This window comes from Ochotona princeps, chromosome 2 (genome assembly GCF_030435755.1).
Source record: "Ochotona princeps isolate mOchPri1 chromosome 2, mOchPri1.hap1, whole genome shotgun sequence".
Taxonomy (NCBI): Eukaryota; Metazoa; Chordata; class Mammalia; order Lagomorpha; family Ochotonidae; genus Ochotona; species Ochotona princeps.
Genome location: NC_080833.1, coordinates 165911598 through 166199955, shown reverse-complemented (window position 1 = coordinate 166199955; position 288358 = coordinate 165911598). Strand labels below are relative to the sequence as shown.

The window sequence follows — 288358 nt, the reverse complement described above, 5'->3', positions numbered from 1 at the left end:
GTCACTGCAGCCATGGCTGGGCCAGGCCAAACAAGGAACCTGAAGCTCCATCCAGGTCTCCCACAGGGAGTCATCTTGCCCTGCCTTCCCAGGTGCACAAGCCAACGGGGAGAGGATAATGGGGGTTGTAGGGTGCCATGTCAGCTCTGCAGTGCAGGATCCCTGTGCATCCCTGACGGGGGACACACATAAGGAGTGAGGAGGTCAGTGAATCTTCCTGCACTAGGGGATTTCAAAGAGCTCACAGAAAATTCGCATGACCTTTCATTCGATTTTCCACACAGTTTTGAAGCCCCCGTGTATGGCAAGCCAAAAGCAAGCGTCCAGTTTGCTGAGGCATCAGCAGGATGAGCAAACGTGGGGCCCCACACACACTGGGAGAAGCTGGCAGACTACCAGAGAAGTGAGGACAGATCTGGGACCCTTTTCCTGCCAATCATACCAGCATACACAGGAAGGTAGGCACTGATTAGACACTTGATAAGGACTTCCTTGAAGAGTTTCACACAGCACTCAACAGGACCCCACCCTGTCCCAGGAAGGGGAGAGTGGCAGCTTCCAGAAGAGAGGCTCCCTGGGAATCCTCTTTCCCAGGTCATATGGGTTTGTTGGGAGGGAACATGGAGGAGTTTTGAATGGACTTCAGACTGAGGATGTGGTTTAGGTTACCCTGAACTTTTTAATTAATAAGGCTGAGACACAGTGCCCCAAAGAGCTTGCAAAGTCTACAAGACCAAACTCCTAAAGCCATCACATATGCAGCAAAGGGAGACCTTGCAGAACGTATTAGAATAAGAGGGAAGAGAGGAAAACATTCATGCACCCAGGCCCGCACCATACAGCCAGTTTAACAAGCCACACACAGAGTCACTGAACACAAGTGATGCTTGATTTCTTATTTATCACTTATTTTTGAAAACTACTAGCCACATTTGGTGATTGAACACATGAAATAAACACAGTAACTAGTTAGCTGCTGTAAATACAAAGTAAATACGTAATTCAAAGATATGAAAAACACAGACTATTAGTAATTGTGTATGCTGCACATAGAAAGAACATGTTGAATCTATTCTGTAAGATGCCTTATTAAAATCTCTTTTCCCTTTTCATTTTGCTTTTCCAATGTGTCCACCAGAAAACTTTAAGCTCTGGGTGAAGCTCATGCTCAGAGCCTGCTCTATGTAATTATAACACCTAATTATATGCTACATTTAAATATAAAACTCTGCTCTGGTACACCTTTTTGGAGACCACGGATTTGGAGCAGCCTCGCTGAATTAGGAAATATGGAAAATACGGTACAAAACTGCAGTAGTAAAACAGGAAGCACAACCATGAAGCATACCCACAAAGGGCTCATAATCAAATACAGCAAAACAAAGCGTGCAAGAGGAGTGGGATCGTGGTAAATATGCAGGTGCCAAGTTAAAGGAGATGGTCCCGGACGCTGCCCCTCATCTCCTACTAACCCAGCAGGGAGGACGCAGCTCTGTACAGCCAGGGCATCAAAAGAGGACCAATCCTGTCAAATAAATAAGTAGACCTGCACAACAGGAACCGAGCGAGCGCCATGTAGAAATAGGGCTGCTTCTCACTGGCCTGTGTTACCACTGTGTTCTCTCCCACGTCAGACTCTCAATGTCTCTGAGTACGGCACGAGCCCTGAGAAGCCCCACAAAACTGAGTTTGTCATTTTCCAAATGCTCGAACCCTAGCAACTTTTCCCTCATATTGCATCATAACATTCTATACAAGCTTGAGGGGAAGAGGGAGCTGGACCAGTTGGCCTTGCGATTTCCCAGACCCTTCATTCCACAACTCTCTGCTTCAAACCCAAAAGCTAAGGGGGAGGAGGGGAGAGAGAAGAAAAGCATATCAATGTCAACAAAATGCAGAGGGCGCTGATACGCTGCGGTGAGCTGATGCCTCGTCTGATGTTGGACAATAGGGTCCTAAGATCTGAATCAAAGACAAATCTATACATTTCTCCCTAGTACCTTTGCTTTTTCCCCTAAAAGTATAAAGGAAAATACTTTCCAGTTGGTCAAACATCTTCCAGTCTATAGAGACCAAAGCGGACTCAACCAGCCTCTGAGGAGGGCCACAGAGCCTGAGAGCGCAGAACCTTCTGGAAAGAGGTTGCACGAGGCAAGCTCTAGGTAGCTCTTGCAGGACCCTTCCCAGAGTTAACCCCGGTATAATCCACTCCCTCCAGGTCAGAGTAGGACTGCAGCTTGCTTCTAACCAACAGAAAGCAGCAAAGATAATGGAAGTGGCAGACACTTCTGTGACTACATTACATAGGAATGTAACTTCCCTCTTGTTAGCCAGTGGTCTCTCTTCTGGCAGCCATGATAAGCAGTGCTCATGTTAAGGAGGACCTTGAGCAAAGGAGTTAAGAGTGACTGTGACCAAGCAGCGCCCAGCTAGGAGCTGAGCGCAGGCTGTGCAATAATCTCCCAGGATTCTCCAGACCCCAAGGAACTGACTCTTCAGGCAGCCTCATGAAGTGGAGAGCCCCACACACGAAGCTTCCACATCCTGCAAAGACCCTCCGTGACTGCCTCATAGAGAAATCCTAAAGCCAGGTTGCTGACAAGCAGGGCAGGTATTCTTGTAAGGCAATAGAAAGCCATTGTTTGAAGCTGGTGAGCTGGTGGGCTTGCTATACCTGCAGTAGGGAAAGAACACCAAGAGTGTGAGCAATGTCTAGGATGGGGAAAGCATTCTGGTTGGATCCAGGGAGCCTGAAAGGATTTACCAAAAAATGAATCTGAGTGTTGCTTTTGAAAGCAGGGAAACACAATGATTAAGCGTCCAGCCCGCCCCATGTTGCAACACAAAGAAGGTATTCAGTCACCTTTCCAGTGTCCCGCTGAACCGCCAGCTCCATCCTGACAGGTTTTCAGGAGACAAAGCCATAGGGACTGGCTCAGAAAAGCATAGTTTGTATTCAAGCAAATAGGACTTGTTCAATTGTAGCCACTCCCTGCATCTCAAAACAAGCTGCTGTGCCCAAATTGACCTGTTTTCCCCATTCCCTCTCACTTTTTCTTTTCTTTAAAAGGAGATGAATAATAAGACTTCAAAATGCTTTTGCGTTCCCTGTCCTTATTACAGTGCAAAGCTACCACATGGACACGTCATTTCTTGCTGAGCTTGAAGGCTGGCTGGACAAGATGGAGAAGCCATTTTTTTCTTCCTTAATAAATTTTCAAGAGGGTCGTCACGTTTGTGCTTTTGAGTTAGGGCCCCTTCCATGAAGGTATAGCTGGAGATAAATAAATATAAAATGACTTAAAACACCAACCAGACCTTACTTAAATAATTGCAACCCCGGATAGACTGGCGTAGCAGGAGTAAAGACCGTGGGAATTATGACAGCAGAAGCAAGTGGAGTAGGGAACTAATTGTTAAGGACTAAGGAGTCTTTCTCAAAATACACAAACGTGGACCTGGTTCTTTCCCATCCCAAGTTCAGGAATATAACTAACTCTTGCACTTCGTGGAGAAAATGACCACCTTACAAAACACAAATTCATTCCCTTCTCCTGTATGGATCACATGGCAGTAAAGAAGCATAATTAGAAGTAATTAGAAAAAAGACTAGTTTTATGTGTGTGGAGAATCTGTAGAAATGCTAAAATAGTCTTTACTCTAAAAAAGGAATTATTCATGAAAAATGCATTGAGAGAGGGTATACCTAAGAAGCCGTTGAACTTGACTGGACAATAAGATGCTGGACTCTAGGTTTGTTATATGCTTGCAATGAGGGAATCTCAACTGAACTTGAACTGTGGTTATGCAACAAGGTGGAGGAATCCACCATGGTGGGAGGGTTTGGGGAGGGGTGGGAGAACCCAAGTACCTATGAAACTGTGTCACATAATACAATGTAATTAATGAATTAAAAATAATAAATAAATGCATTGAGATGCAGAGAGCCAGGGTTCTCTAGGTGAGGGCTGGCAAAGGAGAAACGCAATGCCAGCATCACACAGCCTCCCACTGAATCCAGAACAGAGCCCTGTGTGTGATGAGGAGGCGCACGCTGACACCAAAACCAAACAAGGGAAAATTACAAGCTGATCTCATTCACGATTATACACACAAAATCCCATTTTTAACAAACCATCAGCCGACCCAATCTAAAAATGAACCGAATTATTCTTAGTTGCTGAATCCAACATTATATGACCAAGTCATGAGTACCCCTGTAGGACACCGTGAATTTATCATTAGAGAATCAATTCATGTAATTCACCACATTATCAAATTACAGCAGAGAAGTCCCACGAACATCTCACAGAGGCAGAAAGCCATTTAATAGCATTAAGCATTCATTCACGATTAACTGTGAGAGAATTTGCAGTGAATGGCACGTCATTACGCAGCGTGCTGCTGAGTATCAGGCCACAGGCTCCAGTTCAGGGTCCTTCACACTGCGTTAGGAACAGGTTTGGCTGGCAAACATGAAAGCCAGGAAGGAACAAGAGAAACATAGATCCTAGTGCCTTTCATCTTCCCTCAAATACGCTCAATCCCTCAATATGTGCATTTAGAATAACTATGGTGGCATTGCCAGGCAGCCTGGGAAACCCACGGGACGCCTTGGGGAATGGAGCATCATGAGGTTCTGCGGGAAGCATGAGCTTAGATGCGGGTGCTGCACCAACACCAGCAGGGAATTTTGGCTCATGGAAGGACTCCCCCTCACCCACCACTGCCCATACACTCACGGATAATTTTTCCCATGATGCGTGAAGCAGCAGTACAAACCACAACAAGCCTCATGTTTAATGGTGAATACATAGGTAGACCTTGGGAAATAAAGCAGTCTTGAAATGAAAATTCTAGTCCTCACAGTGAAAACAAAGGAAAAAATAAAGAATAAAAAGGTCTTTCAGTTCAGCGAGATGGCACAGTAAACTATTTCTCTATCCTGTGGCACCGATTTGTGTCCTGGCTGCTCCACTTCCCGTTCAGCTTCCTGCTTGTGACCTGGGAAAGCAACCGAGCATGGTCTAAGTTCGCTGGACTCTGCATCTGCAGGGGAAACCCAGAAGAAACCCCTTGCTTCCTGGCATCGGAACGGCTTAGCTGCACCTGTTATAGCCACTTGGGGTCTGAAGCAGCAGATGACAGAGCTCACTCTCTCTGTCTCTCCTCTGTTTGTAAAATCTGCCTTTCTGGTAAAAATAAATCTTCTCAAAAAAAAAAAAAACTTTCTGAATTTGTAAGTTATATGTGATTGCTCACACGGAAAACCCAAAATAAACTCATGTAAATTAATAGAATTGATTTACATGCTTTGTAAGATTACTGGATATAGGGGCCCACATTGTGGCTCAGAAAGTAAAGCCAATGTCTAAGGCAGTGCAGCCCTTATGAGCCTTGGTTCAAATCTTTAAAAAATAAATGAATACATAAACAAATACATACATACATACATATAATTGTGGCTGGAGCCATTTACTCATTCATATGAAAAATGAAATTGAACTAAACTCATACCATTTACAAAATAAATCCCAGGCAGACTAAAGAACAATGTGAAAAATAATACTCTAAAAAGAAAACACGGAGTCCAGGTAAATCTGAGGAGAGGCACAAATGTCTAGATACCCTAACTCCGTGGCTGTGACGGGGATACCTATGTCAGCCCAGGCTTCCTGCTGGGGATCTTGGCTCCCCAACCGCTGCTGCTAGGCAGGATAGGGTCCTGGGCTTAAGAGTGGCTCTACATGCTGGCCCCCTGGCGGCGAGCTCTGGGGTCTTGGGGATATGGAATTACTGTTTAGGGACATCCATGGAAATGGCCACAATATGTGTAGGTAAGGAATGAATCCTGAGACACACCCAATGACAGGGCCACTGTACTTGCAGGTCAGTGAGGGTGCTGAGACCTTGTGGTTTGGAGGGGAGAGACCTGAAGATATTTATTGGTCAGACTGATGGATCAGCCCATATGGGAGTCCTGAGTGGGGCTTGTGAGCCTGGTACATAGCTGACCACTACACGCCAGTGCACATGCAAGCTATGTTTGGGGGGCCTGTCTGGCAGGGCTAGATCCCAGTACCTGATTGTGAGTGTCAGATCAGGAGTGGGTCACATTAGAATGGGTTATGACACCAACCAACAAGCAAGAGAACCAGGTCCAGGGTTGGATTCTGTGGAGGATATGTGGGCCCAACCCTATGGAATGACAAGTCTTGCTGATTAGTTTGAGAGTTGGGATGGTGGTGAGCAAGCTAGGCATGACCACGTAATTCATCGATGTTCACCAGTACTGGGGCTGGGAACAAGCGAGGCAGGTCCAGCTTGCAGCACCCACATGAGCACCCTAAAACAGGGTGTGGGGTGGGTTGGGCTACAGCAGCTTATACAAAGGCCAGGACGGATGGGGCAGGCCATGTCAGGTAAGGGCAAAGCATCTGCTAGCTGGTGTGAGACCTGGGTCTGGGAGTGGTCCAAGTGGGGAAGCCTGGGGAACTCCTCTCATGGGTCATAGCTCCTGCTGATGAATACATGGTCCAGGCTTGGGTGTTGAGCAGGCTGGGCAGGACAGCTCCATCTGTCAACATGTGTGTGAGTTGGTTTTGGAAGGGAGCAGACTGGGCGGGGCCAAATAAAACATAGCCCAACAGCAAGTGCAGAAACCAGGATGGAGTGCAGGTCATGCCATGCTAGGCTGCCACACCTACTGGTTTGCATGAGCCAGGGATGACAGCAGACTGAGCAGGGCTAGGTTGCAGCATCTAAGGCAAAGGCATAAACAGGGTAGGGCCTATGCCAAGCAGGGACAGAGCAGCCAATGGCATGCATGAGATCGGTGTCTTGGATCAGGCCTGGTTGGGAAGCTAAAGGGACGTCCTGGATGGGTTGTGGATCCCACTGGTGAGTGCGGGGGCCAGATTGGGGACTGCGTGCTGTTCTGGACATGGATGCAGTTTCCCTTGGCATGGGTATGTACTGGGTCTAGGGCGTGCAAGACAGGGCTAAACTCCAGCACCCAATAGAGCTCATGAGAACCAGGATGGGTGTAGAATGGGATGGGCTGGGTCCAGCGGCGTGGCCTAGTGGCTAAAATCCTCGCCTTGAATGCACAGGATCCCATATGGGCGCCAGTTCTAATCCCGGCAGCTCCACTTCTTATCCACCTCCCTGCTTGTGGCCTGGGAAAAGCAGTCGAGGACTGCCCAACGTTTTGGGACCCTGCACCCACATGGGGGACCTGGAAGAGGTTCCAGGTTCTTGGCTTCAGATTGGTGCAGCATCGGCCATTGCGGCTCAGTTGGGGAGTGAATCAATGGACGGAAGATGTTCCTCTCTGTCTCTCCTCCTCTCTTATCTGACTTTGTAATAAAATAAATAAATAAATAAATAAATAAATAAGAATGGGCTGGGCTACATCTCTGTCTCTGCTGAGCCATGTGTGAACTGTGTCTGGGTATGGACCAGGCTTGGCCAGGCAGTAGCCAACAGTAAGAACCAGAAAAGGTGAGGGCCTGTCAAGAAAAACCACTGTTCTGGCTAGGAGTAAGTAGGGCTGGCCCATGGACCCTTTGGTATGCACAAGATCTGGTATTGGGAGAGGTTCTAATGGAGGAGATTGACAACTCCTCTGTGGGACATAGTCCCTGCAAGTGAATGCAAGAACCAAGAAGGGTAGCAGCCCAGACCAGGACAGGTTACGTTACCCATGGGCTTACCTTTGGCTCAGCCTGGGGCAAGAATGGCTGGGCCAGTTCATATCATCCACTGGTAAATCCAAGAGCCAGAATGGTGTGTGGGTCATGCCAGGTTGGGCTGGAATATCAGACAGTTCACACTAGGGCTGGGACTGAGGGCTCACTGGACTGGCTAGGCTGTAGTCCCTGCTGGCATGAACTGGAACCATACCAGCGTGAACTGGAAATGGGGGTGGGCCAGGCCGGGCCATGCCAGACTGGGCTGCAGCAACCAACCAGTACATGTCAGACCCAGGGGAGAGTGGGCAAAGGGAGCTTCAGGGAGCTCCACTGCTGGGCCACTATTTCCGCTGGTGAGCATGAGAGCTGGGATTGGGGGCAGACCAAGCTGGGCAGGGCTACAACACCTGTTGGCCTGCATGTAAGCTGGATCTGGGACAAGCCAGGCTAGGCAGACTGTACCTACTGGTAGATGCATAAGCCATAAGGGGTGAGAATTGATTGGGCTTTGCTGCAGCATCAGCTAGCAGATGCTGACATGGGGGGAAACTCTGTCGAGCTAGACTGTAGAACCACCTGGAGAGTACATGACCCAGGAGTGGGAGAGGGCCCAGTAGGGAAACAGTGGGCATCTCCTTCTTGGGTTGCCACTCGCACTGGTGAGAATGAGAACCAGGAATGGAACAGGCATAGCTAGACAGACAGCGGCACCATCAGCACATAGGTGGGCTGAATAGTGGGGCTGGTTGGGTTGAACTAGGCTTTAATGCCCATTGACACATATGAGAGCTGAATGGTCTGTGTGACAGACAGGGCCAGTCTACTGTACACACTGGCAAATATGGGAACCATGGTAGTGAGAAGTCCTGGTTGTAGCTCTGACTAGGCTTCAGTAATATTCATTGTGCCTTTGTCTCTTCTTTTGCTCTTAGTCATTGTACTTCTGGTTATCAGAGAACGGAGCGACATATTCCAGATTCTAAAGCCAAAAAATTGTCGGTCAGGATAACATACCCAGCAAAGTTTTCCTTTGTCTTTGAAAATGAAATAAAATTCTTCCACAGTAAAGAAAAGTTAAAAGAATATGCCTCTTCCAAACCTGCCTACAAATGACACTTACTGATGTCCTCTTGACAGAGAAGAGGAATAGCGCCCACCAAAACCAAAGACAAATGGGAAGAACATCTGAGTAAAATAACAACAGAAAACTAAATCAGTGAACAACCCATGCCTAAAATAACAGGACCAAATTACCACCTATCATATCCAGATGTGAAGATACAATGCAGTATGCATCTCTACTATACAAAGATGGACTCCCAATGAAACCATTTACTGTATCTTGACAATAGGATGCTGCACTCTGCCACAGTCCATGCTGGCAATGACGGACATATGACTGTGTATGAAGAACTACACTATAGTAATGATATAGGGGAGCTCAGTGAGTGGGGAGAGAATTGGGGAGGGGATAAGCTAAATCCCAGGGCCTATTGAACCATATCATAAAATGATAGTGATAAAAAATAAGTAAACTTTTTAAGAAAATGAATGGAAATAGAAGTTCCTGGGCCTGTGCTGTGGCTTGATAAGGTAAACTTCTGTCTATGGTGCCAGCATCTTGTATGCCCACTGATTCGTGTCCCAGCTGCTCCACTCCCAATCTACCTTCCTGCGTATAGCCTGGGAAAGCAGTAGAGGAAGGCTCTAGCCCTTCAGTCCCTGCACCCATGTGGGAGACCCAGAAAAAGCTCCTGGCTTCAGATTGGCTCAGCCCCAGCCATTGTGGCCATTTGAAGAGCGAATCAGCCCATGCCAGATTTCTCCTTCTCTGTCTCTCTCTCACACACACACCCCTTGTCTCTCAGTAATTCTTCCTTTCAAATAATAAATAATCATTGTTTAAAGGGAGACAGAAATAGAAGTTATTCCTGCTACTTTGCAAGACAGTATGGCATTATATAGTAGAATTGGTAGGTTTTCTTCCTATGACCCGATACTTCCAGTCCTAGGTTTATTGCCAGGGAAAACTGCATATTTATGCCTTTAGATACGGTGTAAGAAGATTTGAAGCAGTTTAGTTTACAATAACAAAAACCCAGAAATAACTCAACTGTCCATGGACTGAAGACTGGACAAATAAATCAGAAGCAGTTAGACCATATAACAGTATCTCAGGGGATAGGAAATACGTGTAGCTATTCACATGAGCAAGAATGAGTTTCCAAAGCAAAACACTGGGGAAAAGCGGGTCACAGGGCATTAGTATAGCATGAAAAACACACTGAGATAGAATTTTACAACATGATTTACTTCACAACTCAGCATTTGGGGATGCGAACAGGTATACCACAACAATTTCATGGAAAAGCAAGCTAAAATAAGTTTATTTTGGTACCAGAAATCTTGAAATAAACCCATTTGAGAGATCTTTTAAAAGTTCATGAAAAAAAAAAAAAGAATGTTTTGGGGGGGGGAAGCTGCAAGAGTTTCAGAAACGGTTTTGTATCAAACTGATTTTATTCCATTTTCTATAAACTTGGTGAGATCGCCTCATATTATAAAAATACAATGAAAAGCAATGGGATTCTCACTGAGAATGCTTCTAAAAAGAAGCAAAGCCTACAGACCAGGAGCGTTTATGCAGATGAAGCTTTGTTGGAACACAGCCATACTCATTCAGTTAGGTATTGTCTGTTGCTGCCAGCTCAGTGGGATGGCAACTTCGATGGAGACCCATGGGACTGCCAACGTGCTAACTTGGGCTATGTGACCGCTTTTTCAAAAAATGTGCGGAGTGTGCCTGACTTAATGGGACTGACCGCTTCTTCTGCTGATTGGTCCTCACACGTGCTTTGTAAGCATATGGTATAGGTCACATATGTTTTTCAGAATGTTTACAGGATTTCATAATAAAATGGAGAAAACTCTGTGAGTCTTGGCCTGTCTCTGGGTGGACTATGTATTTCCTAGGTAAAATAGTCACCAAAAACTGTAGCACACTGTATTTAGCCCAAACATCTGCCATGCCAATTTTCCTGTAGCTAAAAAACATTTCATTTGTATGACTCCTGTTCCAATAACAAATTATTTTTTCTGGAAAAAAAAGTATTAATTATTCACCAATTTCAGTGCATATAAACTGTTGTTGGGATGCCTAAGGAAGTAACATAAAGGTCTGAAGTAGGTTTCAAAAAAGCTAAAAGGGGAATTGAATGTGTTTATTATTGGAAAAAAATGAACATCACAGATAAATGTGTTTGTCCTGATTCGGACATTTCAGAATATACACGCGTGTAACAAAGTCATCACATAATACCTCGTAAATACGTATCATTTTTATGAATCAACATAAAAGGCAACAATGAAAACAAGGGGAGGAGAGATGCAGACACAGTGTGTTTCCAGCAACAGCTGTGCTAGGCTCAGCATTACCCTGGAGCCTGAGAAGAGACGCAGCAAATGTGGAAAAGTTGCAAAGGCAAGGTGGGTTGGTAGCAAACCCCCTCGAGGCCACCTTCCCGAAAAAGGCTCCAGGTCAACCCATTCCCACATGGAGACTTCCCTCTTGGTTTGCAGGAAGATGACCAGGAGCACCGTCAATATGACAGAACAGCACACTGAACCATGTGTTCCCTGTCCTCACTGAGACAGCTCCTCTCCGCACTGCTTTGGTCAGTGGCTGTGGTCAGAAGGCCAGGATACAAGTCACGGGTCTGTGCTGGACTCCTCCCTCCCATCCTTCCCATCTCCTCAGCTGTGCTTCTACACCCTTCCTTTTGTAGGCGCAAAGGCAATTACCGGAATCAGCCCTTGTCAAGGGATATTGATCTTCGCGTAGCTAGGCTTCTCGGACAGGACTGGGCTTCCCAGTGGATGCCCTTGAAGAGCAGCATAAGAGAATGAGCTGCAGGTTCTTGGCCCTCCTTTCTGCCGCTAAAGCAAAGTCAGAGGCCTTGGCTCTCTTCCTGTTGGCTTCCGCCGGCAGGTGCTTTGCTGCCTCTCACCCTGTCCCTCAGCCCAGGAGCCAGCACACTGCAGCTTCGCCTGCTGCCAGCTCTCCAGTTGGTCTCCTCTGTTCTTTAGGCTGTGGTCAATGGTAATCTAGCTCTAAGCAAGGACGGTAAGACCAACTCGGGCTAAATCACAATTATTTCAAAAGGAATAAACCTCCACTTACTCGAACATTTAGGCCCCTACCAGCCACCTGGGAGACCCAGAGAGGTTCCAGGTCCTGGCTTTTGCATATCTAAACTCCAGCCATTGCAGCCTGGGGAAATGAACCAGCGAATGGAAGCTCTCTGTCTCTCCCTCTTTGTCCTCTGTCACTCGGCCTTTTAAATAGAGAAATAATTGTTTTTTGGAAAACCTAGCTAGTGTTGACTAATCACTGTGGATTTTTTGCCAAGATATTTAGGAGTTAAGACTTTAGTGATATTGCTAAAACAAATTTCTTTCCACTTGTATCTACTTATCTATGTGAATAAATTCTCTTAGCACTTACATTTATTAAAGTTAAAACTAAGAATGGAATTAGTATTAAACCCTGTCTCATTCCAGCAGCAGCTCATGTTCATTAAAAATACATGAATTTTCGGGCCCGGCAGCGTGGCCTAAAGGCTAAAGTCCTCGCCTTGAACGCACCAGGATCCCATATGGGCGCCAGTTCTGATCCCGGCAGCTCCACTTCCCATCCAGCTCCCTGCTTGTGGCCTGGGAAAAGCAGTCGAGGACGGCCCAAGTTTTGGGACTCTGCACCCGCGTGGGAGACCTGAAAGAGGTGCCTGGTTCCCGGCTTCAGACTGGCGTAGCACCGGTTGTTGCACTCACTTGGGGAATGAAACATCGGATGGAAGATCTTCCTCCCTGTCTCTCCTCTCTGTATATCTGACTTTGTAATAAAATTTAAAAAATCTTTAAAAAAAAATACATGAATTTTGGAGGGTGTTCCTGTTTGTCTCATTTTTTTCTGTTTAACAATTGTGAAAATTTACAAATTCTTTATCCGTGTAATATTAATAATTATAATGATAACTTGGAAGAAAATCTTTTTTAATTTTTAAAAATATTTTATATTTACAAAGCAAACTTATGGAGATCTACAAAGTTAGATTTACAAAGAGAAGGGGAGAAAGAGAAAGGTCTTCCATTTTCTCATTCACTCCCCAAATGACCACCATGCTGATCTGAAGCCAGGAGCCACGAGCTTCCTGTAGGTCGAAAATAAGTGTAGGGACACAAGGACCTGGGCTATCCTCTACTGCTTTCCCAAGCCTTAAGAACAGAGCTGAATGGGAAGCAGAGCAGCCAGGACATGAGCCAGTGTTCATATGGGATGCTGGTGCTTGCAGGCAGAAAATCAGCCCCTGAGCCGCTGCACTGGCCCTCAAAAGAAACCTTTTAGTACTTAGAATCTGATAGTACCAGGAATGTTAGGAAAACATAAATTCCAATTTGTTTACAATGATCATTAAGGACTCCACAGCCCCAAAACAGAATATAACAATAAAACTAAAAATACAAACAAGAATTCCAAAAAGTTAGATTCTTTTCAAACTTCACATCTATTAAAATAAATTTGTTTATTAACTTTTAAATGATGATGGTAGGCATCAAATTGCCAGTGTGTTTTAATTTCATTGCTGGCATTCAGAGGAATGGCATGTTTCATTTTTCAATGTCAATATTTACAGTATGCTGGAAATTGCGTCCTTTGTAGACACTTCAGATGAAAAATTTTAGCTGTCCATTTAGAAGTGTACAAGACAGTACATATACTATAAATTTTTTCCTAATATAAACAGACAAAAGTGCTTGAAGCTTGGTAGTCTCCCATGTGACCTAAAGTGTGTTTTAGAATAAATGTCTGGGGATGACATCAGCAAAAATGGAGGAATATAAACCTGTAAACATCTAACCCTGGCACAAATGACTAAAATAAGCCTTTTCCAGAGCTCCAAAAATTAACCCAAAGCTTTTAGCAATTCCTAAAGTTTTTCTTAAGTGAAGAAAAGTGGCTGGGCCCCAGCAAGAGCAGCCAGCTTTGTGATGTTACTACCTGCCCTTGCCCCATCTCCATGCTGCCCTTAGAAATGAAGAGCTTGTATTCACACTGAAAAACATGCAAGAACTGTGATGGAGAGCTAGAGCTGGTGCTCACAGCCTCAGTTCCAGAGAATTCCATCATTCTGTCTTTCAGGTGGATTCTGAGTAGATACCTCTTACAAAACTGTCAGTATTTAACATCTTTAGGGGTTCGCCCAAAGTGAGACTCTTTTACCTATAGACAGTTATCAAGAATAATTGCAGATTGATCGATTGATTGATTGATTCATTTGCAGCTGGCTGAGACAATGGATAACAGCTATGGTCCAAAATAGACCAGGGAAAAAATAAAACCCTCACAGGGAAAGTTAAAAGTTACAAAATGAGTTGCTTAAATAAACTCTATAAAACTCTGATGTATTCCTGGAAATCTGAAGGCCATGTACCCAGCTAGAGTTGTGTACAGGCTTAGATAAGACATGAGAAAGTTTGAAATACTCATTTCTGGCTGACCCTGGGGCTCTGAGTAAACAGGAAGCGAAAGCTAAGACAGAGTTATGAACTGTCTGCAAACATTTTTAAGGTGGGCCTCAACATTTATACAGAAACTTTCAGCAAATAATGAAAGATTTATTGGTCTCAAGAACTTAAGGAAATCTCTACTCATTCACTATATGTTCACTAAGCAAACCAAGACTATATTGCATTGGTCATATGTAACAAACAATATAGACTTATAGACTTAACAGAATTAGTTCATCACTAAGCAAGCAACATAAATCACGAGGGGGAAAAAGTGGCAGCAACAATACCATGTCCTAGACAATCTGTATAATTGCATTCCCTTTTTTTTCCAATATTATATTATTTTAAATGCTATTCTTTAAAAACTAGCTTACTATTTTTATTACAAAGGCAGATTTATAGAGAGAAGGCGAGACAGAGAGAAAGGTCTTCCATCCACTGTTTCACTCCCCAAATGGTTGCAATGGCCAGAGTTGAGCTGATCCAAAGCCAGGAGCTTCTTCTAGGTCTCCTATATGGGTGCAGGTTCCCAAGGCTTCGGACCATCATCTATTACTTTCCTAGGTCATAAGGCAGAGGGCTGCATCTGGAGTAGAGCAGCCAGGACATGAACCAGTGCCCATATGGGATGCTGGCACTTGCAAGGTGAGGATTTAGCCATCGAGCCATTGTGCTGGCCCCTTAAAGTACTATTTTAAAAAGAGCATTAGAAAACATATAGAGACCAACCCAGCAACTGCAACCACCAGCTGAACAGGGAGACGGACTGTGCCAGGTCTTGCACTTGCTAGTACATATACGATTCTGGTCTGGGAACACCTCAGAGTTTCTTTGGGGATCCCCTCAACTGAAATGTGGACTTAGAACCTCAACCAAAAAAAGACGGAAGATAGAACAGGTCAGTCAATCACCACAGCTATATGTTGGCAGCGAAACACTGGACAAAGGGAGACTCTATGATGGACTATGTCAATCAGTAGATTATTCAACAGCCTCATCGTGTCTGGAGTGGCAAGATTGTCAGCAATGCATAACTGGTGAACTATCGGGACCACTTGAGCAAGGATCTCAGAGCATGCCCTACATCCGGGACCTGAGGTGGGTGGGAGACTGGGTGGGGCTTCTCCTCAATATTCCCTTTAGCCCTTGTAACTTTTTACCCTAATCAACAACATAAAGATTGCCAAAATATAATTTAAAAAAAAAAAAACAGAAAAAAAGAAAACATTTGGAGAAACAAAATAGGATGTCCCATACACCAGGAGAGAAAACTAGTCAATAGATACTTCCCTCAGGAAGTTAGTTCACAGCGTTACTTACTAACCACAGACTTTAAGCCAGCTGTTTTGAATATGTTCAAAGAAATAAGGAAAATAATTCCTAAACAACTAAAGGAATGTAGAAAAATATTAATATTACCAAATACAGAATATTAATGAAGGTTGAAATTATCTTAATAACTAGGAATCCTGAAGTTGAAGAGTACAGTAACTGGAATGAAAAGTAAAAGCCTGACTGAAATACTTGACCTGCCTGCTTTGGCTTGTTTCATCAATTAGAAGTGCATTTATTATCATAGAACCACATTTCTAATGTCAATAATCTGAAGGTATCCCTCAATTCTGTGACCTGTTGGTGAATAAATTCCATATGACAAATAGAAACTAGCCTCTGCTGGAACTCAGGGCTTTACTAACAGCCAACCTCTGGAATTTACTTGGCATTGATATGTGAACTGAGGATACTCGATTTTAACATTTCAGTAAGAAATGGCACTGGCTTCAAATCTCACACTGGAAAAGATGCAGATATTTAAATGGAAATCTAAAGACAATAATAAATCAAGTTATTAAGTTGGAAATAGAGAACAAAGCAGCACCCCAAAGCAACCTAAGTGCACATGGAGAAGGAGGACTAAGTTTGAGAAAGACTTCAGTAATCAGATCCTGGAAGTTTAAATTTAATTCTGTTAGCATAGAGTCAACACAAGTAGAACAAACATTCATATTAAGTCATCTTCCTCAAACATAAAATAAAACAAATATTTGACGTTCCCAATTGGGTTTGCTCCACATAGCCTGGGAAAAGGACATTTAGGCCTGAGATCAAGGCATTAGGGGAACCGAAATCACATCTGAGGTAACTGGATGTAGGCTCACCTTCTTCCCACTCCCCATCCCTTAGTTTCACAGACCAAGACAGAATTACATTAGAGACTAACATAAATTCAGTAAAATATTCCAGAAACTAGCAAAGGTCAGCCTGGAAACAGTCTGTTTAAGCACAATAGGCAAATATTTGTGGTCTATTTTGACTTTATGGTTGAAAAGCTAGAAGACATTAGGTTATACAGTTATAACTTTGGCCAGTTCTACCACTTTCAACTGTGTGACCTAGGCAGGTTACTGAATGTTTCTGGGCATTTAAAAGGGTAGTTCAAGAAGTCTGTGGAATGTGAATAGTTTTCAAAATGTTCTACATGAAAAATAAAGCTAACCTTTAATTCCATTTTCTCAAGAACTTGTTGCAGTCCCATTCTATTTACTTATAAAAGAAAAAAAAAAAAAAAGCAAAGCCCAGCGTGATATCCTAGTGGCTAAAATCCTTGCCTTGCATGCTCCAGGATCCCAAATGGGCACCAATTTGTAATCCAGCTGCTCCACATCCCTTCCAACTCCCTGCTTGTGACTTGGGAAAGCAGTCAAAGACGGCTCAAAGCCTTGAGACTCTGCACTAGTGTGGGAGACCCAGAAGAAGCTCCTGGCTCCTGACTTCAGATTGGCTCAGCTCCAGCCTTTGTTGCCACTTGCAGCATGAACCAGGGGATGGAAGATCTTTCTCCCTGTGTCTCCTTCTTTCTGTAAATCAACCTTTCTAATAAAAATAAATAAACCTTTAAAAATCAAAAAGTAATAATAATACCTGCTTCATAGGTTTCTGGCGACATTTAAATGACATATCGTTTTAAAAGCATTTTATCCAAAACTTGGCACAAAATAGGGACTTAAAGATTGGCTATTGTTGCTACTGTTAGAAGATTATACCTCTGTCAGTTCTTTCTGACTGCTTAAAAAAATGCAACTCTGGAGCATTCTGGTTTTTTGTTTCTGTTTTTGAAAAACAAAAACAAACAAAAAAAGGTTTATTTGATTAAAAGACTAAGTTACAAAGAGAAATGGAGTCAGAGACAGTAAGGGAGATATTCCACCCATTAGATGGCCTCAACAGCTGGGACTGGGCCAGGCCCAAGCCAGGAGCCTGAAACACCATCCGGGCCTCCCACATGAGTAGCAGGGTCCCAGGTATTTAGGCCATCTTCCGCTGCCCTCCCAGGCACATGAGCAGGGAGCTGGATTGGGAGTGGAGCAGCTGGGACTGGAATAAGTATCCATGTGGGATGCCAGTGCAGTTTAACCCCATGTACCACAACACTAACCCATGGAGAACTGTTTTTTTTTTTTTTAACTGAGATATTTGTCCCATGAATTCTTGTTTCACAACATACGTTTAAGGGTGGCACAGTATCTCCATGATTTTAATAAGTGATTCTTCATAAGTATGAAGATATTCACAAAATAGCACCAGAAATTTGATCTCTAAGTACAACTTAACTAAAAGAATTACATGTGAGAATGGTGGTGATGGTGGTGTGGGGGGTGTGTGTGTGTTTAACTGGGAGTTTCAGAACCTGCAATGGAAATTGCAACATATATGAAATTAGTGGACAGCCCAAAACTGGGGGGAACACTAGGATATGGGAATGAGACAGTTGTTTAAAATAAAAAGATCCAAAACAGAAATCAGGGACACCTACTGCAGATCAGAGACCCAATAGCCCCAGAAACACATGATCATTTTGAACAATCTTGGATAAATAGAAACCTGAATCTAGTTATTATAAAATTGAAGATTCACAAAACCCTGAGATCACAGGGTACAAAAAAAATCACATAAAACAAGCAGCCATGGCCCCAGAAGAAGGAACCCCAACAACAAGCTCTTTCCAGAAAATCATTGAGAGTTGGCAGAAAAAAAAACAGCCAAATGGCACCTTGTGATAATCTGTGGTCCGACTCAGTTGTACCATCTGGACTTGGCCTGGGATACCTGACGGTTCCGCCAGTTCCTAAAGTCCCTAGGAAGACTGAAATGTCCCTCACTGGCCATTGCACTCCACAGTAGCCAATTGATTTTGAACCAACAAGACAAAGACCTATTTGAACAAATCACTTTGTCTCAGCAGTCCTCGTGGCTTTCCCTGTATGCATCTAAGCATTTGGCTGGAGAAATCCTCCTCACGAGACTCACTTTCAGCATCCACCAACACGCGAATCTTCAGGACTCTAGACTGTCATTGAGTTAACTGGCAGGAGGGGGGTGGGGAGTCGCTCAGAAAGCCTTACTGCTCAGAATCCATCTCATCTGCACAGGTCAGGACTCCAACCTCCACTAACAGTGAACTTGGGGCAGTGGAGGAGCAGAGATTAACATGTTTCCAAAAATCTCTGTCCTGAAAAATCAATTTCCTCGCATGCCGTCCATTTGAAGAGCTGACTGATGGAGTTCAGAGGCGTCATGTAACACTACTTAAACATAAATCAGGACACAAGTAGCTCTGAGAAGAAGGGCCCTTTCTTGAGTCACTCAGTGTAGAGCATGAACACATATTTGGCAGATGGTCATCCAGGAGTCACAGGATGAACTGGAAAGCAGGACGGCAGGTGCACAGCAGAAGGCTGGGGAGGCAGGAGCGGTAGGAGCAGGGAGCTGTCCCTGGTGGTCACAGTCCCTAGCTTCTGTTTCTTTCCACTTGATAGGCCTTTGGGACAACACTGACACCCACAGATCAGGTCTATGACATGTGTCCCACCCAGGAAATCCGGCAGGCTGCTGTCTGCTTCCTACAGCCACCTCAGCCTGTGACACATAAAACAGTCTCCGGACAGTTGTCTTTCAAACAAGTAGAGACAGATGAGTTAACTGGGCAATTTCCAACCTTCTTCCACCCTGCCTGCCATGTAAAATTAAGAGGGGGACGTGAAAACCAAAACAAGTGGCCCTGTCATGCTCCAATGTTGAGTGTCAGCCAAACATTTGCATATATTCAGTGCATTTCTATTGTTTATAAGGACATGATCTGCATACTAAATAGACATACTTATCAGTCCATGGAACTAAAAATGTAGTAATTGGGATAGGATTGTCTGTGTGTTAATAGATTCTCACTGGGCTTTAATATTTACAGTCATTAAACTAGATCATTGTCATGTTGCCTGTGAATGGTAATCTGTGACAGTCTGTCATCTTAATGAAGCTCAGGAAAATGTGAGAGAAATATAAAACAGCCAGAAAACCACTAAGATGAATTTATAACAACGGCTGAGGTGCAATCACAACTTATGACATACACGTGGCTGAAACAGTTTATAAAACAGCCAGAAAACCACTAAGATGAATTTATAACAACGGCTGAGATGCAATTACAACTTATGACATACACGTGGCTAAAACAGTTTTGGCTGCCCATCATCATTGCCCAGTAATTTGTTCAGATTTTTTTTTTTATCATTCAAAACTAATGAATATCTAGCACTCTGCAGCCAGGAAATTAATGATGAAATCTCAAGGACCCAGAACCAGGCCAGTTCTGTCACTCCCAGCCAAGCAGACCTGCCAAGTTCTCATCAGTACAACAAATGAACTGGATGGCCTGTTCGTTGTATCTTCACAACAAAAATAAATCTGGTTAAAATAACTTCCAAATAATTACATTCGAAAATAAATGATGAAAATAAGGCCACGTGAAAGGGTTGGGTTTTTTGTTTTGTTTTGTTGTTTTTTAACCTCTGCGCTGAGAAGCTGTCAGGGTGAAATGCAAAGACTCCAGAGTTCTCTGCCCTTTTCTGATTTCTCAGGTCTTTGAAAAGGAAGAAAGAGGCAGGGAGAGAGAATGATCTTCCATGCCTGGTGCACTCCACAGATGCTCATGAGAACCAGAATTTGTCCAGGCTGAAACCAAGAGTCTAGACTGTACCTCCATCAGGGTGTCCCACTGCTGCAGCCCTCAGCTGCTGCAGCCCTCAGCTGCTGCAGCCCAGGGTGTTCTCTGGCAGGAAGGCGGAATCAGAGTGAGCTGGGACCCCGCCAGGTTGTGGGTTCCTTGAGCAGAATTCTAACGATTGTGCTAAATGCCTGTCCCTTTTCTTATCTCTTACGTATTGGACTTTCCATCGTAATGTGTCTAAAAACAGAAGGTCAACCCTAAAAAGTGAAAGTGTGCTGGCTCGTGTGTGTGTGTGTGTGTGTGTGTGTGTGTGTGTGTGCTGAGGCTTCTGCTTGAATGCTGGGTTTCCTTGCCAGAGTAAAAGCAGCCTGCCTCAAAGAGCACAAGTGCCTCTGGAAGATGAGAGAAACGAAAATGTAGGAAATAGCAGAAAATGCTCATTTGTTCCTAAAACTGTAGGGAAAATTCCAGAATGCTAAAGGTACACCCTTTTGTATATATGCCATTGTGGAAGCCATGCTTTTCTCCTGTCAGTGATGTGAAGACAGGCTCTGAGCGGCCTCTGCATCTGGCCCTAAATGAAGAAACGACCTCTTTCCCTCCGTTTAGTTTTGTCCAGTGAAAATGCAACAGCTCAAAGAGGTTCTGAGTGACCCAGAACAAGCCAGTGTGTATCCACTCTCTGGTCTGTGGTGTGGCAGATTTCTTCCAGCTGTGCTGTTGAGGGCTGGAGATGACCATATGACCAATTTGGCTGTTGTTTCATGTGAAGTTTGAGCGTTGTTGAAGTGAACAATGAACTCTGTCCAGTATCTGGTGCTCTAAGCCTTCAGAAGACAGACAAGTTAATGAATCAGTGTTTGTGATCTTCACTTGCTGTTAAAATGCCTCAAACTGGGTTTGATCAGGATTCTGATCAAGTGCCAGCAATGACCTCAATGCATGGGAAACCACTAATTGAATGAATCCTCGGGAAAGAAACAAAAGTAGGTGGTCTAAGATCAGAGACTGACTGTTAAATACAACTATTCATGCTGTTTGTAGACATACCCCTCCTTGTCTGCCGAGTGCTGCCGAGAGCCCCAAGCCAACCATTGCCTCCTCTGCCAGGATGCAGGTGAGGAGTGCAGCCCACAGCCCATGTCTTGTCACACTTTGGCATAGCAGCACAAGATCAGCCATGGTCCCAGAAAGCTATTGTGACTCTCAACTTCTTTAAGAGGCAGAGGAATAGCCTATGGCCTTTAAAAGCAGTGATCACAGCCCCAGATGAATGAAGTGTACTCCTGGCAGCCCCTGTCCATCCTGACACATATGAGGCATTCAGCAAGTGCCCAGTCTTTTGGAAAGCAAGGAGGGAATTAGATCTTACTGAAAACTGCTGTAGGTAGCTTTCTGCAGTGACTAAAGTGGCAAGAGTAAGGAGACATGGGTTCTGGACTTGGTCATCACTGTTTTTCAGAATTTTGTCTCTATTGGAAAGGAAGAAGGCAAATTGTCCCTGTTTACGGATGACATATTGTTACATATGAGAGCCAAAATGACACAAGGGACAACTGGAATTCATAAGAGAAGAGATGGTAAAGTCGAAGGATATGAAATCAACACACAAAAATCAATAGCCTTTGTACACACAAACAACACAGTGGCTAAGAAAGAAGGGGCAAGATCAGTCTCATTCACAAAAATGTGAATATTTGCAATAAATTTAACCAAAGACATAAAAGATCTCCATAAAGGAAACTAAAAACATTAAATAAATAAAGAAGAGACAAAACTGGAAGAATCTCCTATGTTCATGGATTGGAAGATTGAATATTATCAAAATGCCCATACTATCCAAAGCAGTTTACAGATTCAATGTTATTCCAATCAAAATGGCAGTGACATTCTTCTCAGATAAACAAAAAGCTAAAATTCATGTGGAAACACGAGAGACCCACCAAGAACAGCTAAAGACATCTTAGAAAACAAAAAACAAAGAGGCATCGTGATGCCAAACTTCAAGATACATGACAGGGCAGTTGCAATCAAATACCCTGATCCTGGTTCAAAAATAGACCTGAAGGTGAGCGGAATGGAGAAATGTCTGTCAAATCTTTGTCAAATGAGCTAAAATCAACCCTAGAGAAAAAACGATCTCTTCAACAAATGGTGCTGGGAAAAATCGGGTCTGTGAATGTAGAAGTATAAAAACAAGACTCCTATATTACTTACACTTTACACAAAAATTTATCACAAAGAATCAGGGATCTAAATTTATGACCTTAGACCATCAAATAACTACAGGAATATATTGGCGAAACTGCAAGACATTGGCTTACGCAAAAACTTCCTATGAAAGACCCATGAACCACAAGGAATAAAAGTGAAAATAGGCAAACGGGATTTTATCAAGCTAAGAAGCTCCTGCCCTGCAGAGGGAGCACTGATCAAAACAAAAGGGCCACTGGCAGAATGGAGGAAAACATTTGCAAACTGTACGGCTGATGAAGGATTCATATTCAATATCTATCAAGAAGTTGATTAACAAGAGAATAGTCCAGCTAAGAAACAGGAAAAGGACATGATCAGGCATTTTTCAAAGGATGGAACACAAAGGGACACCAGAACCATGGAAAAAAAGGCTCCAAATCACTAGTTTTCAGAGAAATGCAAATAAAAATCACTATTACCCCTGTCAGAATGGCTATAATCTAAAAATCAACAGCAGTAAATGTAGAAGAGCTTGTTGGGGAAAAGGTACCCTAATCTACTGTTGGTGGGAATGTAAACTAATGCAGCCATAAGATGGTATGGAGATGCCTCAGATCTGAAATGGATCTACTACCCAGCTCAACCATCTAACCCACTCCTGGGAATTCACCCGAATGAAGTAAAATCATGCTTATTACACTTCATCACAACAACTAAGGTATGGAATCCACCCAGATTTCCACCAACCAATGAGCAGATTAAGAAAATTTTATACACACACACTATGGAATACTATTCAGTCGTTAAAAGGAATGAACTTATGTCTTTAGAAACCAAACAGGTCACCTGGCCTGGATCCTGTGTGGTGGTGCTGTGTCCATGAGCCCAGCGGTGGGGGGTTCGGTGAGGCTTGGGTCTACTGGTCTGGTGCCTGGCCCACCTGCACGGTGGGTGCCAGGTCCGTGAGCCCCGTGAGTTGGGGGTCCAGCAGGGTTTGGGTCGCCTGACCTGGGTTCTTGGCTTGCCTGTACAGTGGGTGCCAGATCCATGAGCCCTGAGGGTGTGGGTCAGATGGAGCCCCGCTCAACTGGCTTGGGTCTTTGGCCCACCCGCAAAACCTGGTCCTCCTCAGAGGAAAAGATAGAGTAGTGGACTGCTGGCCCAAATCCATATGGAGGATATGGCAGCCATTGAGCCCTGCAGGGGACATATGTGCCATCCCAGAGGAAGGAGGACAGAATAAATTAGACAACTACTTCAGCCAAACAATGCCAGCAAATATCTGGGTGAGTGAAGACTCTGAGGTGACTATGTCAGCCAATGGACACTGAAAGGATTCCCTCACACTTGGATTGGTGAGATTGACAACATTTCAGAACTATCAAAACCACCAGAACCCTCAGAGCGTGTGCCAGATCAGGACCCTGGGTTGATACTGGGTGGCAGGTCCCCACCCCTGGGTACTGGGGTGCTTGGGAGGCTGGGTATGGCTTCTCCCCCCCCTATATTCCTTCCCCACAAAGCAGAAAGGAGAAAAAGAAAATTTGGAAACAAAGAACACACCCATTTTCCCCTAACTCTTGACCGACCCCACTCTGATCAGCAAATGTTATCAGCAAAATTTTAAAAACAAAAGGGTATAACTGGAAGCCATTATGTTTATTGAAATAATTCAGCTCCCAAAAGACAAATGTCATGTGTTTTCTCTGATACATGGTAGTTAATACAGAATTTAAAAAAAATAATGTTTAGGAATGAAATGGGTATTTTGACATCTGATTGCTGTTTCAAGCACTTGGTTATACTCCTACGAAACTGTGGTCTTTCTGTTTTTCTGCTTGCTGAATGGTATGGTTACTGGTAAATTCAGCCCATGAGACAGAGTGGACTGAAAAATATGTTTTTGAAAAAATTAAAGAATAGGAAATAAGAAAGAAATTAAGGAAGGGAAGGAGGGAGGGAATGAGGGACGGAGTTGAGAGAGGGAAAAACAGTAGGATGAAAATATAGTTAACTTCTTAGAATTGTACCTATGATATCTGCTCTCTTTATATTCATGAAAATGCTTAGTGACAAATTAATTGTGTGACTATAGAGTAGATTCAAATTACATATGTGCAAATACTGTTGAAGGGAGGAAAGAGAAAGAGGGGTATTGATGGGAGCAAGGCAGTGAGAAAAGTTTGGCGATCTTTTTGCTTGTCTTTACCTATGGAAGGTACATCTGTTTTCTTTATATATATAAATAATAACAATAATAATATTACCAAAAAATAATGTTGCTCTTCAACATGTGTCATGACATGTTTGTGAGTCAGGCATCTCATCTATAAAATAAAGAGCCTGAGCTGTTCCTTTGCTGAGAGGTTTCCAGATGATTGCAGATGCAGTGAAATTAAAGGCGCATTGCTTTAGCAAAACATGTATGTCCCTGCATGCACACAGGCTTGAGTCCCAGCCAGCTGGACAACAGGTCAACAGCCTAGAAGGAGCCTCAGAAGTCATCCTTGCAAAATTGCTAGCTGTCCTCCCCAAGACCTCTGAGCCCCCTCCCATGTGATGGTTCTGGAATTCTCATTTACTAATGCAAAGGGGAAGCTTATGTCTATATCTGAGATACTCGGTTTCCTCATCCCTTGTAGGAGAGTAGCTATGAGGTTAAACAAAAGCCCTTTGCTTATTTGTAATGTCACCCTCAAATGATCTCTCTCTTTGCCACCTGACTTCCATCACGATATGATGGTCACTCACTCTCTGGATGTTGTACTGAATAGCAAGATACCATTTCTCTATCTGACATAAATGCTCACTGCACCAGCATCCAAGGACAAGGGGTCCAAACATGTTTCCCTTGTGCTTATTTAAACGAGAATCTAACCTGACAAATATTAAACATTTGTGGCATCACAGGCCTCTTGGGACATCCTTACCTCAACTCCTAGTGTCTTTGGATGGAGTTACACCTCTGCCTCCGTTTCTGATCCGGCTCCCTGCTAACACTCCTGAAAAGGCCACAGAGGATGCCCAGCGTCTGTGGACGCCTGCACTCACATGGGACACCTGTGGGGAGTTCCAGGCTCCCGGCTTCAACCTGCTGCAGCCCTGGCTGTTGGGGACGTCTGAGGAATGAAACAGCAGACGGAAGATCTCCCGGGCCTCTCCTTCACTCTCATTTGCTCTGCTTTTCAAATAAATAAATAACTTTTAAAAATTTGCTCATCACACAAAAAATATACAAAAATAGAGTCTTTCCATCTGTGGAAATGATATCCATTCCAGATTACTGATGAAATGAACATCATTGTCAGAAAGAATGAGAACGTGTTTGGATATGAAGGAATTTAAACAGAAGAGAAATTTATAGGACGACCCATACTGAAGTACATTTTGAAATAAAGCTTTAAATTTATAAAATTAGATGATTCATTTAACTGATAAAAGCCCATAATCCCAACAGGGAATGTATTTCCAAAAGCTTATGGTAAATGGACATAAAAGATGCTTACTTTCATGCAAAATACCTTGACATCCACCCAGAGTTTTAAAATAATACACATTCACAACAAGCGTTTTGAAGAAATCGCAGTAAACTTATGCATCAAACTTTTGAAAGTGCCCTGTATGTAAAAACTCTATCACTCCTAAAGACAGATGGCTGCTCATGGACACTGGGAGCCTTGGAACTAGTGTCCAAACCGCAAGGCATTGACCCGGGCAGGGTCACTTCCCAAGTCTAGATGGGCACGTGGGTGTCCTCCCTCATTGCTGAGCTTATCCCACCTAACTTATCACCATACCAGACACCTGTAAGAGTGAAGATGGAAGTGAACAATAATTATCCTGGGACCACAGATTTTAAGTCAGGATTATCCTAATCCAAACAGAGGTCATGATCACCCATTCTTACCCCATACACATTCTGGAAGCTATGGGCATTCCTGAGGCTTGCCTTGGCGAGAAAAGCCAGCTCACTTCCCAGCTGGCACCTCAGGTCCACTGCCCTCCCTTGAGGAAGAAAGAAAGAGAAACCCAAACAGCTAGACGTTATAGTTAATGATTCCCTAAATCAACAAATACAACGAGAATAAGAAACTAGCATGTTGTTCGTGAAAATGGAGAATGTTTCTACATTCATGGTAGAAATACTGTTTTTAAAAGGCAATTTGATACTATCTAAGACAAAATTATTTATGTAATTTGAACCATATAACATACAAAAAAAACAGAAAGAAAACAACAAACATCAAATGTAATGTGCTATAGAAAAAATTGAGGGTGTGGTGGCAAAGTGAATTAAGTCACCATTTGCAATACCAGCATCCCATATTGAAGTGTCCATTTTAAGTCCTAGCTGGTCAGCTTCCTATTTGGCTTCCTTCTAATGCACCTGGTAAGGCAATGGAAAGCAGCCCACGCACTTAGGGCCTTGCACCCACGAGAAACACAAGGAATATTGGACCAGTGTTGCAGGCTCATGGCTCTAGACTGTGACTGTTGCAGTCATTCGGAACATCGAACCAGTAGTCAGTCTCTCTCTCTCTCTCTCTCTCTTTTCTTCTTTTTCTTCTTCTTCTTCTCCTCTCTCTCCCTCTCTCTCTCTCTCCCTCCCTCCCCTCCCTTTCAAACAAAAAAAATCAAAAAGAAAGAAAAACTAATATGGAAAATAAAGAAGGGAAGGAGGGAGGGAAGATGAATGCAAAGCTAAGGAAAAGGGAAGAGAGAAAGTAGACACTGGCCCAGCACTGTGGTCCTGTCCCAGCTGATCTGCCCGTCCACTTCCCTGCCAATGACTTGGGAAAGCGGTGGAAGATGGCCCAAGGTTCAGGTGCCTACATTCACATGGGAAACCTGGAAGAAATTCCCAGTTCCTGGCTTCAGGCTGGTGAACTTCAACCATCACTGCCATTTGGGAAGTGAACCAGCAGAGGGAAGATTTCAATCCCTCTCTCTCTCTTTCTCTGTAACTTTGATTTTCAAATAAAAAATATTTTTAAACAAAACCACAATGTCCAAAAATAAGAAATGTTGGGCCCGGCACAGTAGCCTAGTGGCTAAAATCCTAGTTTTTCGTGCAACAGGATTCCATATAGGTGCCAGTTCATGTCCCAGCTGCTCCACTTCCCATCCAGCTCCCTGCTTGTGGCCTGGGAAAGCAGTCGAGGACGGCCCAATGCATTGGGACCCTGCACCTGCATGAAGCTCCTACCTGGCTTCAGATCAGCTCAGCTCTGACCATTGCAACCACTTGCAACAGAGATATCTTTGTCTCTCCTTCTCTCTGTAATTCTGACTTTCCAATAAAAATTTTAAATTAAAAAAATTTAAATTAATAAAAATTTAAAAATAAATGCTAAGGAAGATATTACTATACTCTCACAGTCATTGACATACTAGCTAATCATGATAACAGCTATGTAAGCTCTGTAAGAGTTGATATGAAGCACAACAAATTTACATAATATCATAAGCCATTAATTATACAGGCATATGCATACATGTTCCCCAATGACCAAAAGGCAAAATGTGGTGCATGAATTTAATGTTCAATAGGATTTTTCCCTTCAAAAGTTTTAAAATCCAAAGTTTGTGTTTCTATTTTGAAAGTCAGAGTTACAGAGGGACTGGGGAAGAAATCTCGCATCTCCTGGGTCATTCCCAAGATAGCCAGAAAAAAATGCACTGGTACAGCCCTAAGCCAGGAGACCCCCTTAGGTCTCCCACACGGGTGTCAAGGGCCCAAACACTCGGGCCATCTTCCACTGTTTTTCTCAAGCAAGAAGCTGGAACAGAAATGGAACAGCAAGGACCGGAGCCAGTGTCCGTGTAGGATGCCCGGGTTGTGGGTGGCAGCTTCACCTTCAGAGAACTGAGTAGAAATGATCCACTCCCAGCAAAGAGGGTGGGCACCATCCCATTGGTTGAGGGCCCAGGTGGAATAAAAGGACAGAGGGAGGACAAGCATGCTGCCTCTCTCCCCTGGAGCTGGGCACCCGTCTCCTGCCCTTGATGTCCCCAGCGTCCTAGCCCTTTCGCTCCTGAGAGTCACGCCATCCGGTCTGTGGACCCCAAGGCCTGCAGCTGGAAGAAGCCACGCCACTGGCTTGTCTGAGACTCCAGCTCACGTGTGGCCCATTGTGGGGTTTCTTCATGCCCACAGTTTCACAGGTCAAGTCTCCTCTGCTCCAACTGTCTTTCTCACACTGGCTCCTTTCATGGAGAAGGCTGATGAACGCTCCATGAACCGCACAGAGCCTTATCCATATCACAAAACTTTTTTCCCTTTTCCTCTCCATGGAAGGTAACAACTTTTCCTTCCTCCAGGTCCTTTAGAATTTGTCAGCACATGTCTTAGATGGCATGCATTTGTAATGTATTTTCATATGTGTATAACTTTATACAGATAACACCACTTGGCTCCCCTAGATGGTAACAGACTGACACATTTTATAAACTCCCACCCACCCAGTGCTTGGCATGGTACCTGCCACCTGGTATGCGCATAACAAACATTTATTGATTTTTAAATCAAAGGGTGGGTGAAGAAAAGAAAGAGAAAAAGAAAAAAAAGGAAAGAGTTCTCATTATCAAAATCTTTGCTAACTCCAACCAAAGTCCCTGTTTTGTTCTCTGTCATCTTTTCCAGATATACTAACTTTTGAATCCCTGAGAGCCTGGTTTGGTTTCGTTTCGTTTCGTTTTGTTTTGTTTTTGGAGGGGCAGGGGCAGGGGGAGACTGATGCAGGAACTGATTTGAAAAAAATCATCCTATACCACATACAATTATCAACATAACAACCACACTCTGTTTGCTTCCCAGCCACCTGATGAAAACATATTGCCCTAATCTTATTAAGCATAAATAGTTGCAGTTTAGAGTTTCTGGCTGCTTCGCTAAGCATAAACCCCTCCCTCAGTTTCTGAAAAATCCAGTCAAAAAGTTGTGGAGGACTCCTTGTTCTGTTGCCAGAACATTGTACAAGCTGCTTGCAGGTCAGCGTGCCCCAAAGGAGGGTGGGCTCTCTGGGGTCCACTTAGCATTGATTGATTGCTTCAGTTTGTGTATCATCCTTGCATGTTCTGTCAATTTGACCTGATGCATCCTGCAGTAATCGAGTATTTTCAAACTTGAAAAAAAACATGTAATCCCAAAGGAAGGAAAACTACAGAGAGAAGAGGATGGCTCATGTCTGAGCCCCGTGGAAACAGCCCCCTTGCTCTGCGCTTGGGCAGGGATGTTGGGACACTCGGGAGTTTTGGCTAGAGGACTGGGTCTGGGCGTGGGCTGCACAGGAGTGCCTGGCACTGACCTCCACACAACGAACTTGTGAACAAGCGTCGGTCCCGAGTCACACATCTTCCCTATCCTCTTCCAGCGGAAACTTGAGTTTGCTTCTCCTTATTTCCATGGCAATCACCCTAAGTTCTGCTACCCACAGGGGTTCCCTATTATTCGGAATCGAGATCTCAGGTCGCCTCCAAAAGGCAAATGGCACACAGTGACACTCCTGGAAGGTCCAGCGACATTCAGATAGATAGCTCTCAATAGTGCTGACACAGGCATTATTGCATGTGTGTCTGCGTGCCTCGCTGCTTCCTGAGCTGAACACAAGTTTGGCTTGCGTTTAGGGACCAGGGTGCAAATCTTGAATTATTGGTTAGACTATCCAACCACACAAGGCACCTTGGCCTGATGCACCTGAGACAATCCTCACAGGGCAGGCTGCCCCCTCCCCCAACCTTCCTGTCATTTGGGTGTTGTTTGTACAGTAATGGATCGCCTATATAATCTGACTCATTCCACAGCAGGCAGAGCACGAGCCCAGAGGGCGGGTGTTACCTCTGTTCACGCCTGCCCTGTGGGACCTCTGGGGGCTGACAGGAAGGAAGCGTGTGGAGGAGACGGGAAGATAATACTTGGGGAGCTTCCAAGGCATGGCAGGAGGGCATGGGTGAGATCCCAACACAGCAAAGGCACTCACAGAGAAAGCAGGAGACTTACCAAAGAGGCAGAATAAAAAGCAAGAGAGAGTCGCAGGGCCCCAACGGGCAATGCCTGAAGGATGGAGCAGCCATGGCACCACGCGCTGGAGAGAAGTCAGCAGCGATTGAATCCAAGGGATGCACTGGTGTGGCTTCCTGAGACGCCCCTGTGTCTCGGAACCTCAGCCCACTGTCCCCTCACTGCTGGAAACACCATCCGATGGGGAAGGGGAAGAAAGAAGAGCGAATTTAAGTCTGACACCCTTTGCTTTCCTGTGGGTAGTGACCATGGTTTTAATGAACTACCTGCAGCATCTTGGGTGCTCTGGGCAGTAAACAGGCTACCCACTCACCAGATATTGCCAGCCTGTGGCATGCCTGCCCTTCATTACTTAGCTGTTAAAGAGCTAGTCATAAGAAGAGCCTGTTAATAGTCACGACCATTTGCATGCAGAACAGCCACTTTGCACAAGCTTTCCCAGAGGGAGTCAGAGCGACAGAGGTCAGCGGCGAGCCACCTGGCTGCCTCCCCATCCCTTCTTTCTACTGCTTGTCTCAACCTGGGACGCCCCAAGGTGAGCCTCGTCACCTCTGCACCTGCTGGCCAGCTCTGCTCCATTCCCGATTCTGGGCCTGCTTATCTCAAGGTGGTGCTACCAGTGCCAGGTGTCCCTTAAGCTCTTTCTGCCCTGCCCTTGCCTCGCCTTCCTCTCAGTGGGCTTGCCCTGTATGCAACAGACACTCCACGAGATGGACCAACGTCACTCCTCTCAACTTCTCCTCCAACACCAAAGGGCTGTGTGGTGTAAAGCCGGCAGCCAGCCCCCAGGCTCTCTCTGCTTCTCTGGCAGGTTCAGAGGGCCAACCACCTCCACACAGGAGCAGTTCTGCTCTTAGAACACCCTCTCTGCATCTGTTGGAACGCCCCATGCACAGCCATGTTAGAAGTGGCTGACGTAGACACTATGAAAACCAGTGATGACCTCGAGTCTGACCCCATGACTTTGAACAGGCCACTCGGTGCCCACCCCCCCTCACCACATGTCCTATGGCATCTGCACAGTGTGACACAGGCAGCCCTGAGAACTCATTTCTGTACATATTGTATCAAAAGTCCTGTGTCTCTCAAGTTTATTTCAGAGGGTGACTGCGCACTTCAGAATGACTTCTCACAGTCCTTAAGTATATTTGAAGAGTTATTTATTTATTTTCAAGGTAGAGAGAGAGAGAGAGCGCGCGCTTCCCTCTAGTGGTTCACTCCCCAAATGGCCACAATAGCCAAGTCTAAACCAGGCAGAAGCCAGGAGCTCAAGACTTCATCCTGACCTCCTATGTGGGTGGCAGGGGCCCGAGTAATTGGGCCATCCTCTACCGCCTTCCCAGGCGCATTAGCAGGAAACTGGATAGAAAGTGAAATAGTTGGGACTTGACCAGCCCTCCCATATGGGGTGCTAGTGTTAACAAGCTATGGCTGAACCCACTGCACCATAGCACTGGCCTTACCTTAAAGTTTTTAAAAACAATTAACTTTCCATTTCCCGTGCCCATTTCTTGAGTGGGTTGCTTGTTTTGACATTTTGGTTGTTTTGTAGCTCTTTGTATATTCTGGATATTAGCCCTCTATCACCTATGTCGTGTGCGAAGATCTTCTCCCATTCTGTGGGTTGCCTTTTTACTTTGTTGATTGTTTCTCTAGCTGTACAGAAGCCTCTTAGTTTGATGAGGTTCCAATTGTTTATTTTGGTCTTGATTTCTACTGCATCTGGAGTCTTTTTTAGGAAGTGAGGGCCTACCCTTAAGTGTTCCAGTGTGTTTCCAACATTTTCTTCCAAAAGTTTGAAGGTTTCTGGATGTAGGTTTAGATCTGTTATCCATTTAGATCTGATCTTAGTGTATGGTGAGAGATGTGGATCTATTTTTTTGTTTCTGCAGGCTATCAACCAGTTGTCCCAACAGCATTTATTGAACAGACCTTCCCATTTGCCTGGGTTGTCGTTTGTCTTTTTGTCAAAGATTATTTGGCTGTATCTGTGTGGGTTTCCTTCTGGCGTTTCTATTCTGCTCCATTGATCTTCCTCTCTATCTTTGTGCCAGTACCACGCTGTTTTGATAACCACTGCCCTATAGTATGTCCAGAGGTCCGGAACTGTGATTCCCCCTGCTAACTTCCTGTTCTTCAGGATAGTTCTAGCTATCCGTGGTTTTTTGTGCTTCCAGATGAACCTTCACAAAGGAACAAACCCAAATGGCAAATAAACATATGAAAAAATGCTCAAGTTCCCTGGCAATAAGGGAAATCCAAATTAAAACATCAATGAGGTACCACCTAACGCCAGTAAGACTGGCCCACATGAATAAAAGCACCAATGACACTTGTTGGCGAGGTTGCGGGAAAAGGGAACCCTACTCCACTGCTGGTGGGGCTGCAGGCTGGTACAGCCTCTATGGAAATCAGTATGGAGAATATTCAAACAACTCAAATTCAACATACCGTATGATCCAGCAATAGCACTCCTAGGAATATATCCAGAACACTTGTTCTATGAGAAACCAACATGTACTCCTATGTTCATAGCAGCACAATCAGTAATTGCAAAAACATGGAAACAACCAAAATGCCCATCAACAGAGGATTGGATAAGAAAGCTATGGTTCATCTACTCCATGGAATACTACTCAGCTATTAAAAAAAACAAAATGCAGTTCTTTGTGGCCAAATGGGCCAAACTGGAAACCATCATGCTAAGGGAAATGAGCCAATCCCAAAAGGTTAAATACCACATGTTTGCCTTAATTTAAGATGATATGATGTTATGTATAACATGTTATGTTTTGAATGTTATATGTTGTGTATAAACTAAAATTGAAGTATAGGTGAGGTGGTCACAGAAGGTGGCTGGGAACCCGCATTTACTTTTAACATATTGGTTACTCATTACTATGTCAATTAATTCCATAATGATGTAAATTTTTGCTGATGGTATGTTGGAGCTTTCAATTGACTGGGATGATACTCTGCTGGCTCTGTCATCAGACCAGAGAGGGTATACCTAAGAAGCCGTTGAACTTGACGGGACAATAAGATGCTGGACTCTATGTTTGGTATACGCTTGCAATGGGGAAATCTCAACTGAACTTGAGCTGTGGTTATGCAACAAGGTGGAGGAATCCACCATGGTGGGAGGGTTTGGGGAGGGGTGGGGAGAACCCAAGTATCTATGTAACTGTGTCACATAATACAATGTAATTACTGAAGTTAAATAATAAATAATTAAAAAAAAATTAACTTTCAGCACAGAGTTAAACCCCATTTCCATGTCTTATCAATTCGAACATTTATAACAGAATGTCATGGTGAGGGTGGGGGCTTAAATGGCAGGCCCTTATTTTCTCAGAGTTCTGAAGGCTGGAAGTCCAAGACCAAGGTACCTGCAGGCAGGGTGCTGGACAGCGTTGGGCATGGTGGCCTCCCTGTGCCGCCCTCACCTGGTGGAGAGACAGAACTCTGTTCCCACAGTCTCCTTGTAAAGGAAGACACCAAGCCCATGCCAGGAGTCCCTCATGGCTGACATGAGTGTAAACCTAAAGACTTCCCAAAGACCTCGCCTCCGCACACCCTCATGGTAGCGACCAGGACACTGAAACCTGCCCGCGGTCTTTAATGACTTGGTGTCAGTTTCCTTCTGGCTTCTTGGGCTGAGAACTAGAGCAGGCACCCCTGCTCTCGAAGGACTCGGAGTCGTGGAAGGGCCCGGTCAGAGGAGGCCAGGACAGAAGCACCCAGACCACATGCCCATACCATCCGTGGCCAAAGGACAAATGTCTGGGGCCTTCTGCCCCACTGTAAAGTGTGTGTGTGTGGTCTCTCAGTCAAGTAGTAGGTCAATAAGGGTCACTTGGTATGATCAAGGCACAACCAAGAACCACGGGAAGAAAAATAACCCTGGAGAACCACTTCACCCAAGTATTATTTCTGTCCGGAAGCACATCAATCCTCTGCCTACAAGCCCAGCATCCCCTATGCACGGCGATTCATGTCCCGGCTGTTCCACTACGGACCCAGCCCCCTGCTTATCACCTGGGAAAGCAGTCAGGGATGGCCCACAGCATTAGGACCCTGCACCCACATGGGAGATCTTGACAAAGCTCCTGGTTCCTGGCTTCGGATCGGTTCAGCTTCAGCCACAGCAGCCATATGGGGATTGAACTAGTGAGTGGGAGATCTCTCTCTCTCCTTCTCTCTATAAAAATCTGCTTTTTAAATAAAAGTAAATGAATCTTTTAAAAGCACACACGTGCCAGAGACTCCAAAATCTCCATGGACCCCTATGATTACTGTCCTGGCCTCGGCCAACCTGAAAAATCACAAGTTTTAACAGTGTCCACAATTATCCATCCTTCTATTCATAAAAATAGACATTTAAAAAGTGTGAAAATGGAAGAAAACAGCCTTATTTGGGATGAGGAATACCAACAGGTCTGTAAGAACTTGCTAGTAATAGCCATTACTGTCATTCTCAGTGTTTTAAAAGCCACGTTTTCCATGTTTATTATTTTTATTTTCATCTGCTTGAAAGGCTAAAAGAGAGAGAGAGGGGGCATCTTCTATCAGATGGAGAGGGGGGACGGGGAAGTTCCTGAGCCTATGGAACTGTATCATGGAAAATAAAAAGTAAAGAAAACAAACCCTTTCCATTAGCTGAATCACACTCCTTGAACGCCCACAGCAACAGGGCTGCGCCAGGTTGAAGGGCCAGAAACTCAATCTCCCTCCCACACAGCTGGCTTAACCCACTGCCGCACAATGCCCACTCCTCAAATCCTTGCTTAATTCAAAGTTCTTTCACAGCCCTGGGTAAACATAAGGCAGGAACATGTGTAATTTGGAATGAAGGTTTGCATGGTGACAAAAATTCCCAGGCCCTGTTGTTGCTACAGGTGAAGAAGCTGTTCCAACAGGTTGAGGACGGGGTGGGTCGTTTCTCTCCTCCCCAAAGTGGGCTCCCAGGAGTACCCTTAAGCAGGCCATGATGGGGTTCCCAGTCGATGAAGCTAAACAGAGCTTCCCACGGAAGATGGGGCCACCCCGAGAACCCGGGTCAGCGAGGTTAAGAAGTCACCACAGGCCACCCAGGGACGGTAAGCAGAGACACACGGAACAGCGCTCCCCCTGCTGGTCACAGCTGCACCTTTCACACACAAGCAAAACCCACGCAGTGCCAGCGGCCAGCTCTGTAGGACACTGTGAGACCTGACACTTGCTCCCTTGTGCCTTGCTTGGTTTCCACTGATGCTGAGTAGCCAGGCCTGAGCGGGCGGTGCGCCTCTGTGTGCAGCTGCTGTTGGTCAGAGAGCAGCCCTGGGACACAGGACCATTCTGTGTCTCTGTTCCTGTCTTGTGCTCGCAGACAGCCAGCAGCAAACCCCTTAAACGAACTTCAGGAACTTTCACAGTTCAGAGTTGGCCCTGAAGAACTCTGCTTGGAGGCTGACCAGCCCAGCTCTCAGAAGAGCTGTGCCCAGCTTCCCCGGGATGCCGTCACCTGCAGCCTGAGTGGGGCTAAAAAAGGCAGGGGGCCTTTCTTCATTGCTGGGATTTGGCACCTCCTGGGTATCCAAGATGTGGTGGGGAAGACAAGGTTTGGCCAGGAGACTTGAGTCCTTCATGTTGTCCTCCCTTGCTTGTTGATTGGCGGTGGTGATCGGCTCCCAGGGGACCCTCGGAGGAGGAGAGCAGGTGTTCTGGTGGCCTTTGCGCTCCTTAGGCTTCCACCTTTTGCCCATCTGGGTTTCTTCAGCTCCCAAGCTGAGCATCAAGTTTTGTTTCAAAGTCAATTGTCTCACAAAGTGTGGGGCAGCTCTGCATTTGGGCTTAGGTGTATGTTTATTTTCTTATGGTTCCTTCCGGGAACGGGCTTCCCAGGAGCCGGAGACTGGCCCCTCAGAGAATTCGGAGTGCCTGCAGACACACATAACGAACACAGAGGCAGCAAAGGCGCAGCTGGGGAGCCCGGCGGCCCCTTCCTGGGGTGGCAGCAAGAAGATACAAGGGTTGAGTGCTTTTCCCAACAATGCTACATCTCCACGGGGTCTCTTTTGCTATCTTTCCCCAAAATTTCCCTTTTTCACCTTGCCGTTTCCACCTGCATCTTCCTATAAGGTCTTTTTAACTCCTCCTGACATTAGATATGATTGAAGTAGGGCACTGTTTCAACACATGTTTGGATATGGCTAAAGAGAAAAATTACCTGGAGGACTTCCAGATCTCACTGAGTTTTCTAAAGCTTGAGAGTAATCATACAGTTAACGGTCAGACTTTGGGTACTACTTGCAGCACCCGCATTCCATGTAAGAGTGCCAATTGGAGTCCTGGCCGTTCCATTTCCAATCCAGGTCCCTGCTAACGTGCCTGGGAGGCTAACACAATGGCTCAAGGACTTGGGCCCCTGCAACCCAAGTGGGAGACCCGGATGGAGCCCCTGGCTTCAACCCGGCCACAGCTCAGCTGTTGCAGCCATCTGGAGAGTGAGCCAGTAGATGGAAGATCTCTCTTTCCGCTCCCCACCTCTTTGGCTCACATATAGAGTAAGAGTCATGGAAATGCCTGTTTCAATGCCAGGCTCTGTGGAATTTGGCTCACCATGTGGCAAGTCACACTAAAAGGCCGCTGTGCGAGTCCCATAACATGAACTGTCACAGGTTGTCCTGCCTGTCCTCTGGGGGCAGGGGCAACGTGTCCTCTGGGAGAAGCAGTCTGGAGTCATGGCTCACACACATCTGTGCGCGGGGACTGGCTGATTCCACAGACCTGCCCCAGGATGGGTCTCCACACTGTTGCGGACTTTAAGGAGAAGCACACCGCGCAGGGCGCTTGCTTCCCAGGCAGTCCTGGCATCTGACACTGTTCACCTCACCACAGTCCATGGGGTGGATGGCATTGCCCCTGCTGTGCAGCAGAGTGGCTCTCAGAGAGCTTTCAGAACAGCTAAGCTGACACCGTGTTTGTATCCCGCAGTCAGTCGCATGTACAGTTACTTGTATCAGGATCTAGAAGAGTAAATCCTCCCTGCTCCTCTCCTTCCGATGAAAGCTGCTGAAAAGCTGCCCACTCAAAGCAGAATTGCCTCAGATGCTGATTCTCAACTGGGCATGGAGGTTGCTTGATACTCCAGTGTGGCTCGTCGGTAGGCAGCTAAGCCACGTTCTCAGTGTTTCTCATAAGCCGGTTCACAGTAACCATCAAGACTTATTGATTGCGCCCGGCGGCGTGGCCTAGTGGCTAAAGTCCTCACCTTGAACCCGCCAGGATCCCATATGGGCGCCGGTTCTAATCCCGGCTGCTCCACTTCCCATCCAGCTCCCTGCTTGTGGCCTGGGAAAGCAGTCGAGGACGGCCCAAAGCCTTGGGACCCTGCACCCACGTGGGAGACCTGGAGGAAGTTCCTGGCTCCTGACTTCAGATCAGCGCAGCACCGGCCATTGCGGTCCCTTGGGGAGTGAATCATCAGACAGAAGATCTTCCTCTCTGTCTCTCCTCTCTGACTTTGCCATAAAATAAAACAAATCTTTAAAAAAAAGACTTCTTGATTATTTGCTAGCCCGCTTCCAATAACAAGGAGATACCCTGAGAACCATTTGACCCAATATCTCTTGTCAATAAACTCCTAATCATTTCCTTTTGTAAAGGTATCTTTAAAAGACATGAGAGGTCTACAACACAGTGTATAATAGCACTTTGAGTAAATGAATGTATGAGCATCACAAATTGAATATTTCCTGCTCACAATTCAGGTTTCTCTAAAATTTTCCAGTGATTTATTGAGATTCTTGTTACCAATATCTTGACGGTACTGTATTTTGAAGATGTCTGGCTCATAAATTAGAGGAAAAATTCAGGAAGCTGCACTTTCAGCATATCAAAGTGATCTCACACACACAACAAGAACCAAGAAAATCCATCAAAAGTGGCGATGCTTTTGCCCTACTTAAAATTGATTCATTCCGTCTGTCACGAGCCAGCCCCCTAAATAAACCTGTTTTTCTAACTTTTGTTAATTCTCTTTACTGCTCTTTTATGAAAGACTGTCATGATCTGGTCAGTCAAGGCGAAACTGTCCTGTTGTCATTGACGTCGCTGAACCTGCACCAGGTCCCCGCGCACAGACGACTCCGAAGTTCTCATGTCCTTGGACGGAGCTCTCTGCTCACGGCGCGTGGCTGTTTCTCACAGCTTCTCTCCTGAACAACCTAGGAAACACAGCAACAATCCTGAAGTGACTAACACAGAATCACTTGTTTGACCTCAAAATCAAAAGCCCTCTAGGGGCTAGTGCTGTGGCATGGTGGATGAGGCTGCCACCTGCAGCGCGGGCATCTCACAGAGGTGCCAGTTGCTTTCCTTGCCTCCCTGTGGTCGTTCATCTGGCGCAGCCTTGCTGGCTTACACAGCACTTCCTCCCTCATGAGGATGGTCTGGGTCAATTGCATTCATGCCATCAGATTACCCAACAGACACCGAAGCTTGCCTCTTTCATCATCAACTTGACCTTTCATTTTCCTCTTTCTGACAGCCCCAGATTTAGTTCTTTTTGGAAACTGTTTACCAAAGAGATCAAGTCTGCAAGGCAGCTCCTAACTAATAGTGCTCTCCAGCTCTCTCTTCCTGTCTGGTTCTGAACAAGGGAGGCAGAACTGGCTTAGCAACCCACACTTCCCACACCTTGGACCTGAGCCCCAGCTGTCCAAACAGGCTCCCCACCTCTCTTCGTACTAGTAACAAACAGCGTTCCCAACCCCACCTATCCCTCCCACCCTCACCTTCTCCTCACCCCTCAGTTGGCCTGTTCATGGAATTTCTCTACTCTGGTGATGCCTACGCTTGCTTCTCTTTCCCAACAGTAATTGCTCCAACCTCAATCCCTTCCAGAGAACTTGAATCCTAGTACCTAAAGTCAAACCTGTCAGACCAATGAGAGCCATCCTGTTTACATGGCTGTGTTTCATGCCCCTACATCTATCCATCCCTTTCATCAATCAGTCAAACAACATCTTCTATACATTGGGCCACCAACATTGAAGCAGCTTTATCCTTGGAAATGCAGAGGAAATGCACATGAAATCAAATAACTAAGTGCTAAAGAGAGAACTGAAGTGAGGTCTGTTAACTCAGACATGGAAGAGATCGCCCAACAGGCTTCAACAATCAGGGGACAGATTAGAAAGAAAGGCAACCAGACTGGAAAAAAAAAACCAAACAAGACAAAACAAAAACAAAAAGCTCAAGGAAGAAGGCACCATTAAAGGACCAAGGCCCAGCACAATGACCCATTGGCTAAATCCTTGCCTTATGTGTGCCAGGATCCCATGTGGGTGCCAACTCATTTCCCCACTGCTCCACTTTCTATCTAGCTCTCTGCTTGTGGCCTAGAAAAGCTACAGAGAATGGCCCAAAGCTTTGGGACCCTGTATCCACGTACAAGATCCGGAGGAAGCTCTTGGCTCTTGGCTTTGGATTGGCACATCTCTGGCTGTTGCAGCCCTTTTGGGAAGGAACCAGTGGATGAAGGATCTTTCTCTCTGTTTCTCCTTCTCTCAATAAATCTGTTTTTCTGGTAGGAATGGGTTAATCTTTCAAACAAAAAAAGTGAAGAACCAGGGTCAGTGTTGAGCCACTGTTTGTAACGCCAGCATCCCCTATGAGCACTTGTTCAAGTGCCAGCTGCTCCATTTCCAATCCATCTCCCTCCTAATGCACCCAAAAAGGCAGTAGAAGATGGCCCGAGTACTTGGGCTCTGCATCCCTCCTCCCCATGTGGGAGAACCGGCTGGAGTTTCAGGATCCTGGCTTGAGCCTGGTTAAGCCGGGGCTAATTTGGCCATTTGGGGAGTGAACTCTATCTTTTATAAATAAGTAAACCTTTTGAAAGCAGTCATACTGAATTAAAAGTCAAGATGGAGCTGCGCTCGCTCCCCGATGCAGTGAGGAGACTCCTGGAGACCGAGGCTCCGTCACAGGTTGCACTCTGCCCCAGATCCCCGTCGGGTCTTTCCTCGGCCATGACATCCCAAAGGCCCTGTGTGTCTGCTCAAAAGAGTCTCTTATTGCTAAAGACCACTTATTTGTCCTGCAGTAAATAAAAATAGAAATAAAAACATTTCAGCGTTAAAGGTAGAAGATTGTTAACAAGATTCAAAGATCCCCAAAATGGCAACTTAAGTCAAAACATTTGGAAACCCTGTCTCAACTATGAGGGTAGTTTTAACAAGGCACCTCTCCGACTCTCCCATGGAGAGCCATCCACATGCCTTGCCATCTCCAGTCACTGGGTCTTGGTTCCAATGCCACCTTCTCAGAGGGCTTCCTGGTGGATTTCCGGAGTTTTGTGTCCTTCCCTTGCCACATACCCGTAAGTGACTTTCTTCTGGTCACTCACCCCCCCCCAATGGCTCGGCTGTTCCCAGGAACCCCACACTAGGACACAGGCTCCCCTCCAGGACTGGGGCACATTCACATCTTGCACAAAGCAGAGCCCTGATACACATCTGCTAGCTGAGCAACAGTGACTCTCTAATATTTACGACTTCCTTTGCAATTAAGAAAATTAATGTTTTTAACAATAAATTTAACTTTTCCAAAAATACTTTGGAATAAAATTAAGCAACAGCAGTGGCTGGAACTGGGTTTCATGACAATGAGCTGTACCAACGGTGCCGATGTCTCTCTCATGCTGAGATGGTGAAGCTGTTCCTAGCCCTTACTTAATTAAGACATCACAACAAAGCATCATGGATGAGGCAGACCTCATAGTTTCCCTGACTGCGAGTTGAATGCCAGACTAGAACTTACTTAACAAAGTACACAGTGTGTCAGCAAGGCGAGTCGTGGACATTCCAAGAGAGAGGCTGCAGAAGTGTAGGCAGTGTCTTAGTCAGCTCAGCTGCCGTAACAACAGAAAGTTCTAGAGTTCTAGAGGACAGAATGCACAAGACCAGCTCTGGTGATCTGCTGATCTGGTGATCTGGTGTCTGGGGAGGGCTCTAGGTTGCAGACGGCTCACTGCAGCCTCACACCGCAGGGAAAGAACTGGGGTGCTCTCCCAGCTCCCCTTTATGGGGGTACTAATCCAATGCATGAGGTTTTGCTTTGCTGCTTGCCGCACTGACAGAAATTCAGAGCCACCTGACACACCCTTGATCTAACTTTGCTCCCCAGTGATCTATTTTCTGCTTTCCTCTGCACTTGACTGTTTTATAGGGTTTTATAATACATTAGGTAACACAGATTGTTCCAGAAACTATGTGGAACAGAAATCTTCCTTATCCTAGAATTCATTAGATATGAATATATTGAACAAGTCCAACTTTTTCTCAAGCTACTGGATTTTGACCTTTTGGTCTATAAACTCTAAGACTACCCTGAGAATGATCAAACACATTAGTATTTTAATAGCTTCAAAGAATTGGTTTGATTTCTTTAAAAAAAAATCAGCCAAGTCACACAAGTAATAGGCGTGTAGTCTGTAACATAACATATAAACACTGAATGCGCAAGCTGACATGGTATAAATGTGTTATAAACCTGGCACTTTTCACTCAAAAACGAGGAAATAGCTTTTGTGGTAGGCTTGTTAATGTTTACTCAGCACTGACCCCATGTGGTACATTTCCAGATAGCACCTAGAGGAATTTGCTAGAACATTTTCAGGTTATCAAATAAACAGGAGAACAAAATAGAATAAATTCTGATCCCTGAATCCCCTTGCTCCTCAAACCCAACAGACAGTTTATGGAACAACTAAATTCTAACACACAGTATGTGTGAATTATAAATATTACTACAATGGATATATGTTTTAATTAATGTTTTTAAATTTGTGACTCCAACTTGAAAGGCCAAATGAAGTCTTGAAAGAAAGTCTTCCATGGTGGCCCCATTGGGAGGAGGGCCCAGTGGAAGTGCTTGGGTCACAGAGGCTGAGTCCTGGTTAGTAGGCTCTCGTCTTTACCTGTGGGACTGGGTTAGTGATTGCAGGAGTTGGGCCCCATTTCTCTTCCGTCACTCCCTTTCCAATAAGAAGCCCTCACCAGAAGCTAGCCACATACTCTTGGACATCTTGCCCTAAAAGCTAGGATAAACCCCCTTCCTGGATACATAACCCAGGTTCAGGTGTCCTGTTGTAACAAGAGATGGGTGGACACAAATCCCAGTCATGAGGAGTCCTGAAGCAGGGATAGAAGCAGCCTGGACCCGAGCTTCCCCTCAGCTGCTGTGTGACCTCCAACAGATGGCCCAGCTGCTCGGGGTCTCTGCTCCTCTGTGGCTCAAGCACTGAATCAGAACATACCTAAGGTTTCAGTAATGTTACGTTAAGACAGCACATGGCATGTGACAGGGGCTGGCAGGGCCAGCGAGCCTGGCACGGAGGAAGAGACATACAAAAACAAAGCCACCTGGAATCACACTTTAAGGTCCAGAACAAGTGAGTTTCACAACCTCCATGTCTCACGTGAAGAACACGCAGAATTTGTCTTTTTACATCTACCTGATTTCACTTAACATCTTGACTTTTCAGTTCCACTTGTTTTTGCAAAATTTCCTTTTTTAACAGAATACTAGTCCATGGTAGATATGGACCACTTCTTTTTAATCTATCCATGCACAACGAGTGCTAGAGGCTGGAAAGGGTGCAAAGAGAAAGAAAAGATGGAAGGAAGGAAATACGGAGGGAGGGAATGAAGGAAGCAGGGGAGAGAAGGCAGGAGGAAAAGAGGGAGGGATGGAGGAGGGAGGGATGGGGGAGGGAGGGATGGAGGAGGGAGGGATGGGGGAGGGAGGGATGGGGGAGAGAGGGAGGAGGGAGGGAGGGGGGAGGGAGGGAGGGGGGAGGGAGGGAGGGGGGAGGGAGGGAGGAGGGAGGGATGGGGGAGGGAGGGAGGGGGGAGAGAGGGAGGGGAGGGAGGAGGGAGGGAGGAGGGAGGGATGGGGGAGGGAGGGAGGAGGGAGGGAGGGAGGAGGGAGGGAGGAGGGAGGGAGGGATGGAGGAGGGAGGGATGGAGGAGGGAGGGATGGAGGAGGGAGGGAGGAGGGAGAGAGGAGGGAGGGAGGAGGGAGGGATGGAGGAGGGAGGGATGGAGGAGGGAGGGATGGAGGAGGGAGGGATGGAGGAGGGAGGAGGGAGGGATGGAGGAGGGAGGGATGGGGGAGGGAGGGATGGGGAGGGAGGGAGGAGGGAGGGAGGGAGGAGGGAGGGAGGGAGGAGGGAGGGAGGGATGGGGGAGGGAGGGATGGAGGAGGGAGGGATGGGGGAGGGAGGGATGGAGGAGGGAGGGATGGGGGAGGGAGGGATGGGGGGGAGGGAGGGATGGGGGAGGGAGGGATGGGGGAGGGCGGGATGGAGGAGGGAGGGATGGGGGAGGGAGGGATGGGGGAGGGAGGGATGGGGGAGGGAGGGATGGGGGGGAGGGAGGGATGGGGGAGGGAGGGATGGGGGAGGGCGGGATGGGGGAGGGCGGGATGGGGGAGGGAGGGATGGGGGAGGGAGGGATGGGGAGGGAGGGATGGAGGAGGGAGGAAAAAGGAAGGAGAAGAGGAAAGGAAGGAAGAGAGAGAGAAGAAAGAGAGGGAGGAAGGAGACAGAGGACTTGTGGATACTAGGTACCAAAGCACAGTGAGCAGAGTCACAGGTTTGGGTTGCAGTGATGTGGCTTCTGTTGTATCAACAACTGGGAAAGAGGGACTAGAAGGCTCCAAACAGAAAAATAAGGGAAACAAAAGGCTGCTTGCCTGGCTTTGATGCTCCATGCACAGGTGTTGAAGCAGTCCACTGTACAGCACAGAAATTTACAAGCTTCCATGTCAGTCAGGAATATGGGAAATGCAAACATTTTCTACAAATGGTAAAATGGTTTTTTAAAAAGATATATGTGTCTTAATTATGACCCCACATCACACCCCCATTTTTTGTCTCGTTCCAAAGTTTACATTTTAGTAAATAGTTCACTTTGATCTACAGAAGAAAAATCAGCATATAAGATGTTTAGAGCATGCAAACTTTTAATTAACTGTGATTGGAGTCTGCCTTTGGGGAAAGAAATGCTCCCTTTTCTGATTTCTCATGCGGTCCCACCCTGACTACCACACAGGGAAAATGCTTTCTCAGAAGGCCGCACTCCCTGTCGCCTCCCTGCATAACCCTGTGCTTATCTTATCCCAACCTAACATAAACCGTGGGCCACTAAATTCTGTTCATTTGTAAAACCCGTAAGCTTGTCAAGCAGTTTTACTTTTCTACTACAAAGCGTCCATCTTCAGGAGCTTTTTAATCCACCAAGGTATTCCCAAGAGGTAAACAATCCAGAACTTACCATTCTATTTTTAGGGGTTGTAGATTCAGAATTAGAAAGTACCTGTCATGAAATGTTATGTCTCAAAGCTGTCCATTTGCAGCCTGACTGTTTCCCATAAAAAAGCCAACCCCTACACCCAGCTATCCAGAGCAAAGCTTTGAGCACCATAACACAGGAGTGAACCTGGCACCTTCCATGCCAGTTCTCACTGGTGCTGTTGCCTTATCCCTCCTGGGAGTGCAGGGAGTGCTCACTGAGAACCCAACCCCTTCACATTGCTAGCCTCCAGCTCCCAGCTCCCAGCAAGGTCCTTCAGTTTTGGAAGCCGGATTGGCTGCAGTTCCATTGGCTGGTTGTGATCCTCACAGCACCCCAGCGTGACTAGAGCAGAAATGACTCGGGCTTCCAAATCAAGTTATTTATGTTGTCTTAACATCACAGCCAAGGCTGACATGGCACCTGTGGGTGACAAACCAATGCCGCCATTTACCTGAGATCATGGCAGCCAACACAGGCACCTGCTGAACCCTGCCACAGCTCCCCCCGCCATTTTTACATCTCTCTCGAGGGACCAATCAGCTGTTCTAAGAGCCATCACTCAAACTATGAAAAGGAATAGGTCTAGCTAAGCAAGTACAGGCTTTGGAGTTTCTGCAACTTTTACCCTGAGCTCAGAGGACCCTCTAAACGGATTTGAGCAAGTGCATGGGGGCACATCACACTGAAATGTTGCGACACTGAAGACAAGGAGGGGTTCAAGAAGGCTTCCAGGCCAGGACAAGATGCTTACCTCAAGGAATCAAGACTCTGGGCTCTGCGTTGTGATACGGTGGTTGAGCAGTCTCCTGTGACACCAGCTTTGCACATGAGCACTGGCCCACATCCCAGCTGCTCCACTTCTGCTAATGTTCTTTGCAAAGCAGCAGGGGATGGCCCGAGATTGGATGAAGCCCCTGGCTCCTGGCTTCAGCCTAGACCAATTCTGGCCATTGAGACCATTTGGGGTATGAAGCAACAGACAGAAAATGCTAGCCCAGAATTTGAAGGCCTGCAGGTGCCGGAGATGGCCAGCCAGCAGGTGGACTGGCAAGGAGTCATGGCAAAACCAACCAACATGGCCCAGATTTTGTAGAAAACTTACTCTTCAAGGTCCACGCAAGTGAATGCTTTTACCTCCCAGGTGTCCAGGAAAACTGCAGGCTTCGTAGGGTTCTGAAAATAAAGAATGCCTTTACCTTTTTGCTCATCCCAGGGGCAAAGCCAGAGTTTTTAATTTAGTCTTATAAAATGCAATCTGCAAAGTCATTGCTTTGTATCGATGAGTGTGCTGATCGGTGTAGTCTGCGCTGTTATGGTGGCATCTGTGTGTCTGCAGACAATTGTCGCCCATTTACTAAGTGTCACCAAACTAGGCAAGAGTCCTTCTACAGCAACTGCTCCGGAGCTGGAGCTGACAGTAGGGACTCATTTGCAGTGAAATGAAAACTCTGCTGTTTGCCCAAAGCTTGCTGCCCAACAGCACTCCAGAGTGGGGTAAGGCCCCAGGAACTGGAGCTGACTTTGATGTGACATCAGGGAATCCCCCACAGGCCCACTCTCTCCAAAGAAGCTGGAGAGAAAGCATGTGTAAAACGGTCATCTGAAGTCCCCTCGCAAATTACACTGGGGGCAAACAGCAGTTGAAGAAACACCTGTTCAAGAATTTCTCCCAAGCCATGAAAAGAGAGGTGTGGGAGGCTGGGACGTTTGAGCCAAGCCCTTCAGTGCCCCCGTTGCACTCTGTCTCACTGGAGATACACGGAAGGAGGACGCCAGGGAGGCGCTTCTTCCCCACAGGTGCCCGGGACCCAGCAAAGGCTGTACAGTGCACATGGAGCCTGCAGGATATGGGGGCCCTCATTGTCCTGGCTGCATGGCCCCACGGTGGGAGTGGCAGGCAGGGAAGACTTCAGCCACTTCGGTGGCTGCCCTTGGCACTAAGCGCTCGGAGAAGTCCCACAGAGGGAAGTCCTAGATGGTCTGCATGGAGACGCAGAGTACTGTCAAGAAGAGGCGGCTGGCTGGAAGGCACAGCGCCCCGCTGTGGGAGTGGTCACATGCTGAACTGCAGCTGCCTCTCTCAGCAGCGTCCGACTGAACGCAGCAAGGAGCGGGCATTAAACCCCATTAAAGCCGGCTGGCTGGTCAGGAAGCACACTACAAATCCCCAAGGAGTGGTACAACCCAGAGTTGCTGTAATTTATCATCCAAAAAACTTAGTTAAAAGAAAAATTATGAAGCACGCAAAGGAGCAGGGAAATGGGGAAAAATACAGTGCATGCGAAGTGACCACTTGTAGCATTTAATACTAGCACTAGAGGACTTGGAGGTATCCATGATCAATGCTAAGAGAACTGAAGGAAAGTTCGAGTCAAGAAGTGAAAGGAGACTTCGAGGAAACTCTGAAGCTACACGTGACTACATTAAGGGGGGAAGAAAAAACCGCTCAAAACAATCATGTTAACGTCTACTCTTAGACACCGGAAGACCAAAGCAAACAGGAAGAAGTACGTGGCAGAGACTGCAGCAGAATCAATGATGCAGAAAACTTTTTAACAAAGGAAATTACAGGGGAAAAAATCTGGTTCATTGCAAGATGAGCAAAGCTGACAAAACTTTAGTTAAACTGAGCAACAGGAAAGAGAGGAGACTCAAATTGTTAGCGTCCGAAATGAAAGCCTATGATACCAAATCTACTGAAATATTAAGGAAGTCTATAAATAAATGCACACCAAGAAGTCAGACAACACAGGTGAAACGAACAAATTCTTAGGAAGACACATACCACCAAAAACTCACTGAGGAAGTGGGCAATACTAACAGCCTGTAACAAGTGAAGAAACTGGCTCAGGAATCAAAAAAACCTACCCACAGGGCAGGCATTTGGCAAAGCAATTAGAACCCCACCTGGGACACCCACTCTCCTATCAGAGTGCCTGAATTCAAAACCCAGCTCCACTTAAGGTGCCAGGCTCCTGCTATATACATTCTATTTGGCAAGCCTTCATAGATAGATAGATAGATAGATAGATAAAACATAATGTTTAATTTTGACTTATCCCAAGACTTCAAGGTTAGTTCGATATTTAAAAATCAATCCACTATTGACATGAGTTCTCGCTGTGACTGGAAAGTACCTTTCAAGGATTTATTCCTGGATTAGCAAAGAATGAATCACGCCATATATTAGGAGGGGTTACTGGGGAGGGGGTGAGAAACCATGTCATTGCTTACTGTTTAAACTCAAGACCAGGTGCTTCCCTAATGCGGCGAAGGTCAAAGTCCCTGAAGCTGCCTGACCCTGTGTCCCAGGAGGGAGCGCGGCGTGGGGACAGCACCAGCATCTGTGGTCGCTGGGTGACCCGGAGGAAGAGCCCGTGGACCCTCACCATGCAGCCACCGCCACAGGGAGGAGAGGGCGCTTTGTCTCTTACAGCTCCTTGGCAGAGTTCATCAAGATTTTGCTTATTATCAAAACAAAAAAAAATGTGCTCAGGCGTCTCTCTGGTTCCTACTGAGCTGTTCTGCTGTCAGAGAAAGGAGGCGCTCTGTGCACAGAGGCAACCCTAGGAACACATGGGCGGCAGTGCAGTGCAAGTGAAGCCGAGAAGCGAGGGACGGACACGGATGGAGCTGGAGGCGGCAGCCGACCCCCGAGCGCCAGGAGCCCTGAGTTCAGGGAGATGGAGCTCCCAAAGAACTTGGGTCAGATGGGGAAACTGCATTGGAGCTACTAGAAAGAACAGTGTGGGAAAAAAACCAAGATTTATTTCTGTTTTTCTCTGCAATTTTCGGAGAGTCTTAAACAGTAAGCCCCCTGAGAATTGGGAGGCGGTCCTGCCAGCAGCCCAGGTGACACGTGTTCCTCTAAGATGCCTGATGAGCACTAGTGATGAGTTTCCTGTGAAGTTATTTGCTTTAAAAAGGTTTCCTTGACATTCTCAAAGAACGAGCAACACTTAAGCTAAATTAAATTCCCAGCCACAAAATCAAACAGTTTTTGTTTTACATTGTGGAAACTGTGTTACATAAAATCATGACCTTTTAAGCTTGGGCAGGACGTTAGAAACCATGTGATGGGGGATGCTTTATCCTGCAGCCTGCCAACACCCCAATTAGTGGCAGCACAACTTGGACCTGGCCCCGTCACTCCCACACAGTGCTGTTCTGAGTATTTTTAATATGGAAAATGAATGACCCCCAAAACTTGAGTTAATCTGTCTCTGGAGTTATTTATGAAATATGTTCCAATATAAAACATGTTCTGCTATATATAAACATCTTATATATTTGGAAGCGACGCATTTCTTCCACAAGTTGATTCTGTTGCCTAAAGCAGCTGTTCAAGAATATCTGATCAATTCCAGGAAGACTGGACCTGGCACGCACAGTGCGACGGATATTTCAGTGTTTAGGGAACGGCAAGGAAAGGAATAGATCTGACTACCCTTGGATAAACAGCTAATAGTAAACAGGAACACAGTGGCGCTGTGGCTTCTGGCTTGTCTCTGCTCAGCACCGCCTTACCTCCCTCGGAGACCCCTGTCAGCCAGGCGCTGCTACTTCTTGTCTGCTCCTCTGGGGCTCAGACCAAACACTCTGTGGATGTTGGTGCCAGAACTGGACTCTATGTCTCCTGGCTTAACCAGCGTACACTCACCTCGGTACCAGAGCGGCTGCTTACCACTCCGGACTTTGGCCCTTGTGACTTGTATGATCTTATTCAGTTGTTTAGCTGCATGGACCTCTGCTTGTAAACCAAGGGGATGAGAGTGGATCTCTATTTAGCAAACATTCATTTGATGCAATTGCCAGCACTCTGGGCAGTGCCAGGAGTGCATGGCCCAGCAAGCAGAAGTCCTTTCCCTTCAACAAGCTTTCAGGCCGGTTCAGCATTTCCAAAGACTGATCAATAGAGGAGTCTGACATTTCTATTCAGGGCTGTGATGTCTTACATATAAACATAAATGCTCAATTGACACACACAGAGAAGTATTAAATTTCTGTTTAGTCAAGAGGTGGTGACACTCATTAAATTTTAGGAGTATTTTCTCTCTTATCAGCTGCTGTATTCAGGACCACAACTTGAAGGAATTCTAACCCAACATGCTCACATTCAAGCACAGACAGGATCAGGGGGAATAATGGCTCCAGCTTTGACACACCCTGACTTCTACGGGAAGTGAAGGCTTGCTTCTTTTGTATGGAATGGCTTGGAGAACCTATTCAACTTGGCTCTTGGAACAGTTTTCAACTCTGATCAACAAAATGGAAAAAGCGAAAGTGGTGCATGATTTGGAAAGTTCCCAGAAGAAAGTGAGATACTGAACTCAGGGCACTGTCAGAGAAACGTCCAGGCAGTGGAGGCAGCACAGGACCTCACCTCCCAGCCCCGCAAGCGCCTCGTTTATCTCAGACCAAATGTGAAATTGCAAATGAATGAAGCCAACCCAGTGAGCAGGATTTCTCCTCAACTACTGAAGAAGATAACACTTGATTCTTCATTGTGTTTTCCTACAACTGTTCTTGCCTCTTCGCTGTAATGAATTCTTCCTAATGCTGATCTGACATCAGACACATCCAGTGAGCGCTAGCTCTCGCCTTGCGCTTCCTGCTGTGAGACTGGCTTAGGAATAAAATTCATAGTTGGTCATTCATTTGAGTCTTTACTTTTCGGATATTCTGAAGAGCCAGGGGGTTTACAGCCTTGATTGTTAAAAACTATAATTAAAAAATAAAAAGTTAGATAATTTCATTAACTACTCATAGACAAATGTTGGACATTTGAAGACAAGAAAAATTACTTCAGTGTGTTGTGGCTTCCAACTTTTCCACGCCCCAACCTTTAACGTTAGTAATTAATTTCCATGCCATTTTCTTCTGACCTTGATGACCTTGATACTCAATCTAACTACATGTTCCTACTCTCAGCAAATCATAAATCTCCTACGGACAAATCTGCATGGCATGCACCCGCCCGGGGGCAGGCTCCTGGGGCTCCTAAGAGACACCGAGCACAATTCGACTTTCCTTTCCCTCCCCATGGGGTTGGAGAGCAAGCAGGAGAACTCTGAGCCCACCGGCTGTGAGATGCCCTCCCCTGCACTTCTTGGCCCAAGAAATAGGAATGTATAGGCAAAGGAGAAAATAGCAATGGCAAATGGTAAACAATTGATCGAGATGAGGACCAGATCACTACCCATGTACTGAGCCTCTCTTGCCCTTCCAAACTGTTCCTTCTCTCTCTGGATGTCAGCCCCTCTCCTCCAGGACTTGTACTTTTCCATCAATTCATAATCAACCTCACTCAACATTGTCCAACCTTTAGTTAGCATCCAGCTTTTCTCCTCAAGCACCTTGCCTTGTTTCCAAATCCAGTTCATCTGCTCCTGCAAACAGAAGGCAGTAACTCAGGATGAGGAGCTGGGGATCAAAGCAAGCAAGAAAGGACATGCAGTGGGAGGGCCAGCAGGCCATGAAGATGAAGGCCTGAGGAAGCAGGTTGTTTTAAGCACATGTGTTAAGGAAGGCAGATGTGTTCAAGAGGTGATCAGTGCCATTGGGTCCAAGTAGAGTAGTGAAACTCTGTCTCAGTTGGCCTTGGAGACAAGGGTCTGGTCAAGCTTCCAATAAATCCCTAAAAGACTATTGGTTTTCTGGGCAAACCCCCTCTTCCCCCTGTGGGAGGCAAACTCTGGGCAAGCACCTGCTTGCAGAAGCCTCCAGCCACAAACAGATTTCCTCTAAGAGGAGTCAGTATCATGGTGCGATGCCAGCTACCCTACTTCCAATACAGCTCCCTGCTAATACACCTAGGAAAGCAGCAGAATGCTTGGACCCCTGTACTCATGTGGAAGACTTGGTTGGAGTCCCAAGATCTGAGCCTTGGCCTGGCCCAGCCCTGGCCACTGTGGTCATTTGGGTAGTGAACTAGGAAATGAAAATTTCTCTGTGTCTTTCCTTATCTCTCTGTAACTCTGTCATTCAAATAAATAAATAAGTCTCTTTAAAAAAAATCCTCCAAGGCTCACATGTCTATATGCAAGGTTGAGCAAAGTCCAAGTGGCCAAGGTTGAGGAAGCAAAGGAGACAGATGCAACATGGAAGGCAGAAACGCTGGTTCGCTGGCCCTGTTTCAACCTCCCCAACTGTCTCTCAGCCTCTAGGGGGAGGAAGCTAGAGACTCAGACTCCTGCCCTGAGCCCCAGTCCTGCACCTCCCAAAGGACCTCTCTGGCTGCAGAACATCCAGGCCCTTCACACTCAGCAAGTCTGGAAATACAACTCTTGCTCTCAGTCAGGGTCACCTGCAGGGTGTCGTATCCTGTATCTCCATCAGGCAAGGAGCTCTGGGACACTCTCAGTCTCAGGGATGGGAAACATCCAGTCACAGAGGCGGCCATTTGGGAAGTCCTTCGGACTGGCCCTGCCAAGGCAACTGCAAGCCGGACTTCAATCAATCCACAGAAAGCTAATTGTTAAGTTGATAATTTTGTATAGCCTAAAATTAGCTCTTAGCAGAAACCAAAAAAAAAAAAAAAAAAAAAAGAAAGAAAGAAAGAAAGAAAAAAGATTGCCTACCACTGGATATATTTCCAATATTTTCTACTAATCCTTCAGATTTTCCTATCTTACTAATTTAGAAAAAGTCATTGCATTTATTAATTTAAAGGCAACGTCCTGCAGCCAACATTGCATAATGGATAAAGCCACTGCCTGCAAGCCCATAGGGGCCAGTTCTTGAACCAGCTGCTCCACTTTCAATCCAGCTCCCTGCTAGTGTGCCTGCTGGGAAAGCAGCAGAGCATGGCCCGAGTCCTTGGGTTCCTGCATCCACATCAGAGACATGGACGAAGCTCCTGGTTCATGTTTTCAGCTTGGCCCAGCCCCAGCTGGTGCTGTCATTTGGGTAGTAAACCAGGAGACAGAAGACTGATTCTCTCTCTGTCTCTCCCTTTCTCTTCCTCCCTCCCTTTCTCTGCCTCTAGCTCTGACTTTCAAATAAATAAGTAGATTTTACACTTAAAAAGACAATATCCTAATGGACTGGCAAGTCCAAAACTAATGACTTTATAGTTGAAAATCCAAGTACACAAAATATGCTTACCCGTGACTTAAGACATCTTGGTTAATCTGCAGCTGTGGTGGTCACCTCATCTCCTGGCGGTAAGGAGGCCCCTGATGGCAGTGCCAAGCAAGGAGGGCACTAGTGATGGGCAAGTGCCTGTTGGCAGTGGGGCTCAGGTGTGCAGCCCGCAGATTGTCAGCCATACTGCAACAGCAGTCAGCTTCCAGCTCTCCTGCCTACCTGCTGCTCCCTGGCTGTGCACCTGACAAGCCTATCTCTGCTCACTGTCTCTGACTGCCCAGGAATTCCTCCCCCACCTGTGAGGCTGCCCCCCACCCCCGGTCCCTCACTTCTGTGACAGTAGCATTTGTTAATGATGACAATACCATGTAAGCATACCAATTCATTTGGCATGTGCTGAATTTAACAGGAAGGAGGAACAATGACATGAGGTCAATTCTGTATTCCAGTAAAATGTTTTTCTCTGTCTTCACAGCACCAGTTCCACAAGTCTGAAAGTCAAAACTTTCTGTGTAGAAGAAAACAAGGACATTCTGAAAACATTAGTAATTGTCCTGGATCTGAGGTCCCAAGCAAGTGAAGCCAGCCTCCCAATTTGCTGGCTATTGCCAGCGTTCAACTAGAAGACTCAAAGTAAAAGAAAGTCCTCATACAACTCTGGTTACAAATATTATTCCACGTAACAAAAGCTTGACCCTTAGGAAAGGATAAATATTTAGTGATTCTGCAATTGGATTTACCAAGTGCAATTATTCTTGCTCCAGGTTGAGATGTTGTGTCCCATTTGCTAAAGCAACCAATGCTGTCTGCACATACTGGTTGTAAACTTCTCATCCTCCTTTTTTTTTTTTTTTTTTTTGACTGTGAGTTTGTAATTCTGTGATGCTTTTTAAAAACGCAACTAAAATAAATGAAGAAGTTTATGCATTTAAAGCAAGCACTGGAACCCAGCTGACCACACTTGATTTGGAGCCATTAAAGAGAATAATATGCACAAAGCTGAATTGGACGGGAGAGCAAGTGTCTCCAAAACACACAGTATGGCTTGGGCCTGAGCCACCCCTTGTCTGAAGCCCCTTCATTTCTGCCCTGGGGATGTTATATAACCAGTGCTGCTATAAATTTATAAGCTTGGTTTATAGTTCTGCTGGGAAACTCTGAATGTTTTGATTACAAATGCAGACTGTTAAATCCCCAAGAGAAGCCAATAAATCCTAGACAAACAAGATCAATTTGTAGTTGCCTTTTGCATGCAATTCCCAGGCTGGGACAGTAATTTAGGACATGGGCTTCTTGGGCTTGGCAGGAAGGAAAGCTATGATCCTAAACCACAGCCACTTGTGTGGCGGAAGGTTTCAAACCCCTCGATTTACGCTTTCACTCCTTTAACTTGTCATGCAGTGCTCATCAATTCAAAGGAGTCCCAAAGCTCTCCAGACCACAGGCATTCTTCCATATTATTTGTCGGTAGGCCACCAGCAATAAAATCAATGAATCTTTATTACTGGGATCGTTTTTATCGTGTCTTTATATTCCAGATCAATTTTGAAAGATTTCACAGCTAATCACTAGCGGGAGGGAGTAGGTGTCGTAGCAGTTAACCGAAAAAAAATACAACAGAGTTAAAAAGTGTACTCATCTAAAAGAATTGTATAATGGGGCAAGGACGAAGTGAAGATACATTGCAATACATGTCTCTACTCCTGAATAAAAGATGGACTCCCAATGAAACTGTTAGATCGCAATGACAGGATGCTGGACTTTCTACCACTGTCAATACTCACAATGTTATGATACGCTTAAATAGCAGAATGCTGGAAAATTGTGACTGTTGTTGAAGGACTATACTATTGTAGCAGTACAGGGGCAATCAGTGGGGGGAAGAGGGGCAAGGAGGGAGGGGAGGTGAAACTCCTGGGCCTAAGGAACTACATCACAAAAAATTAAAAATTAAAAATAATGTTTTTAAGTGGGGCATTGTGGTGCTGTGACATAGTGAGTAAATCCAACATCTTGCAATGCTTGTATCTCATATGGGCACTGGTTCAAGTCCAGGCTGCTCTGCTTCAAATCCAGCTCTCTACTAACGGCCTGTGTAAAGCAGCTGAAGGCAACCCAAATGTTTGGGTCCCTGCTACACACATGAATGAAACCTCTGGTTTTGCCCAAATGTTTGGGTCCCTGCTACCCACATGAATGAAACCTCTGGTTTTGCCCTGTGCTGGGTTGGTTGGCTGTTGAAGCCATCTGGAGATTGACCCAGCAGATGGAAGATCTCTCTCTTTCTCTCTCTCTCCCTCTCCCCCACACACCCTTTAATTCTGATTTTAAACAAAATAAACAAACCTTTTAAAAAGAGTGGTGGATGGGGCCCGGTGCAGTGGCCCAACAGCTAAATCATCATTGAGCAAGCATTGGGATCACATATGAGAGCTAGTTTGTGTCCCAACTGCTCTGCTTCCCATCCAGCTCCCTGCTTGTGCCCGGGAGTCCAGGAAAGCAGTCCAGGACGGCCCAAAGTCTTGGGACTTTCTATCCATGTGGAAGACCCAGAAGAAGCTCTCGGCTCCTGGCTTTGGATCACCCCAGCTCCAGTCGCTTGGGAAGTAAATCAGTGGATAAAAGATCTTTCTCTCTGTCTCTTGTTTTCACTGTAGATCTGCCTTTCAAACAAAAATAAATAAATCTTTTTTAAAGAAAGTGGTGGATGTTTTGGGCCCAGTGCAACAGCGTAGTGGTGCAGGTCACGTATAGTCAGGATGGCCTTGAAGGATTTTCAGAAGGCACAGAGTACCGCATCTCTTTGGGAGATGAATTACTAAGATTGGAAGTCATGACGACAAACGACCAAGTGAGATACCTTAAGACCATCGCATAAATATGATCATTTTTAAGATCATTTACTGGGAACTGGCAAGCTGTCTATGACATTGACATCTCATATCATGCTTGAGTCCCAGCTGCTCCAGTTTGGACGCAGCCCCATACCAATACACCTGGGAAAGCAGCAGAAGTTGGTCTCAGTGTTTCTACCACTGCCACCCAAGTAGGGGGTGAGGATGTGTTTCCTAAATCCTGGTTTTGTCTGGCCCAGCCCTAACAGATGGAAAGGTTTCCCTCTCTCTCTCCTTCTCTCTCTCTTTCACTGTCTCTCCCCCTCTCTCTGTCACTGACATTCAAGTAAATAAAATAAATCTTTTAAAAATAAGTTGCCTCATATTATAGATATCTGCCCACTGGACAGAAATAACTCGAACTTATCCGAATGGAATATTATCAGAAAAAAAATAACTTAAGAAAGAATTATTTTAAAATGCCTGTTGTACAGAGAAATATGGATTCCGGAGATCCAAAGAGCTCATACAAGCTGTCTCTGTCCTCAGACAAGATTAAATTCAATTTGAAAGCCAGTAAGACAAAAATTTATAATCACATCAAAATCATATTAACAAATGGTTTGTGTTAGTCTTTGGATGGTAGCCTCGTGGGGTCAAGGGCACTCAGGGAGAGTTCTAGGGTCAAGGGCACTCAGGGCGAGTTCTGGGGTCAAGGGCACTCAGGGAGAGTTCTGGGGTCAAGGGCACTCAGGGCGAGTTCTGGGGTCAAGGGCACTCAGGGAGAGTTCTGCGCCATCTCCTTAGGTAGGTGGCCTTCTCTCGTTACTTTGTGTGACTTCTCAAAAAATCTGCCTGTTACAAAGTTGATATTCAATGTAAGTTTTGGGAAAATATCAACACAAAGGCACTTGCTCTATGTTTAAAAGGAAATGCAATCAAAAAAGAATTATAGTAACAATAGCAAAGTTAAAGCGTCTACACTTAAAAGGAAATAGGAAAGATCAAAGGCAAACTTTAAATACACTCTCCTACAAAATCGTATTTGCTTTTCTTTGAAAGACAGAAGAGATGGAAGGAGGGAGTGTTGGGTCTCCCAAGTGCTGGTTTGCTCTCCACACACCCACAATGGCAGCAGTCCGGACAAGCTGAAGCCGGAGCTGGCGTCACAGTTGGTGACTCTCGTGTTGGCAGCCAAGTCCTGGAACCTGTCGGGATGCGTATTCACAGGCAGCAGGAACCAAGAATGCAGCCGGGACCCTCCGACATGCATGCGATGCGGTCATCCCAACCAGCATTGTAACTGCCAGGCTGAATGCCTGCTCCTAAACTCTTAGCAGACTTCTCTAACGTTTCAGGCTTTAGCGATAACAAAGAGGGATAAACGTTTGGCTTAGTGGTTAAGACACCAGCTAGGATGTCTGCTCCCTGTATTAGAGTGCCTAGGTAGAGTGCCCGATCAGGCTCCCAGCTCCAGCTTCCTGGGACTTGTCTCCTGGGCTGCACCAGGTGAGGACGGTTCAGCAGGTTGAGCCCCTGCTGTCCACCTGACACACCAGCTTGAGCTCCTGGCTGTTGCAGGCATTTAGGGAAGGAACAAATGGGTAGGAGCTTGCTCTATTCTTTCTGTCTCTTTCTCTCTGTTTCACCTTCTTCTTCCCTTTCTCTTCTTAAATAAATAAATACAAATTATAAATAAGAATAATGTGTCTCAAGTCCAGGACAATATAACAGTACCAATCAATGAAATACATGAATAATTCTAGTAAAACAAACAATGTTTTTAAATACTGAGATTTTGAGCACACAGTTTGGCACAGCCAAGTGCCTTCTTGAGACACTCATGCCGAGTATCAGGGCTGCATGGTTTCTGTCCCTGCGACTCCACTGCCAGTCCAGCCTTCTGCTGCTGCACACCCTAGAGGGCAGCAGATGATGGGCCAAGGACCTGGATAGCTGCTGTTCAGAGGCAGACACAGATGGAGTTCCAGTCTCTGGCCTTTCACCTAACCCAGTCCTGGCTGTCTCAGGCACTTGGGGAGGAAACTAGTAGCTGGAAGATCTGTCTCTGCATTTCTCTGCTTTTCTAGTAGGCACACGTATGGGATCTCGGTGCATGCAAGGCGAGGATTTAGTGACTGAGCCATTGGGCCAGGCCCGAGATAACATGTTCTAAATTCACATTGCCTTCAGGCCTGGCATGATAGCCTAGTAGTTAGATCCTCGCATTGCATGCACCAGGATACCATATGGGAACCAGTTTGTTTCCCAGCTGCTCCGCTTCCCATCCAGCTCCCTGCTTGTGGCCTGGGAAAGGAGTCGAGGACGGCTCAAAGCTTTGGGACCCTGCACCCGCGTGGGAGACCTGGAGGAAGTGCCTGGCTCCTGGCTTCGGATTGGTCCAGCTCCAGCCATTGCGGCCGCTTGGGGAGTGAATCAATGGACGGAAGATCTTCCTCTCCATCTCTCCTCCTTTCTGTTTATCTGACTTTCCAATAAAAATTAAATAAATTTTAAAAAAAGACTCAAAGTGGCATGGTCAGCTCTCTGGCTAATATCCTACCACTAGATTCTATTTCGAGATGTTTTGCAGAAATGTTGAGTCCTAAGCTAACAAAGTCCCAACCAATCTACCCTTCGATCCCAAGCAGGCTGGAGCCCTGTTGGCCAGGACAGCATCTTCGGTAGATGCCAGCCTCCTGTGCTTGCCCACTGCAAGGAAGGCTTTGAGCACTGCGGACCAACCACAGGCCTGCACACAGGCGACTGGGCATTACTCAACCCCCACTGCCAGCTGAAACATTCGCTGCTCTCAGTCCTTCATGGAGTCCAGGAATTGAGAGCTAGCAGCCTGACTCCTTGCTCTGTGCGTTGCAAATGAACTCCTATGCTCTTTGGCTGTCCTGGTATCAGTGATTGGCTTGTTGTGTGTTGGGTGAGTGGACCCAGTTTGGAGGGTTCTGTAGAAATTCTTCCACACAGCTTTGGGCATGTGCTGTACCACAAGTGATATTTGGCAGTTGTAATTTCTCCACCGCCTTGCCAATTCTTTCTTTCAACTTGTATTTCCATAATGACTAATGATGTTAAGAGTGACTTTATGCATTTATTGGCCACATGTATATTTAAATCCTTTGTCAGGTTCCTATCTGGTTTGTGTTTTTGTTATTGACTTGTAACAGTTGCTTTCAATTTTTTTAAAGATTTATTCATTTTATTACAGCCAGATATACACAGAGGAGAGACAGAGAGGAAGATCTTCCGTCCGATGATTCACTCCCCAAGTGAGCCGCAACGGGCCGATGTGCGCCAATCCGAAGCCGGGAACCAGGAACCTCTTCCGGGTCTCCCACGTGGCTGCAGGGTCCCGATGCATTGGGCCGTCCTCGACTGCTTTCCTAGGCCACAAGCAGGGAGCTGGATGGGAAGTGGAGCTGCCGGGATTAGAACCGGCGCCCATATGGGATCCCGGGGCGTTCAAGGAGAGGACTTTAGCTGCTAGGCCATGCCGCCGGGCCCTTTCAATTTTTTTTAATAACCGAACCCGATCAGCTATAGAATATGAAAACTGGTTTCTTTCATTTTGTGACTTGCAGAGACATGACATGAAACACATATTTGGATCCAGCTGCAGTTCGCTGGAGCCTAGCATTAAGCCTTCAATGACATGTGTGCTATTGAGACGCCTGACAGCTCCTGCAGAGCCAAGGAGCCCGCCATGTGGATGGAAACTTGGAAACAGCCTCCACTTGTCCCCACTGACAGCAAGTGAAGATTGAGTTGGTCACCCGTGGCCAATATTTTAACCAATCATAGCTGCTCAATGAAACCACCAGAAAACACCCAAGAACAGGGTCTGAGGAGCTTCCATGTTTCTGATCCCCTGGAGGTGGTGGGAGGGATGCTGCCTCCTTAGAACACAGCAGTCCCAAGCCCTTTGCCACTTGCCTCACAGTTCTGATAAGTATTTTGCTATGTTAGAGCTCATGGGAATATAATTAGCATTTTCATGATGGTTATTTGACTCTATTTGATGGTGCTACCTGAGTCAGCTGGCTTGCTGATGCCAAGGGGCCCATCCAGCGTGGCTGAGTAGGAACCACACTGAGGACGGTGCACAGACAAGCACATCAGGCAGTAATGCCTGGTGCCTTTGAACTGCCACATGAGACAGATCTCAGATGGAAGTGGTACACTGACCCTCTATGTCTCTCCTTCTGGCTGTTCATGTGTCCTTCAGGACAACCTGGTAACAAAGCAGCAGAAGGGGGTACATGGTTTTCCTGGGTTCTGTGAGTTACTTTCCCAAATGGCTTCACCTGGGAAGGGGATCAGGGGAACCTCTGACTTGCAGCCGACTCAGAAGTTGGGGGTAACCTGGGATTCTTTGGCTTATGATTAGCAGCAGCAGAGTAGCTGGGACCAGAGCCAGCACTCACACGTGGGATGTGTGGTGTTTTCATCACTGCCAAACGCCTACCGATGCCTCGCACCATTTGTCAAAGGCATCATGCTTTCTCCTTCCATTTGGTCTTCTTTGACCCAAGTCTAAAATCAACTGATTACAGACATACCATGTAGGTATGCATACAGGGCACCAAGCCACACCCAGCCCAGGAAGACCATGAGGACCTTAAGAAACCAGAAAGCAAAACAAGGCTTCCCAAACTAGGACAACAGTTGGTGGCAAAGAGCAGAATGGAAAAGAGGTTTTAGGATGGAACATCAGAGACCACCGATAAACTTGAGCAAACTGTTTCCCCACCAAGAGGCTGCATCTGGGTATTTCTGCACACTTGTCAATGGTAGGGGCCTGCTGGGGACTTGGAAGCTCCAATTAGGAACAGTTTCCTTTCTGACCACACTTGCCAGTGTGCAAATGGTACCACGAGAGAGCCATTTGGGGCTGCAAGGGAATGAATTTATTGTTGACTGAACATCAAAACACAGTAAGTAAGACTGGCCACACAGGGCCTGGTGTGCTGAGCCATGGACAGCTGCAGGTCAGCCCCTTCTGCCCTGAACTTCTTGCTTTTCTGAGCATCTTGTCTGCCTCTGCTTTAAAGCCAGACCCCCCTTAGGCCTGGTGTGCCCCCCAAGTTTCCCAGTGGTGTCTTCATGGGAATTTCCAGCTGGAGGCTTTGTCTGCCTTTGGTGTGTGCTGCAGAGAAGCCCAGTGTTTTCCTTGCAGCACTGGTGGAGCTGTCTGCGGTTCTACAAACTTAGAAACGGACTCTTCTCATTCTGACTCAACCTGTCCAAGACTGCTGAACTAGACCTTCAGCCTCCTTTGTCAAAAATTGAGTTCGTTGTGCCACGAAGGTTTCTACTGGGGCCAGCCTTGTAGCCCAGAGTTAAGTCATTACCTGAGACCCCGGGATTTCCAAATGAACAAGTCCATTTCCATTTCAATTCCCTGCTAACGCATCTAGGAAAGCAGCAGAAATTGGCCCAAATGCTTGCAGCACCCACACGGGAGACCTGGATGGATCTCCAGGCTCTTGGCTTCAGCCTGGCCCTACCCTGGCCGTTTTAGGAGTAAACCACCACATGGAAGAGTCTCTCCTTGCCTCTCTCTCTGCAACTCTACCTTTCGAATAATAATTGAAAAGAAAAATAAAGATTCCAGTTGATTTTGGTCCCCGTGACCTCACTAGTGCCTCAACTACCACATGTACCCCCCATATGCTTCTAGGGGTCCTCTGCTGGCCACATATCTTCCCAGCCCATGATGTCTGCCTGTGTACTATTCATGCAGAGAAGCATACAGAGTAGCACGGCGCCCAGAATGCAAGACTGTCAATCCTGAGCAAGGCTCCAACTTCCAGCCTCAACGTCATGTGTGCCATAAGCCTTGGTGTTCTTTCCCCACAGGGCTTCCTGCCTACCTCAGGACCATCACACCTGCTCTTCCTGCTGCCCAGGATGCACTGGCCCTGGAGCACCACAGGACTGCCAGACAGGACTCCCAGCCTTCCTGGATAGAGCTGGCTTCTACGTGAAAGGCCCCTGAGGGTTCTTGAGAGTCAATGGAGATTTCTGCACCTGTGGCCGGCAGGTGTCACATCTGTGTTCCAATGCACCCAGCAGCCTCCTGCTTGCTTGCTTTCTTTCTTTTTAATTTAAGAATTATTTTTATCAGAAAGGCAGATTTCCAGAGAAAAGGCGAGACAGAAATATCTTCAGTTCACTGGTTCACTCCCCAAATTGCTGCAATGGCAGGAGTTGAGCCAGTCTGAAGCCAGGAGTTTCTTCTGGGTCTCCCAAGCAGAAGCAGAGTCCCAAGGCTTTGGACCATCTTCTGCTGCTTTCCTAGGCCACAGGCAGGGAACTGGAAGTGGTGTGGAACAGCTGGGACACAAACCAGCTCCTATGTGGGATCCCAGAGGTTGCAGGGAGAGGATTAGCCAGTTAAGCCATCGTGTCCGACTCAGCATCCTGCTCTCTCTGTTCAATGCTTTCCTTCCTTCTCTAGGCTACTTAGCCCGTGTCATCCGCCGCTGGCAGACAGCCTGTGTCTCCTGGATGCTCAGCTCTGCTCATAGACTCACAGTGGCATCTCAGGCTCATTCGTAAGTTGCTGATGTCCCTCTGCTGAAAGAGCCAGCACACCAACCCAGGGCCTCTACAAGAGGACTTCCAGGTGGTAGACACCTGCGGAACGGCAACTCCTAAGCCGCTGTTACATCCAAGAGAAAAAGCCGAAGCCAACAGAAGACACACCGTGTAATTCTGCTGCCTGGCATTGGGTTGTTGCTCCATGGGCAAGCATTTCCTTCCTGGGGGCAAGCGAAGTAGCCAGGGTTGCTGAATGGGCACCAAGTCACTGTTACACAGGAGTAACGGGTTCTGGAGATCTACTGCACTGTGGCTAATGATAACATTCTGTGGATTCTGTTTTTAAAGCTAAAACAAAGAAGCTTGCATTCACCAGAATGAACTGACCACTGGAGCGATAGATAGGTTTACCCTAATGTCAGGTGAGACTGTCCAGCTTCCTGCTAATGTCCATGGGAGGCAGTGGATGACAGCTTAAACACTTGGAACCCTGCCAGCCGTGTGGGAGGTCCGGATTGACTGCTGAGTCCTTAACTTCAGCCTCATCCAACCCTGGCTGGTGTGGAAGTTTGGGGAAGTAAGCTAGCAAATGGAGCTCTCTTTCTGCAAGTCTCTCTCTCCATATATATATAGGTCTGCCTCAAATAAAGCAGTAAATTTTGGAGGGGGGAAAAAGACCATGTGCATTTTCTAAAGGTCTGGTGTGTGGTGTCATTTCTTAAGAGGGGGTGGAAGTGCACAGCGTGTACCAGAGAGCTGATGACTGCAAACAGAGCGGCAGCTTTTCCAACAGCGTCCACGGTGCTTTGTGGGTACCAGAAGCGTGACGTGTTTCTGAGGAACAGTGCCCTGAACAGCAGGGTCGTATGAAGCATGCAGGCTTGCTAGAGGACAAAGCTGCAAAAGGGTTTTGGGGGGCAATGATTTGACAACCTGTGTCTAAAGTGTTCAATGAACCAAAACCAAAGACCTTCAAGAAACCCACATCTAGGCATCTTAGCAAAGACAATCATCGTGGATTTGCACTGGGATTTCCCCACAGAGGATGTTCGTGATGCGTCTTCGGAGTGGGGATTTGGCTGAGAAGCCTGCGTGATCACACCTAACGGCACAGAACTTCAGCAACCGTGGGGAGCAGAGCACAGCACCCTGGACATGGAGATGTGTGTCGTGACACACAAAGGACACGTAGAGTGACTGAGGGTGAGGGTGCCAGCCAGTCCTGACTCAGCCACATCTCACCTGTTCTCACCCACTGATCCCTCCTCTAGCCCCACAACTACCGAGCGGATCTACCATCTGCCTTCTCCCACACATCGAGAGCTGTCTGCAACCTTGCCTCTTCAGCCATGGGAACCTTAAACACCAACAACCTGTAATCACGGTGAAGACCAGCACCTGGCAACATGGAGCAGGCGGAGCAAGCCTGAGTGCCTTGAAAGCCCTGGCTCAGGGATCAGCAACGTGGCCCAACAGGTTATCCTCCCCCTTCAAGCACCAGCATCCCTTATGGGCACTGGCTTATGTCCCAGCTGCTCTGCTTCCAATCCAGCTCCTTCCTTAGGGCCTGGGAAAGCAGTAGAGGATGGCCCAAAGCCTTGAGACCCTGCACCTTTGTAGGGCTCCCAGAAGAGCTCCCGGCTCTCAGCTTTTGTGGCCATTTGAGTGAGCCAGTGCATGTTTTTTTCCTTATCTGTCTTTCCTCTCTGTAAATCTCCATTTGAAATAAAAATAAACAAATATTTTTTTAAAAAAAATGAGTGTAGCTTCATCTGAAAGGTCCCGGTTGCTAAAGCATGCTAGTGACTGCTGGAACTTGAATCTTTGCTTCAGATGTGTCATGTCTCAGCGTTGATGGCTGTTGACTGGGCAGCGCGATGGTTGCCAAAATTTGGGGTAGTCTCATGGATTTATTAAAATGAAACAAAGATGAAGCTGGTCACATCAGCTGACTCCTCTTCCTCAGTTGCATGTGCTGTCAACTGATGGCATTTTACAGTGAACTTTCTCAGAATTAGAAGCCTTCTGCTGCTTGTCATGCTGTAAACTTTCGCGACATTTCACAATGCCCACGGCTTCTGCAGCAGGAGTGAGTACCACCCCAAGCAGCCACCTCTTGGCGCGTCCTCCCTCTTCCATCAAAGCTGCCTCCCTAGGTTGCAGCAGGTCAGCCCAGCTCGGGCTGCGCTCCACTCCCAGGGTTCTTGCTGTTTCCACCATCTGCAAGCTACTTCCTCCCCTGAAGTCTTGCACTCCTCAAGGCCATCCACAAAGGGGTTGAAGTCAACCTCTTCCAAACTCCTGCTGTTGATATCCTGACTTCTTCCCAGGAATTATGAATGTTCTTAACACAACGTTCACCCAGACCAAGGATTCTTTCATTGAGCTTTTCAATTTGCTTTGCCCAGATACCTCAAAGGCATCACTATTTCTGGTGGCTCTGGCCTTACTAAATGCATTTCTCAAATAATAGGATGCCCACGTGCATACTGAATGTTGTGTTAGCGCGCCATGAAAACAATCTTCGTTTCACTTGTACATTCCCCCTGGGAGGCTCTGGGGTGACCAGAGGCATTGTTAATGAGCTGTGATATTTTAGATGGAGTCTTGAAATGTTGTAAAATTTCTAATGGTTCTTGGGTTTTTTAAATGGTCACTAAGAATTGGCTTCAACTTAAAATCATCAGCTGCATTAGCCTCTTCCGAGAAAGCCTGATCTCTGGAGCCAGGAACTGGCTTTGCTCCACCTTAGAGTCTTAGACTCTTGGAGCAGTGTAAAGCACTTCCCTCCGGAGATGCGTTCCTTGGTACAGTCACCGTCAATACTTGTCTTAGCCAAGAGCTGCAGGGTAACCTGCTGCAGCACTCGCTGGCTCGTCTTGTCCTTTCCCTTTGGGGGACAGCTTCTTCCCTTCAGCCTCAAAGAGAGGGCTCTGCGAGCATCATGCTTTGCTTCCTCACCTCTGTGTCATCCTCGTCTGCCTGCAGATCCTGGGCCTTGCTCTGTATGACGCTTTCTCGTGCAGGAATGTGACTGATTCGATCTCTCCAGGCCACCAAGGCATTGCCACCATGTCAACATTCTAAACTGTGTTGATCTTCTAGAAACATTTAAAGGAATCTATCCAGTTCCCTGTCTTATTTAGGCATGGATTCATACTAGCCCTGATTACAAAAGAAACAAAACACAGACTACCACAAAAGATATCATAATGACAAAGTTAAAATATTTTGACTTTCCAATACGTGATATGGAGACATGAATATGCTCTGTTGGGAAAACGGCGACAATAGACTTGCTATAGACAAAATCATCACAAATTTTCAATTTATAAACAAGGGTACCTCTACGGAGGGGTGGGCAGCTGTTGTATCATACTGGACAAAGACCCCGCCTGCGTTGCCAGCATCCCATATGAACATTAGTTCATATAGCCCGGATGCTCGTTCCGGCCACCTCCCTGCTGATGACCTTGGAAAAGCAGCAGCAAATGGCCCAAGTGCTTGGCCCCTGTCATCCACGTGAGAGACCTGGATGAAGCTCTGCCTCGTGGTTTCAGTCCAACCCAGACTTTGCCATTATAACCAGCTAGCGAGTGAAACAGCAGATGGAAGATTCTGTCTCTCGTCTTCCCTCCCTCTTTCCCTCTATAACTCTAAAGCTGAGAGAAAGAGAGACAGACAGAGAGAGAGAGAGAGAGGAAAGAAAGAAAGAAAGAAAGAAAGAAAGAAAGAAAGAAAGAAAGAAAGAAAGAAAGAAAGAAAGAAAGAAAGAAAGAAAGAAAGAAAGAAAGAAAGAAAGAAAGAAAGAAAGAAAGAAAAAGAAAGAAAGAGAAAGAGACGAAGGAAGGAAGACCTGCCTTCCAAAATCAGTCCAGAAAAGCTGTCCAGTAAGTAAACAGGATCTACAATCAGACAAAGCAGCAAAAACAAAAGCCCTGGGCAGGTCCAGAATGATTCCAAGACTGACATATTATTTAAAGGAAAGAGGGTAGAGTCTGGGGAGGAGTCTTTTCACAGGAGGGAATGGGCGGGGTGGTTCAAGTACAGCTTGAATAATAGCAGGACTCGGTACTGTCAGGTTGTGTCTGGTTGTCTGGTACCTGTTTCTGGGGGGTGATCAGGACAGAGGAGTGATGGCCTGGAGTGTGAGAATCAGATAAAGAAAGTAGTTGGGCATGGGTGTGGTGACATAGCAGGTTAAGCTGCCACCTACATTTCCTATAGGAACTCTGGTTCAAGTCTAGGATCCTCCACTACATTATCACATTTAAGCAGAAGCGTTGAGTATCTAGCGATTCATACACACATCCGCAGCCATGAGTGATGCTGGCCGGAAGCGTCGCGAGCACCATGCTCAGGCTATCTAGAGACAGGGAAGCCCAGAGCCCGCGCTGCTGAAGATGGAAGGCCTCACCGACGCCTCTGGCGACACACCGCCCTTTGCGTCTCATGCACACTGGCCTCGGCGCCAGTTACTCTCACAGTCTCCCCCTCTACAGAGAGAATACTTAACCCATTCCTCCAGGAAGTTCACAGAAAGCACAGTGTTGTTTCACGGGTGACAAGTGCCAGGCCTCCTACATGGAATTGATGTACCATTTTCTTTGTTTGAGATTCTTTTCTATTTTAAAAAATCAGGACTTTCTGCATGAATCCCATTGCTTTGATGTCATAGCTCATCTTACCTAAAGAACAAGGTCAGTTAGAGCTCTCAACGTAGTAAAACACTTTTAAAAAGTTTACTGTAGCCTAATGTTCCAAGTCTATACACCAGTTAGCACTACGGGGAGCCATGTTCAGAAAGCCAAGAGACGCGGAGAGCGGCAGTCGCACGCACCACTCGCTGGCAACAAAGCAGCCGGACGACCGTTGGAAAACAGAGAGCTTGTAATCATGAAAAAAGGACAGTTTGTAACCAATCACTTATTTTTCTTAAAAACACATAACCACATGAACTTTTTGCTTTGTACAACCATCTAGAAACTAGAAAACAGTACCACAGTGTGCATTTAACCTACTTATCAAGAAGGGAAGTCCACATGTCATACGAATTCTACCCATATAAGGGGAAGAGGAGACAGCTAATAGAATAGTCACAGGTACAACATGAATCCAAGCAAGTTATCAATTCTTCAACGTCACCTTTTCCATTTAGCAGAGTGGAGAGGAAAAAATGGGGAAGAAGCACCCACAGAGGACTAATCACAACCCATCGTTACCATGACAACCACAGCTCTGGGCTTCATCAAACCATCTCATTTGACCCACAGTGGGGCAGCACAGTGAAGGAAACACAGCGTAAGCAGGACGTTTGCAAAGAAAAACACATTTCAGCCCATTCCCGCCCCCCAGATAGTCCTCATTGACACAAGGGTCTGTGCTAATCCTGATCACAGCAAAAAACAAACAAAAAATAATAATCTTAGAACGTGATGAATTTTAAGGGTTCTGTTTTTTTACAACTGAAATGTTCAACGGCTCACAATTTTATGTCACAATTGGAAAAGTAACAATATTGTGAATGATTAGTTTGGGATTTCTCACAGTCCTTCTCCCTATTCCCCCGTGCTGGTGTTGCCCTAGGAAGTGAAGGCGGGGACTTCCAAGAGATTGGTTAGGGGAGACGGACATGGAATCCTTGCCCTGTCCTGCAGCCCAGATGTTGCTCGGTGCACTGCCTCCTTCCCACAGGCGAGCGTGGCACAGCAGGGCGGGTGTGGGGAGGATGAAGTTTGCAAGTTGTCCAGTGCGTAGCTCGGAGCTATGTAAGAGGAACGCTATCGTGGCAGACACACTGAACCCCAGGCCAAAAACAGGTTAGTTTTGATTGTTCTCCGTGGGCTGATGGTACTAGGCAGAAACTGAAGGTGGCTTTGATTCAACAATAAGATACAGTTGATTGTTCATTACAAGGAAACATGTTTCACTGGAAAATTAGTATAGTGATTCTTCTCAGCTCAGGGGAAACTCTGGGTCTTCCTTTGCCCACTATGACTAAATACATTCTGGAAGGTTGCTTAAAGTCACCTTGTTAGTATCAGAATTTGGACACCTCACACAAGAAATATTATGAGTCATACAAATCAAGAGGCTCTCTTCATTCTGGAACTTCTTGTATCTCTTGAGCTGTCCCATAGCAATGCGATGCTTTCACTTCTCAACACAGGTTAACGCTGGCTGCACTGTTGGGCTGTAACACTGCACAGCACACACCCCTTTTGCTTTAAGCAAGCCAGCTCCCTCCCATGTTACTATAGGCTCTAAAGGAACTTAGACTTACAAAATAACACAACATTCTGGGAGGTCTTAGGACTTCATCAAGACTGATGTTTGAAATGCAGAAATGTATGAACAAGCGATTCGGAAAGTCTTTAATTTTCCCTGGTTTAACTAGTGATCAAAGGCAAGAAAAATTTTCACCAACCAGAACAAAATTAAATAGTTAAATCAATCGATTTGACTTCTTTTTTAATCTAACTGCTTCAAACATTCTACCAGGACGGTGGTCTTCACCTGGTCACTGCGGGCCTTCTCTGCTGACACCGACTCCATATAGTCGGGAATAAAGTAGGACTTCTGTAGTTGAGAGAGCCATACAGTCAACATGATTTTTTTTATCTGAAATATTCCCCTCATTAAAAAAAAATTTAAGTTTTACTACATAGAACAAAAATACTTAGTTTTGGGGAGAGCTAGGCCAGTTTCATGCCGACTGAAAGGAGTTATCTGAGATATGTTTGGTAAGCAAAGTGAAATTATTTCAAAGAATCCCAATTGTTTGAAATAATACTATGGATATTGTTTTCTGATAATAAATTGAATTATTTTATAAATTCTTTATCGCAGAAATGTTTCACAGCCATTGCTTAGAAAACTGCTTTTGGGAATTGTTTTGTGCATAATGCAAAGTGCCGGGGGTAAGAGCAGCGAGGCAGGGTCCCCGCCTAGCTCCGCCGCAGGCCTGCAGGTGCACAGGCTTTCCTGGCTGCTGCTCCCAGCCGCCGACCTCCCCGTCCATCTCTGCTAACACCACTCCCAGTATCCGCTCATCTGCTGCCCCTATGCCTCGCCACCAGATTGGTTTTCTTTTCTTGCTATTTTCACCTGTTCAGAAGCAAATCAACTGTTTTCTCCAGTTATTTGGGGTGGACTTTTACCCAACCTTGGTGGAAAGGCACTGTCTATCAGCAAGCTGGTTCCAGGAAACTCAGCTTCCATGGCAGCACTCCTGAGGCCCTGTTGGGAAGCCACGCCTGTGGGGCCAGGTCTCATTTTCTTTGCTGAGGGATGTCTCCGGGCTACTGCTAAAGCCACCCATGCTCTCCTCCATAGCACGGCTTCTGAGCTGCAAGTTCAGCTTAGAGTCTATGGTAGAATGCAGAAAAACAAAGCTGCACTTAGCTTTTCAACTTCTTTCCAATCTTACAAATGACCTTCCTGGACCACAGCCTTCATCCCCATCACGTGATTCTCTCTGTGTGAGATCACCAACTGACCCACTGCATGGCACAGGCAGTCTGAACTCTATGAGCTCATACAGACATAAAAAAGAACCTACTTTTGTCTTCTGAGTTGTCCACACATAACAGTATCCCCCAAATAACTACAAAACGAAAAGTCAATTTTATTCTTTTGGGAATAATTTAACTTCTGCTAAGAACTGACTGATTCTTATATAAAAACAAACCCTGGAATATTGTAACCTAAAATCAGATGAAGTTTTACCTTTCTTTAGACTGCTATTTCTTTAAAACGACTCTGTGAAATTTAATTCTAAGAGTTGTCCTGAGACTTCCAGTGAATGCAAGACTCCAATCAAGCATCGGGCAGGACCCCTCATGAACAAGCGCCAGGTCTGACATAATGGGAGGAGGCGACTATGCACGCTGCTTCTTCCGAAGGCAACAGTTGATGGGAAAAATCTCTCTTTTCTCTTTGTAACTTAAAGGACAACATACAGTTGTGTGTTTAACTAAAGGGTCAACTGAAAGTTATAGCAGCCTTGTTTCCAAGACTACAGCAGTAAGAAACCATTAGAAAAGAAACACATTCCATTGCCGTTTCTATGGAAAGTTAATACTGACAAGGGCCTAGCATCACAACAGTTGAACAGATCCAATGGCCACAGGACACAACCATGTAAAAACGCTGAGGAGTCCAAATTCCAGATGTCAACTGTAAGACTTAGGGTGTTTCACTCATTGATCTACCAGTGGAGAGGGAAGCTGGCAGTTCAGATGGCTCTGGACGCACAGCACTGTCACCGGTTTTACTTGCACAAGAAATGACTGGCCTGCTAGACTTCTCCGTATAATTCAGTAATTTAAAAAGTCACTGTTATTTCTTCACAGACCAGTGATATTTCTCCCCATAGTTTTAAAGTATAAAAGCCAGAAAAAAGAAGAAAAAAAAAAGAAACAACAACAGCAATAACCCAAGTAGAAATAATGCAACTTGTAATCCACCATGGGTCACTAAGTTGTTACCGCTGATTAGTATAAATGATTCCATTTATTTAAACTTGAAAAAAAAAACCCAAGCAGGAGACGTTTCCCCTTCAGCTCTGGGCCAAGGAATATATGCTTGGCAAAATAGGAAAAAAAAAAAAAGAAGCTATCATGTTGTTACGATTTTTCAAAACAACAGTAACTACACAAACTAAAAGCTTCCTCCTCTTCCCACCAAAAATGAAAACAAAAAGAAAACGATCCTGTCAGAAAGGGCCAGTTTGCAGGTTCTCAGAACAAAGGCAAAAGAAACTCCTTTCAGAGGAAGCCAGCGGTCGGTGACTGGACAGAGCTTGGCAGTATTAATGACTTCAATGTAATCTGCAATCATGTGAAGACTTAAAATACACGGAGGCAGAGCTAACGCCAAAGGGTACATCACAAGGCAGTAGCCATGTTTTAAGATTAACAAGCGATAATTGCTGTCTCTCTACTTACTCGCTCCTTTGTTTAAAATCAAGCTAAAAATGACAGAAGTAAGTTTACTTTCATGAATCTACTGATGGTGATTCTGGAATCTTCATCTGGGTTCTGGGAGTGGAAACACTAAGATATATTTGATCTTCTACTGGTATTCATGTCAATTTGGTGAAGATAGTGAAATACTAAATTTAATGTCAGTCACATTTCAGGAAAGTAAAATCCTATAGCTTTGAGCTTATTTGGGGAACTTACAGCAAATAAAAGAACCAAGAAATAAAAACGGGCACTGCATATAGTCTAAAATTTCTGGGCAATACACTTTGCACGTGTGAACAAGTTTAGATCCCCAATATTTTAAAGGTAGATTTGGTTTTAGCACAGGATAGCAGAGACTCTACAACTGCTGGGAGAAATGGCAGCCGGGATCTTTTAAATGAATATGAAGAAGGAGTAGTGGTACTTTGTTCACGTGCTCAAAAATATAGCTTCCCCCACATAGACTGAATCCGATCACACTCTGGATGAAGAGAGCACAGGAGACAGGCTACTGCGAGGTGTGGGGAGCCCCTGAAACAGCCACTTCGCGTTAGGAAAGATCACACTCCAATTCCCTACAGACTGAAGGCAAACTTCTACTGTTAGAGTTGAAATATGGGCAAATACATTCCACATCTGTTCCTGACAATAGAATAAATTACAGTATCAGAACCTCTCCTATAATTCAGTCAGTGGGATGGGCGTATATGGGCCTAGTGACAATGGACGCTGGGGACTCTAAAGCAGCAACAACCAGAAAGTGAAGAATCAAACTTTGGCTTTGAAAAAAAAAAAAGAAAAGAAAAGAAAAAAAAGAAAGAAAAAGCAGAAAAAGTTCAACTGGTGCAAAGTCTCCTGAAAGAGGCATGTGGGACTGAGCCTCCGAGCTGTCACCCAACATTCGTCTCCCCCATCCTTGTCGTCTTCATTGCACAGGAGTTGTATCATCCTCTTATGGTTCAGTTTCATAAATAGTGAGAAAACTATATGTAACAAATACATCACATTTCCCACCCACCCAGCAACCCTCCCCAAAATAAGAAAAGTTACATCAAATTAAAAAGTAGCTTCATGAATGAAGGTACTGCTCCAAGGTGCACTTTGCCTGCAAGTGCAGCCAGTGCCTCTGCGCCGGGGAGGAGGGAGCTAAAACAATTCTCCACATGAACTGACAAAGATTTTAAAAACCAATGTCTGTCTCAACCAGTCAGAAGCGGACCACGCGGAAGTCGCGCCCTCTCGGCACCGTCAGAGGCTCCGGGCGGTGCCTGCTCTTCCATCTCCATAGGTATCGGTGTCCTTGTGATTGTAAACAATCCGTAAGAGACTGCGTTTTTGTTCCTTAAAATGTCCTTTGATTGGCAAAATGAAGTGTTTGTTTTAAAAATAGAAAAGTAAGATTCAACCAGAAGAAAAGAAAAGGAACACAGTGAGCTTGCTTGGAGTCCATAGGATCCGACGTGGAAGAGCTGGACGGCGTTGCAGGCATCTGCTCCTGTTCTCAGCTGGAAAGGTCCTGGAGGGCGTGTTGTCGAGGAAAGGACTGCGGGCAGGAAACCCGAGGATGCTCAGCTCAGCTGCAGAGGATTCAAGTGTTAGCTTCATCATCTGTGTCTTCTATCAAAACCTTAGCGTCACGAGCCTTGGACCTAGTGGTAACACGGGGAAGGCTCATTAGTAAAACACCAGCACACTGACAGGACGAGGTACACTGCTGATCCTATCCAAATTAGATATACATCCTCAGACGGACTACTCCTGGGACTTCATATTCAACTTTGGGTACAACGGGAAAACACTAACAATGTAGACTGCAACCAGAGGAAGGCGGGCAAAGAACAAGCCACACCCAACAGGCCTGCGCAAAGCACAGTCATCCCGGTGTGCCCAGTAACTCCACAGCACCCACTGCCACCTCTGCAAAGCACAGTCATCCCGGTGTGCCCAGTAACTCCACAGCACCCACTGCCACCTCTGCAAAGCACAGTCATCCCGGTGTGCCCAGTAACTCCACAGCACCCACTGCCACCTCTGCAAAGCACAGTCATCCCGGTGTGCTCAGTAACTCCACAGCACCCACTGCCACCTCTGCAAAGCCAGGCCCCCCAAGTCCACTTCAGTGACACCACTCTCACCTCATGGACACAGGCTGCACACCAAGGGAGATGATGGACTTTCCAAGCACATCAATAACACATTAATGTAAGAAGTCATAATCAAGACAGCAGACGTTTGAGGCATACATGACAAACTCAGAGCTAGGACCCAACTCTCCGCTGCTTGTTTCCAAACAGTTGATACCGGGAAATGCACAAGAGTGAGGAGACCCATCACAGGTTACGTGAAGAGATGCCAACTGGAATCAGTGGGCTGACGTCACAGGGAGGCTCATTTCAGCCTAGCATTACTTACGCTCCCCTACAGCCATGCAGAGATAAAACCAGGTATCTCCCATAGTTAAGAACTTTGTTATCACTGCTGATTGTCAATCAGAACAACAGTCACCTTTTCAGGACTCTCCACAGGAGACTCCCGCTGAGGCACAGAACATTAAGCTGCCTTGTGGGACACCCACAGCCTGGTCCCAGTCCCGCTACTCTGCCTCTGAGCCAGTCTCCTGCAGACGAGGGCTCCAGGGCTGGGCCCGTGCCCCAGCATGGGAAACTCAGACGAAGTGTGGGCTATCGCCTTTCACCTCCTCTACAACGTCCCCTACCACCACCTGTGATCTGCCTTTTCGGGAAGCACTCTGGTCTTGACCTTCACTGCCACAGCCGCCCAGCTGGGCTTCAGGCCTTCAGCTTTCCCTCTCCTAATGTGTCTTGCACAGCACCATTAACTTTTCCTAACCTACTATTTTGATAATTCCATTCTTTGAAGAACAAAACTAACCTGCGCTTTCCCCCTACCTGCCTGTAAGGTCAAGTTTGCACTGTCAGCCTTTCATCATTGTACCTACCTACTCAGCTAAATTTTTCATTATATTTTCAGTCAAATTACTTTTCTTTATATCCCATTTCCACTTTTATGTCTCTACTGTGTCTAGATCTTATCTAAACATTCCTTTATCATTAATGAAACTTGCTTGATTCATCTTTCCTTCATTGCAACATGCAATTAATTTTTTTAAAGATGTATTTTTGTTGGAAAGTCAGATTTAGAGAAAGAAGAAGAAACAGAGAAAAAGATCTTCCACCCACTGATTCACTTCCCAAATGTTAGGCAACGGCTGGAGCTGTGTCAATCTGAAGCCAGCAGCCAGGAACTTCTTCCAGGCCTCCAACATGGGCACAGGGGCCCAAGGTTTTGGGACATCCTCCACTGCTTTCCCAGGCCATTAGCAGGGAGCTAAATGAGAAGCGGAACAGCTGGAATGAACCAGCATTCAAATGGGATGCCAGCCCTTGAAGGTGCAGGATTAGCTAGCTGAGCCATGTGGTCAGCCCCCAATGCACAATTTCAACACACAACTTTCAAAACAGACACCTACATATTCCACATATACTAGTAATTTTAGAAGCGTGAACATCCATTAACAAAAAGTACTGGAAAACATTGTAGGCATTTAGTAAAGACATAATTGGGTCTGCACTGTGGCACAGGGGGGTAAGTCACCGCCTACAGTGCTAGCCCCCATATGGGTGCAGTTCCAGTCCTGGCTGCCTCACATCTGATCCAGCTCTCTGCTGATATGCTTGGGAAAGCAGCGGAAGATGAACCGAGTGCTTGGGCCCTTACGCCTCACAGGAGACCCAGAAGAAGCTCCTGGCTCCATCCTGGTCACTGTAGCCATCTGGAGAGTGAACCAGAGAATGGAAGATCTGTTTCTCACTCTCTCCCTATAATTCTGCCTTTCCAATAAATCAAATACATTTTAAATAAAAATATAAATAACAACTACACTTATTGAGCCATTTCTGTGAAGAAACTAGAATAAATCTCATGTAATCAGTATTGAATTCACCTAACTATCCTATCAGCAAAAACCATATTAATTCCAATTTACAGATAAGGGATAAAAATGAAGAAATTACATAGCCTGGTCAAGGTTACGTGGATGGCTACAAGGTTACATTCTGACTATAAAGCTATATAAAGCTATAAGGTTCAAGGTCATATGGATTGCTCTGCGGAATTCTAAAGCTTATGAACTGAAATTTGTATACAAAACACACTCAACAGTCATGGCAACAACTCTCCAATAAGATTTTTTCCCACTGTACCTAGAATGCCAAATTAATAAGCATGTATTAAGGACATTTACTCTGTGTGTTCATGAAGATATTTTCTAGACTGGATACACATGAAATTGCAGTTTGTTACTCTTTTCTGTAGATGCAAACCGGATGTATACCAGCAGCTTCACCTGCTCTAACTTGACAAGCATCCTCACTTAAATGCTAAGCAACACTGAAAAGAAAGGGAAGAAGAAGTCGAGGCCATACGTACTGAGAGGCGAGGCGTGGCCGGCGCAGAGACAGGCTCTGGTTGTACTTCCATGACCGGTTCTTCTGGCGGTTGCGGACCCCGTCTTCCTGGTCCATCATCTGCTCTAGCAGCGTCTGGTCGTCTGCGTTCAGAGGGGCCACGGAGATGTCCCGCACGGCTCGGAACTCACCACAGTTATTCAGGTGTTCGTTCTCCAGGCGGAAGAAGTTCCATACAAAACGCCTTAGTGAAAAGCAGGCAGATGACCCAATTACTTCCAGAATCTCAGCACATCACTACAGCCTAGAAGGCCACTAACATCCAAATGACCACTCAGGGAAACAGAAACGACGAGTTGCAGGCTGGCTGTTAAAGGAAAGCAGGGAATGCTGTGGGGTCGGTGGGAAAGCAAACAAGCAGACCACCTAAAGGGGGTCCTGGACTCAGTCTGAGTACTGTGCTTTCGCTTCATTCAACAAGCACTTCCTGAATGGCTCCTGCCAGGTGGGAAAGCAGCCCGCCTTGAGGGAGTGCAATGACCAGTGGCAGAGTCAGCTAACAGCGAGGAGGTGATCTGCAGGACGTAACACAGAATCAGGGGCCAGGCCTGGCACACCTGTATGGTGAATTCCCCAGGCAGTTTAGCTCGGGGTTCCTGCTCTCCCTTAGGCTTGTCAGGTGGCTGATGCATCCTGGAAGGATTCTGAGAGCGTTCTGGCTACCACTTCTGCCGCTCTCGGCGAGGAGTGAGAGCTGAACAATTGAGACTAACAAACTGATTTTTAGGAGCCTTCTATTCTCAGCCAAGCCTCCTGACCTCTCACTGTTCACTTACTGTCTTACCAATCACAAAAGCAGCATATAAACCCACACCAATGGTTATTCACTTCTTTATCTGAAGGGCGGAGTCACAGAGAGACAGCCTGCTCTCTCCCATCTGCTGGTTTATTCCTTGAATGGTGGCAATGAGCTGGACTGAGGGCGCCTGGAAGGCCAGCTGGGTTTCCCCTGGGTGGCAGGGGCGCAGGGCCTTGGATCCTCTTCCATGTCTTCCCGGGACAGCAGCAGGGAGCTGTTTCAGGATCAGAGCAGCCAGGACTCTGACCCTGGCGGCTTTACCTGTCGCACCACAACGCGGGTCACTATTTAAACTTACACAATTAACCTCAGCCCTTCAAACAGAGTGGTCCAGCTCCGAGACTGACAGAAGTCTAGGCTTTGGAAATATAAAGGCATTTCAAAAGACTTGCAGAAAACAGAATAAAATAGTATTCTGCTGCAAAATAATTTGGAAATCATGCATATGAAAGGTCTTCAAAATGCTCAACCTTTATTATGAAAAAACTAAGTGTTTTCAAAACTTTTAGGTCACAATATAGACTTATTTTTAAATTCTATTTTCCCACCAACATGTTGCACTAACTGTGGAATGACCTCTACTGTGTAAGTAGCCGGCATCATTCAGGTAGGGATTTCGGCAACCTTGCCAGCAGAGCTTACCGGAAGACCTCCAGGGGGGCCAGGACAGTGGCGATGATGTCTCCAGAGTGAGGCAGTGCCACCGTGGAGGTCACAGAGATCTGGATGGTCCAAGCGAAGCGCAGTAGCACGTCCTCTATGATGGCACAGTAGTAGTAGGCCTGAGAAATAACACACAGACTGAGTAGGCTTCCCACTGTTTCTCAAAGGCGGACACCTCCACCAGCAAGAAGATGCAGACTGCTCACCAGCACGTGCAGGTCCAAGAAGCACATACTATCTCTTAGGAATATTCTCATCAATTTCATTTGTTTCTTAAATGATACATTTTTTGAAGGGTTACTGAATTTGGATGATCACTTCACAAATATACTTCATTCCTCACTCCGATACGAGACACTGCTCCAGGCCCCGAAGTCCAAGCCAGATGGGGTCACTGACTGAAATACATTCTAACAGGAATCTGACAACTAATGGCTTGAGAGCTCACACTGAAGGATAAGCGTCCTCATTAACAGTACTATTTGCCTTTTTCATTTATTTCATTTGAAAGAATAAGACAGAAGGCAAGCAGAAAGTAGGGTCCTCCCTCTGCCGACCTATTTCCCGAGTGCCCATAACAGCCGGGCTGGACCCTGCTAAGCCGGGGACCAGAAAGTTCACCAGCTCTCCCACTCAGCAGGCAAGACCCCAGGAGCATGCACAGCCATCTGCCGCCTCCCAAGAGCATGTCCACCGAGCTGGACAGCAGAGAAGGGGCTCCAGCTCAGCCACACCGGCACGGGATGCTCGTGGCCCGGCAGCAGCCCACATGCGGGGCCGCAACACCTACCACTTGCCTAGCATTTTTACAAAATGGCAAAAAGATTTATTTTTGTTTTCTTTTTTTTTAATTGCATTTCATTTTATGACGTCGATTTATTTCTCTTGAAAGAGTTACAGAGAGAGAGGCAGACAGAGATCAATCTACGAGCACCCTTGACAATGCACATAAGAGCCAGGGTTGGGCCGGTCTGAAGGTGGACGCCGCGAGCTTCTTCCTGGTGTCCCACTTGGGGCAGGGGCCCAAGGACTTCAGCCATCGTCCACTACGTTCCCAGGCCATCAGCAGAGAGCTGGATGGGGAGTGGAGCAGTGAGGACTCAGATCTGTGTCCACATGGCCGCGGGTGCACAAAGGACGAGCCCCGTGTGCCACCACAGAGGCCCCGTGTTTTGCTTTTTGGTATTAGTCAATGATATTAAGCTTGGCTATCAGGTGCAAGACTGAATTTAGGAAATGCGCTATTTTTACATGGGAAAACAGCGCTCAACTAATAATTCCAGGTATAAGCATTCAAAATTTAGTTATTGCCATCCAAAAGTCTTCAGGCGCATTAACTGCCAGCAAACCAGAACTGTAAAGGCTGGATGTGTTTGTCTGATCTCTAGGAAATGATCTCTTTCAATGTATGTATTTAAAGTCAGGAACCAGATTATTATTTTTTGGGGTACTGAACAATAACAATGGTTTTATTCAAACTAATTTGACAAAACAGTACTAGTTATTGTTAGTGGGCTACTAATAAGAATAATCATTGTCTCTTTGCCACTTTCTCCTCCTGTTCCCAAGAGACATTTTCGAACTTGATTTGTCCACTTTTTACTCCTCCTTATGCTTAAATAGCATTTGTGTCTTACTCTTCTCTTGCACTCTGTCTTACACATGATCTACTGATGTCTGATTATGACAGAAGCCACCTCGGTTACCAACAGGATTTAACACATTCATGATCTCCATCCTTCTAATAAAGTGACAATGTAATTTTGACAAATTTATGTTCAATATACTTATTACTAGGCCTAACCAAAGAACTGCAATTTCATGTGCTTCTAAGTCAGTCTAGGGGTCAGTGCTGTGGCACTGTGGGTTAAGCTGCCTCCTGTAGCACAGGCATCCCATATGGATGCCAGTTTCTATTCCAGCAGTTCCCTGCTAATGTGTACGGGAAAGCAGTAGTCTAAGGCCTTGGGCCCCTGTACCCTGTGCCTCCCAGTGGGAGACCTGGAAGGATCTCCTGGTTCCTGGTTTTGTCCTGGCCAACCTCCAGGCTGCTGCAAGTCATCTGAACCATTAGTTGAAAAACCTCTCTCTGTCTGTCTTTCCTACTCTCTCTGTACCTTTCAAATAAATAAATCTTTTTTTAAAAGTCAGTCTAAAGTTATATACAATTGACCAATAAGGGACTTAACGTTACCAAAGACATGAATGAGTTTGGGAGAATACCACTTAACCGATTCAGGAAAGTCTGAAACTGTAGCTAACCAGCACGGCTCCAGTGCCTGGGGCGTCATGCTCAAAATCATGCATTATTAATCACTAGCACCAAATTCTGTTCTGTAAAGACTTCATCAAAGGTGGGGGCCGGGCTGAAGTCAGGCATCTGGAATTCCATCTAGGTCTCCCACATCAGCGGTAGGGGCCAACCCATTCGGGCCATCTTCCATTGCTTGCCCGCGCGCATTAGCAGGAAGCGGGGTCAGAAGTGGAGCAGCTGGGATGCGTACCAGCACCAGAATAGAGAGCTCCGGTGCACAGGCACTATGTCACAACACTGGCCCCTAGCAACTGATTCTAAGATTCCGATAGCTGTGCTTTCAGTTTTTGTCTTAATTTTTGAGAATAAGACTCAAAAAGCCCCCATTACTTCAGTTCTCATATATCTGTACCCACCGGAACTGGGCCAGGCTGAAGGGAGGGGTCTGGAACTCCACATAGGCCTCCCTCATGGGTGGCAGAGACCCAACTACTCGGGCCATCACCTGCTGCCTCTTAGGGTACATTAGCAGCAAGCTTGACAGGGGGACGCAGCAAGGACTTGAACCCAAGTATTCAATATGGGATGTGGGGGTCCTACACAGCATCTCAGCATTGCCTACCCAACGTCTTCTTAATCTTTAATGAAGGCCCAAGAGAGTTCAGAAATGGTTTCTTCACTTTGCAAGCCAAATCGTATCCCACTATTCTTGTTTTTTTTTTTTAAATGAATAGAGGGGGCTGGCATTGTGGTGCAGTGCGTTAGGCTTCTGTCCATGGTGCCTGGCATCGCATGTTAGCACCAGTTCTGGTCCAGCTCCCTGCTACTGGCCGAGGAAAGCAGCAGAGGAGGGCAGAGTCCTGGAGTCCCAACACCCACACAGGAGACTAGGAAGAAGCTCCTGGCGTTGGACCATCCTAACTCCAGCTGTTACAGTCACCTGGGGAATGAGGCAGAGGAGGGACCCTGAAAAAAATATTCTACCTTAGAAAAAAATTCCTGAAGAAGTACCTGTACTTCTGGTTCAAATGGAATTTGATTACAACAAACACTGGTTGAAACCGATCCAAGCGGAAGGCTTCCTGATGCGCCCAGCCTGAGGCCAGCACTGCCTCTCCTCCGTGTACTCACAGGGCTGCTCACTCAGTCAAAGCCTTGCTCCTTCCGTAAGCACTAAGCGGCCCACACGTCAGGGACCGTGAGCAGAGCCGCAGCTACAGAGACGTCAACAGAGAGCAGAAGACACACCGCCGGGACTGCTGAAGGGAAGGGACGGGCGGCTCAGTACGGGAAACACAAAGGCTTCCCGGGCACAGCGACACACACCGGCCGGGAGACAGGAGGAGCGGGACTTTACAGAGATGACAAAAACAGAGCGTCACGCAGAGAGAACTCCGTGTTCAGAATAAACCCCAAATCCCAAAGCTACCTACTTTCCATACAGTATTTGTAACAGTGTTGCAGTCTATTTACCCATTCAGAACACAGTTTAAGTCTCCCTGGGGACCAGAATTTTACTTTACTTTTACTCCCTATAATGCTTACTATATAGTAAATATTTAATCCATTTTTGCTGGCTGAATGTATAATTCATATTCTCGGTAGTTATTTGCCTATTAGGACTGAGCTAAATATAATGAGAGACTGAATGTGTACTGCAGTAAAATTTCGTCGCTGATTAAAAATCCTTCTTAAACGAACAAACATTCTTTGCACATACTTTTTGGGGGTATACAATCTCTTCCCGGAGAAAAGTATTCTCTCCCGCATTCTTGTCGAAGAGACCCCAGTCCATCTTCAGGTCCCAGATGAGGGTGTAGCAGGAGCTGATGACACAGAAGACGATCCACAGGTAAAAGAAGACCTTGGTGTCGGCGTGCCCTCGCTCTGCAGGGGGAAGCGGCCGTGGTTAGACGTCAGCAAAGCACGCTCTCTGCAGAGCCCCACGGGGAAGGGGCTGGCTCAGGAAATCTTAGGAGGGTTTCTCTGACGTCCAAACTAAACATCACACATCTACTGAGTACATAGTACTTACATTAATATGCTTTTGGGCACTTACAGTTTCCGGCTGAGTACATAAAAATTCAAACAATTACAATGGAGGGTTTCACAAATATCTGCTTAGTTGGAAGGGGCGGAAAAGACACAGGAGGAAGAGAAGCAAAGAGACTCTTCCACCTGCTGGTCCACTCCCCAGGGGGCAGCAATGGCCAGCACCTGGCCAGGCTGAAGCAAGGCGTTCCTTCTGGGCGTCCCCCAACGGGGGCAGGACCCACACAGTTAGGCTGTGTTCTGTTCTTCCCAGGCCTTTAGCTAAGAGCTGGCCTGGAAATGGAGCAGTCAGGAAACAAGCTGGTGCCCATCCAAGCAGGCAGAAACCACGGGGTGGTGACCACAGCCGCTCTCCAGCACTGGCTGCTGGAGGTTTGAATATATTTAAAACTGGCAATCTAACTTTTGGCCAACAGATGGCAGTGTAGAGTAAAAGATGAAAAATGAGTCTGAAAAACCACTACCAAGAACCGTGCTGTTTTAAGAGATGATGGACAGCATTTCCTTCCCAAGCCTGGATCCTACTCACACCTGCCATGGGGGCGGTCGCGGCATGTTACGTCTACATAAGATGACAGCAAGGCACAGACTCATGAGGAGTTCCCCTTAAAGAGCATGTGAAAGCAAAAGTCTCAGCTCACAAAGTGTAACCGTTTTTGATTCTTTTGAAGATCTTTCTTGATGATACAAAAGCCTACTTTGGTTCTGTAGTGGAAGCACAATGACTTGTCTTTACATAATTTTCCATTATTCTTAAGTGAAAAAAACTCTCTAATAAAAAATGTTTTGGTAAGTTCCAGAGTCATAAGCAATGTGTGAGTGCTCCAGGTACAGGAGACGGGTGTCTGCCCGAGTGCCCCCGGGTACTGAAATGGGTGTGACTGAGTGCTCCAGGTACTGAAATGGGTGTGTGTCTGAGCGCTCCAGGTACTGAAATGGGTGTGACTGAGTGCTCCAGGTACTGAAATGGGTGTGACTGAGTGCTCCAGGTACTGAAATGGGTGTGTGACTGAGCGCCCCCGGGTACTGAAATGGGTGTGTGACTGAGTGCTCCAGGTACTGAAATGGGTGTGTGACTGAGTGCTCTAGGTACTGAAATGGGTGTGACAGTGCTCCAGGTACTGAAATGGGTGTGTCTGAGTGCTCTAGGTACTGAAATGGGTGTGTGACTGAGTGCTCCAGGTACTGAAATGGGTGTGTGACTGAGCGCTCCAGGTACTGAAATGGGTGTGTCTGAGCGCTCCAGGTACTGAAGTGGGTGTGACTGAGTGCTCCAGGTACTGGAATGGGTGTGACTGAGTGCTCCAGGTACTGAAATGGGTGTGTCTGAGTGCTCCAGGTACTGAAATGGGTGTGTCTGAGTGCTCCAGGTACTGAAATGGGTGTGTGTCTGAGTGCTCCAGGTACTGAAATGGGTGTGTCTGAGTGTTCCAGGTACTGAAGTGGGTGTGACTGAGTGCTCCAGGTATTGAAATGGGTGTGTGTCTGAGGGCTCCAGGTACTGATATGTGTGTGTGATTGCTAATACAACTCTGAGTTATCAAGGCAAAATGCATACAGGATGTAATTTTAAAAGTTTGTATTCCAAAAAAGTTTTTAAGTTCCTCAAAGTTACAGAAAGCAACAAGTATGTGATGCTGTCTATAACCCTTCCTGCTAACGCAAACCTTTAGCCATCTGTAATCTAGTGAACAAAACAGAATTTTGCTGTTGACAACACAACTTAGGTCAGAATGAGGCATAAACAAAAGTGCTATGAGAACACCAAGAGGAATGGGCTGTTTCTCACAGTGGGAACTAAAAGGAAGCAGTATTTGAGTTATTTCTGGAAAACCAAATACGCACTACGGAGGCCGACGAGCAAGGTCACTGAAGGCTAAGGGATACAGAACGAGGCAAGGGGACCGGGGCAGCGCAGGGTGCTGGGAGGCTCCAAGCCATGGGCAGTGCGTGCAGGTGACAGAGAATGCGGGACTGGCTCTGGTTGGAAACGACATTAGGAGAGGGGGCAGGTCCCACTGCAGAGCCCTCTCGTGCTTAGGATTAGATCTATACACAAACAATAACTGGCTTTGGCGCCATTTGTTTCTGCATTACTTACTCGGTTAGAAAAAACAGACACTTCATAATTCCAGTGTTGTTAGAATCAGCTTCAGAGAGCTGATCTGTTAAATGCTCACAAATTCTGAAAACCGGTTGTTTAAGTCATTAAAAATTTAGTTACATAACATTTATTTTCAGCTATATTAAAAACAAGCATCACAAATCCACTACCTCCCAACTGTTTTGCTATTATTATTATTTGCTATTTTATTATTTTGCTACATTAACGATGCAGGATGGATATCACATATGATGCTGTGCTACTGTGTATCTTTTCCCAACTCCACATCAATATCATCACCTTTGGAGCTTAGCCCTGCCTGTGGTGGAAACCATTACAGCACTGAAGTCTGCAAACACAACAAATCCGCCCTCTATCCCCATCCCCACTGAAGACCTGGTTCATCAAAACACTGGAGACCACAAACAGCCAAAGCTATCCTGAAGACTAAAAATCAAGCTGCAGGAATCACAATTCTGCCCTCCAGACTTACTACAGAGCAGTGGGCATCAAAACAGTCCGGTACAGGTACAGCAACAAAGATCAGCGCAACAGAATAGAAACCCCAGAAGGGAGCCCACACATGGGAGCCAACTAATCTTTGACAAGAAAACTGAAAAAAATACAGGGAAAAATCCCGCTCTATTCAACAAATGCTGTTGGGACAACTGGATAGCAGCCTGCAGAATTAAGAGGCAAGACCCACACCTGTCACACTATACAAACGTCAGCTTTAAATGGATCAAGGACCTGAATCTACACCCAGAGATCATCAAACTATTAAAGGAAAACATAGGAACTACTCCACAAGAAACAGGAATGGGGAAAGTCTTCTTAGAAAAGATTCCAAAAGCAAAGGCAGTCAAAGACAAAATAAACAAAAGGGACTACATCAAACTAAAAAGCTTCTGCACAGCAAAGGAAACAATCAACAAAGTGAAGAAGCAATCAATAGACGGGAGAAAATTTTTGCACACTACACAAGTGATAGGGGACTAATATTCAGGATTTACAAAGAAACCCAGGGACAGTAAAAAAAAACAACCAACCAACCTGTGAAGAAATGGGCAAAGGAAATTAACAGATGTTTTTCAAAAGAACAGAGTCAAATGGCTAACAGACATGAAAAGATGCCCAAGCTCCCCAGTCATCAGGAAGATACAAATGAAAGCCACACACTGAGGTACCACCTAACTCCAGTGTGATTGGTCTACATTCAGAACTCTACCAACAACACCTACTGGCGTGGATGTGGGGAGAAAGGCACCCTCCTTCACTGCTGGTGGGAGTGTAGGCTGATACAACCACGGTGGAAATCAGTATGGAGAATGCTTAGAGAATTTCAAATAAACTTGCCATATGACTCAGTGATCCCGGTCTTAGGAATACACCCAAAGGAAATGAAAACTGCATATGAGAAGGGGATCTGTAATCCTATATTTAAGGAAGCACAATCTACAATAGCAAAGACATGGAAACAATCCAGATGACCAAGAGGAGTGGATAAAGAAACTGCGGTGCATCTACTCTGTGGAATATTACGCAGCCATTAAAAAGAATGAAATTATACCATTTGCAACTAGATGGTCCGAACTAGAGACCATTATACTCCATGAAATAAGTCAATCCCCAAAGGATAAACACTATATATTCTAATGTAAGGAGATCATCATGCAAATTGGAATGTATAGTGGTGAAGCAATTAAGACTATCATATACAGATGTGAAGACAATGCAATATGCATTTCCTACTTCCAAATCCAAGATGGATTCCCAATGAACCTGTTGGACATGTCTAGACAGTGGGATGCTGGACTGTCTGACATTGTCTGTGCCAGCAATGTTGAGGCACACTTAAATAACAGACCGATGGAATTACAACACCTCACGAAGGATTGTAACAATGTGGGAAAATCAGTTGGGGGTGGGCATTGGGAGAAATTCCAGACTCTACAGAACCATAAAACTAGAAACTGGTATGTAATTCTTAAAATTTTCATTTATTTATAAGGAAAGATAGAGGAGAGAGAGAGAGAGAGAGAGAGAGAGAGAGAGAGAGAGAGAGAGAGACAGATGTCTTCCAAATGGTTGCAATTGCCAGAGCTGGGCTGATCTGCAGCCAAGAGCTTCTTCTGGGTCTCCCATATGAGCCCAGGCAAACAAGGAATTGAACCATCAAAAGTAAATTGGGTTGAATATTTAGAATAATACATTGTGTCATAGAAAATATCAATTTAAAAGGCCTCTGATTTTCTTTGTACTGTTGGATATGTTCCTGATCACTTCGCACAGTCAAATATGTTCCTGACAGCTTTCACTTTGTACTCCGCTACAGTACAGCTAAGGAGGATCATTCAGGACTTAGCATCATGGTTTCATTTAAAAAGTTGCTTTAAATTTGCCTAAGGTTTAATAAAGCAAATTCAGCAACATAGTAAAATTCATTAACTCTCTAATGGTTCCAAAACAGGATCAACTTAAAGATATAAAGACAAGCAACTGAACTAGAAATTGTAACAGCAGCTCTTTTCAAAATGGAAACTTTTGAATGTGATAAGCACTTTTAAGTATTATTTCATTAGTTTTTCTCAACAGTTAAGATTTCACCCTATAAGCTAATAAAAGTGAGACTAGAGTAATATTTAGTAGGAGATAACAAAACAAATATTTCTCCAGTGAATATTGTAATATCGTCTTATTACTGAAAGTTAATTGTCTTTTCTTCCCTACTAACTACTAAAGAAATGATCCAGCGTAAATTTTATAAAAGGATATGGAGAAAGAAAAAAAATTAAAATCATGAAATAAAAAGTGATGTGTTAATTTCAGGTAACAGAGGCACAGTATAATTGCGGTGCTTATAATGTAAATTTTAAAATGACATAGTGGATCAAATGCCTCCCTCTTTCCTAAATTGATTTATTCCTGTGAAATTTCTATGAGACATACCTGAGGATTCAGCACATTTAAATAAACAAATATTCCTCCAGGGTGTTTCTGAGCGAGAGTATGGTGTTTCATGTTTTGGACCTCTTAGACCATTCTTGGAATCCATCTAGTCTAGGAATGCTGGATTTGGGTCTCATTTTAATTACTACCCTTCTTTGATCTTTCCCATCTCCCAAACGAAGAACACTTCTCCTTGATATCATCTCCTTCATTGGTATTCAGGAGACACTGTGGAAACATATTATCACTTTAGGCAAGCAATTAAATCTTATTCTCTGTTGGCTACTCCTGCTAGTCCTTTCAGTGATGTTCAGAATCATAAAAAATCAACTCATTGCTATTCTAGCCTAAGCTTTCATTTTTTACGTGCCTGCCATATTAGAAGCAAAATTCACAATGGAAATATTTACAGTAATGGTATCTCATTAAATTAGGAAAATAAACAGGTCAGACATAGCTCCCAAAGTCCCAATCTATAGAGGTGATACAACTACAAGCTATAACTAAGTTAGCATCCAGCAAATTCTAGCTTTATTCCTAACTTTCCTTAAAAAATTCAAACCACTGAATTATGAGGTTAGTCTTTTGTTGGTTCAGATAATGACTTTTTAACTCCCCAGAAGTGAAGCGACAAAGCCACCCACATTCAGCAGGAAACCGTAACTTCAAATGATCAATCTTGAGCCCTGGATCAGCAACCTGCAGTACAACACTATCCTACAAAGCGTATCACTACAATGCTGACTCCGAGCATGGTAGGGAGCTGCACCTCCTGGTCAGCCACCCAACTGCAAGGGGAAACCAACCTCCCCTGCCAGGGCACTGTGCTGCGAGGCCATGATGTTGGGCAAGTCAAATGTACGAATGCACTTTCACTAGGTTCACCTCTCGTCAGCTGAACATGTGTTAGCTATTCCCCAGGTCTTCAGCGTGTTCTAGGCAGACAAGATCTTCTCACCCCCATTTTGCAGTTGGAGGACAGTTAATATGCAGAAAGATATCTGGGTTTGAAGTTAAACAGATGTGGGTTTGAATCCAAACTCTGTAACTATGGAACATTTCATACCCTTATGTTGTCAGACAAAAATGGAACTCACTACACCTGAGGACAAGTGGGGGAGCCAGGAACAGAAATCCTTATCTGAGGATCTTTTTTTTTTTCTTTTTGAAGACTTAAATTTTCTTTTATTGAAAAGACAGATTTACGGAGAGAAGGAGATAAAGTGGCCCCAACGGCCGGAGCTGAGCCAACGGGCCGTCCTTGACTGCTTTCCCAGGCCACAAGCAGGGAGCTGCATGGGAAGTGGAGCAGCCAGAACACGAACCAGCACCTGCATGGGATCCTGGCATGTGCAACACATGGATTTATCCACTGAGCCATCGTGCCAGGACCACCAGGAACTTTTTGTACTAGAAAGCATTGTTTTCTATGTCCATCCAACCAGAAAATGGAGAAACAGTTCCACAAAATATTAAATAACAATAAAAGTATCTCTAAGATAGTGTGGACAAATGAAATAAAAGTTACATTTACAAAGACAGGAAGTGGTTATCTCACTTGAGAGAAGTTAATGTTAAAGGGATTCATTGTAAACTTGCTATATTATCTGAAGTTCACCTCTGTAGTGATATGTATATACATATTAATGTCTCACTTACATAATTTGAAACAAGAGACAGGAAGAAAGTAGGCTAAGGAAAAGGTATCAGAATGGTGATATAGCAAATTATTTACATAATATTTACATGTGTATTTATAATAAAAAGATAAACTGCATTTCAGTTATTTTTTCAACAAACATTTCTTGAAGACATCCTTTAAGCTGCACTACTTGTCATCAGACACAGTACTTTCGATGGGCTCCCAAGAGAAATCTGCTTGTCCATATGTCCAACAAACATACACCAACTGTCTACTAGCTAACTTAAGTATGCATATTCTAGGGAATGGACTGTAAGAACAATTAAGTCTAAAAAAAGAGAAATAATGTAAGCACAGCAATGTGGGCGTACAACTGTAGACCCCTGGAGAGAAGGGGTCAGGAGTCAGGCTTCCTGGAGATAAGGCTTGGGCCCGGTCTTGAAAAGACTACAGTTAAGCAGGCTTAGGGGGCAAAGAGAACCACTTGGACCAGAGCATAAAGTAATTATTCATTCAAGAAATGAATACCTGCTACTAAGCTCTTACTATTCCAGGTACCAGGTGCACAGCAGTGGTTCTTAGTAACAGACGTGTGGACTTCCTGCTTCACTGAACTTCCTAATTAGCAGGGGAGACAATTATCAGATACAACAACTAAGTGATCTCAGACACCAAAAGGCTGAAGAGTTACTAAGGTGAGCGTTCGGGTTCTGTGGGTTAGAACCCCACTCGGGTCATGCACACACCTTCTCAGGATGCCTGCTTGAGTGCAGGCTCCCTGGGTTTCAAACCTTCCTGTCGAAACACGTGGGAAGGCAGTGACTACGGCCCACGTGCTCCTGCCATCCACTGCAGGAAGCCCAGATGGAATTCCTGGCTTTGGCCTGACCCAGTCCCTGCTGATGCGCCCATTTGAGAATCAGCAGATAGAAGACAGACCTTCCTGTCCCTGGCTTGCTTGCTCACTCACATTGCTCTCTCTCTCCCTGTCCCTCTACTCTAGAAGCACCATTGATTAGACCTGTAGGAAGAGAGCTGATTAAGAGCGGACATTGGGAAGCCCTGCCAGTGTGGAGTCATGGCCTGCTGCCATCCTGCCAGGAAGGCTCCAGGAGTGGCTGATATGGAAATGCACAGGCCAGGAACTCTCCAACCCTCAGGTTTGGACAACAGATCAAGGCAGAGGTGCAGGAACTCCCATAGCTGCTGATGTGTAAATTCCTCACACCCTCCTCCTTATGCTCCTTGGCTCTCAGACTTTAAAAGTCTGATTCTGGGGCCCGGCGGCGTGGCCTAGCAGCTAAAGTCTTCACCTTGAACCCGCCGGGATCCCATATGGGTGCCGGTTCTAATCCCGGCAGCTCCACTTCCCATCCAGCTCCCTGCTTGTGGCCTGGGAAAGCAGTTGAGGACGGCCCAAAGCTTTGGGACCCTGCACCCGCATGGGGGACCTGGAAGAGGTTCCTGGTTCCCAGCTTCAGATCGTCACAGCACCGGCCCATTGCGGCTCGGTTGGGGAGTGAATCAATGGACGGAAGATCTTCCTCTCTGTCTCTCCTCCTCTCTGTATATCTGACTTTGTAATAAAAATAAATAAATCTTATTAAAAAAAGTCTGATGCTGTTAAATCAACTTTGGCTACTGACCAGCAGCCAGTAGTCCACGCGTATGATTATCAGCTCTGTGCACCAAATACACAGCTGTCAGACAGAAAACACTCTACCATTCAACAACAAACCAAAAAAGAAGAAGAAAGGAAAGGATAGAGTCAGTTTCATTTTGGATATGATGACCTTGAGGTACCAATGAGACATTAAGGCAGAACATGCCCAGAAAAAAATGGTAGTAAGACTATGATTGGAATTTTAATAAAAATAAGACTGAGGAATCTTAGAGACATTGCTTGAAATCACTTTGGAACCACAAAAGGAAAAACTCCTATGAGAAGGACAAGGGTACAGAAACGGAAGGTCCCCATCTATGGAAGGAATCACAGAGGACAACCAAGGCTGTGCTCATCCTTCCGTGCCTCTCACACCAAATCCAGACACACAGAGACGAAGCCCTCATGGGACAGATCTTCTTATTCCTTTGAAAGCACCAATTCAGGGGCAAGTGTTGTGGTGTGTTTTTACACTATCACTCGGGATGCCTGCAGCTCCCGTGAGAGTGCTGTGGCCAGGGCTGCCTGTTTCAGGTCCAACGTCCTCCGAATGCACCCGGGAGGCGGTAGAAGACATCTAGGTTTGGGTTTCTGCCACCCTTGTGGAGACCCAGTTGGAATCCTAGGCTCCTGGCTTCAACCAGGCATCTGGCGGGCGGGGAGGGGGGAACCAGTGGCTGGATGGAAGCCAGTTCCCTCACTCTGCCTTTGCAAAGAGAGAAAAAATTTTAATCCTGTACTGGTATACAATTTCAAGACTTACAACTTTTTTTTTGCTAAACTAAATATTTGCTAAAAAGTTTTTTCTTATTTTCATTTTATCTGAAACACAGAGACAAAGATCCTCCACCTACTAGTTTACTCACCACATGTCGTCAGTATCCACTCGGTCAAGATAAAGCCCTTGCTTGCTGTCGCTCAGTGTGCATGCAATTGGCAGAAAGCGTATTCAGAGGCAGGAAACCCAGGACATCAATAAGGCACTCTGATATGGCATGTGGGTACCCCAATTAATCACTGCACCAAATGTATGCCCCTGTGAAAATGTTTTAGTTGTTTTACAAAATGAGGGATGGAGAGAGTGAGGAGAAATTACTGTTCTGAGATACAGAAGTGGGAAAGAGGAAACAGACTAGACTAGATGTCTAACAGAGGCAAGGAAGTCTTAGGGTGTGAGAGTCTTTGTGTTCTTGCCTATCCAGAGGCCTCTCTCTTTAGCAGACAGAGGCGCTCATGTACACGTGCAGTTCCCACCTGCTTGTTCACTCTCCGAGATGCTCACGAGCCAGGAGCCCAGAACCTCAATCCAGGCAAATTGTATGGGTGGAAGAACCAAACGCTGAGTCCTACCAGGCAACTGCTGAATGTGCCGAGGTTCCAGCACCTTACAGGCACTGGTTTGAGTTCTGGCGGCTCCACTTCCGATCTAGCTGCTCAAGGCCTGTACAAACAGTGGAGGGAGACCCCAGGAGACCCAGGAGCTCAGCCTCCGCTGCCTGGAAGACCCAGACGAGAAGGGCTCCTGCCTTGGTGGGGTTCCGGCCTCTATGCTGCAGCCGTTTGGGCAGTGAGCCAGCGGACAGAGGACCTCTATCCATCCTGGGCCCTCTGTAACTCTGCTTCTGAAATAAATAAATAAGCCTTTTGAAACATGCATTTGTCAAACTGAATTGAGGGAAATTTTTGTATTTTCTATACCCCATTCAACTTTTAAAAAATGGAAAAGGTGACATAGTTTCTGGGCAGACTATACACGTAAAAATTCCTGAAAACATATCTAAGCTTTAGCGTGAAAGTCAATTAACAGATTTATAAGATACTGCTTTGTGAAAGCTAAGAATAAATAAAAGCAAACCCTTTATGATGCCCTCCGTGCAGTTTAGGCACAATTTTCTATCGCATATTTCTGGCATTCTTAGTTTTTACCATTTAGAACAAAACACAGCAGAAGACTTTAACTCCAATGGGTGCCATACTGATTCTTGACAAGCTGCTACTTTCTGTGTAACTAATGTTTCCATCTCTAATTCTGTAAAAGCAGGGAGGGGTCTGCATCGGACACGGTGTTTGTGTGTGTGTGTGTGTATGTGCACGCGTGTGTGTGTGTGTGTGTTTAGGCAGACGCAGGAAGGGGTCTGTATCCAACACGGTGTGTGTGTGTGTGTGTGTGTGTGTGTGTGTGTGTGTGTGTGTGTCTACACCCTGATAACACTCAAACTGTCCAGTTTTCAACAGAAATCCAGCTGCCCAAAGCACCAGCAAGATCTCAGGCTGAACAGAATACGCATCAGAACTGAGATAATGAGGGATGTGCACATCACCCTGCAATGATTTTAAAGCAGCCAAGACAGAAGCGATTCTGGAAACAAAGTTTCAGCAAAGAAACAGGGACATTAAGGAGAAACAAATGGAAACATTGAACTGAAAAACACAACTACAGAAATGAAAGTTTGGTGAATAGTGCTAACAGAAAAATAGAGGGGACAGAGGGATGAAAGCGCAAACTGGAAGACAGAATAGTACAAAAATTACACAATTTGAGCAATACAGAGGCAACAGATTGAATAAGAAGATGCACTACGACTCAGGGATTCGTGAGACCACGAAGGGGGGAGGACCTGAGAAAGTACTGGAAGCACCATGGCTAGAAACTGTCTCAGCTTGAAAAGACACAAATTCACAATGCAAAAATAACAGCAATAACAAAAAATAGAAACAAAAAACTTCAATTAACTGAAAGACACCCATGCCAACACACACTGCAATTAAATCTTTTTTTAAAAAAGATTTATTTATTTTATTGGAAAGGCAGTTGTACAGAGAGGAGGAGAGACAGAGAGGAAGATCTTCCACTTAGGGCTCACTCCCTAAGTGACTGCAAAGGCCCGTGCTGCGCCAATCCGAAGTCAGGAGCCAGGAACTTTTTTCCAGGTCTCCCACGTGGGTGCAGGGTCTCAAGACTTTGGGCCGTCCTTGACTGCTTTCCCAGGCCACAAGCAGGGAGCTGGATGGGAAGCAGGGCTGCTGGGATTAGAACCAGCACCCACACAGGATCAGTGTGTGCAAGCATGTGCTAGCAGATTTAGATCCTAGTACCTGACTGTCGGAACAGGGGACAGGTCACATTACGTAGGGCCATGACACTAACCAGCACATGAGAGAAACGGGTCCAGGGGTAGATTCTGTGAGGGATAAGTGGGCTCAACCCTGTGGAAATACAAGTCCCACTGCTTGGCTCAAGAGTTGGGTGGTAATGGGCTGAGCAGGTGTGAACATGGAACCCACCAACACTCATAGGTACTGGGGCTGAGAATAGACTGAACAGGTCCAAGTTGCAGCACCTGCAAGTGCATCCTAAAACAGGGTGTAGGTCGGGCCGGCCTGCAGCATCTACCAGCTCATACACAGGACAAGATGGAGGGGCAGACTATGCTGGGCAAGGGCCTAACACCTGCTGGCACCTGTGAGATCTGGGAGTGGGCCAAGTGGGGGAACCTGGGAAACTCCTCTACAGGATCATAGCTCCCACTAGTGAGCATGTGGTCCAGACCTGGGCGTTGGGTGCATTGGGCAAGCTGGGCAAGGTAGCCCCATCCATTGGCAAGTGTGTGGGTTGGTTTTGGAAGGGGGCCTTAGTCCATTGCCAAGTGCAGAAACCAGGCTGGAGAGCAGGTCATGCTGGGCTAGGGTACTGCACCTACTGGTTTACAATGAGGCAGGGATGGGAGCAGACTGAGCAGTGCCAGGTTGCAACACCTGCCAGCAGAGTTGAGACTGGGGACGGACTAGGTCAGGCCAGGCTGCAGAATTTGAAGGCAAAGGCTAAGACAGATATGGGGCTATACCAGGCCAGGTCAGAGGAACCACTGGCATACTTAAGATCTGTGGCTGGGAACAGGCTTGGTTGGGGAACTAAGGACGCCCTGACTGGGGTGTGATTCCCATTGGTGAGTGCAAGGGTCAGGGTAGGGACTACAGTCTGGTCTGGATATGGCTGCAGGATCCCTCGGCATCTGTGTGGGCTGAGTCTGGGATGCACCAGACTGGACTAGACTCCAGGCCCCATCGGTGCTCGTGAGAACCAGCGTGGGTGTAGGACAGGTTAGGCAAGGTCTCTGCCCCTGCTGAGCTATGCATGAGCTGTGTTGATCGGTGTGGACCAGGCTTGGCTGGGCTGTAGCGCCCAACAACAAGAACCAGAATGGGTGAAGGCCAGTGAGGAAAGCACACTGTTCCTGTGGGATAGGAGGTGTACTAAGTAGGGCTGGCCGATGGACCCATTGGTGTGTGCGAGATCTGGCATGGGAGAAATCCTGATGGAAGATCTTGGGTGACTCCTCTGTCAGGACACACTCCCTGCAGGTGAGTGCTAGAACCAAGATGGGGAGCAGACCAGGCCAAAATATGGTACCCAACAGCATACATTTGGAGCAGGTTGGGGGAGGGTCAGGCTGGGTCAGTTCATATCATCTGTTGACAAATCTGAGTCCCAGAATGTAGTGTGGGCCGGGCCGGGTTGGGGCGCAATAGCAGCCAGTCCACGTTAGGGCCAGGATTTGGGGCTGGTAGGGCTGGGCTAGGTAATAGTCCCCACCAGCGTGAGCTGGAATTGGGGGTGGGCCAGGTCTTGTAAGCCTACAGCACCCATTGGCAAATGCTGGGATGGGGCAGGCTGTGCCAGACTGGACCACAGCACCCAAACAGCACATGTGAAACCAGGGGATGGTGATGGACCCAGTGGTGGTGGCTGCAGGGGCCCCCCCACTGGGCCACTACTCCCACTGGTGAGCATGAGAGCTAGGATTGGGGCAGATCACACTGGGCAGGGCTACAACATCTAACTGCCTATATGTGAGCTGGATCAGGGAGAAGCCAGGCTGGGCTGACTATACCTTCTGGTACATGCTTAAGCCAGAGTGCATTGTGGGTGGGTTGGGCTTTACCGCAGCATCATCTGGCAGATGCTGGCATGGGGGGCAAATTCTGTCAGGCGCAGACAAGGCTAGACAGATGGTGGCACCCGCTGGACTGGACAGTGCGGCTGGTTGAGTGCGGCTGGTTGAACTAGGCTTCAACGCTCATTGACATGCACGAGAGCCAAATGGGATATGGGACAGACAGGACAAATCAGCTATACATGCTGGAATGCATGGGAACCAGGGTAGGGGGCAGGCCTGGTGGGGGCTATTGTGGGTCACTCTGACTAGATTGCAGCCTCCACTGGTTCATGTGAAGGCCGAGCATGCGGTGGGCAGGACTGGGCTGGACTCCAAACCACTGGTCTGCGTAAAACACGGAGCTAGAGACAGAAGTGAACCAGCAATTGCAACTGCCAGTGTGTACATTAGTTGATTTTTGGGAGCTGGACTGTGCCAGACCCTGTGTTGGCAAACACACTGGATTCAGGTCTGGGATGGTCTCACATGAGGTTTCTTTGGCAACTCCCTACCAACTGAACCACTGGACTCAGAACCCCAACCATGGAGAGAATTGTAGGTTCTACAGTCTGACCGTGGAGTGCATGTGTCAGAGGTGGGCCTCCTCGTTACTCAGACAGAGCAGAGGACAGCATATCAAATGCACATGGAAGATACACGTGTACACTGGAGCCTCGAGAGGATGCCTGGTACCATGGCAGAGGACAGAGGACAGAACAAATAACTACGTCAACCAAGCACTGGCAGCGAATATCTGAACAGATGGAGACTCTAAGGTAGACCATAGCAGCCAGTGGATTCTGGAGAGATTTCACTGTGATGGAGTGGCAGGATCTACAGCAATATCATACCTCTTGAGAACTATCAAAACCTCTTGCGAACCTCATAGTATTGTAAATTTCTATTTTTCTTCTTGTAGATTTTGTATTGTGGCTTTTCATTTAAGGGGATGTATGGTAACTGTAATGGATACTATGCTATCCAGATGTGAGGATACAATACAATATGCATCTACTTCCAGGTCAAAGATGGACTCCCAATGAAGCTGTTCACTATATTTTGACAGTAGAATGCTGGATTCTGTCACTGTCCATGCCCGCAATGATGGACATGTGACTGTTTATGAAGAACTATACTATAGTAATATAGGGGAACTCAGTGGGGGGCAGAGGACTGGGGGGGGTTGGGGAAATCCCAGGGCCTATGGAACTGTATCAGAAAATGATAATAATAATAATAAAAAAGAACATCTGAGAGAAAAAACCACTACAGACAAATTAAACACTATTGAACAGTGAAAGCCATCAATGTTAAACAGCGCGAACAAAAAACAATACAGGAGAATGGTACATGTAAGTCCTATTGTTTTTATGTTAAATGTCGATGATGTGAAGAGTTCAATTAGAAGACAAAGATAGGCAGAGTGAATCAAAATCTATGATTCAACTATTTTGTGTGCAAGAACTAGACAGACTGAAAGACAAAAGCTAAAAAAATTATCACGTATACATTAACCAAAGGAAGGTGAATGTATCTATATTACTTTTAGATAATATAGGTTGTAAAGAAAATTAAGAGAATTAGAATTAAAGGGGAAATTATATAGTGATAAAATAGTCAATCAAGTCCTGATTGTGAGCGTACTAAAAAAAGAGTGACAAAATGTGTGAAGTAAGTGCTGATAAAATCAAAAGGAGATATGAACAGAATCATAATTTGGGGTGGAAATTTCAACATTCCTCAACAACAACAGAATAGAAAATAAGGGGTCCAGCATGATTAGCCTAGTGACTAAATCCTTGTCTTGCATGCACCAAGATCCCATATGGGCGCTGGTTCAGGTCCCAACTGCTCCACTTCCCTTCCAGCTCCCTGCTTGTGGCCTGGGAAAGCAGTCGAGGACGGCCCAAAGCCTTGGGACCCTGCACCCACATGGGAGACCTGGAAGATGCTCCTGGTTCTGTTTCTCTCCTGTCTGTAAATCTCTCTTTCCAATAAAAATAAATAAAAAAATATTTTAAAAATATTTACTTTAAGAATAGAAAATAAGAATACAGAACTCAACAATACCTTCCACCAACAGGATCTAACTAAAACTTAGAGAATACTTTCCTCAACAATAGTAGGTAGCATGGAAGGAATCAAAGTACAATTATGATGGACAAATCTCCAAACACTCATAAACTAAATAACATGGTACTATATAATCCACCAATCAATGAGAAACTCTCAAGGGCAATTTAAAAATGTACCCAATTAAGTGAAAATAAAACACAACATACCACATTTGTGGGACAAAGCCCAGGCCGTGCTGAGGGACAGAATGCATCACACAAAGGCACATATTACACACAACATTAATCACACACTTTAGAAAAGATGCAAATTCTAAATCAACAAACTAAGGTCTCACCTTGGAAACCTAGGGGAAAAGCAAGCAAAATAAACCCAAAGCTAGCAGAAGGATGGATCAGCAGGGTTAACGTCAGAAACCAATTCAACTGAAGAGAGAAAAATCAGCACATCTAAGAGCTGTTTTCTTGAAAATGTTAATAAAATTGACAAATCTCTGGTACAACTGACAAAGAAAAGTTACCAATATTAGGAATGAAACAAAGGATATCGTCACAGACCCTGAGGGCATCAAAAGCTCACGAGACATTACAGAGCAGGAGCCGGGGCTGCTGGATCCTGAACCGGCAGGTAAGTACACCTCTTCCTCCTACAGAACTAACCCTCAGCTATTTTCACACTTGATCTTAGCCAAAAGGTCTAGCCCGAGGCATTGTTAAGGAACAACAACAAACATCTGATCAGTACATGAAACTGGCAGTGAGGTGCCACAGGCAGCTCTGGCGAAGGCTTGGATGGCTACGTCAAAAAGAACGATCTCACAGACACCAGGAAAGGCCATCCCTGCTCCGTCACTGTACGGAGCTGGGCTGCTGTGCACCCGTGGCCCAGGCTCTAGGCAAGGACGTACGAAATAACGACAAAAAACTGGAGGGAACAATTTCCAAGAGCGCAACAGTCAAGCTGCTGCTTTGTCTGGCTACTTTTAGCCTCTTATATTCAGATTCACAAGCAAGAGGAAACACAGTAGAAAGATCTGGATAACTGAGAGTAAAAAAAGTAAAAGAACAAACAGCAAAGAACCAAACTGAGGCGGCCCAGGTGTCGCATGCGTGAGTGAGAGCCAAGGAGCCCTGGGGAACTCTTCACACGCCTGCTGCCCGGGGCACCTCGGGATTCTGCCCTTGGCTCTCTAGTCAGAACTTTCTGGTCAGACCTTTGCAAGAGCAGAGCTTGACAGTCATGAGGGAGGAGGGATCAGTCTACCCCTCATAGCTAGTCCAATCAAGGCCAGAGGGCAGATATCTAACAAGAGTGGGACAGAAGAGAGAACCTGGAGACTCACACTGACAGGCCCGATCGTGTTCTGACAAACTGCAAAAGTAATTCAATTGAGGAAGCATACCTCTTTCAACAAATGGTGTTAGTGCAAATGAATAACCACCTGCAAAAAAGTGCCGTTCAATCTGTCTGACATCATATAAATATAATAAATATAACATACAGCATTCAAAGGGCAGGCATTTGGCACAGCGTTGCAACACTGCTTTGTGGCGCCCGAATGTCATGTCACAATGTCCTGGCTCCATTTCTGCGTCTTGTTTCTTGATAATTCAGACCCGGGGGGGGGGGGCAGCAGATAATGCTGCCAAGTACTTAGTTCCCTGACACCCACACAGGAGACCCAAACTGACTCCTCAGCTCTTGACTTTAGCATGGCCTCAGCCCAGCTTCTGTGAGCATCTGGAAAGTGAACCAGAGGGGGAAAAGTTTTCTCATTGACAAAAGGAAAATCTGGCAGGCTGAATTTAATCAAAATGAAAAAACCTTTTGTTCTGGGGCAGGCACTGTAGGGCACTGTAGGAGGTCACTGCTTGGGACACCGCATCCCACGCTGGAGTGCCAGCTGAAGCCCTGGTTGCTTTGCTGCTAACCCAACTCCTTGTTCACGAGCCTGGGAAGCAGCCAAAGACAGCTCAGGTTCTGAGTCCCATCCACTCACGTAGGGCAGTTCCTGGCTTCTGGCCTTAGCCTGGCTCAGCAACATTCCAGAGGTTGTGGCCATTCAGGAAGCGAATCAGCGTACAAAATGGCGCCTGAGATGCCACTGCTGGAATTCTTGATCTGCTGGCCATCAGGTTTGAGGGCTATCTGGACATATTTTGGGAGGAACCTGTGGGATGTCACGTTGTTGCAATCCACTGAGCCTGAAATGAGTTCCCTCCCAGCTTGGTGCATGCACAGTCCTCTCCCATAGCCTTTGCCTCTCTACACAAGATGGTGCTCAATTCAGCTCTACTGGGGGTTTGGGCCGTGAAATCCACCCTGTTCCTGTACTGCCTGTTTGGGATCTGCTGCTCTGTCTCTGCTCCTGGTCAAATCAAACAGACCAGCAGGATGGGCAGTTCTTTGTCTGGGTACACCTCCTGAGTTCACGCTGAACTCCCCTTCCCAGCTGGCTGCTGGTGCAGTTCAGATTGCCGCTGCCTGAATGCTGCTGCGATGTCTGGTCACTGCAACACCACCTTGTTGTGTCTGCTGCTTTCCTGTGTCCATCAGACTCCAGGTGTCCCTCTGCTGTCGGTCTGTCCTCTCCTATTTCCTGGAATGTGCCCTCACTGCTTCAACCTGGCTAAGGTTTCTCCATCTGTTTAAACGTGACCTCACCCTATTCTGCCACTTTGATTCTGTATCTTTTTGTTTTTGAAGGTGAATGTGATACAGCCACACATTGGGATATTACTCAGCAATAATAAAAAAACATAATTATTAAGCAAAGAGATATAGAAGAATCTTAAATATCCATGCATTTAGGTATTTCAATGATAAGGATATCTAAATCACAAATAAACACATGAAAACATGTTCAACAAAATCAGAACTCACTACCAGTACAGCTGTGCTGCAATAAAAGTGCAGCAGAACTATATAATGGCAGTGTATCATACTCTTGAAATGACAAAACTAAAAAGTGGAAACTCTATTAGTGGTGTCGGGCTAGAGAAGAAGGTGACAAAGAGAGAATACACAAGAAGGCATTGTGAGGAATCCTTGTGGTGACAGAAATGTTCTTCTCTATCTTGACTTTATCAACTTCAATATCCTGCCTATGGACGGGGCAATATACTTGTGTAAGATGTCATTACCTGGGGATACCACGGCAAGGTACAAGAGAGTTCTCTGTGTTATTTCCTGTAACTACATACGGAGCCACAATTATCTCAAAATAAAGAAGCTTAATCTTAAAAACCTACCGAACCTAGCTGTTTACTCAAAATCTTCACTGATTTAACCATTTTCTGTTCCAAACCACCTCAGCACCCTACACAACACAAATGGTACCATCTTAGTACACTTCCAGGAGCAAACTAATTTGTCAGACTTACCTCCTAGACTGCAAACTCTAAGAGGAGATTTTAAAAGCAAGCCATGTCATTTTAATCTTCGCATTCCTAACATGTAGTAGGGCCTGATACATTGAAGGTGTTTTACAAATGCTCATCAAATAAAATACATATGAGACGTAATCAAGACAGTAATTCAGGGAGTTCATTGCTCTTCTATTATTGAAGTTACTACTCACATATTCCTATGTACTCAACAACATGGCACGCAATGACGTCTTTCTACATACTCCTTCACTACTACAATAAAATAATTCTACAATATATAAACTGTTTCTGAATTGTTACTTATTTAAAAGGCGGAATGCCAGAGATGGGGACTGGGGAATGAAGGAGGAAATGGGAAGGAGGGAGAGGACCGGGAGAATGTTCCATCCACTTGGTTCACTCGTCGAATGCATGCGTCTAGGGATGAGTCAGCCTCAAGTCAGAGGCCAGGACTCATTCACATCCCTCACCCGAACGGTGGGACCCGGTACGTAGGCCTCCACACACCACCTCCCCAGGCACACTGGCAAGAAGTTAGACTGGAAGTGGAGCAGCTGGGACTCAAACTGGCACTCCAACAAGTAGCATCTTAATCTACACCACAACACCAACCTCAGTATTTGCTATATTTAAGGAACCTCCTTTCATTCTCCTAAAAAATTAACAAGTTATTTTCTTGGCATCTACTAAGATACTACATGGCTTTTTTCTTTCAGCAGTATAGTTTTATGTTAAAACCGAATTTAAAAAAAATATTTATTTATTTGAAAGTCAGAGTCACAGAGAAGAGTGGTTCACATCCCAGATGGCCACAATGGCTACCACTGAGCCAGGACAAAGCCAAGACTTCATCAGATCTCCCACAGGAACCCAAGCGCAAGGGCACTTTCTGCCACTTGCCCAGATTATTAGCAGACAGTTGCAGTGAAAGTGAAGCTTTAAATGCTTTAACCTCATATCTGTTGTTGACTTTGTTTCATGGCTTCCCACTTAAGGGAATGTATAGTGAGTGCATAACACAGACTATCACCTCCAGATGTGAAGGTGCAATGCAGTATGCATCTGTACTTCCAAATCAAAGAGGGACTCTCAATGAAACTGTTGGACATGAGTAGACAACTGGATGCTGGACTATCTGACACTGCCTGTACCAGCAATGTCGGGGCACACTGAAACACAGGCTGATGGAATCATGACTCCTCAAGAAGGAGTATACTCTTGTAATAATATGTGGAAAACCAATCGGGGTGGAAAAATCCTAGACCCTATGGAATTGTGTCATAAAAATTTTAAAAAATTGTCAATCAGGGAAAAAAATGAGATCATTTGGGTGGGCACTAATCCCCATGACTGATTCTGACTTTCACTCAGCTCACAGTAAGGCCGACACCCACACGCAGGGGCCTCTGTGCCTGGAGCTATTTTCAGGAAGCGCCACATGACTCTAGTGTCTGCACTGTGGGAATGTGGAAAAGGACACTGTAAGTGAAGCCATGGATGAGGGAAAACATGATTAGTGAGGGAAAAGAAAACGGTAAATTACAAGCTGTCTGTAGGGGACACCAGCCACCGCTCCTGACTGTACAACTCCTACTGAACACACATGGGGCAAGTCCTGCCTAGGGAGCCCTGGCTCCCTAACACGCAGCGGAACACATTTTCGCAGGCTTTCTTGCACCTGAAGCCCAGAAGTGTGGTATCTGGCCTTCACCAATCTGACATGCCTGCTGAGGCTTTGAATGGGGACTCGCATCAGTCTACATTTCAAGGGGATAATGGTACCCAGTGAGATGGCTCAGTGGCTAAATCCTCACCTTGCAAGCACCGGGATCCCATTCGGTGCTGGTTCATACCTGGATGCTCCAATACCCATCGAGCTCTCTGCTTGTGTCTGGGAAAGCAGCAGAGGACGGCCCAAAGCCTAAGAACCCGGCACCCACATGGGAGACCTGGCAGAAGTTCCTGGTTCCTAGTTTTGTACTGGCTCAGCTCTGGCCATTTTGGCCACTTGAGGAGTGAACCAGTGGATGCAAGCTTCTTTTCTCTAGAAATCTGCCCATCCAATAAAAATAAATAAATCTTTAAAGAAAAAAAAAAAGAGAGAAAGTAGGGCAGCCTGAACCTGAATCCCCCCTATGGGGCACCAGTGTCGTCGGCAGTAGCTTGACCTGCGTCACCGCAATGTTAACCCCAAATCCAATCTTTTCTAAAAGGTTTATTTTTATTGGAAAGGCAGATATACAGAGAGGAGGAGAGACAGAGAGGAAGATCTTCCATCTGATGGCTCACTCCCCAAGCGGCCACAATGGCTGGAGCTGAGCCTATCTGAAGCCAGGAACCAGGAACCTCTTCCGGGTCTCCCACGTGGGTGTAGGGTCCCAACGCTTTGGGCCGTCCTCGACTGCTTTCCCAGGCCACAGGCAGGGAGCTGGATGGGGAACGGGGCTGCCGGGATTAGAACCTATGCCCTTATGGGATCCCAGGGCATTCCAGGTGAGGACTTTAGCCGCTAGGCTACTGCACTGTGCCCCCAAAATCCAAATTTTAAGGTTTTCCTAATATACAACCACATTCATATTCATAGTCGCAGACATATGATGTCACTCTTTTATACACTACAAGGTCCTGTTGAACAGGAAGACTTCTGTGTACACAAGGAGTCTTCAAAAGGCTCATGGAGCATTCGGAGAGAATACGATTTATTAACTGATAATTCAGCTTTCCATTTTTTGCACTATCTTTGTGTTAATAATTAATACTGGACTGTGGTTTTACTGAGCATGATCAGCTTTAAAATAATGACAATTTGGTAAAAAGAAACAAGACGTGTTTGTTTTTAACCTTTCATGACAGTTTAAGCAACAGAATGTGTGACTGTCTTGGAGGGTACAGAAAGCTCCAGGAAGAACACTTTTACACCCGACATGCCGAGGACAACCTTGCCTGTCCCTTCACCAGCTGGCAGCCAGTAGTCCACAGTTCTGTATGTCTCCCTGCATCATCTCACTAATTTATAACTTCATAAAAATCGCCTACCATATCCAGATACTTCGTCCCACTCCAGTGCAAATACTCCACACCTCCACCATCACAAGCTCTCTCCTGACATTTCGGTGTGAGCTTTCACTACTTACACTGTCGTCAAAGAACACAGGGCAGGCAGCAGTAACAGATCCTCACCCACGCGCATGTGCTCACGTGACTTCACACTCACAGTGAACCATGAAGCAGGAGTTGCTGGCCTTTCGTTCAAAGAAGTCTAGTCGCTTTCTTAGGGTAACGTAACTTGCAAGTGGCTGAATGAACCGGTGTGGATCTGCCTAACTCCGCACTCCATGTTTGTGCTGCCACCACAAAAAGTACCCTTCATCAGGATGGTGTCTTCAGAAGTCTCACTGGCAGAGAATCTGACTAGGGAGAGGGGAGGTACCTGGCTTTCTAGTGAAGAAATCTTACTTTCTGGAAAAGTAACTGTCATGAGAGGTCTTAAAAACTGATTTCAAATATCAAACTTTCCAGTTTTTGTGGAAGAATCAGCCGATTCTTAAGTGAGAAGGAAGGAGGGGGCGAGGAAGGGAGGGACGAGAGAGAGACAGAAAGAGAGAGAGAGAGACCCCACCTACTGCTTCACTCCTCACATGGTAGCAATGGCCAGAGCTGGGCTGGTTGAATCCAGGGCACAGAAGCCCCGTCCAGGTCTCTCCCGTGTGCAAACAGGGACCCAACCACTCGGGCCATCTTCTGTTGCTCTCCCAGGTACATACCAAGGAGCTGTATCAGAGGTGGAGTAGCTGGGACTTGAACCAGCCCCTATATGTGACACTGGTGCCACAGACGGAGGCTTAGCTTGTTGTGCCACACGCTGGCCCCCACAGTTATTTTAAGTAACTATTTTCCTTTTGCTCAGATGTTTATTACTTTCATGTTTCTTTCTTTAAATTATATTATATGGTAATACATACATGTTTGCACACTACTCTACTCAGCAAAAAGTTAGGAGATTTTAGAACTCCTAAATTACCAAGTTGTTCGTCAATTTATACTGTATCAACAGAATGAAAGATCATTTCTAATTACCTATGCCAGATACAAGTATTATCATTTCCTTGGCTAATTTTTTTGTTTATTTTCTTCTATTTAGAAGGTAGAGAGAAGCAGAGTGTGGGAGGGAAGGAGAGAAACAGAAGGCATCTTCCATCTGCATTCACGCCCCAAATGCCCAAACCAGCCAGGACTGGGTCCAGCTGAAGCCAGGAGACAGGAACTCCATCCAGTCTCCTCTAGGATGGCAGGAGCTCAAACACTTGAGTAATCATCTGCTGGCCCATATTTATTAACCATGTTTATTTACTCTGGAAAATGATGTGTTTGGAAAATTTGTCTATTAGAAAAAAATCAGTTTCCTGATCAGGGCATGTGCAGGCTAAGCTTCCACCTTGCACACCAGCATCCCACACTGGTGCTAGCTGGGAGTTCCAGCCACTCTACTTCCAGTTCCCTGCTTATGGCCCAGGAAATCAGTGGAGGATGGCTTGAGTCCTTGGGCCATTGCACCTGAGAGAGACCTGGAGGAGCCTTCTGGCTCCCAGCTCTGGATCAGCTCAGCTCTGCTGTTGCAGCCATGTAGGGAGTGAACCAGCAGATGGCAGATCTCTCTCTCCTGTGAGTCTCCATTTCAAATCAAAAGAGAATAAATCTAAAACAAATATTCCTGACTAGATTACATTTAAAAAACAAAAACCATTTCCTTTCTGCCCATCCTTGCTTCCATGATAGAGTACACAAGGACTATTCAAGAAGTTTATCGAAACAGAATTAAAAGGTATATTAGGTTTGGGCAAAATACTCTGAAATACACACCCGGAGGAATCTTACAGAAAATATATAATATTAAATCTATGTTATGAATTTAGAATTGTTTGCAATATTTTTCCTGAACTTTCTGTAGAAATGGCCTTGTATATTTTCTTGTCCCAGTGACACTGGGTTTGGGGACTTGCTGTGACTTCAGCATGGGAAGACTCTGGGTCTGGTCACGTGACCGCTATTGCTGAGCAACCAGCAGATATGAAGCGAGCAAAGGCTTACCATGATTTGTGCAACAGGATCTGTTTTTGTCAGGGCCACGTGTAGAGCTCCCCTTGCTAAGTGCTACCTGCTGAAGAGATGGAGGGCCAGCCTTGCAGGGAGAGCCAATCCCAGCTGAAGTATGGGCTGCAGCACAAACGAGCACAGTCTAATTCCACCAATTCTCAACTGGCCTGCAGATGCGTGAGAATAAATTAGACTTGTTTCAAGCTACTGAATTTTGAGTTGGTTTGTTATACTCCAACAGTTGATGAGTCCACTTATGTGTAACATACCATAAAATCCTAAAGGAACAAGATTCACATAATGATGTGATTACTACTCACATCCGGTAATCCATTATTCTTCCCGGAGTAGCACGGATGGTACTTAGCTGGAATCCAAGGTTTAACAGCACATTTGTTCACTTGTTTCTCTTTTCAAGTACATATAGACAAAATAATGTTCTGGATATTTGTACTTTTCACCAATATTTCCCATGTAAAATCATATGCAACATAAGTATGCAAATAAAAATGAAAATTAAAAATTGTTTTTAAGCTTCTTTCCCCTTAGACAAATTTCTAAACATCGAAACCATGTCTACTATTTTAACTTTGCTTCTTTTAAACATTACAGATCCTCTCCCAATTGTTCAGCAGTAAAAGAATACAGACTGATGTTAAATTTCCGTGCATGAATGTTTCAAAAGCAAAATAACATATCTGAGTGCTGATAACATCCGTTTGGTTTCAAAGCAATTATGAAAACACGGATGACCAGGGCCTGTAGTGTGGTGCAGGCGGTTAAGCTCCTGCCTGTGATGGCATCATCCCGGAAGGGTGCCAGTTTGAGTCCCAGTTACTCCGGCCCCCTGCTCATGTGCTTGGAAGCAGAGCACACACTGGAGCACCTGCAGCCGCGTCTACGACCTGCAGAGGAGTCCAGGCTCCTGGCTTCGGTCTGGCTCAGCCTTACACACTGTCATCGTTTGAGTCAACCAGCAAGTGGAAGCTCAGCTGCTTCCCGCCCCTGCCCTTAACTCTCAATTCTGCCTTTCAAAGAAACCAATCTTAAGACACACAATAAAAAAACCTCATCAAAAGAAAAACCAAAAAAGAAAACACAGGAAACTAAAGAAAGAAAATCAAAACAGTTTAGAGTGTAAGCATATGTGATTTTTTTTACACCGAGTTCTCTGAATTCAGTCTCCCTCCTTTTCTCGGTGTCCTCCCCAGTTAACTCGGAGGCTGGCAGAGGTTTTTGCTTCCTTGAAGGAGAGTCTTCTGTCTCTTCTACTCTTGGTCACTGAAATTCTGGTTAGCAGATTCTTCTCTTTAGGGCTAGTTTCTGAGCTGTGTCACCCACAGATCTACAGGTCAATTTTATGATTGAGTTTGATGTCTGGTTCTTTGTTTGCAGTCACTTTTGCCACACCCTCTAGAGTTTCAGGCCTGCGCTCTTGTGCTGGGCTTCCACCTCAGACCCGCTCCATAGCACCAGCCTCTGGCTCCCCTCTGGGGATCCTGTGCTGTGGCCACACCATTGTCTATACGGCCTTTCTCCCACTTCCAATACAAGCAGTTCCTAGGATTAGAGAGACAGCAGCTGTCCTAAATAACCAGGTTGTCGGTGGCTCTGATTTTGCCAAAACCTGCTGGCTGTTAGGTCTGAGGGAACCCATAGCTTTCTTGGGTGGAACCTGTGGAATATTACATCAGTACTGTCTTCCTTAGGGGACCAGTGTAATGCACCAAGCCTGAAATGATTTTGCTCCCAGCTTAGCACATGTACAGCAATCTGCTGACCTTCTAGTCCCACAGCCTCTGTCACACTACACACACCACACGATGTGGCCGTCAGTTCAGGGGCCACCCAGACTCGTTTTGGGTGGAACCTGTAGAATGTCATGTTAGAACTGTCTTCTTTGGGGGACCAGTGCCATGCACTGAGCTGGAAGGGATTCTGCTGCTAGTCCAGTGCTTGCGCAGCTTGCTATTGTCCCTCCAGGCCTATAGCCTTTGCTTCGGTGCACAAAATGGCGCCTGGTCGCTCCTGGTTTAGCGCACACGCAGCTCACTGTTATTCCCCCAGTCCCACAGCCTGTGTCCTGCCACACTAAATGGCGCTTGACACGGCACTGGTGAAGTTCTGGCTCTGCTGTCATTAGGTCTAGGGGGTCACATGGATCTACTGAGAATGGAACCTGCAGCATGAAACCCAGCACTGCTTTCCCTGTGAAATAAGTGCAATGCATTGAGCCAGAAATGAGCCTACTCCTGGCCGTCCCTCCAATCCTACAGCCTTGGACACACCACACAAAACGGCACCTGACGTGGCACTGGTGGAGTGCTGGGTCTGCCGGCCATTAGGCTGGGGGGAAACAGAGACCTACCTTGTATGGAACGTGCAGCATGCGAAGTTGGCACTGCTCTCTCTGTGGCATCAGTGCCATCCTCTGAGCCAGAAATGAGCCAGTTCCCAGCCATCCCTCCAGTCCCACAGCTTTTGCCCCACTACACAAAATGGTGCCTGGTGCAGTACTGTTTTGATCTGGGCTGTGAGATCCACCCTGTGCTTGCACCACCCCTTGGAGTCTGCTGCTCTGTTTCTGCTTGTGGTCAGGTCAAACTAGTCAGCAGGATGGGTAATTCTTTGTCTCTGTTCACCTCCTGAGCGCTCTGTGAACTCCCTTTCCTGCCTGGCTGCCAGGGGAGGCTGCTGCTGGGTTATCTGCTCACTGCTGTTTCCTGGTATCCAGGGGTCTCCAGGAACCCCTCAGCTGGAGGCCTGTCCTCTGTCTTTTCTTGGAATCTGCCCCCTGCGCTTCACCCTGGCCAATGATTCTCCATCAGATTAAACTTGTCTGCATTCTATACCGCCATCTTGCCTTCACCATGTGCTTTTTTTTTTTTTAATCATTTCTCTAAGTGACAAAGATACAAGGAAGCTTAATTTGATCAAAGTTGTAACTAACATTCTGACAGCAACTTAAGACAAAATTACAAAACCAGTTAGAATTAGCACAATGTGAAGTAAATAAAAACCTATCAAAAAATTTGCTGAAATAGTCAAATAAATAATCAAAATAAAACTATCTTACATGGGTATGTGGCTTCGTAAGCCAATATGTCAAGATAAAGTATAAGAAAATTTCTTCTTGCTTTATTAGGCTGGGGAATTCACAGTAATCATACCAAGCCAAAAGGGTTAAGATCCAAACTACTTTCATTAAGCCAAGAATGAGAACATTTATCCAAATGAGCTTTTTACAATTTTGTGCATTTTTTTTAATGACAAAAACTTTCCTGGAGAACTTCAAAAATAATTACTGTTTATACTGTAACAGAATGAGACTTACTACTTGGAAATTCTAGAAAAATACTGTACTCTTCAGAATAGAAAGAGGTAACCCAGCAGATGCAGCCCGGAGAGGAGGCCCTGAGGGCTCCGGGGACTCACCACAGCAAAGCAGTGCTCCTGCGGAAGGCTCCTCAGAGAGTTAAACAGCAAGAGATGCAGAGGGGGGGTCTGCACACTGAAAAGCAACTAAGCACGGATATAAATTATCTCAACCTTCTGTTAAGATCAATAACACATGCAAAAGAAAAAAAAAGAGGTAAAACAAAGCATTTGAAAAGTTTTTTTCCTCCTTACAGAGAATCGCAAAGAATTAACTCCATAAACAGTTTATGACTATTCTGAAAAATAAAATCTAATGAAGTGTTTTCCCTCAACAAGCAGTTAGAAAGAGTGACATAATGGCCTTTTCTAGGACTGAACCCACAGGCTCTTGTGTGGCAACGCCGAGAAACCTCAGGGACATACAAGCTCCATTTAGAACACTTTTCTGGCCCCACCAATCCCCATTACAACACGACATTTGCAAGGAATCGGCTTCAAACGAAGCTATAGAATAGAACATGAATTTTTAAAACACAGAGATTGGACACCAGCTGAATTTGTTTGTTCCTAAAATGAATGGTAGAAAATAAAACATAACGACATGTTTCAAACACATTTCCTTCTTCAGGCCACCAAGTGAGTACTGGCTGCCATGCTGCCATCCTCCCTAAATACAATTCCGTTGTGACAACGGGCTACCTGAAGCTCCTCCTGCACTTTCTAAATGAGTCTACGTGCACAATTAACTCCTATGCCCTCAGCTTTACAAATCATGCAGAAAAACCACAAGACATAACCTTTGAAAGAATCTTGAAATTTCCTCTAATATAATGCTGTTACCATGGTAACCTTTGCAGGTTGATTCTTTAAAAAGACTCAGATCTCGGAATCCGAAAAATATTACATCACCTTGCTACCTTTTACTCTTTCTCCCTTAGAAATGTTTATAACACCACACACATATCTACCCATTTTACTATACTGAATATATTCTTATGACACAGTGATTATCTCTACCGTTCTCTTCCTGATGCCTCCTCTCAGAGTATCAGCCAAGAATATAACAGAAATCTAATTATAAAAAATACTTTAAAAACTGTAACAACCACTTTCCTTACAGATACTGGCCCTGAGCAAACCCCTACCCAGGATGAGCAAAAGGGTTTTTCTTAAAAAGACTCTATAAACATGCGCATGTGTCACAGGAACTCTGATTTCATCACGGATTCCACGTATGTGATACGTTAAGATCTCCAACATGATTTCATGGGCACTCTCTTATTTACTTCTTGTAATACATTTGCGAAGTGAACAGAAAGAGGTGTTTCTCTGGGGTCAGGGGAAGACTCCCGGCTGCAAAAGAGAACGAAGAAGCAGCTAACCAAGCACATGACCCTGAGCAAGCAGCGGAATCCTCTTAACGCGAACCACAGCACAGCCCGGCTGGCACCCGGGGAAGTCTTCTCCCAGCCCGTTGGCAGCCCGAGGAGACGTGTTCTCACTGTATCCCACCTCTCTTCTTTTACTAGAGTTAATGTTTTTAAAAAAACTATATCAGAAACAAAATAAATGTACCATTTCTAAGTATATAGTTTAGTAGAGCTAAACATTTTCACATTATTGTCAACCAATTAATAACACTATCTTTTTAACTGTCTGTATTTCCAACTGGACTATGCCTGTGAAGGACAAGAATCATTTGTTATTGTATTTATAGTGCCCAGCAAGTCTATTATAAAGAATATTCTCTTTTTAAGATTTATTATTTATTTGTTGTAGAAAGGCAAATTTAGAGAGAAGGAGAGACGGAAAGAATCAGTACCCAAATGGCCGTAATGACCAGAGCTGAGCCAATCAGAAGGCAAGAGCCAGGAGCTCTTTCGGGTCTCCCACAGGTGCAGGATCCCAAGGCACTGGACCATCCTCCACTGCATTCCCAGGTCACAGGCAGGAGCTGGATGGGAAGTGGAGTACCTGGGACATGAATGGGCATGCATATGGAAGGCCACCGCTTGCACGCAGAGGATTAGTCAACAAGCACAGTGCCAGCCCCCAATAAAATATTCTTAATGAGCACTTCCAAAATGCATGAGCTGTGCTTGTATCTATCTACACAGTCACTCATTCACTTAATTCAGAATCAGCACTAAGCAGGGCGGTGTTAACACAGGAAACTATATACACACGTCATTGGTTTCCTGATTAGGAACCAAAAGGACCAGGTGTCCTGCAAGGCAGGCTACAGTGGCATCAGTATCTTTCTGTGCTGAAGGCAACTGAGACACTGCAAAGGCAAGAAAATCTCCATCCTTCACAGCTAAAAGCAGAGCATCAATTCTCCTTGTGGATAATACAAATTTACACTTCTAAAGTTATCTCTCTCTTTCCCGTAACAGGAGGAGTAAAATTCTTTATTATTGGAGATGTCTCTTACCAATGCAGGCAGTATCCAAGTGAAGGTACATTATAAACCTTATTAACTGATCTTCTTTCTTTACTTTCCCTGTGTGTTTTCCTATATATTCTTTACAGAGGCCTAACTCCCCCACCTGCTGTTTAATATTTACCTGTTTTTAATAGTTAGTATTACTTGCTTTTTAATAATTTATCCCCCTCCTTAAAAGCAGTATTTAGGTTGCTGGCCTGAACACTTCTTTGGGCACACACTTCTTTTCCATGAAGGGCTCTTAGATACAACAAGGCTTTTTTCCTGTTAATCTCTGGTTCATGTAATTTGGTTTATCTAATTTTCCTCCTCTATTAGGTTACATCTGCTAGACTGCGGTAGGTCTGTCTAATCTTCCTCCTTAGGTATACTGCAGTATTCCCTATTTATGCACCTAATGTATACTCCAAGATTTTTTTCCAACAAATACATTCACAGAACATGATTAAAGTATTCAATAAAAGGTTCTACACTAAGTGATATTTAATATTTTTAATCTTCTAATTACAATTCGAGTATTTTATGCTAAACACCAAATTAAATTATTAATTATACGCTTGGTCTACTTTCCATAAACTGAGGTAATTACTCTAAGAACTGGGTGACAAATTCTTTTCCACTCAATTTATGTATAATTATCTACTTTTAGTTTATTTTGAACTGTTTTCAACAAGGAAAACTTGATCACTTAAAATAATTACAAGATACCATGTAATTTTTTGCCACATGATTCACATTTTGGCCAAGATATTTAGGGAATGGTAAAAATTTAGTCATAGGATAACAAATTCCATACAGTCTCAGCTATGAGATGAGCTATATTAACAGGTTTCCTCAGTGTACTCATATAAAAAGCAAAAAAATAAATAAATAAAAAAAATAAAGCATATTTCGGTAATAAATGTTTAGGTGACATAAAACTTGTAACTGTAGAAAATATGAAGGCAATAACAACCATAACCCAGTAAAGACACAAGGACAGGAGATAAAAAGCAACTTAACTGGAGCCGGCTCTGCGGCACAGCCGGTTCAAGCCCCAGCTGCTCCTCTTGTGATCCAGCTCCCTGCTAATGCGCCTGGGAAAGCAGTGGAGGATGGGCCCCTGCACCCACGTGGGAGACACAGAAGCCCCTGGCTCCTGGTTTCAGACTGGCCCAGCCCTGGCCAATGCAGCCATTCGTATGTCGCAGGAACAACTTTGACTAAAACGTATGGTATACATACTATTAAATATTCTTGTGAGAAATAAACATAAACATTGTGTAACTGCTTTATTTTTTAGAAAAATTAATTAAACTAAATCGCTTATCTTTAAGATAACCTAACCTTGACTAAGCTAAGGTTGAAAATTACAGGTGGAAAAGAATGACACTTCCATGGTAACAACCCCTGAGGAGGAACCTGGAGCCCTCACATTGCTAAGGCTGCCTCGATGTGACATAAGAGATTAGTGAGGGACGAAGAGGGGCAGAGGTTTCCACAAGTCTGTGTCTCAGGCCTGCACCAACCAAAATTCCATCCTCTTCTGTGTCAATTCAGAACTCCACTTTTCAACGATGCACCTTATCCTCTTCCATCGTACAAGACAGCACAATGAACACCTGTACACACGCTCTCCATGGGCACAGCACAATGAACACCTGTACAGGGGCTCTCCATGGGCACAGCACAATGAACACCTGTACACGGGCTCTCCATGGGCACAGCACAATGAACACCTGTATACACGCTCTCCATGGGCACAGCACAATGAACACCTGTATACACGCTCTCCATGGGCACAGCACAATGAACACCTGTACACGGGCTCTCCATGGGCACAGCACAATGAACACCTGTATACACGCTCTCCATGGGCACAGCACAATGAACACCTGTATACAAACGCTCTCCATGGGCACAGCACAATGAACACCTGTACAGGGGCTCTCCATGGGCACAGCACAATGAGCACCTGTACATGGGCTCTCCATGGGCACAGCACAATGAACACCTGTATACACGCTCTCCATGGGCACAGCACAATGAACACCTGTATACACACTCTCCATGGGCACAGTACAATGAACAGCTGTATACACGCTCTCCATGGGCACAGCACAATGAACACCTGTATACACACGCTCTCCATGGGCACAGCACAATGAACACCTGTACAGGGGCTCTCCATGGGCACAGCACAATGAACACCTGTACACACGCTCTCCATGGGCACAGCACAATGAACACCTGTACAGGGGCTCTCCATGGGCACAGCACAATGAACACCTGTACACACGCTCTCCATGGGCACAGCACAATGAACACCTGTACAGGGGCTCTCCATGGGCACAGCACAATGAACACCTGTACACACGCTCTCCATGGGCACAGCACAATGAACACCTGTACAGGGGCTCTCCATGGGCACAGCACAATGAACACCTGTACACACGCTCTCCATGGGCACAGCACAATGAACACCTGTACAGGGGCTCTCCATGGGCACAGCACAATGAACACCTGTACACACGCTCTCCATGGGCACAGCACAATGAACACCTGTACAGGGGCTCTCCATGGGCACAGCACAATGAACACCTGTATACACACGCTCTCCATGGGCACAGCACAATGAACACCTATACAGGGGCTCTCCATGGGCACAGCACAATGAACACCTGTACACGGGCTCTCCATGGGCACAGCACAATGAACACCTGTATACATGCTCTCCATGGGCACAGCACAATGAACACCTATACAGGGGCTCTCCACGGGCACAGTACAATGAACACCTGTATACACGGGCTCTCCATGTGCACAGCACAATGAACACCTGTATACCAGCTCTAGATGGAGACACAGTCCTTCTAGGGATCATCATGGCACCCTGAACCCCAACCAAACCCCATTCATCTGGCACTTCAATGGAGGCATGTCTTACTCAATGAAGAGGAGGACTTTACAACAGAGGCATTCATGGCAGGGTGTACCATCTCTTTGGATCTCTTTAAACACATCCTGTCCCCCTCAGCTATGGGCAACTGCCTGGGTTGAGTGCACCTAGGCAACTGTTACAGTTACTAGAAAGGCAGCTTTTGCTGGCTGGCATTGTGGGTCTGGTTAATACTAAATTTGTGTTAACTATACCAGTGTGCCAGTGTGCCAACATAGTTGCCTTTTTTTTTTAAAGATTTTATTATTATTGGAAAGCAGGATATACAGAGAGGAGAGACAGAGAGGAAGATCTTCCATCCGATGTTTCACTCCCCAAGTGAGCCGCAACGGGCAGGTGCGCACCGATCCGATGCCGGAAACCAGGAACCTCTTCCAGGTCTCCCACGCGGGTGCAGTGTCCCAAAGCTTTGGGCCGTCCTCGACTGCTTTCCCAGGCCACAAGCAGGAAGCTGGATGGGAAGTGGAGCTGCCGGGATTAGAACCGGCACCCATATGGGATCCCGGGGCGTTCAAGGCGAGGACTTTAGCCGCTAGGCCACGCCGCCGGGCCCATAGTTGCCTTTTTTAAAAAGACTTATTTATTTTTAATTGCAAAGTCAGATATACAGAGAGGAGAGACAGAAAGGAACATTTTCCATCTGTTATGCACTCCCCAAGCGGCCACAACGGCTGGAGCTGAGCCTAACCGAAGCCAGGAGCCAAGAATTCCTTCTGGGTCTCACAGGCAGATACAGGGTCCCAAGTCCTTGGGATGTCCTCGACTGCTTTCCTAGGCCACAAGCAGAGAGCTGGATGGAAAACAGGGCCACCAGGGTTAGGACCAGTGCCCATATGGAATCCTGGTGCATTCAAGGCAAGGACTTATTAGCCGCTAGGCCACCGTGCTGAGTCTCATTGTTGCCTTTTTTAAAAGATATGTTGTGGCAGACATGAGCACACTGGCAGACAAGGTCTGGACCACTGGACTCAGAACTCTATCTACAAGGGAAATTAAAGGATGTGTGATCTGACCTGGGAGTGCCTCTGTCAGAACTGGGTCTCCTTGGTTGTTTAGGCCTGTGCAGTGGACAGCATGCCCAGATGCACACGGGGGACATGATAACCAGTTCACTGAGGCTTGCAGAGGACATCTAGTATTATGGAGGGCAGAACAGATTGGTCAGCTCTCCTGGCCAAACTTTGACAGCAAGCATCTAGGTGAATTGAGACTCTAAGGTTGACTGTTTCAGCCGATGGACCTTAGAAGGATTTCCTCATCCTTGGAACAACAAAATCAACAGCATCTTAGAACTATGAGAACCACTTTAACAGTGCCCTCAGAGTATGCTCCACATCAGGGACGTTGGCATGGCATCGGGTGGCTGTCCCCCACCCCAGGGAGCTGAGGTGGTTGGGCTGCTAGAGGCAGCCTGCTCCCCACCTTTCCCCATTTTCCCAGAATACATTAGAAAAAGGAGACCGGAAACTATTGTCTCACCCAATTTCCTCCATTCCTTTACCCTCCGACCCTAATCAGTGGTCCACATGGGCATACATCCTTAACTATGTAAACATCATGAACATAAATTTATAACAAAGAAAAGGCATCCTGTTCCCATTCCAACACTTTATACCTCACAAGAAGCTTATGGCTGGGGACCCACAATAGGTGCTTTAAAGATTTATCTTTCTGATGCATAAAGTCCAAAACACTCTAACAATAACACTATCAAAACCCATCAAAACTCCTTCTTGCTGATAGCTCAAATCATTTTCTTCTTACTTTCAAGGGCATACACGGAGAGCCTTCAGGTGTTCTCAATACAAAGCTGCTTTCTATTCAGATTTCCTGCATATATCTGGAGAAAAAGTTAGCCATTGCTTTAAAACATAAATTTTAAATTATACTTCTGGAAATGAAGTTATTTATAATTATTAAAATGCAAGATGAAATATTTCAGCTACAAATTTAAAACATCAAGAGGTGTATGGTTTATAAAACTGTTTTAAGTGGAAGACAAACAAAACACCTTTTTAAAATATTTATTTATTTATTTATTTAATCACTTCTCGGCCTTTTGGCTAAGATCAAGTGTAAAAATATTTATTTATTTGTTTATTTATTTATTTACTTCAAAGGCAGAGTTACAGAGCGAAATAGGGACGGGGAGAGAGAATCTACCACTGGTTGTGTTACTACCCAAAAGGCTACAACTGCCAAGCAGGCCTAGGCTCAAGGCAGAAGCCAGGAGCTTCTTCTGGGCCTCCTGATGGATACCCAGGTTCAAGTCCTCTGCTGCTTGCCCAGGCACGTTAGCAGGGAGCTGGATTAGAAGTGGAACATCTGGGTAACAACTGGCCCCATATGGGATGCTGGCGTACAGGTTACTTGCTAAACTACTGCGCTAGCCCCACATACAATGTCTTCAGATTACAGGAACAATTAAACCTTTACTTCTCTAAGTCTTGTTTTTAAAATTTGGATGGTTTATCAATTTGAATAATTCAGATGTTCAGACTCTCATAGAGGCAGACTAGTATTAAAAGAATTTTGTTCTAAAATATTTGACCAAATATGGTACTCACTTCATAAATAAAAAATTAGTTTGTGATAAAAGGAATCATAAGATACAAACATCAAATCAATTTATAATTCTCTAGTAACAATCATAATCATGGCACATGTCTGAATCAGTAAAGATTTAACTGATTCACATAATGAATACAATTTCTTTTTATTACATTATTTCCTGGGACAAACCATAAAAGTGTAATTGTAAGAAAAAAAATACAGTTTCCTTTTCTTCTCACGTGCTAATCATCAAAAGCTAATTACTAATCTCGTGGCTGATCAAAACATCTGCTGAAGCAGATGCAGATCTAATATTTCAGGAGCTGACAGCAGGGAGCCGGCTACCACGGAGGGCGTCAGATAAGGGCAGAATTCACAATCAGAAACCATCCCCCCACCAGTCAAATTACTTATCACAAAAGTCTTCAGCATAAGTTGTGTCAACACAGACCCTAGAAACCTGCTTGACAACCTCCCCCAACTCCCTTTCCCCACTTCCTGCCAACCTGCAAATCGGGAAGAGCGCATCTGGCACTAAAGAAGTTCACTCTTCTCTCAAGTTTCCTCTTGAATAATCCTGCTCACTGACTCCTGGAAACTGAGCCCCCAGGAGAGCGTTAAGTGCCAATGTCAGATACCGCCGGGTCCCAGTGCATCCTCAACCCCTGAAGTGTCCATACCTAGCCTATCCCAGCACTGAAACTAACTCATGAATCAAGAGAAGGTTCCAAACACCAGATCCCTGAGGTCAGACCTTGAGGACTGGTACTACCTTTTGGGGTTTTGTTTAGGAGACTTTCAGGTCCAGGCAAGGAATTCCAGAAGCAGGGCAGAAAGTACTGGTGTCCATTTGGCCATCATAAAGTTTCCCTGGAACGTAGAGCACCACTTGCTGGCCAAACAGGAACCTGGTCACCAACTGACTGTGTAACCAGACGGAATGGCCACCGTGACTCCACCCAGGCCCTTGTCACATGGCACTCCACTCATTCCTGACTCCCTCCCTTCCTCGTAGCCTCCTTAAAAACCCCAGGGCACCCTCAATCAGCAGCACAGGAGCTCTTGAGACAAAAGCTCTGCTACCTCCTCACCTGTCGGTAGGTTAAATTTTCTCTTTCCTTTACCCTCAAATCCAATCCTCATTGTTTGGATTTGACACTGGGAACAGGGCCAAACTTTGAGTAACATCATCTCTGGTGTACTGGTAGCCCAGTGTCAGGCAGCCTCGACCCAAGTTGAAAAAGTAAGAGCCAGTGTTACAGAAACTGTGAGAATGTGTTTCCTTTACCGAGGCACGTAGTCACGTGAAAATGCTTAGGTGGTAGTAAAATCACAGGCTTCATTTATCAACAGTACTCTAACTGCAGAACCTGCTTAAAAACAGTTCCTGCTGAACTAAATATCAAGGTGTTGGGAGCACTGCACGAGTGCCCTGCTCTAAAATAATGACTGGTTCAAGGCCAGGAGGCAGCAGGAAGACAGGAGGTCACAGGTGAGGCGGATCTGCCTCCTTTCCAGGGCCTGGCCAGTCAGGTAGCACCCAGTGGACCCACGGGAATGCAAGTGATGGGAGTGAGAGCTGAAATTGCTATGGCAATAAGTATAGTTACTGTTATTTTATAGGCTAGCCTGTTTTTGCAATTTTTTGGAGCATAGAAAATGTAGCTGTTTTAGCTGCTTCTATAATTTTTAGCTAGAGGAATTAAGGATGCTTTTATTAAAGAAAAATGTTTTTGATTATTGTTTTATTTATGGGGTTGCAGGGTCTATAGTTGTAGAGGGATTTAATATTTGTAATTTTTGCTTTTAGATTTATATTTTTTCCCTTGTAAACTATTTTCCCATTGAATAATGGGCAAGTTGTAGAAATAGAAATGTGGTAGGAATGTATTACTGATTAGCAGGTAATCGCATGTGCCTTGGCCTTGGAGTCCTGACTGCTGCTCCATGGCTACTGTTAAAGAATGAATAATGGCTTGCTTTGAAGAATATGAATATAGTGTTTTAAAGAATTATCTCTGGGGATACCTGCTTAGCCCTGAAGTGCAGACGGAATGACCGAATGTCTGTACATGCCCCCTTAGTCTTGAAGTAAAAAAACAGAACAATTAGTTGCTTGTGCAGAAGCTTGTGAGGTTTTGAGTAAATAAAAAGGACAGCTTTTTCTTGGGCTGTTGTGAGAATGCACCAAGTGTCAGTGTCTGTGTCTTTCTTTATCGCCGACTCCACGCACCCTTCCCGAGCTCCGAACTCTCGGCTGGAGCTAAACTCCGGCATCAAGGTTTAGCTCAAGGTTTACTAGAACAAGGCTGAAATTTTTCATGGCCATCACACATATTTCGGCAAGCTGGCTAGTAAGGTTGTTAAAATACAGCCTCTGGACACACACACACACACACACACACAGAGGTGGGGCGAGGCAGGTAGGTCTGGCACCGTGCCACAGCAGGCTAAGCCCCTCTGCCTATGGTGCTGCTGGCATCTCACAGGGACACTGCTTTCAGTCCCAGCTGCTTCCTTTCCCACCCAGCTCCCTGTTAATGAGCCTGGGAAGCAGCAGAGAATGGCCCCAGTGCTTGGGGCCTGCAGTCCCAGTCCCAGTCCCAGCTCTGCCCGCTGTGGCCATCTGGGGAGTGAACCAGCTGATGGAAGATCTCTCTGTCTCTCCTCTGCCTGTAATTCTGCCTTTCGAATAAGATAGTAAATAAATCTTATATAAAAAAAAATAGAGAATACTTTCCTAAAGTATTTTAAAAATTACTGAAACCATTTCAATTAGAAAATTTTTTTACTACTTACAGGTAAGAAAGAGTATCATCTAGGAGGTGGGTTTGTATTGATTTGAACAAAGATGGAGTGGACTTCAGTCAAAGAAAGGAAGAGGGATGATTGACAATTCTTGGGAAACGGTTAAAAATTCAAAAGGAGTGACTGCATGTGGCTCAGAACTTAAAAGCTTTTTTTCTTTTCTCAACAGAAGAGTAGTTTCAAGTAATAACAGGTTGCCATGGAGATGAGAAACTAGAGAGATCAGAGAACTCAATTTGCAGTTAAATGGGCTGGAAACAATCCTTACTACTTGGTAAGGAAAAAGATTAAAAATATACTTGATTGCCACAGGGAATCTTTTTCACCTTGCTATTCCCAACCTCATTAATGAATAAAGAAGTATTAAGAAAAAAAAAAGAAAGAAAGCCCAAGGTACAGCCACAGATTGAGCCAATTAAAAATAATTCAAGATTTGAAACATTATCACACATTCTTCCTACTCTATGTAATGTGTTTCTTTTCAATGGTACCTGCCAGTAAATATTAGCATTAGACTAAAATTGGGAGCAGAAACCAATTAGCATAACTGAAAAAGGAAAATCAGCGGACAAAAAAGTACAACAAGTAGAAAAATGACCACAGCAAGAAACAGACTCAGGTTTGAAAACTCACAGTTCATCACAAAATACCTCTGTGAGTGCTGTAGAGGGCTGCGAAGGTCACGGTGAAGAAAGTGGTGGAGTATTTGCCAGCGTTGACTAAATGCGGAAAGGCCCTTTTCGTGTCCCGGTATCTGCGCAGGCACTGGATGAAGCGAAGCCACGCAGGAACACACTGGACAATGGCTCGCACCCCGTAGGTGTATTTGTGGCAAACTTCTGTTTCTGTGAGGACATCAAAGCAAAAGAATTAGTTACAAAACATGAACTTGCTCATATAATTTAGCCATAGTAGAACTATCAGCAAGTCCATAAAAGCAAAAGGCCTCTTTGGAAATCATTTTGTTTCCAAGCTTCTGACAGTAGATGAGCCAAAGACAGAAGGCAAAATCTTGGGGCAGCCGACCAGCGATCACGTTCTTTGGAGTATGCTAAAACCACGAGAACTAGGACAAAGAGGGACACAAGTGTTGTCTGTGATTAGAAACATCTGTAAAACCTGTGCTTATCACAGGTAACTCAAGACAATCTCAGAAATTCCAAGACATTAACATTGTACTTGTGTTCTTTTACTTGAAACTAAGAATAGACTTTGTATTTCATAATAAGAACAGAGCTGGCAAACCAATTTTTTTCTTTGAATTCTGGTAATGTTCTATAATGTGACTAACCTACAACAGGCAATCAGTAACACTATGCTGGCAATGGGCTTATCATTGACTTTGGTAACTCAAGTTTTGCATGATTCAGCTAAATCAGGTCTTTGTCATGATGGCAACCTGACACTGGGACACTCAGAGAAAAACAAGAATGAAAAAAAAATAATCTATACTAACTTTCTCAAAGCAATTCATTTAATTCTAATTAGTATGCTTATAATGTTTTGGTAACTAAATAACATTATAGAGCAATACTATGATGACAAAATGTTGGCATGAAAAGCGTTTGTGATATAATTACCAACTCAAAAACAGTTTTAGCATTCTTTAAGCCGAAGTTATAAACCTGTTGGCAAATGAATGGCTAAAGTCATAACATGATTTAAAAGCCAAATTATTTCGGATACAAAGATTTGTAACACATTGCCAATAATATTTAATTAAACATATAAATGTTACTGAATGAGTTTTCATCACGACCTTAACTTTCTCAGTTATCACTTGCAATATTTCTTGGTTTATAATGACAATTCAGGCCTGTGGATGCAAATTTGTATCTTACCTTTTGTAATATTTGGCAACAGTCCTGTGCTCTTGTCCCACTTGAGTTCAAAACTATAGAAGCAGATCATATACTCCAGGTCCATTAGTATTACTGACAGGCTGTTCAGCTGATCAGCCAGCCAGAAGTCAGCAAAGCCTACTTTATGGAAGGGGGCAGTGAATACACGAAACTGAGGGGGAAGAAAGGAAAAATGAGTCAACTTCGAAAAGTCAAATTCAGTTTTGCTAATTTGAGTCTCAGAATTCAGCATGGTTCCTTCAGTTGATAAAACAGAAACTAATGAATCAATCATGGACCCTGACAGGGACCTGCCAACAACAGTTGGTTGCCAACTGGGACTACAATGTTTGGAACAGGTAACGAAGAAAAGTGACAATGTAAAAGAAAGGGAACAACAGTGAAGGGAAAGAGAAGGCAGAAATAGCCATAATTTTAAAACAGAAAGCAAACAAGTAGGCAGAGTTTAAGACAAAGAGTGCTGGAAGGCACAAATAATCAGAGAAAGCCCAACATTTAAATTCTTAAAAAATGTTCTCTAGAATCATTTCTAGAATGTTATCCCATTTTAGCTAAGGAAATACAAAACATCCTTGCCTACAAAAAAGGGGGAAATGGCATTCTATCTGAGGTATTTACCTGATTCTTTAACCAAGCTACTTTGACTTTACCAATGCCATGGTGATGACTATACTCATCATGAAACAGAACCATAAAAATCAGCCCTCTTCCTACTGTTCTGAAAACGGTAAATGCTTCATGGCTGAGTGCATTGTGCATTAACATGGAGCTTATTTCCCTCACTTCTTATGTCCACATTAATCCCTGTCACAACTGTATGAACTAGATATTATACAAATATATTGCCATTTTATAGAAAACCTAAACAAATTCACCCCAGTGTAAACCTGTGGAACCCTGTTCAAGACTGCAGTGGAAAACCCTGGCACTGCACAAAGGGAAGACATAGATATTAACAACTATCAGAAACAGGTTCAAATGTATGCAAACTCTTTGGACAAGGCTTTGCGTGAAACAAGGACGGATGAAGGCAGCTTTAACCCTCCTCCTTCTCTCACCTTCTTGTCTCACACAGGACAAAATGGATCCCTGAAACAAGAAACTGACTAACCAGCAGGTCTGAGGAAATGAATTGCAATGTCTGGTCTCTCAGCCACCTGAAAACACTCAGCAGACACATTCAACTTGAAGCTATGATCATCTCCCACCTGTGGCTAGCTCCTTGCCTTCTTTCTCTAAATATTTCCAGTATTTCAGGCATATAAATAGCTGTATTACGCACCAACTATTTATGACTGATATTATTTTCAAACACCGGAAGGTAGACTAGTGTCTGCAAGGTAGAATCAAAGTGTTGAGCAATTTTCTAAATCTGATATATTTTGGCTCCATGGCTCAGGCTCCTGGTCAGTGCCAGAACTGAAGTCCAACAAATCCGACAAGCTGTATCTTCTGGAACTACAAGCTTTAGATAGAGCGGAAATCTTCTGGTAGGGCTGCTAGTTACTCATGCACAAGGAGGTTCTGAGAAACCTCTAATCTTCTAACAAGCTCTAGGATGCAAAACAGACTTCAAGCATTCACAGAGACAGAGATGAGAGGGCGATTTAGACTTTAATTCCAAAGGAACGGACAGGAACTCTGAGTCTCTGGCACAGATTGTGAAGTGGTTAGTCTAGGGCCAATTTCTTCCTTCAAACTGATGTGAGACGAGCTACCTTTATTTCTCTACTCTGTCAACCTGACACTCAAAGACAGGCTGCTACTCCCTAAGAGCTATAGACAACAGATGAACAGGAGCCAGGGCACTGATGGCGAAGGGAGTGGCAAGAGACCAAACGGGGTGAGGGAGAAAAGGGAAGAACAAAGACAACAACATCCTGTCATGCGTGACACAAAGGTTCTTCTAAAAATTCCTGGAAAACGGAATAAAAAGGCAGAGCCGTCTTTTGAGTGCAACAAATGCTGAAATCTAGGCATTTTTTCTCTAATTCCTGTTTTCCATAAGTTTTTTGAAAACTAACAAAACAAAGAGCATAATTATACTCAGTCACACATTTAACAAAGATTTCTTGTTCAGTATGTATCTGTGAAGGAACAGAAATAAAACATCAGTACCCTAAAAGACATTCATTAGCCTGGCAAACAGCTGAAGATGTAATTTTAATCACATATGGGGTCATAGGGGTGCATGCATCTTGGAAATACAGAGAAGGAACAAAGTGGCTTAATCAGAGGTAGAACAAGAAGCAGAAAATAAACACCAGACTCAACTTCCTGACATTTGCACGTGATCAGACTGACTTTGGATTTATCTAAAACCTGTTAAATAAAAATCCTGTTACACACTCTGCTCCTAGTTTTATTCAGGCTAATACCTTTTTAAAAAAAGATTTATTTATTTTTATTACAAAGTCAGATACACAGAGAGGATGAGAGACAGAGAGGAAGATCTTCCATCCGATGATTCACTCTCCAAGTGAATGCAACAGCCGGTGCGCACCGATCCGGTGCCGGGAACCAGGAACCTCTTCTGGGTCTCCCACCTGGGTCTCTTCCGGGTCCCAAAGCTTTGGGCTGTCCTCGACTGCTTTCTCAGGCCACAAGCAGAGAGCTGGATGGGAAATGGAGCTGCCGGGATTAGAACTGGCGCCCATATGGGATCCCGGCGCGTTCAAGGCGAGGACTTTAGCCGCTAGGCCACGCCGCCGGGCCCCAGACTAATACCTTTTAAACTGTACATTTCTACCTTGTACGTTTGATTAAAATGATAGTAACTCCTAAAGTAATAGTACTGTAACAGTTAGAAACAATTTCAGGATACCTGATATTTTACTACACACTCAGAACAAGCCCCTATTGTATTATTGCTGGGTTTTCTTTTCTGAATACTTCATTTACTTGAATGGCAGACACACAGAGGAAAAATCCATCATTCACTGGCTCACTCCCCAAATACCCACCATGGCTGAAACCAGGAGCCCGGAACTCAATCCAGGTCTCCAATATGAGTGGCAGGAAACCAAGCATTTGAGCCATCATCTGCCGCCTCTGGGAGTGCGCATCAACAGGAAGTTGGACAAGCAGGTGAAGCTGGGACTCATCCCAGGCACTCTGATGCAGGACGTGGGCATGCCAGTTGGCACCTTCACTGCTGTGCCACACGCCTGTCCCTGTATTCCATACAGACTCGTGCACCTAAATCCTAAATGCAAAGCTCCTTTATGATTCATACATCCCTCATCTACAGAGTCTGGAGGTACTTTGACATAACAGTTCCAGTGCACCTCTGTTTTGATCGGGACCCATCACTTTAGGTGAGATAAGGAATTTCCAACTGTGGTGTCAAATTAGCACTCGAAAATCTGAGGATTTGGAGCCTGGCGTGGGAGCCTTGTAGTTGAAGTCCTCACCTTGCATGCACCAGGATCCCATGTGGGTGCCAGTTCTACTCTAGGCAGCTCTGCTTCCCATCCAGCTCCCTGCCTGTGGCCTGGGAAAGCAGTCGAGGACGGCCCAAAGCCGTGGGACCCCACACCCGTGTGGGAGACCCAGAAGAGGCTACTGGGTCCTGGTTTTGGATTGGCTCAGCTCCAGCCGTTGTGGTCGCTTAGGGAGTGAGTCATTGGATGGAAAATCTTTTTCTCTGTCTCTCCTCCTCTTTGTATATCTGACTTTCCAGTTAAAATAAAATAAATTAAAAAAAAAAAAAAACCCAACTGGGGGATTTTGAGCATTTCAGATTTTCGATTAGAGATGCCAGATCCGCACAAAGAACATGCTAACATTATTTTCCAAATTAATATGAACAGCTAAAAAGACGGAGTTTTAAATTCCGCTTAGCAGTTTACAAATACACACCTTCTTTCCAAATTTGATTTTTGTGTACCACGATATTGGTACACAGCATCGAAGTTAGAGGTTTACTTAGAGGAAGTGGTTAACAGGTCTAAGTTCTAACTGGAAGTATTAAAGAGTCCAGATTGTGGAGCCAGGCAGCCTGTGTTCACACCACATCTCTGCAGCTTACTGGAGGCATGATCTTACAAGTGAACTTCTCCGAAGGCAGATTTCCTCATTCATAACATGAAGATTAAAAGAAGGTCCAACATTATGAGTCTTTAAAAAACTAACTACAAAGTATATTGCTAAAATCAGAAAATATCTCTATACATTTTTTGTTTCTGCCTAAAGATTTATTTGAAAGACAATAAAGGAAAGACACAGAACCCTTGCATATACTTGTTTACTCCTCAGACAGCTACAAGAGCTAGGTCTGGGCCTGGGCCAGGCCACAGCTGGAACCAGAAATTCCATCCTGGTCTCCCACATGCAGGCCATCTTGCAATGCATTCCCAGGCACATCATTCAGACCCTGGGCTGGAAGCAGAGCAGCCTGGACTCAACCTGGTACTTCATATCAGGTGTGACAGTGGCAAGCAGTGGCTTACACAGGTGTGCCAAAATGCTGGCCTCGCCCCCTCTGTGTTCTTACAACACAAAGTACATATAAACGTTTTACTACAGAACTAAAGAAAACACTGAGTAAACACTGGTTTCTAAATTACTTAGTGAAGGATTCTAAATTTTAAAATTAATCTATTTTTTTTTTTAGAATACGCTAAAAATTTTTACCAGAAAATCTGAGGCACTTTTTATTCTTCCTGTATGGATTTTCAACTGAGGCAGACACAGATTTGGTAAAACCAACAATGACTTAATGAATGTAAATAAGCTGCATTAACCTGACATAAATATGCATATCAAAACAAATCAGCTTTCACAAAAAATGACTGTGTTCTTGCTTAAGGAGAGAAAGCTTGCATCAATTCAATAGATTTCAGTGCAAATATGAACATCAATAGTACTCAGTGCCTATCCCTATGACCAAGGACTTCCATGCTTTTCCTACTAAAAGCTGGGGGGAGGGGAGAGGTGCGGGGGGAGGGGAGGGCAGCGGCTGGGGTGAAAAGGAGGAAATACTGTTTTATGTGAGGACGAGGCTTTAAAAAGCTGTACCGGAGGTGATGGTGTTTTAACTTAGCAATGAAAATGCTCACGCTCTATACTAGAATACCAAGGTGTGAATCCTGGATCCAGTTTCCTGCAAAGCAGATTGGGAGGCAGCAGGGATGACTCAAGTAACTGAGTTCCTGCCTCCATGAGGGACTAGGGCTGCATTTCTGGTTCCTTCCAGATTCCAACCAGTTGGAGAGTGTCTATCTCTCCCTGCCTCTCTCTCTCTCTCTCACACACACACAAACCCTCACATATACAAACACTACTGGAGTATCTTACCAAGTAAAAACACTCTCAATTCACTAGAAATAAATGCAAGGGTAAGCTTTATAAGCGAGGCTGGAATTTAAACAAACCAACAACAGATTAACAAATACTAAATAATCTATAAGTGATAACATTCTCTTGTTTCTAGCTATTATTACAAAAATAACAATGTAGTGCTTCTTTACTCCTTCTAATAGAGTACTTAATTATTCTGTTATTCTTGCCTGTACAAATTCTGCCAGCCTATTCCATTAGCAAGTCCTCATCTATTACGAGCACATAGTGGATGAAGAGACACATTTCTTCTCAACAGGGAATCATTCTGCTAATAAGAGCAACTGATCGTGCATGAATCAAACCTGCTATTCAAACAGAGACGGACGCACCAGCACACGATGTACACAACCGCACAGCTGCAGTGTGACGACCATAGTAGTACCCAGGTTTCCTTCTCAGTCTTCTAAAATCTGCTTTAAAAATAACTTCTATATGTGTTTCACAATAATCATAGCAGGAAACAAGTGTTTATTAAACATTATTTCCTTCAGCTCTGATGATTACTATATTTTTATGCAACTAACATAGTTATAAAGTAAATACAGTAATAAAACCTCAGCAATCTTACACCATACGAGCTGGCAATGCTTTATTTTTAGTATAAAAATCAAGAGAGAAGAAACAACGGCTTGAATTTTTTCCTTCTGTCTCAAAAATAACCTTCTACTAAAAAATATGCTTGATAGATGACAAAAGGTATTAATGTCGACAATAACCTTAGGATGGATGAAAACACTTTGTTCATTTAAGGTCACAAGTCAAACTCAAAGTCGGGCCTTGCGGTGCCAACACTTAAAGGGAACGATACAGTCATTTCTTTTGTCCTGTTTTGTTTTCTCTCGCAAATGAAATTAGAGGGAAACAGGAAGAGTCTTAATTTTCAGTAAAAATTCTGGTGAAATTCTCGCAAGAAGTCCAAGCCAGGGGCTGGCTTTATGGCGCAGTGAGTAAAGCACTGCCCGCAACACAGGCATCTCATGTGGGCACAGGCTCGAGTCCCGGCTCCTCCACGCCCCATGCTGCTCCCCGCTGAACTGTCTGGGAAAGCATCAGAACACCGAGGCCACTGCCCGCAACACAGGCATCTCATGTGGGCACAGGCTCGAGTCCCGGCTCCTCCACGCCCCATGCTGCTCCCCGCTGAACTGTCTGGGAAAGCATCAGAACACCGAGGCCACTGCCCGCAACACAGGCATCTCATGTGGGCACAGGCTCGAGTCCCGGCTCCTCCACGCCCCATGCTGCTCCCCGCTGAACTGTCTGGGAAAGCATCAGAACACCGAGGCCACTGCACCACATGGGAGACCCAGACGTCACTCGTGCTCAGTCCGGCCCAGTGCTATCTGTTGCAGCAATCTGGGGAGTGAACAAGTAAATGCAAAGTGTGTGTGTGTGTGTGTGTGTGTGTGTCTCCCACTGGCTTATAACTCTGACTTCCAAAATAAATAAATCTTCAAAAAGGAAAAAAAATAATATATACCAAATTTAAGAAAGAACTGTCATGGAAATCTGGGTCTTTCTTTTTTTAAGCTTTATTCACTTATTTTCATTTCTTAGAAAGCAAGACACACAGAGAGGATGATCAATCTCCCAGGTGCCAGTTTATTCCCCATAAGTCACCAACAGACAGAGGCAGGGCAGACGAAAGCCAGGAGCCCGGCACTCCATCTGGGTCTCCCATAAACAATGCCCGGGGGGGGAGGGTACTGGACCCACCACATGATGCCTTGCAGGATGCACATCGGCAGGAAGCCAGATGGGAACCTGCAGGAGCAGGACCAGCACTGGCCGGTGAAGCAAGCAGTGGCTGAACCTGCAATGCCACAACGCCTACCTCTATTTTCTTTTCCTGATTGTTACAAATGCTAACCTGTGCTGGGACATAAACTGTCTGCTATTTGTTGGGTGTTTTCTTCTTTACTAGGGAAGGGCATTTGCAATCTTCAACTGAAAATTTAATCATGTATTACTAAAAACAAAACAAAATTCGCTAACCTTCAGGGATATACAAAAGGACAAAGAAATAAACCTACATTTCCAAGGAGGTATACTTACAGGGTGGAGGGTTAAAAAAGAGAAAATACTGTGTGGCAACTCCAAAAAGTTGGTATGGACACTGAACAACGTAATTACAGAATCTCCACCATTAACTAACTCACAGTCTTAGCATTCTATAAACACAATCTCAGTTTCCAAAACAGAACTGGCTTCCCTGGGGACCAAGCAGGAAAGCCTCCCTGAGCAATCAGCAGGTGCACTGAGGCTGCCGCCCGGGAGGCTGGATCCCCAGCAGTCCTGGCCGCTCCACTTCTGACTCAACTCCCTAACGACACAGCTGGAAAGCAGTGGAGGTGGCTGGGCCCTGCAACTCCCCTGGCAGATCTGCATAAAGACCTGCCCCAACCCAAGCTGCCTTAGCCATCTGCAAAGTGACCTGGCACATGGAAAAGCTCCTCCTTCCCTTCTTCCTCCTTCTTCCTCTCTTTCCTTCTTGCTCTTTCTTCTGCCACCTTCCCCTCCACTGCCCTCTCCCTTTCTCTCTCTCTTTGTTACTGTGTCCTTCAAACCAAAATCTTATTTAAAAATTCAAAAAAGGGTCCAGTGCAATAGCCTAATGGCTAAATCTTCACACTGAAATCACTAGGATTACCATATGCCCGCCAGTTTGTATCCTGGCTAGTACACTTCCCACTCAACTCCCTCCTTCTGGCCTGGAAAAGCAGCAAAGGACGGCCCGAAGCCTTGAGACCCTGCACCTGCATGGGAGAACTGGAAGAAGCTCCTGGCTCCTGGCTTCAGATCTGCTCAGCTCTAGCTGCTTTGGCCACCTGGGGAGTAAACCAGCAGATGAAAAAACTTCTGTCTCTTCTTCTCTCTGTGACTCTGGCTTTCCAATAAAAATAAATCTTTTTTAAAAATTGCTAAAAATGACTATCATTTTCCCAGGAAATGCTGTATCCTATTGCTTAGTCTGAATAATTTTAAGATCATGAACAAGTGAAAGAAGAAAGTGAATTTACTAAGAGCAAGAATCAAAGCTTCTTAAATTAAATGCGGCAATTTGGCAAAATATTCCTACCTTTTTCAGAGAACTGACCATCTCAGCATGAATTTAACAGGAAAGTAGAAATAGCTTCATCACTTTTTTTAAAAAAGGAGACTCCACACTTTTTCTGCATTATCATAGCCAGTTAAATAATTGGCATAGTGGTAAAACAATTTGTAAGTTTTTTTCAATTTTTAGCCACGTCATACTCCATTTGGAGAGTTTCGCAGGCCGGGTGCCTTGCACAGTCTCGGGCGGACCCTCCGCGTGCCTGGAGCCCCGCGGGAACAGGCCCCCCCCCAACAGCCCCCCCCCCCAACAGGCCCCGGCAGAGGTGTAGGGCAGCAACCTCGGCTTCACTCAGAGGGGGACAAATGACAACAAAGTCCAAAAATGCCACACAAGCGCCTCAACTTACCAGCAATTTCAGCAGCCAAAAGCGAGATTTATAATAAAAAGTTTTGGTGGGGTTGATTAGAAAGAAAAACATAAACCCATAAAGGACGAGTGGATACACGTAAGTGGGGATGACACTTATTGGAGCAAAGAAACACGCCAGCAGGCTCAGGCACCACAGTATGCCCAGGAACCCAGCAATCTGGAGAGGGGAGGAGACAAAAGCGAGAAAAGTGTTACCTTTATCATGAGTCGGAAACATCGTCAATAAAACAAACTGATTATTAAGCCAACATTCATCTTCAGGTAAAAGCTGCATCCCAGTGCTCAGTGACTCCGCTGCGCAGTTAATACACACGATATTCACTATTCACAAGGTAGTCTCGCTTTGATTACCTCGAAGAGATGCTGATGAGACAGATTGCTCCTGGGGTTAAGTTCAAAGATGAGCACATGATTGACTCCAGCCTGTCTCCAACCGTATGTGTTGATGCCCAGTAGGAAAAGGAATTCAATCAGAAGAAAGCCACCCCGATATATTCTTATCAAGGGCCATATCATTCTATCTGTTTCAAGTTTAAATATAGCTGAAAGAAAATTAATTGGTTAGTTACAAAATCTACGAAGTCTCCTTAGTTATATTTTTCTCAATGATATAATCTTAGCAAAGAAGTTTTGGTGTTTTTTTAAAGATTATTTTTTTATTGCAAAGTCATGTTTACAGAAAGGAGGAGATATACAGAGAAAGATCTTCCAGTCATTGGTTCCTCCCCAAATGGCCACGATGGCTGGAGCTGAGCGCACCCAAACTCAAGAGCCAGAAACTTCTTCTGGGTCTCCCACGCAGATGCAGGGTCCCAAGGCTTAGGACCGTCCTCGACTGCTTTCTCAGGCCACAAGCAGGGAGCTGGATGGAAGTGGGGCAGCCAGGATTAGAACTGGTGCCCAAACGGGATCCCAGCACAAGCCAGGCGAGGATTTTAGCCACTAGGCTACTACGCCAGGCCCAGGAAGTTTTTTCATAAGCAAAACCTACAGAGATTATTCCAACGGCCTGATAAACTTAACCTCAGGTTCTTTCCTTTATTCATTCCACTAGAATAATTCTCCTAAAACGTAACTTTAACATAACTTTCAGTATGTCATTCCATTCATTACTTAAATTATATACGAATGCCATGGCGAAATGATTTAGAACTCAAAAATCAGCCAGCAGGGGAATTCCATCATGACACTTCGGCTTTGCTTTCTTCACGGACTAAATAAAGTAACACCGAGGGCCAGGCATGGTAGCCTAGTGGTAAAGTCCCTGCCTTGCATCCAGGATCCCATATGGGCACCGGTTCTAATCCCAGTAGCACCTTTCCCACCCAGCTCCCTGCCTGTGGCCTGGGAAAGCAGTCGAGGACGGCCCAGAGCAGTGGGACCCTGCACCACATGGGAGACCCAGAAAAAGCTCCTGGCTTCGAACTGGCTCATTTCCAGCTGTTGTGACCACTTGGGGCGTGAACCTGCAGACGGAAGATCTTTCTCTCTGTATCTCCTCCTCTTTGTGTAACAGCCTTTCCAATTAAAAAAATCAATTTAAAAATACAGTAATATCTACCCACCTCACATTGGTGCTATGAGAATGAAAAGAAACAGTATACATGAAAGCCATAGAAAAGTTATATGTTTCATAAATAATAATAGTTGTAGAATACCGTCACTAAGCATTGTTCTGTTACTTTTTATATATAATTCTTCAATCACTGAAAAAGGACTATTAAAGCTATGCCCACTTGATTCACAAGGAAATCAGAACAGACTGATTGAGTAACTCGCTAAGGGTTACTAAGTTACTGATCACAACCAGTGTTGCTCTAAAATCCACACCTTTGAGCACACTGGCATTCCACACCCACGCAAACGTTCACAATCATTATTATTAAACAGCTGTCTAAAAATAATATTCAGATACCTAAGCCTTGATTATCAAGTTCACAATTCAGTCTCTAAGTAATTTTTCTCAAATCTACTCACAGTGCCTCTAAACATGAATTCTCAATTCCTGGTGGGTCCTACTGTTTTTCACATTTTCTTAATGCTGCTCTTACTCACTGAAATGCCCTGTTCTTTCACTCTACCAACTCCAACTTATTTATTTTATAACAGCCAGATCCTTACCTGCTTACAAGACCACTAAATCAAGTTGCTTGATTTTGAATCTATCATGTGACTGAGAATTGCAAAATAAACACACACCTATGGTTGCTTAATTTTTAAACAGTGCTGAGAAGATGCAGTGCAAAGACTACCGTCTTTAACAACAGTGCTGGGCTGCTGGACAGCCACACGCAACAGCACCAGCTGGGTGCCCTAGCATGCACCATTCACAAAGAGCAGCTAACACACACCGAAGGCCTCCATCTATGAACCAAAAGCCTTAGGAAAGAACAGAGTAAATCTTCATGACTTTATATTTAACAATGGATCCTTAGATATGACACCAAAATTACAAACAACAAAAAAATAATAACTAAATTGGGCTTCATCAACATTAAAAGCTTTTGTATATCAAGGAAGTGAGAAGTTTATATATGACAGTACTTGAAAAGGTTGGTGCAAAAATGTGACTAAAAAAGATTTGATGATGATGCAACAAAAGGGCTGAAATCTATGCTGATTTTATTTGCCATTTGCTTTTTCAATGAACTTTTTCAAGTGTCCCTCAGACACCTGACAAGGGCTTACTATCCACAACAGGTAAAGAAGCCATAGAACTTAACCAACAGACTAACGGGGGGCTGAACATTCTAGGGAGCAATAGATTGAGCTGCCACCTGCAATGCTGGCATCCCATACAGACCCCGGTTCAAGTCCTAGCTGTTTCTCTTCTAGTCCAGCTCCCTGCTAGTGCTCCGGGGAAAGCAGCGGAAGTTGGCCCAAGCACTTGGCAAGCAGGGATGGAGTTTCTGGCTCCTGCCTTCAGGTGGCTCACTCTGGGCCACTGCACCCACTGGGGAGTGACCCAGAACACACATCTCCCTCTCCTTGTCACTCTGCTTTTAAAATAAATAAAATAATTTAAAAGAAAAAGACAACCAATCCTGTTACAAATGGGCAGAGGACTCGGGTAGACATTTTGCCACATAAAATAATAAATGTAAAGACACTTAATATGAACATAGAGAATGTGTCAAAAACAAAATGCATCTCATATTCACTTCAATGAGTTAAAAAAAAAAACAGGGAAACAAAAAAGCTTGGAAAATAACAAGTTTTGGACAGAATTTGTAGAAAACCAAACCCTCATTAACTGCTGATGGAAATAGAAAATTGTGCAGCCTCTAGACAGCAATTTCCCAGCAAATTAAATAGGTACTCAAAGCCATGTAAGCTGTACCACTTATAAAAGCCAGGAGGAAAACAACCCGAATGTTTATCAACTAATTCAGGCATGCACAAATTCTGGTATGGACCTAAAATAGAGTATTGCTCGGTCATAAACAAGCAGAGTTAGGAGCTATAATACAATCTTCACAAATGCAAAGTAAGCCGGACACAGCACACTGCAGAGTATGAGTCCATGTCCATAAGACATTCACAGCAGGTAACTCATAAACACGGGAGGCCGACGGGAACTAGCCGGCAGCTGGGAGAGGGAGCGGAGTCTGGGCTTTCCTTCTGGAGTGTCAAAGACTCTTGGAAAGTAGAAACTAGTTGCACAATAATAAGAATGTAATAAATGCCAATGAATCAGCCACTCCAAATGGTTAATTTCACATTATGTGAATTTCATCTAAAAGAAATAAACAAACAACTGCAGTGGGAAAATATAATAAATAGGCCTGAAGATGCTGTTACCAATTCCTTTGTTAGGTACATGCTTCAAGTTGTTTCACTACAAATACTGACAGACATGCTCCGGTCTACCAAAATTTTCTAACTTTGATTACTTCACACCTGTGGTCCTGCACAAAAACAAGATAAACAGCCTGTTCAGCATATTCTGTACCTACGAAGAAAACTGACATGAAAGGGAAAATGTAATATATTTCTAAATGCTTTATTTGAAAGGCAGACTACACAAAGAGGATCAACAGAGACTCTTCCATCCACTGTTTCACTGTCCAAACGGCTGTAACAGTTGAAGCTGAGCCAACATGCAGCCAGGAGCTTCTGTGGGTCTCTTATGTGAACGCAGAAGCCCAAAGACCTGAGCCATTCTCCACTGCTTTCCCAGGCCATAAACAAAGAGCTAGGTTTGAAATGGAAAAGCCAGGACCCATAAGGCATATTGGCACTGCAGGCATAGCACAGTATAGCAAAGCGCCAGCCTCGAACGTACTGTTTATGAAATCCAAGTAAGAACTAGAAAATCCCCAAGGTTTTTAAAATCTATAATCCTGAATAAAATAATATCCTTGAGCTCTACAGTCAGCCAAAAAAGTTGACAGGGCAGGTGTTATGCCACAGAACGTTAAACCACTGCTTGGGGTGTCTGTGTTCCATAACAGAGTGCTGGCTGAGCCCTGGCTAACCTACTTCCAGTCCAGCTTCCTGCTAATGCATCCTGGGAAACAGCCGGACAATGGCTCGACATGGGGGAATATGATGGAGGTCTGGGCTCCTAGATTCCGGCTAAACCAGCCCTGTAGCGGGTATTTAGGGAGTGAGCCAGTGAACACAAGATCCATCACTGAAACAAATATTGTAGGTTGACTAGAGATTAACACGTAACAACCCTTGCTGGGCAGAGTCATCGTGAAAAATTTCATTTTCTACTTAGCTTTCTTCTTTTTTAATTTTTCATTTCTATCAGCACTCACACAACTCATTCATTTTCTAATACAAACGTCCTTTTTTAGCCCAAAATCATGTCTGGGCCAGACTGAAGGCAAGAGCCAGGAAAACCCACCTGGTTTTCTACGTAGGTATTAGGGAACCAAGCATGTAGGCACCTGCTGTTTCCAGGCACATTAGTAGCTATCCAGAGAAGCAGTCACTAGTACTTGAGCCAGAGGCTCCGACATGAGCTGCAGGCATAAGCAGCAGCTTAGCCCACTGGGCCACAATGCCAACCCCTACCATAAACTTCAGGTGTTACATACAGAAAGCAGATAAAAGCAGGAGCAGTACGATGAGCAGTGATAAAGCAAATCAGCGCATGGAGCAAGGCCAGCGTCCAAGAAGCTTCCAGGCACTGATTCCCTTAAGCACTGTTTACCACACTTTCACCTGCTATCATACTGTGTATTTTTTATAATAGCAAATTCCTAAAAACCAGATACCGACCAATTGTGAATGTTTAGAAAAATTATATTATCTAAATACTAATAATTAAATTACACAGTGGGATAGCATAAACATATTAAAATGAGTGATGAGGCACTGCTTGGTAGCCTCGCGACTTAAGTCCTATAATAGCGTGCGACAGGATCCCATACCAGTGTTGGTTCTAATCCTGGCTGCCCCCTCCTTCCCATCCGGCTCCCTGCTTGTGGCCTGGGAAGGCAGCTGAGGACGGCCCAAAGCCTTGGGACTCTGCACCCGCGTGGGAGACCCAGAAGAGGCTCCTGGCACCTGGCTTCAGATTAGCTCAGTTCCAGCCATTGTGGCCACTTGGGGAGTGAATCAACAGATGAAAGATCTTCCTCTCTTTATATTTTATAATAGCAAAATCCTAAAAACCATTCAGATACCTACCATATGCATACTTGCTGTCCATCCCCTAAGGAGAAGTACTACCCAAAAAGCCTTTCCTTCTCTCCGTATATCTGACTTTCCAATAAAAATAAAATAGGGCTCGACAGCGTGGCCTAGTGGCTAAGGTCCTCGCCTTGATCCCATATGGCCGCTGGTTCTAATCCCGGCAGCTCTACTTCCTCTCTATCTCTCCTCCTCTCAGTATATCTGACTTTGTAATAAAAATAAAAATAAATCTTTAAAAAAAAGTAATAAAATAAATCTTTTTTTTAAAAAGTGAATGATGTAGCGGAATGATATGAATGAAACTGAGCACAGCGCTTTGGAGAAATTTGGTCTATTCACAAAAAATATGCACTAAGCTAAGGCCCAGCTCTCACAACAGTGCCTGAATAAACTATTCGCCAATGAGAATGTTAAAATTGCAATGCTATTTGTGATCACGTTCTAACTGGAAATAACCCAGATCTTCGTTGGAATCAGAACTACTCAATGTAAGTAATTTTTAGTATATATGTACCCAGGAAAAATAGGTTATAAGCATAACAATGAAAACTATATATAAGAATATAAAATAGTGGGCTCCTCCCTCTTGGGTTACCACTCCCACGGGAGGGCATAAAACCTAGGACAGGGTCTGGGGTGGCTAGACAGATACCCAACAGCATCTGTGTGGGCTGCATAGTAGAGCTGGTTAGATGGAACAAAGCTTTAATACCCATTGGCATGTATGAGAGCTGAATGGGGTGTGGGACAGACTGGACTACTGCTACACATACTGGCAAACCAGGGTAGGGGGCGGGCCTGATGGGGGTTATTGTGGGTCGCTCCAACTAGGCTGCAGCTCCCACTGGTTTATGCGAGGGCCGAGTATGTGCTGGGCAGAACCAGGCTGGACTGCAACACCCATTGGTTCCAGGGAAGTTGGGGCTGAAACCAGAAAGAACCAACCCAGCATTGCAACCACCAGCTGATCAGGGCGATGGACTGTGCCAGGCCCTGTACTTGCTAGTACATACAAGAATCTGGTCTGGTGGGTCACCCCGACTAGGCTGCAGCTCTCACTGGTTGATGTGAGGGCCAAGTATGTGCTGGGCAGAATCAGACTGGACTGCAACACCCATTGGTTCCAGTGCAAGTCGGGACTGAAAACAGAACCAACCCAGCAATTGAAACCACCAGATGATCGTGGTGATGGACTGTGCCGGGCCCTGTGCTTGCTTGAACATACAAGAATCTGGTCTGGGAATACCTCAAAGTTTCTTTGGAGATCTCCCCAATTGAACTGCTGGACTCAGAACCCTAGCCAAGGAAAGACAGAGGATAGAACAGGTCAATCAACCACCTCAGCTATATGTTGGCAGCGAAATACTGGGCAAATGAAGACCCTATGATGGACTGTGTCAATCAGTGGACGACCTCATCGAGCGAAACTGGCAGCGATTCATAACTGGAGAACTATTAAAACCACCTGAACAAGGATCTCAGAGCATGCCCCACATCCGGGACTTGGGGTGGGTGGGAAACTGAGTGGGGCTTCTCCCTCAATTTCCCCCTTCACCTCAGATACATGATGGAAACAATATGGACATAATACTATTACCCACTTCCCTATACCCCCTGAACCTTTTTTTACCGTAATTAACTATGTAAAGATTGTCAACAAGAATACAATAAAAAAAAAAAAGAGAGAGAGAAAAAAAAAGAATCTGGTCTGAGAACACCTCAGACAAAGTTTCTTTGGAGATCTCCCCAATAGAAATGCCAGACTCAGAACCCTAACAAAGAAAAGACAGAAGACAGAACAGGTCAATGAACCACCTCAGCTATATGTTGGCAGCGAAATACTGGGCAAACGGAGACTCTATGATGGACTATGTCAACCAGTGGATCCTCCAATGGCCTCATCGTGCTCAGAGTGGCAAGACTGGCAACGATTCATAATTGCTGAACCATCAAAACCACCTGAGCAAGAACCTCAGAGCATGCCCCACATCGGGGACATGGAGAGGGTGGGAAATTGGGTGGGTCTTCTCGCTTAATACCCCCCTTTAAACATGAAGGAAACAATATGGAAATAATAGTCTTACCCACTTCCCTATAGCCCTTGAACCTTTTTTACCCTAATTAACTATGTAAAGATTGTCAAAGTATAATAATAATAATAATAATAAAGAATATAAATGGGGCCCCACACAGTAGCCTCGTGGCTAAAGCCCTCTCCTTGCATGTGCCTGGATCCCATATGGGCGCCGGTTCTAATCCCAGCTGCTCCACTTCCCATCCAGCTCCCTGCTTCAGATCAGTGGACAGATCTTTCTTCGTCTCTCCTCCTCTCTATCAGCCTTTCCAATAAAAATAAATAAATCCTTGAAAATAATATAAATGAATTTCACAAATATCAAGCAGAAGGTGGCAGACACAAAACATGTTCATTATATGATTTCATTTACATAGAGTTCAAACAACTGCTAAAATGTATGACATTCGGGGACGGACAGCAAGTAGGTATATGGGAGGTATCTGAGGGTTTTTGTGGGTTTTTTTTTTTTGCTATTATAAAAAAAAATGACAACGAGTACTCCCCTGGCTCGCTTCATTGCTCCAGTGTCCACGTTATCTTGATTATCTTGATCAACTACAGCTACCCACACAATATGGCTTCATCCAAGTGACTATGATTATAAATACAATTACTCTCCAGACTTTAATAATTTACATTCTTGTTACTAAATACTAAATAAGGCCACTGCCTGTTTTCATATCCTTATATTGACTTACACAGATAAATCAATACATAAGTATAGCATAATGTAACTGCACTAAGTTAAACATCGCTAATGTCTGTCACAAAACAAATCTCACATAAAAATCAAAACAGGCGACTTTACATTACTATGACATTCAGTATCTGGAATGTGTGATTTTTCAGGTCATGTCCCTTTGAGAAGTCACAGCAACTGTGCATATTATTTTTATGTGAAGCTTTGCGAGAGGATCCTGCCTGCGCATGCATGCAGACCCTCAGCACTGGCGTCTCAGCGCCCACTGGCAGGTGACTAAGGAGGACAGCTGGAGCTACTACTCAAGCACTCCCCTGCGGAACACACAGCGGGGTTCTGAAGTCAGAGAACACAATGCTTGACACCAAACGCATAAACCACACGGGTTCAAAAGGCATCGCTCTGCTTCACAAATGCCATATACAGGCACTAAGAACAGTAAACTTCAATTTGTCCTGCACCTTTAAAAAACTGATTGCACTTAAGTCTTTTGCATATACTATCAAATTATTTTCTGCAACAATCATAATATTAGCATACCAATCTACTTAAATTAACTGTGTCTCTTCTCACATACATACAAACAGCTTTGCTTAAGTCTTTTTTAATGATAATGCTAACACTAAACTCATATTTGGAGACAGAAGATAAAAAGTAACCAACCCCATCCTCCTACACCCTTAATCTCACCCCAGATCAACAAAATCTCCCTGCTCCTCAGACTCCTTCCTTTGGAGAGCCTTTCATCCCACCACTGCCTACCATAATGCCACTGCTTCCAAACAGTCTTCTTTGACGCTGCCAACTGGAAAAAATCATTTGTTCCTCCAACCCACTCGGAACATTCAGACCTGCTTTTACTGCGTACTATCACTACCACTTTAATCCACGCCTCAACGTCCATGGTATGATCACCTTAACAAGCTAGGAGGTTTGCTTTTCTGTCTTCAGACTCATGATGACCAAGCAGTCAGGAGACTCAGAAAACCTACTTACTGAATGAACTAAAACAACTCTATAAATTTAAGGTATTTAAGCTCATTAAGCACATGAGGAAACTGACCAAAGTGAGGTCTTAAAATCCAGATTTGCTAAAGCTAGGAAAAAAACACAGGGTTTTTTTTCCCCACAACAACTAGCTTGATAACCTACACAATTATTTTTAATTGGAAAATTTCCATGTCAATAGACTGTGTTCAGCCTAAATAAACATTTCAAATATGGTCATAAATCTTCATTGTATTAACCATGAGCTTAGTGTAGATAATAGTAAAGTTGACCTTGAGTAACTGGTGGGAAGCAAAACACAAAAATACAGTCAGCTATGTGAAAACTCACATATTCACCAGAAGCCATTACCACTTGAGTTATAATTTCATCACACACAATTTAAAGCCTTAAGAAAAATATTTATGAGAAATAATGAGTTCAGTAACTTATTTCTCAGACATCTGCTCTATGCTTGGCACTACAGGGATCTGAAATGCAAAAATAAAAAATTCATGCTCTCTGGAATACAAAATAAGCATGCCAGTGGAAAAAAAATACCTGTTTTGGCATTATTAAGATCATTACAAGTCCAAAACAAAGTATAAGGGATCTCAGCATTATCTATTTTTAAATCAAGTTTCGTTGCAGGCTGGGGCTACCACTGGAGCACGAGGAAGCCACTGTTTCGGATTTCAGCAGCCTGTATCAGAATGCCAGCTGGATTCCTGGTTGCTGCATCAGTGAGAGCAGCGCGCGATGGCCTGAGTCCCTGAGTCCCTGACACTGATGGGGAGACCGCAGTGAATCCTGGGTTCCTCCGCTTGCAGCCACCGCAGTCATCACAGCCATTTGGCGAGTGAACCAACAAATGAAAGCTTGCTTTCTTCCTCTCTCAATCTGCTTTTCAAGTAAAATAAGTAAATAAACATGTAAAAGTAACATCTGTTTTGGGCCTGAGTAGTAGGTTAAGTCAAAGCCTATGTTACCAGCACCCTATGTGGTACAGGTTTGAAGCCTGGCTCCATTCCCATCTAGCTCCTTGCTTACGGCCTGGAGAAACAATGGAGGACGGCTCAAGCCCTTGGGCCCTACTGCCACAATGGTGACACATAAAGAAGCTCCTGGCTCTTGGCTTTGGATCAGCTCAGCTCCAGCTACTGTGGCCATTTGGGGAGTAATTTAGTGAAGATTTCTTTCTCTGTCTCTCCTTCTCGCTATAACTACGACTTTCAAACAAAAACAAATCTTTCCCCAAAAAGTAGCATCTGTCTGTAAGTCAATTTCATCTCAAACTTCATCATGCAGAAATTAATTTTTGCTTACTGATTCAGTTACCATCATAAGCATAATTACACAGACTCTTTGCCCTTAAATTAAAAGCTTTTGTCTGCAAGAAGCTTTGAGATCTTATGTCTGTTTTTTGTCACTTGTGTTTCCTCTGCATCACTTGCTTCCGTCTCCATTCCTACTTTCCCAGTACTTTATGGGTCCCTCTTACAGTCTAAGAAGTATTCCAGATGTTAGAGATACAATGGAGGTCAGAAGGCACAACAGCGTGAGAAATAAAGAATTTTCCAGTGGAAAGATAGTTAACAAGAAGCATAATATACAATGTTATGTAATTATAAGAACTCAGGAAACTAGTGTAGACTTAAAAGACACAAAGGAGCAGAACAGAGTATCTTACTATCCTAGTACAAGCGATCAGGAAAGCTCTTACTGAAGGCAGAATTTGGGTAGAGGCCTGAATGAAGAAAATGAGAGTACACCCCTGCATATATCTTGGGGAAGCGCCTTGGGCAACTTTTACAAGAGAATGGAATTGGTGCAGTTAAGGAGCATTAATCAAATATGATTGGAAACAAAATGAAATTGAGTGTGGGGCAAGATCAATGGATATAAAGTCAACAGCCCCCAGAGGTGGAAGCTGAGATCCCGTAGGGTCCTGTAAGTTACAGCAAGGAGTTCAAGTTTCATTGCACGACAAGCCATGGCTAGATCTTAAATAGGGAAACGCTGTGACCTAACACATATTTAAAAAGGACACTGGTGATTATAAGCAACGTGCAGAGGGAGGCAGTTCATAAGCAAAGGAGCTGAGGGATTGCCAGCAGTCCTGTATCACTCAAACCTTCCACGTCAATCCAACATGACTCTGGTTCTGAACACCCATTCTTGGCGCTCCTGATTCTTACCTCCCATGATGTACAGAGACCGGTTGCCTAGAGAGGACCACGTGTACATGAAAGCTCCACATGCAGACACAGTAACACCTTCGAAATCCCCCAAGTTAATAATCAAGTTCTGCCCCAAACTCCCACTCACTGGAATATTTAATTAGGGTTCCACCTCCTTGCCCTATAACAGGAAAACTCCACCTTTGGTGAGGGCGGCAATTCTTGTCTCATCAAGAGAGCCTCATCACTCTCAAGTATGAGCGTGTACTGTCCTTTTAAACAAACTGTGCTTTCCCATGCATCCATAGGCTTGTTCCTTGAATCCCTTCACACAGAGAAAAAAGGCCTGGAGCAAGCCCGGTCAACAGTCCCAGGGCCCGCAAAAGGAGGAGACAGGAGTAGTTGCAGAGAGACAAGTTCAGAAGTGCTACTGAGGTGTGCTAAAAAAGAAATGGTTGTGGGCCCAGAGCAGTTGCCTAGTAGCTAAATCCTTGCCTTACATATGCCAGGACCTGATATGGGTTACAGTTCATGTCCCAGCTGCTCCACTTCCCATCCAGATCCTTGCTTGTGGCCTGGGAAAGCAGTAGTGGACAGCCCGGAGCCTTGGGACCCTGCTCCCACAAGGGAGACCCACAAGAAGCTCCTGGCTCCTGGCTTCAGATCAGTTCAGCTCTTGCTGTTGCAGCTACTAGAGGAGTGAACTAACGGACAGAAGATCTTTCTCTTTGTATCTCCTCTCTGTCAATCTGCCTTTCCAAAAAAAATACATAAATCCTCAAAACAAAAGAAACATCTGCATAGATGACGACGGTGCTGGTGCAGGAGGTGAGAAGTGATTACATTTAGACAGTTTCTGCAAGACCGAGCAACAGGATTTGTTAAAGGCACTGGAGATGGAGTAGAGGGAAGAGACGCCGGAAGTTTTTAATCAGAAATGGGATGAAAGATGGTATCACACAGCAGAGAAAGCATACCTAGGAGTAACAGTCAAAGGGGGTTCTGTGTGTACGTAAGTTTGAGATACCTATTAGACTTCAAATATCATTCAGAAGAGAGAGGATGTATACTTTGGACCATGAGCACGTAGGTGGTATTTATAGCTAAAGGGCTGAATAAGATTGCCTAGGGAGGCAATGAATGTAAACAGTAAATTTCATGATTTGAGCCCAGCTGCTTTCTTTACCATTTCGCTGTCACAATCAAAGGAATGGCTGGCAAAGGATGCTGGGAAAGCACTGATAACGAAGTTGCACGGGACAAAGCAGCAGAGTACGGACTTTCCACAAAGAAAACACAAACAACAGCCCCAGAAAACGTGCTCTGGGATCCCATGATGCAGTGGGCTATGTCACCACCGATGACACCAGTCTCCCACGGGCACCCCTTCCAGGTCCAGCTGCCCCACCGAGCCAGCTCTCAGGCGGAAGGTGGCCCTGCACCCACGTGGGAAGTGGCTGAGCACCCGGCTCTGGACTGGGCCATGCTCGGGGATGAACCAAGAGATTAAAGACTGCCCTCTATATTGCTTCCTTTCAAATACATAAAAAATGTGTAAGTATTTCAGGAAGTAGTCATCAATAATGCGACATACGACTGAGACGCTTGTCAGTTTGGAGGAGAGTTAAATAAGATTATGCCTCCTTTGCTGTTGGAAGATAAAGTTCTTGATTACTGAGTTCTAAAAAACGTTAGATAAAAACGTTAGATAAAAACACTAGCAATGCTTGAAAGTATAACCTTACCCAAAGAGAGAAAAAATAAATAACAACAACGAAAAAATCCATATCGTTTACAAAAACCAAAACCTAATCTCAACCTATTCCTCTTGGCTAACTGGCAGATGCATGCTTGCTTCATTACAGATGGACAGAAGATGACACAGTCACACCATTACACATGAATAATTCAAAACGGAAACTACTTACCGGCAAGCACAAGCGTTATATTCAGTACAATGAATATTCCACAAAAGAGACCGACTCTAAAAGTAGTCCATGCTGGTGCAGGCTGTAACAGAGAAACAGCACTCTGGGTACCCGGCAGCACACTGTGGCTTACTAGATCATGGAGCCCCAAATTTCTGCTATGAATATATTTTATAAGCAGCATATCTGTAAGTCTAAACCAGAGGACCATCCATCTCTCCCCATCCTACAACACATGAAGTTGCCACTTAATTGAATTATTTATACAAATCTGAGTCTCAAAATAAGATGACAATTGTAGGTATAACATTACATGTGCACTGAGTTTTTCTGCAGGAGACTTAACAGGCAATTTAATTTCTAAAATGTATACATCTCTACGTTTGGTGAGTCACGGCTGCTCAGTTAAAGTCTGCATGCTTTGTCCAATGGGTACTAGAGGCAATAGTCCAAATAAGAACAACATTTTGTACCAGAACTTATACTATCCTGTGGTAATTTTTCTTAATTATGTTTGTATATTTGAAAGGTAGAGAGAGTGAGAGAGACAGAGAGCGAGAGAGAGCGCCCAGACAGCTAGACAGACCTACGGAAAGTTTTGTCCCATTGGTACTGTCCCGATGCTTCTAACAGACAAGGCTGGGCTGAGTCCAATCCAGGAGTTCAGCACTGACTTCCAGGTTCCTCCCACAGAACCTGGTGGATTCAACAAGCAGAGAGCTCTCCTGCTGCCTCCCGGAGCGTCCTTCAACAGAGAGGAGCCAGGCCTAAAACCAGGCACCCTTTTAGGGGATCTGGGTATCACAAGGGTGTCACCACTGCGGACCAAAGGCTTGTCTTCTGGGGGGACTTAAAACCAACATTTTAAAATAAACTAGATATTCTGAAGGGACTAGCACAACCGTCACAAAGTCAGAATTTCCAGACTGTGTTAAGTTTAAAAAAAAGTTTTTCTCTGATATGATTCAACTTTGTATAGAGAAAGTGATTTTAAAAACCACTGTTTCCTTAACTAATGCAAATTCCGTGGATTTTCACTGTAGAGGTGTGTGCTGTGGCGCAGCAGCTGGGTCTCTGCCTGCACCTGACACTGAAGTGATCGGGGTAAAGTCTCCACACCATGTTGGGCAGTCTCCTGTTCACAGGCAACCTGGGATGCCTCGGGTGATACACTGCTCGAGCAGCCGCTCCCTGCCATTAATGTGGAACATCTGGAACGGGTCGCGGCTCCTCACTTCTGCCTGGAAAATTCCCTCTGTCCTTTGTATCTAGGGACACATGGACGACATCGTTTTTTCTCTCACTTTGTCTTTCAAATAAATAAACTAATTTTTTAAAAATTAAAGGAATAGACACATTAAGAAACAATCTACAGACTTAGGTATTTCCAATGAATGTTGTAAAAATCGCTAGTGCTTTTAGAGGTAGCATTATATTTCAGGTATTTTAGATGTTTTCTAAACATCTTCAAAAATACTGAGACTCAATCTGACTTCTGTGTTATCTACCCATAACTGGGATCAGACTGAAAACATCCAGACAAGATAATGATTTGCTTTCTTTCTAATTAGCTTTAGTTTGAAAAACTGCATTTTTTACTGTCTATGCAAAATAATGTATGCCAATGTGTTTAGACTGTCCCAAATGTACCACAGCACAGTACCACGTAGTACTCAGTACTCCGCTTACAAAGCGAACATTTGCATTGCCTTGGATCCAGAACCTTCCCCTCACCACACTTCCGTGAGTTTTTAGTTTAACACCTCCACATAAATCCCTAAGTAACTACTTTTTAAAATCACTGTAATAACTTTATTCAGATATAACTGATACACAATTATATACTTAGAGTATATAATTTGTTTTTCATTTTAAGTTCTGGATGCTATATAAATTCTATTTTCAAACACTTTAACTATTATATGCCTATTATTAAAAACTTTTATCAGTTAAACTGTCATACATAAACTGTATTTACTGTTTACAGCCAGCCTATGACACCACCACCAACATCATGGCAGTGTAAACGTAGATGTATATGTGTATTTGTGTATCTGTGACTTCCAGGAATTCCCTCATGCCTCTCTCCACCCTTTCCTTTAAACCATGCTACAGCGCCTGCCTGCTCACGTCCTTACGGTCCTCACCACGTCGCACTCCGCAGACTCGGGCAAGTGCAAGCACACAGAACAGCTATTCTCTCTGCGTTCTTCCAGCCTGAGGCATCTCACAGGCACCCATGTTGTCTCCTTACCAGTAAGTTACTCCTTTTTATTCATTGTACGGATACACTACAAATTATTTATCCATTCACCTAGTAATGGACATTTGGGTTCCTAACTAACTTTAGGCTATTATAAACAAAGCTGCTGCTAGGGGCATTTGTGTATAAGGCTTTTTTTTCAGACATAAGTTTGCACATACATAGAGTTGGGAGTATAATAGATAGCACGCGAAATGCATTTTTAACGTTTTAAAAACCTGTCAAACTGCCTTCTAGTACGCTTATTTAATTTTATACTGCATCAACATAAGAAATATGAAAATTCTAGTCCCTCAAATATTTAGCATTAATTTTGGAATTTTAGTTATTGTAATAGGTAATATCTCATTACAGTCTGAGCCTACTCTTCCCTAAGGCCTGGTCATATTGAGCATCCTGTCACGCCAACATTTACTATATGCATTAAAGTGTCTGTTGAAATCTTGTATTAATTTTTAGGTAGAGTTGCTTTTTTTGTTGAATAATGAAATCCTTTCTATGTTTTGATACAAGTCCTTTATCAGGTATGTTTTACACATATTTTCTAATAATGCAATGCATTTCTTTCATTCTTGGAACAGTGTCTTTTGAAAAATGGGAAGTTTTTAACATCATGGGTACTACTGGTGTCATCTCTAAGAATTTTTCTTTATTTATTTGAAAGGCAGAGAGACAAAGAGAAGACAGGAAACACCCACACAAACACACAACCTGTGAGCACAACAAAGCAAGAGATGTGCTAGCCATTGGCCCATTATCTAGACGGCTGCCAAGAGTCGGGTCTGGACCAGGCTGAAGCCAGGAGCCAGGAGCTGGGATCTCCATTACGTGGCTGCTTTTCAAACATATTACTAAGAAGCTAGGTGAGAAGCAGTTGTTGGCATTGCAAGTGGTGGTTTAACCTGATGTGCTACAAAACTAGCCCCTCAAAGAAATTTGAGCAACCAAGAGTCACCAGAATTCTGCAGGTTTAGGCTAAACTTAAGTCTACTACAAACTGAGAATTATACGAAATGGAATAGGAATAAAAGATTATTTTCAGGGTAAGGCACACTGAATTCCCATATGTGAACTGGAAATTACCTGTCCATAAATATAGCAGTCTACTTTTGAACTGTATCCTGTTCCACTGGTTACCATTCTTATACTGGCACTAGTACAACACTGTTCCTAATAATAAGCTTGACTACTGTGTACTTCTAATACCTCAGCTTAGTTGTTCCAAAGCTGTTACAGCTATTCCAGGTCTGGTATATCTTTACATATGGTTTCTTTTTTTTTTTTTAAGATTTATTCATTTTATTACAGCCAGATATACAGAGAGGAGGAGAGACAGAGAGGAAGATCTTCCGTCCGACGATTCATTCCCCAAGTGAGCCGCAACGGGCCGATGCGCGCCGATCCAAAGCCGGGAACCAGGAACCTCCTCCGGGCCTCCCACACGGGTGCAGGGTCCCAATGCACTGGGCCGTCCTCAACTGCTTTCCCAGGCCACAAGCAGGGAGCTGGATGGGAAGTGGAGCTGCCGGGATTAGAACCGGCGCCCATATGGGATCCCGGGGCTTTCAAGGTGAGGACTTTGGCCGCTAGGCCACGCCGCCGGGCCCTACATATGGTTTCTAAGTTAGATTATGTTATATATAAAATCATTCCAGGAAGAAATGGCTTCTTAGGGTTATTGGGTTGAGGCCATTATTGTGGCATGGCAGGTAATGCCATTGCCAGTGACTCCAGCAACCCATACGGGCACTATTCGAGGCCCGACTGCTCTATTTCCAAACCACACCCTGCCAATACGTGTGCCAAAGCAGCAGAAGATGGCCCAAATGCTTGGGCCCTGGCACCCACATGACACACCCAGAAGAATTTCGCGGCTTCTGCTTTAGAGCTGGCCAAGTCTGTTATTGTGGCCATGCGGGGAGCGAACCAGAGGCTGAAAGAGCCCTCTAGATATGTAACTCTGACTTCCAGATAAATAGACAGACCTTTAAAAGCACTTACTGGATCAACCAATATACCCATGAACACAGAATACCAAGTGATAGGCAATCCAGCAACACTTTGTGGGTTTTAGTATAAATGTCTTCTGCATCTTTGGTCAGAATTATCCCTCCTACATATTTGTTTCATACTCTGATGAGATGACAAGTAGTACTGTTTGAAGTTGCTTCTATGTCTAACTCTTCTTGCCATTATATAAACACACACTTGACTTAACACATGTTGATCTTGTATTCTACAAAGCTGCTGCACACTCTTACTAGCTTTTATTAAAGCATAGATTCTTGGATTTTCTACAGAGATACTATAATCAATCGCAGGAAATTATCAACAGCTTCCCTTGGTCGTGTCTGGCCTGCAGGCTCCTGGGTTCTCTTTCCTATCTCACAATGACGGCCATTATCATACACACAACACTAAATAGATGTAATACAAGACAAAATGTTTTCTGCCATTCTTAAGGAGAAAGCATTCAGGTTTTACCACAAAATATGCTATTATTATAGGTTTTCATAGATGCTTTATTAGGTTATGGAAATTCTTTTTGTTATTGATTTTAATTCCATTGTGGTCAAAGAATATATTTTGTATAGTTTAAATCCTTATTATGTTAAAGTCCTCGCCTCACACATGCCAGGATCCCATATGGGCACCAGTTCTAATCCCGGCAGCCCCGCTTCCCATCCAGCTCCCTGCGTGTGGCCTGGGAAAGCAGTTGAGGACGGCCCAATGCATTGGGACCCTGCACCCATGTGGGAGACCCAGAAGAAGCCCCTGGCTCCTGGCTTTGAATCGGCTCAGTTCCAGCCATTGCAGCCACTTGGGGAGTGAAACATCGGATGGGAGATCTTCCTCTCTGTCTTTCCTCCTCTCTGTATATCTGACTTTCTAATAAAAAAAAATTTAAAAACCTTTCAAAACATAAACAAGGAAGAAAACATACAGGTTGAGAAGAGAAAGTTTGGGTGACAATATCATTAATTATGAAGAAAATATGTGTCAACTGAAGTTTCTAAAACTAAAACAACAATAGCAACAATTACTTACAAAACGTGAAAGAAATATTTGTTTTACAGCTCTGATCTCGGCTAAGGAAATTGTATGATTACTAAACAGGCAAAAGAGCAGACATAGAAACCACTGGAAATAAACACGAACCTGAGCAGCTCCCAAAGGGGGGACGCGTAAACGCTTCATAGCTTTTTGTCTGTCTCCATCTTCAAGTTCATTGGTCACTACAGCCTAAAAAGACGTCATTAAATTATGAAATGATATGCTAAATTTGAGTGATACACTAATTATGTGCCATCTATATATTTTTGAATGTGCGTGTGCTTTTCTAGTAATTTCCTGGTGAGCATATACTCGCAAAACAAAAGGAAAGAAATCATAAGACAATATATATTGAAAGCTATCAACTGCTTCGACGGATGGAAATCAGAAAGTATTTTTTAAAAGTCAGACACGGATGTGATTGCGAGCAGAAGTCTGGTAAGTGGATTACTATACCTCCGTTTCAGAGATGAGCTGGTTAATTTTCTTGCATGTATAAAACGGGGCCACTTCTACATGAGCCACCCGCCAATCTGCTCCTCGAGACGTTTCCAGGATCTTGTCATGCTTTTTAAGGATTTTCCGAAATCCTGTGAAATTCAGATTCTACAGAAAGAAATTAAAAACACAAGTATAATTTCTACTACTATTGAAGATGGAAAGCTGAGGACACAACGCTTCCGTGTAAGGAATACTCCCAGGAAGTGTCACGCATGCATCGCACACCCAACAGGCTTTGTTCTCTGCCCTTTGAGAGAGCAGTACAAATGTGCACTTGCTCCCCACCCCCCATGCCAGCACGCAGGTGCCAGGGAGGCACAGGGGAAGATCACCTGCTCCTCACACACGCTACCCTCACTCATCCTCACTCTGCAGAGTGCGACACTGATCAGCAGAAAGCAGCAGCGAGGTGCGGGCTCAGCCTCTGATGGGGGGAGCCCCTATTTTTACTCAGTCTCTAGCTCAACAAAATATGATGTTTCTCTACAGTCTCAAACTGAATTGTGCTTTACAAAAAAGCAGGGAGCCATGGAGTTCCAAAGTTAAATCTAGAAGTCAGAGGTTTCTCAGATTGGCTAGTCAGATGTCCCAGGCTCGGCCTGCTGTTCATGGTCTGTCCCTCATTCTTCACTGGAACAAGGGAAGCACGTGTCAGAACCTGGGGAGAGTTTTTAATCAACCTTGCTGTCCTCTCTCACGCTCATAAGAAATGTACTCTTACAGAACAGACAGACCTCAAAACCACATGTTGGAACACAGCTTTTACAATTAAAACCTACTTTTGTTTTCCCACAGAGAATTTTATAATCATCTAATAAAATAAAATTTGAAGGAAACTTCCCTGTGATGCACAGGCAGAGAACTAATAAGCTAAAAAATGTTAATGTTTTTAAAGCAACATGAAAAGGTGAACATGTTTTATTTCATTTACAATTCGAATTGTAAAATTTTAAAATAAAATTAAATTATACAAGGTGGGAAGAATAATTATCATTATGTTCTTAAAACTGTTTGGGAAATACATGAGCGGCTGGTGCTGTGGCACAGTGCGTAAAGCCACCACCTGCAGTGCCGGCAACAATGTGGGCACCAGCTGGAGTTCTGGCTGCTTCATTCCCATTCATTCTAGCTCCCTGTGCACGGGAAAGCAATGAGGGCTGACCCACGCCGCTCTGATCCTTGCAGCAAGGGTGGCAGGAAGTCTGGGAGAAGCTGCTGGCTCCTGGCTTCCAGTCGGCCCAGCTCCAGCCATTGGCAGCAATTCGGGATGTGAAGCAGCAGACAGAAGATTAATCTAGCTGTTTCTCCCTCTCTCTCTCTCGGTAGTTGCCCCTTTCAAATAAATAAATAATCTTTAAAAAAAGAGAGAAATGTATGAAATCTGTTCCCTTTATACAAATAATAAAGTTATAAGACATTGGGTAAATTTCAAAGAAAAGGAATAATCGTTATATTGTATCAAATGATCTTCCAACAGAGTTTTTCTTTGAATAATAACATTATCATCAATAGGAAAACCTGAATTACTGGAAGAAGAATATGAAAATAAATACGCACATGGACAACTTAATTACTGTAGATATGGGACCACAATTACTTTTATTTTGAAATTCTTATTCCCTAGGAAATATTTCTGTAGCATAATCTGCAGCTCTGTAAAGTTTATCATCCTGTGATAATCCTTACCACTCATAAGCACTAACCAAAAGAACAAAATGGGGGGAAAAAAGTGTATCAGGTCTCTGAAGGCTTTAATTACTTAAATAGTTAATACTCACAAACTGTATGCTTTTCAATTAGATTCCTTACAGATTAAAGTATGCCAACAAACATAAAGTGAAAATAAATGAAAAGGGATGGTGTAATGGCTCAACTGCCTAATCTTCCACCTGCAAGTGCCACAATCCCACTTCCAATGCAGCTCTGTGCTAACGGACTGGGAAAGCAGAGGAGCGTGGCTCCAGTGCTCGGGACATGGGAGAGCCGGAAGGACCTGCTGGCTTTGGATCAGCTCAGCTCCAGCCACGGGAACCATTTGGGGAAGTGAAATGGCAGATAGAAGAACTTTCTCTTCTCTCTGTAAATCTTTCTAACAAAAAAAATCCTTAAAAATGATAAACAAATAAATAAACAAATACCCTATATTTCCACAATTTAGAAAAGTTGAAGTTCAACTTTTTCAGACTGGGTTTTAAAATCCAACTGAATTAAATACTAGATTTAAGCCTACACACATTTGCCATACCCAAATTTATATTCTTTGTTAAACTCTTTAAAAGAGTAACAACAAAATGGCTACATTGCAGCCTTTGGACAATGAAGTTGGAGACATTCTTTCAGCAATAAGCTGAAAAGTCCCGATTTTTAGTTTTATTATTGTTCCCTGCAGAAATGTTAACAGCCCAAGTGCTTCTGGAAGCATCTTCTGGAAGCATCTCGTTACTGCATAGAAGGAAAAGGCTCTCACGTGGCCAAACAATGCTCGCATAGATTATTTCTTATTTCTGCTCATCATTACCAGAGTTGCTGCTAAAATTAGAAACAAACACAGTGAGCCCATAAGGCTACCCTGAAAAGTATTCATACATTTTTAGAAAATTAATATTCAAAACAGCAGTCTAATTACCAGTGTATTACCATCTCTGGTGTATGGCTCCCAGCCAATCAGGGCATCTGAAATCCCAGCAAGAACCCTAAGAACATGTTAAGGATTTTCTTTTTGCAATGGACTCACCGGCACTGTTCGAGAAAATTCCATTCACTGGCATTTCTCTTCTCCCTGAAGGTGCCATTCCCCTAAATTACCTGATAGTTCTGCAGCAGGATGAGACTGAGGTAGAACTCGCTGAAGGCCAGTTTAAGGTCTTTGATATTCCTATGTTGGACACGTTCCTCGTGGGACAGGTGGAAGACTGGCTTCCTACGCTGTCGCAGGGTAGTAACACCAGCACTTTCCTTCTGCGCATCCAGTGAGGACTGCAGCTCATTCTGAAGGGTGGCAAACCTGCGCTGAGCCTCCGCGAGCTTCTCTGTAAGGGAACAGAAGTGTCAGGAAGGAGGACGAAAAGCGAGGAGTTCTCAGCACGGCAGTGTGTGTCTGGTGCAATGGTTACAACTGCCTGGGACGCTGGCGGTCCGTGTCAGAGTGCCTGCGCTCAAGGCCCACGGCCAAGGGCGTAGCAGGTGATGGATGGATGGTCAAGCACCTGGGTTTCTGTAACTCATGTGGGAGACTGAGGCAGCTCTGGATTTCCGACTGTGGCCAGGCGGGGTCCCAGAGGTTGCAGGCATCTAGGTAGTGAACAAGGGAAGGAAAATGTCTGTCTCTTTCAAGGAAAATTGTTAAAATTTTTATTAAAATGCCCTTGTTGTCCACTGTCTCTTGACTAATTATTCTAACTTGTTTCTTTAAATATTACATGTAATATTTCCAACTAGATGGGGAAAAACTGTTCAACAGCCTTTTATTCTATCTCACAAAATCTCTCGTGTGACCTGGCCTTTTCTTTTTACAGAAGAAGAAATAAAATGCAAAGAGCTATTGAGGATGAAGATAAAATGGTACAGTGCACTGAAATGTAAAAGAGCTTGGCAAATCCCAAGAGGCAAGCAGAGCCATGGTGTGATTCAGTCACTGAAGACACGGAGTCACACAGAAGCTTCTACACCTCTAAATACAGCAGAAGCAATGCAAATGGCCATCAGCTAATGAATGGTTATGTAAAACCAATACATAGTGTACACACACACACACACACACACACACACACACAATGGAGTATCAGCCTTTAAGGAGACTGCGTCCTTGAATTCAAACTACAGTATTAACGAACCTTAAAGGCCTTAAGTGAAAGAAGAGACAGAAAACACCTCACATGTATGATTCCATCGGTATGAAAGGTCCAGCGTAGGGATATTCACAGAAAGTAGGTTAATGGACGCCTGGGGCTGGCAGAAAGTGGAATGAAGGGATGAGCTAACAGGGATGAGCTAACCCTTTGGGACTGACGAAATGTTCTGTAATTGGATAGTGACAATGTTGGTACAAACTTTGTAAACATACTAAAGACCCTGAACATACACTTTGAAACGGTAATGCAGGGATGGAATGCCTGGGCTTGAGTTTCAGCTCTACCCCCAAATCCAGCTTCCTACTCAGGCACACCCAGGGAGGCGACAGGTGGGAAGTGAAGCAGCTGGGTGCCTTCCACCTGCAGGGAGAGCAAGCTCCCAGGCCTGGCTGCAGCCCTTGTGGCGGCCATGTGGGGAGTAACTGTGAACCCACTCACTGCCTGCCTGTCTGTATGTTTCTCCCTCTTTCCCTCCTTCTCTGCCTCTGAAAAAGAAATTAATTAAAGGGCAAGTACACAGTATTCAAATATCCCAAATCTTAAGAAAGCTATTAACAAATGCTTCTAATTATGTACTTAGTACAGAAATCAGAACTGGCATTTAAATCTTTAATTGCTGCATTTCTCCCTCCATCTCGACACTTTTCAACACAAGTACATGGAACAACAACAACTAATCCTGGCCACCTTTACTAATAATACTAAGAAGAGCCGAATTCGCACGTATTTCTATAATGTACACACACACACACACATCAAAGAGGTCTGCAAAGATCATGGAAATGCATGTTATAAAATACCATTCCAAGTCTCAAAAATTTTTTGAACCTAAATGAACACATCTTTTAACTAACCTCTCTGTGAACTGTCAAAATAGAACCCTCAATAGTTGTCCCTTACTACCTATGAGGAATTCGTTCCAGGATCCAATGTCCACATATGCTAGTCTCGTAAAGAGAATGTTACTGCATTTGCAAATAACCCAGGTACACCCTCTGGTAGCCACAAGAGTAATTAAAATATAAAGGATATGTAGATATTTGTTGTACCACCTTATTTAGGGTACAAGGGGAATGAAAAAGTATCTATACATGTTAAACACAGACACAATTTTTCCCTGAATGTTTACAATCTATAGTCGGTTGAATCCATGGATGTACAACTGAAAGATCAGAGGGATGACTATGTTATAATAAAATAATGTCATCTGAGGGCTGACATTTGGCACAGTACTTAAGACGCCATGTAACACAACTGTATCCTAGATGAGCATGCTTGCACATAGTGCCGGCTTGGCTTCTCATTCCAGCTTCCTGCTATGGCGACCCACTGAGGCAGCGGCTGATGTTCGGGTACTTGAATGCCCGCATCCATGTGCAACATCTGGACGCAGTTCCCTGCCCCTGGCTGTGTGAGCACCTACGGAGTGAACCAGTGGATGGGAGATCACTCTACACACAATTTATCTCTCTGCCTTTCAATTACATTTTAAAAATCATAGTAGCATGGAAACTTTTCTTCCGCAGTCACTGGATCCAGGCAAATCTAGGCTTAGATTTTTACCTCCTTAACTAGTTAATTGATTTTAAATGAGCTGTCCTGTGACCCTTTTGGAGCCTTTGAATGATGAAATACAGATAATAGCACTCCCTCCTCAAGTAAAGAAAGATAAAAATCAAGCACAGAAAATGTCAAGGGACATAACATCCAAAAAAATTCATGGGCATAATTATACAATAATAACAGCATGAACAATTCACTCTTTCTTGAAGCCCCCCGTTCCTTGTCTTGTATGTGGTTCTATTCCAATTCCTTTTCAATCTTTAGTAGTTCTATCTTGTCTGGCACCAGTTCATGATTCACTGCTCTCTCTTAGAGAAGTCTGTTTCAAGGTTTATTCATTTGAAAGGCAGAGCTATGGGATTGGGGGAAGGTAGCGAGGAGGACAGTAAGAGAAGAGGAGAGCGTTCACTCTCCAAACGGCTGTGAGTGACAGCCAGGACTGGACCCAAAGCACAACTCCAGCCCAGCATCCCACACCACCATCTGCTGCAGAAGCCAAACCAGCACTCCACTGTGGATGCTGGTGTCCCAAGAAGCAGCTGAACCCATGACTTCATAAAGCCATGCCTGAGAGAATTTTTTTTGGCTTTTGTTAAAAGATTCATCTTTTATTGAAAAGGTAGATTTACAGAGAGAAGGAAAGACAGAAAGATTGTCCACCTGCTGGTTCACTCCCAAAATGGCCACAACAGCCAGAATTGAGCCAATCCAGAACAAGGAGTAAGGAGCATCCTTCGGGTCTCCACATGGCTGCAGGGGCCTAAGGATTTGGGCCATCCTCTGCTACTTTCCCAAGCCATAAGCAGAGAGCTGGATGGGACGTGGAGCAGCCGGTACATCAACCGGCAGCCATATGGGATCCTGGCACTTGCAAGGGGGAGAATTAGCCAACTGAGCCAGCATGCTCCCAATCCTCTTTCCGAGTAAACCTCATCAGTCTTTGTAGAGCCATACGGAGTCTGCTTCCAGTTCCTTGAGAACACTCGTGCCCTTCTGCTTCCACCAAGGACACTTCTGAGGCCCAGAAAACGCACCCTTTCCTACTGCAAAAACACCAGCCTCAGTGAGGAGAGCACCTGCACCTTACCACTTGGTTGCTCTGCACTGCAGGCGGACTGGCCGTGTAAGGTGATATCCAGTGATTTCAGTGGAGATGCAGCACTTGGCCATCAAACAATTGGCTGCACTGCCCATAAAGGGCGAATATCCAACAATCTTAATGCAGTTAACTGAGCATAATAATAAAATAAATGGACAACCTATCAAAATATTGCTCAACCGGCATAAAAGAAAAAGTGATCAAGCACTTGGTTTTAGTTGTCACAACGCGGAGTGACAACCTCTCACCTAATTTGCAGATATAAACTAGTTCACACTCCCAGTCAAGCAGATGCCAGGAACCCCTCCATATGGTTTTCGCAGCACTTCCAGGTGCACACAGTGTAAACCTTCCTCCAGTGTTTCCTCAAGGGCCTAGTGGCCATTTCCCAGAATAGGGGAGTACTGGGGTACAGGAAATGCGCAGACATCTGAATCATTGTTAGAGACTGGCTTTTGTTTATACTGAATTACCACAAACTTGCTGGTGTAAGTCCCGCTTAGAAGCCACAGATGTATAGTTAGAAGGCTGAGGAGATGTGGCCCTGCTCCCTGCCGGCCTCTGCTAAGGCTGACGTCAAGGTGTCATCTGGATGGTCTCCCCAGCTGCAGCCTGGGCTCTCCCTTCAACATCATTTATTACGGCAGGATTCAGTTCCCTGTGGTCACAAGACTGAGGTCCCCACTTCCACCTGGGCATGGCTCTCTCCATCCTCACACAGAGTAACAGAGAAACTGCCTCATGTCGATTTTCTGTCTCGCTTATAATCTCCTTCCTCCAGAAATAGTTTATTCCCTCAAAAAGATTCTTCTTTCTTGATGTCTGCTGGTTTGGGATCCTATTTGAGGATGTGATGTGAGGACCTGGGCTAGTGTTTCGCTGAGTAACTGGGAGAAAGCAGGTGCACAGCAGAGGCACAGGATGCTGGATGTGATCTTGGAATCACACCTGCTCTAGCTCTGGGGAATACAAATCCCACTGTGCTCTGGTCAAACTCTGGATTTAAAGTTCCGGTGACAGGTGAATATCGGCCCAGGTTTGACACAGAAGCTGTTCCGGGCTCAGAGCCCTCCTCTACAATTATTTTCTCAGTTTCAGAACAAACTGAAATGAACATACTGGACCCCCGGTAGAATCACCACACTAATCCCGACCCAGTGGTGGGTAGCATTATAGGCGGAAGAGCTAACTGGAAGGTTCCATAACATGCATCAGGATACAACTGCAGTAAATCAAAACTACAACAAAATGCTGCTTCTTCCCTGTCAGAATGCTATTACCCAAAAGACAGAAGAAACAAATGCTAACGTGGATGTGCAGAAAGGGGAACTCTCGGGCACTACTGGCAGAAATGTAAAATACAATGCCACTATGGAAAACAGTCAGATTTCTTTAAAATAAGATACAGGGCCAGCACTGTGGCATGGCAGGTTAAGTTACAGCCTGAGACACCAGCATCCCAAATGGCCTCCAATCGATCCCTGCCTATCAAACTTCCAAACTGTTCCCTGTTAGCAACTGAGAAAAGTAATGGAGGATACCCCAGCCCTTTTAACCCCTGCCACCCACAAGGAAGATCAGGAGGAAGCTCCTGGCTTTGACCTGGCCCAACTGGGGCTGTTTTGGCTCTCCAGGCAACGAACCCATGGATGGAAGCTCTATGTCCGCCCATCCTCTTCTCTAACTCAGACTTTCAAACAAATAAATAAGTAAACCAAATAATAATAATAAAAACAAAAACCTAGACACGGACCTTCCACATAACTGAGCAATCTGACAGCATGAGTATACCCCACAAACACGAGCCCACTGTACCAAACAATGAACTGCTTTACCATATTTATTATAACAATTGTCCACAACAGCCAAAATACAGAACACCAAGGTGGCTACTATCAGGTGAATGAAGTGGAAACAAATATTATTCAAATACTAAAAAAATAAAATTCTATGATTTGCTGCAAAATGGCTTAGAATAGAGGATATCATGTTGAGTGAAATAAGCCAGACACAGAAAGACAAATATCACATCCCCCTTCACGCATGGAAGGTAAAATTTAAAAAAAAAGAGGCAGAACAAAACGAAACGCCTTGTCTACCAGTTTTGCAACAAATACAGTATTTTGCCAAACTGTTTTAAATATTGTCAAAAAATGTATAGGAATCACATACTACTATGGTTTCAATGATTTTGTGACTATTTTAAAATTTACTTTGTCAAACATCTTTCATTTATCATTAACTTTTTATTTGCTTAACTTTCAATGTAGTATTAAGCCTTTGACCATGTCATGTAACATTAATAAGTACTGAACATAATGTCAATTTAAAAAGTTATTTCAAAAATAATTTTTAAAAATTTAAGCAAAAACAAAAGATAAAACTTCAAAGTTAATGATATCTATTGCCAAAAAGACAGGTGACTACTTCCCATTTCACCCCGTCTACTCCGTGTACAATGGCTAATGCTTTTGAAAACTTATTCTACGCTTTTACTTTTCTTAAAAACAAATAACTTGTCTGCTTATTATATATGTTTTACACAGCACTCTACAGTAATAGAGTGTGTTGGAATTCCTTTGTAGCCTTCCATATTGTAAGAAACAGCAATCTCAACATATTTTTAAATTTCATCTCTTTTCATACAAGTTAAGCGTTTCTACTGCAAAGTGTCCATTTCATCCTGATGATGGAAAACAGTAAAGAACTTCTTACTTCTTTCTGGGTTCATGGTACATTCAGTAGCTTGGAAATTTTTTCATGATGCTCCCAGAGCAAAGAAACACCTAATATCCTAATATATATGCTTTGTAAGCAGTTTGGTACAAGCAACTAATATATATAGAATATATATACTAGAATATATATTATATTATATTATATTATATTATATTATATTATATTATATTATATTATATTATAATATATATATATTTTCTAACCACTTAGCAGATACATTAAAAAATGTTACAGGTCTGGTGTGGTAGTCTATTGGCTAAATCCTCACCTAGCATGTGCTGAGACGCCACATGACGTCCTGGCGGCCCCACTTCCCTCCAGCTCCCTGCTGTGGCCTGGGAAAGCAGCAGCCCAAAGCCTTGGGAGCCTGTAGCTGCCTGGAACACCCAGAGCGCCTGGCTCCTGGCTGCAGACGGCTGAGCATCGCCACTGCAGCTACTTGGGGATGGATCTTTGCCTCTGTCTTTCCTTCTCTCTGTAAATCTGCCTTTCCAATAAATCTTTTTTGAAAAGTTTTACTCGATAGGTAGATGGATAGATAAACAGACAATGAAAGAATTTCAGAACTTATCCAAGGCCAACCATAAATTACTGAAAAACATCAGGTAATTAATAGGAGATAGGATGTCATATTAAAGTGAATGACAAACTTGTTGTCCAGGGGTTAATACATGAATTGTTAACTGTTTCTCTTCCTTTGAGTTGTCAATACATTTGTATTTTCCTTACATGTGTATTTAAAGCACAAGAAGCTCAGGAATCAGGGGCTAGTGTTGTGGCACAGTACATTAAGTCACCAACAGGGATCTGGCATCTATTTAAGTATTGATTCAAATACTGACTGCTCCAGTTCCATGCTAATGAACTTCAGGGAGAAGAAGAAGGCCCAAGTGTTTCAGGCCCTGCCACTCGTGTAGGAGACCCAACGGAGTTCTGCACCCCTCAATTTGTCATGGCCTGGCTGGGGCTGTTGTGGCCTTCTGGGGAATGAACCAGCAGACGTACACAAACTCTTAGTCTCTTCTCCCTCTTTCAAACCAAGACACAAAAAAAAGGAGGGATTCGTAACTTGCTACATGTCAGCAGATAGTCAAAACATAAATTCCTCTCTATCTGGCAAACAGCCTACTGACTTTATAAGGATAATCCCCAGCAGAGCTTTCTAGAAGTAGTCTGTCTCTGCCGACTGATGACTGGGACAGTTCTATTTACTTGCTTCTTTACTCCAGAGGCAGAGTTCCTAGCTCCATCACAGGAACATTCCCCAAGTTTCCTCAATGGCTGGAGCTAAGGGAGATGAATTCAGAAACTAGCAATGCAGTCCAAGTTTCCACACGCATGGCGGTGCAACAGCAGAGTGGCTAAATCCTCGCCTTGCATCCACTTGCATCCCATATCAGTGCTGGTTTGGGTCCTGGCTGCTCCACTTTCCAGTTAGCTCCCTGCTTGTGGTCTGGGAAAACAGTGGGGATGACCCGAAGCCTTGGGACCCTGCACCCAGGGGCAGACCCAGAGGGGGCTCCTGACTCCTGGCTTCGGGTCAGCTTAGTTCCACCTATTGCGGCCATTGTGGAGTGAATCAACAGACAGAATATCTTTCTCTCAGTCTCTCCTTCTCTCTGTAGATCTACCTTTCCAGTAAAAGATACATAAATCTTTTTTTTAATGTGAAGTAAAATGCATGATGTTCTCCTGGGCCAGTGCCATGCAGTGCCGCAATGTGTCCTGTACCATGTGCCGTTGGCAGGCAGCAGCAGCTCCTCAGTCAGCACTACCATCACCAAGCTGAACAAGTCCTAGTGTTGACAGCATTTGGGGATATATGCATTCAATAAATTACAAGACATTCATTATTTGATTACAAAACAAACTTCTCATCATACGATTTTGCCCAGCGAGCCCATCCAGCGCTCTAAGTACGCTCACAATGGGCAAGGCTAAGCTACGATGTTCAGTAGGTTAAGGGTATTTGTAGAAGCACCTTCAGAATCCTTGCTATTGTGGGAGACAAAGCCAGTTGTATCTCCCCTGAAGATGCCAGGAGCAATAGCTATGGAGATGAATGAGCAAGAAACCTCCTGGTTCACAGGTTTAGAGAAAGGACCTGCTAGAGGTTTGGGAGACTGTCCCTTGCTGTGGAGATGTAAATGATTCAAGCCCCTCCTCCCTGGACGCCTATGTGACAACCTTCTTTTAAAAGTCTGATGCTGTTAATGAATTTTGGCTGTTGACCACCGGTCAGTAGTCCACGCGTGTCTTTTATCGTCTCCGTGCAGGAAGTTGTTCGCTACAGGACAGCGAACAGGTATTCAATATATTTTTACTTAGCTTGTCAAATTATGATCGTTTTAAGGGGAAGTAACACCCAACATAAACCTGCAGTATGTTCAAAACATGCTGGCTGAACAAATGAACAGGTAAAGTTCTGCTTGGTTGTTCGTACCCTTCTACAAAGAAATACAAGACAAATCAGAGTGAGTACAAGATGTGTTCTGCAGGAGGCAGAGTTCAGCGGCACAGCATCTGACTGCAAATCCATGGGTCACTTTATTTCCACTAGTGATTCTCTTCCTGAAAGGCATTAGTTATTTAGAGAAGCATGTGAGAACCACTGGGTCCAAGTAAGGAATTTCACTACACTTATGGTCGCCATGGCAATTGGAATTTATTGCCAAAATACACTGCTTTCATCAGAATTTATAAAGTGTCACAGAAATCTCTGTTTTTTAAAAGTGTGTTATGTCACCTACAGATCAGTGTGTATGTTTATATATGTATATGCCTTTGTTCCCAGTTTCTGCACAATCTTGTGTGTTGGCAATATAAGCTAGGTGCATGAGCACGCTGACCCTGGCGTAGGTGTTGGGTCATACGATGGTTTAAGCTCCTGCGCATAACACCCACGTTGCACATCAGAGGACAGTCAGTGCACGCTCTCCCACTTCCGACCCAGCTTTCCTGCCAGCGCAGCCTGGGAGCTGGATGACAGCTTAACTTAGTGTCTGGGCCCTTGACCCACAAGGAGAATCCAGCGGCACTCCAACACCTGTCTTTGGCTGGCCTTGCCACAGCTCTTCCAGGGACTTGGGGTACGAACCAGCAAACAGGAAGCACCTATCTTGTCTCTGTCTCTCTGTGACTGTGCCTTTCAAGCAGATGAAGATCACGTTAATCCATCAAACATGTTTCAAGATAGTTAACTTGGACAGATTACATGCATGTTTATACACTTTTTATTTGGAACTCTATCACTTGGAATTGCCAACTTTCAAATTCTAGAGACCTAGGAGTCTTCTGTACCAAGTATTACACAGTGCTCCTGCCAAAGAATCTTTCCTCATACTTCCCTGCTTCTCTCGTGGTCTCAACACTGAAATATTTTTATCTATAAATCTAAATAATCGCCAGTGTTTTACTAAACAAAAATACAAAACAAACAAAAAAACAATAAAATGATTCAGACAGATTTTTCCAAATACTAAAAATACCTTATAATCTCCAATATGGGGAATCCCATAAGGCTGAACATGTGCTCATTTTACAAGAAAGCATGGAGGGCTAGGATTGTTACAAAGCATGGCCTCTAAAGAAAAAGGTTCAAAGATTCACACACAATTTACCGATAACGGTATTTGATGCTACACTTTTCTGGTATAATTAGAAATAGGCAAATTAAAATACTATAACAATTGGTTTCAACTACCCACAGGTTTCAGCCAAAAGTTTATCTTGCTTACAAACTGACCATCTGTAACTACTCAATAACTCGTGAGACGTAGGTAGGTGAGTTAATAAGATGAACACGCCTCAGTATTCCTTAGTTTCCGCATGCCCGAGGTATCCGAGCACTGCAGCCCACAAGACAATCTGCTTGGAAGAAGGCAGCTACATAAGCAGGAAAGCGATCCTGCCCAAGACAAGTGCCAAAGCCTATTTTTGTCAACCATGTCTTCATATTACTCATCATTTCCTGACCTGGCAAAAAGCAGTTGAAGACTATCAATTTGTTTCGACTCTACGATGACATCAAGAGACAGGTCCCAAGGGTGCTGCCAACACCCAGAGAGCAGGCATTAAAACACAGCACTCAAAGGTTTGATAAATCCCAGGCTGAAATTACTTTTGAGAGATGATCTAGGCTAGCATGCCATTTTGTGAGGGTTAGAACCCAATATGGCACTTCAAAATCAATTAATGAATAGAAAATATTTTTAAAGTATGTAGTTTTTAAAAATTAAAAGATGGGCCTGGTGCAATGGCTCCATGGGTAAATCCTGTCTTGTACTGCCAGGATTCCATCTGGGCGCCGGTTCATGTCCCGGCGGCCCTGTTTCCATCCAGCTCCCTGCCTGTGGCCTGGGAAAGTGGCAGAGGATGGCCCAGGGCCTTAGGATCCTGCACCCACACGGGAAACCTGGAAGAAGCTCCTGGCTTTGGATCGCCAGCTCTGGCCGTTGTGGCCACTTGCGGAGTGAATCAGCAGATGGAAGAGCTCTCTGTGTCTCCTCTTCTCTAGGTCTACCTTTCCAATACAAATAAATAGATCTTAGAAAAAGTAGAAAAGCATAAAAAGTAGAAATATACTACAAGTACTATAAAACTAAATGTTGTTTTGTTAACAAATGTTAAATATATTTGCATATTAACACATAGAAGTATACAAATTTTCCAGAAATAAAAATGCATGTAGTTTTTCCAAAATACATATTTTCTATAAGTTTTCTTCAGATCCTGTAGAAATTGATTTCAAACTTTTTTCACCAAAAGAAAACTGAATTTTAATTCCATTTTCTGGAAACTTTCTGAAGAACTTTTGAGTGTACCTCAAAAATATTAAAAGTATATAAAAATATCTACTGCTAAGAGTATTTTTTCTTTGAAGCCAAGGAGACACCATCCATTAATTATTAGAATTGGGGTTCAAGCATCCTTCCAAAAAGCACCACAAAAATAAAAAATATTAATAAAAATCATAAGACTCGGAATTGCTAAAGCAACACTGAAGTGGGGAGAGGGGAAACAAACATCAGAATCTGATATGAAATATACCACAAAGGTACCGTAATTGAATGCACGCCCAACGGCACCACACAAAATACCCCAAAATACAGAACTAACCCAGGTGTCCATCAGCAGGTGGAGAAGGAAACTGTGGTATAATACACAATGGAAAGCCAGCCAGCCAAATGGACGGAACCAGGGGACACTGTGTTAGGTGAAATAAGCCAAATACAGGACGTTTCTCCCTGAGATGCGGGGGAAGGGGACCCCAACCTGAACACAGAATGGTGAACACTGGATGCTACCGAGATGGGAGACAGGTCAGTTTAGAAATGGCACCAAATCAGAGTTACAGCCAAGAAATACACTTCCAGCATTACACAGAAGGTTGAGGAAAGTACAGTTCTGTCTGTATGAGCAAACAGAATAAATCCAACCCTATAATTATAACGTCAAAAGTGGAGAAAATTTTTGTTTCCAGCGTGGTAGCCTAGTAGCTAAAGTCCTCGCCTTGCATATGCCAGGATCCCATATGGGTGCCGGTTCTAATCTCGGCGGCCCCACTTCCCATCCAGCTCACTGCTTGTGACCTGGGAAAGCAATCAAGGACAGCCCAAAGCCTTGGGACCCTGCACCTGCATGGGAGACCCGGAAGAGGCTCCGAGCTCCTGGCTTCGGATGGGCGCAGCTCCAGCCACTGAGGCTGCTTGGGCAGTGAATCAACAAATGAGAGATTTTCCTCTCTATCTCTCCTCCTCTCAGTATATCTTAATTTCCAATAAAAAACAATAATAAAAAAAAAAAAAGCTTTTTTTAAAAAAGAAGTTTTTTGATTGGTACCACTGTGTACCTATGTTGAAATGTCTTTTAAACAAAAGCAAAATACTAATAAGCTTGAGCTTCTATATTTTTCACTTACAACATCTGGTATTACTCAAGAACCTTTTCTGAAGGCATTGTTCTACTAGTCCAATTTACAACAAACACTTTTTTTTTTTTAAATAGATGGTTTTTTTTTTTTTTTAAGATTTATTCTATTTCTATTACAAAGTCAGATATACTGAGAGGAGGAGAGATAGAGAGGAAGTGGAGCTGCCGGGACCAGAACCAGCGGCCACATGGGATCAAGGCGAGGACCCCAACCACCAGGCCACGCTGCCGAGCCCAAACAAACACTTTTAAAAGACTTAAAAGAGATAGGCATTTGCCTCTGAACCGCTGGACTCAGAACCCCCACCATGGAGAGAACTGCAGGTTCCCTGGGCTGACCGTGGGAGTGGACGGTTCAGAGCTGGGCCTCCTGAGCGGCTCAGATGGAGAGCAGTGGACAGCACATCCAGGTGCACACAGAGCCTCCAGAGGACACCTGTACCATGGCAGAGGATGGAGGACAGAACAAACTGATCAGCTACCCCAGCCAATTGCTGGCACTGAAGATCTGGGCAGACAGAAACACCAAGGTGGGCTAGCAGCCAGTGGATTCAGGAGAGATTTCACCGTGATTGGAATCACAGGATTGTCGGCAATTTAGGCCTGCTGAACTATCAAACCCTCTTGAGAAGTTCATGGTGTTGTAAATTTCTATTTTTCTTCCTGTTGCTTATTTTGTATTGTGACCTTTCATGTAAGAGGGATGTGTGGTGACTGTGTGATGGAGACTGTCATGTCCAGGTGTGAGGATGCAGTGAGCATCTCTCCTTCCGGGTCAAAGACAGCCTGCCAAGGAAACTATTAGCTGTATCTTGACAATAGGATGCTGGACTCTGGACATGTGACTGTGTATGAAGAACTACACTACAGTAATGATACAGGGGAACTCAGTGGAGAGAGGGCAGGGGAAATCCCAGGGCCTTATGAACTGTATCACAGAATGATGTAACAATTTAAAAAGAAGTTAATATATATATGTATATAAAATAAAAATAAATAAATAAAAATTTTAATGCTGTTAAAAAAAAGAGCTAGGCATTTTAAAAAATAGTGCTTGTCCTATCTCAGTGGCCTCTGCTCCATGACAGATCCGGGTTGAAAGCTATAAAAACTATATAATTGATAACCCAAAAACTCAGAAACTTGGCAATACATGGAATGATAAAATCAGGACTCTGATTCTAGGTGCCATGTGCTCTTCCACGCCAAGCTGTCACTCAACAGCAACACAACTAGGCACACAAGGCTCCCTCGGAAACAAGCAGCAGGTGTTTAGACACGAGCGGGGAGGAGATGGTCTCTAGTCACTGCTTACCTGAGTAAAAGGTGTTGATTTTGGCAAGTTCCTTTTCACAGGTTTGGAAAAACTTTTCTTCAAACTTGGCAAAATACCTCTTTACTGTGTCCTCATCTGTAACTGAAACACAAGGAAAAAAGAATTAAGAGACCAAATTAGTTCCTCAGGTGGCAGCTGCGGCCTGGGCATTAAGACGCCCAGAGTGAGCGGGCTGAAGGGCACAGCCTCCCTCCCCAGCGGCGCTTCCTTCCAGCAAGCGGCATCTGGGAGGCAGGTGGCAGCCCCAGCAAGCACGCATAAGCACTAACGTCCTTAAGGTTTTATCTTCAAAATGACAACTATACTTGCAGTTTTCAAAAACTGTAAGACATTAAAGAAAAAAGTAATCAAAGCCCTCACCACGGAACCAGAACATGACCTTTCTTTAATGGAATGGGACCCTAAATCTCTATTATAATGAATCATGTTGCCAGAGAAATTGTGGTAAGATTCAAGACAGAAACTACTACTAAGTGCAGTGGTAATCCAGGAACAGCCCAGAGGCGGGGCTGAGCCAAGAAGGAGTCAATGGGGTGCCGGATCAAAAGCGGAGCAGCTGGCATATACACGGTGCAGGTCCCTGCTGTCTCTAGGATTTGTACTTACGCTGTGTTGGAACTAGGCTTAGTCTTTCATGACTAATTACTAAATTCAGGACACGTTAACCCTGTTGTCTTAAGAATAAGGTTTTTGTACCAATCCCTCAGAGTAGGTGGCTTCAACATCAGAAACTTACGTTCTCACATTTCTGGAAGCTCAAGTCTGTGTTGGGATTTGCAGTGGAGTTCATAACTTTCTATTGCGTGCTTTTGTGTGATGGAAGAAGGGAAAGGAAATGTCTTTGGCAACTCTTTTTCTTTAAGGACACCTGGGGAAGCAGCGGACGGTGGCCCAAGTGCTTGCTTGGGCCCCCACCCCACCTAGGAGACCTGGAAGCAGCGCCTGGCTCCTGGCTTGGGTCTGGCCCAGCCCTGCCCACTTGGGGACTGAACCAGCGGATGAAGACCTGTATCTCCGCCTGCCTCTCTCTCTAATTCTGCTTTTCATATAAATAAATCTTTTTTAAATATAGAAATATCAACAATTGTAGGATTAATATTAAAAGGAAAACAGAAGAGTGAAGACAAGGCCGTAATTGGTAAAGAATGCTCAGAGAACACTGCCAGTCGTCCCTTCTCCGAATTAAACAAAGGTGTCAATTACACCAAAATGAAGTGAGCACAAAGATTCATCACATTTGCTGCCCCCACGTTTGCGGTGACACTCGGTTCTCATTCCCCACCACCACTGACCAAGTTAGCAGACGTGACTCTTGGGAGTATCAATGCAAGTAAAAGACTTCTATAGCAAAGCAATCACCACCAAGGGATTTTGACAGCAACGTTTCATTCAGGAGCATTTAATGCTGTACTAACCTCTCATACAATCTCTAGGTTACATGGATAAAAACCGATCTTTCAAAAGTCAATTCTTTCAAACAATAATTAAATCAACCTACTATCTGATATGCCTCATTCATATTTCTATTACTACTCTCGGTTTTTAAAATCTGCATGTCAGACTATTAAGGGGCAGAGAATGTATCTTTTTCATCTTTATAGATGCCGCTCCACCCCGACATAATGCCTGGCATACCATCTGTGCTCCATTCAATCATCTTTGTAAATCCTGAAATAATGTGAAAATTAGGATGCTTTCTTAAGCTAAAAAGCTAACTGGGCAATCCTATGACATGCACTTGCTACGGAAAGCAGGAGCAGTCTAAGCAGAACAGCATGTGCCTAGATGCTGTACAAAAAAAGGAAGCGTGCATGCAGAAACTCCAGCGAAGCCTGTGTGACTAGGGTTCAGAGGGCAAGGGCACAGTGGCAGCAGCTGAGGTCCTAGCAGACACTCTTCTCGCGGAGACCAGTGGGCCACAGGGACAACCAGGATCAGGGCTGCCTCCTCCACAGGAGGGTGTGAGGAGACCAATCAGACTCAGAACAGCACACGCCTCCTGGGAGACCACGGGAGTCTGCATTAGGGCAAGGGCACTGGAGACTAAGCAAGCGGGGAAGCTGCAAATACATCCCGGGGTGAAAGCAATAGGCTTTAAGACAGGCTGGATATGGTTCTGTTGGCAACCACGTGTGCCAGCCTGACTCTCTAGGACAGCAGTTTCTCTGAAAACTTGAGGTATTTCAATAAAGTTCTCTCCCGATTCCACAAGACTAATTTCTGCAAAATGATTCTGAATCCAATCAGGGGTTCTAAACTATTTTGAGGTCTTATTGAACATATGAAGACTAAACAAATATGCTTTTTAAATATTCTTTTCAAAACAAAAATATAATCATTCAAATGAATGACACGTAATTGATATGAAGCCAACATCACAGCACTAGCTGATATAGTCACAACTAGTTTTTATTGAATTGAAAATTCACCTAAGTCAACTGTGCAAAAAGCATGTGTTGAAGCATCAACAAATAACTCAAAGACTAATTCAACAATAAAAGCATCAGAGTTACTATAATCTCTAGAATTATGAATAACCATCATACGTATTTTTTATTTATGATAAATGATTCTGAACATATTCCAGTAGTTGCGAACAATGTAATTTTTATATCAGTGTTAACTAAAATATGGCTGCTTTAAATATGTAATGCAATAGAAATATTACGACGATTTGCTTAGTATCATCATACAATATCAAACACATGTAGGACCTCTTTTTTAGCTACTTAAAATTTAGTATCATTTTCTTCATGAATGTGTACTTGCATTCTGGTTATGTTACAGAATTTGTCTTACTTTTATATTTAAAAATAATTCGTTCATTGGGCCCAGTGCTATAGCCTAATGGCTAAATCCTCTGCCTACATCCACCGGGATCTCATATGGGTGACAGTTTGTATCCTGGCTGCTCCACTTCCCATCCAGCTGTGTGCTTACAGCCTGGGAATGCAATGGAAGATGGCCCAAAGCCTTGGGACCCTGCTCCCACATGCAAGACTTAGAAGAGGCTCCTGGCTCCTGGCTTCAAATAAGCTCAGCTCCAGCTGTTGTGGCCATTTGTGGAGTGAACCAGCAGATGGAAGATCTTTCTCTCTGTCTCTCTTCCTCTCTGTAAATCTGACTTTCCAATGAAAAATAATAATAAATAATCATCCATTGATCATTTTATCATACCTCCTAGACATTAAGGGTATATATAACTTAAAATTCAAATACAAAATGTTTCCTAAGCAAAAAGCTTTTTAAATCTTAAAACTTGTCTTGAATATAATCATCATTATAATCATTAGAATACACACACATATATATTAGAATACATTTATGTATTATAAAATATATTAATACTAAGAATAAAACCACTACTGGAAATTTGGAAAATATTCTCATACTTAAATGGATATGCCTTCTCCCAAGCAGCTCATACATCTAGAGACAAATGTTACATTATTGTTAGCATAATAAATATTACATGATTGTTTCCATGAGCAACATTACACTGCTTGCTAGAATATTACAAATATTGTGAAATTAGATCATAAATTGTTTACATCCTTACTTTTCATCTTATAGACATAAGTGCTACAAGAACGTGCTCAGATAGCCAAAGAGATGAGAATGAAAGTTTCCCGTAGCAACACTGATTATCTGGCTCCTTCTACACATTGCCACCTCTCAGTGATCTCTTCCTGAAAAACAATCATTTGAGCATGTGTCAACTTCAAGTGTTTTATACCAACATACACTTCAGCTACAAGAAAGCAAGCCTTCAGGTGATCTAGCACGGAGGCAGGAGCAGAACACACCTGAGCACTGTGTTCCCCTTGGCAACATCGCCAACACCAGTGCAGGTATTTGCAAGAGCAGAATTGGGTGATTCTGTTAGTTAATGCATTATTTTGTATTTAAAGAATAAACCTTCAGATGATCCGCTAAAGAACAAACATCTGTGTCTGCGAAATTGAATCTTTGAAGTCCCAACCCCCAATATGATGTGACATGGAGGTGGGGCTTTAGAAGATAATCAGGTTTTGCTAAGGTCACAGGCCCTGAAGAGTAACGCACCCCCTCCGCATGCCTAAATCCAGGAAATGCCACGGGTGGGCAAAAGCAGAAAGAAGGTGTTCACCACAACCTAGCCATGCTAGTGCCTTGTCTCTCCAGAACCAGAGAAAACAAATGTCTGGTGTTTCAGGTACCTAATGTATGGCAATCAGTTATAGTAGTCTGAGTTAAGACACCATTGCTATTCTGTTTTTGTTTTTTGAAGTTCTATTTGTATCTTTGAAAGAGTTACTCTTTAAATGCATCACAGTAAACGAGCAAGGGAATTTGGCAAAAAGCAAGGGAGTCTGGCAGAGATCAGCAGCATGAGAGAAAACAAAATATAGGACACCAAGTACTAAAGGAAAAGTCATGCCAAGGATGACTGCAGAAATATACTGAAAAATGAAACAATAAGGCTTTCACAGTTAAGCAGTATTTACATATATAAATAATAACCAACTCAAAACCAAAACACATACATAAAATCAAAAGTGCTTAGTTGAAAAATAAACAGATGGGGCCTCGCACAATGGCTCAATGACTAAATCTTCAACTTGCAAGCGCCAGGAGTATGCCAGCAGAAAAAGATGGAAGATGTTTCTGTCTCTCCTTCTCTGCACAAAGCTGTTCTGTCTTTACAATAAAAATAAATCTTTTTTAAAAAAAGAAACAACAAAAAATCTAACAGATATCCTTTGCTCTAGCCAATTTGAGACAGTTTCTTTTTTTTAAAAAAAGATTTATTTATTTTTATTACAAAGTCAGATATACAGAGAGGAGGAGAGACAGAGAGGAAGATCTTCCATCTGATGATTCACTCCCCAAGTGAGCCGCAACAGCCAGTACTGTGCCGATCCAGAGCCAGGAACCAGGAACCTCTTCTGGGTCTCCCACGCGGGTGCAGGGTCCCAAGGCATTGGGCCGTCCTCTACTGCTTTCCCAGGCCACAAGCAGAGAGCTGGATGGGAAGTGGAGTTGTCGGGATTAGAACCGGCGCCCATATGGGATCCTGGTGGGTTCAAGGCAAGGACTTTAGCTGCTAGGCCAAGCCACCGGGACACTGTTTCTTAACGCAATTCCATTGGGCCATTCTACTTAGTGAACAGCAAAGGTGAACCACTTTCCCATTCCCAGCTGATGTCTCTACTGAGTTCCTTCAATTCTGTGTGTTGCCATACACCCACTAGTAAAGTCAGTTTTTAGCTAAATCATTTGCCTTCAATTGTTTGCAGTGAAAGAATCCAACTGATAATTACCTCTATAACTAAGACAGAACAAATCATACATCTGTAGAAATAAACTGATTTTTACCTACATTTAGGTTACTGTTACCAAGCGAAACTGGTGAGAGTTTAGGGGAGTCAAGATTAACTTCTACATTGAGGCATCTTCAGCATACAATTAAGAGCTTCAAGGCAGAGGGGTAAACACATCAGTGTGACTAAAACTCTCTGCAGGTGACTTTACGATTACAATATTCACATCATTTAACTCTATGCCAAGATCCCACGACTCTCTCTATATTCCTCAATCTCAGAGCCCTGAGGTCAGTCTTATTGCTCCTTAATCTTAAGATTACCCTTAAGAATCCAGAGCTCCAATCAAGACTAGAAAGCAGTTAATCCTGTGTTTGCTTTGTCAACCTTCTGACTGATCTGTTCTGCATAGAGCAGAGTATACTTTCACTTAATGTGTTCAGCACTTCAACTCCACGATGCCCAGGATTAACTACGAAAGCATCTTAGTACTTCACCACCCCTTTCAAAAGAAAACTGGACCTTTGACTCAATGTCTCAAAAGCATCAAATTAAGAAAAATAGCAGGAAATATGAGCCATAAATATGGTTTTGAGGAAGAGTGGGAATTCTCCTCTTCAAAGGGATGAAAATTATGTAAAAAGACTTCCCAAGACACAAAAGAATCAAAAATCAGACACCCCCAAAACTAGTATTCTTAATCTAAGGTGTCAAGATGGATTGAAGAAATCCCTTCTGAAAATCTAATAAAATGTTTCAGACTTTGGAGACAGTGTTATTTTTCTAAAAATACTTAGAGTGGCTTATTTGGTAAGTTAGGACCCACTGTTTCAGAATGCTAACATCTCTACACAGAGAGAAGCGGATATACACAATAATTCTTCCTTGTTCCAGAATGCCTGGAACAAATTAGTCCAAGCAAAGTGCAGTCGATTAAACTTACTGAATGTCAGCCAGTTTTTCTGGGCTTACTGAAACATTTGGGCATAGACTTTCTATGCACCAAGGGAAATTGAGTTCTTTTATTTGGGAAAGGCTCACAGAATCACTCTGAATAACTGCTGAGAGCCTTGGGACACTGAGAGACGGTTCCGCCACGAAAAGAAAGGAACTGGGAGGTCAGAACAGGTTCAGTGAAACAGAAAGTCTATAGTTAAAGCAGCACAGTTAATATGAGCCTCAAACCCACTAGCCCTACATTAACATTTTTTTAGTTATACTTTCATCAATTCTGACATTTTTTTTTTGGCACATAAAGTAGAGGAACTTAATCTTCTATGAATTCGTGAATTCTGTTCGTGTGGCTCTCTTTGCCACTCAGATACTAATAAATAGGTACAATGTGTTATTCCACTAAAAAATAATAAGTATATTCACTCTTTAAATTGTATCAGTAGAGGCCAGAGTGCTGGCTCAAGTCCTAAGTGCTCTGCTTCAGATCCAGGTCCCTGTTCATGTGCCATAGAAGGCAGCAGAGGATGGTTCAATGGTGGGGCCATTATCCACAACAGAGACCGACATACAGGTCCAGGTTTCTGACTTCAGCCTGGTCCAACCCTGGCTCTCACAGCCATTTGGGAAGTGAACCAGTGGATGGAAGAGCTCTCTTTTCCTCTCTTTATTACTCTGCAATATAAATAAGAAAATAAACAAATAAATAAGCAAATTACCTTAAAAAATACATGAGTATGTACTTCAGGAATCCTTATTTATTTATTGCAATTATTACTCACTTCGATGCTTACAATGTCCACAAGTCCCTTCAGGTTTGCTTCTGTGGTCAATGTGACATGTTCCCACAATATTCTAGCACAAAATATTCCAAGGTCATTGTGTACTAAGACACTTTTAGCCTTGGAATCAGCCTCGTGCCCACACAGTTCTGAAGGGTTTAAGTGAAGAGAGATTGTCAGTTCTCCAAGGTGTCCTGTGAGTACATGTTCCTAAAACTCTACTGTGCAAAGTCATTCAAAAAGACCACAGGGTTTAGGGGAACATGGGATTGAAGCATAAACTCACAATCTTCAGTAGGGCACATTGAAAGACAGGAGTCTCGGGAAACATGTCATCAAATTTCATCTATGTTAAAATTATACATGCTGAAAGTAAGAAATACATAAATACCACAATAAGCATTGTGGCACTTTACCTTGAGAAAAACATGAGAGTTCCTGTGGAAATGGGTTTCGCAATGACTGCAGCTTATAAACTCTGGTGAAGCAATGAGGAGGGTTCACTATGGAAATGAAGGAATGTGAACACCAGACGTGACTGGGTGTGGCCCACACAGCAGAAAACTGAGATGGACGGAGATGCCTGACGGGTGTGCGTGAAGCAATTGGCACATTCCTACACAGCCTAACTCACCTGTGTTCAGGCTCATCTGGAATTTGTCAAAGACAGAAAGCACCAATAAACCCAAAATTCACATTGTGTATCACTGTTGCCGCATTTGTTGGGACTCGTTTCCAAAACAAGTATTACAGCAGAACTTATTATATTTAGCAACCAAAATCTGTGTACCCAGTTTATTCATTATTATTGGAGCACAGAATTTAAAATTGTTTCATTGGGCAAACACATACACACACCATTCCTGTTTATATATACTGTGAATCAGAGTTTGCACTAGTGTTGCCAAGGCCAATCAAGCACCGTAAGTTTAACTCTAGTTTTCTCATTCTCTAAAAGTTAGAAACCTGCCTCTCCTTGCCGTCAACATGTTTCTATTGGACAGTTCTCTCCATGGAGCTGGTATCTATGGCTGTGCCAATCCACTCCTCCACCCCATCCAAGCAGATGCTATCCTTATCCACTCAGGCTCTGACAGCCCATGCTGAGATTCTGATGGGAAAAGTACTTGAAAATACAAGAAAGGAAAATCAGAGAATAAACTTGAGTTTAATATTCTCAATACTTAAATATTCTCCCACAACACAAATCTGTTCATCCTTGACAGAAAGCTTTTTATTGTGCTGAGTCTGCACAGAAGGTCAACACCCACCAAGAAGATCTACCCTCCACCACAGAGGCATCCCTGAGAAGCTCCTCACCCAAACAAACCCACAGAGACTACGCACTCCTGCAGCCTCGGGAGGAACTCCAGCTACCTTTTCAAAAGGACTTTTGATAAGTAACTCCTCCCTCCACCCCATGTCATCCACACTCAAATGCAAAGAAAAAAAAATCCTAACCAAAGCTTTAACCAGCTTCTTCTGCAGGGATACCAATCTCTCCAGACATCCCACTGTGAGACCAGTGCCTGCAGAACACTATGCCCAAATTCAGCCCCCTTTCCTTTATATATATAACAAAAGGGAGGAACGTGAGGAGTGACTGGAACACGGGTCCTCAAGACCCCCAACATGTTGGACTCAGCACCATCTTTACTATGCTTCCCCTGAGTCACAGCTTCTTTAAGATTCGCCCTTCATAACCCAGTTCCTACCAACCCACTGTAAGCTCATGGCAACATACCTGACGGCCTAATCACCAATCCCTTGTGGTTCCTCCCCCTCCACCTTGACCACCACTGCACCTAACAACCCCTGCAGCTTCAACAGCCCTACCCACCAACCCCTCCTGGCCCCCCACAGCCTTGCTCACAAATCCCTCAGGCCCCCATAATACACATCCCAGCCATAAAAAGGCACACTCCTGTCGGCCGTCCTCCTTTTTCCTGCTCCTCTCTTCTCTCTTCCCTTGGAGCCCTCTCCTGCCCCTATGGCAGCAGACGTCTCTCTCCACCTCTCCCTCTGACTCCTGTCCCTGCGGCCATCTTCCTTGATGGAATAACACTTCCTCATGGCTCACTGCCTCTAGTGTTTCAGATTTGTGGGCAGCAAATTAAAGAGATAATGCAAAAAGACCTAACAGGTAAGAGAGCAGGTAAACATTCATTCTGTAAAACACAGCAGGGCAGTGGGCGACTTCATCTGGCCACCAGAACAGCACTCAACTGAAAACTTGCAAGCTGTTTATCTCTGCAGTTTCCCATTTAATGGGACTGGACTGAGGTTGATGGTGATAACTGAAACCATGTGATGTTCAACCACAGATAAGGCACGCTGATACACTCGCTGCATCCCATATGGGCAGGCGCCTGCTCAGGTCCCAGCTGCTCCACCTCTGATCCAACTCCCTGCAACCAACGACAGCCCAAGTGCTTAGGCCTCTCCACCCTCATGGCAGATACGTAACAAGTTCCTAGCTCCTGGTTCCTGGCTTCAGATACGCACGGCTCAGGACACCATGGGAAGATCATTCTCTATGCCTTCAGTTTTCTTTCTAAATCAATCAATCTTGACACAGAAAAAGACAAAGGAAAAAAAAAAACTTGAACTTCCTGAACATTTCATAAGTACATCCTCTGGGATCTATTCAGCCAAAATAAACTAATATTCAGTTGAAATTTCATGGAAGTTTTGAAACCCATGCATATGAAGAGCCTCTAGAGCTAAGGAGAAAAATTGTATTATAAAAAACTTGGAATGGATTTACAAACATTTCTGCACTAAAACAAGTATCCCTGATCTTACTTCTGCATGAACTTACTGGAGTATACCTGCATTCTTAATGTGCATGTACCTAGTAACAGAGGTTCAGAGTGCATGAAACCAAAACAGATGGACCTGGAATAAGGAACACTCAGCTCCACAATTACACAAATAGACTCCAACATTTCTTATTCAGTGACAATAAAATAAGCAATCAAAAACACAAAAGGCAGAAAGAATACAGGAAAACAGAATGCAAACATCAACCAATTAGATTTCACTAATGTTTAAACAATACTAAAGATACACTTTTATGCATATGGAATATTTATTAGAGACCACATCTCAGGACACTAAAACAAGCCTTATAGAATTGAAAAGGATTAGACCATACAAGGTTTATCTCTCTAAACCATTTAGAAAAGAATTAGAAATCAACTTTATTTTTTGTTAGAAACCAATTCTAAAGTAACTGAACAGCAAATTCTCCAAGCACTTGGAATCAAATACATATAAACAAATATAAATTACAAAATTTCCAATCATTAGAATACAGAAGAAACAATGGAATCATTTTCTCTTTCTTCATTACAAGTCTATGTTTAAAACTGTAATGTCTCAGAGTTTAGAATATCGTAATTATGGTGTAAAGAGAGTCCAAGTGTCAGATTTATCAGCTTCCTCTATCAAATCAATGTACAAACAAAGCTTTGTATAATAATGTCTTGGCCATCAATGGAGCACATTTATGATGACAGTCCCATGGAACTGAAATGCAAGTGAGTAATTCCTATGATCTACATGTCACAGCCATGTCTGATATTAGTGTAAACAAAATTACTCCAAGTTGTATGAAAGCACAGAACAGGGCCAACGTGGAGGCTTTACTAAGGGTAAGCTGCCACCTGCAGTGTTGGCATTCCACATGGGTGCCAGCTCAAATGCTGGCTGTTCCTGCATTTCTGCTACTGTGTGGGAGAAAGCAGCAATGGTCGGCCCATCTGCTTGGATCCCTGGATCCACATGGGAGACCCAGAAAAAGCTGCTGGCTCCTGACTTCCAGCTTGGCACAGCCCCAGCCATTATGGCTATTTGGGTAGTGAACCAACATAAGGAATATCTGTCTATCTCTCCCTCTAACTCTGCCTTTCAAATAAAATAAATCTTAAACGAATTTATAGTGCATAATAAACAACTATGTTGCTGGTTGATGTATTCACTATCCTACACATATGATCATCATTTTAGAGTGTACTCCTACACATTAAAAAAAAAGAAAATGTTACTGTTAAACAGTATGCCATGTTACACTAGCAGCCTCATATAACTTGTATGCATTTTGTCTTTTGACAACAACGGGCCACGTCAATTAACACCACCTAGGTTTGTGGGAAGACTCCCTCTGTTGATCCCATAACAATAAAATCGCCTAATGACACATTCTCCAACTGTACCCCTGTTGTTAACACATGCCTACGTGCGTTTCAAGTTCAGGCACAGATAACAGTATTTACTGAATGTACTTTAAAAGTGTTTGAAGTAAAAAGTCTGAACAATACTTAATTTAAAAATTCAAGGGAACAAGCCTAATCTTGTCCTCCCAAATGAATTAACAGATGTTGCCTGTTTTGTTTGGAATACATGTCATTTCATGGAATTAATTATTTAGCTAATATTTTCTTTTTTATACAATCTGGTGTTAATTAGAAATCAGTTTTTCTTAACTTTAAACAAGTTAAATGTCTGCAGACAGCCATAATGTAATAACTAAATCTGCTTAAATCCATTTACAAAGAAATTCTTTGATGAGACAGTTTTCAAACTTGGACTATTAAATGCAGAACAGACACATTCTGTCTAACAATATGTATGTCTGAACTGTGTTTCTCCACTTCAAAAGGCATTATTCAACAGAACCACAACAAAAGCATATTAAGGACGGACTTTTCCAGGCATTGTGGGCATTTGGGTAGTAAATCATGGCGTAGGAGTTACTCTCTGCCCATATATAAAAAAATAGTTTCTTTAAAAAATCAACTGCTGGGGCCAGTTTCACGGCGCAGTTGTCTATGGCCCTGCCTGTGGTGCAGTGTCCCATGTGGGCACACATTCGTGTCCCGACTGCACCACTTCCGTTCCAGCTCTCTGTTTACAGTCTGGGAAGGCAGGACAGGATCTGCATGGAAGCCCTGGTTTTGGATAGGCTCAGCTCCAATAGGTGTAGCCATCTGGGGAGTGAATCAGCAGACAGAAGCTCTCTTTTTCTCTCTCCTTCCCTCCCTTCATTTTTCTCCCCCTGCCCTTCCTCAATTCAAATGTGCCTTTCAAATAAAAATAAATCAATTTTAATTAAAAAAAACTACCACTGGCACCATGGCACAGCAGGCTCACCCTCTGTCTATAGTGCTGGCATCTCATACGGGTGCCAGTTTGCGTCCCAGCTGCTCCATTTCATATCCAGTTCCCTACTCAAGTCCTTGGGCTGTACCCCCATGGGAGACCTGAAGTTTTACTGTTGTTGCTTAAAGATCTATTTATTTTTTTACTGGAAACTCAGATTTGCAGAGAGAAGGAGAGACAGAGAGGAAGATCTTCCTTCCACTGATTCACTCTGCACATGACCACAACAGCCAGAGTTGAACCCAGCCGAAGTCAGGAGCTTCCTTCAGATGTTTCATGGCGGGTCAGGGTCCCAAGGTTTTGGACCATTCTCTACTGCTTTCCCAGGCCACAAGCAGGGAGCTGGCAGGGAAATGGAGCAGCCAGGACATGAACTGGCACCAATATGGGATCCCGGAGCATGCAAGGTGAGTATCAGCTGCCAGGCCCTAGAATTTGTTTTTAGAAACAACCACCAAATACTTGAAATGTGGCAGTTAGTTCAAATTCAGATGTATTCTACGTATAAAAAGCACATCAGATTTTAAAGACAATATGAAAATATAAGCTGCATTAATAATTTGCATGTTAATTATAAATTAAAATAGCCAATTTGGATATGTTAAATAAAATATATTAATAAGCTGGTTTCACCTACGGTTCACATTAAGTTTTTATGGGCTAGTGAGGATCAATACTAATAATTCTACATAACTCTAAACTGGGTATAGGCAGAAGAGTGACAAGCATATCACGACCACTTTAATCATCTGGATAACTCAATGTATTGATATAACATAATCAATCCCAGACCAGTAGATGGGATATGAAAGAAGCAGGGAACAAAGACCCATCCAGCAGTGAAAACTAGCTCACCAAAGCGAGGGTCCCATGCCAAGGCAAGGGTCCTGTGCCAAGGCAAGGATCCTGTGCACTGGGTTTTTAACAAGAAATACTGAGCCAGAGAACACTGGGGCGTGGCATAATTACGGGGAGGGTTGAAGTCTGATTTGGATGAAGTATGAAGAAGACAGAATTATTCATTTATAAATTTTAACTCCTCCTAAGCCATAAGCTTCCTGAAGACAGAATCTGTGTCTTATTCAGTTCTATAATCTGCTGTAGAATACACAAATTCACTGCAGAATATACAAAACATTCCAAGTAGAGCTAACCCCAATCCCATACAAACTCTTTAAAACAATAGAAAAGGAAGCAACCATTCCAAACTCATTCTATGAAGCCAACAGCACCTTAATCCCAAAACCGGATAGAGAATTAACAGAGAAGGAAAACTACAGACCGATCTCCCTGATGAACATTAATGCTAAGATCCTCAACAAAATCCTAGCCAATAGAATTCAAAAAAGACATCAGACAGATCATTCATCCGGATCAAGCAGGATCCATCCCTGGAATGCAGGGATGGTTCAACGTCTGTAAATCCATAAATGTAATATACCACATCCAAAAACTGAAAAACGAAACTCACATAATAGTATCAACAGATGCAGAAAAAGCTTCGACAAAATCCAATACCACTTCATGATAAAAACCCTAACCAAGGTAGGCATAGAGGAACAATCCACAACATAATCAAACCAATATAAAAACCCAATGCCAGCATCATACTGAATGGAGAAACACTGGAACCCTTCCCACTGAGATCTGGAACAAGACAAGAACCTCTACTATCACCACTGTTATTCAACATAGTCCTAGAGGTACTTGCAGAGGCCATGAGACAAGACAAAGAAATTAAAGGAATTCAAATGGGAAATGCAGAAGTCAAGCTTTCACTATTCACAAATGACATGATCCTTTACATAGAAGAACCAAGAAACTCAATACAGAGACTGCTAGAACTTATATGAGAGTTTGGTAGAGTGGCAGGGTACAAAATTAATGACCAAAAATCAACAGCCATAGTGTATGCAAACAAAACCCCAAGATGGAAAAAGATCTAACCAGCGGGGTACCATTCAAAATAACAGAGAAAAGCATGAAGTATCTAGGAATAAACCTAACCAAAAATGTAGGAGAGAGACCTCTGAAGAAAACTACAAAAAACTTAAAAAGGAAATTGTGGAAGACCTCAAAAGATGGAGAAACATACCATGTTCCTGGATAGGTAAAATCAGTATCATTAAAATGATCATACTACGAAAAGCAATACATACATTCAACACAATCCCAATCAAATTACCCAAAACATTCTTCATAGAAAGGTTCACCTGGAAACACAAAAAAACCACAAAAAGCCAGAACCATCCTGAACAACAGGAAGTTAGCAGGGGGAAATCACAATTCCGGACCTCTGGACATACTGTAGGGCGGTGGTTATCAAAACAGCCTGGTACTGGCACAAAGATAGAGAGGAGGATCAATGGAGCAGAATAGAAACACCAGAAGGGAACCCACACAGATACAGCCAAATAATCTTTGATGAAAAAACAAACGACAATCCAGGCAAATGGGAAGGTCTGTTCAATAAATGCTGCTGGGACAACTGGTTAATAGCTTGCAGAAACAAGAAGATAGACCCACATCTTTCACCATACACTAAGATTAAATCTAAATGGATAAAAAACCTAAACCTACACCCAGAAACTTTCAATCTTTTGGAAGAAAATGTTGCAAACACACTGCAAGATTTAGGTGTAGGCCCTGACTTCCTGAAAATAAAAACACCAAAAGCACTAGCAATCAAGACCAGAATAAACAAATGGGACTACATCAAACTAGGAAGCTTCTGTACAGCAAACGAAACAATCAACAAAGTAAAAAAGCAACTCACAGAATGGGAGAAGATCTTCGCACACTACATACGTGACAGCGGGCTAATCTCTAGAATATACAAAGAACTACAAAACAACCAAAACACCAAAACAAACAAACCACTCAAGAAATGGGCACGGGAAATGGGCAAACGCTTCACAAAGGAACAAACCCAAATGGCAAATAAACATATGAAAAAATGCTCATGTTCCCTGGCAATAAGGGAAATCCAAATTAAGACACCAATGAGGTACCACCTAACGCCAGTAAGAATGGCTCACATACAAAAAACTACCAACAACACTTGCTGGCAAGGTTGCAGGAAAAAGAGAACTCTACTCCACTGTTGGTGGGACAGCAGGTTGGTACAGCCTCTATGGAAATCAGTATGGAGAACACTTAAACTACTGAAAATCTGCATACCATATGATCCAGCAATAGCACTTCTAGGAATATATTCAAAACACCTATTACACCAGAAACCAACATGCACCCCTATGTTCATGGCAGCACAATCAATAATTGCAAAAACTTAGAAGCAACCGAAATGCCCATCAACAGAAGACTGGATAAGAAAGCTATGGTTCATCTACTCCATGGAATACTACTCAGCTATTTTTTTAAAAAATGCAGTTCTTTGTGGCCAAATGGGCCCAACTGGAAACCCACCTTTTTGGCTTAATTTAAGATGAAATGATGTCAATCCAAAAAATAGTACCTGTAAATTGTAATATTATTTCAACTTCAAACAGCCTGTATCAAATGCAATAAGACATTGTGATGAAATCAATGAATCAACAATCAATGGGAGTCAGACTGCTTAGGATCTACATAAAAGAATTGGAAAACCTAATACACTTTTAAGACTCCGTATTATTCCGTAATGGGGCGGGAGAGAGAGAAATCTTCCACCTCCTTAGAATGTGTGAGGAAGACGTTAAGTATAACATATCAAGAATATAATAGGTAACTTATAGATAGTAGACTCGAATCAGCATTAGACATTAGCAAAACTATAAAGATATACAGGGGGAATCAAGTGTGATCCTGACCACCTCTTACCAGGAGGTCATATGCACAGAGCAGAGGGGACCCCAGAGTGGAGCAGGAGGACAGGAGCAGGCTTGTATCCCAACCCTGGAGACTCCCGGATCCTCACCAAGGACTATCAGTACGGGCACCAAGGACTACATCCCAACTGCCAAGAAGGTCACGGGGAATTGGACTGCCTTTGGAGGCCAAGAACTCTGAGGTAAACCATTCCCTATTGGACCTGCCACACGGGATGGAAGAAGCCCAGATCGTTCCTCACAGGATCTATGTCATCGGAACAATAGCAGGGAGGCCTGAGCGGGCCTCAGAAACAGAAGAACAGTAAACTTCTTCGAGACTCGGGAGGGGAGCTTTCTCTGGTCCTTACTTAGGTCCAACTTTGGATCCCCACCCTCTCTTGCAATGACCATCAGGGTCACTCCAGATCCCCACCCACCCCCCAAAAAATAGATTAGATAGACAGAGACCAATAAGGAAAGCTTAGAACCAGACGGGAAATGGTCAGTTTTGACTCACATATACCTTACTAGGTAGGACACAAAGATTAGTTACTCCTCACTAAGGTATTGAAGATTTCTCTGCACACCCCTCCTAAAACTGATCTGCACCTCAACTGTTGACATATGCCTTGTTAGAGTTATAAGCCAGTTTGGACTATCCTAAAATTCGCCAAGTTCAGTAAAAATTATGCTTCCACACTATAAACTGCTAAATATAAAAATGAAAATAGACACGAGACAGCTGAATAATACCCTATAGCCATTTTAAGATGTATAGCAGCCGGTTGTGTATGAACTAAAATTGAAATATCAATGAAGTGTTCACAGGATGTGGTTAAGAACTTGCATTTCCTAACACTGGTCACTCAATACCCATGTCAATTAACTCCATAATGTTGCACATTATTGTTGATGCTATGTTGTGGCTTTTCATTGGACGGGATGTTATTCTGCCAGCTCTGCTTTCAGAGCAGAGATGTTCTCCCCCAAAAATTGTTGAATTTATCTGGACATTAAGATGCTGGACTCTATGCATGGGACACACTTGCAATGAAAGAAGCATGACTGGATTTGAACTGTAATACTGCAACAAGGTGGAGGAATCCACCATGGGGGGAGGGCGCGGGGAGGGGCTGAGGGAATCCCAGAGCCTATGAAACTATGTCATAACATGAAATTTTTAAAAAAGATATATGTTTACAATTACATGAATTGATTCATTCTCACTGGATTTTGATCAAAAGAATAAAAGCTAACTTTAACACATTAAAAAAAAAGAATACACACATTCAATAAATACATGTTTGTTAATACACTCAGAGATAGCTCAAAAAGATTTCTCACTGAATCTTTTTGGAAGAAATTGAAAATCATTATTTTTCTATTTTAATTTTTAACATGGTATTACATCTTTCTGTCACATAGGGAATCAAATTCTAGACCGGTGTGAAGACACCTGTCTGAGAATCCTAATCCACAGTTTCTCCCAATAAACTGCAAGTTCCCGTTATCTCACCTGTGAAACAGGGACTTAAAAGAAAGCAAGGCCTGCATTCCAGCGGTGCCTGAAAGCTTAGAAGAAGAGAATAACAGGTACCATCCCTGCATTCTTAAGATTCTAGGTGAACCCTGGGAACAATCAACTGTGAAAGTTCAGGCTTTGAGGATAAGTACCACCAAGGTTCCTAACCACCTGCTGCTGTCTCATGGAGCCACAGTTTCCCTTAGTTGTTACTTTCACCTTCCAGTCTCTACAGATGACAGCAGCTTAAGGGTCTCCTTTCCCACAGTTTCGCTTACTGCCACATTTTAAACCTCTACTCCCTGTTATGAAGAATTCCCTTTTCTCACTATAATTATACTAGCATATGCCAGTGTTACATGGTATCTCCTAAAATGTTTCTTTTTTTTTTATTCATGCAATTATTGGTTTATTTATTTCTTTTTTTTTTTTTATTCATTGATTACATTGTATTATGTGATACAGTTTTGTTGGAACTGGGAATCACCCCTCCCCTCCCCCCGCCCTCCCCCCACGTGGAATATTCCACCTTGTTGCATATCCACTGATCAAGTACAGTTGAGATGCCCTCTTTGCAAGCATAAACCAAACACAGAGTCCAACATCCCATAGTCCAATCTAGTTCCTCAGCTTCCTGGGGAGACCCTGTCCGGTCCGAGGGGAGAACCATCAGACTATCAACCCGATCAATTAAAGGCTCCAACGTACCCTCAGCAACAATTAACTTCGTTGTGTAACTAATAGTTATAGCATTGAGTAACCAGTATGTTAAAAACAATTGCAATTTCTTAACCATCTTCTGTGATCACCTCATTGTCAATTCAGTTTTAGTTTATACACAACATATAACATAATATACATAAAATAACATGTTTTACATAACATCATATCCTCTTAAATTAAGGCAAACATGTGGTATTTAACCTTTTGGGATTGGCTCATTTCCCTTAGCATTATGGTTTCCAGTTGGGCCCATTTGGCCACAAAAAACTGCATTTTGTGTTTTTTAATAGCTGAGTAGTATTCCATGGAGTAGATGAACCATAGCTTTCTTATCCATTCCTCTGCTGATGGGCATTTTGGTTGCTTCCATGTTTTTGCAATTACTGATTGTGCTGCTATGAGCATAGGGGTGCATGTTGGCTTCTCATAAAACAGGTGTTTTGGATATATTCCTAGGAGTGCTATTGCGGGATCATACAGTATGTCGATTTTGAGTTGTTTGAATGTTCTCCATACTGATTTCCATAGAGGCTGTACCAACCTGTAGCCCCACCAGCAGTGGAGTAGGGTTCCCTTTTCCCCACAACCTCGCCGACAAGTGTTGTTGGTGCTTTTATTCATGTGGGCCAGTCTTACTGGCGTCAGGTGGTACCTCCTTGATGTTTTAATTTGGATTTCCCTTATTGCCAGGGAACTTGAGCATTTTTTCATATGTTTATTTGCCATTTGGGTTTGTTCCTTTGTGAAGCGTTTGCCCATTTCCCGTGCCCATTTCTTGAGTGGTTTGTTTGTTTTGGTGTTTTGGTTGTTTTGTAGTTCTTTGTATATTCTGGAGATTAGCCCGCTGTCACGTATGGAGTGTGCGAAGATCTTCTCCCATTCTGTGAGTTGCTTTTTTACTTTGTTGATTGTTTCCTTCGCTGTACAGAAGCTTCTTAGTTTGTTGAGGTCCCGTTTGTTTATTCTGGTTTTGATTGCTAATGCTTTTGGTGTCCTTTTTAGGAAGTCGGGACCTACCCCTAGATCTCGAGAGTTTGGAAGAGTGGCAGGATACAAAATTAATGAACAAAAATCAACAGCCATAGTGTATGCAAATAGCCCAAAGATGGAGAAAGACCTAACCAGCAAGATATCGTTCAAAATAACTGAGAAAAGTATGAAGTATCTGGGAATAAACCTAACCAAAAACGTAGGAGACCTATTTGAAGAAAACTACAAACTGCTTAAAAAAGAAATTGAACAAGACCTCGAAAGATGGAATAACATCCCATGCTCCTGGACAGGTAAAATCAATATCATTAAAATGTCTATACTGCCAAAAGCAATATATACATTCAACGCAATCCCAATCAAATTGCCCAAAACATTCTTCACAGATCTGGAAACAATGATTCAAAGGTTCATCTGGAAACACAAAAAACCACGAATAGCTAGAATCATTCTCAAGAACAGGAAGTTAGCAGGGGGAATCACAGTCCCAGACCTCTGGACATACTATAGGGCAGTGGTTATCAAAACAGCCTGGTACTGGCACAAAGATAGAGAGGAAGATCAATGGAGCAGAATAGAAACAGCAGATGGGAACCCACACAGATACAGCCAAACGATCTTTGACAAAAAGACAAACGACAACCCAGGCAAATGGGAAGGTCTGTTCAATAAATGCTGCTGGGACAACTGGTTGATAGCCTGCAGAAACAAAAAGATAGACCCACATCTCTCACCATACACTAAGATTAAATCCAAATGGATAAAAGATCTAAACCTACATCCAGAAACCTTCAAACTTTTGGAAGAAAATGTCAGAAATACTCTAAAATGTTTCTTTTTAAGACTGACTTTGAATACATATGAAATGTAAATACTTCTATTAATGAAACAGCGACGGAAGCCTCACCCATTTTGGCTCCTCAGCCATTACAGCTCCCAGCCTGTAAGCACACCCACTGCCTCCAGGGACTCTTGCCCCTCCATTTCATAAAACTAGCTCAAGCCCCTGCCCTCTGTGCCCCCAACCTCCCCAACCCCCACATTCCTTCCCAACTACCTGGCATGCAAAGAAGAAGCCTCACTAACTTTGAAAGACCCAGGAAAAGTTAGCTCAGCTCCACCCTTCCTCAGGGCCCTTACTTACCTGGCTGGCTATATAACCTTAGCTCAGCAACTGCATTCTTGCCCCTGCCAGGAGCGTGGTCCCTGTGCAAGACCAGCTGGCTACTTCTGTCAATTTCTCTTCAACAAACTTGTTCTAGCCTGAGTTCGTACCACGTCTCCTCGCCATTCCGTGATTCTCTGTTTACATTTCCTTTACAGAAAGACTGGTTTACTGTAACCTCTCAGTCCTCCATAGTCCAGCGCCACCATTTTGTTCTTTATCACGTTAAAAACTAAGGCAAGCATTTTAAAATGTACTTATTCACTTACTACTTCATTTTTTTTTAGATTATTTATTCTCATTTGAAAGGCAGATTTACAGAGAGAAGGACAGAAAGATCTTCCATCTGCTGGTTTACTGTAACAGCTGGGGTTGAGGTGATCCAAAGCCAGGAGTCAGAAGCCTCTTCCAAGTCTCTCACACAGGTGCAAAGTCCCAAGCACTTGAGTCATCCTCTACTACTTTCCCAAGACACAAGCATGGAGCTAAATGGGAAGTGGAACAGCTGGTACATGAACTGGTACCCATACAGGATGCCAGTGCCTGGTGGAGAATTAGCCTGATGAGCCATTGTACCAACCCCTACTACCTTATTTAAATATAACAAAAGAAATCTGCTACAGGTTAACATGAAAAATTTTAACTCCTCCCTAAAAAAAACCCAAATTATATTTCCCCTCTCCCCAAAATAGTGAGAAAAAGAGCATTGTTTTTGACATTTTTACAAATTTCTAGTATCTTGCTTAAAAGAAAGCTGGATTCTCACATCTGATCTTGTTAGCCTCTGGAAAACTCCTCTTTATTTATGTGAGAACAGATGGGGAAAGGGAAATAAACTCTTATTACTATTGTGTAAATTGTTTTGAGGTCCTATATCCCTAAAAGGGGGTCTTAGAAACCCCAAAGGGGAAAGAGGGGGGGGGGGAGACACTGGACATTTTGAGAACTGCTGGTCTGTTCACTAAGCATCTCATTTGTACCGTGATATCCTGAAGCAGATCCTACAGGATCAGGACCTTGACACACGAGAGTCCCGAGGCTCACGGAGCGCAGGACTCACCCGCAGGTGTCTGGCAACTCAGTGGCAGAACAGGATCTCAATTCTATCTTCCCTCATCAGGAGATACTCTGGAATATCCCCTCTCAAATTAAAGAAATTCCAGTGAAATTGAGATTAATTTATAACAAAAATGACAGGCGAAACACAGTATCAAAATAAACCCAATGTGTCCTTGATGAGTGTATTCTTACTCAATAAAAACAACTGAGTAGTTACTATGTCTAGTCTTCTGCAAAGAGAATGCATAGGCATGTTTCTCCTGGAAGTTCATAACGTAGCTGGGGAATCAAGAGCACACAACGATAATGACAAGCAACAATTCAGTATAGCACAGAAAAAGTTTCCAAGTAGCACAGGAGTAACAGAGAGGACACTTTCTTCAGGTCAAGGTGACAGAGCGTTAGTGTTTACCCACCACCTGACCATTCCACATCCTTCCCCACAAAAAGATTATCACTCAGCATTCCCCGTCCCTCTACTCTCCCAACGTCTTTCATCAGCTGCCTAAGAGCATTCAAAAAAAAAACATCGCAATAACTTACTGAGCCTTTAATAATAATGCTTGCAGTAGATTTCCGGACTGCACCTACTACAATTCTTATGCAATAAGTCTGGAATATGGTTTATTAGTATTGCAAAGATACTTGGCAGGAATCCCCAGATGTCTCGTTCCAGGGCTTCCAGTTTATAATGTATAAGCTAAGCCACCTTTACGGGATCTTCCCCCAGCACCACTTGCAGACTTGTTAGGGTTTTTATCAGTGAATAAAGTCAACATCTGAAATACTCATTTCTAGCTTTGTCAAAGGGTACATCTGAGTCTGCTAAGATGTAGGTTTTATTAACAACAGTCTGTGGAATTAAAACCAACCAACCAACCAACCCACCCATAGTGCCTCCTGGAATCTGAGATGTACTCTCTACACTACTTCTGAGTGTTTCTGTTAACAAAGATGTGTACAACTCACACGTTGTTGCTGAGAAGTTAATCTTACCTGGGGAAACAGTAACAAAGATAGTGTCTCTGAACACAATGAACATTTCATTGACTAAACCAACAGCATCCTGCTGCTTATTAGTGCTCGCTAAGCTAAGTATTGCTCCTGTAGCTGCTGCTGTATTTCACCTGGTCGCAGAATGTGAAAATAAAATCATACATATTTAAGATCCCCCCAAATAGGTTGGTGATTTAACTATCATTTTCTTACTCAAGATTTTCCCAGTCTTGGCCTCTCACAGCCATAAAACTTCAGCAAGTCTTAGGCACTTTTGCTATACTACTTCCTTAAGATGTCATAATCTTTATTTTTTAACTGCATTAGTGCAAAGATAGTTTCAGGCTCGACTCATTAACAGATATACAGCACTACAGATTCATATTTTCCTGACCTGAAGGAAAACAAATTAAAACTGGAAACCTATTTCGATACATCATGGGCCCCAGGCTCTGTGAACTGTGACTAATGGATGGCTCTGCGTCCAGGCACTGCTCAAATGTCAGCAACTCTAGATATTCTTTGATCTCTTCTCAAAGATACCTACAAACAGAAAGTCATCTTCTTACTCTCATGCCACTTGGTTCTCTTTTCTCTTTACCATTATCTCATTGAATTAAGACACTTACGAATCTTCTCTCCTTAGAAACAGCACAGCTTGCTCATTTTTTTACAGCCTCATCCATCTACACAATTGGGCACATGATACCGTAACTAGGCATTAGCATTCAAGAAAGACCCTCTCTCTCCATGCCTGGTTTCAGTAAGAAGAATATAACAAGAATTATGAAACAGAGTGCTGATGAGCACTAACAGTTATATGCAATGCCCAGATACAATGCGGGTTTCAACCATGTTATGCAAGATGATGAAATACTCAAATTCTCAAGAGACAAGCTAACTTGGTCCTGGTAATGAAGTATCTGAAAGGTCCTACAATGAGCTAATGCGGTATAACTACTAGCATGATGAAAAATAAAAATTAGGATGACTTGGGCTTAACAGATATCGAAAAAAGAGCGGAAGCTCCAGAAGAAATTAAAGATTTGTAAAGGAAAGAGAAAAGAAACATAATTAATGTAAAAATAGTATTGTCTCAAAAATTTACACATGTAAATTTCAAGAGTATTTAAAGCTGCAATGTTCTGTTAGATACTAACCATTACTTCTGACTTTACAACGATTGTGAAACTCTAGACTACGGGAAATTTCCATAACGTATGAATGTTCGAAGTTTCTGCAGGGTCAGACTCCTCACAACACCGTCTATTAGAAAGCCACAACCAGGAGAGTGAAGATAAGAAGATGTTGATGAATTTGTATGCTCTTTAAGATGCAAAAACAACCTATAAAATTTTTCGGTGACAAAACTATGTGGGTTATCAGTAACCCTAAAACTCTGAAAACGCCTAACATATAGGACATCTGCTATGTCAAAATATAAAATTTTTTTAATGTTCCTTATTCACCTGCCCAATTATTTTTGTCTTTTTTATTATTAAAAATGATGATAAATCAAAATAAATTTATATCATAAGTCTTGGGGAACATTCAGTAATTCTCCTGATGGTGTAAACATACCACCTGTCCAACCATCCTAGTCTATAAATAATCACAGCTTTTCTCAGCCCCAAAATGGAAAGATCATTTCAGGAGGAAAGCAAGGAGAGGCACTGCGGAACTCTATTTCAGGACAATGTTCACACTGTCAAGCATTTAACTTTCTTAGGCAAGATTTTTCAAAACAGTCAATTTTCAGGTTAATAACTATACATTATCAGCTAAAAATAACTCCGGTAAAACTACATTTGTGTTCTACCTGGTTACTCTGTATCAGATTATTTTATACTATAGGTCAATATGAAATGCACAGCCTCATTTCTTAACTTGTCCTTACATAAATTCTAAATAAAATATAATGTGATACACAAATTAACATTTCAACTGCTTCTTGTTTAACCTTCTTTATATTTTACTGGTTAACTATTTGTTGCACAGAATGAAACAGAAATCTAATTAATGCACCTTAGAAAGACACATTCTACAAATATTTGGAGAAGGATTTTAAAACCATGCCCCACACAAACAGGGACAAAATGACAGTTCAAACTAGGGAAAGCAAAATTTCTTTCCCACTTTCACTATCCAAAGTAATGTTCCAAACTATTTAAGAACTTCCTGGGTCTATGCTTGGTCTGCCAAACCGAGCACTCTTATGGACTCGGTGGCTTTATGTCAACAATGGCAGCAAGAAGGAAAACAGGTATATGAGTCAAGACCCTGAAAATGTTTTAAAGATTTATTATTTATTTATTTACTTATTTGAAATGCCAACTTTTACAAAGATAGGGAGCGGGAAGACAAGAGAGATCTTCCACACATGGGTTAACTCTTCAAATGGCTACAACAGCCAGAGCTGGACCAGGTTAAAGCCAGGAGCCAGAGCTTCTTCCAGGTCTCCCATGTGAGTGGCAAGGAGATGAATCAAAAACAGTGCAGCTCAATCAGTAATTGCAAAAACATGGAAGCAACCAAAATGCCCATCAGCAGAGGAATGGATAAGAAAGCTATGGTTCATCTACTCCATGGAATACTACTCAGCTAATAAAAAAAAATGCAGTTTTTTGTGGCCAAATGGGCCCAACTGGAAACCATAATGCTAAGGGAAATGAGCTAATCCCAAAAGGTTAGATACCACATGTTTGCCTTAATTTAAGAGGATATGATGTTATGTAAAACATGTTATTTTATGTATGTTATGTTATATGTTGTGTACAAACTAAAATTGAAATGTCAATGAGGTGACCACAGAATGTGGTTAAGAAATCGCATTTGTTTTCAACATATTGGTTACTCAATACTATATCAATTAATTCTACAATGAAGTTAATTGTTGCTGATGGTATGTTGGAGCTTTTAATTGATCGGAATGATACTCTGCTGGTTCTGCCCTCGGACCAGACAGGGTCTCCCTAAGAAGCCAAGGAACCTGACTGGACAATAAGATGCTGGACGCTATGTTTAGTTTATGCTTGCAATGAGGGAATCTCAACTGAACTTGAGCTGTGGTTATGCAACAAGGTGGAGGAATCCACCATGGGGGACGGTTTGGGGAGGGGTGGAGAGAATCCCAGTACCTATGAAACTGTGTCACATAATACAATGTAATTAATGAATAAAAAGAAAGAAATAAAGGAGAAGGGGAATTAAAAATTAAGAAATTGTTTTTTCTGAAAAAAAGAAAAAACAATGCAGCTGGCACTCCAGTCAGCACCTTGGGGAGTACAGGTATCAAAGGCAGTAGCTTTACTCACTACGCCACAACACTGGCCCCAAGACCCTGAAATGTTACAACCCGGATTCCTCCAGAGTCAGGGCAGAAGGAAAGCTACTTCTTCCAAACATAAATAGCATGAAACTACTTTGCTTAAGAGTTATTTATCTATTTAATCCAGTTGTATGATAGGCAGAGGGAAAGAGAATCTTCCAGCCACTGCCTCACTATCCCAACAGCTGCAACAGCTGAGACTGAGCCAGGCTGAAGCCAGAAGCCCAGAACTCCACCTGAGTTTCCTACATGGCAGTGGTCCGGGCACTTGCACTTTCCACTCCTTGCCCAAGCACATAAATGTGAAGGGAGTAGGATGGAGAGCAGAGCGGTTACAGTCGGAAATACAGGACACTGGCATTCCAAGCAGCTGCTTAATTTACTGCACCACAACATCAGCCCCATATCTTTTAAATGTCTAATACTGATTAAGACAATCTATACAATCATGATTCACGAATTGAATGACATATATAGAATTTGACTTACTGGCCAGACCAGTATTTCACCAAATGTTTGAGAACATTTGAATCCACTAAAGAGGTTTTAACACAGACCCCATCACCAGAGGTTTTTAAACAGCAGGCCTGAGGCGACATTAAAAATTTTGCATTTCTGGAATCTGAACTTGGCGGCTCAGGTGACAGCAGCACTCCACAGTGATGGCAGAGTGCTTGAAGAGAGTACCCGAGCCAAGTCAGGCCCAATGCCTGGGACTCAACCCATGGGCACCGTCACCATGTGGTTCACGAGTCCTAGGCTTTGGGTGGCCAAGTACGCCCATAGGGTGCCAAGCTCTGCCTGCTGGCTGCCCAGCAGTGAGCTCTGGGGTTTTATGCTTTGTAATTGCTGCCTAGGGACATCCATGGATAAGGCCAATGTGAGTGTAGGTGAGGGATGAACCCTGTCTGACTTCCAGGAACAGGGTCACGGAACTTGCTGGCACGTGTGGGGACTGAGACCTGATGGCTTACAGGGGAGAGCCCATAAAATCTATTTGGGACAGAATGATTCACCAGCCCACAGGGGAGTCCTGAGATGGGCTGGTAGCATAGAACATCACTGACTGCCACACACCAGTCCACACCAAAGCTATGGTTAGGGGCCTGTCTGGCAGGGCTAGGTACCAGTACCTGACTGGGTGGTGGAATAGTGGACTGGTCACACTTGGCAGGGTCAAGACACTAACCAGCAAGCCAGAGAACTAGGTCCGGGGGTAGATTCTGTGGGGGAAGTGTGGGCCCAACCCTGTGGAAATACAAGTCCCGCTGGTTAGCTCAAGAGTTGGGATGGTGATGGGCTGAGCTAGGCGTGACCATGAAACTGGCCATCACTTACAGGTAAAGGAACCGACAACAGTCTGGGCAGGTCAAGGCAGCAGCACCCGAAGGTGCATCCTAAAACAGGATGTGGGGTGGGGGTGCAACTGGAAGGGGATGGAATGGGCAGCGCTGAGCAAACCTTAGCTCATAAGGAAGATCAGTAATCAGGCTGGAGCACAGGTCATGCTGAGCTAGGTTCTTACACCAACTGGTCTGCATGAGCCAGGGATACTAGGCCACAGCATCAAAGGCAAAGGCTGAGACAGGAGAGGAGCTATGCCAAGCTGGGTCAGAGCAACCACTGGTACACGCATAATCTAGGGCTGGGAACAGGCCTCGTTGGGGAGCCATGAGAGTACACCCTTGCTGGGTTGGGGTTTCCACTGGTGAGTGTGGGGGCTGGAGTGGGGGCTGCTTTCTGGTCTGGATATGGCTGCAGTATCCCTTGGAACAAGTGTGAACTGGGGCTGGGCACACTGAGCCAGGCTAGACTCCAGCACCATCTGGTGCTCATGAGAACTAGGGTATTTGTAGGATGGACTGGGCTAGGTCTCTGCCCCTATTGAGCCATGTGTGAGCCGTGTCTGGGTATGGACGAGCATTGGCTGGGCTGAAACATCCAACAGTACGAACCGGAATGGATGAAGGCCTGTCAGGAAAGGCCACAGTTCTGGCTACAACATGAGGTGGACTAAGGAGGGCTGGCTCATGGACCCACCAGTATGCCCAAGATATAGCACTGGGAGAGGTTCTGATGGAGGAGCTTGGGAAACTCCTCTGACGGGACATAGTCCCTGAAGGTAAGCACAAGAACCACAATAAGAAGCAGCCCGGACCAGGCCAGGGAAAGGTAACCACCGGCATACATTTGGCATAGGTTGGGGCAGACCAGGTTGAACCAGTTCACATAAGCCACTGACGAATCCGAGCACTAGAACAGAGTGTGGGTCAGGCCAATACACATTATGGCTAGGACTGGTGCCTGCTAGGCTGGGCTAAGCTGTAATCCCCACCAACGGCAGCTGGAACTAGAGGTAGGCTGGGCCGGACCAAGCTACAGCACCCACTGGCAAAAGTTGAGGCGACGCAGGCCATGCCAAACTGGGCCTCAGCACCCAACCAGCACACGTGAGAACCAGGCGAGGGGCAAAGCCGCCTTCATGCACCAAAACCCCATATGGGCATCCTCGCTGCTCCACCTCAGATCCAGCTCTCTGCTTGTGGCCTGGGAAAGCAGGAGGGGACAGTCCACGTCCTTGGACCCCTGCAGACACTTGAGAAATCCAGAAGAGGTTCCTGGCTTCTGGCTTTGGGTCAGCTCCAGCCATTGCGGCCTCTGGGGAGGAAACCAGCAAATAGAAAATCTTTCCCTCTCTTTCCTCCTCTCTGTAAATCTGCCTTTGAAACAAAATTAAAAGTTTTAAAAAATACATGATGTCAAAATACATCATTTTATTAACTATCAAATCAAACTCTTTTGTCCACTAATAGAACCATATAACCATACTTCCTCAACTTTATGATTCGGTTTCTTGCAAAGTCCCACTGTTCCTCCTCATGCTGCTGTCTGCTACAGGCTTTTGTCCTCAAATACAAAGATCTGTGTTCTCCTTCCTCAATTAGTACCACTTTAAAATGACTGAACCAAATACATTCATTTTCCCTGCACACATTAAATTCATATTAATTTTTTGGCAATTATTTTTCATTTCATATGCTGAGTTAAACTGCCCCTTTTCAGGGGTCATTCATTGTTTACTTTCTTGACACAAAACTGGGAAGGCTTCTGATTCGTTTTGTTGGTTTAATTTAAATAAAATTACATTCAAGACAAGAAGACACGTAATAAATGCTTAAGAAATATTGTAACTGACAAACAAGTTTACTAAACTATCAATGTGGAAAAGAAGAAAATATTTGTGTCTCACTTCCTGCCTAAATCCACAAATGAAGTACAATTTGTAGTTACTCTGCAATTAGGTTTGGCCACACAGTAGTTCCAGCCAACATAAGAGCCTGGACAACTAAAATCTCCCAATGTCCTTCCCTCTTTCGCCACTGGGATCGAAGGCTGAAGATGGCAGAAACACATCAGGGGAGGAGCCGCCTCTTAAACCCTTGAATCATTCTTTGGCGAGGAAGTTGCCCAGGAGAATGTTTTGATCAGCACCATGTGCCAACAAAAATTAAACCTATTGTTACATTAACCAAGTTTCAGTCACTTTTCATTCAGAGAAAATTATTTTTACCGCATCCACTTTCTGCTCAGCCAGAACAAGCATTCTTTAGTTTAAAAACATGTGTGTTTTTTCCCTCATCTGATGACTTTTAATTACACCTTTCAGTTCTGTTGGCTTCCAGGCCCTAAACCAATTACCTCCAAGACAAAACATTCCTAATTATGCCTTTCTAGGTGTAAAGAAATAGCATCTCTCTCTCCACTAGGCAAAGGAAACTACAAACAGGCAGATCACTTAGCAAATTTTATTTCAAATGCTACAACTTTCCCTCCATAGTCGACTGCACAACTGTTCATACAACAGTATAACCTACACTACAGCCACACAATGTAGGCATCTGTGACATTTTGGCTTAGTTAAATTAGGTTGATCAACTCAGAGGTGCTCATGTCAAAAACAATCATGAGAGGACTCAAAGAAAGGTACACTTTACATAAATTTAGCACAGGGGAGGATGCATGGGGACAGGAAGTGGAGGCCAGAGCCAACAACTAACTTTAACAAATCTTTACAGACACGTCAGATCATTTTATCTGTTTAAAGGAAAATATTTATAGTAGCTATGTGAAAATGAGACAGAATGACTAAACAGTTTATATGAGATAGTACTGTTGGTTATATTACTTTCTCTCATTCACAGGGATGGTTTCTAGAGAGTTCCTCAGTCATGGCTTCCTTCCGCACCTATCTGCCAGTGCACGGCTAGCAAAGAGCTAATTAAGTATAATACACATTCTCATTGCAATTCTTACCAATTGACAGATTCAAAGTTTACGGCTGCAACTGAATACTCATCACCCTCACAACTCTTCTGGAAGGACAACCAAAATATTAACATTTTGAAAACAGAAAGAACTTTATCAATAATCTAACTCTCCTCTTGCTCTCCAGAGACGACAGCACAGCTCAGTGACAGTCATGGAGCTAGTTCAAAGCAAAGCTGAGACACCAGACGGAGTTCCTTTCATTGCAACCTTGATTTATTGACTCCAGATTAACCTAAGCCAAAATATCCCTTACAAGACAGCAAGTGGGAATGACAGCGTCTCTGGCATGAAAAAGAGTAACAGCCGATCATAACTTAATTTTTCACGACATTCAGGAAGTAGGAATAAAATCCTAGTCCATTTATTAACAAAACTTCTTATACTAAGAACCAAAACTGTTAAGGAAGTTAAAGAAATCTATCTTTATAAATTTTTGTTACTAACTTCACTGCCCACTAACCCAAGTACAACCCAACAGCACTAACAGCCTCTCTCATCCAGCAATCAGCACTGCCTTACGATGCTCACTGTTACAGCAGGTTAGGTCAGGAAGTATACAGGATATGGCAATATCTAGTTCACCTATTAAGACCAGAAAACAAGCAGGAGAATCAACTGATCTTCAGAATGGCATGCCTGAGACCTGTGGCACTGTGACACTGGCATCCACCACTGGCAGCACTGGCATCTCCTATCACAGCGCCAGTTCCCTCCCAGTCCAGCTTCCTGCTAATGAACCTGGGAAGTCAGCAGGAACCAGCCCACGCGCCTGCCAAGAACTGAAGTTCCAGGCTCTACCTTTGGCCTGGCTCAGCCCTGGCTTTAACTAGCAGACAGCTGTCCCTCTCACTCCGCCTTCCAGATAAACAAATGACATCACGTTAACTTCAGGTGCAGCTTTCAGCTTTTGCTGCGATCTATACAGGAACGTTGTGGGTAACCTACAGAGCAGAAAAGCAATCACCGAGTCACATCACTGAGGGAACATTAGGACCATGCTGGCATGTCAGTGAATGTGCCACACCCCAAGATCCGAGCACTGTACTCACTGAGCATCATCTGCCCCGATTTCTGAGTGGAAAATGTGGCCGTCAATCAGACAGAGCAAAGCACCTGCACAGAGAAACAGTCAAACTGCAAGAAACATGCCATGCTTTCCTTTGTAACAGCTACGGTCCCTTTAACCACCCTGCTCCACCAAAAAGCAAAGCAAACAGTCGCAATCAGCATCTCCAAAGGGGAGACTTCTGCTGATCTTTGTTGGTGAGACATGTCTCCTAAGGATTTTGTTTGTATTTTCATTTCTTCAAAGCAGTTTTTTTTCCTCATTAAATTCTTCCTTGACTCATAAGTCAAACCATTTCCTCAAGAAGGTTCTTGATATTCTTCACTGTTTCAGCTACATATTAGTCATTCAGTAGCATGTTATTTACCTTCACTATACTATAAATTTCTGGGAGCTGAGGCCACAGAGGGATTCCATGTGGGAAGCCCTTTTCTCTGTAAATTAATTTTTATGCACATCACACGCGACACCTTCCAACAGCTTCACTAAATGAAGATCTCACTGGAATTATAGAGCTGTTTCGGGAGGTGGGCGCTAGCCTCGCTCAGATAGGCACATCCCACGTCTGAGACGGGGTTTGAGCCTCAGCCCTCGTTCCCTGCTCCTATCTTGGCACCAAGGCTCCAGTCACGGGGCTCCTGACCCCTGCACGAGGAGACCTGGGCCCAGTGCCAGACCCCTGGCTTCACCCAGGCCCGGCTCCAGCCACTGGGGGCTCTTGTGGGCATGAACCCTTTCTCTCTGCTGCTAAAATAAGAAATTCTATTAAAACATGCTTTTGTTGGTGGGAGTCCAGGTAAGTCTGGGCAGTGGTATGGGTGGCAGGGGGCGGGGGTAGTCGTGCCAGCTCAGGCTTCCTGCTAGGGATCCTAGCTCCCCATTCGCCACTGCTAGGCAGGGGGAGGATCCGGGGCTTGTCCAAGACCGAGGTCCAAGAATTTTCTCTATTGACAGCAACCATGCTGGGGACCAATCTTGGACACCTCCAGGCATGCCCAGGACCATGGCTCCGCACACTGCCACCATATTAGTGGGCGGAGTCCAGCTATGTCCCCCAGCCACGTGGCTATGATTGGGAGTGCCCACTGCAGCTCAGGCTTTCTCCTGGGAATCCTAGCTCCTCATTGACTACTGCTAGATGGAACAAGGGTACTGGGCTTATCCTGGACAGCAAGCTCTAGGGTCTTGCGGGTATGGAATACTGCCTAGGGACATCCATGGATAAGGCCATCTTACATGTACGTGAGGAATGAATCCAGAGACACACCCAATGACAGGGTCACTGTACCTGCAGGTAAGTGAGGGGACTGGAGAACTGGTGGTTTGGAGGGGAGAGACTGGGAGATCTTTATGGGTCAGACTCATGCACTAGGCCACATGGAAGTCCCAAGTTGAGCTTATTAGCATGGAACGTGGCTGACCATCACATGCCAGCACACATGCAAGCTATGGCTGGGGGTTAGATATCAGTACCTGACAGTGAGTCTCATATCAGGGGAGGGGTCACATTAGACTGGGCAACGACACAAACCAGCAAACCGAAGAACCAACTTCAGTGGTGAATTCTGTGGCGAAAATGTGGCCCCAACCCTACGGAACTACAAGTCCCACTGAATAGCTAGAGAGTTAGGATGGAGATGGGCTGAGTTAGGTGTGACCATGGATCTCGCAAATGCATACCAGTAGCGAGGCTTGGACCAAGTAGGGCAAGTCCAGGCTGCAGCACCTGCATGATCACCCTAAAATGGAGTATGGGGCAGGCTGGACCGCACCAGCTTATAACAAGGCTGGGATAGATGAGAGAGGCCATGTCAGGAAACGGCCAAAAACCGGCTTGCATGCATGACATCTGGGTTTAGGGGTGGCCCAAGCACAGCAACCTGGGAAACTCCGCTAGTAGGTCATAGCTCCCACTGAAGAGCACATAGTGCAGACCTACGGGTTGGGCAAGCTGGGTAGAGTAGCTCCATCTGTCGGCAAGTGTGTGAGCTGGTTTTGAAGAGGGGCAGACTAGCCAGGGCCAAACAATTCATAGCACACTGGCAAGTGCAAAGACGAAGACGGAGTACAGATTATGCCAGGCTAGGCTGCCACACCTACTGGTTTGCATGAACAAGGAATGACAGCAGACTGAGCAGGGCCAGGCTGAAGTACCCACAAGCAGAGTTGGGACTGGGGGCCAGCTGGGCCAGGTCAGGATGCAGCACCCAAAGGCAAAGGCCTAGAGAGAAGGGGCTATGCCAACCTGGTCAGAGAAATCACTGGCACAGACGAGATCGGTGGCTGGGATCAGGCCTTGTTGGGAAACTCAGGGGACACCCTAGCTTGCTTATGGGTCCCACTGGTGAGTGTAGGGGCAAGAGTGGGAGGTGTAGTTTGGTCTGGACATGGCTGCAGTCTCCCGTGGAATTGATATGAACGGGGTCTGGGGCATGGAAGACTGGGCTAGACTACAGCACCCATTGGAGCTCATGAGAACCAGGATGGGTGTAGGATGGGCTGGGCTGCATCTCTGTCCTTGCTGAGCCATGTGTGAGCTGTGTCTGGGTATGGACCAGGCTTGGCTGGGCTGTAGCACCCAACAATAAGAACCACAATGGATGAGGGAAACGTCATTGTTCTGGCTAGAAACCAAGGTAGACTAAGGAGGGCTTGCTCATGGGTCCACCAGTGTGCGCAAGATCTGGTACTGGGAGAGGTTCTGATGGAGGAGCTTAGAAACTCCTCTGTCGGGACACAGTCCCTACAGCTGAGCCTAAGAACCAAGATAGGGAGCAGCCCAAACCAGGACAGGTTACAGTACCGATGGGCTTACCTTTGGCTCAGGTTTGGGGCAAGACAGGCTGGACCAGTTCATATCACCCACTGACAAATCCGAGAGCCAGAATGGTGTGTGGGTCATGTCAGGTCAGGCCGCAGTACCAGCCATGTCACACTAAGGCCAGGACTGGGGACTGGCTCGGCTGAGCTAGGCTGTGGTGCCCACCAGCATGAGCGGGAACTGCAGCACAGCCAACCAGGCCAGGCTACAGCACCCACTGACAAATGTCGAGGTGAGGTGGGCCATACCGGACTAGACTGCAGTAGCACCCAACCAGCACATTGGAGACCCCTGAGAAAGTGGGCAAACCCACCAAGGGGGCTGCACGGAGATCCCCTGCTGGGCCACTATTCCCACTGGTAAGCGTGAGAGCTGGGATTGGGGGCAGACCTGGTCGACTAGGGCTACAACACCCATGGGCCTTCATGGAAGCTGATCAGGGACAAGCCAGGCTAGGCATACTGTATCTACTGGTACAGGCTTAAGCCAGAGCAGGTGTGGGTTGGTTGGAATTTGTCCCAGCATCAGCCAGCACATGCTGGCAAAGGGTTAAACTCTGTGGAGCTAAACTGCAGTACCACCTGCAGAGTGCAAGATCTGCCAGTGGGAGTGGCCCATTAGGGCAATAGTGGGCCCCTTCCTCTTGAGTTGCCACTCCCACTGGTGAGACTGAGAACCTGGACTGGGGCCCAGCAGTGTGGCCCAGCGGCTAAAGTCCTCGTCTTGAACACACCGAGATCCCATATGGGCACCGGTTCTAATCCCGGCAGCTCCACTTCCCATCCAGCTCCCTGCTTGTGGCCTGGGAAAGCAGTCAAGGACGGCCCCAGTACCCATGAGTGTTGGAGGTTTTCATGGTCATGCCTAGCTCAACCCACCACCCTCCCCAGATCTTCAACAAACCAGCAGATTATTAGAGTTCCACAAGGATGAGCCCATATATCCCGCACAGAATCTGCCCCTAGACCTGGTTATCTCACATGCTCGTTAGTGCCATGGCCCAGCCTGATGTGACCTATCTCCTGTTCTGACACTCAATGGCGGGTACTGTGATCTATCTAGCCCTGCAAGGTAGTCCCCTGGTCCTTACTTTAGTGTGTCAGTGGGTGGCAACTGGTGGTGGTTGATCTTAACTACCCCAGCTCAGGTCTCCCACAGGGCCAGGTGCATCAGTCTGACCCATAACGGTCCTCCAGCTTCCCTCCTCCAAACAACTCAGCCTCAGCCTCCTCATCTACCTGCAAGCACAGTGGCTTGTCAGTGGAAGTCCTCAGAAGTCATTCCTCACCTGCAGTGTACTACCTCCGGGGTTCCCCATTCCCACATCCCATACCACCTTCCCTGAGCAATCCACAGTCCCTGTGCCTGCGAGCACATGAGTTCCCTGGCCCAGTCTTCTGCTGGGGTGATGTGCCAGCCTGGAGCCCTGCCCGCCCATCCGAGATCCCAGAGCCATTCCACTGGCACACGTGCTGGCCTGGAACACTACCACTCCACCCAGCAGGGACTCAAACATGTTATCGAGTCCACAGTCCAGTTCACCAGCACACCATGCCGGCATGCCAGTCTGGCATCCTGGCACCCACCCTCTGCCTTGGACCCAAATGCACACTGCAGTTTCCAGGCCAACTCTACTGCACCAGTCCCCAGCCTGAGCACCCAGGGCCCCCCAAGGCTGCCTAGGTGCTGCCACTGCGGAAGCCAGGAGGCCTAGGTGTAGCTGTGGATGGCTAGGAAGCCCCCAGTAGACAACTTTAAAAAGTGCTTTTAGCAAGAGAATAATAAGATTAGTTTTTAGAAATACAATTTGGGGGCTGCCATTACGATGTAGCAAGTTAACCTACCACCCATCTTAGAATGCCAGTTCAAGTCCCAACTGCTCTGCTTCCAGTCCCGCTCCCTGCTAATATGCCTAGGAAAGCAGCAGTTCCTGGTTTCCTATCCCCCAACCAGGAGAACGAGACAGAGCACAGTGATCCTAGCTTCTGCTCAGATCACGCCCGGTTGTTGGAATCATGTGGGAAGTTAACTAACACACTGACAGAAATCTTTCTCAATCTCTCATTCCCTCTTTGTATCACTCTTCCTTTTGAAATAAATAAATCTTCAAAAACTGAAAAATAAAAATATTTAAATCTACATGATATAAATTTAACCCATTAAGCCTGGAAACCAGGAGTAGAAACGATCTTTAAAATCCTAGCTTTAGAAATTCAGAGGTATACTTGGGCCTGGGTGCGTGGCCTTGTGGCTAAAGTCCTCACCTTGAGCATGCCAGGATCCCAAATGGCGCCGGTTCTAATCCTGGCAGCTCCACTTCCCATCCAGCTCCCTGTTTGTGGCCTGGGAAAGCAGTCGGGGACAGCAGAGGCTTTGGGATCCTGCACCCGTGTGGGAGACCTGGAGGAGGTTCCTGGCTCCTGGCTCTGGATCGGCACGGCACCGGCCGTTGTGGTCACTTGGGAAGTGAATTATTGGATGGAAGATCTTCCTCTCTGTATATCTGACTTTGTAATAAAAATAAATAAATCTTAAAAAAAAAAAAAAGAAAGAAATTAAGAGGTATACTCATAGGTTGCAAACCCTGGCCCAATGATGATGATGACAATGTTCTCCACATAACAAGAAGAATCCTAAAGCTAAAGTAGAAACATTAAAGACTCCAAATAACTAAAACCTGATTTTCAGACCCATTACAGAGCAGCTGGAACCAAAAGAGCACAGTACTCCCACAACATACAGACACACATACTACTGCAACAGAGCGGAACTGCAGAAGCGAATCCACACACCCACAGCAAGCTGATTGTAGGCAAAGGCACCAAACACATTCACTGGAGAAGGACAAATCTTCAATGGTGCTTCAAGACATAATTACAGGCAATGATTTTTTTACGATTTATTTATTATTATTTGAAAGGCTACTTTACAGAGAGAAGGAGAGACAAAGGAAAATCTCCCATCTGCTGGTTCACTCCCCATATGGCTGCAGTGGCCAGAGCTGAGCTAATCCAAAGCCAGGAGCCAGAAACTCTTCCAAGTCTCCCATGCGGGTGCAGAGTCCCAAGGCTTTGGGCTGTCCTCAACTGCATTCCCAGGCCACAAGCAGAGAGCTGGATGGGAAGTGGAACTGCCGGGATTAGAACTGGTGCCCATATGGGATCCTGGCGTGTACAAGGCGAGGACTTCAGCCACTAGGCCACTACGCCGGGCCCAGGCAATGAATTTTTGAAAAAGATTTTTTTTGAAAAGGCAATCAAAGAGCAAAACTAGACAAATGGGATATATCACACTAGAAAACATCCACATAGCAAGGAAAACAATCAACAGAATCAAGAAACAATCAACAGAATGAGAGAAAATGCTAACTATTCACTTAACAGAGGATCAAGACCCAAAACATAAAAGGAACTCAAGAAGCAACAAGAGCACCAACAAGAGAGATGAATCAGCCATTTTTCAAAACAAATATAAACAACCACGAAATACATGGAAAAAATGCTCTATGTCACAAGCCATCAGGAAAATACAAATCAAAAACACAATTAGGTTATCATCTCACTCCAACAGAATGGTTCTTACCAAATGGAAAAAACAAAGGTTGGTGAGAATTTGAAAAAAAAAAAAAAAAAAGATCCCTTATACACTGTTGGTAGAAACATGAAGTGGTATATCTGTTACGTAGATTTCTCAGAAAACTAAAAAATGCTCCATCTTTAGGCAATGGTCCAGGTTGCCCTGTACCTAGGCAAGTGTTACACTGCTGGGAGAAGAGCACTCAGTGCCTGTAAACACTCTGGGACTGATTCATGCCACTCAGTGTTAACTACACCAATGTGCCAGCACAGCTGCCTACTCTATTTTTTTTTCAAGATCTAGAGGGAAGAGGCCAGAGTACCTGCTGTACCACAACAGGCACATGCAAGTCAAGTTCACCTGCTTTCATTACCACTGTCATGAACATGTCTGGGGAGGGGGCAGGCTGTGCACTGCTAGGGGCTGGGAGACTGGAGACAGGTTGAGATATAGGCCACTGAGAGCTTGTTTAAAATATATGTAATGATTTCTGGGGGGCTTCCATGGACTGGACTACTAGTCTACTGCACCTGCAGGAAATCAAGGGAGCTGGCACAGGGTGGATCAGAAGAGGGAATCCGGAGGGCTTCCCTGCATCAGGCCAAAGCACCCACCTACACGCACAAGAGCCAGGGCTGGGGGTGGAGCAGGCCAGGCTCGGTTGCAGCATCTGCTGGTGCTCATGAGAGTCATCTTTGGGGGCAGGTACAGTAGGGGTTCTTTGGGGTATCTTGAGTAGGCTGCAGCACCCTCAGAAAGATCCAGGGCTGGGAGTGAGCCAAGTAGGAAATGTTTGGGGACACCTCTGCTAGGCCACAGTACCCAGTAAATGCGTAAAGACCTGGGTTTGGATGCAGGCCAGACTGAGCTAGACCACAGCTACCCACCAGGGAGTGTCATGCCTGGGGGAAGGGTAGATTAGGTTGGGCTGCAGAATCTGCCAGCACATGTGAGAACCAGGGCTACTGGTGGGCCTGATAGGAGATGCTCGGGAACACCCCTACTCGGCCACAACACCTGCCAGTACACACGAGAGCAGGGGCAGGGGATGGGCCAGGCTAGGCTAGGCCACAGCACCCACCAGCACACATGAAATCTGGGGCTGAGGACAGGCTAAGCCATAGCACCTGCTAGTACATGTAAAAGCCTGAACTGGCGCAGGACTGGGCTACACCAGGATGCAGCACTCCTCAGCATGTGCAAGAACCAGAGCTTGGAGTGGATATAGTAAGGGTTTGTAGGGTCACACCAACTAGGCCCCAGCATTCACTGGTGCGTGCAAGGACTGGGCTGGGGGCAGAGAGGGCAGGGCTAGGCCCCAGCATTCACTGGTGCGTGCAAGGACTGGGCTGGGGGAAGGCCAGGTAAGGGTTTGTAGGGACTGCTCCAGCTAACCCGCAGCATCGGCCAGTTCACGCCACAGCTAGAACTGGGGTGGACTGGCTGCAATGGGCTCAGCTGCAGAACCCACAGGTTCAAACTGCTTATTTTTTAGACAAATGATAGAAAGAAGGACAGTTTGAACAACATTCAGGCGAGGCTCTACAGCAGACACCTAGGTCTGTCGGCACAATGAAGCAAAGAGGACCAAGAAGAAACACAGATGGTCAAGGAAGAAGGGACACACAAAGGAAGACTAAACAGATGACTGGGAAGAGAAAGAGCAAAGAGGCACGTTTCCGAACAGGGAGACAAACTGACAGACGGGGGCAACCCACAGACAAGCACCAAACGCGAAAATAGGAACGCCCACCATCAAGGAAAGCAGACCCTTGGGGATGCGGAAGTGAAGAGCAAAGGAGCTGAAACACTTGGACAAACGGGAAGATCCGGGAGAGGAACAGACACAAAAGAGAGACACAATTAGAACAGACAGGTAAGCAGAAACTGCCAGGGAAAAAAGGACAGGCCGGGACAGACACAGACCTTGGGACAGACAGGCAGGCAGCAGGCACACAGGAAGGCAGCAAGAAGAAGAGGAGGGAGAAGATGCTGGGAGGGGGGCAGTGGAAAGAAACCCTGGGGAATCGGGATTGCACTCATCAATTCATTACTGGAAGGCATGCTCCCCGCAGCCCACTAGTGCATAAAAAAGAACAGGAATAATCACAACTATTATTAATGACATTGAACTACGGATCTCATGGGATTTTATGGCTACAGGGGACACTGTATGTTATTAGCAAATACAAGAAACATTCTTTTCCTTTAGGTATTAATATTTTCATAAGGAAACATTCACACAGTTTTGTGAAGGGTTTCTGCTCCAAGCATCCAACATGATATACTAACAATTTGCTTTTCCTATAACCCTTACGAGCAAAAAAAAAAAAAAAAAAAAATTACATATGAACCAATTTTAAAAGGAAAATAACTCAATGTGTTGTTTCAGCATACACCGGCTACAAATACTCTCATAGCACTCCTCTAGAGTTCTTTAGCTTGAATTAAAATTTGCAAATAAAGCAGAAAAGAGGGAAACAAATGCAAGTCCCAGAATGCCCCACACCCAGCTTCAACATATAACCCAAATTATAATATTTTAATTGTTGGAAACAAAACTATAAAACCACTTTTGCTCGTAATCTTTTATTTATTTATTTTTAAAGATTTACTTATTATTGTAGGAAAGGTAAATTTACAGAAAAGAAGAGACAGAAAGAAAGATCTTCTGTTCACTGGTTCACTCCCCAAGTGGCTGCAACGGCTGGAGCTGTGCTGATTCGAAGCCAGGAGCCAGGAGCTTCTTCTGGGTCTCCCATATGAGTGCATGGTCCCAGGGCTTTGAGCCGTCCTCTACTGCTGTTCCACAACCAGGGAGCTGGAAGGGAAGCACACAGCCAGGACAGACACCTGCGCCCATGTGGGATCTCAGCACATGCAAGATGAGGATTTATCCACTGAGTCATCGCACCAGGCCGTCACATAATTGTTTTTAATACAGCTTATTTAAGCCTATTGAACTGTAAATCAATTATTGCACCACTAAGCATGATGGAATCATCACATAAGCATTTAACCAGAGTTTTCAGAAGCAGAAAATCTGCTCTCAAATGCAGCAAATCTCTTTCTGTGTATCTCCTGCATACCTAGATACATGCTAGGATTTCTATATATTCTATAAGTGCAGAGTATTTAAACTGGTTCCAGGAAAATAAAGAACCACCATCAAATATTCAGAATTTTTCCATAATCCCCAGTTGAGAAACACATTAGTTCAGCCGATGTAGTGATCCTCAAACTCCGCCGTGTGTAACAATGGCCTGAGGACCAGCTGATCTCAGTCTCCAGTGCACACGGTCCAGATGTCACTGCGTTGCGTTTTGGTTTTTTTAATGCTACCTGCGTGAGTCTAAGTGCAAGCACATGTGAGCATCAGTGATCTCTCTGATTTCAAAGGTAGATCTCCTCTCCTATATGTTTGTGTAGGAGATTCAAAACATACAATGTCAAACTTGATTGTACCTTCAACAATCTAAATGTGTAGCAAACATGGAGAAATTTTTAATAAGATTTACCACTTCATATTCACTGATACAATTCCTGTCATACAGTTGTATAAAATAATTACATTTCTTGATCATTATTACAATTATGAAATACCCTCTATATACTCTACACTAAATTTTCCTTAGACTAAAATCTTCGCACCAATGACTGAAACCACTCAAATACACTGATGGCTCACTTAAAAAAAAAAAAAAAAGACTTATTTATTTACTTATTTAGCAGAAAGGCAGACTTAGCAGAGAGATGGGGAGAGACAAAGAAAGAGAGAGACTCTTTCATCAGCTGCTTTCCTTTCCAAAAGGCTACAAAGGCACTGGCTGGACAGGCCAACCCAGGAGCCAGGAACTCAACTGAGAGCTCCCAGCCACGCAGGGCTGCTTCAGCTTTCCCAAGCGCACAGCAGGCAACAGGATCAGCAGTAGAGCACACAAGACCTCATTCTAGAAAAGGGCACTCGTGGGCTTTTTTGTGTTTTTATTTTTGTTTTGGGCACTGATTTCTAATAGTAACAGTATCAATTTTTGGTTCTATAAAACTTGCTAAGGATATTGACAATTAAATTTCCCTGCAACCTTGCCTTCAAACAAATCTTAGAAAACTATCTTACCATTGGTTCATACGAAACAGATTAATTTGCAGGTATTTTTCATGTTGTCTGTAACCACACTACAGCAGTCTTCTACCCTACAATCTTTTTTTTTTTTTTTTTTTTTTTGAAATTTCAGATCCACTCAATCCATTAAATTTAATTGCTGTGCTGGCAAATGTTCTCCAGGCTGGTGGACTCATGTGTCATGTCTGCCGATTTCTGTAGCATGAATACTCACGTTACGGCCAATCTCAAGCTATCAAAACTTAAAACAGATGCACACAATTAGCACAAGTATGCATGACTCAACCCCAGAACATCACCGAATTTTATTCATCATCTTTAACTAAAACTTTTTCATCATAGTCTCTAAAAACAAGCTGGAAAAGTAATATTTTCCTGGGGTTGGCACAACAGCTCAATCGGCTAAATCCTCCACCTTGCAGTTGCCAGCACCCCATCTGGGCACCAGTTCATGTCCCAGTGACTCCACTTCCCATCTAGCTTCCCTGCATGTGGCCTGGGAGGGCTGCAGAAGAAGGCCCAAAGCCTTGGGACCCTGCACCTGTGGGGGACCCACCCAGAAGAAGCTCCTGGCTCATTCGGGGAGTGAACCAAGGTACAGAAGATCTTTCTGTCCTGCACTCTCTCTGTAAATTTGTCTTTCCAATAAATAAATAAATCTTTTTTAAAAAGTAACATTTTCCATCTCACCTACCCCTAAGATTCTGGTGCAAGTACAAACTGGAATCCACTAGATTTCCAATAAGCCCTGGGTTGTCCAGATAAAAACTTACCTAGCTACAAAAACAGTTACTATTTTTCAGTTTTCCCCTAATCATATTATTCACCTCACATATTTTCATCCTCCACAAATACAGCATGGCAGGTTTGCAAAATCATCTTGAAACTGTATACCTGCAGCATCCTTCTAGTCAACTAGGAGCAATAAATTTTTGAGTGCTCAAAAATAACCCGCTTAAGAAGAACACACTTCTAGGCAAGACAGGTTAGCTGGAAGACAGCTGCTACCCACAAGCAACACACTAGAAAACCTGCTGCAGCGAACAGCAGGAAGCCAAGGACTTGATTCCTGAGGGAAAGGATCGGACCAGGATGAGCTGACCTTCTGCAGCTACTGAGCTTTGCATATTTCCCAGTTTGGTAGTCAAGCATGAAGTCTGGAGCTTGAACTTTGCACATGAAGGCTGATGTTGGCAGCCAAACAAAAAGCCACACAGTTTTCAGTAGACAAAAACTTAACTTTTAAAAGCTCTGAAATGAGAAAAAAATGAAACCAAAAAGCACAGAAGGGAGGAAATAAAGAACAAGAACAGAAACAAACAAAATACAAACAAGTAAACAAATAAATGATGGACACCAGAACGTAGTACTTTGATTAAAAAGAAATAATAAACTTTAACTCATACTGATCAGAAAAGAAAATAATATACAAATCACCAACATCAAAATCAAAGAGGAAATACAACTACAGAGCCTGGAAACATTAAAAAGATAGTAAGGAAGCTTATAAAAATTTTGTAAATAAATACAACATCTTAGAGGCATTTTTTTGAAAGACAAAAACCTATCAAAGTCTGTATCTACTAAAGAAAACTACAGGTCCAGCTTGTTTCACTGGCAGATTTTACATAATATTTAAAGGGAAAAAGAAAAAAAACTTTTCTATACATACTGTTCTACAACAATCACAATGGGGAGATGACCAAGTGGGATTTACCCCAATACAAGTCTGAGTTTATCAAAAGTAATTCAATGTAATTTGCCACAATAGCCATATACCACGCCTGAGTGAGTGAGCGGAATGCAGCTGCTGAAGCACAACATTCACTGCCCACAGAATCTTTGAATAAGAACAGAAAGTAAATTCTCAATAAAGAACATAAACACCCACAGTTACTCCCGCCACAAAGCCTCCGCACTAACTTCTTGTTTTACAAAAGCACTACTTCTCCAGGAGGTTGAGCAGGTTCAGGAAGGTGGCAAAGTCACAGTGACAGCCGCAGCAACAACCATAACAATAAACTTTGCAAACTGCATCATTATCTCTTCACTAAGGAGTTAATATCATTAAATACCCGGATAAATTTTACATTGTTCTTTATTCTTCAACATCCCTTTTTAAAAACATTTTGACCTCCTGGGGCTGAAGTTAAGCCCAATCCCTTGCTGATCCCCTAAGCAGTTTGGAAACGTAAGGTCATTATTAGCCTTTAGTGAAACAGAAAGGCCATCTAATCCCAGCAGGTGCTCTACTGATAAACAAAACTAGTAAAAAAGTAAATCAATCACATTTACTAAGCCCTCAAAGCTAATCAAAAGAAATGTAATGAATTGAGCTGAACTGTGGTCATGTTCTAAGTTTACAATCATTTGGAGAAACAATAAAAAATCTAAATGCAGAAGGAAATAAAAGTAAACTTTCAACAACAAACAAAAACTCATTAAAAACTCAACCCCATCCATTACCTACATGCTGCAAAAGGCCAGATTCTCATTCGATACTTAACACTGACTCATCCCATGTATCTCAGGCAGTCTTGTTTATGCCACTCATGTCCTGAAGGCCTCCTGTTACCTCACATCATCACTCTATACTTTTCTTCCACACAACACAGAAAAACACTGTCCCTTTGCTTTTCATTGTATAAACCATGTCTACTCACATCTACTCAAATCAGTCATTTCCTCATAATGTCTGTCTACGCACACTTGGCCATCACATCTCCTTCCAACATGCTGAAGGATGTATGTATTCGTGTGACTCTCAAGAGTTATCTGTAGGCTCACTTAATCTAAAAGTTCATGTAACAATTTGCAATTCCTGATGCACTGCCTGTCACTTTATTTGGGATTAGCATTGAGTACACCACCAAGATGTAACCAAATCGGCTAAAATAGTACCCTGAAATTTTATTCAAACGTCTTATGCTAATGTCCCATCCACTATGTGGCAGAAGCTATGTAAGAAACTGAACACAGCAAGTTAAAGCACGGCTTCCAACACCAAAGTCTCCTATCACAATGCTGACGCCTGGGCCCGAGCTGCTCTGTTTCCGATCTAGCTTTTTGCTGAAGTACCTGGGAAAGCAGAAAACCTGGTCTGAGTACCTGGACCCTAGCCATACAGGTGTTAAGCCTAAACACATTACTGGCCTCCTGGCATCAGCCTGCACGGCCCCCGCCACTGCCGTCATCTGAGGAGTGAACCAGGAGACAGCGCCACTGCCGTCATCTGAGGAGTGAACCAGGAGACAGCGCCACTGCCGTCATCTGAGGAGTGAACCAGGAGACAGCGCCACTGCCGTCATCTGAGGAGTGAACCAGGAGACAGCGCCACTGCCGTCATCTGAGGAGTGAACCAGGAGACAGCGCCACTGCCGTCATCTGAGGAGTGAACCAGGAGACAGCGCCACTGCCGTCATCTGAGGAGTGAACCAGGAGACAGCGCCACTGCCGTCATCTGAGGAGTGAACCAGGAGACAGATCTTTTTCTCGCTCCAGCTTTTCCTCTCCCTGTGTAACTCGGCCTTTCACATAAATAAATCTTTAAAAAGAAAATAAAGCACCAATAGGAAACAAAACAAATCAAGCTCTACTTTTTAAAGAGTTCTTCAATTAAAGTGACAAGTAAACAAAAATAATAAAATCAGTACTAGAAGAAGCAAAGTTTCAGACGAGGACAAGGACATTTAGCTGTTCTTAAAAAAGTTTGTCAGATGCATTTTAAGAAAAAGGCCATCCCAAAACACACTCTCCAGTGAGCACACTTACAGCGCTGAGAGTGATTATAAAGATTCATCTGAACCTCAAATAATCTGATCAAAAAAGACCTTTGACCCTCATCAGTGTTTCGAAGTTACGGAGTTGGGACTTTATCTTGAAGAAATATAGACAGTTATATTTGCCCATAGAGTTAGAAATAAACAAGTGACAATCAAAATGCACAGAAAAACCTTGCAGTAATTCATATGGGAAATACTGTTAGCTCCACTAGTATATCTTACTAAAGCAACATCTAATTTATTTCTTTCTTCTCATTGTAAAGGAAAGTAGCAAAAACGGTCTCAAAGACAACCAACTATGAATAGGTCTTCATGGCACTAAGACCTGGTACCCTCCACAGGCTTCTGTCCTTAAATCAACCTTGTCCCCAAATCACATTTGTACTTCTCCAAGTTCCTAACCACAACTCCCACACAACCCTTACCTTAGATGTTGGAAAGAAAAGTAACATTAGAATCACATCTCACATAGTTAGAGCTGAAGAAAATAGGACCAGAACAATAGCTAATCAGCTAATCCTCCCCCTTCAGGCAACAGGATGCCATATGGGCACCAGTGTGTCTCCACTGCTCCACGTCCCATCCAGCTCCCTGCTTGCAGCCTGGAAAAGCAGTGGAGGACCCAATGCCACATGGGAGAACCAAAAAAAAAAAGCTCCTGGCAGGTCAGTGTAGTATCCTAGTAGCTAAAGTCCTCACCTTGAACGCCAAGATCCCATACAGGAGCGGTTTGTGTCCCAGCTGCCCCACCTCCCATCCAGCTCCCAGCTTGTGGCCTGGGAAAACAGCCGAGGATGGCCCAAAGCCTTGGGACCCTGCTCCTACCTGGGAAACTGGAGGAAGTTCCTGGCTCCTGGCTTCAGATTAACTCAGCTCAGGTCACTTGGGTAATGAACCAGCAGACAGAAGATCTGTCTCTTTCCTTCTCTGGGTAAATCTGACTTTCCAATAAAGAATTTTTTAAAAATCTTGAAAAAAGAGAAGCTCCTAGTTCCTGGCACTGGCTCAGCTCCAGGCACTGCGGCCACTTGGGGAGTGAATCAGCAGATGGATCTTTCTGTCTCTCTTTCTCTCTGTAAATCTGATTTGCCAATTAGGATAAAATTTTTTTTTAATTTGTACACATTTTATTCAGTTGTATGATTAATTCCACAGGCTTTGGGGCTGCTCCATCCGTCAGCAAGTGTGTGAGTTGGTTTTGAAGAGGGGCAGACTAGCCAGGGCCAAACAATTCATAGCACACTGGCAAGTGCAAAAACCACACTGGAGCACAAGTCATGCCAGGCTAGGCTGCCACACCTACTGGTTTGCATGAACAAGGAATGACAGCAGACTGAGCAGGGCCAGGCTGAAGTACCCACAAGCAGAGTTGGGACTGGGGGCCAGCTGGGCCAGGTCAGGATGCAGCACCCAAAGGCAAAGGCCTAGAGAGAAGGGGCTATGCCAACCTGGTCAGAGAAATCACTGGCACAGACGAGATCGGTGGCTGGGATCAGGCCTTGTTGGGAAACTCAGGGGACACCCTAGCTTGCTTATGGGTCCCACTGGTGAGTGTAGGGGCAAGAGTGGGAGGTGTAGTTTGGTCTGGACATGGCTGCAGTCTCCCGTGGAATTGATATGAACGGGGTCTGGGGCATGGAAGACTGGGCTAGACTACAGCACCCATTGGAGCTCATGAGAACCAGGATGGGTGTAGGATGGGCTGGGCTACATCTCTGTCCTTGCTGAGCCATGTGTGAGCTGTGTCTGGGTATGGACCAGGCTTGGCTGGGCTGTAGCACCCAACAATAAGAACCACAATGGATGAGGGAAACATCATTGTTCTGGCTAGAAACCAAGGTAGACTAAGGAGGGCTGGCCCATGGGTCCACCAGTGTGCACAAGATCTGGTACTGGGAGAGGTTCTAATGCAGGAGCATAGCAACTCCTCTGTCGGGACACAGTCCCTACAGCTGAGCCTAAGAACCAAGATAGGGAGCAGCCCAGACCAGGACAAGTTACGGTACCCATGGGCTTACCTTTGGCTCAGGTTGTTGGGGTCCGTGCATTGGGTGTGGGGGACACGAAGGTGTGAAGAGTATTGTTCCATTGTAGGCAGGGCCACAAGGAACTTCTCTCTGTGCAGCAGGACCCCGGCAGATGACTCTACAACCACCTGAATGCAGCTCCACCTTCCTTTGCATGGATACCAGACCACCCAGTGGAAGAATTCTAATCCATCCAGGCATTGTTTGCTGCTGTGAAGTTGGTCAAAATATTACTCAATGTGAGCTTGGACGTTAATGTCAATAATAATGTCTTACAAAAGGGCCTTCTATTATTCCTACTGTCTTGGCTGTACCCATTGACCTTATGCTAATCAAGGGACCTATATTTAGGGTCTCATTCTTTCCTTGATCTTTAGATTCTCCTTTTCTTTGTGATACAAGATTAAGTTGTAGACTAAGAATTGTAGTAGGAACTTCTATTGTTTTTAGGTAAAGCAAATGGCAGAATTATCCTTAGAAACACCCACTTGACCATGACGTAAAAAGTCTGAGCCAGAGTTTGACTGTTTCTGTATAAATAAAGCAGACAGCTTTCCCGCATTGTCCATTACGATCAAGGAATCCTAGTGGTCAGTCTTTCTTTCTTTGCGCCTCATCCACGCACCCTTCACAAGTTCCGAACTCAGCTGGAGCTGGACTCCGGTATCAGGTTTGGGGCAAGACAGGCTGGACCAGTTCATATCACCCACTGACAAATCCGAGAGCCAGAATGGTGTGTGGGTCATGTCAGGTCAGGCCGCAATACCAGCCATGTCACACTAAGGCCAGGACTGGGGACTGGCTCGGCTGAGCTAGGCTGTGGTGCCCACCAGCATGAGCGGGAACTGCAGCACAGCCAACCAGGCCAGGCTACAGCACCCACTGACAAATGTCGAGGTGAGGTGGGCCATACCGGACTAGACTGCAGTAGCACCCAACCAGCACATTGGAGACCCCTGAGAAAGTGGGCAAACCCACCAAGGGGGCTGCACGGAGATCCCCTGCTGGGCCACTATTCCCACTGGTAAGCGTGAGAGCTGGGATTGGGGGCAGACCTGGTCGACTAGGGCTACAACACCCATGGGCCTTCATGGAAGCTGATCAGGGACAAGCCAGGCTAGGCATACTGTATCTACTGGTACAGGCTTAAGCCAGAGCAGGTGTGGGTTGGTTGGAATTTGTCCCAGCATCAGCCAGCACATGCTGGCAAAGGGTTAAACTCTGTGGAGCTAAACTGCAGTACCACCTGCAGAGTGCAAGATCTGCCAGTGGGAGTGGCCCATTAGGGCAATAGTGGGCCCCTTCCTCTTGAGTTGCCACTCCCACTGGTGAGACTGAGAACCTGGACTGGGGGCCCGGCAGTGTGGCCCAGCGGCTAAAGTCCTCGCCTTGAACACACGGGGATCCCATATGGGCACCGGTTTTAATCCCGGCAGCTCCACTTCCCATCCAGCTCCCTGCTTGTGGCCTGGGAAAGCAGTCGAGGATGGCCCAAAGCTTTGGGACCCTGCACCCGTGCGGGAGACCTGGAAGAGAACCTGGACTGGGACAGGCATAGCTAGACAGAGAGTGCCACCCACCAGCATGTGTGTGCACTGGATAGTGGGGCTGGTTGGGTTGAACTAGACTTCAATGACCACTGACATTTATGAGGGCTGAATGGGATGTGGGACAGACAGGATGAGTCTGCTGAACATACTGGCAAGTACAGCAACCAGGGCAGGGGCCATCCTGCTGGGGCTTATTGTACATTACCTCATCTAGGCTGCAACTCCCACTAGTTTGCCTGAAGTCTGAATGTCTGGTGGGCAAGATCAGGCTGGACTGCAAAACCCATTAGTTTGCACAGAAGACAGGGATGGAGATAGAACTACCCAACAATTGCAACTAACAGTGTGCACCAAGGCCCATTTGGGAAACAGAGGGTGCCTGACCCTGTACTGGCACGCAGACACAAGATTCAGGTCTGGCATCACCTCAGATGAAGTTTCTCTAGGGATCCCTCCAACTAAACTGCTCCACTCAGAACCCCAACCACGGAGGGAATTGCAGGTTCCATGGTCTGACCATGGAATGCATGTGTCAAAGCTGGGCCTCCTCAGTGGCTCAGAAGGAGCAGTGAACAGCATATCCAGGTGCACATGGAGGATATGGCAGGACACTGGAGCCTGCAGAGGACACCTGGTACCATAACAGAGGACAGAACAAATCGATCAACTACCCCAGCCAAGAGCTGGCAGTGAATACCTGGGCAAACAGAGACTCTAAGGTAGATTATGTCAACCAGTGAAGTCCAGAGAGATTTCATCATGATTGGAGTGGCAAATGGGCAGCAATACAAAACTGCTGAACTATCAAAACCACTTGGGCAGGACCTTCAGAGCATGCCCCACATTGGGGACCCTGGGATGGGTGGGAGGCTGGGTGTGGCTTTTCCACTTATCTCTCCCCTTCCCCCAGACACAGGAAGGAAGAAAGAGTATGTGGAAACAATGGTCTCACCACTTTACTCTAGCCCTTGACCCTTTACACCCTAATGGAATTCTTAACAATCAAAAATAAAATTTGTATAAATAAAAAAGAAAGAAGGGTGAATTGAGGGCAGGCACCTGGCTTGGCAGTTAGGATGGCTGTGTCCACAGCACAGTTTCTGGGTTGGATATTGGCTCCGGCTCGCCTCCTGCTTCCTCCGTTGCAGACCATGGGAGGCAGTGGTGATGGCTCACTAGCTGGGTCCCGGACAGCCACCGGGGAGGCCCGTAGTGACTTACTAGTTGCCAACTGTGACTCCAAGCTCAGCCGAGCCACTGTGGGCATCAGGTGTGAAGCAGCGAGGAAGCTCATGCTTTTACTCTTTTCTTTACTGCCCAATTATAAACAAATTATAAAACACAAAATTGAAAAATGTTTAAAAATTTGAGTTACTTAAGGAGAATATCACAAATATTTCTAATACATTTACACTAAGGCTATAAAACATTACAAAGGTTTAAGAGGTATAAATGGAGAAATGTGTGCCATGTTCCTACACTGACAGAAATAATACTGCTAACACGGCATTTTTTCCCAATTGATACATGACAAATATGTGGTGATCTGGATTAATCAGCTTTCACTATGGCTCTCTCACTGCCTATCAATTTTAAAAAATAAATAAATAAATAAAGTATGTTTGTTTTGATGTCAAACATGTCAAACATTCAGGTATCGATTTTTCATAATCTACATTTTCCATGAGCTTTTGAAGACTTTTCACAGCTTTGAAGCAATAAAAATTAAATTGTAAGAAAAAAAATTATCTGCAAGTCAGATAAAACCAAAATTACAAATGAGCCTTCACCATGTAAAGGAATGAGAAAAATCTTATCAGCAGGGCAGAAGTGGGAAGCAGGGAAGTGCAGATGAGAGGCAGGGAGCAAGGGGAACTGGAAAAGACACATCAAAGACATTGTGAATTTCACCACGGATTAGTTGGAAGAGTCTGAAATTGATCAGAACTGCTATTTCTCTTAATCATCTACTAGTGACCTTAAGAAATTTGGTACATTTGATTCAACAATCTGGATCTCAGTTAAAATGAAAATAAAATCTAGGGCATGTTAAAAATGAAGGGGAAGGGAAATGGTTTATTCTTCCCAAGCTGTACAATACATTATAAATACTAATACATTAGTTACTTAACAGCTTTTCCCGGAGTGCTTCACAGAAAACTAGTCCCTTAGAAAAGGGGGAGGGAGCACTGCCCACGCTCAAGACTGGGCATGGCTGAATGTCACACTGTCCTCTCTGAAAATCACCCTGTACATTAACACAATAAGAGAAGCTCTAAAACAGAATAAAGACAGTAATATAAGGGAGAAGTGCCCTGTACCTGTTTTGCTAAATGTTCCCAAATCTATTTGGCTAGAAAACCTCCTTTTGCTGAAATATAATAAACCATTTGCTCATGCTTCATGAAATGAACCTGATCATTTCTAAAATTTTATTAGTTAAACCCGTGAGTATAAGTTTGTATTTATTACACATGTCTATACATGTGCACTCAAATACCTATTCACAACAATGAAACTGAGGCTCCTGTTGGGAACAAATGTTTGTAGAAGCACAAATGCTCTAGAAGAACAAATGTCATCTCCTAAACAAAATAGAAAGGAAATGTTTCTTCTAATAAACTAGAGATAGTAAAACTTCCCCAAATTCCCATGTGCCACCTAGAAAATAAATAAATGAAAAGGGAAGGAAAGTGGCTTTCAGGCGGGCAGGAAGAAGTGCTCCTGCCTTCAGACTGAAGACCGGGCCTGCACCTCACAAGTCACCCCCTCCCCACCTCCCCAGCTCCCTTCCCCACCCCATCCCAGAACTGACTGGAAACATGTCGGCACTGGGAAACGGGTATTACAGCAAATGCTGGCACTGATGACCACTGCAACCCCCAAGAAAACAGGCAGAAAGAAACCAGCGGCGGATCTATGAGTCCCCGTGTGCAGCATTCCACCCTGGGACTGTCCCGCTGAGAGGCTGTACCCCCAAGAACCCTGTGTGGACAGTTGCACACCTGTGAAGTTAAGAACTGGCAGCTGGTACCCGACGACCTCACACAAACCTTCTCTGAACCATCTTCTGACTCTGAATCATATTTTTATGACAAAACAATTCAGTGCGAAGAATGCAGAAACGATTCCCAGAACTGCGTAGCAGTGGGTAAACCAAGAGCCAGCCTTGCACAGGAAGCGGCTGGCTCCCAGCTGCAGCCCAGCCCCGCCCCTGCCGTCACCTGGGAGTGACTGGAAGCAGAGGCAAGAACTTTCTTTTTCTTCCTTCTTTCCTTCTTCCTTCCCTCCTTCCTCTCTTCCTCTCTTTTTTCCCTCCCTCCATGCCTCTCTGTCTCTCTAAAACTCTGCCTTCCGAACATGAACAAATCAATCCACAGATGGGAGTGTCCCCAGAGGCATTCTCACTGCTGCACCTGAGGCACACCCTGTACTGTCAGATACACAATGGGGCAAACTGCTGCTTTGACTTTATTTCCTTCATTTTTATTTTAAAGACAGAACTACTAGAGAGAAAGAAAGGCAGAAAAATCACTGTTGATTAAACCTAAGAAAAGCAGGAAATCAGACATTTCTCCAGAACCAGTCACATAAGACACGGTGCTGCCCAAGTCTGAAGCTACTATCCGGAACTCCTGGTTAGTAATTCTAGCCACCTGATAATTCTGAAAACTCATATTTGTAATGTATATGCAATTACATTTCGTTTTTATTTATTATACTTAAAACAGTATCATAATGACCAAGCATAACACCTTAAAGGGTCTGTTTTGCTGTCTAAATTAATTTGACCTGTCTTATTTAAATTTATTCAAATTTCTCATTACAAGTTCTAAAAGACCTAAATAAGAAACATTAATTAGAAATACCACTGCATCATGTTACTGCTTCAGCATCACCACTATCACCACAGGACAGAATAGAAAAGCATGGAAAAAAATACAACAGTAAACGGTAGCCAAACTTATCAACGAGAATTAGCAGAACAGTGCAAAAGTCTCCTTACTAATACACAATAGCTAAAATCTAAAAATGTCACAAATGCCTAGAATCTCCCTAGCTGTAGGCAACTGCCTAGGCTGCACTGTATCTAGGCAAGTGCTATGCTGCTGGGAGAAAGCAGCTGGCGGGCATTCTGGACCTGGTCAGTGCCAAATCTGTGTTAACTACACCAGTGTGCCAGCATAGCTACCTATTCTTAAAAAAAAAAAAATACACACACACAAATACGGAAGGTGAGGAACTCCAAACCAGGACACGCCATTCAGCCCCAAGTGGGGGTTGAGGAGGGAGCTGCAGATTGCCCAGGGAAGTGGATCTGAGGACATGTTGGAGTGTGAGCGACTGAGAGCATATTTAACAGGGGAGAAATGACTTCCGGGGTCTTCCACTGACCAGGCCATTGCACTCACCGACAGACAAGGGAGCTAAGTGATACAGAGGGGGGGAAACAGACGGTATGTCTGGGTCAGGTCAACACACCCACCCCAGGCTGGACTAAATCACCTGTGCCCCACTGGTGGACACAAAGGTGGGGCTGGGGAGATGTGTGGCTGGGCTAGGTTCCATGAGTGTTGGAACAGCGCGTGGGCCGCATCAAGCTGGGCTGTAGCACCCACCAGAACATGAGCGAACCGGATCCAGAGGGAGCTTCTGTAGCAAACGTGTGGGTTTGCCTCTTTGGGACGGCAGCGCCTACCAGTTTTTGCGAGAGCTGGGAATGGTGACGGGCTGAGCCAGGTTGGACGGAAGAACTCAGACACTAGTGGGAGCTAGGGATGGGAGGAGGCCAGGCTAGACCAGGTTGCAGCACCTACTGGCAATGCAAAGGACAGAACTGAGCGCAAATACACCAACCAGGGGCACAGCACACACCAGCATGCATGAGATGTGGAGCTTGGAGCAGGCCTGATAGGGGAACGTGGGGAACTCCCCTTCAAAGCTGCAGCTATAGACAGGACTTGGGGAATGCCAAGCCAGGCAAGGATATGGCACTCCTCAGCACTTGCATTGACCGGGTCCAGGGACAGGCCAGGCTGCAGTAGGCTAAGCGAGGCTATGGCATCCATTGATGAGACCCAGAACAGGTATGGCCAGTCAGTCAGAACTACTCGCCTAGATCATTGGACTCAAACCCCAGCCACAGAGAATATCACAGCACATGTGGTCTGACCTTGAAGTGCACGGATTGGTGCTGGCCTCCTCAGGAGCTGATGCCTGTGCAGTGGACAGCATACCCAGATGCATACAGATGACATGACAGCCAGTTCATTAGGCCAGCAGGGGATGTCAACTGCCTTGTCAGAGGATGGAAAGCAGAACAGAGTGGACAACTCTTTTGGTCAAACTGTGTCCCTTTAGGTCTATGGATGCACTAAGGTATACTGTCAGCCAACAGACCTTGGAAAGATTCTCTCAACACTGGTGCAATGAAGCTGACAACATCTCAGAACTATCAAAACCACTCAAGTAACACCCTCACAAATAACTACCCCCTCCCTGGTGCTGATGCAGTTAGACAGCAAGTACAGCCCCCTTCCCTGCCCTCCCTGCGGACACAGGAGAAAAAAAAAGGGGGGGACATTTGTCCCACTCACCTTCCTCCCTGCCTCAACCGTCCCCACCCTAATCAGAGACCTGCATGGGATGTATCTCACTTAACTACGTAAACAACATTAAAAATTCAAAAATAAAGAGCACAAGTGCCTAGAATTCATGTTTCCCACCAACAATGTCTCCTTTCTATAACTATGTCTCCCATAAACACAGTGCAGGTTTGTTGAATTGGGGAGAACAGGCCTACTGCACAGTGGGTTCAGCCACTGCTTTCAGAACGCCACCCATATCAGAGTGCGTTCTGGCTTCACCAAACAAGCAGACTGCCCAAGTGTGTCACTGCCACCCCCGTGGGACACCTGGAAGAAGGTCCTTCTAGAATTGAGCCTGACCCAAGCAGGTTCTTCCAGCTGTTTGGGAAGCGAAGAAGTAGAGAGGAGCTTATCTTCCCTCCCTCCTCTCCCCCCTCCCCCGAAAGCATCCTATACACCTGCCTTTCAAATGACAAACTTAAAAAAATTAAAATCAGGAAATACATTCCTAGATTCACAACATATAACTTAGGGGCCCGGTGGCGTGGCCTAGCGGCTAAAGTCCTCACCTTGAAAGCCCCGGGATCCCATATGGGCGCCGGTTCTAATCCCAGCAGCTCCACTTCCCATCCAGCTCCCTGACTGTGCTTGTGGCCTGGGAAAGCAGTCGAGGACGGCCCAAAGCTTTGGGACACTGCACCCGCGTGGGAGACCCGGAGGAGGTTCCTGGTCCCGGCATCGGATTGGTGCGCACCGGCCCGTTGCAGCTCACTTGGGGAGTGAAACATCGGATGGAAGATCTTCCTCTCTGTCTCTCCTCCTCTCTGTATATCCGGCTTTCCAATAACAATAAAATCTTTTAAAAAAAAAAAAAAACATATAACCTAAAAACAGAAAAAGAAAAATGAGCGTCCCCTATCTCCTGAGCATTATTCAGAAAGTGCTGTGTGATCATCCAAAAAACACAGGTTAGTTCTCAGGTGCAAAGGCCGCCCAGGGTGTTTCTAACTCCAAATGCAATTCAGATTTTTGACCCTGTTGCCTTTTGTCATCACTATCAAAAGGACAATGATCACACTTGGTGACTCCCCAAAATTATAGATCTTGTTTTTAAAGATTTATTCTTTTACTCTGAGAGGAAGAGCTGCAGACACAAGCAGAAACAGAGGGACAAAGACCTGTCATATCCGTCAGTCCACACTCCAGAGCCCAGGGCTGGCCAGGGGTTACTTCCAGATCTCACACGGGGGTGCAGAGCCCAGGCACTTGGGCCATCTTACGCTGTTACCCCAGGCAGGGAGCTACATCAGAAGTGGAGCAGCCCGTATTAGATCTGGACACACCTACATTACAAATCTTGATGCAAGCAATGATTTTTAAACACACATTTCTACAAGTGATACAGACTGCAAAACTACATATACCAAACAAATTGCTTTACTATAAACTTTATTTTTAGCTTAAATAAATCCCATTTAAAAATGTTTCTGCGGGGCTAGCGCCATGCCTTACTAGGCCAAGCCACCACATGAGGTGCCAGCATCCTATATGGGCACCAGTTCATGTCCCAGATGTTCTACTTCCCATACAACTGCCTTCTTACGGCCTGGGAAAGCAGAGGATGGCTCAAGTTCTTGGCCCTTGCGCCTACACGAGAGACATGGAAGACCCCTCGGGCTCTTGGCTCTGGTTCTGCTCAGCTCTGGCTGTTGCGGGCATTTAGGGAGTGAACCAGCAGATGGAAGATCTCTCTGTGTCTCTCACCGTCCCTGTAACTCTGCCTTTCAAATACAAACAAAATAAATCTTTTTAAAAAATGCTTTTGCTGGCTCTGCCCTCAAACCTGAGAGGGCCTCCCTAAGAGGCCGTTGAACTTGCCTGGACAAGTGGGATGCTGGACTCTGTATGGTGTGAGCTTTTAATTACGGAGTCTCGGTGGAATTTGGGCTGTGGTTATGCATCCAGGTGGGGGGGACTCACCATGGGGGAGGGGTTTAGGGTGAAGAGGGGAGAATCCCAGTACCTATGAAATTGTGTCATGTCATACACTGTAATTAATGAACAAATGAATAGAAAAAAAATGCTTTTATGTCTTGATTGAGGTAGCAATTGCACATGACTGTGAACATACTAAACACCACTGAATTTCAGTACACTTTAAATGGTAAATTTTATATCACATTAATTTTTTCTATAAAAAAAACAATACTCAGGACCATGTAGCCAGTTAAAAACTGTGAATCCACTTTTTCCAATATTCTTGTAGAGAGCATGTTTCTACCTATTGCTGGCACACACCTGGGGACCCCAACATCAAAGAGGACACAGCTATGAGATTCACATGGTAACACTGAGCTGGAGGCTCGGCAAAGCCGGAAGTGTACATTCCTCTGGACTTCAAGCTGAAATCTCTTCAAAACAGCACCAAGCCAGCGTGCAAGGAAGAAACCAGAAAAGTCTCTGATTTCAATCTGCATAAAGCTTACAGCCCCAAATGCTGATCTACATACCAAATAAAATATTACTTTTTGATTTATTTAAACGCTTTGGAAATCTGGTCTCATTCTTACAGCTCATCATTCTCTTCTAAAAACCCTCTGCTTCGTTTAAAGTTTCCTATTAACTCTCCCCTGAATGCCTCGTGTATGTGCAGCCCCTGGTTTTGTTCTATCGCTTCTTTGTGCCTGGAAAGCCTTCAGCTCCTTAACTGTACTGCAAGCTCCAACTCAAATCCCATCTCGCCCATTTATCACTCCCTTAGTACTTCATTTACAAAGAGTCTTTCCTGGCTATTGTGAGTAAACTGGCCTTTGGGGTATCCACCCAGTGCAAGTATACTGTATTCTTTTTATACGGTTAAAACCTTCTCTGTGTTGCAAATTTATTTACCACATCAAAGGTAAATCATACTTTATTTTTCCTTCAGGAGAAAGCATCTGTATCTTTTAGAAAGATGATGATATACTGGTTTGTTAACATGCTACAGATCTGCTACAGAAAAGCAGAAACAATATAAAAATCTATAAATTTTCCTACTCTGACCTGTCCTTTAGAAAGGATTCACAAAATCAGTTTCTTATTGTAATCACTGAAAGACTGCTGCGAAAAGCCTCCTAAAAACATATTTTGGCACTGCAGAGCAACTGTGGAAACCAGAAGCGCAAACATTTTTAATCATACTAGGTTACCAACGCCTTCTTTCAGAGTACAGACATTTCAATCTAAAAGATTCATGTGCCTCTAGTGTATATTCAAAATTAATTGCACGTGATAACCCACCACTATAAATTCAATTTCCTTTTCCAATCTCACTGACTGCACCCCTTGTAACATGCATATCGCTGGTCAATTTCTCATTAGGAGCCAGAAACTGACATTCAGTCTCCTAGGTGACAAACAATGTTTCACTTCTTAACCTTCAACTAAGAAAATGAAATTTTAATCAATATAAATAGATTTCCTACCCCCAACGCTCTAATCCCAAAGAGGTTTGTTTGCGGTTGCCACTCAGAACATTATTCCAACCTAAGAATCATCACAGTGTCACCTTTTCAGCAAGGGCGAAGTGTACTTACTAAAAATCTGGGCTTTAAAGCATTTGGTATTTTATCTTTAGAACCTGTGATGTTATCCTAACTGGGGAAACCTCTCTTGGCAAGGCAATCCAGGCTCTTGGGAACACCCTGGATTACCCAGGCAGAGGTAAAGCCCAAGGCAAACGCCGTTAGATTCACTCGGGGGCAAAGCACAAGGCAAAGGGAAGAGGCCAAGAAGCCAACCACCTCCAGAAACGGCAGGAAACACAGCACAAATTCTCTCCCAAAACTCCATGAGTGTGGCCCAGCAAAAATCATGATTTCATATTTCTGGGTTCAAAACACCTGAGAATCATCCTCTGTTGTTCTGACCATCAGTTCTGTTACTGTTAGCGCAGCCAGAGGTGGGAGTCCCTGAGGGAACTCAGGAGCCGGAGGATTTCCTAGGTCTGTCTGCTCTGCACCCTGACTCCATCCCCCGCATGCCCACCTGCTTCTCCGTGACACACACCTAGGTCCCTAGCGAGAAGATGCCATGACAAGCACGTGGAGACGCCATGAAAACGTCCCTTGTCTGCCCACACTCCACCCTCTGTGTGTTCAATCAGGACACCATCCCTACCCAAGGAAGGGGTTCACAAAATGAAAATTCTCATTTCTCTTTGTTTCTCCATTCCTTCCTCCCTCCCTTTCCTTAGCAGCTTGCCCACATTCACCTCCAAACGCTCTTCCTCTTGAAAACCCTGCTCTCATTCTGGCACCAGGTCCCTGCTTAGAACTCTCAGCTGTGTGCAGCCAGGAAGCATTCCCACGGCAGTACCAGCGATCATCCGCTTTTAAATTACTCACTGCATCCTCCCTCTTCGTAATGCTTCAAGTAACTAGGAGCTGTTAACTACTTTGAATGATTTTTAGGGCACAAATTTTCCTTTTTGAAGGAGGAAATTTTAATTTTATGTACCTGAGTGCAGGAGCCCGAGCACTTTTTAGGCCCCTCCTCGCTGCTTTCCCAGACACATTAGCAGGGAACTGAGCTGAAGTGGAGCAGCCACAACTCAAACTGGCACCATGTGGGATGCCAGGACCACAGGAGACAGCTTGACCTGCTAGGCTAGCACGCTGGCCCCTCCAATCATCACTTCTTAAGCTTCCTTCTACTTTTTCAATGCTCTTTCTTCACTAACCACTGAAGGTGGCCTTACCTAAAGGGCACAAAGACTTTCCAAGATCAGGAGAACACGGTGTCCTGAGCTACACCTTAAATTGTGATGCCACTATTACATATGGGTGCCACTTCCATTTCCCATCCAGTTCTATTACATGACTCTGACTACAAATCACCTTTTTTTAAAGATTTATTTATTTTTATTGGAAAGTCAGATATACAGAGAGGAGGAGAGACAGAGAGGAAGATCTTCCTTTAGTTGATTCACTCCCCAAGTGGCTGCATTGAAGTTGAACTGAGTCCATCCAAAGCCAGGAGCCAGGAGCCTCTTCTGGGTCTCCCATGAGGGTGCAGGGTCCCGAGGCTTTGGATCATCCTCAACTGTTTGCCCAGGCCACAAGCAGGGAGCTGGATGGGAAGCAGCGCCACCGGAACACAAACTGGAACCCATTAGATTCCGGTGCATCCGAGGCAAGGACTTTAGCCACCAGGCTACAACACTGGGGCCCTACAAATCACCTCTTTCTAATCTTTTCTTTATTTCAATTAAGAGAGAGAGAGAGAGAGACAGGAAAACACAGACAGGGAGAGAGATATTTCATCCACTGGTTCATGCCTGCAAATGCCCACAATGCACGGCTTACAACCACGTTGCAGAGACTCAACCTGCTTCCTTCCAGGGCAGAAATTTATAGAAAACTGGAATTGGAAACAGGGTCAGGATTCAAACCAGACACTCCTGCATGCGATGTAGGTTTCCAAAGGAGCATTATTACACCCTGTGCTGAATCCCCTGGTCTCATCACTTCTAGAGGATGGTAATGATGGGTAAAACACATCATTCTTAAGGAGACGACAATTATCTTGGTGGCTAGGCTCTTGTCTCAACTTCTATACACTTGGCCATACACGTTTTTTATGTTTGTTTGTTCCATTCTATGAGAGACAGGAGAATGAATGAAAATAAACTGATCACTCATCTGCTGGTTTACTCTCCAAACACTCTACACCAATCAGGGCTGGCCTAAGCCAAAGTCAGGAGCCTAGAATTCCACAAAGATGTCCCATCTGAGAGGTAGGAGCCCAGGCACTTCAACCATCACCTGTGCCTGCCAGGATGCATTAGCAGGAAGCTGAACCCTAAGCCGAGCAATGAGGACTCAAATCAAGCACCAGGAAATGGACACAAGCGTTACAACCAGCAGCCTAATCTACTGGGCCACAGTGCCCATCCCTGCATTTCTTTAATGGATCTCAAAAAGGCTGCAGTGGCTAAACGGGCATCTAGATCAAGCATTTCATTCTGAGGGTTAATCTCACCACTTGTGCCTGGTATACTCTTCTCATTCAACATTATACACTGCGATAAACCGTATCTGGGAGGCCGGCACTGTGGCACAGGAGGCTGCACAGCCGCTTGCCACACCAGCATCCCATGTGGGCGTGCTGCCTCAAGTTCCAGCTATTCCACTTCCAAATGTGCTTCTGCCAGCGTGCCTAGAAGGACAGCACTAGACGGCTCAAGTGCCTGGGACCATGTTGGAGACCAGGATGGAGTCCCGGCTCCTGGCTTCAGCATGGACTAACCCAGGCTACGGTAGCCACTGTGGAGTGAAGCAGATCAATCTCTCCTCCTCTCTCTTTCTCCCTCCTCCCTCCTCCCTTCCAGCCTGCCTTCCTCTCTCCCTCTCCCTCTGTGTTGCTATGCATTTCGAATAAGGTATTTTTTTAAATGGGGGGAGGTGTTAAAACAGCTGGTGAAGGCAGCATCCTGACAACACTAACAGGAAAGCTGCTTCCCAGCCACTGACCAGTGGGAAGTGCAGCAAACTACACAAATATTAAATGCCTTTCTTTCTAAGTCCAAGAAGACCAAGGTGAAGGCTTTTTGTTTGTTTTAAAGCTGTTCCTTGGCTGGACATACGATGTCTCCTCTATACTCTCTGTCATGGCCGTCCATCACCCTTACAAACGCCAAAACAACGGGAACATCAACTTTGGACCTAAGCTGCAAATAAATCTTTTTTTATAATTAAAAAAGAGAGATAAGGATACAGGATAATAAAGTGAAAACTGGGGAGCACATGAAAAGTAATGTGTTATAAATGCACGTATTTGACATTAATGATAGACAGATAAAGGTAGGTAGATAAAATACTGCTCCATGAATTTAAACAATACAATTCAGTGCTCCATTCGTCTGAATTTTCAAAAGCAAGCTCACATGTGTTAAAACAACAAAGAGCTAGAGACAGAGGTAAGACAGAGGACTCCTGAAGAGGACCCTGTCCATTGAAGCATATAATCAAAATGAATAATTTACAAGCATACTTTCATCTTCAGTGCCACTAAGAGCTGAATTCTAAGGAGCTTGGGGAGACTGTAACACAGCTGCTAACCAAGTTAAATCAGCAGAGACCCCAAACCAAACTCTTTCAACAAAACCTACTAACACATTTGAGGTTGTACTGTGAGTATAGAATAGATGCAATAATCAATGACTGTTCTCCACTGCCTCTAGTCACTCAGTCTCAGCAAATCAGAGGCCACGTTAAGCTGCCTTAAATGGAGCTGTGGAGTTAAAGTCGGCCTTAGACATTCCTCAGAAGAAATGCATTACAATAAGAGAAGCGCAATGCAGAACTGTCGAACGGTAGGTCTTTGCATTTTGATTCAAGTAATATAGACTGAAGAAGCAACACAACTTTTTCTCCAGTTCACATCTATCTTCTATAATTATGCCTATTTCATTTATCTTTATAAAAGGCACACCAAGTATGTCAAATCACAAAAAGACGCAATGTAGTGTCTTGTAAAATATACATAGTATTCTTAATAGTTTACAAGACACGGCACCAGGGCAAAATCTCCCCTGTAAGGTCATACAAGGCCACCAAAACACATAATCTTCAACACTAGGATGTCCCAGAGGCTTCCCTCATAAAATTACAACATCAGCAATATAGAAACACCAAACAATATGCTTAACCATTTACCCAGCAGATGAAGTTCAGTGTCTAAAGGTAAAAGAGGAGAATCACAAAATGCACATTTTTACAAACATACACACGTGAAAACTTCATTGCTTTAGACTCAAGGAAAATTAGGAAAAGTGCCTATTTTTATTCCTACTCACTGGTGTGCTCAGCAAATAAGCCATGTGTCTGCATTAGATATTAAACAGTAGGAAAAAAAACTCCTGGTGTCTGAAAACTTACAAGAGAAAGAAATAATTAAAATACCATTTTTTAAAAATCATAAGACACCAGAAAATCATCAGAGATATTCAAATAAATAAGTAAAACAAGGTGCTCTAACATGAAATGTCTGAGTGGCTGCATCAGACGGGGTACTCGAGCAGGCCTCTTAGGGGGTCGCAGCCATACAGTAACCCGTGAGTCTCAGGAGGAGGCCGGAGCGAGCTTGGTCTCTCCTGAGTCACAAGAAGGCGAAGGGACTGGATGCAACAGAATTAGGAAAGGAACAGGTGAGTCGTCAACACGGAGCCAGTTACTCGGGGACCTGTAGATCCCGGAAGTGTTTCCATGGCACCGCTGAATTACAAGCAGCAGCCTTTCAAAACTGTCACTGTCTTCTTTTTTTATAAAACTATTGAAGATTCCATTCACCACACTGGTGACTCTTCATGAGGGTCCACAGCAAGAATTTCTCTCAAATCTCATATGTAATAAAAGCTGACATTCTCTCAGGAGCTGATACAAACTTGCTCGGATCTTGAAATCGTCCTCTCTTCTAATCTTCACATTAATAGTTAGCTTCTAAAACCGCACAAAACGCCATGGCTTTTTATTATTATTATTTTAGTCACTTCTCTACTTTATTCTGTAGATACAGAATATTACTATGTACTCTGTATGTACAAGTCGTCCAGCGGAAAAAAATGACAAAATTAAAAAATTTGCTGCTATGTATATGCCATTATTTAAAAATACACTGTACTATCTTAACATACGAGTATACTTCAAAAAGCTCACAGAAAAAAGGAAACTATAAAATTATTTTTGTGGAAAAAATTGATATCCATCCACAATTTTTACAATACCCATTTTCCATGCACTTTCTAAAGATCCCTAACAGAATTTTAAGTGATCTTCCTCAGATATATTTCCAAATGGTATACAAAAACATGGACTACCTGAAAAAGCGGATGGAATACGTCAAAGGAGATGGAACTCACAGCAAATGCTCGCTGTGCGTGGCGTGCGCCTTCACCAGGGGTCACTCTCCAGGAGCCAGGCCAGGCCACGGGCAGCAGGCGCACAAAGGGAGGTGGCCCAGGCACCTGAGCCGTCACCAGCTCCGCCCAAACGTCTACCAGCAGAAAGGTGTGCACCTAACGGAACAGACCCACCCAGGCACAAGTTCATCAGTCTGCGGGGTCATCCTTGGTGCTGCTGTCATTGTTGCTGTTGTTTAGTTTGTTGGTTTTTTCAGGGGGAGAGTATTTTTTTAGAAACTTACTTGCCCTCTTTCCTAGAATGTGTTTGAAATTAGATAGATGCTATTTATACACTATACTTTGTCAATTTTACTTTTTACTCTGAATTAACTTCAAGAAAAGCCTCAAACCTCATTTTACCATTTTCGTAATTATGTCTTTTGTTTAGAAACATCCGTCTTCTTCCAGCATGTATTTGCACCGGAAAATTATGAGAACCTTGACAGTTAACCTATGTCAAAGAATTAAGAAATCAACAACATCCACGTGAAAGGAACATTAAAAGACTTTTTTACTTAAATTTCATTTTAAGATTTGTCTAACCTAACACCAATTTAAACTTGTAAGGCTCAACAGTGACAATCAGAATTACCAGGGCAGTGTGTGACCAGAGAATTCCAGAGATTAGGCTAACATTCAAAGGTAAAACAACTTTTTAAATATGGTTGACCTACAGGTGCACGAAGTTGTTGAGTTACTTGGCAGGCAAATCTTCGACCACTAAAGTATAGTATACCTGAGCTCCTAAGATAAAAAGTAACTTCTTAACTAGCAACAAATGCTTTAAATGTTAAAAGTTTAGATTTTAGCTGATAAATCAGCATATGCCATATAATTTATAAATAACTGCTCAACAGAGGTTTAAAAATACAAACTGGAAAACAAAGATAAAATACAGAAATTATCACTTAAAATAACACTGTACAAAGGATATAAATGTCAAATCACACAGCAAGTCAGAAAGCAGTTTGGGTAGTAACCCCAACACTAAACCATTAAACAGAACAGTTTTGCTTTTTGCTTTTTTTAGAACATTTTTTAAACATTTTTTGACAGATTTATTTATTTTCATTACAAAGTCAGATATACAGAGAGGAGGAGAAACAGAGAAGAAGATCTTCCATCCGATGGTTTACTCCACAAGTGACTGCAACAACCAGCACTGAGCCAATCCGAAGCCAGGAGCCAGGAGCCTCTTCTGGGTCTCCCACACGACGGCAGGGTCCCAAGGCTTTGGATCATCCTCGACTGCTTTCCCAGGCCACAAACAGGAAGCTGGATGGGAATTGGGGCTGCCAGGATAGAACCCACACCCATATAGGATCCTGGCGCGTGCAAGGTAAGGACTTTAGCTGCTAGGCCACCACACCAGGCCCAACATTTTCTATTCCTTTAAATTTTCTCATGTTTCAGAAGAGAAAAAATATCATATTAAAAAGGACAAAAGCTATGTGACTTTATGGAATGTTTATATGAAAGTAAAAAGGAATTACTGCAGAATTATTTTCATTATAAAAGCAACAAAAGATCCTACGTAATCAACCTATAAAATTCCCTCCATAATAGGTTTCAAAGAAATTATTGCCCCTACGTAATGATACTAAGAAAAAGTTCTTAACTATAAAGACCTGTCACTTTAAAGATATTTTGACAGAATTCAATTATTTTTTCTAATGGAAGAAAGCAAATGAAAAAAATTGGGAACCTGCTCCAGCATGGAGGGGCTGGGTAATGCCATTGTAACTCCCAACGGAAGGCATTTTCATTACAAATTAGACAGTCAAACTTTAAATACAATCATAACAGTGATAAATAGCCCTATCTAAAACCAAAAGAATCTATATTAAGGCAAGTTACACAGAAAAAGAGTCAACACATAATTTCATTTTTCTTATATTCTTAAAGGAAGTATTCTTTAGGGCACAGAGCATAAGAGATAACTCAATAAAAAAATAAGCACCTTCATAAATCTATGTGTCTTACATTAAATAGCACAAAATCACAGTGTAGTAGAAAATTCAACAATTCATTATAAAATTAATATGATTTCAAATAGTCTGGTTTATAGTGGTAAAGATTTTATGTTAAGAGGAAACAGATTTTTAAATCAAGGTGGTTTGAGAGGTAAGTTGCATATTTCTACTATTTTTTAAAGATTTCTTTTATTTGAGAAGGAAGAGTAAAGAGGAAGAGACAGAAAAATAAAGAGATTTTCCATCCACTGGATCCCTTCCCAATAGCCAAACAGCAGTGCTGAACCACGCTGAAGCCAGGAGCCAGGAACTCCAGCTGTCCTCCCACCTGGGCAATGGGGTCTAAGTACTTAGGTCACCATTTGCTGCCTTCGCAGGGCCTTTACCTAAAGCTGGACGGGAAGCAGAGCAGCTAGGACTCGAACTGTAATATGAGAGGCTGGTGGGACAAGTAGTAGCTTAACCCACTGCACCACAACGCTGGCCCTGGAAGGTGTGTATTTCTGTATCACTGAAGAAATAAAATTTTTAATCTTTATTAAACAACTTTGGTATAGCTTGTATGTCATAAAAATAAATTCCTACTACCTTGTCACTACAATGATTTTGTACTAGTTTAATAAGCCATACTGTTATTACTACAAAAACATTTTATAATATTCTGGATACATATTTTTTTTTCATGTTCATCTCTTCTGAAACTATGATGCAGGATTGAAAAAGAAAAAAAAGCCAGCCACTGAGGGAACACTCCCTCAAGAATGAAGCAGCTGTGAGCAGAAGCCAGACAGCTGCAGAGGTTCAGACCAATAGAAACAACTGGACAGACAACAAGCACTCAGGGCACTGCTCTCCGCAGCCCACACTGCGCACGTGCGCACACACTCCACTGAACTCTACAGAAATGACAGAAATAGAAAGAAAACGCTGAATTAAGAAAGAAAGGGAGCAAGGCATAAAATAAAAACACATCAGGAAGGAAGTCACAAACAGATAGCTGACTATACCAATAAGAGTGATTCAGCCTTAGAGTTGCGTTAGCACATAATGAAAGGTTCATTACAGGGTAAACGTGAGCTACAGAAAGAAAAATGGGCTAACACATAAAACAACTCTAATACTTACTATCAAAAGCAACTAAGATTCATATGATATCACAGATATTCAAATAACTTTACACTCTGCAGCTTAAAACCCGCTCCCTTGAAAAGTACTTTCCTGTCCTAAACTTGAGGGTTGATTCACCTTACCTTCCACAGAAGGTGCCTGGTCCTGAGCCGAGTACAGCATTTCCTTGAAAGCCTATTTAGAAAGAGAAAAACAACACAAACAAGACTAAGTAAACTTTACACTGATGGAATTTGACACTAAAAGACATTTTTTAACAGCCAATGACTACAAACTACATACTTTATTGAGAAATTAATGAAATATTTTAGCTTTATTAAGATAAAATTCAAATATTACACTTTGACATCAATCCATTCCCCCGCTAAGATGAGGGCTATGGGGCAGTCATTCGGCACAGCGGCCAAGCAGCCACGGGGGCCGTACACAACCCGTATACAAGCGTCTGCTTCGCTACCCACTCAGCTCGCGATCCAGCCTTCGGCTCATATACAGCTTTGGCATGCAGAAGGAGCTGGCCCTGACATTTGGGTACATGCCACCCCATACGCAGTCCCAGATGAAATTCTGGGTCCCTAGCTGCAGCCTAATCAAGTCCTAACTCTTGCAGGCATTTGAGAGATGAGCCAGCAGATAAAAATGGTGCAAAAAGTGATTTATATACTTTAAAAAGTAAGAGGTACTTGGGAAACAACTAGATATCATCTCTTAACTAATGGAGAACAGTACAAGAAAATTAAAACATAAGCCCTAGAAAATTCAACAGTACTTCTAAAACTTCACACAATATGGAAGTCAGCTGATTTCATGCCAAAAAAACAAAGGAAAGTCATGCACAGTTTTCTTTGTAATATGCTTTTCTCACAAGCTTTTAGGAAGTAACCCCTTATTCCAGAACCCAACATAAAAACTATCAAGAACTGGATATGTGACTTCAGAATAGTTTTATCATTATTTGTAGGTGCACATGGCTCTGCAATGCCAAGTACTTTCACAATGTATAACCAAACTCCCAAACTTTTTATTGTGAATACAAATACAGTTAACCCTCATTGAATATGCATAGAACCAAAAGTGCTCCACATCTGAGTTTCTCAGATTGTTAGTACATTTATAGAACTTAGAGCTGAGCAATCCTAATTAGAAAATTCTGATGTTCTGAAATCTGAAACATTTTGATTATCACGTAGTATTTTGCATTTTTCAGATTAGAGAAGCTCAACCTATACTTCCCAACGGACATACAGGAAGTCCTCGCTAAGAGTTTAACATGATGAAGATAATCCAAGCTTTTACTTCTTCCCCACCTCAAACCACACAGTTTAGCTAACAAGACATATTTAGGAAATTCGCATTGCTAGAGTCAAACATCTCAGTAAGTGGCTGGAGACAGAAGTGAGAACCATTTCTCTATCAATGAAAGCAACAGCCCTACTTTCTTAAAGAAAGGGACTTTATATATTTATGCGAGAGGCACAGAGAGACAGAACAGGCTTCCACTCACTCACTCACTCCCCACTATACAGCAGCATTCAGAGCCTGGAGTCAGGGGTACACCCTAGGGTTAACACATGGGTACAGGAAGCCAACCATCCCTGTCGCCTCCCAGGAACTGCACTGGGCCAGGAGCTGGCACTGTGACATGGGGCACGGGTGTCTTAAAAACCCATTACCCCTCTACTTGTTTCAATCCTAATAAACATCAACCAGTTGCCTTCTAGACAGTCAAGCACAGGTGTCTGGTACCAGACACACTCACACCGTGAATTCCCATAAACAATAAACACAGAGCCCAACCTGACTAAAACTGGGTTAGGAGCTGTGCACAAAAGTAACAGTTGCCAACTGCATCCTCACCTTCACCCTTTGGACATAAAGCCAAAGCCCCTTTAGGGTCACATGAAATCTCCACCTCCACCTGGGAATGCCACACATGTAGCAAACCTTCTTGCAAACAGGTACACTTCCCCCAGAACTTCCTCAAAATTCAGTGATTCTTGATTTTTGCAAAAGCCAACTCCTATAAAACTTGAAGTTTATATCTTCAGGGAGCCTAGTTTTTGTTCACAAAATCACCTTGCTAATCCAAACATATTCCTTTCTGCTATAGCTGAAATTGTTGTCTGTGCTTACACTGGCTCAGCTGCTGCGTAAGTCTTGATTTCCTTCCTAACTGCACCAGGATCAATTAAGTGAGTAAGGCTCCAAGGGTGAAGAAGAGTAGACTATAAGATGAGGTGGCTATTCAGTGTCATCACTTCAATTACCGTCTAAACACTGGTGATTCCCAAACTGGCCTGCAGCAAGTTTCTCCAGCCTTAGTACATTGCCATTTGGGACCAGATAACTGTTATGGGGTGACAGTGCTCTTGTTTCCAAGGCAGGGTTTTTAATGGTATCCCTAGACTGCAAAGACCCATTAAATGACATATCAACTCCCATGCCCAAGCTGGGACAACAGACCTTATCAACTAGCCTCTGGGAGGCAAAGCATCCCTCATGGACCGACGTTGCGGTTAAGCCACAGCCCGCAGTGCCAGCAACCCATATTGACACTAGTTCATGTCCTGGATGTATTACTTCCAGTACAGCTCCCTGATGAAGCACTGTGGAAAAGAGTGAAAGACGGCCCCTGTGCTTGGCCCCGCACCCATAAGGGAGACCCAGATGCAGTTTGGGGCTCCTGACTTCAGACTAGTCCAGCAGCCATTTAGAGAGCTACCCAGCAGATGGAAGCGCCCTCTCTCTATATATATAACCTTGCCTTTCAAATAAATAAATAAATCTTTTTTTAAAAATCACTCACCCACAACTGAAATTAAATATTAGGGCTTGGCAGCGTGGCCTGGTGGCTAAGGTTCTTGCCTTGATCCCATATGGCCGCTGGTTCTGATCCCGGCAGCTCCACTTCCTCTCTGTCTCTCCTCCTTTCAGTATATCTGACTTTGTAATAAAAGTAAAATAAATCTTAAAAAAAAAAAAAAAGACTACTTCTAAAAAGAAATTAAATATTAAAATGAAAAAGTAAACCTCCAAGATAACCCAGGTTTTTTTTTAAAGGGTATCCAAGTCCTAGTAAATGATATTTTTTCAAAAGAATTTTCTATAATTTGTTTTGGATTAATGAGTAGCATGTTAACAAGTCTAACATCAAACAGTATAACAAATTTTCAATTAAGAAGAAAAAAATTAAAATCAATATCTGTTCATTTTAACTTATGTTTTATGCAAATGTTTATAGAAAAGTTACATAAAAATTTTAACATCGCATGTGGTTAAATGCAGAAGCATTCATGGGGCCAGCACCATGGTTTAGTAGATTAAACCTCTACCTATAATGCCAGCATCAAGTCCTGGGTTCAAGTCCTGGCTATTCCACTTTCTATCCAGCTCCCTACGAACGTGTCTGGGAAAGCAGCAAAAAATAGCGAAACTCCCTGCCCCCCTGCCCCCACACCACAGACCCAGAAGAGGCTCCTGTCTCCTGGCTCGGGATGGGCAGAGACCCAGCCACCGAAACCACATGGGGAATGAACCAGATGGAAAAATCTATTTCTTCTCTCTCTGTAAATCTGTCTCTCAAATAAAAACAAATCTTTAAAATAAATATATGTTCTCCACTTTAATATTTATATATGTAAAATTTGGAGCAACGCCGTAAAAGATTTGAAATTCAACAAAAAATAAACATTCAGTCTTTAGACTCAATTCCTAGAAACAGATCTCATAAAACTTCAGGAATCTACCTATATGCTAATGAGATGACTCAATAAAGAAAGTGAGGAAAAGGAATCTACATAACTTCAGGAAGGGGCCTGGTCACCAAAAGCAAGTGCCAGGTAAAGTAAGGCTTGGCTCTTTAACTCCCACTCCAGGCCCGTGGGACAGAGGGATGGGCTCTACTCCTCAAGGAAGGATATCTGATCATTCTGGCCTGGTTAACGGAAGTGCCATGGGGAGGCTCCAGCAGCAAGGCTCCGAGCGCCTCCACTGCGCTGGGAGAAGTCAGGGAGCTCCGCGCCACGCCCAGGCTCGGCTCTCCGTCCGCATCCCTTTCCGTCTGCCTCTCAGAGGCCCCTTTTACTAAACCTACAATACTGGCACACTGCTCCCCAGAGGCCTGTTACAGGAACAATCCCACTCTGGGCCAAGGACCACCAACACATGACTGTCCAGACCAGCCCGTCTGCTTCAGGGTAGAAGAGGAAGGCGCAGCAAAGCTAAAGACCATCAGGATCCAAGCAAACCGCCGATGGGCAGCAAAGCCACCTGTGAACTACAGGAGCTCGCCAAACACTCTGGAATTCAAGGATGTTTCTTTTCTGGAGGAGCTTAAAGATGATTACCAATGCACACCGAGTAGAATCTGACAGACAATAAAAAGAAAGTTGCAAAAGGAAAGCTCAGCAAATTCAGTTTTAAAAAGATGCATGGAGAAAACTGATGACAGCCTTCACTCTGATAAAATCACGATTTCGCTTAAATCAAGACAAATCTCGGCAAAATCACGAGCAACTCCTCCAGCTCCTTACTTTTTTTTCCTCCCTATTGCCACCCTCCAAAGATTCAGCATTAATAGTCTTTGTAACATCCAAAGATGCTGGTTCTCACCCTCCAAAGATTCAGCATTAATAGTCTTTGTAACATCCAAAGATGCTGGTGCTGCGGCACAGCAGACAAAGGTGCTGGCAGCCCATACGATCCAGCTCCTTGCTTACCTGCCTTGGGAAATGCTTGGACCCCTGAACAGCGTGGGAACCCAGATAAAGCCCTGGCTCCCGGCCTTAAACTAGGCCATCTCCAACCACTGCAGTCATTTGGGTAGTGAACCAGCGGGGAGGTAAGACGTACCTTCCTCGCTTTGCCTCCCTCTATCTGTAACTCTGCCTTTCAAATAAATAACTAAATCTTTTAAAAAGCAAAATAAAATAAAACCCTCCATTCACAAGGTATTAACAGAACAGCTCCCAACAAAAAAACAATTGAAAACAAAGAAAAAGAAAACCCTACAAGGTCATGTCTACATTTTTAAGTTAACAAAAATACTTCCATGGTTTGAGAGTTTTACACCCCAATAAAAAAACAATACACACAATTTTTTTAATTTGTGGTACTTTACTAGACAGAAATCCAAAGCGTCACAGAAAATTCTGAATTTGTGTAATAATGTATTTATGTGCACTGCAAAATCTTCCTTTCATTTCCAAAGAATTAAAAACAATCCCTACGTTGGCAACTTCACTATAATATCTGAATGTCAAATTATTTTTGAGATATTACAGAAATATAAACACAAGCCAGAATATAGTACTTCAAACAACTCATTAACAGTAAAATCTTACTAATTAAATATAACATAACCACAAAAATCAGTGTTATTCAATGAACTGCATTAGCACATTAAGTCCCAAATTTAAACTCTTGTGAATATTTCAACATAATACTTATTTTTGAAAGTTATCATAAATGATATATTTCCGGCTCAATTTAAGTTTTTAAAGATATCCTACAAATAGGACAATGGGACATAACGACCTAACATGACAGGGGAAAAATGCTCTTTTGCTGAAACAAAATGTGAACTTGTAGCACGAATACAAAGCTGACCAACACCGTATGTGTACTTGTGACTCTAACTCACGTTTGCACTAGCCAGCTCTTACACGAACCTCCAAGTACTGTCTGTACACCAACACAGCACAGCAAACAGGAAGTACAGCATGCAACACATACATGAAAACCAACTATAAATTTACTAATTAAGTAATTTATACGAAAACGTCTGTACTTCAGCATCCTCTTCTATAACGGAGAAACTGTGATTACACACCTCAAAGGTCTGCTGTAAGGACAAAAGCACTTAAAACAAAAATTCTTCATTTTGATTATGACCATCCACTTACAGACTCAGAATGCTCCATGGAACAGAAAAGATGCTCCAAAATACTCACTAAGAGTACATGAACTATCAAAAGCTTACATCCTCAAGCGGGCACGGCCACATCTGGCCCCTCCCGACTACAGCCAGAAAGCATCACACATGCCTGTACTCTTGCTCCACACAGGAACTGCAGCTACATCTGGAGCCACCAAAACCAAGCCAGCACAAGAAAGCACTGCAAGCTCTGGCAGTACCAGCTTCTACCATGCTTGTCTCGGAGACACAGAACACGCTCCCGCTTTATTTATAGCTGACTGGTAAAGAAAATCCACAGTATTTTTTCTTTCTTACTGGAAACCCACAGGCTCCTAGGGAAAGCAAGTATATGAAGATTGTTTGAGTGTACTTTACAAGTTTTCTCTTTTAAAAAAAAGGTTTATTTTTTACTGGAAAGTCAGATATACAGAAAGGAAGAGAGACAAAGAAGAAGATCTTTCATCCGCTGATTCACTCTCCAAGTGGCCACAACAGCCGGACCTACACCGATTTGAAGCCAGGAACCTCTTCCGGGTCTCCTATGTGGATGCAGGGTCCCAAGGCTTTGGGCTGTCAACTGCTTTCCCAGGCCACAGGCAGGGAGCCAGATGGGAACTGGAGCCACTGGGACACAAACTGGCACCCATATGGGATTCTGGTGCATGCAAGGCGAGGACTTGAGCCACTAGGCTACCGGGCCAGGCCCCTACAAGTTCTCTTAATTACACTACATCAGCCAACCTAAAAAGATTCTTTAGGGGCACACACATGGACCAGTGGTGAAGAAGTGAGGATGTGTGGCTTCAAAGCCTGGCTCTGCTCCAGACTCGAGCCTTGACTGCCCAACCGGCTGACTCTGCCACTCACAGGGAATACCTAGATTGGGGTCCTGGTGCCTGCCTTCAGCCTGGCCCAATTCCACCTACTGCAGGCACTGGGGAACAAGCCAGGGAAAGAGAACTCTCTCAGGTTCTCCCTGCATGTGTATGTGTGGGACTGTGTCTCTATCTCTTCAAGAACAAACAACTTAGAGTTCACATTTAACATGTATTCTCAAGGAGAATGCCAAAATCTCTTACGATGTTCATTTTTAATAAGCCACAGTAGATCATCTCTAAACTCGTTTCCAAAACACAGGTTTTACAGGCCATTTAAAGGTGTCAAAAGCTAGAAAAACTCCTACTGCAAACAGCTACTCATTACCTGAGGCCTAACACAATATACACGTTAGCATCATCATCAATACAGCATCTGACCTATGCTGCTCCGCTTCACTTCAACATTTCAAGTAGCACATTGCAATCTATTGCATTAACAGACAAAACAGGCATCTGAAGGGAACTGGCCAAAAATACTAGCTCATAAATATTTAGTCATAATCACTATTAACAATGTTCATAAGTGGATAAAATTTACATTAAATTTTCATCTAAGCAACTTTTCCAAATGGAATTTTTAATACAGTTTAGACTTTTAAAAAATTGTTTTTTATTCGAAAGGCAGAGTTACAGAAAAAGAAAAAACAGAGAGCTCTCTGATGCCCTGGTTCAAGCCCCAAATTGGCTGTTACAGCCAGAGCTGGGTCCATCCAAAGCCAGGAGGAGACAGCAGCTTCTCCCAGGTCTCCTGTGTTGGTGCAGGGCCAAGGAGCCGGACCATCTTCCGCTGCTTTCCCAGGCATATCAGCAGGGAGCCAGATCAGAAGTGGAACAGCCGGAACTTCAATGTGGAATGTGGATGCCGCGGGTAGAGGCTTAACCTGTCATGCCACAGTATCAGTCCCTACACATATTTGTAAAAATATAACTTTAAATGGCCTGAGAACTACTCTCAACACTTTAATTTCCACTATGCTCCGCATTCCCTTTGTAGTTCATTTCACCAGAAACACCAGGAAATATGTGCAAATCAGATATGGCTTCTAAATCTTGTCATCTAGAAATTAGTAATGCATTCCTGATACTAAAATATGCAGAACATTTGTATCAATTAGAAAATAAACCTCAAGAGACCATCCAGCATTCTTAAATAACTGGTATAAATAATCAATAGCCTAAGTAATCTTCATTTATATCCCTATTATAGAAATAAATCTACCTTTGGGGTTTTTTTTAATGATAAAAACAATCTGTAAAGCCAAAAAAAAATCTTATACAAATTCTTATAATCTGATGCAATTTAAAATTAATGCACCCTGAACATACATAATCTAACATCTTTTATATTAAGAGCATTACATATCACTCAAAATTTTCACAGACTTCAGAAGTATTCATACAAAGGCAATTCAACATACAGAATTTGTTACGTTAAATTTTTATTGAGTTTAAATGCATATTAAATGAATAAAATATGAATAATTTATGAAATAAGAGGCACAAACTTGGAATATGTCATGCTATAATCATTTTTATAGTATGTACAACATAGTCTAACATCTGTTGACAAGGCTGTTGCTATTTACATATGTAAATTTTAATGTATATCCTTCATTACAAGTCTGGTAACAAACTCAGCTACTTTATTTCACTTTCTTCTCAAAGTCCACTTTGTGGGAAGGTTTCCCTAACATGTTATCCTCTTACTTACTGAAATAAAATGGAGAGATATCTACCGGGTGCTAAGCACAGTTTTAAACACCTTTCTCTTGCTTTATGAGGAAAAGCAGAGTGGTTATACTAGTGGAATTCACATTCTTTCCACCATGTATTTACAGAATGAGCTCCGGCCAGTCCACTGCTCTAACTCTTTTTGCGTTCACGCTCCCCAATTCTTTTATATCAATTACTTCAACAAACTCAGCGTATTTACCCATAACTCCCAAATCGGTCTTCTCCAGCGTTAGTCTGATTCTCCTGCCTGGCCTCGAAATGATGTCCACACTCCTCTGCCAGCTGCTAAGACACACGATGATCCAATGCACTTTTCTAGGCTTACCTTTCAAACTGCAGAAAATACCTTTCATTCGCACAACCTGACTTCTCAAGCAACTTCTACTTGTTTATTTTTTAAAACCTCTACACTCTTCCATCTTTCCTTTGTTTATACCAGCTATCTCCAACTGGAATCTCCTACCATACCCTAGCTTTTAAACCTAACTTCAAAGTTTTAAATTTAAAGGATTATGCTTTCTTGGGATTCTTCCAAGCTTGAAGTCACTGCTCCCTGGTCTGAAACCTAGTAACACTCATTTGAAACCACTAACAGCATTTAACATTTCTACCTCATTATTTTAATTATTTATTATAAGGGCAGGGTTTTATCTACCTGTTTATACTTGTACAAAGAAGGCACACCAAAAACAGTTATTAATATAATCATTTAAGACATTGCTAAGCTACATTCGCTCAGACATTTAGATATCTACTCTGTATTACGACAGGCTCTAAAGAGGCAAAGATAAATCAAAAGGGACAGATTGATACATAGGTGATAGCTAGCTGTGGTACAGTGACCTAAACCACCACCTGCAATTCAGGTATCTCATATGAGCACCGATTCAAGTTCTGGCTGCTCCACCTCCTGCCCATCTTCCTGCTAACGTGCCTGGGAAAACAGCGCAAGATAGCCTAAGTACCTGTGGCCAAGACCTACACAGGAGACCTGGATGGAGTTCCAGGCTCCTGGCTTCAACTGGCCTAGTCCTGGACTTTACAGTTATTCAGGAAGTAAACCAGCAGGTGGAAGATCTCTCTCTGCCCTCTGCCTATCAAACACATGCATCTTTTTGAAAAATGGCTAATAAATAAGAATACGTTTAATAATAAAATGAAAGAATGATCAAAGTATAATAAAGGCCTAAGTTAAGAAAACCATGAGATACGGGAAAGAGAAGAATAGAGTAACAACTAAACCATAAGCTAAGGAGATTAATAATCTCCAAGAATTTTCAAAACTGATTTTTTTGGGAGAGTGACAGAGACAGAGACAAGGAAAAGATCTTCCCCTAATCAGAATAAAAGCTGAATGAGGGGCCCGGTGGCGTGGCCTAGCAGCTAAAGTCCTCGCCTTGAAAGCCCCGGGATCCCATATGGGCGCCGGTTCTAATCCTGGCAGCTCTGCTTCCCATCCAGCTCCCTGCTTGTGGCCTGGGAAAGCAGTCGAGGATGGCCCAAAGCTTTGGGACCCTGCACCCGTGTGGGAAACCTGGAGGAGGTTCCTGGTTCCCGGAGTCGGATTGGCGCACCGGCCGTTGCGGCTCACTTGGGGAGTGAAACATCGGATGGAAGATCTTCCTCTCTCTCTCCTCCTCTCTGTATATCCGGCTTTCCAATAATAATAATAAAATCTTTAAAAAAAAAAAAAAAACGCTGAATGAGAACGCTGTCCCAAAATGATCTGTTTTCTGCACTCTGCAAATAAGCCAGATTACATAACAGTGTCATGTATGTAAAGAACACTTAGTAAATATCTGTTGAATAAATAAATGTATATACTCCTAAAAAAAAATCTTCCATCCACTGGTTCACTCTTCAAATGCCCACAACAGCCAGGGTTGGGCTAGGCCAAAGCCAGCAGCCGCAAGTTCCATCTGATCTCTACGTGGGTGGCAGACACCACTATTCTGGCCTTCAGCCACTGCCTCCCACGCACTTCAACAGGAAGCTAAGCCAGAATCGGGATGTCCATGTCCATGATAACCTACTGTACCACAATGCTGGTCCCTAATTTTCCAAGATTTTCATCACAAGTGTCTTGGTCCTTTCAGCTTATTTCAATGGGTACTTTGGTCTTAGACTTCCCAGGTTCCAGACGATGAAAGTTTATATTGTTTATAAGGCCACCTGGTCTATGACACCAGGTAAAAGATTATTAGTAATGCTATTAATAACTAAGCTAGAAAAACATTTAAAAAAAAAAAAGACTTGCGGGGGGAGAGTTTAGATTGACAAATCACTTCAGACTTTCATAGGTTGGTAAAGACAGTCAGCAGACATTAAAATTAGAGAAACGCAGGTCAGAACAGGCAATTAAAAGTTAGGATCGTCTGTATAAAGGAGATTTGAAACTGCTGTGCTTGAAGGGAACTAAATGTCTCAGAAAGTAAGAAGTGGGGCAAGGATAAAACCTTTTGCAATATAAAGCAGAAGAAACGACAGTAAGAAAAACTTAGGTAGTTACAGTGTCACAGAAATTAGAGCAAAAGGAGATTTGGAAAAGATGGCAGAGTAGAAAATCCAGGAATCTACCAGGTATATTTTAGAATTCTGAAGGCTTTCAAAATTTCAAGGGAATGCTTGATCAGTACATTGTAGTTAGTCTATTTTACCTCAGCTAACAGCACAGAAGTTGCTACCCACTCCTCACACCCAGCAGGCAGCTATGCACACTTCCCTGGTGTACTTTGTACACAGTATCAGTAATCCAAGCTGGGATTAATGGGACTTACAGAACACTTTCAAGCAAATCAACACATACTTGGCAAAGGTTTCATGAGAAAGAGAAAGAGAGATAAAAAAATTAACAGCAGAAAATTTCCAAAATCTGATGCTAGAGATAAACATTCAAGAAGTTCAAAAAACTCCATATAACATTAACTCAAAAGTATGCACAACAACATTCATGATAATCAAACATTTGTAAGTAAAGAGAAGATCTTGAAAGCAGCCAGAAGGAAACAACTCATATACAGGGGAGCCTCAAACAAGATTAACAGCAGACATCACATCAACAGCTTTGGAAGCCAGCAGCCAGTGAGCCAATTTAATCAAAGGGCTAACAGGAAAATACATTTGATACACACTAAAATTCTGTGTCCCAAGAAAAAGGTCCCTCAAAATTTAGAACACTGGCCTATCAGCTAAGACCCCAGCTAGGGTGCCTGGATCCAATGTTCAGCAATGCTCCTGACTCCAACTTCTTTTAGTGTGAAACCTCAGGGACCAGAGCAATGCTTCAAAGAACTGTGCTCCTGCAACACACGTAGAAGACCTGGACTGCACTCCTATGTTTCAACATCCAACTCAGGGTCCTGGCAGGCATCTGGGGAGTGAACCAGAAAACAGAAATCCATGCACACAGACACACACATACTCCTAACAAAATAGTTTTTAAGTGAGGGAGAAAGTAAACCATCTCCAAGTAAACAACTACATAAGTTTGGTGTCATTAGACCTGCAATGCAAGAAATTGCTAGGGGAATCCTACTAGGAGACAAAGGACACCAGACAATAATTCAACACTATGTGGAAAAAACAGACATCAGGGATAAACACATGGACAATTATAAAAGCTAACATTACTCTAACTCCACTTTTTTTCTATGTAATCATACATTTAAAAGAATTATTCTTAGTTTTGGGCACACAAAGTATAAAAACAGTTCTGTAACATCAACAACTGAAGGGGCTGAGGATAAAGCTTTAAATAAGCAGTTTTATATGTAAGTTAAGTTCGTACAAATTCAAATTAGAATGAAACATTAGGATGCTAAATATAATCCCCATGGTAACCAAAAAGAAAACAGCTACAGAACAGAATTACATGCAGACATAAACAAGAAATCTAACCATTGTGCTATAGTAAAAATCAAATAACAATAAAGAGGGAAATGAGCAACAAAGTTATAAAAGATATAAAAAGCAACCAGCAAAATGACAGAAATGTCTCCTTCCATTAATTACATTTAGTGTGTATGGCTTAAATTCTCCAATCAAAAACCAGGGACTAACACAACAAATAACACATATAATCGGGGTGGGCATTTAGCAAAGCAGCTAAGACACCACTTGGGATGCCCACATACCATAGCAGAGTGCTGGTCTGAGTTCCAGCTCCACTACCTCCAATCTAATCTCCTCCTAATGGCTCAGGTACCTGGTTCCCTGTTACCCACCTGAGAGACCTGGGAGGACAGCCAGGCTTCTAACTCCAGCCCAGCACAATAGTGGCTATTTAAGGCATCTGCGCAGTCAATCAGTAAGGGAAGTACCTCTCTGTGTGCTTCTATTCCAAAAGAGAGAAATTTTAAAAAACGAAAAGGATCCAACTATACGTTGTCTACAAGAGATTCGCGTGAGATCAACAGATTAAAGAGAAAAGAATGGGGAAAACGCTCCACATAAATTGTAACAGAACAGATTTTAAAGTAAAACGGCTTCTAAGAGACAAACAATATTATATATGTATGATATACATAATATGTATTATGAAATCACATACATATTACATGTATATTATATATTATCAATATATGTGCACATGCATTGTGCATATGATAATGCACATTAAATATACTGTGTACACATATATATATTTACACATCTATAAAGGTTCAATGCAAAAAAATGACAATCCTCATTTACACCTAAAAACAGCATATCAAAATACATGAAGCAAAACTAACAAAATTAAAGGGCGAAATACTTCTACAATAGGTAGTGAATTCAGTTCACTCACTCACCCCCTCCCAATGCACAGAGAACGATGAAGAATGCAAGAAGCAAACACAGAGCTAACAGATACACGCAGACCACTCCATCCACTGACAACTGCGTATCACTGAGCGCACTGGAACAGCTCCCAGGCCAGATCATCTACTAAGTTAAAAACAATCTCTCTACAGATTTTAAAAGCTACATATCAAATAAATTATCTTCACTAATTATACTAAAAATAAAGTTAGAAACAAGTAACAGAAATAAAATTAGGAAAATCAAAATGGCAGAATAGGGTAAGGACATACTTATACAGATGGAGAATCATTAGATCATTAGCCAGGGTAAAACAGACAGGGCACATTCCAGGAACTAGAAGACAGACTGACAGCAGAGGGACACCTGGAGACTAACAAACACAGAAAAGCAGCAGACACAACAGTGTGGTGCTGCAGTGCCCAGACACCCCAGTGGCAGTTAGCAAGCGGCAAACTGAGCTCCACTGGCAGCCAGAGCTCCAGGAGCAGCCAGGCAAGAAGGGGAGTTCAACACGAGCTCCGGAGGTGGTGAGCCCAAAGAACTGCCTGAGCTGCTGATCTGTTTGATTTGACCAGGAGCAGATAGAGCAGCAGATCCCAAATAGTCGGTGCAAGCACAGGGTGGATTTCACAGCCCAGACCCATACCAGAGCCGAATCAGATGCCATTTTGTGTAGGGAAGCAAAGGCTTTGGGACGGGACTGTATATACACTAAGCTGGCAGCAAACTCATTTCTGGCACAGTGCACATTGCACCAACATGGCATCCTACAGGTTCCACTCAAAATAGGTCCGGGTACCTCCAGACTTAATAGCCAGCAGATCCAGGAACTCTACAACTGGCACATCAGGCCCATTTTGTACAGTGTGGCAAAGGCTTTGGAAACCAGAGGGACAACAATGAGCTGTGCATGCACTGAACTGGTAGTGAACTCTCTCCAGCTCAGTGCATTGCACCGGTCCCACACTGCAAATAACACCAACTCTGGCATTCCATTGGTCAAAATAGGCCCAAATAACCCCCAGGCCTAACAGCCAGCAGATTCTGACAAGAGCAGCACCACCGACAACCTAGTTAGGACTCCTGGTGTCTCCCTAATCCTGGGAACTGTGGAACTGCTTGAACTGGAAATGAGAGGAGGGCTGTTCAGACAATGGTACAGCCTCAGCACGGGATCACAGGACATGGAGAGCAGTGAGCCAGGAGACTGTGGGGGAAACTGAGAACAAGAATCCAAGCCTGACACTTGCTGCAGGGAGTGGGACAAGAGACTGCCAAGAACCAGATACCAACCGCAACAAGTAAAATCAAACTGTAGACCTGTGGGTGACACAGCTTAGAAACCTGCCCTAGCGAGAAGAATCTGCTAATCAGAAGCACAATGACCAAAAGCAAAAGAAAAGACAAAGGCACAATAAATATTACTGAAGACCCCCCCTGCAAAGGCGCAAAAGCCTTTGTCAACCTCACAGTTATCTAAGGAATACATCAAGAAAATGGGGGATACAGAATTCAAAACACTTGTTATAAAGCTTTTTATCAACAATAAGAAGCACATACGGGAATTCTAGGATTATGTCACACAGGAAATAACAGCAATGAAACAAAATTATTAGAAATGAAGGACACAATGCAGCAAATTAAAAATTCAGTGGAAAGTCTTCACAACAGAAAGAATGAGGCAGAAGAAAGAATCTCAGAATTGGAAGATATTTCTTGCCACAATGGGAAACAATAAAAAAGCTGGAAGAGAAACTGAATCAAACAAAGAAAAGTACCCAAGAACTAAAGGACACTATTACAAGGCCAAATATAAGAGTTATAAGAGTTCAGTGCTGCAAAAAGAAAAGCTGGGTTTTAAAAAGCTACATTCAATGAAATAATAAAGGAAAACTTCCCTAACCTGGAGAAAGAATCGGGAAACAGAATACAGGAGGGGTACAGAATTCCCACCAGGGTTGACCAAAAGTGATCTTCCCCATGACACATGATAATCAAGCTCTAATGAGTTGAACATAAGGAAAAGATCTTTCAATGTGCACATGAAAAAAGTCAACTGACATATAGAGGAATGCCATTCTGATTCACAGCTGACCTCTCACAGGAAACTACAGGCCAGAGAGAATGATATGACACACGCCAGATTTTAAAACCAGAAATTGTCACCACAGAATAACATACCCAGCAAAGCTTTCCTTTGTCTTTGAAAATGAAAAAAAAAAAAAATTCTTCCACAGTAAAGAAAAACTCAAAGGCCTCTTTCAGACCTGCCCTACAAATGATACTTAAAAATGTTTGTTCTCTTTACAAAGAAAAGAAATAGCAACTACCAAAACCAAAGGCAAATGTGAAGAACTTCCCAGTAAAATAACAACAGAAGACTAAATCAAACAATGCACAATCCATCACTAAAATGACAGGACCAATTACCACCATTCATATTAACCCTGAATGTAAATGGCTTAAACCCATCAGTCAAACGTCGTAGATTAGTAGGTTAACCTATCTGTTGCCTGCTGGAGACACATTTCACCAACAAAGATCAGTGGAAATGACTGCTTATAGATTTTGATGTTTTTGGTTTTTTTTTTTTTTTTCATTTCTTCAAAGGAGTTTTTCTCATTAAATTCTTCATTGACTCATAGGTCATAGAGTAGCATCATTTTCTTCAAGAAGGTTCTTGATTATCTTTTTCATTTCTTCAGCAATACATTACTCATTCAGTAGCATGCTATTTAACTTCATTGTGTTGTAAATTTCTATTTTTCTTCCTGTTGTTAATTTTGTAATGCGGCTTTTGATTTAAGGAGATGTACAGTAACTGTGTAACGGAGACTCTCCTATCCAGATATGATACAATGCAGTGTGTATCTCTACTTCTAGATCAAAGACAAACTCCCAATGAAACTGTTAAACATATCTTGATAATAGGATGCTAGAAACTCGGCCATTGTCCATGTCCACAAAGATGGATTTATAACTGTTTATGAAGAATTATACTACTATAATAATACAGGGGAAATCAGTTTGTGAGGGGAAGAGATTTGGGGAAGCAATGAGGCAAAATCCCAGAGCCTATTGAACTGTATCATAAAATAATAATAATAATAAATTTCAAAAAATAAATAAAACTAGGGAATTCAAAATTGTAAAAATGAAACAATACTCTAAAACAATCAAAAAAGAAATTTGACAAGAAATTACAGATGAATAAAGACAAAACACAATACAGCCAAACATGACACAGCCTAAAAGGAGAGCTAGAGGGGAAATGCTAAGGAATATCTCAAATTAACAGACTGGCTCTGCAATAGAAGTAACTAGAAAAATTAAAACTAATGCCAATACCAGCAGAAAGAAGGACCAATAAAGATACAAGCTGAAAAATGAAACAGAGAATACGAAAACAAGAGAGGAAATCACTAAAACCAAAACTGAGATCTTTCAAATAATCAACAAAAGTGACAAACCTTTGGGGATGGGGGAGGGGAACAGAAGAGATTCAACCACTAAAATCAGAAATTAAAGTGAGCACACAACTATGGGTTTTACAGAAATAAAAAGTATTCTAAGAACATAACAAACAATTGTATACTAACAAATTGGATAAGCTGGATAAAACAAATTCCTATATAAAAACCATCAAGATTAAATCAGGAATAAACCGAAAATCTGACTAGATCAGGATCTCTTACGAACACTGATGCAAAAATCCTCAGCAAAATACCAGTAAATTCAGTAGCTTTATTATTAAAAGAATTATACACCACAAGCAACGAGGAAAGGATCACCTCAGCTGACAGAAAACACAGAGACACATGTTTCATGGTTTAAAAAAAAACACTCAACAAACTAGAAGTGGAAAGAATCTACTTCAACGAAACACAAAACCACAACAAACATCATACTGAAGATCAGTATGGACAGCCTCTAAGGTCGGGAACAAAGTGTGGTCAACAAACTATCTAGGTCCTAACAAGAGCACTGAAGCAAGAAATGAAAAGCAATCAAATTGGAAAGGAAGGGAAAGTAAAATGATCTCTGATCAAACATGATGGAACTAGGGATCTCTCTATCTCACTAACACACACACACACACACATACACACAGAGTTCCAAATCATTGTAACTAAGAAATTAATTCAGCTAAGTAGCAGAATACAAAGTCAACATTCCAAATCAATTGCATTTCTATACACTACGAATGAGCAATTTAAAAAAGAAACAAATTGAAAGAATAGTGTGAATAATAATCTGAAAACAAAAATAAAATTCCATTTAACAAAAAAATCACTTAGGAAGCAACCAGATATCAAAGACTTGTACAGTGAAAACTACAAAACAATGTTAAAACAAATTAAATTAGTATTAAATTAATGGGAAAATATTCCACATTAACACACTAGAAAATTTAATACTGTTAAAATGTCACCCACAGGGGCAAGTATTGAATTAGCAGGAAAACATTCCACATTCATGTGCTAGAAAACTTAGTACTGTTAAGATGTCACCCACAGAGGCCAGTGTTGTGGTACACCAAGTTATTATCTGGGGCACCGGCATCCTATAGAGGTATCAATTTGTGTCCAGGCTACCCCACTTCAAATCCGCTCCCTGCCAAGGCTTCTGGAAAAGCAGCAGAAGATGGTCAAAGAACCTGGGCCCCTGACAGCCACATGGGAGACCCAGAAGAAGTTTCTGGCTCCTATCCTGGACAATGCAGTCACTTGGGGAATGAACCAGCAGGTGGGCAACAGAGAGCCCTCCGTCTGTAACTCCGCATTTTAAATAAACAATTTTTTTAAAAAGAAGGGAAGGAAAAAAAGAAGAGTGGGGATGGGGAATGACAGACCTAAATACAAGATGTAAAACAAACTGTTTTTAGAAAAAAATCCCATAGGATAAAAGCTTAATAAAAGTGGAATTGGCATTTATACCTTAGATAAGATACCAAAAGCAGGAGGAGGAAAAAAACTGGAAAAAAAAATGTAATGGACCTCATGAAAGTGTTAAAATTACTGCAGTAACAGACACATATAACAATAAAATGGCAACTCACTGAACAAAAGCTTTGCAAATCACAGATCTGATGAAGGATTCATATCCAGAACACACAGAAAACTCCAAAACTCCATCAAGGGCCCCCAGCCCAACACACAAAAACACAGATCTGATGAAGGATTCATATCCAGAACACACAGAAAACTCCAAAAGTCCATCAAGAGCCCCCAGCCCAACACACAACAAATGCATCCTCTCTTAAATCTTCCTTTGTGGCTGACAGATTTTTCTCTAATAGCGCATTTTCTTTATTTCTGGTGATCTGTTATACACGATGCTTTGTGATTATCAGGAACTTCACAAACTATCTTTTGTTAACAATAACCCATTTTAAAATAACAACAGATTATAAAACAGGAGACGCAACCAAAAACATTTAAAATAACAATAAAAAAATCTCCATACCTGCACTCCACTCCACCCTATGTTTTCAATTTTGATGTCTCACTTCACAGCCTTCTACGCTGTCTATCTTCTAACATACATGATGTGACTAGAACACTTTGAAAAGCAGCGAGAAAGACACAGAGCTCCCACCACTGGTTCACCCTCAAATGGCAGTGATGCCAGCAGGCAGGAGCAGCAGGTGGGCATGTAACCCAGCAGCCAGGAACTCAATCCAGGTTTCCCATGTGGGTGACAGGGATGCAAGTATTTGCTCCATCACCTACAGCTTCCCAGGGTCCACAATTCAGCAGGTATCAGGCCCAGGTGCTCCAATATGGGGTGTGGGCACCCTAACCAATGTCTTACCCGACTTTTTTCAATCGTTTTGTTTTTAGCCTATACACTGAATATATATGACTCATGGACCATGTTTGTGCAGAATTAGAGCATACTAAGTTTAGTTACATAATTACTCCTACCAATGAGTTTTACACTTTACAATACCTTCTTCTTGTTGTTCAGTAGTGTCTCTTTCAATCTGAAGAAATCCCCTTGGCAATCTTTGCAGGAGAGGCCTGATGAGGATAAATTCGCTTAGCTTATGTCTGTCTGGAAATGTCTTTATACATCTTTAAATCTACAGGATAGCTTTGCTGGGCCCAATATTTCTAGTTGGGAGGTCTTGTCTCTTAGCATAAATGTTTCTACTAAGAAATCTACCGCTAGGTACAGAAGAATATCCTTACGTGCAATTCTCTCAATGCCCTGGAGAAGTTAGCTATGACGTGTCTTGGGGAGACCAGGTTGAGTTGAACCGGACTGGTAACCTTTCCACTCTGTATCTACAGAGTTACCACTTTCTCTAGGTCGGGGAAATCTTCTGTTGTTATCTCTTGGAATAAGCCTGCTAGCCCTGTGGAACTCTCAGGTTGCTCCAGAATCCCAATACTCAAATACTTGCTCTTTTCATGTTGCCCCACCGTTCTGGTAAGCTTCATCCCCCTCATTCTTCTTGGTTCCCCTCTGACTGTGTATTCTCAAATACCCAGACAAATTCTCCTGTTTATTTTGTTGCTGATGCCTGCTTTAATGCTTTTAATTCATTTAGTAGATCTCTCAGCTCAGGGATTTCTCCTTAACTTTTCAACATTATTTCCATTAAGCTTAAATGATTCAAACACTGAACCATGTCTGTGGGGTTTTGTTTTTGTTTTTAAAGTTCACTGAGATTCCCTGATATAGCTATTTTGAATTCTCCACTTAAGAGTTCCCATATCAGGGCCCGGTGGCGTGGCCTAGCAGCTAAAGTCCTCACCTTGAAAGCCCCGGGATCCCATATGGGCGCCGGTTCTAATCCCGGCAGCTCCACTTCCCATCCAGCTCCCTGCTTGTGGCCTGGGAAAGCAGTTGAGGACGGCCCAAAGCTTTGGGACCCTGCACCCGCGTGGGAGACCTGGAGGAGGTTCCTGGTCCCGGCATCGGATTGGCGCAGTACCAGCCCGTTGTGGCTCACTTGGGGAGTGAAACATCGGATGGAAGATCTTCCTCTCTGTCTCTCTGTGGAGAGCGGGACTTTGCCCCAAGATGGCGCTTGTTATTGTCTTGCACAAATGCAGTAAACAAGTTTTAGGAAGTTGCAGAGGATTGGTTCAAGGTCTCATGCAGTCTACATGGTGTGCGCGTGATCAGAGTTGTGATTGGTGTGTGTGTGCGTGATCAAGGCTGTGATTGGTGTGTTTGATGCGTGGCCAAGCAGCCCTGCTGCAATTGGCTGTTGATAGGGTTTTAACCTAAGTTTGAGAGAGAACAAAGAAGGAGAAGAACAAAGAGGAGTAGTGGTAGAGTAGTAGTAGTAGTAGTAGAAGAGGAAGCCTGTAAATATGCTGTAGTTACTGCCCTTCTGTATTATACTTGGATTTCTTGTTATGTTATGTTATGTAATTAGTTTGTCCTTCAATAAATCCTCATAAGAGCAAGGACCTGTGTCGGAGCTTCACTCGCCGGACGAGGGACCCCGTTACTCTCCTCCTCTCTGTATATCTGGCTTCCCAATAATAATAAAAATCTTTAAAAAAAAAAAAAAAAGAGTTCCCATATCAGCTCCTAAATGGTCAGATCTTGGAACCTTAACTCTGTTTGTGAAATCAAGTCACATTTCCCTGACACAACTTTCTTTAAAGTTTCATTCATTCATTCATTCATTTGGAAGACTGATAAAGAGAGAAATCTTCCAGCAACTACCAGTTCACTCCCCAGTCAGCCACAACTGTCAGGGCTGGGTCAAGCTGCAGATAGAACAAAGGAAATCTATCCCAGTTTCCCATACAGGTACCAAGGGCTCAGCACTTGAGTTATCCTCTGCTGCCTTCTTACGTGCACCAGTAGGAAGCTGGATCATAAGTGGAGTTTCTAGTACCCAAACCAGCACTCCAACATTCGGATGCCAGCATCGTAAGTGATAAGTTAATCCACTGCGCCACAATGGTGCACCTCCCTGAAACTTCTTGACACTTATTGATATATGACATGACTATGCATTAAAGGATTAGATGTTTAAACTAGTTTTCACTACCTGGCTACATGACTGCCATTCTAGAAATCCTAAGCAGTCTGTTTATTTGCTCTGAACTGTGGACATTTCTATTTCAGCACTAAACAATGTCCTAAGTCCGAGTTTAACATGAGTCTGCCATTGGTGTTTCATCAGTGTTTCAGCACTCAAGACACACCCAAACCCAGGTTTGTGCTAAATCCACATCTGCTCTGTTTTCTGAATTAACTGGGGACGTACAGGAGAACAGTAACCCATCCCTGAGCATGCTCTGCCTGAGGGCAGGACAGACCCAGACACCCTCACCTGATCAGCATCATGAGATTCTGCTCAGTGCTGAGCTTCAGGATGGAGGCTTCATCCCTAGGTTCCTACACAGTAACGTGTGCCAATCTCCTTTCTCTGCCTCCAAGTGTACAAAGATTCCCTCCAGTGGAGCTGGCTGAACCTGGCAGAGGAACAGTGTGGGCAGCACTGAGACCACAAACACCAAATTGCTAGATCACACCTGAAGCTTACAACCCAGAGACAGCAACACATGACAAGGACAGCATTCCAGACCACACTGTTGAGGGCTACTTGTGGCTAAGATAAACCTGCATTCTGAGGTCACCGTCACATGTGACACTGTCCAGGAAGGTGAGTCTGACCACGCGAGGTTACAGATCCCCACCAGGCACTAAGAGGGGACCACAGATTTTCTGTGGCACCATGCTGGGGACAGGACTGTTAGGATCCACTGAGTGTTAGGTCTCACCAACCTGCTTCCAACTTCGAAAACACATTCATTTCTCTGCCCTATTCCACAGAAGATGGTAGGGATTCTGGCTTGTTTTTGTGCTGTTTGGTTGTTTTTTTCCCAACTTGTATTCACTTGAGAGGTAAAAAGAAAGGCAGCACATTTCCCATCCATTGGTATACTTCACAAATGACTGCCACATCCCAGGCTGGGTCAGACCAAACAGCCACATACTCAAGTCCGGTTCCTAGCACAGGTGATAGTAATCTAACTATGTGAGACATCCATTGACTAATCCATAAAAAATACATATTAGTAGGATAATGGAGTCAGAAGCAGAACTGGGACTCAAACCAAGGCACTTCAATCGGAGATGAACAAGTCCCACACAGCATACTAAGTCCTAGGTCAAACCCTCACCCCCTGGGTCCAGCGCAATGGCTCATCAGCTAAATCCTCCCCTTGCACGCGCTGGGATCCCATATGGGTGCCCATTCATACCCCGGCTACTCCATTTCTCATCTGGCTCTCTGCTTGTGGTCTGGGATAGCAGTAGAGGATGGGCCAAAGCCTCAGAACCCTGCACCCACATGGAACACCTGGAAGAAGTTCCTGGCTGCTGGTTTCAGAGCCACTCAGCTCTGGCGACTGCAAACACTTAGGGAGCGAACCAGCAGATAAATGATCTTTCAGTGTCTCCTTCTCTCTGTAAATCTGCCTTTCCAATATAAACAAATAAATCTTGAAAGGGAGAAAGGAAAGGAGGGAGGGAAGAGAGAAGGAACATTCACCCCTGCCACCAGTGTCTTGTTACCCACTATCGGCCCAGGGATGGAAGGAGGATGACTGCTGAGGCCAACAGTAACCGGGTTGCACCTCCAAGTCACAGGCCCAAGAACCTGCACAGTCTTTGAGGTGAGGGCCAGGCCTACCTGCAGTGGAGTGATACAGTCCAAAACATGAGTCTAACTCTTGAAGGACAGATATCTTGTAAGTCTACAAGTACTGTCTACAGGTACTAGCCTGGGAGAAAATGTCTTTGGGCTCTTTTAGGTGCTGGGTCTCACTCCAGTATTGTGTTCCAATGCAATGCTTTGTGCCTGCCTTCCTGCCCTACTCTCCTGTGGCCAGGATCTTACTCTCTGCTCTCTGCCCAGGATGGGAAGAGAAGCGGGAAGACTCAGCGGCTTTGCCTCCTAGTCTGACAGACACCAAACTCCCACCAATGCTCCATGTCCATGTAGTACTCAAAGCTGTACACCAGGCCTGGCCAAAGCTGGCAGTGATGTAAGGGCAGAAACACAAGTCCAGTCCACTGGGGCTTGTATTCTTACCTCATGCAGAGTCCCTGTCTGTGGCAACGAACTTGGAACAGGGAGCTACAGACATTTTCTGGGACATCCCTTGCTCCAAGAGGCGCAGTACAGAGCCCAAGGCAGAGCCCTGTGCTCACATCCTTACTCCTTATCAAGCAGAGTCTTCATCTTCACCATCTGCCAGAGGCCAGGGAGGAAAGGCAGGGGCAGTCTCAAGGTCCCCTGGCTGAGGGCCAGAGGCTCAGTCTGCAAGTTCCAGGCTGAGGACAGGGGCCACGGGGCCAGCCTGGCGCTAGATTTCACCATGGCAGGCCTAGTCCTAGGTTTCCAGTTCAAGGCTGGACATCACTTCCTCTCACTTCCCTGTGCAGGATGCAGGAACTGGCTCTTGTTAGGAGGACTTGGCACATGAACAGCTACCCAAATTGGTGTCTCTTTGGGGGAAACGGTCACTGGAACATCTTATCCAGCTACAACCTTGTTTTGCAGACTAAAATAAATGCACGCACACTCACATTCATCGCAGCATTATTCACACAGTTAAAACAAGGATGCAACGAAGCATCCACTAAGACATGAAAGGACAGACCATTGTGGAACAGCCGTAGAGCAGCATACCATGCAACCTAAAAGAGGAAGTTCTGCATTATGCCACAACATGGATGAACTTCGAAGTTATTCTGCCAAGTGAAATGAACAGTCACCAAAAAAGGCAAAGTCTATATGATTCTACTATCTGAAGTCCTTACTGCAGTCAAAATCATAAAAACAGAAAGTAAAACCGTGGCTTTCAAGAACTGAAGGGAGAAACTGGGAGTTGTTTAATGGGCAGAGATTTTGGCTTTGTAAGATTAAAAAGAATTACAGAGATTAATTGTGATAGCAGTTGCATCACACAGGAAACGTGCATAATTGTCCCCGGAGCATACTGTTAACAATCACTCCGCTGCAGTGGTGTTGCTCGCAGCAGTGGGAGACACTGCTGGGAACATCCACAGCCACAGCACACACACCTGGTGCTCAGGCATGTCTCCACTTCCAGGACGGCTTCCTGCGAAGGCCACAAGGAACAGCTGCAGAACTCGGGTTCCTACCATCTACGTGGAGACCCAGAGGAGCTTCCAACCCCTGGCTTCATTCTGGCATCGCCCTGGCTGCTGTGAGCTTGAGGGATTGAGCCAGCATATGGGACATTCTCATTCTCTCACTTTCTCTCTCCTCTCCCTGCCTTTCAAATAAAACGAATATAAGCAGTCAAGCTGATGTATTTTCTATTCTGTGCATTTTACCACACTTTATAAGGCTGAGGAGAGGGCCTTGGGGAGGAAAAGGAAACATTTCAAGAAGGAACAAATATTTTCAAACAATCAAAAGTTGCTTAGCTACCAAAGATGAGGCCCAAGAAAAGGTGATTAGAGCTAAGGACCCTTGCTTTCCTCTGACTTTCAAGGAAGTGGTTTCAGTGATGGGCTGCGTCCTAACAAGAGAGTGTGGTTTTCACCTTGTCTTTCTTACAGCTCTCACTCAAGGGTAGGAGCAAAAAATGTGTGTGTGTATAGAACAAAAGAAGCTCACTAGCTAAACAGAGAGGACAAATTAATGAAGAAAGACTACCTCTTGAAAAAGGGTAGCACAAATTTGGGACCCATTTGAATGAACCATTCAGGAAGTGGAACTTCAAGTCCCAAACTCTTGAGAGGACAGACAGCATCCTGAATGTAATGTCACCCACAGCCTGACCCAGAACCACCCAGTTAGGCTGTTCCCAAACTCTCGCTACACAGATACAATGTGAGATAATAAACGTTTATTTGTTTAAGGCACCGAGAGATAACGTGCCACACCTCAATAGATAATACATCAAGCTAGACTGGAAAAGTATCTTTACGTCACAGAATTTACATGTTATCAGATCATAAGCAACATTTTGTTCCTATAAGGACTTTTTAAACTACAGAAAGGAAAACTGTAATAATTTCAATTATGTAATTTATTTAGCAATAATAAGATTTCAATTCCATATATCAGAGCCACCAATGCTGTGACTGACCTTACACAAAATGCCCTTGAAAAGTCGGTCAGTCTCCTGAACTACAGCAAACCTGACAAACTGCTAACTCAGGATATTCCTTGTCCAAGAAGCCTCCTCTTGTGGTAAAATAAATCTGACAAAATGCTCTCTTCTACTAGTTAAGCCTACACGGCTCACTCCAACACTCCGGCAACAGTTGTAAATACTCTCAGAGCAGAAAACCGCACTTCAAGTTGATGAGCCCTACCATCTAACAAGTGCAAATTCAAAACATGCTCAGAAACAGCACAAACTCGGTATCACAAGACCAAAACACCCAAAAGTAGCTGTTATTATTTTTAATGGATTATTTTATAGCACTTCCAACTTCATGAAATATCCAAAGTCCTTTCCTTCTCTTTCTTGATTTTCCTTCAACTATAGTTAACTATGTAAAGATTGTCAACAACAATACAATAAAATGGATTATATTAAAAAAAAAAAAAAAAGAAATATCCAAAGTCCTTTCTCATTTCCCCAATTTTCAATAGTTCATATTTTCCCAATGTTTCTCCCAGATATTAATTTCTGCACTTCAGCTTCTTTCACTTACTAGGCCCTAAAAAAGTTCTCCATGTCCTTGCCTTCCAGCTCTTCTTAACAAAAATGAGCTTTGGGCCTGGCGGCGTGGCCTAGCAGCTAAAGTCCTCGCCTTGAACGCCCCGGGATCCCATATGGGCGCCGGTTCTAATCCCACCAGCTCCACTTCCCATCCAGCTCTCTGCTGTGGCCCAAGAAAGCAGTGGAGGACAGCCCAAAGCATTGGGACCCTGCACCCGCGTGGGAAACCCAAAGAGGTTCCTGGTTCCCGGCTTCGGATCGGCACAACACCGGCTGTTGCTGCTCACTTGGGGAGTGAATCATCAGACAGAGGATCTTCCTCTCTTTCTCTCCTCCTCTCTGTATATCTGACTTTGTAATAAAATGAATAAATCTTTAAAAAAAATGAGCTTTTTCATGGTTGGTAAAGCATGCTGGATTTGCTCAAACATGATATGTAATAACATAATAAAAAGTCCCACTCCTGCTCTTAGTCAAAGCTCACAAGTTTATCAGAAAGGAAATAAAAAGGGGGAAAATGTTCTGCTAAGCTAGTTCCTTTATGTCTATATAAATGGTTTCAGGCCCTATATAATCCTAATTTAAATATCTCAAAAACCTAATGAACTAGGAATTATCTGCAGGCTAAATAATATTGCGTAGAAATACATTATTAAATTTCAAAATGTGAAAATGTGTGTATTAGCAAACTATTATGCCTCATCAAAATTAACACAGCACTTTAAGTGACACCATTATTTTACATACCATTAAGAATTAAAAACATTACCAATTACACTATGACATCTGTGTTATTCACCCCAGCATTAAAAATACTTTCATGTGGAACACACAGAAGTAGAACATTTACACTGTAGCTCTTCGCACCTATGGAAGTCAGTAATTAATTGCATCACACAATGTAATTTAGCAAGTAGTGGATTTTAAATGTCCAGCTACCACCACCTGACTCCCAAGAAACTTTGCAATATTTATAGGAAAGGATTGACCACTAACACCCTAAAATAAATGTCACTGATTACACACAAGTTGTTCTATGGCTTTTTTCTGAGGATGGAAGAAATTAACAGCTACAACTTATCAAGAAGCATCTCTATAGATCAAACCCTTGCAGCATTTTAGAGATATTACTGTATCTAAGCTCTCAACAACCTGGCAAGATAAAGATTATTCCCATTTTACAACCAAGAAAGTTAAGATTCAGAAAAATTAAAATAGCCAATAAATGAAGAAAGCATAACTCGGGCTAAACTTTCAAAATTTAGAAAATTTAGCTAGAAGTAAAGCTACTTGCTCTAGTACCTTCCAATATGAATAGACCTCACATCCTGAGAGAACATTTTGCTTTACTGTGGCTGCTATAAAGGGTCTCCCTTGCCCTCCTCACTCAGCTCCTGCACTCAGTGCCCTTAACATCCTAACATCTGGAAGGAAGAACAAACAATTTGCACTCACAGCTGCCCCAGGATGCGGCCGACGTAGGCGGGATGCTGCAGAGGCCACGTGGGACACCTCTATCCCACGCCTTCTGATCCAGCTCCCTGCTGACACACACCCAGAGGCACAGCAGATGACAGCCCGAGGACTAGTCTTCAAAATATGTAATCCGATCTATTCTTCTTCCAACAAAAACCATCAAAAAGTAACAACATAAATTTCTTGTTCTATGCAACACCAGACTTTTTAAGCGAAATTTCATCTCTTATTTTGTTCCATAGTTAAATGAACAGTATTTAGGAGCTTACTGTAACAGTTTCACTGACCCCTTCCCTAAGTTGTCAAAAGAGAAAAGGACTCTACCAGGAAATGGCTCAAAAGTTGGATTCAAACCATGAGGAGCAAATACATAATGGTGGCTAATAGCAATAGTGTTTATTAACACAAGACACTGTCCTAAGTACTTCACATTTACTCATTTCATTTCCCACACCCTCTAAAGTAGGCATTAATATCCTCAGCTTAGAAGCGAGGAAATTGTGGCACCGAAATGCAAGCTGAGTGGCAGGCGCTGTAGCTCACCAGCTTAAACACCTGCTTGGGACGCCAACCCACATACCACTTTAGAATACTGGCCTGAGCTCCAGCTCCATACTAGCATGGCTGGAAAGGAAGACGCAGACAGCCCAAACACGCTGGTCCCTGCTACCCAACATGGAACACCAAACTGAAGTTCTGGACTTCTGCCTTCAGCCTGACCCAGCCTCAGAGGTTGCAGGTATTTGCGGGGGAAGGGTCAACTTGTGGATAGAAGAATGAATTCTCTCTCTCTCTCTCTCTTCCTCCCTCTCTGACACTCTGCCTTTCAAATAAATAAATCTTTTTAAACATGTCAATGATTCACCCAAGCTCAGAGTTACCACTATTTGAATCCCAGTGGTCCTAATCAAAATATTTTCTAATTTACTACTCTATCTGGAACTAGATATTTGAAGACCCATGAACCTAAGCAGACAAATCCTAAGAAAAAAAAATCATTAGTAATAGCTAATTTCAAACTAATTCAAAATACTCACATTTCAAGCCTTATTTCAAGATTATCTACTCAAGAACATCTTGCAGCGGGACAAGTTTGGGAGGGGTTCGGGCACTGGGGTTGGGGCAAAAACAGCTCCCTGCAGTGTGGCAGCTGTGCAGGATGCCCCAGCCAGGCTGGACCCAATGCTGGGATTTCAGGCCAAAGCCACTGCCGAAAGGCAGTGATTGAGTCCCAGACTTTCTCCAGGCCTGAAAGAACTCTTTCCTCGGGGTAAGTACACAATGAGGGAAACTTGGGAACTGGATTAAAGTCCTAGTTCCGCCCTGTCGCTACCATCTTGCAGCAGGACGAGTTTGGGAGGGGTTTGGGCCTTGGGGTTTTGGCAAAAGCAGCTTCCTGCAATAAGGCGGCTGTGGGGAATGCCCCAGCCAGGCTGGACCCAATGCTGGGGACTCAGGCCAAAGCCATTACCAAAAGGCAGTGACCGAGTCCTAGGCTTTGGGTGGCCAGCACACCAAGTGGTGCCAGGCTCTGCCTGCTGGCCACCCGGCAACGAACTCTGGGGTTTTAGGATATGTAATTGCTGATAGAGACACCCATGAATAAGGGCAGTATTAGTGTAGGGGAGAGATGCATTCTGGGTGATTCCCAGTAACAGGGTCACGGAACTTTCGGGCAAGCGTGGGGACTGAGACCTGATGGTTTGGAGGGGAGTATCCATAAGATCTATTTATTTGAGACAGAATGATTCACCAGCCCACAGGGGAGTCCTGAGATGGGCTGGTAGCATAGAACATCACTGACTGCCACACACCAGTCCACACCAAAGCTATGGATGGGGGCCTGTCTGGCAGGGCTAGGTACCAGTGGTGGTGGAATAGTGGACTGGTCACACTTGGCAGGGTAAAAACACTAACCAGCACACAAGAGAACTAGGTCCGAGGGTAGACTCTGGGGGAAGTGTGGGCCAAACCCGGTGGAAATACAAGTCCCGCTGGTTAGCTCGTGAACTGGGGTGGTGAAGGGCTGAGCCAAGTGTGACCACGAAACCGACCATCACTTACAGGTAAAGGAACCGACAACAGTCTGGGCAGGTCAAGGCAGCAGCACCCGAAGGTGCATCCTAATAGGATGTGGGGTGGGGTGAGCAACTGGAAGGGGATGGAATGGGCAGCGCTGAGCAAACCTCAACTCACAGAGAAGAACAGAATTCAGGATGGAGCACAGGTCATGCTGAGCTAGGCTCTTACACCAACTGGTCTGCATAAGCCAGGGATACTAGGCCACAGCATCAAAGGCAAAGGCTGAGACAGGAGAGGGGCTAAACTAACTGGGTCAGAGCAACCACTGGCACACACAAAATCTAGGGCTGGGAACAGACTCGGTTGGGGAGCTGTGAGAGTGCACCCTTGCTAGGTTGGAGTTCCCACTGGTGAGTGCAGGGGCTGGAGTGGGGGCTGCGTTCTGGTCTGGATATGGTTGCAGTCTCCCTTGGCACAAGTGTGAATTGGGGCTGGGCACACCGAGCCAAGCTAAACACCAGCACCATCTGGTGCTCATGAGAACCTGGGTAGATTGGGTAGATGTAGGACAGACTAGGCTGGGTCTCTGCCCCTACAGAGCCATGTGTGAGCAGTGCCTGGGTATGGACAAGCCTTGCCTGGGCTGAAACATCTAACAGTAAGAACTGGAATGAACTGAAGGCCAGCAAGGAGGGCTGCCCCATGGAACCACCAATACATGCAAGATCTGGCATAGGGAGAGGTTCTGATGGAGGAGCTTGCGAAACTCCTCTGTCGGGACATAGTCCCTGCAGGTAAGCACAAGAACCACAATATGGAGCAACCCAGACCAGGCCAGAGGAAGATACCTACTGGCATACATTTGGCGTAGGTCAGGGGCAGATCAGCTGAACCCATTCACATAACCCACTGGCAAAGCCAAGCACCAAAATAGAGTGTGGGTCGAGCCGGGTTTGGTCGCAACACATACCAGTGTACTTTAAGGAATGGCAAGGTGGGGTGAGCCGTACCAGATGTGACTGCAGTGCCCAACAGCACACGTGAGAACCGGGGGGCCGGGGAGGCAGGAGGCAAAGCTGGCAGGGGAATGTAGGCTGCCCTGCTGGACAACCACTCCCACTGGAGAGTATGAGTTGGGATGCGGGCGGACCAGACCAGGCAGGGCTACAGCACCTGTGGGCCTCATGTGAGCTAGACTGGGGAAGGGACAGATTGGGGTGACTGTTCCAACTGGTGCAAGCAAAAATTAGAGTGGGTGAGGGTTGGTTAGGCTTTGCCACATCATCAGATGGCAAAGGCTGGCACTGGGGGCCAATTCTGTTAAGTTAAATGCCAGAACCACATGGAGAGTGCACAATCCAGAAGTTGGAGTGACCTAGTAGAGAGATAGTGGGCACCTCCCTCATGGGTAACCACTCCCACTGGACAGCACAAACACCAGGACAGGGGCAGGGGTGGCTGGACAGAAAGGCACCTGCCAGTATGTGTGTGGGCTGGATAGTAGGTTGGTTGGGTTGAACTAGGCTTCAATGCCCATTGACATGTACGAGAGCTAAATGGGATGTGGAACAGACTGAACAGACTGAACATACTGGCAAGCATGAGAACCAGGGCAGAGGGCAGGCCTGGTGTGGGTTATGGGGAGTCACCCCAAATAGGCTGCAGCTCCCACTGGTTTGCGTGAGGGCCGAGTATGAAGTGGGCAGGATCGAACTGGACTACAACACCCATTGATTCAAGCGGAAGACAGGGCTGGAAACAGAAGTAACCCAGCAATTGCAACAACCAGCATGTGCACAAGCTGATTGGGTGACAAACTGTGCCGGACCCCGTACTGGCAAGCACACACAAGAATCAGGTCTGGGATCACCTCAGATGAAATTTCTTTGGAGATCTCTCCAACTGAAATGACGATCTCAGAACCCCAACCATGAAGAGACGATGTCAGCCAGTGGATTCTGACGAGATTTCATTGTGATTGAACAACAACATTGGCAGCCATTCAGAATTGCTGAACTATCAAAACTGCTTCAGCAGGACCCTCGGAGCGTGCTTCACATCAGGGTCCTGGGGTGGGTGGGAGGCTGGGTGGGGCTTCTCCCTTTGTTTCTCCCCTGACCCCAGATACAGGGGAAAAAATGATGATTAGTGTGGAAACAATGGTATTACCCACTTTCCTGTAGCCTTGACCCTTTGTACCCTAAACAACTAAATAAGATTGTTAAAAATAAAAGATTATCTACTCAAGAAGAAAACTGTAATCAAAAAATATATGAAATTGGTAATTAAAAGTGGAGTCCTGGGCCCGGCGGCGTGGCCTAGCGGCTAAAGTCCTCGCCTTGAAAGCCCCGGGATCCCATATGGGCGCCGGTTCTAATCCCACAGCTTCACTTCCCATCCAGCTCCCTGCTTGTGGCCTGGGAAAGCAGTCGAGGACGGCCCAAAGCATTGGGACCCTGCACCCGCATGGGAGACCTGGAAGAGGTTCCTGGTCCCGGCATCGGATTGGTGCGTACCAGCCCGATGCAGCTCACTTGGGGAGTGAAACATCAGATGGAAGATCTTTCTCTCTGTCTCTCCTCCTCTCTGTATATCCGGCTTTCCGATAATAAAATCTTTAAAAAAAAAAAAAAAGTGGAGTCCTATCTACTTGTCAACAGTTTCATTATCCACTATTTTTAAAACCAATTCACTGCCTTCAACCATGCTTTTTTGCATCTTTCTCATTTTCTACTCTGAGATATGAAAAAGGCAGATTTCACAATATTTTAATCATTTTCTGTTATTTAAACATGAGAAACTCAGGGGTCAGCAACATGGATTAAGCCTCAGCCTGTGATACTGGCATTTTGTTTGGGTGTCAGATCTAGCCCCAGTCAGGAAGGGCCTAGTACCCACTGGTACACGAGACCTGGGTCTGGGAGTCAGCCTGGGGGGGGACTCAGTGAACTCCCCTGCTGGGCCACAACTCCCACTGCAGAGCACGTGATTCAGGCCTGGATGCTGCTCAGGCCAGGCATGGTATCTCCAACTGTTGGCAGGTATATGGGTTGTTCTCGAGGGACTGGGCAGGGCCGAGCCAAATCTTAACACACAGGTTTGTGCAGGAGCCAGGATAGAGAGTGGGCCATACCGGGCTAGGTTATCACACCTACCAGTTTACATGAAAGCCAGGGATGGGAGCAGATTGGGCAGGGTTAGGCTGCAGCACCCACCAGCAGGGATTGAGACTGTGGGCGGGAGGGGACAGGCCAGGCTACAGCAACCATTGGCAAAGGCCAAGACAGGGGTGAGCTATGCCAGCCTGGGTCAGAGCAACCACCAACTGCTCAAGATCTGAAGCTGGGAACAGGCCTGGTTAGGGAGCTGAGGGGACACCCTGGGTGGGTGGTGGTTCCCACTGGTGAGTGAAAAAGCTAGAATGGAGGTGGCGAACCAGACTGGACATCACTACAGTGTTCCTCAGCATGGGTGTGGACTGGGTCTAGGGTATGCCAGACTAGGCTAGGCTCCAGCACCTGCTGGTGCTTGCAAGAGCCAGGTGGGTGTAGGATGGGTTGGGCCAGATCTCAGCACCCACTGAACCACACGAGAGCTGGGTCTGGGCATGGATAAGGCATGGCTGGGCTGTAGCACCCAAAAGTAAGAGCCAGAATGGGTGTGGGCTGATGGGGCAAGGCTGTTGCCCCTGCGAGGACAGAAGGTAGATTAAATCTGGGCCAAGGACCTCCTGGTATGGGCAGGATCTGCTAAAAGGAGTTCTGATAGAGCAGCCTGGGGAACTCCTCTGTCAGGATGCAGCTCCTACAGGTGAGTGTAAAACCTGAGGCTGAGGCAGCCCAGACCAGACCAGGCTATGGTACCCATACATACGGTCAGGTCTGAGGGCAGGCTAGGCTGGGTCAGTTCAGAACACCCGCCAACAGATGCGAAAACAAGGACAGGGTGCAGGATAAACTCAGCCTGGCCACAACACCAGCCAGTTCACGTTAGGGCCAGGACTGGGGGCTGGCTGGGCTGGGCTAGACTCTAGCAACCACTAGCATGGAACTGGAATGGTGGCGGAGGGTTGGGGGGACAGGCTGGGCCAGAACAAGCTATAGCACCTACCAACAAATGCCAAAGCGGGGCAGGCCATGCCAGACTGGACTCCAGCACCACCAGCACACTTGAGATCGAGTGGTGGGAAGCGAACCTGGCTGGGGGCAGCGAGGACTCCTCTGCTGGGCCACTGCTCCTGCTGGTGAGTCTGAGAACTGGGGCCCAGAGCAGACCAGGCTAGGCAGGGCTACAACACCCACTGGTCTTCAAGTGAGCTGGCTTAGGGAGAAAACCAGGCTGGGCTAAGTGACTATAACCACTGGTACATGCAGGAGCCAGAGTAAGTGCAGGCTGATTGGGTTCTGCCGCAGATTAAGCTGGCAAGTGTTGGGACTGGGGGCAAGTCCTGTCAAGCTACACTGCAGAACCACCTGGAAAGTGAAAGATACGGGGCTGGGTATGCGCATAGTAGAGAAACTGTGGGCACCTCTCTGATGGGCTGCAGCTCCCACTGGTGAGCATGAGAACCAAGGCTTGGGGACAGGTAGTAACACCTGTTAGCCTAAGTGTGGGCTAGTAGTGGGGTCGGTTGGGCACAGATAGGCTGCAGCACCCATTGCTGCGTACAAAAGCCAGTGGGATGCAGCACAGACAGCACTAGACCAGTCTACTGCACACACTGTCATGTGCAGGAACCAGGGCTGGGGATGGGCCTGGTGCGGGTTATTGGGGATCGCTCCAACTGTTGGGCTGCAGTTCCTGCTAGTATACATGAGGGCCAGGTGTGTGGTGGGTTGAGTTGAGCTGGGCTACTGCATCTATTGGTTTGTGTAAGAGATGGGGCTGGAGACAGAACAGACCCAGCAACTGCAACCCACCAGTGTGTACATGTAGGCTGATGTGGGTGACAGGCTAAACCAGACCCCATACTGGCTGTCACACACAGGAGACAAGTCGGGTCACTTCAGACAAGGTTTCTTTGGGGGCCCTCCCAACAGAACTGCTGGACTCAGAACTCCAAGCCCTGGGAGAACCACAGGATCTGTGGTCTGAACATGGAGTGCCTGTGTCAGAATTGGGACTCCTCAGTCGCTGAAGACGGTGCAGTAGACTGATGGGCTCAGATGCACCTGGGGGCTAAGGCAGTCCATTAGGGCCTGCAGAGGACATCCAGTAGCATAGCAGAGGATGGAGGACAGAACAAACTGGACAAATCTTCCGGCCAAGCATTAACAGCAAGTATCAGGGCCAATGACTCTGAGGTAGACTGTGTCAACCAACGGATCTTGGAAGGATTTGCTCATCCTTGGATCAGTGAGATTGAAGTATTTCAGAACTGTTGGAACCACTTGAGCAGAACCCTCAGAGCATGCTCCACATCAGGGATCCTGGGATGACGTCGATGGCTCTCCCGCATCCCCGGGTACTGAAGTGGTTGGGGTGCTGGGTGCGGGTTCTCGCCTTCTCTTCCCCCTTTTCCCAGATACAGGAAGAAGAAAAATAAAATTGGAAACAATCATCTCATCCACTTTGCCCTATTTCTCACCCTCTTCCTACCCTAATCTGTAGTCCACAAGGGTATGCATCCTTCTCAACTTTGTAAATATCACCAAAAAAAACCCTTTTTTTTAAATGAAAAACTCAGGGGCCGGCACCTTGGCAGAGTAGACTAAGCCTCGGCCTGGGACACTAGCATCCCACTTGAGTGCCAGTTCTAGCCCCGGCTGCCCCACTTTTTTAAGATTTATTTTCTTATTGAAAAGTCAGATATACAGAGAGGAGGACAGAGAGGAAGATCTTCCAACTGCTGATTCACTCCCCAAGTGCTACAACAGTCGGAGCCAAACTGCTCTGAAGCCAGGAACCAGGAGCTTCTTCTGGGTCTCCCATGTGTGTGCAGAATCCCAAGGCTTTGGGCCAACCTCAACTGCTTTCCCAGGCCACAAGCAGAGAACTGGATGGGAACTGGGGCAGCTGGGACATGAACTGGTGCCCATATGGGATCCCAGCACATGCAAGGCCTTAGCCAGTAGGCTACCACGCCTGCCCCAACCCACCCCAGTTCTGATCCAGCTCACTGCTTATGTCCTAGGAAAGCAGAAAACGGCTCATGCCCTTTGGCCCAAGCACTCACAGGGTAGACTTGGAAGAAGCCCTTAGCTCCTGGCTCCTGGCTTCAGATTGGTTTAGCTCCAGCCATTGTGGCCATCTGGGAAGTAAACCAGCAGGTAGAAGATCTGTCTTTTTCTCTTTCCTTCTCTCTGTGTAATTCTGCCTTTCAAATAAAAATAAAATAAATCTTTAAAAATTTTAAAGAAAAACTTCCACTTCTCACTTCTACTAAATACTGCCATTCATTTCTACTAAATATTGCCAACTGAGACCAGTTTTTGGGTGTCTGATATTCATTCACAATGAATCACTATCAACAGCTGAACTAAAACATGGGTCATATAAATCCGAGAAAATATCAACAATTCTCAAATATTTTTAGGTTGTCATTCAAATAGCAGTACTAACAAAGGGATCAATAGGTACCTAATTAATCAGATGGGGATTAAATACTCTAATAAACTATAACAGATCAACAATCCATGTTTTTATACCTCCCAAAACATCACTGCAATGACAACTAAGAAACTGTGAGGGGCCCGGCGGCGTGGCCTAGCGGCCAAAGTCCTCGCCTTGAAAGCCCCGGGGTGCCGGTTCTAATCCCGGCAGCTCCACTTCCCATCCAGCTCCCTGCTTGTGGCCTGGGAAAGCAGTCGAGGACGGCCCAAAGCATTGGGACACTGCACCTGAGTGGGAGACCTGGAAGAGGTTCCTGGTTCCCGGCTTCGGATCAGCACAGCAACGGCCCGTTGCGGCTCACTTGGGGAGTGACTCATCGGACGGAAGATCTTCCTCTCTGTCTCTCCTCCTCTCTGTGTATCTGGCTTTGTAATAAAAATAAATAAATAAATCTTAAAAAAAAAAAACCGTGAGAAATACAATGCAATTTTCAGAAATCCAGTGGTGAACAACAGAAATTAAATAGAATTCTCAAAAAAGGAAAAAAAAAAAAAAAAACAAAAAAAATACCAAGATGCTACCTGCGAAAACACATACATAAAACCTGGCATAAGAAGGAGTTAAACTATCAATCTCACTGCCATATGTTACATGAACAAAAATGATCGCCCTAGCAATCAGAACCATCTCAAAAGTTTACAGAACACAATTTCAAACAATCAGACTTCTGGATTCAAATGCCATAAATTCTATTTTTTTACCAATATTTTGTGGACATCTGTATTTTTACAAGAGGCCCAAGTCATGCTGACATAAATAGTGAACCATCAGCACTATATCCACCGGCCAAGAGCCCCTGACTACAGGAAGCTAAGCAAGCACTGCCAGCGAACAGCAGACGGGTCAGGATGTTGGCCTCTGCTGCGACAGATTCCAGGAGAGGTCCAAAACACACGCACACATGCTTACACATACAACATACATGCATGCGAAAAGAAACTCAGTGGGGGCCACCTGTTCTGCTTGCCATAACAGTAAGAAACAAAAGTTTTAAGTTGCGCAGGATCCACAGGTTGCCACAAAATTAGAATTTTAACTAAAATTCAATTGACTGAAACTAACCAATTGATCCCTCAGCCTCATTAACCACATTTCCAGTAGTTCACAGCCACATCTGACTAGTGACCACATCCTGGCGAACCCAGGTACCGAGCCATGCGTGTCCCACACACAGCTGGGTCAGCCAATGCGCTCACCCAGATCCCGCCCACCAACGTCGCTCTCCTCCAAACACAACTAAGAAGACTTGCCAGTGACCAAACCTGCACCAGTCAGATACCTGGCCTCATTCCTCATTTAATGATAATGTAACATATAATAATTACATATTATGTAATAATAATAATCTGTCCGTGCCGACAACTCACATGCCAGTTGTTTTGTATAAATATTATCTCAACATCATCATTATTTGGTAAGTCAATTCCTCTGCTTTATGGATAGAACTGAAGGTTCAGAGGAACTTTACATCTAATCAGTAATGAAACAGGATTCAAATTAGCCTACAGGAATCCAACTAAAATAAAACTAACATAGAGTAGACTAGAAGACACATGGAAAGCTAAGTAGTCATTAACCACTATGCCTACTATTCACACTGTCTTCAAGAATATCTTTGAAAAGGTAAACAGGAGGTGGTTCTGCAGTGTAGCAGGTAAAGCCATGGCCTATGGCAGCAGCGTCCCATACGGGTCCTGGTGGAGTCCCAGCCGCTCCACCTCCCATTCATCCCTCTGCTAATGCCTGAGAAAACTGCAGAGGATGGCCCAAGCGCTTCAGGTGCTGCACCCACACGGCAGACACAGAACTCATCGCTGGCTGCTGGCTTCAGATCAGCCCGACTCGTCATTTGAGGAGCTAACCAGAAATGAGAGACCTCTCTATTTCTCCCCATTCTCTCTACAACTCTGCTTTTCAAAAAAATAAATAAATCCTTTGGGGGGAAAAATGGTGGTGGTGGTAATCAAAGGGGGTGGGGACGGACAGCACCAAGAGCACAGGGAAGGAAGTCTCACAATGACAACAGGGCAGCACTCACAGGAGACCCTCCACCCACGGGCTCGCCCCAGCCAAGCACCCCAAGACACTGTCTGCCGACTCTCCCCTTCTAATACATGTTTAATTAGTCATTTTCTAGTGGTATTTTATCCTCCCTCTGGGCTTGGTTATGCAACAAAAAAAACTTACATTATTTTAGAATGCAGACACTAGGTACACTTCCCATTGTAAATTACTAATTTAATGCCTAGGTGTTCAGGCATCTCTCCCATCGGAACTTCTCAATATCAATCAATTATGTGTTACTGACCAAGCTCCATCAATCCAAGATCAGGTGAAAAGACCAAATTCTCAGCAGAACCTGGACCACAGTTCATTCATCAAGGTAAAGACATTCTACGAGGCTCTTGGCAGCCAACGGCGTTCCCTGGCAACATGCTGACCTTGAATGCAACTTCCATTCAAATTCTACTGCCATGTTGTATCAGTCCTCACAGCAGAAGCCTTGACAACTGTAACTACCCAAATTCTCTCAAATCCTTTCCTCTTCAATCCTTTTCTTTCTTCAGCATAATCACAGTATAGAAATTTAGCAAGTTCCCAAAAACTCTACTGAAAGCAAATGTGTATAGAAACTGGAATATCAAAGTTAAAAGAGAAATCTCACTGTCAGAAATTCAAGCCAGGTCTTGTGCACGGATGGCAGCTTGGGTCAGCGCCAGGGTCTCCCAGGGCATCCATTGGTGGAAAGTTAGAGTTCAAAGTCAGTACTGGAAACTGAACCCATGTACTCCAATGTAACACCTACGCATCTTAACTCTTCGCCTAAAACCCCACTTCTAAACCAGTCTTTAACTAGAATGCATGAGAACCATACTAAGTGGTCCATGTGATCTGACAGACTGACTTCCGGTTACTACTACAGAGTATCTGAGCAATTATTAACAACATTTACATTCACAGTATCTCTTGGGCCTGACTGCGGTGAAGCCACCATTTCATCACAGCGTGTTGGCATGAGCCAGATGCTCAGCTTCCAATCTGGCTTCTGGCGCTCTGGGAGACCCGGATGGAGCTCCTGGCTCTTGGTTTCGGTTTGGACCAAACCTGACTGTTATAGCCATATGCAGAATGAAGTAGTTGATGGAAGAGCTTTCTTCCTGTCTCTCCTTGTCACTCTGTCTTTCACACAAGTACTTTTAAAAATCATAAAATTTAAAAGCAATGTTTGTTTGTTTTTCTTAAGATTCAGAGGTCAAAGCCAGAATCCAGGAACTCCGTCCAAGTCTCCCAGATAAAAGAGGCCCAAGTACCTGGGGCATCTTCTGCTGCCTTCCCAAGTACATTAGCAGGGAAGGGAATCACAAGCAGAGGCCGAGACGCACATAGCACTCTGATTTGGGATGCCAGCTCACACATGGCAGCTTAACCCGCTGTGCCACACCAGTCCCAGAGAAGCAAAGAATGCTTTCACACCAGCGGGTGAACTTCAGCAAGGTACCCCAGTGCACAGAAGGGCAGCACTCCCACCCTGGACTCTGCCATCGGCTAGCTCTAAGACTGACCACATTCATACTGCGGCCTCTGCTTTCAATTTGTCCATCTGTAGAACAAATGAGTTAAAGTATTTTTAACTCTAAAAATCATTCCAGGGCTGAAATTTAAATTTTCACTAGAAAACTGAGAAAAACTAAATTAGACACTCACTAAAAAATCACTTTGGCCACTCACACTTACGAAAACACATTTGAGAATACCAGTTAAGCAGCCCACACCCCGTCTCTGAGCGAGTTCGCTAATTGGCTGTGCTCTGGACTCCGGCCGCGGGCTGGTGTAAATCCTGGGGAGTAACGGGGAGGGCTCGAGGCCACAGGGCTGGCTCTGGGGAGACAGATCCAGTTCCCAGCTTAGAGCCTCAGCTTCGGTCAAGAAGGCTGCAGGCATCGGGGCTGGACCAGTGGAAGCAGGTGCTCACTCACACGCAGGGGCCCTTCTCTCATTCTCACCTCCTTCCCTCCCCCTCTCCACCCCTCTCTCCCCCTTTTTTCTCAAATAAATACATAATTCTCAAGAAAGAAAACACATGAGAATTTCACCTCAATTTTTGAAAAAGAAGGAAAACACAGATACAGTTGAAATTGAAGGGGAACATTTGGAATTGGAAGGACAGAAGGATTTAATTTGCTTTTTCTTTGCTTTCTGTATTTCCTTGCAGTAGAAACAGTGAATAGCTGAAGAAACATTTCATGATTAAGTTTAGATAGAGCCTGGGAGCCTGAGAGATAAGGGGCACCTGCAACTAGCCCCGCCCCTAATTGCATGGCCCCCTCCCTGTTTAGGTTTAGGGTTCCCTCTACCTGTTTATGTTTAGGGTTCCCCTTCCCTGTTCATGGTTATGGTTTTATGGTTTTGTGATTTTAGCCTTGGTTTAGCCTTTAAAAAGGATGCTATACCATGACTCGGGGTCGATGCCTAGCCTCCTGCGTGAGGAACTGGCCCCGGCCCCAGCGCGCTGGTGATTGAATAAAGACTCTTGCTTTTGCATCAAGCCCCGTCTTTGGTGGTCATTGGGGAAACTCACTCTCTCGAGACAGATGGTCGGTGTTCCCTGTTGGGGGGCCTTACAAAACGAACACAAGACACAAGCAACCAGGAGGACTAACAATCGTGGTCCAATCATTGTTCTCACCTGGTTTTCTCCCTCACACCTCAAGCTTAAGAGCAATTTCCTAAAACAAATGCCACAGGTAACAAAAATCAACGAGGATGAAGAGCAGAACTGAGCACACCCCAAGGGAGGAGTTTTTCAGTTTCCCCGCAAAGATACTGTTAACCAACTGTTCCCTTGTTACACTGAGCTCTGCAGGAGAAATCATTTCAGCCAATAACACGGTACTCACGAGGGGTCAGGTCACTTATTTAGTCCTTGCAGTCCTCCTTTCAATACCGTCCCATGATCAGCCCCACCTGCACCTGAGGAGCCTGAGACACAGACTCGCCGAGTGGTTTGACTGAAGTCACTGAGCCAGCAGGCTGGTTTGCACTGGAACAGCAACCTGGCTGCACAGTGTGTCTTTCATGTGCGTTATTAACATAACAGCTCAGGATACAAAATAAAGGGCAAGCAAACCAATCACTACCCAAGTCACGTGACCTTGATCACTTAACCTCTTCAACCACATTCCCACATAAAGTCACAAAAGGAAATTGGGCTAAATAATCTGTGAAGTTCTTTGCAGGCTTAATCTTCCGTGATGCATGACCTAGAAGCCAAATGGCCACAACTGATTCACTCTCATGTTCCTCTTTAACCGGATCGCCTTGCCTTTGTCTCTCGTCTATCTTCATAAAGTTCTCTACTCACCAGCTGCCAGCCCAGTTATATTTGTACTGATAACCTTGAAGGAAAATAAATTATCAGAGACCACACTACTCTACCTCGAAACTATGCAGAGACCCAAAACTAAAAATAGATCAGCAATTACTACACCATGTGGTAGGATGCAGCAATGGAGCTCAAGACAGGTCAGACCAAATGTATGCATGTCTAAATGGCTATGTTTAGGCATCTTTCATAAAGGAGTATGATGTGGGAATTCAGAGCATGGGTTTTTACAACTACTTCTTTGATTTCCACAGTCAGCAGTTTTAACATAACCAGTGTGGGCTCCAAGATTCAATCTCTCCCATCTTTAAACAGAGCTAGCAACCTTCCTAAATAGCTTGCTACAATAAAGAGAAATATTTTTAAAGTGCTTACCATGGTGCCTAAGCACAAATTACCAACACTGTGGTCATTGTAAATGACCACATTCTAGATGGACAGCCTTCAGCAAACAGACTAATCTCTCCAAGTGTCTTCATTAGTAACATGCTGACAGTAAATCATAACGTGGGTAGTTCAAAAAGTCCACGGAGAGGTCCTTGCATCCCATTATCAAAGAACCCTGCCACTTCTAGTACTGGCTGCTCCGCTTCCGCTCCGGCCTTCCTGGTTCCTCCAACTAGGCAGCAGGCACTGGGGGCCAGCAAGTTCAGAGATTCGGGTGCCCCCTTGCCACTCACAGGGATCCCCACAGGCTCCAGGCTCGCCTCACTGGCTACTGCAGGCATTTGGGGAGTAAACAAGCAGATGGCAAAATCCCTGCGTGTGTGTCTGCCTTTCAAATAAGATGAAAATATACTAACCAATGTAAAAGTTTACAGGAAATGGAACTAAAAGACGGTGTACATTTTCCACAAAATGCTTTTTTCTTCCAAAATCGTTAAAATTAAATGAGGTAACACACGGAGAGCAGCTGACACCTAGTTTCTATCTGTTCAACGAATGTTAATTCTTATCCCAAAAACAAGCTAACCATATTTCTGGTAACTGAATTCAAATGAAGGACTGGAATTCAGGATCCCATGAAATCCAAGGAAGCCAACTTTTCTGCACTGTCCCTTCAGTCTGGGACAGAACTAGGGACTCCTTTATCTTGCTTTGGGCTTTCACAAGACTAGAAAGTCGTTTGGCAGGCTACCTTCAATATGCTGAAAGAAGTCCTAAGAAACCAACTCAAAGTAAGGTACGGAGGAACCAAAATCCTTCCAGGGAATACATGAGGTTAAACCTATTCTAACATCCTACTTCAGTTGCTTCTTTCACTCTTATTTTTTCAAGGGAGTTCTTATGAAGCTACATTAAATAATAATAATAATAATAACAACAATAAACCTACATAGAACAGGGAGTGGAGGGCAGTGGTGCAGCAAGCAACCTCCACCTACAGGTTCGCCATCCCAGTTCGTGGGTTTGTGCCCTGGCTGCTCCATCTCCCATTTAGTTCCCTGCTTACGACCTAGGAGAGCAGCAGAGGACAGCCCAACTCTTTGGGCCCTGCACTCCTAGGAGAGACCTGGAAGAGGTTTCTGGCTCCTGGCTCACAGCTTCAGACTGACTCAGCTCCAGCAGTCACAGCCATTTAGCAATTCCAACAGCTCATTCTGCCACTCCTCCTCTCTGTAATTGTCTTTTCTTGTATTGGAAATTCAGATACACAGAGAGGAGGACAGAGAGGAAGATCTTCCATCCATTGATTCACTCCCCAAGTGGCTACAATGGGTGGAGCTGCTCCAGAGCCAGGAGCCAGGAACCAGGAGCCTCTTCCAGGTCTCCCATGCAGGTACAGGGTCCCAAGGCTTTGGGCCATCCTCGACTGCTTTCCCAGGCCACAAGCAGGGAGCTGGATGGGAAACGGAGCTACCGGGATTAGAACTGGCGCTCATATTGGATCCCAGCTTGGGTAAGGTGAGGACTCTGGCCACTAGGCTACTGCACCAGATGCATAATTTCTTTCTTTTTTTTTTTAAAGATTTATTTATTTTTATTACAAAGTCAGATATACAGAGAGGAGGAGAGACAGAGAGGAAGATCTTCCGTCCAATGAGTCACTCCCCAAGTTACCACAACGGCCGGTGCACGCAGATCTGAAGCCGGGAACCTGGAACCTCCTCTGGCTCTCCTACACGGGTGCAGGGTCCCAGTGCTCTGGGCCGTCCTCGACTGCTTTCCCAGGCCACAAGCAGGGAGCTGGATGGGAAGTAGAGCTGCCGGGATTAGAACCAGCGCCCATATGGGATCCTGATGCGTGCAAGGCAAGGACTTTAGCCGCTGGGCTACCATGCCTGGCCGAAAAATAAGCAAATTAAAAAAAAAAAAAACCAAGAAAAAAAGCCACATAATATGTGATGTCAAGTTTCTCTCTGAGACAGTCCTGTTTTGAACACTCCAAGCCATCACTGGCTGCCTCCTAGGACACAGTAGCAGGAAGCTGGGATGGAGGCAGAGCAGGGATTGAACCCTACGTACTATGCTATGGGATGTGGGTGTCCCAACTGATGATCGACCCTCCACACCAAACTCCCACATGCTCAATTTACAGCAATGTTCCAAGTTCTCAATCAGCAATTTTCCCCTTTGGCTCCTACTGCTGCAGCACCTGGGGAGTGAAGCAGCAGATGGAAGATCTTTCTATCTCTCCTTCTGTTTGTAAATCTGCCTCTCCAACTAAAATATATAAATTAAAAAGAGAGAGAGATCTGAAAAACAGATCTTACAAGATATATATATATATATAAAAAATACATCCCAAGAATAGAATTCATTGTGAATGACGGTGGACGTAAAACTATTTCAAAGAGCTATTTGGTAACTACGAATTTGGCAAACTTGTTGTCCGGGCTATTAGAGTTACTGTTTTAATCCGTAATTTGTTGACCAAAAGGTGGTGCTTGAGGCAGAGCTGGCAGCTCTGCCATATCCTTTATCTTCCCTGTGCATGGTGGGTATTGTTACAGTTACTACTGATTGTTTGCAAGTGTTTTATAAGGCTAGTTTGATTAAAACTAGATAATACTTACAAATCCTCTGCACTACAGAACCGTAACTAGGCTACCACTCTCTGCTGGATGGGAACAAGCGAGAGTAGCAATCTATTCCACAGAACGGCACGACCTCCTGAGTCAGAGCACCTCACCAATCCATTAAGTAAATAGTGACAAAACTTGATTTCCTCATTTTCTTAGGTATGATATAAAATTAAGTTTTAATATGATCTTCCATTGTTCCAACTGAATTTTGGGAATACTCAAACATGAAATCCCCAGGCAGAACACTCAGTCAGTCCCTCAAATGCTTTCTGGATTAAAAGCACAGGGGAAGGCAGGCCTGATCTTCCATGGTCACCCCAGGTCACATCAGATTCCTGGGTTCTTATGATCTGGGCCTTCACCCAAACGCTGATCCAAAATCAACCTTCAGGGATAGATGCACTAGTATAATCTTACAGGATACTCACCCTCACACACTTTACAAAGATAATGAAGAACAGTTAAGAGTTCATTCATTTATAAGAAACATTTGCAAATGTCAAACATCTTACTGACACAATCATTTATAAGAGATATCTTAAATAAACTGTACAGAACGTTCATTTGCACAAGTAATTGAAAGAAAAAGTGTGGTTTGTGCCCCATCGGGTGGCCAAACTGGAAATTTCAAACAAGTTCCAGCAAGGCAGGTTCCCTACTAATGAAGATAACACCTTTGGGAAACCAGCGCCCGCATCTCCGTTCTCACGGGAGAGGTCTATGGAAGCAAGGCATGACAACATCACAGCAATGCTGCCTTACACTTGGGGAAGAAAAAGGAAGGATCTCTCTTTTCTCAAATCCTGCAACTAAAAACTCCTGATTTCACTTTTTATTTAATCTAAAGGGGAGTTTTGCTGGGTTAACTTTCTATTCACACACCAAAATCTCACCAAAATGTATAGAAAACGATGTTATTATAAAAAGATCTTTTATAAAACAGTTCCCCTAAGTTCTGTTCTCTTCATATATCAAACACAATTAAAACACTAAAATGCTCCAAAAATTGAGTTGGCTAGGTCCTCACGTAATATAGCACTGTAAGTTTATAAATCATTACGTTCAAGTTCTCGGACATTACAGATGAAGAACTTCACATGCTAGAAAGAGGAAATGATTCCATCAGGGTCACACACAGCTGGTGTGACTGGAATCCTAATATGCTTACACCAGGGGACCAACCGCATAAGCATATATCCCAGTGACCAATGCACTAGCTGTAAATGTCTATATCCCAGTGACCAAGGGACTAGCTGTAAATGTCTATATCCCAGTGACCAAGGGACTAGCTGCATGTAAAAATCCTGTCATTATTTTAGTACTTCATAAAACCACAATATACACTTTTTAAAAATCATTCCCAGTTCCTAAGAAACCAAACAAGTTGAGGACATGGGGGAACGAACAGTCCACAGCCTACAAAAATAACCTTTTGCTGCTTCTGTTAACGCCTTGTAAAATATTAACATGATCATGCTAGTCTGAAACTGCTCTGTTTTGATGAATCCATTCTAGAGCTCCAAGATGTACGGACACCGATTCTAAATTATTTCACAGGCATCCTTAAGAAGCTGTGCTGGGGCATAAAAGCCCAGGACTCTCAGCAGCTCCAAAACTCTGGGGGGAAAGGACATCCATCAAACACCTGTCAGTCTCTGCTACAGAAAAGGACCTTCCACAACACAGACCAAGATTTATAACCAAACAGGTTCCTGGGAACAGAGAGGGCCTGCTCATCTCTGCTCAGGTCTTTGTTGACTGTGCACATGTGTCTGCACACGGACTGGCCCGGTTTCTTCCTACCATTTCTCCTTTCGCTGGTCCTTTATGCTCCCGCGCGTCATGACGTCACTGCTGGAGACTGAGTCTGTGAACTCCACACACTAACATGATCAACTCCAACACTTTTCAGGATGCACTGGGCTCCCATCAGTAATAGCTTGAACAGTCCAAAAAATGCCAGTGCTAAAAGTTAAAAACCATGGAACAAACCTTGGAAGGCTCTAGTCCTTCATTCTACTTTGAGGAAACAGAACCTTGGAGAGGCAAAAATATCGTCTCCTTGGCTCACGGCTGACATGCACAGGGACTCCTTACTGTGCTGCCGCGTACAAATACTACACGATTCAGTATTACACGTAATCAGAGATGTGAAAAGGAATTACTGGCTTCTAAATAATGCTCTGCCTAATTCAGATAGGCATCACTACCGCAAAATGACATCAAAACCAACTAGCAAACAGCTGGGATGGCTTCACAGCTCCAGAAAGCACTGTGGATGAGAACCGGAGGGTAACACGCTGAAATTTCACCGCCAGTGCCTGAAAAACCAACCCAAGTGCCTGTTCCACCAGCCGTGCTTCCCACACACCCTCTTCATCGCCCAGAAGCTACATTTTCTTGCCTTGTGACAAGTTCCTTGTCCCCGGCAAAGGTTAACTGTCTGTTTTCCTAAGAATTTACAACCAGCTAAAATTCTTGAACTCTAAAAACTCTTCTTCACACCCCTTTATTCTTTTTAAGGAAACGGCAGTAACTCTTTAGCAATGTCACATATAACACAAAGACTACAACCCTACCGAAATGTCTTTGATGGCTCTGCCTCACAAAGAAAAGCATCTCTTATTTAATTAAGCCTTGCCATCAATGAAGCTATCCAGGACTGGAAGTCACACAGTGGGACTCGATGGAATCGACTGTACGAAAACATAAAAATAAAATCATTAACTGGCACAAGAAAGACATTGAGTCCAATGTGCTGAGGCATTTCCTGTCTGTGTCCTACCTAGGGTGCCCATGTGGGGTGGAATACCGACAGACTGTGTGGACAAGGGAACCCAGAGCCAGTGTGCCTGCTCTGACACCACAAATCAAGAGGTAACTGCACCGCAAACTGACACTCAGGCGGCCCCTTCCAGTCACGGACAGTGTAAGCACACACACTTCTCCGAAACGGTTAAGTGTTGAAACACTCAGAATGCACCGCAGCGCACCTTGGCCACAGAGCCCAGGGCCTGCATCAGGCACGGCAGGCTCCCTAACAAGTGGAAGCTGTGCTCCAGCACGCTCCAGGCCCGGCTTCCGTGAAGAACTGGCAGTGGTGCTGAAAATCACGGGGAGACAAATGCTCGACCAATTCCCTCCTTTCAACAAAATCCAGCCTCTGGACTCCTGCCAAGGCTTTAAAACTGACCAAATGGTATTAGAAACAATAAATCTACAACTCCACAGGCCGATACGTTAGTCCCCTATTTCATTCTGACAAGATGTGGCCACAAAACAAGCTAAGCAAATTAAGTGACAAGAAAATACTAAGCACGCGAGGCCTTTCCCTGCTGGCAATAACCAAACAGTGTACCTTGCAAGTGAACTTACTTGACCTTCTTCAAGATTCTGTTTAACCTGCCCACCTATGCCCACGCTTTCCGCGTCTTGTTCAATTACCGCAATGCCTGTATGAATAAATACACTAATGGCTACCACCTAAACATCCCTGAACTTACCTAAGAATTAAACAGAGAACTGCAACAGTGTGATTCACAGTGAGTTTATGCTCTTTGCTCCAGCACTCCACACTGACGTGAATTCCTGGAGATTACACTCACACATTTTTCTTGGCTGAATTGCCAGTCACTGAGCATAACCTATGCAGCGCCTAAAGGCCATCGGGAACCCCGCCTTGCGGACACACAAATGGGTTCATTATCTTTACTTTCCCCTGTAGCGCTGTAACATTCCTTACCACTATCTATTAAATACCTTCCAGGAGCAGTTAGAGACATCGGGGAGGGTGAGGGGTAGATTTTACAATAGAGTGACGTTCACCATAGCCAACAAAAACTTAGCAGAAAACCTGGGCATCTCAATAATTCTCTTCCCTCCATCCCACAATAACAGAAGAGCCAAAAGCAAAGACAGGCTTCCTCCGGATACTTGATGCAATCGAGCTAAAAAAATTTAAAAAAATAAAAACCACAAATCACCGTGTCAGCACAACAGAGCACTCGATGACAACACATCGGCAAAACTATACCCACTGCATAGATGATGGGAATGGAAATCAAGTTTCAACTTGGTTACAAAGCCTTTTGTCAACACGGGCTCCGCGGCAGGAAAGAAATCGCCGGAGGGGTGCAGGGCGAGCAGCGGCGAGGCGGCCGGGCCAGCGGAGCCGCCGCGACCCCGGGCTGCCCGGCACCTGCGGCTCGCCCGGCTGTGCCCTTCCTCCCCGCCCGCCGCCTGCATATCCGTTACCCCGGCGGCGGGGGAGGGGAGCTCGGCGGGGCCCGGAGGCGGCCGGCCGCGCCGGGGATGCGGCAGTGACCGGCCGCGGCCGCGGGGCAAAGTCCGGCCGGAGGACAGGCGGCCACGGAGGTGCCGAGCGGCGCCACGGCCGCCCCGCGGAGCCCTCCCACAGCCCCGGCCGCCGCCGCCGCCGCCGGTACCTCATACTGGATGTACTGCTTCCTCCACTCGGGAGTGATGTGCGCGGAGAGGTGCTCGGCGAACTTCATCCTGCCGTGGCCCCCTCACTCCCGCTCGGGTCCAGCGGCTGCAGGCGGCGGCGGCGGCGGCGGCAACGGCGACTCCGACTCCTCCCCACATGGGCCCCGGCGCGGCGCTGCGCTTCTCTCCTCCTCCGCCGCCGCCGAGGTCTTCTCAGAGCCGCCCTCCCGCCATCTTCCTCCTCCTCCTCTCCATAGCCCCGCCCCGCCCCGCCCGCTGGACGTCATCGCCATGGTAACCGCCTACGCCGCGCCGGAGGGGGCGGGGCCTGAGGGCCTCCCCGTGACCCCGCCCCTTCTGGGCCGGACGTGCGGAAGGCGCCTCCCCTGACGGCTTCCGTCTGGCTCGTGCGGGCCTGCAGCTGCTCCCTGCCGCTCGCCTGCGAAGCAGCAGTGTAGTTATTGCAGTTAATATTAATACTGTAGCAACAATGGTCCCACGCAAGACGCTGATATTTGCAAAGGACTCTGCAAATATTATTCCACTTTTGTATTTCTTTCTCATAAGGTCTTTTAGGTGGATCGGCATTAATCCAAATTGAATAGCTGAAACAGATCAATACCGCACCAAATGTAATTAAAGATTTATTTCTTTTCATGGGAAAGTCAGATTTACAGAGAAGGGAAATAAAAAAAAAAATCTTCCGTCCTCTGGTTCACTCCCGAAATGACTGCAACGGCTGGAGCTGAGCCGATGCAAAGCCGGGAGCTTCTTTTGGGTCTCCCACGCAGGTGCAGGGTCCCAAGGCTTTGCGCCGTCTTCGACTGCTTTCCCAGGCCACAGAGAGCTGGATGGGACGTGGAGCTGCCAGGACAGTAAAGGGCACCCAAATAGGATCCCGGTCTTAGCCACCAGACCACCTTGCCAGCCCAACCAAATGTAGTTGAAGGAACAACACTTGCAGGCTCTAAGACTAGGTGCTTAATAAATGTTTGTTTAATTAAAAGTGCTGGTGCCGAAAACAAGCTGCTGCTTCTGAATTTCGGTGCAATTGTTTGCTGTCAGAGCAAACAGACCAGTACCAACACCCAGACCCAAGCCAGGAGCAATTGGCCTCGTGACTGCGCGTCTCGGGGTGAGAAGGAGAATTTTGATAATAATAACAACAACAACTAGGACTGATTGATCACTCGCTGCCTTTCTATGTACTTTGTTCTTTGATTCAGTGTCCACGAGACTCAGAGGCTGACAAGGCGGTTCCTTTGCCTGGCTCACTTTTCTGTGATTGCAATCTCTGCTGTTGGCTTTTTTAACTTCCTCCCATCTTTTCCCCGACTCATGTCCAGAGAAGGTCTGCAAACCTCCGAACAGGCATGAGGCGTGATAGAATGCGGGCGGAGGCGCTACGTGTTTTGGCTTCTGTTGTCGCAAAGCCTCAAGCTGTAGTGAAAGGGGTCATCAAATCCAGAATCCACAAGGAAGAGGAATCCTTCCGCCTCAGCCTCACCACCCTCTGCCAGTCATCAAGGCGAAGGGTGCGGGGCAGGGGGAAGTCGCAGGCCGCAGAGGAGAGCTGTGCCACCAGGAAGGAGGCACGGCCACAGAGGGGAAATGACTACTTGGCGTGCCCAGAAAGGCAGAACCAGACTCAGCAATAACGAGGCGCCTGGGATGCTAGGCAGACCTGGTCCACAGGGCAGGCTCCTGACAGCGCCCCTTGGAGACCCAGCGGGCAGCGCCTGCTGTGCCCAAGATCCTGAAACCGTGGTCCAACCCAGGAAAGAAAGGAAATCTTCAGTAAGCGCTCTAAAACCAAAACTTCTAGACTTTTCCTCACCTGTGATTGGTAATCCTATCACCCAAACAGACATGAAAACTTCCATTTATCCACAGAAGTAGGTTTAATGATAACTTCGCCTTCCTGGCATTGTTTCAGAGATGTTGCTGACAGAACATCTACTCTATGCAGAGCATTCTGTTGGGTAACAAGAAAGGCAATCTGAACCATTTTACCCTGAATTTGAAGGTCCCCTGCTTTCGGTTTTCTTTGTGGATAGGAAAGTGATCCATTGCCAGAAAAAAAAAAAAAAAAAAAAAAACACTTTATAAGAGTACTAATACTCTAGTCATGCCTCTTTAGAAAGGGTAATTCCAAAATCTTGTCATTTTTCATGTAGATATACATGAATACATGGATGGGGCCGCACTGTGACAGTGAGTTAAACGGCTGCTTATCAGAGCATGACTACAAGTCCTGGCAGCCCCACTTTCAGCTCAGTTCCCTCTAGCACACCGGAGGGAGCAGCAGGAGATGGCCCAAGACTTCGGCCCTAACATCCACGCAGGGGACCCAGATGAAGTCTTGGCGTCAGCCTGGCCCGTCCTGGCCATTGCAGTCACTTGGGGCAGGGAAGCAATGGATGGAAAATCTCTTTCTGTCGGTACCTTTCTGGCTCTGTATTATTCTGCTTTTTGAGGAAATAAAAACCTAAAAAAATGAAGCGAGGGAGGGGGGAGGGAGGGAAGGAGAGAAAGAGAAAGAAAGAAAGAAAGAAAGAAAGAAAGAAAGAAAGAAAGAAAGAAAGAAAGAAAGGAAGGAAGAAGAAAGGAAGACAGAAGAAAGGAGGCTGAATAGATAGACCCATATCCAGGCCACAGTGGGACACCTATTGCAATTGCCATATGTACAAGGAAACATCCAACAGACAGGGAAGTTGAAGGATGATATCACAGAGAAGGTGACTTTCAAATCCAGTCTTAGACAGCAATGTGGCAGGGAAAATGGCACACCATGGATCTCAAATGCCAAAAAAACAAGTCAAGACTGTTATAGAACGACAAGAAATTGTCCAGCTGGAAAAGGCTTCCAAGGCAGCTAAATGTCCCTTTCATGCAGAAATTCTGCCTGCTACCTCCCTGCCCTACCCACCCTGGCTCCCACATCAGCCTCCTGCACTTTCCTCGAGGTCAATAGCACGCAACAGCCCAGGAGCTCCTTAAGGACAAATTGTTTTCTCCAATTTCACACCACGCCTGGCATTCAGGCTTTCAGTAAATGCTGAAGGAACAAAGCAGAGGGAAAGGGTAGGCCCTGTGGAGGGATGCTTCGGGAAGCAACCTTCAGATGGGGCAAGAGGATGAACGCATGGATCACACAGCTTGGGCGGTGTGGGGTCTCCAAAGAAGCTGAGGCTGTAAGTGCCTAACAGCTTGAGAAAGCAGTGCATAGCTTGGAGCATCCTGGTTGGCAACCCTGGCTGCAAAAATAGACCTGAATTAAAATCCCTACTCTGGCATGTACAAACTGTGCAACCTCAGACAAAATACCATCAGTTCTCCATTTCTCAGATGGGGTGTGCAGTAACTCCCTCGCAGGTTATTAAAATTTAAATTAATTCTGCATTGAAAGCACTTAACCCAATGAGTGTCCACCCCATACACTCAGTAACCTCTGTCAGCTGTGTAAAGGATGGAACATGATCGGAACAAACCCAAGACCAACTTGTTAACAGGCACCTGTGTAGCCCTTAGCACGTGCTATCCACTTTCTATCTGCTTTATAAATACAAATTTAGGTAATCCTTGTAAGAACCCTGGGAGATCATTATCCTTGTTTGTGTTAGATGGGAATGAATCAGCTCAGAGAGACTAAGTGTCTTGCTTAAAATTATTCATCTAGTAAGTGCATCCCTGGGGTTGAACTCAGACACACCCGCTCCAAGCCCTTGCTCTGGAGTAGCATTGACACAACAACCCAACTCAGACATAGTAATGGACAGCAAAGAATATGACATCTGACTATAGCTCTAGTGCCAGGACAGAGCGTGCTGTCAGGAGCTGAGCTGAGGAACAGAAATAAAAAACATGCTTGGGGGCACGATGGGGTGTGCTAAGTCTGTGGGAATCTGTGGGACATGCAGTATTCCAGCTGGGTGTACAGCTTTGGAGCTCTGGAAAGAGAAGGCTCTGGGACTGGTGGTGTGCTGTAGTGGGTTAGGCCGCTACCTGCAATGCCAGCCTGCCATGAGGACAACGCTTCATGTTCTGACTGCTCCACACCCAATCGAGCTCTCTGCTAATATACCTGAGAAAGTAGTGGAGAATGGCCCAAGTCCTCAGGCCTATGTGTCCACATGGAGGACCTGGAAGAAGCTCCACACTCCTGGCTTGGGCCTGGCCCAGCACCAGCCATTACAACCATTTGGGGAGTGAACCAGCAGGCAGAAGATATGTCTCTCTGTGTCTCTTCCTCTCTCTGTATAACTCTGCCTTTCAAATAAATAAACATTTAAAAAGATCAGAAACACAAAAGCCTTGAAGTGGTGATTACCTTGGAGTCGGCACTCCTTGGAGTGCAGTGGAAGGGGGGTCAAGTGAGCATCGTGATGTGAGCTGATGAGGATGCGTGGAGGAAGGAGGCTGAGAAGTAGCCAGAGTGGACAGCAAGACAGGAGAGAAGAGTGCCAAAGGCGCAGGACTAACTACGTGAATAAATAAAATGCTAAAGGTTGTGCTGATCCACAAAGTGAAATGTCACGGGAATGTTGAGGCCCTGGATTTAGCAAGTGCAGAGTCACAGGCTTCAGTAACAGCAAAGACTGCAGAAGGCTAAGCAACGGACAGCATTTTGTTTCTGTGCTTCCTGAGACTGTATTTATTCTGCACACACATCGCAGGACGACAGGAGTGAGAATTTAATAACATAGTCAACGATCTATCTACAGATTCTGAAGTGCTGAGTTAGAATGCTTTGTATCACACATAATTCTAAGTTTTAGAACAGTTATACTTACCACAAAGTAACTGTTCTAAAACTTAGAATTATAGGTGATAAATATAAAGTAAAACCGTTTTGAGAAAACAAGACCGGTGATCACGCTAAGAAGTGAGGAACTGGCCCGCACAGTGACCAGATCTTAAGCTACGTTGCCCACTGCAGCTGGACCAGCTAGGGTGTCGCTGGAGTAAAGGTCGTGCCCTCAGCGTAGGGCAGACGCAGCTATACGGGAGCCAGTCCAGCTTGAAAACATGATGGATGGGTAGACCCAACGGGGTGGGCTTCACATGCCTTGCGACCTGCCTAAAACTATAAGCAAACCTTTGTGTATCTAAAATTTTTCCCTGAGAATGGCTCCATATCATCTCTCAAAAATTTCCAACATCCAAAAACAGATAGAACTATAGCAGAACTACAGTAACTCTCCTACCACCACCATCCATCCCAACTTCCACCCCAGCTCAAAGAGAGATAGCTAAAGAATTTATAGTTATGAAGTCTTAAACTATTCAGTACTGTGATTTCCAGGAATACTTTTATTTCAACACAGTTTCTAGATTAATCACACCTGGCGTTTGTAAGTTCCCAAAGAGCATTTATAACATCTCATCACTCAGAAGAAGGCACTGAGCAGCTACTAGCTCCCAGACACTGTGTGGGGCTTTGTAGATAGAGCAGTGACTTAAGCTAAATCGCTGAGCTTATCAAGCTTGCTGCCAATGGGAGTATACAGACAAGTGAATGTACCAGTACACAATGGGTTGTTCACTGAGACTCAGGTGTGGAGAAAAATGAAGCAGGGAGAGAAACAGAAAGAATACTATGTGATTTTTTCCATGGAACCAACAGGAAAGACCTTAGCGATCCAGTGAGTTTGCATTAGAGGTCTGCAGAAAGAGAAAGAACTGTATGAATGTGAGTTGGAGATGGGAGTGGGAAGTGAGGGTGGGACTCAGAGCAGAGAAATCAGCAAATGTGAACCAAGAATGCCAGTGTGGCTGAAGGGTTTCGGAGAGAGACAGAATGCCAGGCTGGGAGCTTGGAGCTAGCGCCCCACTTCTTAGGGTCTTGTAGGTGAAAATAAAGATCTGGCCTCTGAAGGTTTGGGAGATTTTTGTGGTTTCTGACTTCAGCTTTGCCTTCACATGTTGCAACAATAAAGCTTTGTTTTCTTCTACGCACTTTCAAAATCACCAGTATCTTTTAAGAGAAAATTTTGCCCTTTTAATCAATTTTAAGTATTCAGCTTAGAGGCATTAAGTATACTCGTAATATGGTACAGCCATCACCACTGTCCATTTCCAGAACTTTCCATTTCCCAAGCTGAAACCCTACACCCCTTAAGCAATAACTTCCCTGCTGATCCGTGCCCTCATGCCCTGGTGCTGTCTGTGGCACTGTCTGTCTCAATGCGCTTGCCTCTTCTAGTCACGCATGTTGCGTATTTGCCCTCCTGTGTTTGGCTGAGCTCCTCTGGGATAATCTTTTCGAGGTTCATCCATGTTTTCCCACATGTTGACATTCCATTTGCTTTTTAGGGATCATACTCCACTGTATGCATGTCTACATTCTGGTGGCCACTCATCTCTTGCTGAGTGAGCTGCTTCTGTCTTTTGGCTGTGGCGAGTAATGCTCCTGTGCACACTGAAGTACCAGTGTCTGAAGTACCAAGTCCCTGCTTTCAGGTTTTTTGAGCTTTAATCCAGCAGAGGAACTGTTGAATCATGTGATAATTCCATATTTAATTTTCTGAGGAAATGGAGGTTTTTGAATGGCACGGCCAATCAGATAAACTGTGTGGAAAATGGTGTCTACCAGGGAATATGAAGAAGCAAGTTGCATT

General features: G+C 44.4%; 1 protein-coding gene and 1 pseudogene across 1 annotated transcript; one reads left to right on the top strand and one right to left on the bottom strand.

Moving 5' to 3' along the window:
* Positions 1-72266: 72266 nt before the first annotated feature.
* XPR1 (xenotropic and polytropic retrovirus receptor 1) lies at positions 72267-282005 on the bottom strand. Its single transcript, XM_004598637.4, has 15 exons — positions 281738-282005; positions 232878-232929; positions 166040-166141; positions 152347-152570; positions 149497-149646; positions 149146-149229; positions 143724-143805; positions 130554-130744; positions 130180-130359; positions 121352-121523; positions 120161-120355; positions 81202-81368; positions 77207-77346; positions 75728-75949; positions 72267-72927 (listed from the first exon to the last, which is right to left on the bottom strand). Exons 1-15 carry the CDS (start codon positions 281804-281806, stop codon positions 72867-72869), a joined length of 2091 nt encoding a protein of 696 aa, XP_004598694.2. The 5' UTR covers positions 281807-282005; the 3' UTR covers positions 72267-72866.
* Positions 116193-116357, top strand: LOC118760390 (U2 spliceosomal RNA; annotated as a pseudogene).
* Positions 282006-288358: the final 6353 nt, after the last annotated feature.

Coding starts and splice junctions, on each gene's coding strand:
- XPR1 (XM_004598637.4), bottom strand. CDS start 281,806: ATGAAGTTCGCCGAGCACCTCTCCGCGCACATCACTCCCGAGTGGAGG. Junction 152,571..166,039: donor AATCAACACCTTTTACTCAG/GTAAGCAGTGAC, acceptor GTTCCCTTACAG/AGAAGCTCGCGGAGGCTCAG. Junction 75,950..77,206: donor GCCCCCCTGGAGGTCTTCCG/GTAAGCTCTGCT, acceptor CTTTTCACTAAG/GCGTTTTGTATGGAACTTCT.